General features: G+C 36.8%; 1 protein-coding gene across 1 annotated transcript; it reads left to right on the top strand.

The window, feature by feature from the left end:
- Nucleotides 1-61,249: 61,249 nt before the first annotated feature.
- gli3 (GLI family zinc finger 3) lies at nt 61,250-279,313 on the top strand. The gene is made up of 15 exons (XM_066687330.1): nt 61,250-61,633; nt 81,367-81,529; nt 142,073-142,318; nt 182,705-182,810; nt 225,083-225,288; nt 229,168-229,323; nt 239,477-239,675; nt 251,495-251,705; nt 253,315-253,428; nt 254,781-254,921; nt 267,408-267,557; nt 268,547-268,711; nt 268,993-269,283; nt 274,324-274,651; nt 275,196-279,313. The coding sequence occupies exons 2-15, from the start codon at nt 81,406-81,408 to the stop codon at nt 277,445-277,447; spliced, it is 4,689 nt and encodes a 1,562-aa protein (XP_066543427.1). The 5' UTR covers nt 61,250-61,633; nt 81,367-81,405; the 3' UTR covers nt 277,448-279,313.
- Nucleotides 279,314-288,358: the final 9,045 nt, after the last annotated feature.

Raw genomic sequence — 288,358 nt, 5'->3', positions numbered from 1 at the left:
CAGAAAAACACCCCCAAAGCATAATGTTTCCACCTCCATGTTTGACGGTGGGGATAGTGTTCTTGGGGTCATTCCTCCTCCTCCAAACACGGCGAGTTGAGTTGATGCCAAAGAGCTCGATTTTGGTCTCATCTGACCACAACACTTTCACCCAGTTCTCCTCTTTCTTGAGCAGGGGGACCTTGCGGGCGCTGCAGGATTTCAGTCCTTCACGGCGTAGTGTGTTACCAATTGTTTTCTTGGTGACTATGGTCCCAGCTGCCTTGAGATCATTAACAAGATCCTCCCGTGTAGTTCTGGGCTGATTCCTCACCGTTCTCATGATCATTGAAACTCCACGAGGTGAGATATTGCATGGAGCCCCAGACTGAGGGGTTTTGCCCAGTTATTTTGTGTTTCTTCCATTTGCGAATATTCGCACCAATTGTTGTCACCTTCTCACCAAGCTGCTTGGCGATGGTCTTGTAGCCCATTCCAGCCTTGTGTAGGTCTACAATCTTGTCCCTGACATCCTTGGACAGCTCTTTGGTCTTGGCCATGGTGGAGAGTTTGGAATCTGATTGATTGATCAAATACTTATTTCCCTCATTAACATGCAAATCAATTTATAACTTTTTTGAAATGTGTTTTTCTGGATTTTTTAAATATATTACATATATATTAATATTAATATATAATATAAATATATATTAAATATGTTAAAATATACCTACCATTAAAATTATAGACTGATCATTTCTTTTTCAGTGGGCAAACGTACAAAATCAAAAACATTTTTCCCTCACTGTATGTCTGCTATAAACACTGATAAAACAGATTTAATATAAAATGTCCATGAGCTGTCCTGTACTTTGCATGTAGCATGATTCCAAATGTCTGTGGTTCCTTGTTTCTTTGATGATCCTGAAGAAATCCCTTCTAGGATTTGACATTAAATGTGTAATGATTTCAAGACTGAAGCTATTCAACTCCTTTAACTTGTAGGTGTATCATATACTTTTCTGACTATTTGATTTTCCTTCCACACTTTCTAGAGCAACAATATTATTTTTATAGCATCATGACAAGAACTCAACATTAAATGAATTAAGTTATTTACACAATTTGATTATATTTTGAATTTTACATTTGTCACTACATTTTGTAGCATTGTAGATGAAAATGATTAGTTAAACCAACCTATTTTACACTTCTAAGTTCCTTTTTTATATAATGCATACTTACAAACTTCCAGTATTAGCAAATGTATTAAATAATGTTTATGTCTATAGTGCAGTCTTGTCTGCTCCAAAATCATTACAATTATAGTTATCACCATTCTATCCCACAAGGGGGCATCATATTCCAACATTACACCACTTTATAATCAACGAATTGACCAAGTCCAGCACAACCCATAGAAGGAAACACTGGACTTAGCAGAGTTGCCCACACTATCTAATTAAGTGAATGCAAGTGTGCTTCAAATGTGTCTTGGTTTTGCCAATTTAAGGTACCTCAACCCCCCCCCCCCCCCACCAAACAGCTTTACCAGATCAACTGCATGGCCTAGACCTTGGTCTACCTATAATTGCAAAAGAAAACTGAAATGGGTACTTTGCAGGCCTATATCAAATTGATTTAAATAGTTGTCAGAAATGTGGGGTAAAAACAATGCTCTGAAAAAAAATCTAGCAAAGCCTTATAGCCATTAGCTCAGGTCTCTTAAGAATTGTTTTTTAGAGGGCCTGATTGTTTAAAATGTTAAGTGTTAAGAATAGGTGGGCCAGAAACATTTTATTCCAAACATTTTTAATAGTAGGTTACTATACAATTATCATTTAAATACCTGATGTCAGTGCGAGTATACAACATGAATCAAATATAAGATCAAATTACAGTAAAGTACAGTAAAATAAACAAAATATACTCACAGCTTTTGAGTTGTGACTGTCCTTCTTATTCCAACTCAGTTTAATGTACAAGATGCTACTGCCAATCACCATGCTGATTTTGTTGAGTTTGTTATAGCTATTGTGCAATTGTATATCATTATAAATAATAAATAAATACATATTTTGTTTGAAATAACTACCTCTGCTACCGCTCGCCTGAAACAGTCTTTTGTCGACTGTTGTACTACTTTGCTTTCGCTTGCAGGTCTGATGTGGCCCATTGGCCCCAGTTGACAAACCTGATAGTGCATCTCTGGTGGAAGATGGGGAGGCGCTGCACACCTTTTGGAATACATTTAATATTTAAAATAATGATTTGTCACTTAAAAAAAGAAAAGTGTAACAAATGTGTGCTTTCAGTTTTGTTGTTGTGGATGTTCTGTGCCAAGAACTTTTAAGTTCGCTGTTCATTAAAAAAAAAAAAAAAAAATGATAGCTAGGGCTGTGCCGGTAAACAGTATACCACCTCACCGCAGTGAACAATAATTTATTGTCATTTCTGGCTTTTCATTTGTGAAGCCTCTCTGTTCTGTGATTTGGTGAGGACGCTGCACTGCAGTTCGGGAGATCTGGGTTTGAATCCCGCCGTGGCATTTGCATGAGCAAGTGCTGCGAGCATGAACTTTCAGTATAAGTTAGATTCAGCATAGCCTAGAACACCAGAAAATACATTAGGGTATTTCTTTCCTATTATAGTAATACTTTTTGTATCATTGTGGCCTATTTTTGTTTTGTTTCAGTATTTACTGTTGTTATGCTAGAAGCATGTGTTTGCATACATAGCTCAGAAGTTGAACAAACTATGCTACGTGCACCCCCTCTCTCTCCTTAATTAGCATTGTTATTTAAAGAGGGAACTCATGCATTTTATACTCACTTGTTCGGTACTCAAGGGGAGAGCAAAAGGAGTAGCACACAGGAAGTGATGAATTCCCTTTAGTTCCTCTGGGAAGTTGGGTCCACATGCATGACGAGGGTGCTCCTAAAAAAATGCTTAGCATTTGACCCAGGTTGGTTCTTATACATAAATGTATCATTTATATTATAGATAACATGTTCCAGATTAGGAATTTACCAAATATAATGTTAACAATAAAAATATAACAATTTTATAAGGTAAAAACCAGGTGGTTTTGCATAGTAACCATTGTGCATTTAGAAAAAAACATGGCCGCAGGAGAAAAAACTGGTGGTTTTACACAGTAACCACCATGCATGTAGAACACAATTTTGAGAGCTCATTTCCTCTATGTAAAATTATGGATTTAACAGCATATATTTGCACTTCAGATATTACTTCAGTTTCATACATATTTGAATTCTATACATATTTGCAGGGCATCATGGCAAGGAAAAAAATAAGTGATGAGGAGGTAGCAAGACTAATGGTTGAACACATTCCATCAGATTATTCCTCATGTAGTGACAGTGAAAGTATTGAGTAAGACCAGGGAATATATTAGTATGATGACAGTGATGGAGATCAAGAGAGTGTCCAGGGCTGTCATGAAAGTGACCAGAGTAGGAATGAGGAGGTAGCTTTTGGTGGATTACAGAACAATACATGGCAGTGGGAGAAACAGACAGTTACCATTCTTATTCCTGAGTGTCTTGAAATTTCAGGTCCTGTTGATGATGATAATTTGCAAAGTCCAGTGGACTTTTTCATGTGCTTATTTGATGATCAAAATTACCAAAAGCACAACAGTCCAACAATGCAGCAAGCTGTGGATGAAATTATGGTAAAATTCAAAAGGAGATCTTCCCTCAAGCAGTATCACCCAATGAAGCTGATGAAAAGAGGGTACAAAATCTGGACTAGGGCAGACATGGCTGGATAGGTCTGTGACTTCCAGATCTACACTGGGAAGACTGAAGGCAGGGTAGAACAAGACTTGGGGGGCAAAGTTGTGATGGCCCTGTGCTCTCCACTGGAAGGGAAGCACTATCAGATCTACTCTGACAACTTCTTTACCTCTGTACCTCTACTGTATGCTATGATGGAAAAAGGGCTCTATTGCTGTGACACAGTCAAGTCCAGCAGAAATCACCTGCCAGCACTGAAGACTGACATGGAACTTCACAGAGGAGAATCAGACTTTGCTGTGACATCTAATGGAATTTCCTGTGTGAGATGGAAAGACAAGCGGGTTGTAACTGTCCTATCAACCATCCATTACAACTGCAACAAGAAAAGGATGAAACTAAAATGCAAGTGCCCTGCCCAAATGCTGTGGTTGACTACAACAAACATATGGGCTGTGTGGACAAAGCAGACATGCTGAAGTCTTTGTATGACATTGAGTGGAAAAGCAGAAAATGGTGGCACAGGCTGCTCTGGCACTTTGCTGATGTCACCATTGTCAATGCACAAATCCTGTCATGACCAATGTACAAAAGATTGAAGAGAGAAGACTGTCTGGTGAGAGATGGGCAAGCCAGTCTCAGGTCCTGCGGTATAAACTAGATGAAAAAGTCTGGGGCTGCTCACTTGCCACAGCAAAGCAAATCAAGATGCTGCACTGAACGTAGCACTAAGAAGGAGCCCCATCAGACAAAATGGATGTGTGCTGAGTGCAATGTGGGGCTGTGCATGACACAAAATTTGTTTAAAACCTACAGAATACATGGAAGTAACTGATTAAATGATCAGCACAGATTTTGGTGCTGCAATCGCCTCTTGATTCACAGTGGCTTCAGGGAGAAACCACCTCAGAACTGACCACTGACCCTGACCATAACCAATATGACCCTAAACTTACCTTAGTTAGATGCATGGTTTCTCATTTTTGTCAATAAAGTTCAACTTTTGAAAACAATTCTGTGTATGTGCCTAACCTAAGGGTTAATAGCTCTATTGGAGTTAAATTTATGAAATATGTATGTGAATATGTACTGAATCTGTTATTTATGATTTAGTATAGTGCTATAATGTAGTGATTTCCAAAAGATAACTTGTTGATGACAATCTTTTGTCGGTGACCTTATTCAGGGTCCGTTAACTTTTTTCCTCACTGGTCCGGTCAGGCTTATTGGTCTGAAATCTACTGGCCCAAACTGAATTAAAAATAAAACCAATACAATTGTGTGTTTCTTTACATAAAAGCATGGTGTATTGTTGTGTGTGTTTGTCTGGAACCAACAAAAAAAAATACTATAATAAAATAGAAAACAAACAAATAGAACACATTGAACATGGCAATCTCTGCCCCTCTCTCTTGCTCAAAGTCGCCGGGACCTCTCTTCTGCGTTGAGGCAATGTTCCACGACCCTCTGTGCATTAAACTCTTTGACTGGAAGCCCCTGTATGGTCACAAACAGCATTTTTTTAGCATGTCTACTGTGAGGGTGCTCCTCTAATCTGTCAGGACCTCCTTAAAGTGGTTGGTCACTGCTCTGAGGTGGTCCATTTGAAGTTTGCGATTATTATTGTATTGAACACATGTGTGTGTTTTAACTAAAGCCAGTGTATTTTGTGACCCGGCAGCATTCCTGTGTGGAGGATGGGTTAAGTCATATGATTTGTGCAGATCAGAGATCAGAGACACCTGCCTGTCTTGCTGTGTATGTGTACGAATGTACACACATGAATCTACCATGTAAATGTCGGCTTGAAGCAGATTGATTTACCTTTTGAAAACATGATGTAAATGGAATAAATGTGATTCTTATATTAGTATTGCACACTTCCTCCCTCTACTTCAAATTGATACACAGGTTTTGCATCAAATCACAGTGGTTGATGGTGGCCAGGCCTTTAAAAGAGGGGAGTGACCGAAATTTTCGGTGCCGCCTGGCGGAAAAAATGGCTACTGCAGACAAGTTTAAAATGTTGTATTATCTATGTGATGTTTACACAATACAAGTATTGACACTAGACCAGTCAAAACTATGCATTTTACCTGGATTTGATTCACAGAAAAATCGCTAGGGATGAAAACAAAGAGAAAATATTATTATTATTATTATTATTATTATTATTAATAATAATAATAATATTATTTTATTATTATTATTAATAATAATAATAATAATAATAATAATAATAATAATAATAATAATAATTGATAGACATGCCATCTTCATCAGAATATATGTTTTTGAACAATTGATCACCTGTACAACTTCTATATCATTAGAATAACTGTAAGCACGAAAAAGAAACAGTCCACAGTTACACACACATAGAACACACTGGATTTCATGTCTCATACCTGATCGAAGTCTCTATCGGCATCTTGCTCTGGTTTCAGTGGAAGCTCTGGTCCTGATCACCATTGGTTTAAATTCAACAAAACAAACACTGGTGCCGGCGACTCAATCCCAAAAAATAAACACGTCAGCAACAAGTCTTTAATCCTTTGTCTGAAATCTCTTAATTTAGTTCTTAACGCTCAGTAAAACATTTTACATAACTGACATAAAGCAAAAAGGAAAACATATATACTGGTATATATATACATACATACAATTGAGACTGAAGTTTTGGCACCCTTATTTTTAAAAGCATTATTCACTAATTTAGATTAATATGCATTTCATTATTTCAAATTGAGCCACAGTGAAGATTCCAGTTGATTGAACTGAGTAAAGACAGATACAGGTCTGTAGAGTTGCAGATATTGGCAACCCCGTCTAAAGCCCAAGTCCAGCTGAGCCCAGCCTAACCAGCTACTACCCACTTGGGCCCCAACTTTGTCCTATCAAATTAGACAATGGCTAGTAGACAATACCTACTGCCAATAACTGAGCTTCGAGGCTGGTGCATTTCAACTACAATGCAATGTTAAATATGTTTTATTGAAATTGGAAATAATATATTTTGTGAAATATATTTTGTAAAAATTACAAATACATTTGGTAAAATATATTAATGTAAATATATTCTTAAATATATTTTAGATATAATTTAGGAAAATGTATTTTGAACTAAATATATTTTACATTATATTGCATGATATGTCCACATATTTTTATAATATATTGCAATATATTTCCTTTCCGTATGGGACTGTTAAAAAAAAAAATAATGTCTTCACTCCATCGCATGTACTCCCATTGTCAGTAATAACAGAATGGTCCATACTCACAGCCTGTTGCAAACATCAAGTTCCCCAAACAAACTGAACGCCAGCCCCCCAGCTGAACAGATGTTCTCCTTTGGCGCATTAGTGCAGCAAAATCCAATGCGAATGAAAACAAGTCCAACCATACACCATCTTTCTTTCTTTTCATACGTAAGATCAAAAGAACAGTTCTCAAGATCATTGCCACTCATTTACTTATAATCCCTATTATCCATAGAACTGAGTAATTAGACTGTAACTCTAATGGCACCCTTCTATACTCCTTCACAACTCTTCCCGTACTCTCCCCCACTTCCCATTGTTTCTTTCCCTTTCACTAATTTCCCTCCCAGCATGCATTTCACAACCCCCCCACCCCAGCTGAACAAAGGGAGTTGTAGTTCATATCAAAAAGAGGCTACATTGAAGTATATAGACAGAATTGTAGTTTAAAACAAAAACATAATTTACATAAAACCCTTTTAGGTGGACGAACTTCCCGACATCCTCGCCGGGGAGGGACAGATACAATATATGGTTCTATAGGACATTCAGCAGGTTCTGCATCCAGTGCAATATCTGTCCCTAAAGGAACAGACTCCACAATGTTATCCTCCATGGGAGGGGTGAAATCAAAGGAATGCTCTTGGACAGTAGAAAGTGTAGACTTTGTTAATTCTGTAGGTTCAAAAGGCTCAGCTGTAGGATCCAAAGTACATAAGGAAGGAGCCTCATCAGACAGGCCATGCAATTGAGTTGTGCAATTAGGGTTATAAGGTATAGTTATAGATTGATCATATCCCAAATAATCCTCTTCATCAGAATCTAAATCAAAAATGTAGATTTTCCTTTCTACTTGAGAAGTATCAGCATCTGGAAGTTGAATCTGGTCAGTTTCAGATATAACTTCTGAAGTTATGGTCTGCTGCATGCTCTCTCTCATTAATTCGCAGATCGTGAAACTCATTTTTCTCAGAAGCTACTTCAGGGGCAACATCCTCCAGCCGTACCAACTGTCCTACAGGCAGAATGTGATTTCTGTGGAGAGTTCTAGTACGGCCATTTCCATTCCATGTTAAAACAAACACAGGCAATCCAGGAAGTTGTTTATGCACAGTGTAAGGCTGAGATCCCCACCGATTTGCAAATTTATGTTTACCTGGAACTCCTAGATTTCTGAAGAGTACACAATCTCCAATCTGCAAGTCGTAATACCTCAGGTTTTGATCATAGCGAGTTTTATTACTGGAGTTATTACTCTCTTTTGAGATTATTAACATACTGGGTGTAAGAAGGAACAGATGTACAGGCTACAGGGAGTCTGTCCTCTAGCCCAAAAAATTAAAAATGAGGCGAGTACCCTGTGGCTTCATTTTTCGTACAGTTATATGCGTGTACTCTAACTAACATGTTGACTCCATTGTACTTTCTGTGCTGGATTCAGAGTGCCCAGCATATTTAAGTGTTCTATTAAACCAATCAGGTTGTGGATCTCCCTGGGGATGATAATGAGTGATTCTTGATTTTTGTATGCCCACCAACTTAAATATTTCAGGGATCAATTTGCTTTCAAAGTCACAACCTTGATCAGAGTGTATCCGTTTAGGGAATCCATAGTACCTTTGCTACAGTTAGAGCCTTTTGATCTTTAGTAGAATAAGCCTCGGCATACCGAGTGAAATGATCAGTAATAACCAACACATTACACACGCCTTTGCTGTCTGGCTCAATTGATAGAAAATCCATACAAAATAAACATCTTTCGTGGGATGCATCTACCACAATTCTTGCAATAGCTCTCCATATCCAGTCTCATTCTAGGCCAATAAAAACTCTTACTAGCCCATATGTCTTGTCAAATCCAAGATGACCAAGATCATCATGCAAGCATCTCATAATGATCTTCCAATATGGTGTTGGCAAAACAAGTTGTTTCAAAGAAGGTTGGTCAATGGTCTGGACAAACCGATACATTACACCACATTCCAACTTCAGGTGCTCCCAGTCACGTAACAAGAAATATATGTCAGAAGATTAAATTAGTTTAGCTTTAGTGATGTCTTTCAATTCTAGGGCTCTCAGGACAACTCCAATATTTGGGTCATCTTGTAGTGCTTGTCAGAGATCTTGTTGGCTAAGCTGAGGCAGTTTACTTACATCCAAGCTACTACTATTGTATGTAACAGACTGACACAAAGCTTTAACGCCAGATTCAGATCTCTTCCCACTCACAATCAGAAACGTGGGATAATTGTTCCTTCAGGACAAGGCATCAGCATCTATTTTCATATGCCCGAGACGATATCTCAGTGTAAATGAGTATGTGGACAGAGCAGCTATTCACCAATGCTAACCAATTGAAGTTAGCATTGTCTGTAGTTTGCCTAAATTGAAGTCAATTCAGTTCAGCTGCTGAGTTGGTGAAAGTAAATAGGCTGTAGAAAGGAGATTTAGTCAAGGACTAGCAGGAATTCTGTTGCAGGAGGAGCCAGGTGGGGCCAGTTAGGTGTGAATTGGGGGCAGGCAGACAAAAGCTACTTAAAGCAGCTGTTGAGACCAAGAGGTAAACCGAAGTATTTACAAGTTGCCACAGACAGAGACAGGAGAGTACAGGTGAGAGGCAGCCATCTTGTTGTTTGACTAGTTTCAGACCAGTCTTAGCATTGCTCATTTTGTTTTAGGTTTGCCTTAATTGAAGTTAGCATTGTCTGTAGTTTGCCTAAATTGAAGTCAATTCAGTTCAGCTGCTGAGTTGGTGAAAGTAAATAGGCTGTAGAAAGGAGATTCTGTCAAGGACTAGCAGGAATTCTATTGCAGGAGGAGCCAGGTGGGGACAGTTAGGTGTGGATTGGCGGCAGGCAGACAAAAGCTACTTAAAGCAGCTGTTGAGAAAGAGCTATGCTGTTTCTCGGTCACAAAGTTAAGTAGTTGATTAGGGATCTGATACCAAGAGACTTAGGGGAAAAAAAAAACTAAAAAAAAAAAAAATCTAACAAAAAGGTTTAATTTGTGAACACTGTCGGCAGGTTGAAATCCTAGAGATCAAGGTTTGTGATCTTGAGGCTCAGCTTGTTGATCTGTGCTGTATTAGGGATATAGAAGAATTGGTCAATCAATCAGACATAGCGCTTTTCCACCAACAAAGAGCCGGTGCTGGAGCCAGAGCCGTTGCTCGGCCTGGGAACCAGCTGATCTTTTTGGGAACCAGCCCACTTTTCCACTGGTTTTGGAACCGAACGCTGATGTCACTGGATGTGGGCGTTCCCAAGCACGGAGTAGAAGAGAAACGCACAGCAATAATAATCAGCACCGAGGTGACTGCATCTTTAAACCCTATTTAACATCAAAATTATACAGCACAGATACATTGTAAAAACAAAACAAAAAAAACACGAGATCACACATGTAGCAGAAACGAAAATACAACTATACGAATATGATAAGATAACTCAGCCTTTTATTTGTATTGATTTTTATTGATGCATTAAGGGATTTACACCGATTTAACCGAGTTAACATGCATTCATCACCGCGCACACAGTTCATTATGAATATACTTTGTATGAGTGGATACATTTTCATTCATTTTGTGGCATATTTTTACTTTTATTCTTATTTAAAAAACAATGTCTATAGGCTAGCCTATTGATTATGGATGCAACTGTTTTGGGGGTATTTGCGGCGCAGTCGTGGGCAGATCAATCTCAGGATGATCTTAGGTGATGTTAATGGTTTGATGGAAAATTGTGCTTATTGATGAAGTCTGTGATGATGGTCCCAAATCACTGTTACATTGTCCCTGTTGCCAGACACGCAGCAATGCTCTTATGTTTTGAAAGTCGCCCTGGATAAGAGGGTCTGCTAACAAATACATAATAAAAATAATAATAATAATAATAATAATAATAATAATCCATTGTTAGCAGATCTTACTGTGTATTTGATCTTCTCTTACTGTACAATACGTATTGTGAGAGCCGAACTCTCCCGATACTGTTGTATCACCGTCTGTCCGAAGGGAGGCAGAAAAACAGGCTGTACTCCACGGGTCCAGGGATTAGTTGGGCAAATTTTATTTACTTGTTTTCTGTTTAACAGCATTAAAGGTCTCCTACTGGGACCCGACAGAACCCAACCATTACCATGCCCACTCGTCAGGGCGGGTCCCAACAATCCCAGGTCGTAACGTATTACCCTACATAACTTAATAGTTCTAAGAAACAAATAAATCTGGTGCGTGGGCCAACCAAAGTTTTACACTAAACGATTACAACATAAGACACAGGAGGGTCCACTGACTACACAGCTAAACAAACCAAACCGTGAGCTCAAACCCAATGCTACCGGCACAACACTGTGCGTGCTTGTTCTCTACCCCACCCTTCCTTAATGGGAGACTGAAGCCTCCTTATATATCAGGTGGCTGGGGTTGATTGACCTTAATTGCTCAATCACCCCAACCACCTGCAGTCCATGAGCAGACAGGGAGGGACAATTAACCCCCTCCCTGCCACACTCCTCCCCTCCCCTGGTGTTCCACATCCCAGGTTTTTCTTTTTTTTTTTAACCTCTGCTTCTGTCACAGTATGTTTTGTGTAATTCGCCCTGTGCTAAGAAAATGAATTTATTCATACATTATTAATCATGCGCAAACCAACCCGGGACACATGACTCGTAGGGGCGCTGGATTCAGCGTAACACCGCACCAGTTAATGACCAGTTCATTAACAAACAACATTTCTGTTCAATCTGTATCCTCGCATTAACTCTCCATCATCATAATATCGCTACAACACGTCTTTCCTGATGCGGAAGATGAGCTCAGTCGTCTCTCATTGCTGCCATTTGACAACTCCTAACTAGTTATTGACCTGGTGAGACCATATTGTTACTGTAGTGTCTCTCTCCTCGACAGACCGCTGTTTGCTGCTGATTTTGCTCATTTCTAATCAAAACTCTCCTCACTGCTCGCGTCTCTGCTGGCATTTTAAACATGGCGGCTGCACTCCGGCAAATAACTTTTTGACGTCACTGGTTCTTAGGTTCCAGACCAGCAAGTTTTTGGTGCCAGAAAAAGTGGCTCCATGCTGGCACCGACTCAGTTCTTTTGCGGTGGAAAAGCAAAAAATGGTTCCAAATTAGGCACCGGCTCCGAACTAGCACCGGCTCCTTGTCGGTGGAAAAGCGCTAACAGAGATGGTGTGCACGCCAAAACCTAGGAGAGTTGAGAACGTAGAGCAGGAAAGTGGACAGAACTGCTGGGTTACAGTAGGTTGTAACCACAGAAAAGGGCGCGCACAACCCCTAGAGACATCCCAAGAGCTAGAATTGCCCAACAGGTTCCAACTGCTGGACACCGAGTTGGACAGTGACAGCTCAGAGGGTGATGGGAGGGCAGTTGAGCACCAGAGCACCAGAGCACCATGGTGCCCACTCCCCCCCAGAACAGGGAGGTAGTTATAGTAGGAGATTCAATCCTTGAGGCGTAGATCACACAGTGTGTTCTAGTGATAAGGAGACCCGCATGGTATCTTGCCTGCCTGGTGCTCAGGTTGCAGATCTCCCTAAACTAGTAGACGGGCTACTGGCCAAAGCCGGGGGGATCCACTGGTCATGGTCCACATTGGAACCAATGACATAGGAAAAGGTAGGACAGAGGTTCTGCAAGACAAATTTAAAGAGTTAGGAACAAAACTAAAGAGCATAACCTCCAAGGTAGTTTCCTCTGAAAAACTTCCGGTACCACGTGCCAGGCCAGGGAGACAGGCTGAGATTAGAAAGTTTAACACGTGGTTGAAATCTTGTTGTAGGGAAGAGGGTTTTAGGTTTATGGAGCATTGGTATTTCTTCTGGGATAGATGGGACCTGAACAATCCAGACAGTCTACATCAAAACAAAAGGGGGGCTAATTGGGAGAGCGTACGTGAAGAGTAATTGAGAATCTAAGGACTAGACCAGAGGGACAGGGAGCTCTGACAATGGGAGATGTTCCACTAAGGAAAGAAAACAAAGGGAAACTGCTAGTAGGAAAGTCCTGAAATGTTTGTACCTCAATGCCAGGAGTATAAGGAACAAGATGTTAGACCTGAAAGCCACAGTGCTGGCATGTGACTATGATGTTGTAGGAGTGATGGAAACATGGCTTACAGAAAATGATGGGGAGAGACAAAATCAAAGAGGGGGTGGGGTAGCATTATATGTGAAAAATGACATTGAGGCAGAAGAACTCAAATTAGATCCCAGTAACAGAACAGAATTGTGGGTCAAACTTTTGAATAAAAGATCTGGAGGATTAGTGGTAGGAGTGTGTTACAGACCACCCAACTCAGGACTGCATGTAGCAAGGATGTGGGTGTTATAATGGGGGACTTCAATTTCCCAAACATAGACTGGGAAAGCCCAGTTGGGACTATAGAAGCAGAAATAGAAATGGTTGAGATGGTAAATGACTGCTTTCTAACTCAATTTGTCAGAGAACCAACCAGAGAGAGCGCATGCATTAACTTGATCTTTTCAAATGACCAAGATAGAGTCAGAGGGACACTAGTTGGAGAACCAATGGCAAACTGTGATTACAATATAGTTAGCTTTGAGGCATTCTTTCAAAAAACAAGGACCAAGTCTAAAACAATGGTCTACAATTTTAGAAAAGCAAACCTTGAAGGTATGAGGCTGCACTTAGAAGAGGTAGACTGGAGCAGACTGGATACATATTCAGTTGAAAATGGATGGTTATATTTTAAGAATATTTAAGGCTCAGGAGCAATTTGTACCAAACCTTAGCAAATTGAGGAGCAATAAACAATGGCCAAAATGGTTTAATAGAATATTAAATAATATCAAGAGAAAGAAAATGTTGTATATCACATACAAAAGGGATGGAGACTAAACAGAATACACAGAATATGAGCTGCAAAGAGACCTTAAGAAATGGATCAGGAAAGCAAAGAGGGAAATAGAAAGAAATATAGCTCTTGGAGCTAAAGCTAATGCAAATAGCTTTTTTCAATATTACAACAGCAAGAGGTCAATAAAGGAGGAAGTGAAACAGATAAAGTGCAAAAATTGAAGTATCTTGGAATACGAACAAGATGTGGCAAATGTTCTAAATGAGTATTTCACAGAGGTTTTTACAAAAGAAAAAACAGATAACATGCCACAGGTTAACACTCCGTCCAGTCTAACCCTAAGAGAGATCAGGATAAATGAGGTACTAAAGGGACTAACAGAATTAAAAACAAACAAATCACCTGGGCCATATGGTATATTTTCAACAGTACTTAAAGAAATTAAGGAAATGACTTATAGGCTGCTAACTCAAATATTCCAAAAGACACTTGTCAACTGACTGGAAGACAGCAAATGTCATACCTATCCACGAGAAAGGGGACAAAACTGAGCCAGGAAATTATAGACCAATCAGTCTCACCTGCATCACTTGTAAAACGTTGGAAAAAATGATTAGACAGAAAATAGTGAATGAAAACCATATTCTTGGAGATAGTCAACATGGGTTTAGACGAGGCAGATCATGTCTTAATAATTTATTCGAATTTTTTGAACATGCAACTGCAGCTGTAGATCACGTGAAAGCATATGATATGATATACTTAGATTTTCAAAAAGCTTTAGATGAGGTTCCACAGCTAAGACTGATCCCCAAATTGGAAGCTGTAGGCATTCAGAGTAATGTAAGTAGATGGATTATGAACTGGTTGATGTATAGGAAATAGAAGGTGTCGATTAGAGGAGTTGCTTCTAACTGGAGTGAGGTTGTTAGTGGAGTTCCATAGGGATCAGTACTAGGGCCTTTGCTTTTTCTAATCTATATTAATGATCTGGACTCTGGGATAGTTAGCAAACTTGTCAAATTTGCAGATGATACTAAAATAGGTGGCTCAGCAGATACAATCTCGGCAGCACAGGCTATTCAAAGGGACTTAGATAATATTCAGTTGTGGGCTGACACCTGCCAGATGAAATTCAATGTGGACAAGTGCAAGGTAATGCATGCAGGTAACAAAAATGTCCACTATAATTACACTATGGGAGGAATAGAACTAGATGAAGTACCGCAAGAGAAAGACCTAGAAGTCTATGTGGACTCCTCACTTTCTCCATCCAAACAATGTGGGGAAGCAATAAAAAGGGCAAACAGAATGTTAGGGTATATTGTCAAAAGTGTAGAATTTAAAACAAGGGAAGTAATGTACAATGCGCTAGTTAGACCTCATCTGGAATACTGTGTACAGTTCTGGGCACTACACTTCAAGAAGGATATTGCTGCTCTAGAGGAGAGCAACCAGACTTATTCCAGGTCTGAAGGGAATGTCCTACTCGGAGAGACTACGGGAACTGAACCTTTTCACCCTGGAACAGAGGAGACTACGTGGGGACATGATCCAAGTCTTCAAAATCATGAAGGGCATTGACCACATCAAATGAGAGCAGCTTTTCCAGATCAGCAGGGACACACACACCCGGGGACACAAATGGAAATTGGGCTTCAAGGCATTCAAAACGGAAAACAGGAGACACTTCTTCACACTGAGAGCAGTCACAATCTGGAACAAACTCCCCAACAATGTGGTAGATACTGAAAATTTGGGAACATTTAAAAATAGGCTGGATAGGATCCTTGGATCACTCAGTTATTAATGGACACCAAACGAGCACGATGGGTCGAATGACCTCCTCTCGTTTGTAAACTTTCCTATGTTCTAAATCAGGGGTTTATCATGTTTAATATTAATGACTCGATCAGCACATATCATTTAGGGTCAGCATCACACGGAGACTGGCAGCAGCCAATGAGAGTTGAGCAGATTGAAGAAGAAAAAAAAAAAAAATAGACTGCACCATAAGGCTGTGCTGGTCGCATGTTAGGATCAGAGGTGATTATAGGGTATGTGGGGGCCTCAGGCAAAATAAATCCTGATGGTGAAGCTGCGGGGGGGTGTGGCAGAGCTTTCTCCTCTGAGAGGGACATTATTATTATTTATTTCTTGGCAGACGCCCTTATCCAGGGCGAATATATCCTTCCACTGCATATTGCAGTCCCTTTTGCGGAGGTATTACTCCAAAAAGAGTCACTTTACACTAACCAGTAATATCAGAGTGCAAAATATATAATGATAAACCAGGGGGGTCAGCAGAACGTGAGAGTGGGGGGAGGCCTGAAAAACGGTGAGAGCCGGGGGTGGGGGGATGACAAATCGTGAGAGCAGGGTAGGGGAACCGTGAGAAAGGGGGGCTCGTCGGAGAAACAGACCGCATTTTACGTTACGATCCCCCCCCGTAATTCCAACCCTGGGTAATATGCTACTTTCTCCTCCATGCTTGGCTGTTACAGTAGTTACTGCTTACAAAGAAGTGCAGCTTGACAGGCATAGCAACAGTAACTAAGGTGGGCGGGGTTTTTCCAAAAGGTCAATGTTATTATAATTTGTTTGAAATCATTTTGTTTAGTAAGGACAACTGAAAAAAATTGTAGAGTACAGGGAGTACAATTCCATAGTTAAACATGAGGTAAGTAGCATGTATTGTAAGTTTTAGATTACCATTTCCATTATATATCCATCTATGTATCTATTTATGTATTTAATAAGTCAAATAGCAGACATTCCATCCCTTCATCATATAATTGAATCAATTATAATTTAATTGGAATGGAATGTCTGGTATTTGAGTACCTGATGTAGGTAATATTGGTGGAAAAGACTTAGGGCAGGGTTACATTGAATCCCCTTTGTGAATCCTTCTTGGGAGTTATGTTATTTTTACTATTATTATTATTATTATTATTATTATTATTATTAAAAGTTATTAAACAAATCTTGCACCTCTGTCCCTTATATACGAAAATATACACTCACCTAAAGGATTACTAGGAACACCTGTTCAATTTCTCATTAATGCAATTATCTAACCAACCAATCACATGGCAGTTGCTTCAATGCATTTAGGGGTGTGGTCCTGGTCAAGACAATCTCCTGAACTCCAAACTCAATGTCTGAATGGGAAAGAAAGGTGATTTAAGCAATTTTGAGCGTGGCATGGTTGTTGGTGCCAGACGGGCCGCTCTGAGTATTTCACAATCTGCTCAGTTACTGGGATTGTCACGCACAACCATTTCTAGGGTTTACAAAGAATGGTGTGAAAAGGGAAAAACATCCAGTATGCGGCAGTCCTGTGGGCGAAAATGCCTTGTTGATGCTAGAGGTCAGAGGAGAATGGGCCGACTGATTCAAGCTGATAGAAGAGCAACTTTGACTGAAATAACCACTCGTTACAACCGAGTTATGCAGCAAAGCATTTGTGAAGCCACAACACGTACAACCTTGAGGCGGATGGGCTACAACAGCAGAAGACCCCACCGGGTACCACTCATCTCCACTACAAATAGGAAAAAGAGGCTACAATTTGCACAAGCTCACCAAAATTGGACAGTTGAAGACTGGAAAAATGTTGCCTGGTCTGATGAGTCTCGATTTCTGTTGAGACATTCAGATGGTAGAGTCAGAATTTGGCGTAAACAGAATGAGAACATGGATCCATCATGCCTTGTTACCACTGTGCAGGCTGCTGGTGGTGGTGTAATGGTGTGGGGGATGTTTTCTCGGCACACTTTAGGCCCCTTAGTGCCAATTGGGCATCGTTTAAATGCCACGGCCTACCTGAGCATTGTTTCTGACCATGTCCATCCCTTTATGACCACCATGTACCCATCCTCTGATGGCTACTTCCAGCAGGATAATGCACCATGTCACAAAGGTCGAATCATTTCAAATTGGTTTCTTGAACATGACAATGAGTTCACTGTACTAAACTGGCCCCCACAGTCACCAGATCTCAACCCAATAGAGCATCTTTGGGATGTGGTGGAACGGGAGCTTCGTGCCCTGGATGTGCATCCCACAAATCTCCATCAACTGCAAGATGCTATCCTATCAATATGGGCCAACATTTCTAAAGAATGCTTTCAGCACCTTGTTGAATCAATGCCACTTAGAATTAAGGCAGTTCTGAAGGCAAAAGGGGGTCAAACACAGTATTAGTATGGTGTTCCTAATAATCCTTTAGGTGAGTGTATGTCATTAGGAGGGGTACCATGAAAGTCAATTAGATTGTTCGACTTGAAAGCATCTTTCAGTGCATCGCAGTTTTGTAATTCGGCCAGTTTAACCTGATAGATGTCTTTTGCGTGAAAAAGTAGTTCACGGAACCTTACCTCAAACTCCTTCTGCAGCATAACCAGTGCCTCTTTGCACCTTTGGGATGGGAATGGGACTGCCAGGTTCTCAGTTGATAGGTTTCTTGCCTCAGAAGCAGCCCTAGTTTGACTTTGAATGCTTTGACATGAGAATACATGTCGCAGATGAGTTTCCCTTTGCCTTGCAGCTGTAAATTAAGGCTGTTAATAATTATGTCACATCAGTTAAAAAGGCAAGGTCCTACTTCCATTCTGGATCAGTTAGCTCGTCGACAGTTTTGTCTTTAGTCAGAAGTACTGATTTCAGGAAGCAATTCGTAAAAACATTTAAAAACTCTGCCCTTACTCGGCCATCATATTTTTGTGTGGTATAACGCATCCCCATAGGCAGAGTTCAGTTCGGAGAGTAATACTTGGAACTCTCGGTGATTACATCTATTTGCTCAGATAAAGTTTACGCACCTATTTGTTCTTTTGTCGTACCCGCCAAGCTTGGAGCACCATCAATAGTTATATTCACTAACTTGGTCCAGTCAAGTTCCAAATCTTGAATTGTTTAGCAAACTTTTCCAAACATATCCTCCCTTGTTGTCCTTCCCTTCAGGCTATGTAGGGCACCAACTCCTCTGAGATCTCAAACTTTGCCAGAATTTATTCCAAAGATAAAAATAAGAAACTGTGTGCTGTCCTTCACATCGTTGCTTCCGTCAAGTGCCAGCGGAAAAAAATTCAAAATCTTTAGATTTATTTTGCAGCTGGACATACACATTGTTCCCAAGTTCTTCAATTATTTGCGTAATTGTACTTGCAGATAGACTCACTGAATTGAAGGCTTCTGTCTTTTCCAGGCACATCTCCCCTGCGACAATACTGAGACACAGCTTTACGAATTCCCCATCTGTGAAGGGTCTCCTGCTGCTTGCAATCAGTTTTGCCATCTGAAAACTAGCGTGAAGGGATGAGTGGTTTAGTTGAGCTTGTCTTACAAATGCATTTTGTTGTATTGACAGTCTATATTTAAACTTCAATATTTAGTCTTATCGCACCTGCAGACTTCTCTTTATGTTCCTTGAAAACTGCCAAAGATTCTTGGCTGATGAGACAAACAGCCCTGTCCTTACACTGAACAAAGAAATAATGCCTCGTCCACTGTTCTTTAAACACCCTGAACTCTGAATCGACCTTTCGTTTACCGATTTATTTTTTTATTTTTTTGTCATGCTTTTTGTATGTAGTTAGCCTTCTTGTTACTGTGGAAAATTAGACTATATGTTTGCTATCCTATTCAGTTACGAGGAGGGACGAAAATGGTTTCCTAGTTACAATACAATTTGATATTATATTTTTTCTATGGTGGCTAGCTGAGAACAACAGGGCTGTGCAAAGACATTTTGGGAGACAGGGTCTCAAGCAAAAAAGGGGCACCCTACAATACCCACCCCACACGCACCCTTTCCATTATTCCCAACCCCAATGTTGCCACACCACCATTCATAATCACACACTACGTTCATAACATGGGTCTTGTTCAAAGCCTCCTCTAACACATTATTCCTTGAAGAAAGCACAGATTTAACATGTTTTCGTGAAAGTCATACAATACAGTCAGTCAGTGTTCAGTTGTTTAGACCAATCCAGTCACATTAGATCAGTGGTTTCTTAAAGAACGAAAGTCAGGAATGGTTCCTGTAATGTATTCAGCGTCATCTGTGGACTCTTTGTCAGGTGACAATAGGCCCATTTCTGATCCTGATCAAATGCATCGGAACATTTGATCACAGTCAGTGGTGTTGCATTTACACTGCCATTTGATCAGAATCAGCTTTGAGCCACCACAGGGGTCCTCGCATGCGCACTAGCACGCAAGTTCAAACTTAATTATATGCATATATTAAATTAGTCCTTTAGAGCACGGCTCTATAAAAAACTGTCGTTTTAGTAAAACCAACGCACTTGCATACTTTTTCTTAACCAAAGCATTTTAAATAAATATGAATATTTTTTGCTAAAATAAAAATGTTATTTTTAGCAGCTGAAGCATTTTAAATTAAAATACAATTATATATTTTATGCTAACATAAAGTAACAAGCCATTTAGTGTTCATTTTAACAATATTGTATTTATTATACGGGAAGTAGGGAAGGGGGTCTCTTATCTGTGCCACCAATGCATGTCTGCCGCCTGCCTTTAAAACGCTGCCGCATTAGCATGTCAGACAATAATTAATGATATGTATATATTCAGTTAGTCTTTTAGAACACAGGGCTGTATCAAAAATTTGATTTCTCTCATTACGAATTATTGTAACAAGTAAAACCAACTTGTTTTTTACCAACCGAAGCATTGAAAATAAAAATACAATTATATATTTTTGCTAAAATAAAACAACAAGCAATTTAGTGTTAGTTTTAACAATACTGTATTTATAATACAAGCAGTAGGGAAGTGTCCTCCTATCTGCTCCACTGATGTGAAGGCTGTTTGTCTGTCCCGTCTCTAAACCACACCCGCCGCAGTGCATGTCGTAACTTGAGCTGGTTGAGCATTACACTGCATGTACCCGAGAGGTACATTTGATCCGATCACTGAGCGTTTACACTGCCATTTCTGTTACTGATCAAATGCTACTGATGCTTTTGATCCGTATCAGAAATGGCAGTGTAAATTCGCTATGTATTTCGCTCAAAATTAGAATAATCTTTTCCTGTGCTTTCATCCTCCCTCCTGCTACTAGTTGACTGATCCATGAACTGAGGGAGCTGCTACCCTGGGCTGTATCATTTTGTTATGCTGACTATATTTTATAATTGAGAAATACAGTGCAGCTACAGCTATATGACGTCAGTAATATGTTTCTGAGCATCACCCAGAGAGGAAAAGAAACCACACAGTATTATATTCACACACACGAGCATGCACCTCTTTATTTTGCTTTTCATTGAGGTGTCCTTGCATATTATAGTGTTTATGCGGCTTCTTATTTCCCAATCAAATAACCAATGACCTGCCCAAACAATACTACACTTTTAAGCATCCCTTTTTTAACTTTCAGACCTCAGCTGTAGGTGAAAAAAAAAAAAATCCAACATGCCACTGCCACGGTCATTTGAACAAGATCCTAACCAACTAAACAAACTGGCAATCATTACTAGAAATGATGACTATAACATAACTAAGGCAAAACTTAACTACATGCTTCAGTCATGTACAGTGAGGGAAAAAAGTATTTGATCCCCTGCTGATTTTGTACGTTTGCCCACTGACAAAGAAATGATCAGTCTATAATTTTAATGGTAGGTGTATTTTAACAGTGAGACACAGAATAACTAAAAAAAAAATCCAGAAAAACGCATTTCAAAAAAGTTATGAATTGATTTGCATGTAAATGAGTGAAATAAGTATTTGACCCCTTCGACTTAGTACTTGGTGGCAAAACCCTTGTTGGCAATCACAGAGGTCAGAAGTTTCTTGTAGTTGGCCACCAGGTTTGCACACATCTCAGGAGGGATTTTGTCCCACTCCTCTTTGCAGATCCTCTCCAAGTCATTAAGGTTTCGAGGCTGACGTTTGGCAGCTCGAACCTTCAGCTCCCTCCACATATTTTGTATGGGATTAAGGTCTGGGGACTGGCTAGGCCACTCCAGGACCTTAATGTGCTTCTTCTTGAGCTGCTCCTTTGTTGCCTTGGCTGTGTGTTTTGGGTCATTGTCATACCCATCGACGACCCATTTTCAATGCCCTGGCTGAGGGAAGGAGGTTCTCACCCAAGATTTAATGGTACATGGCCCCGTCCATCGTCCCTTTGATGCGGTGCAGTTGTCCTGTCCCCTTAGCAGAAAAACACCCCCAAAGCATAATGTTTCCACCTCCATGTTTGACGGTGGGGATGGTGTTCTTGGGGTCATTCCTCCTCCTCCAAACACGGCAAGTTGAGTTGATGCCAAAGAGCTCGATTTTGGTCTCATGTGACCACAACACATTCACCCAGTTCTCCTCTGAATCATTCAGATGTTCATTGGCAAACTTCAGACGGGCCTGTACATGTGCTTTCTTGAGCAGGGGGACCTTGCGGGTGCTGCAGGATTTTAGTCCTTCATGGCGTAGTGTGTTACCAATTGTGTTCTTGGTGACTATGGTCCCAGCTGCCTTGAGATCATTAACAAGATCCTCCCGTGTAGTTCTGGGCTGATTCCTCACCGTTCTCATGATCATTGAAACTCCACGAGGTGAGATCTTGCATGGAGCCCCAGACCGAGGGAGACTGACAGTTATTTTGTGTTTCTTCCATTTGCGAATAATCGCACCAACTGTTGTCACCTTCTCACCAAGCTGCTTGGCGATGGTCTTGTAGCCCATTCCAGCCTTGTGTAGGTCTACAATCTTGTCCCTGACATCCTTGGACAGCTCTTTGGTCTTGGCCATGGTGGAGAGTTTGGAATCTGCTTGATTGATTGCTTCTGTGGACAGGTGTCTTTTATACAGGTAACGAGCTGAGATTAGGAGCACTCCCTTTAAGAGAGTGCTCCTAATCTCAGCTCGTTACCTGTATAAAAGACACCTGGGAGCCAGAAGTCTTACTAATTGATAGGGGATCAAATACTTATTTCCCTCGTTAACATGCAAATCAATGTATAACTTTTTTGAAATGCGTTTTTCTCGATTTTTTTGTTGTTATTCTGTCTCTCACTGTTAAAATACACCTACCATTAAAATTATAGACCGATCATTTCTTTGTCAGTGGGCAAATGTACAATATCAGCAGGGGATCAAATACTTTTTTCCCTCACTGTATATTTGTATATATATGGATATATATTTGTAAGTTGTCCTGTATGACAAGGAGGTAATGTTAACTACTGTTAACGATAATTTGCTAGACTAGCTTGCTTACGAGTAGGCTAGTATAGATAAACGTATAGCCTAAAGGTGGCAAGCACAACAGTTTATTTATTGTATTCTATTCTATTGACAACATAATTATAAGTGTTGTTCTTTTAACAGTGCACTTCTAATTAAAACAGTGCAAACAAGTAAAGATGACATTCTCAGTAATGTTACCTGATATCGGATTATACATCTACCAAAACGTTATGGGGATCTGGATATGTACATGCATTCATTAGGCAAAACTATTTACAGCAGGCTACCAGGTTAGCATCAGTGAGCTCATTCACAAGTGCCCGGTACTGCACCAGAGGGATCGCCCTTCTCTAATTTGTATACAAATAAAATATAGATCAAATAATAGTAATACATTGAAAAGGGAAGAATGCTAACTGTAAGATACTGCCCTGGCAAGTGTTTTTTATTTTTAGGTGAATAAAATTAAAATACTGGGCTCTCACATTATAAAGAAACAGTTTTATGATTATATAATATACAATTGAGATTAATCACCAAATACACAAGAGAATATTTTTCAATTATCACAAATTATTTTGAAGAACTGATAGAGGTAAGTCTTAAGAGGTAGTATCTATTGTGCAAAAAAGCGGGCCATCCACTGCTCAATGGCTCCTCCTCTGGTCTCCTCCTGCTGCCTACTCCAGTAGCATCTCCCATATACTGTGATACTGTGGGTCTGGTTTGTCAGCATCTTCCTCACTCAGGCCTTCAGGGCTGGCCACTTTATATGCCTGGCTGCTTCAGTATTGCAGCCTTTGTTTACCAACACTGCCTCAAAGTGCTTGATTAATGTTATTCACCACCCTCGCGGCTGCCTGCATGACCTCCTCTTGCAGCACCTCAAAATGGATGTTCAGGGCTTCCAGGACCTTATCAAAAATACACATCAAATATAGCTAATACATAAGAATGTTGATTACTTAAAGAACATCAAGGTTTTATTATTTGTTACCTCTCATGAGTTTCTACTCTGAAGCGGCCGTTTCCTTGCTGCACCTCTCTTGAGAAGGCCTCCAGCTGTGGGCCATCACTTGCTTTCATGGATGTCAGTGTTAGGAATGCTGTCTCAACATGTAGCCTTGCCCACCTTCACCTCATCTTCCTGAAGGACAAGACTTAGTCTGAAACAGAACATGCAATAAACTGTTGCAACTTTCATTCTAACCAATTATTGATCATGTATTGAAGATTAAAGGGTCTCAAAAATAACAAGCTAACTGTACACCTAATTAGTAATGCATATCACCTGTTAAGAACATCCAGGATGTCTTGAACGAGATGAATGAACAACAGTCCATTGTAGCTTGTGAGGATCTTCCTTGTTTGCCTGGTCCAGCCTTACATCTCAGCAGAGCCACTCTGCTTTGGGCTGTAGTGGTAGTACTTGTATAGTTCACCCAGCATCTCAGTCACCTGCTTCATTTTGTCTGAAATCAGTTTACAGAATTGACTAATGGCTTGAAATATTAATTATTAACACATGCAATTAAATTTTCCCATGTAAATTGATGACCATACCACATTGTAATTTCATTGAAAGGGCACCTGTCTTTTATGGCATCAGCAGTGGCCAGATCCAGGGTGTGACCCTGACCCTGTGCAGTGGATGTTAATCATCCATGGGATCGCCTCCCTCATTCAGGTTGCCACACCATTTTGCCAGCCCACCATGACAGCAGCCCCATCACTCCCGAATGCTACTGTTGACTGCTTCCAGTGGTCTAATACTACAAAAAGTAAAATCAGGCTCTATTGGAAAATCCTGAAATAGAGCGAACACAATGTGACCTACTTTCAGGCCGCCGCCATCTTGGTAGACAAGTCCTGCCCTGACTGCATTAAGTTATAGTGCTTCAAAAGAAAAGAGTGCCTAAATCTGTGACTAATGCGAAGAAAAAAGTACAATAATCATGATAAGTGATAATCGAACAAAGTAATTTAACTACCATTAAAGTAAAGTAATTGTGATTTTTTTAATTTATTTTTTAATCGCACTGAATCATTATATTAAACAATCATAATGTTATATCAGTTTTACAGTTATCTTTTTATTTAGAATAAATTAAAATAAAATTATTTTAATTAAACATTGCTTAAAGAATACCAGTTGTGAAAATGAAAATGCACATTATATTGTTACTGTTGCTTTTGTTTTTATTATGTAAATATACTCAACAAAAAAAAGAAACATCCCTTTTTCAGGACACTGTATTTTAAAGAATTTTGTAAAAATCCAAATAACTTTACAGATCTTTATTGTAAAGGGTTTAAATAATGTTTTCCATGCTTGTTCAATTAACCATAAACAATTAATGAACATGCACCTGTGGAACGGTCGTTAAGACACTAACAGATTACAGTAGGCAATTAAGGTCACAGTTATAAAAACATAGGACACTAAAGAGAGCTTTCTACCGACTACAAAAACACCAAAAGAAAGATGCCCAGGGTCCCTGCTCATCTGTGTGAACGTGCCTTAGGAATGCTACAAGCAGGCATGAGGACTGCAGATGTGGCCAGGGCAATAAATTGCAATGTCCATACTGTGAGACGCCGCACATAAGTGCACAGCATACCAAGACCATTGACCTGTGAATTTTATGGAGACTGTTGATTCGATTCAGGGGTTAAAAGTAATCAGACAACTCTGTAAGGCTTCGTAGGTATTTGGTGGTCACATGAAGCAAATGAGTGATATGGCCAATACGTTTGTCAAAATTCATGAACATGGGCACAAAATAAACTTGCCCGATCAGGCCATTTAATGAGGATATATGCATGCCCAATCTCTCGTTGAACTGGCCCCAGACCATCGGACAATAGCCAGTGTTCTGTAATATAGAGTGACAGCGACATACCCAAGACCCCGCCCTGTAGTTGCTAATGCTACAGTAGTAGGCCTATGTAGCCAGTGAGGTTTGGAGCTCCCTGCTCAGGATTCGAACCATGTCGCACAGACACTCCTCCGAGCGCTTCCCACTTCAGCAGCTGCCCAAGTAGAGCGATAAGCCCGTTCCTCTGAACTTTATGGATAACTTGACAGAAGCTTGCTATTCTGTTTCTTGAAGCAAGTTTACAGTTCAGCTGAGTAAGACCCCTCTCACATTTGAGATTTATGCCGGCCCAGGGCTGCCTTAACTCAAATTTGAATGGGGTCATAGATTTAAGGCGGCCCTGGGTCGGGTCAAAACTAGTCAAATTTTTTCTAGTCCCGCGGGTGGAAAGCATCAGTGCGTGACGCAACTCAAACCACACCCCCAGAGACTGCGTGTCTGGTTCAAAGAGACGCCGCTTCTCGCCAACGCAGAATAAACACAGGCACCAAAACAGCTTGCACAAATGCAGAGGACAAACAGTATGGTCTCTATATTGTCTGAATGTCATATCAATCTATAGACTTAAATGTACAGATACATTTTGCTAGCTCACATCTTTATGTAGTGGGCCGAGACCGCTACATTATTCTGTTGCGTAGGTAAAGTAACAGTCCTAATTAAAGAAGACACTGGAGTAGTGCACTTTGTTCTCTTATTTAAATGACATAAAAGCAGCAATTTGGAGACAGTTATTTCTTATCTTGCTTTCACATCAAACTAAACCGTTGCTTGGATGCAGCGGTTGCCATTTACCAAAACATAAAAAAAGTAACAATTTCTAGTTAATCAAAATATAAAACAAATACAAAGTGTAAATATAGTGAAAATAAAACTAAACAAAACAGTCAACCAAAACACAAGCCAGTAAATTACAATACAAAGTTTAAAATAAATTTAAAACACACAAACAACCAGCGAGCAGTACAGGCGAGAGGATCAGCAGTGGGGACCCATCTCCCATCTCCCATCTCCCATCTCCCATCTCCCATCTCCCATCTCCCATCTCCCATCTCCCATCTCCCATCTCCCATCTCCCATCTCCCATCTCCCATCTCCCATCTCCCATCTCGCCCGTCCTCTCACCTGCACTGTCCCGGGAGTGGCCACTCACTGCCGACACAGGGGCTTTAAGTACTCCAATCAATTAATCAATTAAAACATGCACTGCACTGGGACTGGAGAGGGAAAACAAATTAAAACGTGCAGACGTGAAATGCGTATATTTAATTGAAATAAAAGTTCAAAACGTGTAGTGGGCTGAGACCGCTACATTTATATATATATAAAAAATATAGGCTAAGTAATAAGTTATAATGATGTAAACAGTTCAAACTACTCGGTCAGTTAAAATAGAAGTGTGTAGCTGGTAAACTTGATGTTGTTTTTTCTCGTACTAAGTATGATTGAAGTCTGAAATTTAAAAGTATGCATTTTACACGTGAAAAATGTATTGTGAAATTGTCAACAGGACAAGGACTTTTTTCACTTATCCGAATTTTGCATTAAAACTATATACATTTTACCGAAGCAGGTTTCCATTCAAATCAATGCATTTTAAAACGAGACCAGCTGTTTACTATGCAATCCGAAATGCAATTATATTGAGCTGAGCAGCACAATCACAAATGCCGGCATGGAGGTAACAACTGGGACGATGCAGAAGTTAAAGCACTGTTTATAATGTGGATGGTAAATAAAGTTAAAAAAAGTAACCGAAGGAAGTGTACGAGCGCTGCTGTCTGAGGATATAACTATAGAAGTAATCACAGAAGGCTTGTTTCGATGGCTATCAATCACTCACCCGACCAAGTTAAAGGGAAAATAAAAATGCAAATATTAGAGTTTAAAAATTACAACAAACGCAGTAGAGTCCAGAGAAAAGGTTACACGTTTTTCCCGAGGAACTCAGAAGAAATACTGAGCAGCAGCTTGGATTGGATGGGACACACTGACCTGCAGCAGACAGCACCGAAGAGACAGACACTTGAAGTACTATAATATATGATATGTACTGAATGTGTGTGTGTGTGTGTGTGTGTGTGTATTACACATTTTCAGATTATAAATCTCAATAGGCTATTGATAACTAATGCATTCGATTTCTTGTGATTTATTGTAGATGTCCTACTAAAGGTGCTTCGCTTTCGGGTGAATTGTAACAGCACTTTTAGACGTGCAGAACCGAAGATAGACATTTGAAAAGGGAAATGTATAAATTCAATTCCCCAATGAACCAGCACATTTTTTAATTATATTAGAAAGCTTCGGCTGCAAAGGGTTAAGATTATTTTAAAAGAAAATATAGAACCGATCAATAGCCTATATACATCAATATTAATAAGTTGTGACAAGCATACATAACATGTGTAAGCATACATAATGTTATGTGTAACTCATTTGTTTGAGCAGATTTGTTTAATTCCCGGCATGCATTTCGTTTAGGCCTCCTTTTTGCCCGCATATGTGAACGCACTTGCCTCCTAAAACCGGGCCGGTTGCACTAAAAAGGTCTTATTTTAAGTCTTAGCCTTAGTCTAAGTCCTGTGAAATTGGACTTGCGTAAAGTCTCACAATAAGACCGTTGCACAAAACAAAACCCCGCGGGTCTTACATTAGCCCTGGTTTACCTGATGTTGCTTAGCAGCAAAGTCTGGTCTTATTATTTTTGTGAAGAACGAAAAAAAACAAAATGGCTGCTTGTAAAGTGAAAAATACAAATTTCACCGAAAATGAAAAACTTGCGATCACAGGAAAACGGGTACATTTGGGTGGAAATGCTGACAAAAATAAAGCCTGGAATGAAATAACACAAAACGCAAATCCCATCAACCTCGCCGTAGTGCGCACTGTAAATGTACTTTTTAATTAGTTTTAAAAGCAATTAGTTTCACGTCACTGTTCATGTTATGTTTAAATACAGTACAATCAATAATAGAAAGTGTATACTACGTTTTTACGAGTTCAACAAGTGGTTTTTACACATACAACTCGCTGACACTCGCTACGTTTAATAAGCCCGCTGAGGGGGGCGAACACTTCCTGCTTTTGCTCAGTACATTTCTAACTCTCTAGTTACCGTGACAGCTTCCGTAAACCTGCACAGAGCGAAACACCTCACTGTGCATCATCTGATATAATAGTTGAAACACTTGTTATATTAAAAATATATAAATGCATCACATAATATGGGTATTGGTTTGGAGTGGTGTTTAATACAAATACTCATTTTAAAGTATGCTTATTTGTATAGTTACCGACTACATAACAACAGAACATTTACATATTTAATTGCAGATTGTGAAGATGTCGGCCCCATTCCGTTTAAAAAAGAAAAACTAGGTTCAAAGAGAGGACGTTTACGTTGAAGTGTTTGGAACTACAGAACGGAAAGCTTTTGTTGTAAAGGGAAAAACTTGATCTAGAAATCAAATGTTAAATTTTAAAATGGCAATATTAGAGTTAAAAGGGGAAGGAGAAAAGTATTATTGTAATTTATTAAGAGTTGTTGGTTGTTAATACGGTTGTCATTATTTATAATAGATACTAGATAATAGATTTGCATTTATATTGTAATCGTTCACCTAAAGTATTAATGCAGGTTTTATTAATTAAATTAAACATTTCAGTGTCAAATTTGTTGCAACTATTATTAGTTAAACTTCCATTACTTTGTATGTATGCCCTATCATATAAAACAAAATCTAAAAGCATTTAAGACCTTTTGTGCAACCGGCCCCAGAACTGTACACATTATTCCACATGAGGTCTAACTAGCGCATTGTACATTGCCTTAACATTACTTCCCTTGTTCTAAATTTTACACTTTTGACAATATACCCCAACAAAACAAAACTACCCTAATGGATTGAATTTAGCATCCCTGCTGTAAAGGGGATACTGGCTGAGTTTTTGTGTACATGTGTTTAGATCAAATAGCTCTGTTTCTTATTTTCCAAAGCAAAATGTAAATATTTGAGTGTTACCTTAGCTGGTAAAATATTTTAATTGTTTAAACACATGTAGTTGGCTTGTATTGTAATTTAAGGCATCAATGTAATTGATGTAAATATTGGTCATGTTACTGAGGTGTAATAAAGTAAAAATAATAATTCAAATATTTATTTTGTGTTGTTGTTGCATAAAACAATATAAAATGTATGAATGCAGATTTTCCACATAATTCACAGAAAAAGTTACACAGAACTTAGACTAAATTTCCGCAGATTCCATCTGGGCCTGGCTATCGGTTATAATAAGTGGTTTTGGCTCTTATAGGTAAGCGAAATGTCATTATAATGCTCGAATAAATCAAGACAATATTGATCGTCGATCAATTCAGTAGTTGATTCATCGAGGCAGCCCTAATATATATATAATTTAAAAAGGAACAAAGTAAATTAAAGCATTAAAGCCCTATTTCAGGATTCAAATCCACAACGCTGGGTTTGCAGTACTGGTCCTTAACCATTATGCCAACGGAGATCAATATTACAACATGAAACCTGTTTTAAGTAGCCTACAGCCACCACAACCAACTGTCTTGATTAGTTGTATATGACTAAACTATTGGAATTAGTCACATATATATTTATGAATTAGGAAATATTAAGAAATAAGAACAGATGTATGTGTTTTCATCCGTGAGTAGTAGGAATAAGGAGACACGGAGCAGTACACAGGTTTAATACAGCTTTATTGCTTTAACCTGGCTGACAGGCACTTCTGTCATGCACTTATAGCTATGTTTATAAGCACTGTAAGGCAGATCAGAGACAAGATGATAGAAGGAGAGGGGTCACTCTTGAAGCAAGCACACAGACTTAGGGTACACAGACAACACAGACAGAAAGTGAGCATACACATAGTAATATAACACAAATACAACATTCCCTTTTCACAACAACAACAACAACAATACACCACCTCTGAGATGCGCTCCAGCACCTCACAGGCACCCTCCCACTCACTGGAGAGCTTGGGGCACAGGCCTTTCTTCCGCAGTGGGGAGAAAACTCAGACAGACTCCCCACGTTGGAAGTCCCGCCCAGGGCACCGGTTGTCATAATGTGCCCCGAAAGGGCAGAACACCTCCGCCACCAACTTCTCAGCTACCGCGATGGTAGCCTGGTTGGGCACCAGAAAGGCCTTGGCCACTTTGTGAAGTAGTCTATGGCCACCAGGACATAGCGGTTACCCAACTCTGTGTGGGGGAAGGGCCACCCACCCTCTCCATTGGTGCCCCTACCTGGTATTGCTGAAGGGGGGCGTGGGAGTGGTCCTGGGGGCCGTTCTTGGCAGTGCATGCATCACACCAGTAGACTTCTTCCTCGACGGACCGGCGGCAGCCAGGCCAATAGAAACAGAGGTGGAGGTGTTGCAGAATCTTTGACACACTGAAGTGCCCTGCTCCAACAGCTCCGGAGGCAGGATGGTACAACACACCGCCACCAGATCAAAGCCTTGTTGTTCTTCCTCCCTCTCCTGGCGATCGCAGTGGCGGCAGGCCTCCATCTCAAAGGGGCAGCGGGATAAGGCGTCCACATTGCTGTGGATCCGGCTGGCTCGGTGTTGTATTTCATAGTCATAGCCCTGCAGCACCTCAATCCACCGGGCTGTTTGTCCTTCTGGTTCGCGAAACCAGAGGAGCCAGGTCAATGATGTGTGGTCCGTCCACAGCAGAAACCAGACACCATACAAATAGGGCCTGAAGTGGTGCAGGGCCTGCACCACAGCCAGGAGTTCTCACCGTGTCATGCAGTAGTTTATTTCTGTGTGACTGAGGGCCCTGCTGGCTATAGTAGGCCACCACATGTTCTCCATCCAGGCCATCCTGGGAGAATACAGCCACAACCCCCACATCACTGGCATCAGTGTCCACAATAAAGGGACATCGGGGGTCAGGGTAGGCCAGGACAGGAGCCTGGGTCAAGGCCTGGCGAAGCTGGACAAAAGCAGTATTGCAATCAGGTGTCCAGGAGAAATGGCTGCCCTTGTTGGTCAGGTGGTGCAGGGGGGCAGCTATGCTGGCGAAGTTAAGGCCGAACCGGCAGTAGTACGATGCAAGGCCCAGGAAACTGCAGACCTCCACCATGTTCTTTGAGGTTGGCCACTTTTCCACCATGGTGATCTTGGACGGGTTGATGGAGACCCCAAGGGGACCCACCACGTGTCCCAGGAAATGTACTTCTCTCTGGAGCAGCAAACACTTTTTGGGGTTGAGTTTAAGCCCTGCACTCTGGATGCACTGGAATACCTGTCATAGATTGGCCAACGCCCCTTGGAAATCTGGGGCATGAACCAATAGGTTGTCCAAGTACAGCACACACTCAGTTCGTGGGACATCAGCCAGCACTCGCTCCATAAGGCTCTGGAACAAGCTCCACCTCCCAGTAGCCGCTGCGGAGGTCAAAGGAGCTGAACCACCTTGAACCCCCGATGTAGTCAAGAGCTTCAGGGTATTCAGGGTAGGGGGTACGAGTCTTTGCATGTGACAGCATTTAGCTCCCTGCAGTCTACACAGAACTGCCAGGAGTCGTCTTTTTTCCTTACCAAAACAGCTGGGGCAGATCAGGGACTGTTGGATGGCTCTATAACCCCCACAGCGGCCATTTCTCATCATCTTATCCTCTTCAGCAGTTTGCCTTGGTAAAGCTAGCCAACGTGGACAGATTTTAATGGCTGGGCTAGAACCTGTGTTGATGTGATGCTGAACTAACTTGGTCCACCGGCAGTCATTGTCGTTGGCCGCAAAGATTCCCTCAAACTCCGCCAAGGGCCCGTAGCTGCTTTCTCATCTCCTCAGTCACAAACCCTCACTACTCCGGACCCACAGCTCCTGCACTGCCTGTAGTGACTTTTTCCGATGGCCTCTCTGATTTGGACTCCTGCGCTGCTGTAGACGACCCATCTAGTTCAGGGGGGGCCGGCCATTTTTCCCCTGTTGCCATCGTGCAGCCTCCCTCGTGGGAGAGGTGGAGGACTGGCGTGACTCCCCCGTCTTTTCATTGCCAGCCTCCAGCTATAAAAAATGCCGAAAGATGCAATATACAACTTCAAAATATTAGTAACACTTTACAATAAGGTACCAGTATTACTCATTAATTAATATATGAATACTATAGGATTTAAACATCAATACATCATGAACATCATCAATTACCCTAACCCTAAAACCTAACCCTAACACTATTATACATGTGATTAATATAAGAACTCAGATGAAGTGCATGACATATGCATGTGTTTATCCTGTGGTATTCATATATGAATTCATGAGTACCTTATTGTAAAGTGTGACCAAAATATCATACGTATGAATAATAATCATAGTAAATACACTACCGGTCAAACGTTTTTCCAGTTTTTATTGACATTTAAGCAGTTCAAGTCTAGTGAATAACCTGAAATGGTAAGCAGTAAACTGCCTGAGGTTAAAAAAAATAGTTTAGGTTACCAAAAACTGAAAAATACCTTTCAGAGTTATACAGTATACTGTGTACTACAGTATACACCCTCTTAAGCATTATTTGGTAGTGTACACACAGCTCCTGTGCATAGAAGTTACACTGTATTTCTACAATGCACACATAATTTGAAAGATTATTCTCTTGGCTACCAGCACGTTTCATTCTCAAACACATCTGATTTACAGTTTCCATGTCACCTGCCATCATTCAGAGCCCGGAGGGTAAACGCACAGATTACAGATGGTTACAGATCACTCAGTTTCGATCAGATTTCTTTGCCAATAGGTTTGTTTTGTTAAGAATAACCTAACGATTAATCCAGTATATATTATTTGATGGTCTATAAAACACAGAGAAGTTCTGATCCAATTATGTAAAATTGTTGTGTATTAGTACAGTTTTCCATCTTGACATTTTGAGCTCTCTACAGGTGTGTGTTGTTTCTACCAAAATGTGGATGGTCTTGTTTTGATCAGTAGACTGTCTGCTTCCAGAATATGTCATTATTGTCAATATTTTCCGTGAGTTTGTATTCCTACTGAGACCAAGTAAGGCCGGAGGGGAGGTTGGGGGTGTATGAAAAACTAATTTTTCAAATCAAAGAATGCTTCACATTGTTACAAATTTCATTGATACCAAAGTTAATTTAAATTACAATATATAGCCAAGGTGATTAATTCATTATGTAGCAAATGTATTTCAATTTGTAACTAATTAGTCAGAAGTGAAAAACAGAAGTGTTCACATTTCCTTCGCATTGTATTTTTCTTCAATTAGTTTAATTAAGTACAGGCGCAGTGTGTGAAGTGAAGATGCCACAGATACAAGTTATTTGTTTGTATTTTTTAGAGGACACAGAATTACCCACAAAATGTAACTTAATGGATACAGGACAGAAGGGAACTTTCTCATAACTATTTAAAAAGTGGTCAATACTGACAATTAAGATTACAGTTATAATAATGAATACAGCTTATACTTATTGAATGCCTTGTAGTTTACAGTTCTGTTTTGTTTTCTATTCTATTCTATTGTTATCTATAATTGGACCAAGACATGTCCAGAGGATTCCTGCAAGATCAGACATTTGTCATTTATTATTTTAAATGTTTCATCTACTATTTGTGAATAACATTGGTGCTTGTTATTCCTTAATAATGCCTTGGCTGGGTGATTTGAATATACAATCTTACATGTCTTACCGGTGTGGGAAACGTAATGTACTGTTGTGTTTTGATGTAATTCTCCAAGTGGCTATTGCAATTTACTTATTAAATCCATTATTTAATTAGGCTTGGTTCTACTGAGCATGTATAAGACACCACCTTTTTAAACTGAGTGTATTGGACAATACAAACTTTAGAAATACTCTCTCAAGCTTCCCACATTCGTACCTCACCAGGGAGAGAAAACAAAGCAATAGCATTGAAAAAGTGTGCTTGTAGCTCTACTCTTCTGCAATATATATCTACAACATCAATAATGGGTTCTGATAAAGCTGAGGGTTACAGGACGAGGACAGCGAAGGATTGAGCAATACTGGATACAGGATAAGAACAAAGGATACTTTTGGGGAATTAACATTTGCAGGTCCAAACACAGATGGACTGATGTCAGGCCATCATCATTTTCAACACCGGGCCAACATGTGTATGATGACATTGAGCACGATGAGCAAAATGACGAGGGCCAGATGTCGTTAGCCAACGTCGGTCCAACCATTCGTGATCAGTCGTGCCAACGTTGGCCCATCGCTGCTGTGCTATCTGGGACATTTCCCAGACTGTTAGGAACTTGTTCTGTTGCAGCACATGTACAACCATATATAAAAACACACAGCCCAATTGTTGACTGTGCACTGGAATGTCGCTGTTCAGGAGCTGTCCCCTGAAATAGTGTTGTGTGCGGAATTAATGCCACCCTTTTCAACATGTTATTTTGTGCATCGCAAACCTGTTTTTTGTGCAGCCCACAATTATGAATATAGTATGAAAATTATGAAAATATCAATTGTCCATTTTGGTGAATGGCACAGAATGAACAGGGTTTTGAATATGGCAATTCATACACATTTTTTCATGATAGTCATATACAAATATCTAGCCCCTGGTCATGTCTGATGGTTGCTCTACATCACAAATTCAGACACACTACAGGGGAGGCTTAAACTTTAAATATAAATGAAAACATTATACTTGTACTCCTCCAGGAAGAAAACCATTTTGTCTTCTAGTGTTTTCTTAACATTATGGTGCTCCGAGGAAGAACAATTGATTGACATGCACTAGCACATTTGTTAGTGTAACCTTTTAAATATGAATGGAATTCATATGGAGAAGAACTTATAGACAAACTATATTTTTCCCTTGACAAATCACCCCCAAAATACTGCTGTAGTTTTCAATAAAGAAAAATGTCACGTCAGATGCTGTTACACTGAAGTTAGGCCATCACCTTAATGAATCACATTAAGTATTAATTGTTTTGTTGTTCTGTGTTAAAAAAAGGTTAGTCAAATTTAATGTAAAATAATGAAGTAACTATAAATTAGATGGATTATATAAATACATAAATATGTATAAAATATTTGTGATAAAGTTTAATGGCAGTTTTGTACAATGTGCCTTGAGCAACCCCATCAATTTTTCTAAAGTATTTTACCAGCATAATTGTAACATTGATTGGGGCTCTATGTTGCTCTAAATGGGAAGACACAGTGTATTCTAAGCTTCACATAAAATATTGACTTCTTTGACTTAGAAATGCTGAAGTATGTTTTTTTTTTCCAAATTACTACATAACTTGGTTTAACAATTGGGTAACACTTTATAATAAGGTGCTGCTTATCAATGTGTTATTAATTATTTAAACATGATTAATAGATACTTTATAAATAATTAATACTACATTACAAATTCGTTATAACTTGGTTATAGTAATACATGGAATGGCCACAGTTACACTTCTAAATCTAAAGTGTAACCAACAATTGATTTTGCAGATCATTTCACAAAACTCATAAAACTGATGTTTACCAATACAAACACTGCAAAATATTGTTCCTGTGGGGAAACAAAAGTCAGTGCAATAATAAGAACTCGTGCCAATCTTATTTACCCTGATGCAGAAAAACAAAGCAGCTTTCAGATTCAGAATGTGCAGCAAATATGATCTGCTGTACTCATAAGAAGAACAAAAGTTCGGACATGCCATGAACTAAAACCTTCCCAACAGCTACTGGAAATTCGTAAGCACGATATATTCTGGTAGATGTCATCCCAATCACTGGCATTTTTACCCTTAAACTGAGATGTGCAATCACTAATACAGCTCTGGAAAAAATTAAGAGACCACTGCAAAATTATCAGTTTCTCTGGTTTTACTATTTATAGGTATGTGTTTGGGTAAAATTTACATTTTTGTTTTATACTGTAAACTACTGACAACATTTCTCCCAAATTCCAAATTAAAATATGAATTGAATGGAATGGCTGCCATACATGTAGAGATGCTGATTTAAGAAAAAATAGCAGTGGTCTCTTAATTTTTCTCTTAATGATTAGCAGGTGTATGGCTCAAATTGGCACCATAAGTAACGAATTAAAAAAAATATATTGTAAACAAAAAAAAGTTGAGAAAAAATTGATGTTGAGATCAAAAATAAAAAAAATCGAAAGCAAAATGTATAGAATTGTAAACAAAAAAAATTACATCGAAAGCAAAAAAGAAAAAACCTTGAAAGCAAATAATGTTAAATTGAGTGCAAAACTCACCTGCAGTCCCTGTCTTTGCTTGCGTTTATGAGTTTTGGCGCTGTTTTGCCATGAGGGTGGGATTTACAGGGAGGCGTGGATCATGGGTCTCCATTGGTCCAGTAGGTTTGAGTGACGGTTCTTCCTAACCCAGTCAGTGAGCAGGGTGGGCTGGTCTGGGTGATCTCTGTGTGGGATGGGAATCGATTGTCTCGGTTTCAACAGCAGCGCCAATTCAGCAACTCCTTAAACATCCTGTGTGTGTTCATAGACCTGCAGTCAAAAGCTGGAAAGTCCCCACACTGGATCCCACCGCCATTTGAGCCCATACATACAGCACTGAAACAAAACACAGGATTCACCTGCTGCGTGCACAGTAACATGTTTAATATCATGTTCATATTAATGTAACATGCAGAGCATTTTAATTCAGCTCCTCAGACAACACAGCTCCAGACTGATGGAGCTCACATCAAGAGGCAAATGGAGGGGCATGGTATTCATTACGAGCATGTGATGTCGCAGTTTATGTTTAGGTAAGAAACACACACACATATACACTCACCTAAAGGATTACTAGGAACACCTGTTCAATTTCTCATTAATGCAATTATCTAACCAACCAATCACATGGCAGTTGCTTCAATGCATTTAGGGGTGTGGTCCTGGTCAAGACAATCTCCTGAACTCCAAACTCAATGTCTGAATGGGAAAGGCAATTTTGAGCGTGGCATGGTTGTTGGTGCCAGACGGGCCGCTCTGAGTATTTCACAATCTGCTCAGTTACTGGGATTTTCACGCACAACCATTTCTAGGGTTTACAAAGAATGGTGTGAAAAGGGAAAAACATCCAGTATGCGGCAGTCCTGTGGGCGAAAATGCCTTGTTGATGCTAGAGGTCAGAGGAGAATGGGCCGACTGATTCAAGTTGATAGAAGAGCAACTTTGACTGAAATAACCACTCGTTACAACCGAGGTATGCAGCAAAGCATTTGTGAAGCCACAACACGTACAACCTTGAGTCGGATGGGCTACAACAGCAGAAGACCCCACCGGGTACCACTCCACTACAAATAGGAAAAAGAGGCTACAATTTGCACAAGCTCACCAAAATTGGACAGTTGAAGACTGGAAAAATGTTGCCTGGTCTGATGAGTCTCGATTTCTGTTGAGACATTCAGATGGTAGAGTCAGAATTTGGCATAAACAGAATGAGAACATGGATCCATCATGCCTTGTTACCACTGTGCAGGCTGCTGGTGGTGGTGTAATGGTGTGGGGGATGTTTTCTCGGCACACTTTAGGCCCCTTAGTGCCAATTGGGCATCGTTTAAATGCCACGGCCTACCTGAGCATTGTTTCTGACCATGTCCATCCCTTTATGACCACCATGTACCCATCCTCTGATGGCTACTTCCAGCAGGATAATGCACCATGTCACAAAGTTCGAATCATTTCAAATTGGTTTCTTGAACATGACAATGAGTTCACTGTACTAAACTGGCCCCCACAGTCACCAGATCTCAACCCAATAGAGCATCTTTGGGATGTGGTGGAACGGGAGCTTCGTGCCCTGGATGTGCATCCCACAAATCTCCATCAACTGCAAGATGCTATCCTATCAATATGGGCCAACATTTCTAAAGAATGCTTTCAGCACCTTGTTGAATCAATGCCACGTAGAATTAAGGCAGTTCTGAAGGCGAAAGGGGGTCAAACACAGTATTAGTATGGTGTTCCTAATAATCCTTTAGGTGAGTGTATACTCAAACATTAAAAGGCATGCTCTCAAGATGTACACAATCTTCGGCAGCACCTATATCTGTGAGCAAACCTTTTCAAGAATGAAACTACTGAAATCTCTGATGAGATCAAGACTCACTGACAAACATTTGCACCAGTCATTAAGACTGTCTGTGACCAAAATGGAGCCAGACATTGAATTTCTCGCCAGCCAGCTGTATGCTCACAGTTCACACTGATTATTATACTTGGAAACTTATCTTATGCTGTGTACTGCAGCATGTTTCTTTCTATGCAAGTTGTATTAATACCCACAAGGGAATATGGTCAGTTATCCTATACATAACCAACCAGTAAAGCATTCACAAATAGAGTTGACAGTGAGGCAAGTAAGAACAATAAATAAAATCACAATAAGAAATTGGAATATGATAAGACCGTTTAGTAGAAATTGTAATGTCACTGGTAAAAATCTGAAAGATTCACTCTGGGCCCCCTTATGGGCAAAGTAGAGGGACCTGGTCCTTGAATCAAAAAGTTTGGGGACCCCTGCTCTAAGTATATTACATGTAAATTTTAGATGTGTATACTGTTGTGATTCTCAATCTTTTAGCTATTATTAAATATCCACACTTGCCTATTTGATTAATATATTATAATATTGTATTGGATACACCAACTGAGTAGTTCTACCTGCAGTGTTATACTGTGAGCCATACGTGATTAGTCTTGTTGGGGACTATTTCCTTTAGCATATCAATTTAGCAATATGCTGTATGCAACAGGAGTGCTAGGGCACATAGGGACTTCATTTGTCTGGGACCCTCCCAGAATTACAATGCTATCATATAATTATCTTTTTATGTTATTGGTTTATTTGCATCTGTCACGTTGGGTGGTGTGGGGATAGATTACTGCTGGCATGCATAGTCAGGGCTACCTATGGAGAGACAATGTGGTTCCTTTCTATAGTCGGTGCATGTGTTGTGTAGGTATGTGTGCCATGAAATTATTGTGACTCTTTAATAAATACCCTTTAAAAGAAGCACCGAGTGCTTGTGACTCCGTTCTTTTATGAAGGTCTTCGCAACAATATTCATGTTTGCAATATTGGATTGTTTGCAAGAGAGACTTGTTTCCCTACGGTGGCCCTGAAGTGCAACTGCTGAAAAAATAAAGCAGGGGCTGCGAGATTTGGAGCGGCTGCGAATCTGAGAAATTGGCGCCAACTGTGCAGTGCACGAAGTATTCATATTAATATTGTTGTGATCTTCTGCTCTCTATCCACTTTGTGGTGACATATTAGAGTTATAGGGCTGTCCTAAAATGTATTAGAAATTAATGAAAGCTTAGGTAGGAGACAGAATGGGGTTAAAAGTAGCTATATTTACTAAATTAACAACTGTACTTAATTATTACAAGGCAGTGTGACAGTGCTTTATTTTTATTATTATTATTCTTAAGCACTAACAGAAAACATCCGTTAACAATTATTATTATTTTTATTTCTTGGCAGACGCCCTTATCCAGGGCGACTTACAACATAAGATCCAAATTCCATCAGAAGGAGCAGTTTACTGATTTAATAGACAAGAGCATGAGCTAATTTGGGAAATGCAAAATTAACAAATATGAATAACTCCAAAAAACTAAGAAACCATAATAAACAACACATTAATATAAAATAGTATTTTTATTTTAGGGGCGGCACGGTGGCGCGCAGCTCCAGGGGCACTGGGTTCGGGTCTCGGCTCGGTTGCCTGTCTGCGCGGTTTCCCCCGGGTCTCCCGCTTCTTCCCACCATCCGCCAGGTTGATCGGCAATGCTGAATTGCCCAGCAATGGGCTGTCGTCACGTCCTGGGTGTATTCCTGCCGATCCCCCATGCCTGCTGGGATCGGCTCCGGCTTCCTCGTGACCCTGACCAGGATAAGCGGCTTCGAAAATCGATGGATTTTTATTTTATTAAGTACTTTTGCATTGTCTCTCTAACTTAATTCTACATGTGTTTTATACTGAATGTACTTTTTGGCTTTAAAACCATGTACTGTCTGTAGTGTTCTGTACAAAACCTGTTGGGAACCTTAACCTTTATTGTATTGTCTACTTCAAATTAACCATTTACAAATGTGCCTGAACTATATATATATATATATATATATATATATATATATATATATAATTATAAAGCAAATTTACATTGGATCAGGACTACTTTACTTTTAAACGTACAATCTTTCAAATACAGTTAACAGAAAATAAAGCTTCTACAGTAAATTAATAACTGTAACAGAAAAAACACCAACCGAGTACATACTCTAAAAATTGAAGAATCTTCAGTGGTTCTATCGAACCTTTGGGTTGTTCGTGAGTTAAAGGGTTCGTTTAAGAACCGTGAGCTCCGTGGTAAACACAAGGGAGCATTTAAGAACCCGTTTTCATCATGTTCACGATTGATTTAACATACGTTCAACGTTCTTTAAGGATCCTTGTTAGCAGGGAACCTTGGTAAAGGGTTCTAATAAGAACCTTAAGGTTCCTCCACAGTATCAACCCTGGGAATCCAAAAAGGTTCTTATTAGAGTTTAAATATAGACGGAGTACTGTAATTGTATATTAAAATATACATGTTTAGTTAAATTAGTGATACCATTAGTGATACTATAACTCTTAATATGTCACCACAAAGTGGATAGAGAGCAGAAGATCACAACAATATTAATATGAATACTTCGTGCATAGCGCAGTTGGCGCCCGTTTCTCAGATTCTGTTGACTCTTCCGGAGAAGCAGGCTCGGCCGACGTGACTTGCTGGCTGTCCAATGGCAAAAGTCAAATATATTTTACAATGTACCCTCCCTTTGATTCTGAAAATGCTGCAGCAGCTACTTTATTTTTCACCACTTCCAAATCTCACAGCCACTGCAAATCTCGCAGCGCCTGCTTTATTTTTTCAGCACTTCCAAATCTCGCAGCCGCTGCAAGTCTCACAACTGCTGTTTTATTTTTTCAGCACCACAAATCTCACAGCCACGGCTTCATTTTTTCAGCAGTTGCACTTCAGGGCCACCGTATTTTTCACTGACTATAGTGTCAATAGAAAATTAAGTTGCTACTATTGGAACCCTCTAGGTGGCAATTAATGGTTGAATTTTGGTGTGAATTAAGTCAAATAAATATTCTTGATTTAATTAAAATGTGACTCATCATTTTTTTAAATTGCATTCTATAATTTATGTTAAATTATGCAGTAAATGTAATGTTTCTCCCACTATACTGGAAGTGTTACTGTGACGTATGTATAGAACGGAGGCACTCTGGTGGCAGTTCCCCTAGGGTGCCAATTTCCCTTGCACCAGCCCTGACTACACATGTTTACAGCATAATAATCTATTTTTGATGTCACACCAAATTTTGAATTTATTTTATTGTTTCCTCTAAATATGCAGCAATATGCATTTCATTTAATTTCCTTGTCGCTAATACTTTTGACTCCAAATGTGCTATGCGGACCCGACCCGGACACGTCTATTATTTGAAAGTTTGGTCCCGGACCCGTGAAGAACCGAGAAGTGTCGTAAATGTACAACCCGGACCCGACTCGGACCCGTCTATTATTTGAAATCTGGACCCGGATCCGGCCGGTGTTCTGACAAACTGAGCTTCCCTATCAGGATGAGCTGCCCGGTATCTGAAAACAATGGGCTACTGGCTGGAATGAGCTGCCCCGACTGAAAATACTAAGCAGCTCATCCCGTCAGACATAAAGGACCTGTCTGAATTGGCTACCAGCTGTTTTTCAGCACTATTACTGTATTTTAACACTTCAAATCCGAGGCATCTTATCCTGTCGGACAGAAGGGACCCGTCAGAATGGACTGCCCTCTGTTTTTCAACACTATTACTGTATTAGAAGCTTTCAAACGCTATGTAGCTCATCCTGTCATCTATCCGTAAATAGCAAATTGGTCACTATGAAATAACACGGCCAAAATCATTTTAAATGTTCATAGCCTGGTTGGGCACCAGAAAGGCCTTGGCCACTTTGTGAAGTAGTCTATGGCCACCAGGACATAGCGGTTACCCAACTCTGTGTGGGGGAAGGGCCACCCACCCTCTCCATTGGTGCCCCTACCTGGTATTGCTGAAGGGGGGCGTGGGAGTGGTCCTGGGGGCCGTTCTTGGCAGTGCATGCATCACACCAGTAGACTTCTTCCTCGACGGACCGGCGGCAGCCAGGCCAATAGAAACAGAGGTGGAGGTGTTGCAGAATCTTTGACACACTGAAGTGCCCTGCTCCAACAGCTCCGGAGGCAGGATGGTACAACACACCGCCACCAGATCAAAGCCTTGTTGTTCTTCCTCCCTCTCCTGGCGATCGCAGTGGCGGCAGGCCTCCATCTCAAAGGGGCAGCGGGATAAGGCGTCCACATTGCTGTGGATCCGGCTGGCTCGGTGTTGTATTTCATAGTCATAGCCCTGCAGCACCTCAATCCACCGGGCTGTTTGTCCTTCTGGTTCGCGAAACCAGAGGAGCCAGGTCAATGATGTGTGGTCCGTCCACAGCAGAAACCAGACACCATACAAATAGGGCCTGAAGTGGTGCAGGGCCTGCACCACAGCCAGGAGTTCTCACCGTGTCATGCAGTAGTTTATTTCTGTGTGACTGAGGGCCCTGCTGGCTATAGTAGGCCACCACATGTTCTCCATCCAGGCCATCCTGGGAGAATACAGCCACAACCCCCACATCACTGGCATCAGTGTCCACAATAAAGGGACATCGGGGGTCAGGGTAGGCCAGGACAGGAGCCTGGGTCAAGGCCTGGCGAAGCTGGACAAAAGCAGTATTGCAATCAGGTGTCCAGGAGAAATGGCTGCCCTTGTTGGTCAGGTGGTGCAGGGGGGCAGCTATGCTGGCGAAGTTAAGGCCGAACCGGCAGTAGTACGATGCAAGGCCCAGGAAACTGCAGACCTCCACCATGTTCTTTGAGGTTGGCCACTTTTCCACCATGGTGATCTTGGACGGGTTGATGGAGACCCCAAGGGGACCCACCACGTGTCCCAGGAAATGTACTTCTCTCTGGAGCAGCAAACACTTTTTGGGGTTGAGTTTAAGCCCTGCACTCTGGATGCACTGGAATACCTGTCATAGATTGGCCAACGCCCCTTGGAAATCTGGGGCATGAACCAATAGGTTGTCCAAGTACAGCACACACTCAGTTCGTGGGACATCAGCCAGCACTCGCTCCATAAGGCTCTGGAACAAGCTCCACCTCCCAGTAGCCGCTGCGGAGGTCAAAGGAGCTGAACCACCTTGAACCCCCGATGTAGTCAAGAGCTTCAGGGTATTCAGGGTAGGGGGTACGAGTCTTTGCATGTGACAGCATTTAGCTCCCTGCAGTCTACACAGAACTGCCAGGAGTCGTCTTTTTTCCTTACCAAAACAGCTGGGGCAGATCAGGGACTGTTGGATGGCTCTATAACCCCCACAGCGGCCATTTCTCATCATCTTATCCTCTTCAGCAGTTTGCCTTGGTAAAGCTAGCCAACGTGGACAGATTTTAATGGCTGGGCTAGAACCTGTGTTGATGTGATGCTGAACTAACTTGGTCCACCGGCAGTCATTGTCGTTGGCCGCAAAGATTCCCTCAAACTCCGCCAAGGGCCCGTAGCTGCTTTCTCATCTCCTCAGTCACAAACCCTCACTACTCCGGACCCACAGCTCCTGCACTGCCTGTAGTGACTTTTTCCGATGGCCTCTCTGATTTGGACTCCTGCGCTGCTGTAGACGACCCATCTAGTTCAGGGGGGGCCGGCCATTTTTCCCCTGTTGCCATCGTGCAGCCTCCCTCGTGGGAGAGGTGGAGGACTGGCGTGACTCCCCCGTCTTTTCATTGCCAGCCTCCAGCTATAAAAAATGCCGAAAGATGCAATATACAACTTCAAAATATTAGTAACACTTTACAATAAGGTACCAGTATTACTCATTAATTAATATATGAATACTATAGGATTTAAACATCAATACATCATGAACATCATCAATTACCCTAACCCTAAAACCTAACCCTAACACTATTATACATGTGATTAATATAAGAACTCAGATGAAGTGCATGACATATGCATGTGTTTATCCTGTGGTATTCATATATGAATTCATGAGTACCTTATTGTAAAGTGTGACCAAAATATCATACGTATGAATAATAATCATAGTAAATACACTACCGGTCAAACGTTTTTCCAGTTTTTATTGACATTTAAGCAGTTCAAGTCTAGTGAATAACCTGAAATGGTAAGCAGTAAACTGCCTGAGGTTAAAAAAAATAGTTTAGGTTACCAAAAACTGAAAAATACCTTTCAGAGTTATACAGTATACTGTGTACTACAGTATACACCCTCTTAAGCATTATTTGGTAGTGTACACACAGCTCCTGTGCATAGAAGTTACACTGTATTTCTACAATGCACACATAATTTGAAAGATTATTCTCTTGGCTACCAGCACGTTTCATTCTCAAACACATCTGATTTACAGTTTCCATGTCACCTGCCATCATTCAGAGCCCGGAGGGTAAACGCACAGATTACAGATGGTTACAGATCACTCAGTTTCGATCAGATTTCTTTGCCAATAGGTTTGTTTTGTTAAGAATAACCTAACGATTAATCCAGTATATATTATTTGATGGTCTATAAAACACAGAGAAGTTCTGATCCAATTATGTAAAATTGTTGTGTATTAGTACAGTTTTCCATCTTGACATTTTGAGCTCTCTACAGGTGTGTGTTGTTTCTACCAAAATGTGGATGGTCTTGTTTTGATCAGTAGACTGTCTGCTTCCAGAATATGTCATTATTGTCAATATTTTCCGTGAGTTTGTATTCCTACTGAGACCAAGTAAGGCCGGAGGGGAGGTTGGGGGTGTATGAAAAACTAATTTTTCAAATCAAAGAATGCTTCACATTGTTACAAATTTCATTGATACCAAAGTTAATTTAAATTACAATATATAGCCAAGGTGATTAATTCATTATGTAGCAAATGTATTTCAATTTGTAACTAATTAGTCAGAAGTGAAAAACAGAAGTGTTCACATTTCCTTCGCATTGTATTTTTCTTCAATTAGTTTAATTAAGTACAGGCGCAGTGTGTGAAGTGAAGATGCCACAGATACAAGTTATTTGTTTGTATTTTTTAGAGGACACAGAATTACCCACAAAATGTAACTTAATGGATACAGGACAGAAGGGAACTTTCTCATAACTATTTAAAAAGTGGTCAATACTGACAATTAAGATTACAGTTATAATAATGAATACAGCTTATACTTATTGAATGCCTTGTAGTTTACAGTTCTGTTTTGTTTTCTATTCTATTCTATTGTTATCTATAATTGGACCAAGACATGTCCAGAGGATTCCTGCAAGATCAGACATTTGTCATTTATTATTTTAAATGTTTCATCTACTATTTGTGAATAACATTGGTGCTTGTTATTCCTTAATAATGCCTTGGCTGGGTGATTTGAATATACAATCTTACATGTCTTACCGGTGTGGGAAACGTAATGTACTGTTGTGTTTTGATGTAATTCTCCAAGTGGCTATTGCAATTTACTTATTAAATCCATTATTTAATTAGGCTTGGTTCTACTGAGCATGTATAAGACACCACCTTTTTAAACTGAGTGTATTGGACAATACAAACTTTAGAAATACTCTCTCAAGCTTCCCACATTCGTACCTCACCAGGGAGAGAAAACAAAGCAATAGCATTGAAAAAGTGTGCTTGTAGCTCTACTCTTCTGCAATATATATCTACAACATCAATAATGGGTTCTGATAAAGCTGAGGGTTACAGGACGAGGACAGCGAAGGATTGAGCAATACTGGATACAGGATAAGAACAAAGGATACTTTTGGGGAATTAACATTTGCAGGTCCAAACACAGATGGACTGATGTCAGGCCATCATCATTTTCAACACCGGGCCAACATGTGTATGATGACATTGAGCACGATGAGCAAAATGACGAGGGCCAGATGTCGTTAGCCAACGTCGGTCCAACCATTCGTGATCAGTCGTGCCAACGTTGGCCCATCGCTGCTGTGCTATCTGGGACATTTCCCAGACTGTTAGGAACTTGTTCTGTTGCAGCACATGTACAACCATATATAAAAACACACAGCCCAATTGTTGACTGTGCACTGGAATGTCGCTGTTCAGGAGCTGTCCCCTGAAATAGTGTTGTGTGCGGAATTAATGCCACCCTTTTCAACATGTTATTTTGTGCATCGCAAACCTGTTTTTTGTGCAGCCCACAATTATGAATATAGTATGAAAATTATGAAAATATCAATTGTCCATTTTGGTGAATGGCACAGAATGAACAGGGTTTTGAATATGGCAATTCATACACATTTTTTCATGATAGTCATATACAAATATCTAGCCCCTGGTCATGTCTGATGGTTGCTCTACATCACAAATTCAGACACACTACAGGGGAGGCTTAAACTTTAAATATAAATGAAAACATTATACTTGTACTCCTCCAGGAAGAAAACCATTTTGTCTTCTAGTGTTTTCTTAACATTATGGTGCTCCGAGGAAGAACAATTGATTGACATGCACTAGCACATTTGTTAGTGTAACCTTTTAAATATGAATGGAATTCATATGGAGAAGAACTTATAGACAAACTATATTTTTCCCTTGACAAATCACCCCCAAAATACTGCTGTAGTTTTCAATAAAGAAAAATGTCACGTCAGATGCTGTTACACTGAAGTTAGGCCATCACCTTAATGAATCACATTAAGTATTAATTGTTTTGTTGTTCTGTGTTAAAAAAAGGTTAGTCAAATTTAATGTAAAATAATGAAGTAACTATAAATTAGATGGATTATATAAATACATAAATATGTATAAAATATTTGTGATAAAGTTTAATGGCAGTTTTGTACAATGTGCCTTGAGCAACCCCATCAATTTTTCTAAAGTATTTTACCAGCATAATTGTAACATTGATTGGGGCTCTATGTTGCTCTAAATGGGAAGACACAGTGTATTCTAAGCTTCACATAAAATATTGACTTCTTTGACTTAGAAATGCTGAAGTATGTTTTTTTTTTCCAAATTACTACATAACTTGGTTTAACAATTGGGTAACACTTTATAATAAGGTGCTGCTTATCAATGTGTTATTAATTATTTAAACATGATTAATAGATACTTTATAAATAATTAATACTACATTACAAATTCGTTATAACTTGGTTATAGTAATACATGGAATGGCCACAGTTACACTTCTAAATCTAAAGTGTAACCAACAATTGATTTTGCAGATCATTTCACAAAACTCATAAAACTGATGTTTACCAATACAAACACTGCAAAATATTGTTCCTGTGGGGAAACAAAAGTCAGTGCAATAATAAGAACTCGTGCCAATCTTATTTACCCTGATGCAGAAAAACAAAGCAGCTTTCAGATTCAGAATGTGCAGCAAATATGATCTGCTGTACTCATAAGAAGAACAAAAGTTCGGACATGCCATGAACTAAAACCTTCCCAACAGCTACTGGAAATTCGTAAGCACGATATATTCTGGTAGATGTCATCCCAATCACTGGCATTTTTACCCTTAAACTGAGATGTGCAATCACTAATACAGCTCTGGAAAAAATTAAGAGACCACTGCAAAATTATCAGTTTCTCTGGTTTTACTATTTATAGGTATGTGTTTGGGTAAAATTTACATTTTTGTTTTATACTGTAAACTACTGACAACATTTCTCCCAAATTCCAAATTAAAATATGAATTGAATGGAATGGCTGCCATACATGTAGAGATGCTGATTTAAGAAAAAATAGCAGTGGTCTCTTAATTTTTCTCTTAATGATTAGCAGGTGTATGGCTCAAATTGGCACCATAAGTAACGAATTAAAAAAAATATATTGTAAACAAAAAAAAGTTGAGAAAAAATTGATGTTGAGATCAAAAATAAAAAAAATCGAAAGCAAAATGTATAGAATTGTAAACAAAAAAAATTACATCGAAAGCAAAAAAGAAAAAACCTTGAAAGCAAATAATGTTAAATTGAGTGCAAAACTCACCTGCAGTCCCTGTCTTTGCTTGCGTTTATGAGTTTTGGCGCTGTTTTGCCATGAGGGTGGGATTTACAGGGAGGCGTGGATCATGGGTCTCCATTGGTCCAGTAGGTTTGAGTGACGGTTCTTCCTAACCCAGTCAGTGAGCAGGGTGGGCTGGTCTGGGTGATCTCTGTGTGGGATGGGAATCGATTGTCTCGGTTTCAACAGCAGCGCCAATTCAGCAACTCCTTAAACATCCTGTGTGTGTTCATAGACCTGCAGTCAAAAGCTGGAAAGTCCCCACACTGGATCCCACCGCCATTTGAGCCCATACATACAGCACTGAAACAAAACACAGGATTCACCTGCTGCGTGCACAGTAACATGTTTAATATCATGTTCATATTAATGTAACATGCAGAGCATTTTAATTCAGCTCCTCAGACAACACAGCTCCAGACTGATGGAGCTCACATCAAGAGGCAAATGGAGGGGCATGGTATTCATTACGAGCATGTGATGTCGCAGTTTATGTTTAGGTAAGAAACACACACACATATACACTCACCTAAAGGATTACTAGGAACACCTGTTCAATTTCTCATTAATGCAATTATCTAACCAACCAATCACATGGCAGTTGCTTCAATGCATTTAGGGGTGTGGTCCTGGTCAAGACAATCTCCTGAACTCCAAACTCAATGTCTGAATGGGAAAGAAAGGTGATTTAAGCAATTTTGAGCGTGGCATGGTTGTTGGTGCCAGACGGGCCGCTCTGAGTATTTCACAATCTGCTCAGTTACTGGGATTTTCACGCACAACCATTTCTAGGGTTTACAAAGAATGGTGTGAAAAGGGAAAAACATCCAGTATGCGGCAGTCCTGTGGGCGAAAATGCCTTGTTGATGCTAGAGGTCAGAGGAGAATGGGCCGACTGATTCAAGTTGATAGAAGAGCAACTTTGACTGAAATAACCACTCGTTACAACCGAGGTATGCAGCAAAGCATTTGTGAAGCCACAACACGTACAACCTTGAGTCGGATGGGCTACAACAGCAGAAGACCCCACCGGGTACCACTCCACTACAAATAGGAAAAAGAGGCTACAATTTGCACAAGCTCACCAAAATTGGACAGTTGAAGACTGGAAAAATGTTGCCTGGTCTGATGAGTCTCGATTTCTGTTGAGACATTCAGATGGTAGAGTCAGAATTTGGCATAAACAGAATGAGAACATGGATCCATCATGCCTTGTTACCACTGTGCAGGCTGCTGGTGGTGGTGTAATGGTGTGGGGGATGTTTTCTCGGCACACTTTAGGCCCCTTAGTGCCAATTGGGCATCGTTTAAATGCCACGGCCTACCTGAGCATTGTTTCTGACCATGTCCATCCCTTTATGACCACCATGTACCCATCCTCTGATGGCTACTTCCAGCAGGATAATGCACCATGTCACAAAGTTCGAATCATTTCAAATTGGTTTCTTGAACATGACAATGAGTTCACTGTACTAAACTGGCCCCCACAGTCACCAGATCTCAACCCAATAGAGCATCTTTGGGATGTGGTGGAACGGGAGCTTCGTGCCCTGGATGTGCATCCCACAAATCTCCATCAACTGCAAGATGCTATCCTATCAATATGGGCCAACATTTCTAAAGAATGCTTTCAGCACCTTGTTGAATCAATGCCACGTAGAATTAAGGCAGTTCTGAAGGCGAAAGGGGGTCAAACACAGTATTAGTATGGTGTTCCTAATAATCCTTTAGGTGAGTGTATACTCAAACATTAAAAGGCATGCTCTCAAGATGTACACAATCTTCGGCAGCACCTATATCTGTGAGCAAACCTTTTCAAGAATGAAACTACTGAAATCTCTGATGAGATCAAGACTCACTGACAAACATTTGCACCAGTCATTAAGACTGTCTGTGACCAAAATGGAGCCAGACATTGAATTTCTCGCCAGCCAGCTGTATGCTCACAGTTCACACTGATTATTATACTTGGAAACTTATCTTATGCTGTGTACTGCAGCATGTTTCTTTCTATGCAAGTTGTATTAATACCCACAAGGGAATATGGTCAGTTATCCTATACATAACCAACCAGTAAAGCATTCACAAATAGAGTTGACAGTGAGGCAAGTAAGAACAATAAATAAAATCACAATAAGAAATTGGAATATGATAAGACCGTTTAGTAGAAATTGTAATGTCACTGGTAAAAATCTGAAAGATTCACTCTGGGCCCCCTTATGGGCAAAGTAGAGGGACCTGGTCCTTGAATCAAAAAGTTTGGGGACCCCTGCTCTAAGTATATTACATGTAAATTTTAGATGTGTATACTGTTGTGATTCTCAATCTTTTAGCTATTATTAAATATCCACACTTGCCTATTTGATTAATATATTATAATATTGTATTGGATACACCAACTGAGTAGTTCTACCTGCAGTGTTATACTGTGAGCCATACGTGATTAGTCTTGTTGGGGACTATTTCCTTTAGCATATCAATTTAGCAATATGCTGTATGCAACAGGAGTGCTAGGGCACATAGGGACTTCATTTGTCTGGGACCCTCCCAGAATTACAATGCTATCATATAATTATCTTTTTATGTTATTGGTTTATTTGCATCTGTCACGTTGGGTGGTGTGGGGATAGATTACTGCTGGCATGCATAGTCAGGGCTACCTATGGAGAGACAATGTGGTTCCTTTCTATAGTCGGTGCATGTGTTGTGTAGGTATGTGTGCCATGAAATTATTGTGACTCTTTAATAAATACCCTTTAAAAGAAGCACCGAGTGCTTGTGACTCCGTTCTTTTATGAAGGTCTTCGCAACAATATTCATGTTTGCAATATTGGATTGTTTGCAAGAGAGACTTGTTTCCCTACGGTGGCCCTGAAGTGCAACTGCTGAAAAAATAAAGCAGGGGCTGCGAGATTTGGAGCGGCTGCGAATCTGAGAAATTGGCGCCAACTGTGCAGTGCACGAAGTATTCATATTAATATTGTTGTGATCTTCTGCTCTCTATCCACTTTGTGGTGACATATTAGAGTTATAGGGCTGTCCTAAAATGTATTAGAAATTAATGAAAGCTTAGGTAGGAGACAGAATGGGGTTAAAAGTAGCTATATTTACTAAATTAACAACTGTACTTAATTATTACAAGGCAGTGTGACAGTGCTTTATTTTTATTATTATTATTCTTAAGCACTAACAGAAAACATCCGTTAACAATTATTATTATTTTTATTTCTTGGCAGACGCCCTTATCCAGGGCGACTTACAACATAAGATCCAAATTCCATCAGAAGGAGCAGTTTACTGATTTAATAGACAAGAGCATGAGCTAATTTGGGAAATGCAAAATTAACAAATATGAATAACTCCAAAAAACTAAGAAACCATAATAAACAACACATTAATATAAAATAGTATTTTTATTTTAGGGGCGGCACGGTGGCGCGCAGCTCCAGGGGCACTGGGTTCGGGTCTCGGCTCGGTTGCCTGTCTGCGCGGTTTCCCCCGGGTCTCCCGCTTCTTCCCACCATCCGCCAGGTTGATCGGCAATGCTGAATTGCCCAGCAATGGGCTGTCGTCACGTCCTGGGTGTATTCCTGCCGATCCCCCATGCCTGCTGGGATCGGCTCCGGCTTCCTCGTGACCCTGACCAGGATAAGCGGCTTCGAAAATCGATGGATTTTTATTTTATTAAGTACTTTTGCATTGTCTCTCTAACTTAATTCTACATGTGTTTTATACTGAATGTACTTTTTGGCTTTAAAACCATGTACTGTCTGTAGTGTTCTGTACAAAACCTGTTGGGAACCTTAACCTTTATTGTATTGTCTACTTCAAATTAACCATTTACAAATGTGCCTGAACTATATATATATATATATATATATATATATATATATATATAATTATAAAGCAAATTTACATTGGATCAGGACTACTTTACTTTTAAACGTACAATCTTTCAAATACAGTTAACAGAAAATAAAGCTTCTACAGTAAATTAATAACTGTAACAGAAAAAACACCAACCGAGTACATACTCTAAAAATTGAAGAATCTTCAGTGGTTCTATCGAACCTTTGGGTTGTTCGTGAGTTAAAGGGTTCGTTTAAGAACCGTGAGCTCCGTGGTAAACACAAGGGAGCATTTAAGAACCCGTTTTCATCATGTTCACGATTGATTTAACATACGTTCAACGTTCTTTAAGGATCCTTGTTAGCAGGGAACCTTGGTAAAGGGTTCTAATAAGAACCTTAAGGTTCCTCCACAGTATCAACCCTGGGAATCCAAAAAGGTTCTTATTAGAGTTTAAATATAGACGGAGTACTGTAATTGTATATTAAAATATACATGTTTAGTTAAATTAGTGATACCATTAGTGATACTATAACTCTTAATATGTCACCACAAAGTGGATAGAGAGCAGAAGATCACAACAATATTAATATGAATACTTCGTGCATAGCGCAGTTGGCGCCCGTTTCTCAGATTCTGTTGACTCTTCCGGAGAAGCAGGCTCGGCCGACGTGACTTGCTGGCTGTCCAATGGCAAAAGTCAAATATATTTTACAATGTACCCTCCCTTTGATTCTGAAAATGCTGCAGCAGCTACTTTATTTTTCACCACTTCCAAATCTCACAGCCACTGCAAATCTCGCAGCGCCTGCTTTATTTTTTCAGCACTTCCAAATCTCGCAGCCGCTGCAAGTCTCACAACTGCTGTTTTATTTTTTCAGCACCACAAATCTCACAGCCACGGCTTCATTTTTTCAGCAGTTGCACTTCAGGGCCACCGTATTTTTCACTGACTATAGTGTCAATAGAAAATTAAGTTGCTACTATTGGAACCCTCTAGGTGGCAATTAATGGTTGAATTTTGGTGTGAATTAAGTCAAATAAATATTCTTGATTTAATTAAAATGTGACTCATCATTTTTTTAAATTGCATTCTATAATTTATGTTAAATTATGCAGTAAATGTAATGTTTCTCCCACTATACTGGAAGTGTTACTGTGACGTATGTATAGAACGGAGGCACTCTGGTGGCAGTTCCCCTAGGGTGCCAATTTCCCTTGCACCAGCCCTGACTACACATGTTTACAGCATAATAATCTATTTTTGATGTCACACCAAATTTTGAATTTATTTTATTGTTTCCTCTAAATATGCAGCAATATGCATTTCATTTAATTTCCTTGTCGCTAATACTTTTGACTCCAAATGTGCTATGCGGACCCGACCCGGACACGTCTATTATTTGAAAGTTTGGTCCCGGACCCGTGAAGAACCGAGAAGTGTCGTAAATGTACAACCCGGACCCGACTCGGACCCGTCTATTATTTGAAATCTGGACCCGGATCCGGCCGGTGTTCTGACAAACTGAGCTTCCCTATCAGGATGAGCTGCCCGGTATCTGAAAACAATGGGCTACTGGCTGGAATGAGCTGCCCCGACTGAAAATACTAAGCAGCTCATCCCGTCAGACATAAAGGACCTGTCTGAATTGGCTACCAGCTGTTTTTCAGCACTATTACTGTATTTTAACACTTCAAATCCGAGGCATCTTATCCTGTCGGACAGAAGGGACCCGTCAGAATGGACTGCCCTCTGTTTTTCAACACTATTACTGTATTAGAAGCTTTCAAACGCTATGTAGCTCATCCTGTCATCTATCCGTAAATAGCAAATTGGTCACTATGAAATAACACGGCCAAAATCATTTTAAATGTTCATAATTATTACCAACAGATTTTTGGGCGTGTTCACTGCGCACGCGTACTTTCGCTAGGCAGCTCATTCAAACAAAGTAGCTCAGTTTGTCAGAACACCTGGACACACAGACCCGATTGAACCCGATCGGCACATATCCCACGGCTAATCGCTAATCGCTAAAAAGTTAATTTACAAGTTGTGAATATAAAACTTTGTGTCTTACCTAATGTAACGTTAGTAGCTTCTCTCCTGTACCTGACCGTGACGCATACAATCCGTCCTCCTTGCCAAGAAAGCTGGTAAAATAACATCCATGTTGCTCCTCTGTTGCTGATTGAAAGCGCATGTATAATCCTCTTATTATTTCAGCTTCAAAAGTCCACTTGCTGTCACGGTGGCGGAGGACAAACGCGACTTTGCAGCTTTGCAGTTTTTTTGTATCTCGCATAATATGATAACTTCCACTGTTTGCCCTTTTGAAATAATAACGACTGCTCGTTCAGTGCCACGGCCGCTGACATTAGCATTACTAACCTGCTGTCCTCTGTGCTCTGAGATGTGTCTGCCATAGATTTTAGATTTAAAAAGTGAACGAACTTCAACAACGATATCTCACAAATCGCACCGACGCCAATAATGCACTTCGGTTTACGTCATCTGTCAAACACCGATATGGCGGAATAAGTCCCGCCTTCTAAATAAAAGAGCCAATCGTCAATTGGTAAAGTCCTCGCGTCACTTGGGTATTACACACAATGTTAAACAGACCTCGGACCCGACCCGTGAAGACCTCTACAATTTGGACAGGGCATTTCAAAACCCAAAACAAAGTTAGTGATCAGTTTTTTAATCCGGCCACCTGGATCACTGGATGGATGTCTTGTGTCATCACATCCACGATCAAGTAAGTAAGCTTGTAAGTAAGCACTTTTGGGCATAATTGACTTGCCAAAGTAAGCCATCATTGACGGAGTGGGTTATTTTTACTTTTTAGTTTAATTTTTGGAGAGATGGAACCTTACTAAGTGGTCCCATAAATGTACTGTTTCCATAACAGATAAGCAAATTTTTTAAATAAGTTTTGTTATCTTTCGAGTTAGAAGCACTGCCCAAGGGGGAGGGGTTTCCAGCACCCATCACTGGAACATATCGAAGACATTTGTCTATCAAAGCTGCCACTGGCCCTTGTGCCCATCACTCAAACAGGATCCTTCCACTTCCTGTTTGTATAAAAGGTGACGTCTGCACAAAGACTTCCTCTTTTTGCCTAAGAGAGCCTTCTGTGTTTGCCCAAATCAGAAATCTGCATTTTTCGGTTGGCTGGCAGTACATACTGTGCTTTCCTTCCACCGATTTCCTACAGTTGTGTGTTGTTGTGACATTTTCATTTTATTTAAATTAGCCATGCATTTTTGTCCCTTCCGCTCCGCGGAAGTCTGTCGGCGCCTCGGTTCATCTCGGCTTTCACACGACTACTAGTCGTTTATTATTATTATTATTATTATTATTATTATTATTATTATTATTATTATTATTATTATTATTCAGGCTAGTTCACTATGTTGGTTTTTGTCCACAGGACTTTTTCCTCCACAGCGAGATCGTTCTCAACGTCAGTAATAACCAAGGCTGGCCGCCCGGCCCGGCTGCGCTCACTCATCCTTGTAGTAGTTCTGGTGTGTTAAGCCCCGTTTTGGCTGGTGGTTTTTCTACTGTGAGCCCTCTGGATTGCGAACAGTGTGGTGCGACTTGGCCTGTACGGCCCACGCGACACTTGCAGTGTGCAGTACTTTGTTCGGCACACTTCGACAGTGTTTGGTGTTACTCCTCGGGACCTCCCGTGTTGTTGCCTCAAAAGAAAATGAACAACTTCCTTTCGCCGCCTCAAGGTGTTGCGTTTCAAGATGCTCACCCTGCGCACCATGTCTCAGGCAAGCCTGGAGACTGGTTCACCTTGGATTTGATAGATGCCTACTTTCACATCCTCATTGTGCATGCGCACAGGAAGTTTCTCAGCTTCGCCTTTGGCCAAACTTTCGAGTTCTCTGTTCTCCCATTTGGCCTGTCTCTAGCTCCTCGCACTTTCTCCAAGTGCATGGACGCAGTGTTGCCAGGGGGTCTGTGTACTTGTAGAACCCGTCTCGGAAATAAGTGGAGAAGTCGTCGGGATAAAGCAAATAGAACTTTAATCAAGCCGACTCGGAAGCACCACTTCAGGAAAAACTCCTTCAGTGAGGACTTCATGTTTACAAACATGAGTACAACTTTATAGGAAAATGACATAACATCTTATGGCCGTTCATCCAATCAGAAGATACAGGTCCGAGTCCGTTTACGATCTGTCCTCCCGTGAAGAGGTGATGGATCCAACAAGCAGATGTCTGTCTTTAATGTGCACTAGGAAGATGCGATCCCAAGGTCATCATTTACCTAGTGTCAATTGCTCATTAACAGAAACAATTCCTGCCTATCTGGAGAAACGATTAAGTCATAAACAAATTTTCAGCAAACAGCTGTAGGCTATTTCGGCACTGTGTGATATTTTATTACTGACAGGAGTTTCTAACAAATCAACCTTGTTGACCTTTTGCTTAGCCTGCTAAAGCTAATCTGCTCAGTCTGTATACAAGCTATTTCTAATGCTAGTATTAATATAAAACATTATATAATTATCACAAAACACTTTCTTCAACTTCCTATACAGAGTCTTCAGTACTCAATTATCTAGATGACTGGCTGGTCTGTTCGAACTCCAGGGAGCAGGTTCAGAGCCTGATTCTTGACCACCTCTCCGAGACGGAGAAGAGCTGTCTTGTACCAACTCAGCAGGCACAGTTCCTCAGACTGTGTCTCGATTCCATCGCCATGCTGTCCACGCTGGTGCCAGAGAGAGTTGCCTCCATAAACGCGTGTCTCTCCCTTTTCTGGTTGAGAGCCCACATCAGGGTGTCCCTTTGCCAAAGGCTGCTGGGCCTTCTAGCGGCTGCGTCCCAAACCCTCCCCCTTGGACTCCTTCATCTAAGGCCTCTGCAGTGGTGGTTCGAGCCCCATGGGATGCATCTTTGCCGCAACAGAGCATGTTGAGTGACAGTCACTCAATTTAACCCTCGGTGTGCCCTTGGGGCCAATCTGCCACTGAGTGGTTTTGACAACAGACACCTCCAAGCAGGGTTGGGGAGCTGTCTGCAATGGACAGGGAGTCCGGGGCAGTTGGACGGCGCCCTTCAGGGCCCTCCATATCAATGTCCTGGAATTACGAGCTGTGCTCCTTGGTTTCTGTCACTTTATGCTGGCCCTTCGGGGCAGTCATGTTCTAGTGTGGACAGACAACACAGCGGTGATTGCCTACATCAACAGGCAGGGAGGTCTCGGGTCTCACACACTATATTGGCTAGTGCATCATCTGCTTCTATGGACCCAGCCTCAGCTGTGCTCCATCAGTGCAGCCCACCTCCCAGGCATCTCCAACACGGCGGCGCACCTCCTCTCTCGGGGAGGCCGCCTCGTGTCGTTAGCTGCTGGTTGGCAGTGTGTAACTTGCTCCTGTGTCCTGCGTGTGGTGCACCCTGCAGTGTATATAGTTAATTGGAATAGACAGTTGAGCTTGTCTGCTCCTTATTAAGTTGAGCATGGACGACTGCCCCTGTTATTTACAAGGGCACGCATGCCTCGCTATGTATAGTGTTCCTTTGCTAGCAGTCTGTGGCCCTGCCATAGCTATGCTAGCTGTGCTGGTGGGTGCTGCTGCTGTTGGCTCTTGTTGCCCTACTGTGTATATAGTTCCATTAATTAATTGAATTATCCAGCAGTGGCTATCCAGTCTGGTTAGCCCGATGTATGTAGCACAGGGTGCCGCTATCATTAGGCTTCGTGGTAGGCACAAGGTTCTTGTTGCCCATGGATACACCATTCGTTAATTTCTTCCCAGCTCAGCATGACTGCGGTCTTCGTGTCTGGGCAGCAAGGGGCCCCTTTGGATTCTATCATAGAGTTGGTACAGCTCCTAGTAGGTACGCCTTGGGGCAAGCTCTCTTACCAGCTCGCTGCCTCCTCCCTTGTGACAGTTTGGTTATACTGTAACCCCTCCCCCTTGGGCAGTGCCTCTAACTTGAAAGATAACGATAGGTTGCGAATGCAACTGTGGTTATCTGAGAAAAGATGCACTGCCCAAGGGTTGCAAGGTCATGCGGGAGATCTAGCTCCCGGCAAAAAGAGGAAGTCTTTTTGCAGACGTCACCTTTTACACAAACAGGAAGTGGAAGGGTCCTGTTTGAATGAGGGGCACAAGGGCCAATGGTAACTTTGATAGACAAATGTCTTTGATACATTCCAGCGATGCGTGCTGAAAACCCCTCCCCCTTGGGCAGTGCTTCTTTTCTCAGATAACCACGGTTGCATACACAACCTATCATTTTCTAACCTTCTGTGTTTCTGGCTATGGGTAAAAACATTTAATTCTCAAACATAGATATGTGCATGCATGCCTAATTTGTGTAGGGGGGTGTCTTTTAAGCTTGTATTATTTTAAGGCAGTGTTGTATAAGATACCATAGATTACAGGGGACTCAACTCATTGCCAGTAACGCTCTCCAAGTTATACTGTTTTTATTGTTAGAAATATTTTTTTATTTTGTCCATTGATGTTTTTTTAAATGATTAATTAATTCTTCATTCTTCATTCTTCAATTAGTTTATTTCTTATGTGGATACCATTATTTACTCTTATTAAATAACTTTTTAAACTTCACAAATACATTGAATATACGGTTGTACAAACAGCAACTATATATATATATATATATATATATATATATATATATAATGAAAGTTGTATAATTCCATTCTTGAGGAACAATTGTGGATTGTAGATTCTTTGTACAGCTTTATCCTCCTGTAATTTATTATTTTTATAAATATGGTGAATTCCAGTTAAAGCTAATCATTAAAAGCCCTTTCATTAGTAGAGACCAATGTGGTTGTTGAGTAACTGTGCATTTAATTTAAATTACAAAAATACTCTTGGTCAAACACCTGCATAAATTGTCTGATGTCTAATGTTAATGGAAGTGCTCACATTGGAAGTGGCTCAAAGTCAGCTGGGTGTCCTTATATTGCCGAAAAACACAAAACTAGCCAACCTAAAAAGAGCCATTATAATAAAAACATTTACCAAGTATTCTTATACTAGGTGTCCCTGTATGTGGAGCTTAATTTACACATATATTTTTACTCTTTGCACAAACTAATTTTTTTAGACTGAGACACCAGTCATCTGGCACATTGTGTCCAACCTGTGTGATTTGAACAACAAACTGGGATAGAAATGGGGTCACTGAATGCAGTGTAATATAAAATAAAAGCAGACTTGTACAACGCTACTGAAAAAAGGTTCTAGTTGCCTTATAAGGTTATATTGTAAAACATCAATTATCAGAAAAAAGGACAGTGTTAAGAGTAAAAGGGTGATACTAGAATGTTCTTTTTTTAAAAACACACACATTTGACATGTGTATCTACCACAACCATAGTAGCTGCCACAAGAGAGTAAAAATAATAATTGCATAGGCAACCCAGTCACAAGAATACCACAGAATATAAAATTAAATCATACAAGAACGAACAACACTACTACAGATTCCTTGAAATTATAGATATAATTTGTGGTGGGTAGTTACATGGACAGTGCTAAAAATGAGAGCATGTGTTGTTTATACATACATACATACATACATACATACATACATACATACATACATATATATCCTTGCAAAGACATTCAGGCTGGGTACTGCTTTTTTTTAACTAAGAAAATACACAGAATCAATGGACATATACTTCATCAAAATACTATAAACTGGAAAAAGGTACAACCCATGTAAATGTTATGCCCAACAAAAAGTCAAATTACATACATTATGAAAATACATTGCTCAGGAATAGAAATATGTTCCCATAATGTGCCTCTTATATTATGATATATTTAATTATGGCATAATTATGATTTACAAATTATTTATTGGGTTAGTATTACATTTACTCTCACTTTTTTAAGTAGGTGTTTTCATTTTACATTTCTCTAAGTCGTTTTTGTCCTACCATAATATTTTGGAGCTCCTACAGTCATTTGTTACCTTTTTTGGATGGCTTTTTTGTTTTAATTGTAAAAGATAGCTAGCCTACTACAGGCATATGAAAGCATGGTCGTTGTTCATAAAGTGATTGGGTTAATAAAGTATTTTTAAAATTTTACTTGAAGATACTTTCACCATCACCTCTGTGACTCCTAAATCAGCGCTAAAATAGTGGCAGAATAAATCCCATTGCGGAGTGATCAAACCATTTCTGAGGCAGTGCTGTGATTGTTATGAGGCGGCGGGATCAGGGAAGAGAGAGAGAAAGAGGGAGGAGGAGAGAAAGGAGGGGGGAGAGAAAGAGTGAGAGAGTGAGTGTGAGAGATCCGAAGGGAGGAGTCATGGAGAGGAGAGCAGCTGGAGTTCCACTCGTTGCCTCTTCTCAAGTAAATTTACACTAAATACAGTAACACTCTACCGAAAGACAAATATTTAGCTGAGACACCGTCTCAAATTCTTTGCAGGTATGTAGGCAGCGTAAAGAAGGTAGATACGTGCATACAGTCTGAAGTTTAGTGCAGGAAATAAGGGAAAAGTTTTCTTGGTAAGTGGTTTCGCTCAGTTTCTGAAAGTGAAGCTGGTGAAAGAGCGCATGATTCTCGGCTAAGCGAAACTCAAGAAACATCTGCAATCAGAAAATAAAAGCTCAAGCGAAAAAAGTTAAAGAAGCAATCTGGGGAAATCAGCTTTCAAACACGTAAGTACAAGATTAAAATTAGACTATTGATTGAACGTTTGTTTTGAAGCGCATAGTTCTGGGAGCTATTAAAGTTTTTTTTTTTTAACGAATGTCTGTTGCAGTCTGTTATATGGATCAAATTACACATCAGTACAAGTCTGCCGATTTGTACAAAAATGCGACGTTGAATAGACAAGAATAAAGTGAAATAAACCAGATTCCTCCCACTCCAAAATACTTGGCAGTATAGACATATTTTAACTGTAAATGTTTTTTGTTTTGCATGAATGAGATCAGATAAATCGTTTGTAAAAAGCGTTATTTGTAGGATTGTATCAACTTTTTGGAAAGTGTGTGTGTATGCATATATACATATATCAACCATTGTACATTTTAGAACTTTAAATAAGTAATTTTCTTATAATGGATGTTAGTTAAAAATAAAAAGTTAATATATTCGATATGCATAACATATTGTCTCTCATGGACTAAAAATCATATCCTTGGTTTAAACTTTCATTTTCCAGTGAGTCCACATCCTCAGAACTTAGTTTTGTTTATGAAATGCATGTTTATGACTTTCAGTTGCATTCCCTGAAAAGTATGTGTCTGTAATCGATTAACTTTTTATATCCTGTTTGGGAGGAAATTCATTTCTCGTTGCATTGATTTATAAACGATGGCTTAACTGTAACGTCAATAAAGTTCAATGCACAATGTAAAGCGTTTTTTTTTTTGGCATTCTTGTGTAACTTAAAAATGATTGACAAATTGAAAACAGGTAAAACATTGAACCCTCTGTTACATATGCTGTTATTATAGCAGTAAACTACACAAAATAAACATAATACAAATATAATTAATAATGCCATTTGGAAAGCTTTGTAAAATGGATCTGAACGACAAGTTTAGCATTTTGTAAGTGTTGCGCCGTTTTTGCAATCATATGGCAACTTGCCATCCCATGCGTAAGGTAATTGTTTTAAACTTTCTTTTAATTCTTTGCCAGCTGTTCCAGATTTGTTTCTGGTTGCCAGATCAAGTCTACTGACTGGTATCCATCCATATCTCGGATTTCATTCCAATAGTCCGGGGAGGCACACACCAAGTAAAACGGCCTGCATCGTTCTGTGGCATTGTGCAAATAATTAACTGAGGCACAAATCCCTTGACTTTTGTATTTGTAAAATGTTTTTGCTTAGTTCTTGTTTTATTATTTAAATGTTTAATGCACAGAAAACGTGCAAAACAAAAATAATATTTTAATTAATTTAGAAGAACTTTTAACTTTCTCCACTTTTTTTGTAGAGGCACATTGGTACTGTGTTTCTTTTTGATATCTTCAAAATGGGTCATGTTAGTAAAAAAGCGCTTCTTATATTTATGTAGTTCTTCATCTTTGGACTATTCTAAATTGTCTATGCATACAGTTTCATAAACAACTTCTAAGGCATGCTAACAGCTTCCAAAATTAAATCTGTTCCCTTCAGATATATGAAGGAAGGAATTGCCAAAATCAACCCAGTTCGCATTCATATTGAGCTGAAATATAAATTCACCATAGGTTTATGACACAAAACCAAATACTAAGAAAGGATTTATGGTCTCATGATACATTTCAATGTGTGCGTGTGCGTGGTTTTGACGTGTATTCATTACATGTTATATGAATATTCTGCAATATGTATATTTATAATGCTTTACTATTTCTAAACATATGTCGGAGGAATGGTGTGCATGATTTGAAAGTAATACATTTAAATAATCCATAGTATAGTCTATTTATTTCAGGACATCATTTGATTCTAATTACCTTAATCTTAAATATTATAAAATAATCATATACAGTACAATTTTTATTTTTATTTTTTTAAAGTGATGTTACAAACAGGCCTGTGTAATTCTGTATTTAGTTGATTGTATGTGATTATTATTTAGATTTTTGGTTTCTAAATTTTAGCCCCATATTTTATATTTAGGGCTTGTCAAGACCAGCCGTGTTCCCATCACATGTGTTACACTATTTCATAGAAAATAACACATTCTAATATTTGTGTTGCTAAATAACTGTGACAAATAATTGCATCAATTAACTAAATGAGATGGACCAGTAATAATTACACATGTATAATTAAAATAATACTAAGAAAGAAACCATGAACCTGGAATTCACACACACACACACACACACACACACACACATATATATATATATATATATATATATATATATATATGTGTGCAATATGTTTTATAATAGAAACCTGAAATTACTAGGTGGATATTAATTAAAAGAGTGACATTAATTTTTTTTTTTTACCTTCCTGTTAAAAATAAATAAATAAAATTCTCCAGTACCATTTTTAAATAACCACATACACACATTTTGAGAAATGCATAGCCTGAAAAGGTTCATTACACACAAACATACACATATACATTATGTGGAATGCAGAGTACTTATTTCATAAGCGTATATCAGATAGCAGCAATAGGAAGTTTATCTTTCAAAAACTCTACCTTAACATTAAAATATGCAGAGCTCTTGTGTACCAAGCTGCAAGGGTGAATTGATAGGTTCTCATATCCCCAGGAAAACCTCACTAATAGAATGTTAATGCTTTTGGACTGCAATAGATTATCTTAAAAGTCAACCTTTTCTTCTTTATGCAGTTGTTGTAAATCCCTAGTTAAGGGATACTTTGAAGAAGGGTTTTTCACTGGCAACTGCATACTTAAAGAAGCTTACCTTCTAAATTGCTATTCATCAGTAATACTAATAATATATTAATTTGTTTTCAAAACAGGTTGAACAGTAGGAAACTGTAGAAAAACAAACCTTTGAGGGCAGAATAACATTTTGGTATAAATTCAAACAAATGCTCTTGTTACGACCAAATCGTTGATTTTGACCATGCATTTGTGGTAAATCCTTTTGACATTGTTATACTTAATTTAATTGTATGCAGCTAAGAAGTAACAGTCTTCACTACAGTTGCAATACTTTTTCAGTGTTTGCACCTTTCAATGTTCTTCATTTTAGGGCTGCATTGTTTTTTGATAGACATTCCATTCCACAGAATCAGAGATGGTGACAATTGCACAATGCTGTGCTCTCTTTTATTTATGTTATTATGATGATTATTATTGTTGTTGCTTCTGTTGTTATTATTATTATTATACTTTGCTTTTTTTGTTAACAGCCGTCTGAAATAGAGTTGTAGTGTTGGAAGGACTTAAAATGAAATTTTACACTTTGATGATTTTTAACTTTGATATATTGACAGCAAAAAAAAAAAGGAGCTCCACAGCTTTCATAAAAGTTCAGCAGTAACACCAAGCAGCAGTCAAGTGTCTCAACACATTTGTGTTTAACTGCAGAAGAAAAACATGTCTATGGGCACCATGGTTTCTTATCAATCCCCTAATCCCAGATCCCAGCAAAACCTTGAGGGCATGCCTCAGATCTTGCTGAAATCATTGTAGACTCTCTTCGTTTGCAGATTAAATATGCTATGTGTTCCTGGCTCCAGCAGCATTTTTACAAGCTCTCTGGGCTTCCTGTTGTAAGACCCCCTTCTGCAATTTTAGTAGCTGCTAAAGGCAACTTTTAGATGGTTGTCTGGAATAACTGGCCCCCATGAACTCCAGGGGTCAGCCACAAAATGTAGTTTGGTGCAGGAAAATGGCCAGTTTACCTGTTTCCAAGGCCAAATTGATGTTTTATTTCCTTGACCTAAACCTACTTAAAAAGGGTTATCGAATTAACACTGAAATCTGAAAACAAAATGAATACCACTAGTGTGTGTGTGTGTGTGTATGTATGTAGCCTATGTATAGCTATATATAGCTAGAAGTTCACAGCGGTTCACAATATATTGTTAATCTCCTTTACTGTAAAGTTTTGAAAGATAAACAAGCAGTGTGACATTTTGCATAATTAAAATACCATTTGTTACAGCACAGTAATAAAACTGAAAACAAAATGTTTACATAATGTCAGTTTATCATCATAGCTGTGTAATACTGTAATTTGCTAGTAAAATGCAAATACTTTGATCTCTAGTTGTCATTTTCAAACTACCCTGCCCAATAATTTATACAGATTGTATATGTAACACTTTACTGAAATGTAGTCAGCTTGCAGCCTACGTTAAAAAATAATACAGCCACTGTTTGTTTAATTTATTGTTGTGTGTGTCTGATATACATAGTTTTACTGATGCAATTGAATTATGCACTGCAGTAGTTATAGGTACAGTATTATAAAAAGTTGAATGAGTGAATAAAATATATATTTAAAATAAAATCTTTAAATGGTTTTAATGTAATGAAATACAGCACAACTGTTCTAACGTGTTTTGAAGTACCATGAAAAAGTTTCTGAGCTGTGAAAAAAATAAGTATTTGAGAAATAAATCATAGAAGTTCTAATTATTATTATTAAATTTAATTAATGGTTTACTAAATTAATAAAATATATTATTTTGAACGATGGTTGTGAATAGACAAAAATTTATTTCAAGAAAAATATTATATTATAAGATTATGTAAAAGAACCAGAGAAGCTGCATGCTCATTAGGAATTTGTTTATTAAACTACTGATATATTTTATCTAATATACATATCATACATATATCCCTCCATGGAGGTGGAACGTAGATACAGGGTTCTTTTGTATGCTTTGTGCAAAAGCTTTTTAGTATGAGAAAAGTAATGACAGTCTGTATAAGACACTAATACTACCTGATCTTTTAGAAAAAGGACTATTTTATTTGAGCAAATTGTCCAAAAAAAAAGTCCATCTCTGAAAGGCCTCTTTTCAGCAATGCCATTTGAAGACTAATCAGTATTTCAAATGCAAAATACCTTTTAAAACACTGCTTGTGTGCAACTGTTTTAACAATACTCAGCAGGGAATCTGCTGTGGTGATTGTTAAACAATGCTTTAAGACAAAGCCCAATGTTGGAGGAACCCAGCACTTGGGACATCCCCCTGGTTACATATTAAGCCACTTTATGCTAGCTAGAAGTATACAAACCACCTAAAAAATGTAATTGGATATAATAAATACAACAATAATAATAATAATAGAAAAATCAATGTCCAGTCCCAAATGTCATACAAGTCCTTTGAAAACCTGAGCAAATTTTGTGTATAAAGGTTACTCATGAATGGAATTGTGAAGGGCCATTTGTCAAGGTGTTGCATGGTTTCTGTTAGTTTTCAAGCTCCAAACTCATTGTCTATATGGCTTGGCTATTAGTCATCAGTGCAGTATTGCTGCCTGTAGGCTACAGTGCCCAACACTTTTTCACACCATTACTGCTCAGAAAGTGTTTGCACTTGGCCGACTTGTCGAATTACTACTTTTATTTCCACTTGGCTGGTTAAGAGGTGAGTCCTCATACCTTCTAGCTCATTGTAAGCCCTGTGTTCTTTAGAAACCTCCTTTTCAGATGGGATTTAGAGGGAGTTTTTCTGTGGTATACAGTAGACCGGTATCTTAACTGTGATTTTGGTCCGTTATGTACAGTACATATCAATTTCTCTTGTGCAAAGAGGCAGCTTTTAGTAGAAAAACATACAAAAGAACATGAAAACTACAAAAGCCCACATTTTAATTGAGTTGAACATACAGGGACACAGTAAACTCCAAAGTCCCCAGTTAAGCATTGTTATGAATCAACTACAGATAGCTGTTAGCTTTCAGAATTATTTATAAACTGTGGATTTGTGGTATTTTAAATCCCTGTCTTTTCTGATTATATTACTTCACCTGTACAGTTCTATGATGTGCCTAGCAAATGTTCTGCTATCTAGAGAAATGCTAGCTCTCTGCCTGTGTGCAGCTACTCTGTACTAGACAGTTTATTGTTCTTTAAGATGTATACACAGAGGCATACACAAAATATTTGACTTCAGAATATACAAAGTCATTTTTTTTAATCTTTATTTTAAGATTACACAATTGTGGTTAGTATTATAAAAAGATTGTAAAAATGCATATCTACAAGGTAAAATTACTTAGGTTGCTCTTTGTATTTTGGTTAATGCTAATGACAACTTTTTTGTCTTAGTAAAAGAGCTTTATTAAAATTCCTACAATGTGTATGGATGAATCATCATTTTAATTTAATATGATATGTGATGAGATTTTTTAATAAAGAAAGAGATACAAATTTATACTCACATTTATAAATAAATAAATTGGAAGTTACTAATCTGTAAAAACAAAATAAAGTTAGTATGCTGTTATTAATGTTCCAATGTTTCCCTAACAGATAACCTGTTATCAAAAGTGAAAAAGAATAATTACATGTTTAACTATAGTTAAATATTGATTACATGAAATGCTAAATAAAGCAAAATGTGACTATCCAAAGTACACATGCGGAAAATACATATTCATATGTATATCAGTGTTCTTCACTAATTTTCCGACGGGAGCCACTTTGTCCAATACGACATCAGTGTGAGGGCCGCCTACAAGACAAATAATGCAATCCTTAATGCATTTATTATTCCACAAAGCATTCCATGACAATCTCTGCATCGGTAAAAACTTTCTTGTGTTTTGCTAAAATCCACACTATTTTCAAACAATGCTTCTGTCAAACTCTCAAAAACAGACCTATATCTTTGAATAAATTTTTGCTGGCCTTTTTGCAAAGTGGTGAGTTGCTTGATTACATTTTCCCATAGGTACTACCAGGTGAGTATTTACCCTAAAATCGGCATGTGTTTTTGTGTAATGGCGTTTGCGATTGTTGCACTTAAAAACAGAACATGACTGATTACAAATTAAACAAAGTGGCTTTGTGCCAGATTCGTTCAGTACAAAGAAAAAAATTGTCCATCCATTTTTCTTTTTCTTTTTTTATTGGGCTGTGCCTCTTTGTTTGCCTCTTTTTCAACAGCATTGTCTGTTTTATCTTTTTGACTGTTTGATTTTCTAATGGAAATTTCAACATTTCCATAAACTATTAAAACTTTACTCCATGATGGCTGCTACTAACTACTTTGTTGTGGTTGACGGCCTGTGCAAGCAAAACACATTTTTTTTGTATACTGCCACCTACTGATGTAGTTATGTTACTTGTATTCTATGCGTTGGAACACTTATTTTAAACCGTTGTGTTTGATAGCAGGATGTGACAGCATGGGCCACACTGAAGTCCACCAGGGGCCGCCAATGGCCCTAGGCTTTTCAATGAAGAACACTAATGTACATTATTATTGTGGTCTGCAGTGACTTGCTGATTTTTAAACGTGGATAGCCTTGCAGTGAAAGCCATACTGGTAGCTTCTTAAATGTGTAATCAAAAGAATGAATATGATGGAGACTACAGGAGCATCGTGATGAGAAAATTGCTGTTTGAAGTTAAAAAATTGTATGGCGCATTAAGAAACAGTAATACAATTAAATTAGCAATGTTTAGAACAGTGATGGCTGAATTTATGACACAATTTAAAAATGATGTTCATAAGAATGTACTGTTTCTTCTCTGTTTGACCCTGTTTGTATAATGAGTTAGTTATATTCATATAAAAGATAATCTGCATAGAAAGCAAAATTCTAATCGAAATAGGCCTCACCTTAAATATAAGATATACATTTTGTAGTGTGCATTTGTGTAATTAATTTGATATTGATAAAGCAAGTATTTGCAACAGAAATGAGTATCAACAGATTTGGCTGTTATCATTAATGTTTAATTGTTTTTAACAGTGTGGATTGTTTTTTCAAAAGCAAAATTTATATTAAAATGAGAATTATTTATTATACCCCATTATTTAACCCTTTGTGAGTACTTTTACATTTAGCTGATTGAGGTAAATTTAATCTTTTGGTGTTTTTCTTTTGGTTTATTTTTTTATTTTTAAAGAAAGGCATTTTGATTTAATTTTCAGATTTAGCCTTATATTTAGCCTTATATATTACCTTATATTTTCTTTAATGTAGTTGTATGTGTGTGTATATGCATATGGCAAGACAGACTGGATGGAGAAATGTAATATTGATGTGAAAATATACATATTCTCTGCTTATTATCTGTGTGTTAGTTAAGGCTTTAGAGCCTTTTACAGATGTTCTTCATCTTTAACTTTTTTCAGTTGCCTGGTCACTGATTTTGTATGAAATAGGATTATTACCAAAAATTATTGCATTTTCCTAATTTTAAATACGGAGAATGAGCTTTTTTCTGTGATAGTATATCCATTAGTAGTCACAAAAATACAAATATTGAGGTATCTTGAGGTGCATAGTTAGCTGAATCTTTTTCTGATAAACTATTTTAACTTATTATTGTATACATATATGCATTTTAGTTGCATCTGTTACCTGGGTTCCACTGAATTCCAGGGGTTCACAGTTCTCTTGTTGTGCTATGCTGTGCCTGAGGCTGACAAGAGCCAAGTGTGGTACCAGGAATACCTTGTGTTAAAGGCGATGCCATGTTGTGAGGCCCTGTGTGTGATTCCTGATCCTGGGGTTTCAATGGCTCCGAGGCCCTTTCTGGTAGAATGGTGCCAGATTGCTGTGCTCTAAGCCAGTCAGTTTCATACTGTCAGAACAAAAAGGGGGAAATTATTTAGCATGAAGCTTTAAGCATGCTGTTTCTTTGATTCATCTTTAACTGTGTCTCTATGAATTGGTGCACTTATTATCCTTGTTACAACAGTACAGTGGCAGCAGATGTTCCTTATGTTTGTCAATTAACCTGAGGCATAGATAATAGAATTAATTGCCATTTTTGTTACTTTTTTTAATGTGCTTATGATCTAATTGGAGAATATTTGTACACAGTATGTAAGGCAACAAAGACCTATAAGTGTTATTTCATTTTATTACACCTATCAATGATAATTTTGTTTTTTTACAGTTTAAGTAAATAAACACACTTATTTTATTTGCAAGTTATTGTGCCTTAAAGGCATTCATTGTCTATATTCATACATACACAGGCACATATATAGGCTATACATATACAAGATGTATATCGATATATACACAAATAAATGTACAGTTGTACTTGAAAGTACTCACACCCAAAACAATACTACAGAGAAATGTATTCCAGTTGATTCAGCTGAGTTACCAAGATAGAGGATGTTTTTACTGCCTCTTCATATATGTATGGTATTTATTTGTAAAATACCTTTTTAATATATTAAAGTAATATATCAGAAAATAATAAATAAAAACAAAATTGCAGTTAATATATATTTCTTATATATTTCAGATTAAAAAGTGTGTGTCCTAAAAATGTAAGCCTCTGATTTTCTTGTAGATCTTTATTTTGAGACTGTGCTTGTTAAAACACACAAACTTTACTGTATACTTGGAAACAGCATGTCAGCATGTCATGTTGTCAATGTTGACAGCATGTATGTCAGTTAATAAGTTTCAGATCACTGACCTTTTAGAATGTAACAATTTTTAACTAGCAGTAATGGGATATTGTTAATCCAATATCTATATTTATAGTTCTATATTCCTATTCTAAAATCCTATATTTAAGATTAATTAATAATAATAATAATAATAATAATAATAATAATAATAATAATTTAAGATTAATTAATACTTGACTTTGATTATTTTCGGAAATTCTCCGAAAATATAATGCAAAATTACATTACTTATTACCCCTTTGAAGAGATTTTGCTATAGACCACGAGGGTAAGAATTGTTATAGCACAGTATTAAATACACAGGGTTTCCCCCAGAAAATTGCATAGGTATGGCGGTTTCAGATTTGTTGAGGGGACGGGGGGGTTGGGGGGCTTGTAGCCATAGTGAATGAGAGCGGGGGGGTACCCTTAGCAAACGAGAGCAGGGGGTGGAGCGTTTTTCCGTCATTCATGCATTAGTTTGGCCAGGTGGCACTGTTTTTTGGCCAGGTTTTTTGGCCAATATAGCTGTGGGAAACATTATATATATATATATATATATGCAGAACTTTACATTTTGAGTTCATACTGAATCCCTGAGAACTTTGATGGTCTGTATAATATAAACAAATAGAGGCCGTCCTTTCTAATTCTGGAGTGCTGGTTGTCTGTTTTTTGTATTTATCTTTCCTTTTTACATTACTTTTCAGACTGCAACTTTTAGCTTGAAGGAGCAATTTGGTAATTGTTTTGGTAAATGTAATTCTGAACTCCTTTTTGTCAAAAGCACTTTATACACTCACTGTGAAGCAGTGAAATGCACTATTAACTAAAGTCCATGTTGTCAGGGAAATAGTAAGCACTTGATAAACCGATGGTTAGACTCCACTATCATTGTAGTATTGTGCATGAACATTTTTTTTGGCCTGATTTATCCATGATCTTGTTTAACTCAGGCATTGAGTGCTAGTGTGGGAATTAATAAGACGGTAATAACTCCGTTTAGAAATCTCCAGGAGAGTCTTTAAGTAAACATTATACTTCTTAAGGGAGACATTGCTAACACTTGATAAATAGATCTGTGTTCAGGCAGAATAATTTCTCACTTAGGGTCCTAATGGGGCTGATAATAGGGCTGTTTTGCCTAGCTGATTGCCTATTTTGTTTATTTCACATTATTGTTGCCTGTAGCTATTTAACTTATCATAGGCAGATTTGGCTATCATTAATCAAGCTTCTGCAGCCCTTTGCAAATGTTTCATGTTAATTCAAATGACAAAATGGTAAACTGTTCACAGAGAGGAAAAAGTGAGCCTCTAAATACCTTCACTAGTCATAATGCGCAATTATTATATGGTCAACATTAGCACTACAGACAACTAAGGCCTGGACCAAATCTTGGAATTGTATTTTTTTAAATATGCAGATGTTATTATAATGTTAAAACTTTTAATGTTAAAGTTATTTTTACAAACATGCTGAGGAAATTAATGTTGGATGTTTAGTGAATAATACCTATGAATAATACCTGTAGTTGCACTCAGGAAATATTTCTGAAGTGTCATAATTTATGTTTTATGTTGGCTTACTAATTGGTGCATATTCCATGTTGTGTGTTTTCTTAAAGGACATAAGTACACTCCTGAAGGGAGAAGTATAAAGGGCTTTGATTTACCATCTCCCTTTTGTATCCTTCTTTTTTAAATTGATCATATGCAAAATCATTTTGCAGCCAGCCTTGTCTTTAAGTTTTACTGAAGTACTAAGACTTGATCAAAATATAATCCTAGATGCAATAAATTCCATTTTTAAGGTGTCTGATTTTTTATTCCTTCTTATTGCATACTGAAATACAATGCACAATGTTTCCAGGTCAGTTGCATCACTTAAATAAACAAATAAAAAAAATGACTGCCATCTGGGGGAATCACTTGTTTTCTATTTTGACAGCTAAGGGTGATTGCAGAAACCTCAGCTCTGTGTTTTAGCACGGACTGAAGAAATAAAAACAGTACTTACACTTGTTGGAGTATTATATTGTATGGATTTGAAGGCACAGTCATGCTCAAAGTCCTCTGACTTGTATTGTAACAAAAATAAAGCTTAATAGGCTTAATAAGTATTTGCAGCTGTACCAAAGGCATCAATGTTTTTGCTGTGGAAATAGTTGGAAACCAGATTTCTGGTTTTGTGTGGTAAAAGTGTCCAGAGTGCAGAATAAGTATTTCCACTTGAGCACCATTTGGTATATGTTTGGTGGACCTGGTGTGACAATCTCTTCTCAGTCAATCTCCTGCTTGTAAGTCAGACCTGCTATACATCTAAATAAGTTCCCCCTTAGTGCAGACAGTATGTTTATACATAGGCATACATGTCATAGGCCTTTCTAGCCAGGGGGTTGGTTTTGGATATGTATCTCCCCATTTAGAGAGAGTTTGACCCTGAGCCATGCAACTGACACAGCTGGAATGCCCTTTATCCCCACTTAGCAAGGAAGAATATTATTTTAGTTACTAGTTATACATACCGCAACAGCTTGCCAGCTAAAGAAATAACATTGTGTAGCATTTTAACACAGAATAATATTCAGTTGTGGCAACCATAATTTGTAGACTCCAAGGGATATTGTCAAAACATTTTAAAATAAGCTTTGTGAAATTACATATACGGAGAACTCCAACTTACAATGTCCCGCATATACAAACATTTTTCTAAAGCGAGATAGTCCATAAACTAGGGCCCGTAGGCTATATCGGAGCACTGATATTATCGGCCGATATTGGCCTTTTACAGAAATAGCAGCACATATTCCTCCAAAAATGCACTGATACATTTTGTCAAACTATTGGCTAAATATTTTTTTCAAATTTCAGACACATTTTTTATTTATTTATAAATAAATATAAAAATAAACATTTATTTGGTTTTACAGTTGTTATTATATTAATTTACTATTGTTTTAACATAGGCCTAGTTATGGTGTTTTAGCTTTCCGCTGGATGCTTCCGACTCCAGTGATTCTTATGCGAAATTGTGGCGTGCACTGTGCCGCGGTAAAACAAAAACACACCCATTGGAAACAAAGGGCTTATAAACCAATACAAATTTGTTTTACTAAAACCTTCTAAACCAATAAAAAGTGTTTTTGAAAGCTGTGCTGCGTTTGAGTATCCATGGTGTTGGTTAGTGTTTATTCTCATCATGACTATAGATTACTATGAAATTGAAGCACATTTTTACTGAAAAGTTAATTAAATTGCTTTTCAAAATTCACAATAATGACTAAAAGAAATTACAGTAAATGTTTGTTGAAGATGTTGACTGGATATCAGTCTCCAATTGACAAGCAAGCTCAGATAACAGTAAAAAATCTTAAGAAAATTTGAGATAAAAATGCACGTCTGAGACAATGTTGGATAAAACTGAAAATATACACGATATTTATAAAACTATTTCAAATCCTATGTCATGTTTTGCCTGTGATTCATATTGCAATATGTCTAACATATGCAGTAAATAAGTTACACTTTTGAGGACATTAAAAAAAAAACAGAGCTCCCTCTTGGAGAAAATGCAGAGAAGCTTGGCCAGCACTATAACCTGCCACTGTTGTATCGGCAGTATTGACCACTGAGGACCTGAGGAGAACCTGACGTGTGTAAAATGCTAATATCAGCTAGGCCAACAATATCTTATTCTTTGTTCTAATGTATAGAACATGCACATTTTTCTATTTGTGTGTGAAATTGTTCATATACCTTGTGCTTTGTTCTAATGTTTAGAACAGGGGTGGGGAACGTCCGGCCTCCGGGCCGTATACGGCCCCTGAGGCTGTTTGCTCTGGCCCTAGAGTCCTTTTGAAAAAATAATTTCTGTGACATACACTTAACACTAGAAGCGCCGAGCTTATGTATTAAACATCTCTACTATGTTTTATCTGCATAAACACGAAAATAAATAAGTTATAAACACATATAGCCAAAATCGGGTTATTTTCAACGGTCATTAAAATACACTCAAATATAACCCATGATCCTGCCTGCCCTTTACAATAGAGTCTGTCTGGCGCTCAAGTGGCGATCTCTACCTGTCTACAGTCTTTCATGTGCTTGAAAAACACACGCATTGTACAGCATTACAGGTGTTTTCTTACAACTGTAGTCAGATTGAGTGGATACAGTGATTACCCACAAATAAACATGGATTCGAAACGGAGACTGAAGAGAGCTTGTTTTGGAAATGGCGTGTATATGAACATGACTGATTGAGGGGCATCAGTGATACTGGGAATGATGACGATGATTTGTGGGTTTGTGCCAGTGTTGTGAAAACACTGCGAGTGAAACGCCAGGTCCAAATGGCACCGAGTGCTTTTACTCTACTGATTAATACGCTATTGCTACTACACATAGTACAGAGTGCAATAGCGCAGGCACATCGCATGCAAAATAATGGTTCATGGACATTATCAGCGGAGGAGCATTTATTGCGATGCTATATATTCATGGAGTAAAAGTGTTCACCTGTAGAGGGCTGTCAAAATGCAGTGTGAGGTATAAGCTCCTGCAGGGAAAAATGCAGAAACGTGTCCTGTGTGGACTGTCCTGAGCTGTCAGGTATGCAGGCTAAATATATAGTAAATAGTTTATTGATACACTGATTTTATTAACTGTAGCTTTGTATGTTGAAAACAAAGTTTACACAGTGTTGAAAATGTTTACTTTAGTGTACAATTATGTTTTGATAAATGCAATTGTTATTTTTGAACTATAAAATATTGCTTTTGAGCATTATTCCAATATTTACGTTTACACTTGTTTCATTAGCTTATTGTATGCCGTTTTCAGCTTTTTGCTTATTGTAGGCTATATAGTTATTTATGTTTTGACTGCAGTGTGTGCTTTTAGAAAAAAGTGATTTATTCTTACATTAGAATGTAAGTTTCATCTGTATAAATGTTTTGATGTAGGTGTATTAATTAAGGTTGTGGCCCGTGAATACATTTCACTCAAATGGCCCTTGATAGGAAAAAGGTTCCCCACCCCTGGTTTAGAACATGCATTTTGCTATATTCTAATATATTTATTTTTGCAATGTTTGATTTGTGGTTATTTATTGATTTGTGGAAAATATGTGTTAACTTGAAGTGTATTATTCAAATACAAAAATCCTGCATTCACTGCATATTTGTCAGAATTTCTCTTTGATGGATAGAAAATGTCTGTTTTGCATGCTAACACAAAAGTAAATATCAGCAGATATATATCCGTAATCTGGAAATGTTTTTCCCCAACTATTGGTATTGGACCCAAAAAATTGTATCAGTCGGGCTCTACCCTAAACCCACCAAAATTATGTCTGCAGCTCTGATTTACTACAGCCTAAGAAGTAGACTGTATGCATCATCCCAAAACAGAAAACATCAGTGAGACTCACCAGTTTGGAGCTGCTTGAACTGCATGCATGTCTGCCACATTGCTTTTCACTATTGTTATTTTTCTGCATTTTTTCTCTTAACCATGTTTGAAAGTGATGCACAGTTCCGTCTGCTTTTCTCCAATGACAAAATATATACTTTTTTCATAATTTTATTATAATTATTTTTAAGTGTACTTATATATATGTACAGAAAGATAGGATTGCACTTGAAATTCTAGAGATCTATGAATTGTGCATACAGTTTAACTGCAACAATCAGAGAACACATTAGCAGATTCAGGAACCAATTACTGAAATATGTATAAAATATATTTTACAAAATCTAAATTCAACCACACTACAACCTCACAGAACATTGCCAGAATGAAATGTGTTAACAGATTCAGATAAGACTGCAGTAGGGGTGGAACTAGTCACTGGTTAAACATCAATATTACAAATTTTTCCCATACCTGCCCAGCTGGGAATTCAATATCCCATGAAACAAATACATCTGCAAGTGTAGAACATTCTTCATTTCCAGTTGGTGCTTAAGTGCATTTATTTCAATTTTGTTTTTGTGAACAGAGATCACAGACCTTGATAACAAACAATCTCTGGTGACATATTACATGCTTTTCATTTTCCCAGGTCAGTCTGAATAGTATAGAAGCTGAATGGGCTGAATTTAATTTGGCTGTGGTAAAACAGTTGCCAGTTCTAAAAATGTAAATACTTTGTTAAAAGAATTTGCCCATGGGAAAATACTAAATGTAGTGAATCAGCTTAAATGAGCTAAATTAGGGAGTAAAATAATTGTGCTGCCCATTATTGTGGTACAAGAACAGCATTTGCACTGTATTTCAATTTTGCCATTTATTTTTAGCTGCATCTTGATTTATTCACAAAGGTACCCTGTCTTTAAATGTTCTTTTGAAAATGATCGTAATGTTTTGCTTCTTCCTATAGAACAGTCCTTCACATTTAACAAAACCAGCTTTAATTAGAGAAAGAACATAATAATCTGTACATGCTGAAATATTGTAATGGAATTAATTTGTTAATAACAATTGACTGAATGTCGTATTATTTTCTGAAGTTTATATGTTCATAAAACACATGCCTTGGGCTAAAGTATAGACCCAGCCTCTGCTAAAAGCATGTCTGATTTCCTGAAAATGGGTTTTGGGTGCCCTCCCTTACATTTAAAATCTTGCCACTTTGTACGGTATATCTCCTCCCATTTTACAGTACGCTACTTCAAAGTCTTAAGAGAGGTCTCTTTTATAGCTTCTATATTATAGCTTCACTTTAATATAATGAAAATGATGTATAAAATTTGGAATTATTGAACATGTAATTTTATAGTTTGGTACAGACATCATATAAACAGGACTGAAATATAAATTAGTGATGTCTGATGTATTTTTTTTGTGTTATAATATTTTTTCAAGAGACAAGTGCTTTTGATATTTGTACTAACAGTACATCAATAACGAACAAAAAATCTGTTACATGTACATTCACAAGACTTAGCAACATTAAAGGTTTATTGATGTGTGTGTTTTTTTTTCGCTGTTATCTACATAGTAGCAAGGGCAAAGAATTTTGTAAGTATTAAGATTACATCATGTCTGTTTGTTACCCACAAATGTAAGATGTTCCCAGCTCATTCTGTTATAAAATGCATTTGGTCCCATACCAGTTCTCTAAAGCATCTTAAGTGGAAAGGTCTGGGAAATGCAGAAGCACACAAGGATAATCTTATTAGAAATACTGGAAGCAGCTAACTGGTTATGGAAGCCAATTCCAAAGTTGCCCTTGAAAAGGCTAAAGAAGGACCGCCCCCCCCCCCCCCCCGATTTTAGAATATCCACATTTGTTTAAATTTGTTCCTGGCCTTGTGATTTGTCACTTCTGCAGTGCATAAATATAAATTGTATTACACATAAAAGGGAAGGCTGGATATTTGTGTTAGATATTATACTACCATACACAGTGCAGGTAGAATAAAGCACAAAGATATGGATCAAATTGGTTTTTAGAGCTCAATTCAGCCACAAGAAAGAGTGAAAACAGCCCTGCTTTAAAACCATTTAAATGTATAAATACAGTCCACCTGATCATTCTCTTATTTTCTTAATAACCCTCACAGGCCTAATGATCCTTTAAGGGATTCTTGGAAGGAGTAAAAGCTTCATTCTGAAAAGGCAGGGCCTTTAGGACTTTGGGGGATGAACAAGTCTAAAGCTGCTTTCCTTTTCCAGAGGAAAAAGCCTTCCCTGTGTACATTATTTTATTCACATTGCTCAGTCCCAGTAGGAAACCCAGTGAAGTCCGGTTTAAAATGAAAAAGAAACAAACCAAACAGATAAAACACAAAGCCTTCAACCCTGCAGGTGAGCAGACACCCACTTTCAACGACAGCGGGAGATTTATATTGTTGCACTGCTGCTCACCCCCCCCCCCCAAGTCTCTATTTTCCCCACCCGCCCCATGGCCCCAATGCACAGATTTTCTAAAGTAAATGTGTTTGCAAAAGACAGAATTTGTTGTTTTATTCCTAAATTCCCAAGATATGAGTCTAAGGACTTCTGATAAGATTGATAAAGAGTCCTTTCTGCTTGAGAAAAGCCTGTGATTTCCTGCCCCCCCACCCCCAACCACCAACAACCCCCAACCCCCATTCCAGGCTGCTGCTCCTCGTACTCCACGCTGTTTGAGGTTTTATTGTATCCCCGAAGCACGTTCCCAGAAGCGCGGATCAAAGTGGCTCAGACAAACCCCCTGAATACCCCGAGTCATTTCTTAAAAATTAAACATGCTATGTTTGCTTGCACAGTGATCAGAGTACTCTCCATGTTGATAACCATCAGTATGAACCTCTCCGTAGCTGATGTAATGATGATGAATGCTGTGACACTGCTTTTCCCGACATCTCCTCCCAGAGGATACAATGCATTGGCTAATGAAATGAATACTACAGTACCATAGAGAAAAGGGGGTGGGGATGAATAAGAAAAGACAACATCAGAATAAATAAAAATAAAAAATAAACTGAAAAAAACAGATGACATAAAAGAAAGGAAAATATGGAACGAATGCAGAAATTATATTTTGTTGAACTGGGAAAAGACTAAAGCAGGACAAGAAAATAAATGCACTGTCAGCAACCATATAACTTAAGTTAAATGGATTGTCTTTAAACTCATAAAATGGCTATGCATCAAAACTTAGGTGGTGCCTTAAATGGTATACTATATAAACAGTTAGTCATTAACTAATGTGGCAAAAAAAAATATATATCACTATTTTTGGGTGATGTACATTCTTTTAATAGTTACGTTGTGTGAAAAACAGGCCAATTAAGATTATCTTTCATTTACTGAAGAAATATCCTTCTAATTTAGGGCTATTTTTGACAGTGCAAAGACAACTATAAAAATGTTGTGCCACCCTATAATACAGCACTTGCATAGGATAGATATTATTTAGATGCATGATCTAGAGCATTCCTTTTTGCACACCAGTTGGATTAGCACTGCAGCACTCCACTGTAGCTGGATTTTGTTTCTCCCTGCACTACAATAGTGTTTTTTGACTGTAGTAGGAGGCTGGCCCAGGTCCACATTCATTGGTTTGGGAGAAAAGGCACACCTGCAGGCCGATAGCTGGTGGAAGGAGGATTAAGGAGGAAAAGGGCCTGGATTTAATTGCAGCCTGGGTATCAGGCCTGTTGGAGAAACACTAAAGGTTCAGCTTCGGTTGAACGGCTAAGAGCTGTGAATATTTGCTTTTCCAAAGGAATGTTTATCCGTTCTTTCTTACCTGGGAAAGTGGTGCGAATTGCTGCACACACTAGTGCTGGAAGGTTGAAGCAATTGCTGTTTATGGGCTGTTTGGAAAGTTCAGTTATTAAGCAGCAAAACCGTGTTATTTTAAAATCTCACCCAGGTACTTATTTAATCCATTTCCATCGTGTGGTGTCTTTTTTTGTATAATCTGGGAATTATCAGAGTTTGCTTTCCACCAACAAAGACTGAAGTACTTAATACCACAAATCATTGATGCATAGGCTATCTGATTCAGTGTTTCTGATGATTAGAAGTTAACATTTAACCAGTGCCAGTAAATATGAATGTGAATTTAGTTTTAATTATGTAGTTACAAATTTCTTGAGATTGATTACAAAATGCAAAATGCATGTGGACATGATTAGAGGGAAAACAGTTTTGTTTGTTTTATTGTGTTTTGTTTGGTTACGGCATAATTTTCCTTTTTTATGAGGATTGCTTACAGATGTTGTATTTGGATTGAGATATCAGATCCTGAAAAAGCAATAGCTGCAATTTTAAGTAGGTATTTCCAGTCTGGTTGAAGTGGGTTATTCTCAGATGGCAGTTTCTTGAATGATATCAACATTTTATTATAGGCCTATTTAAGGTTGTGCTTATGTAGGTGTGGTCATTTAAATAGTTTCCTAATTGAGTTAAATTTTCTTTGGAAAAGAAAATAAATATTTTTTTCAAAGAATGATCTGTATTGGTTACTTTAGATATGTTAAGTCTTAGATTTAACATTGTGAAAGGTCTCTTACGCTAATCATAACATCATGACACCATATTTTAAGCCTCATCATTTGCCTTTTAAAGAGTGTGTATGAATTATAGACAGTGCCAAAAAACATTCTGTACATGTCTACATTAAAAAGACAATAGCAGAGTTTTTTATGATGAAAAAGTAAAGTAAATCCTCAGTGAGAAAAGATCAGGCATTTTCTCAGAATGGTGAATTTAAAGGTGTTTTTCCAAGTAAATGCTACAGTTGCTAAAAAAACAAAATGGATGAAATGCTTCCTACTCCCGACAGTAAAATTAAGACGCTACAAAGGAGCAGCTGGGTTTAAAATTGCTCCGTTTTGTATTCTCCTAGGTGTCCGCTCAATGAGAGGTTAAGTAATGAGAAGTCATCATGGAAGCCCAGTCCCAAGCCAGTTCTGCAGCTGAGAAGATGAAAGTTGAAAACATCATTGTGAAAGGCTCAACTCGAACAGATGTCAGCGAGAAAGCAGTTGCCTCCAGCACGACATCCAACGGTGAGTTACTGAGGGGATTTACAGCCCGCCAAAAAACCCAGTCGTCATTATTTCTATTTCTCTCTATTGCTTCTCTTAGGCTGTCTCTCTGTATCAGTTGTTGCTCTCTCATGTGTGAACAGAATAACTGCACCTGGATCATTGTTTTTTTTTTTTTTTTTTTTTTTACTTTTGAAAGCTGACTTTAGCTGGAGTGAATAAATATGGTGCTGTAAATGAATCCTCATCATACTGTTAGCCACACATTTTGGCTCAATTAACCATTTTTATGTTTATATAACACCTGTTCAATATAGTTATGAGTTGTACAGCCCTAAGTGTCTGTATTGTCAGTTTAGTAGTGTCTTGGCTGAACATTTTCTTTGCCTCAAAGGAGAACTTGCTTGTAACATTATATGTATTTAACTGTTATGTATGGTTTAATTTTGTTTTGTATGGTTCATAATCATAAAATGGTATTTTATTATAAAAAAGTTTGTGTTTGAAAACACAGTTGCAAGCTATGTTTACTTAAATTATGTATGTAAATATATTAGTATGAAACTATAATTTCCAAGATTTGTAAACACAATCCCAGACTTCTTCCATAAAATGTGAATAAAGCACAAGGAACAGCTGGAAGTTACTGATGAGCAGAGACAGATGAATTTGTTAAGGCAGAAACCAAACACAAATTTAATACAATACAAAATGAGTTACATCTGGTGGGTTATATTGAAATACAATATGGTTCTCGTTCAGATTCCAATGCAACAAAATATTTTTTGGGGATTTATTTATTATTTATTGAATTCAGATCAGTGGTAAAATATACACCTTTTTTCTCAAAGTCATAATGAACATTTATTAAAATAACCTTTTATACAAGGGAAAATGCTCAAAGGGTGAAGCACAAGTATTAATAGCAGTATTTTTCAATGTGTCCAACTCCTATGCCAGGTGAAAGTTGAAGTAGATTAACCATGGCTAATTTGTGAAGGTGGTATTCTTCAGATAACACGTTAATACATTTTCTCATCTTTTATAAAAGTTTCAGGTGGAAACTGATTAAAGACTATGCTGATTGGCCACATGGATGATACAGTATTCTGTATATTTCTGTGTATTTATGTGTAGGGAATTCAGTCCATGAAGTCATAAATCAGATTCCAGGGGAAGAGAGTATTTTTATTTCCTAAATTCATATTTCCTTTTTTTTTTTAAATAAAAATGCATTGCATTTATTTAAATTAAATATCATAGTATGCATGTATGTGTTGTTGTTCAATTTAACTTGTTTCAAAAGAAGAGTGGAATAATTATTCTTTTAACCACTCTAGAAAGTTAATAATCCAATATCGCTAAATGCTGAAACATGAGACTCTTGAAACTAGATTTTTGTACAGAACAACTCATAAAATACCTTTTTTAGTAGAAACTTTGGAAGAAAATCTTTGTATTGTGAGTTGAGTTTCATGTACTTTACATTTCTTAAGCAGCTGTGCTGAACATGTCTCTCCAGTATATTGTCTTTTTTGTATTGTTTTTTTCTGTAACTTTAAAGCAGAGAACCAATTTTCAGAACAAGGCAGTATGTACTCAGCTTTAGTATCTGTGCCATACCAGTAAAATGGTTCATTGTTTCAAATTGCAGCTGTGCACATTTTTTTTTAAGTCATAAAAACGTGTCTGACAGCATGTCACGTCACCAGTCGTAACTGTAGGGTGATTTGTAGGATGCAAATTGTTATTGTTTTAAGTCCCTAGTTGGAGACATCAAACACCACCAGTCACATGGATGAGGTTAATTACTTATTGGGTTCTTTCTCACTCCATATGTAAGTCTTTAATGTTATTTCAGGAAGTTAGGGAAAGGGGGAGTTGGTGGAACTACAAACAAACCATCTTTGAAGTACTCTCTTGGTTCTCAATTTCAGACAATATGATTTGACCATTTTACTTTTATTGTATAAAGGTGAGTATGTAATTAGTGACAGCAATTACATAGTGATACATTTTAATGTTAGTTTTTCAAATGTCCTACAGTTTGTGCGTATTTAAGTGCAAAAATGCCTCTGAACTATGAACTTCCCCAGAGGGACAGAGAAATCCAATGTGTTTTCATGTTGCATCTTCTGTTAGAAAAGAGAAAAAAAATCAGTTATGTCATCATTGACGTGTTAACTAAATACATATATATAAGCTTGGCCGGGATTAAATCAAAACTTTGACCCACCCGCTAACAGAAAACTACAGAACTGTACTCAGTTGCGGCTTCATTTATAGTAAGATGCCACTTTCTTCTAATTAGAAATGTAACCGCTATGAAGTAAAGTTTTTTAGTTTGCTATCTGGCCCCTTGTTTAATTAAGTAAAACAATGTTCTAAGGAAATGGTATTACGAAACAAATGCTTTCTATTACATCACATCATTAATAATGGGCTGCTTTAACAAAAATGTTTAAAGTGTGTAAAAAAAACTATAGACTGTTACAATTGTTAATTTACTACTAATAGCAATTTTAAATAAAGGATTATTTTGTCCCCAAAAAAAATTAATGTATTTTTTTTAATTAAGAAAAAGATGAAACAACAACAAACTATTAAGCTACCCACACAACATAAAACAATAACTAATTGCCATTATAATCTTCAAAAAGGTTATATAGATGTGTTGTAGAAAGAAATCAACAAGACATAGACTGTACTATTAACTATAAGCTATGTAAAGTTATAGCAACACAGTTTGTTTTACTTTTATGTAACTTTCAATCATAATTATAAATTCTGTTTTTCTAATGTGTTTGTATTGTGGAGTGTTTTCTGTAAAACTGTAGAGCATATATGTAGTATGCTGCGATTTCTGAGTTCGGAGCTAACCATGCTGAACTCTTATCAAGGGTAACATAACACTCCCCCTTTAACCCTTCCCCCACCCACATGAACAAAAGGTAATTGTTGCCAGATGTAGAGTAATCATGACTGCCACTTCTCAGGAAGTGCCTAAGAAAATATTTTTACCATGATATAAACCTAGCTTACAGCCCTAGTTGAAAGAAACCTGAACCCAAATGAGAACACTAACTCAATTAAAGCCAGTTAGACAGAGGGCTACAGGCATTCACACTAATAGGTTCTATGTGAAGAGCGAGATGAGATGAAGTAGTCAAAAAAGATTTTTCTGAACTTCAACTCTTAACTTATGTCTAATTATCGACATTAATGTCTGTCTTACCATTTTAAAGCATTTTATGTAACAGAATAGAAAATAATAATAGTAACAATATGTTTATATTATAAATGCATAGAAAATGTTGTTTGCAATTTTAGTTTTTGTAGGTTTTATCTGTTTTAGTGCATTGATGTAGTGCCAAAATCATGCAAAATCAAAGCCTCTTTGGTATTGCCTACATGGTAGTATCTACATTACAAAATACAGTACTTTGAACTGCCTAAAGTCACAATGTTTTGGTGAAAGCATAATTCGAAACTTTGTGTTCCTCAAGCCAGTGGTTCCCAGTCCTGGTCTTGGGGACACAGTGTCCTGCTGGTTTGTGATCTACCCTCAGTTAACCAAAACCCTTAATTGAACTAATACTTTTTTTGTGGAGAATTTGGGTACCTAATATACTTTTATATGCATCCTGTCATCTCCAATGGTTTAAAAATCTTAATAAACTCAATAAACTAATAAACCAATTATTAGTTCAATTAAGAAATTGAAATAAATAACAAGAACTAGCAGGTTATTGGGTCCAGGGACCAGAATTGGGAACCACTGCCTCAAGCTATGGTGTCCCTACAGAAACAAGGGATTATTGACATGAAAAAATGGTCAATCAATGCTTTTTCAGTTCTAGAAGAAATACAAAAAAGGAAATTTTAAAAGAAAACTTGAATTTAATTTGATCTTCCTTTTCTAAATAATTTTAGTGCTGTGGATTGACTTCTTGCTTTGCTCTGCCTTTTAAACATGTCAGCTGTAGACTTAATTTACCTATTGTTAAATTGTATACAGTCAAAGCGACTAGAATGCAGTACAAGGTTTCTTAATGTATCCTGATGGAGACAAGCTTTTACAGCTATTAAGAATGAACCACAACAAACACAAATAATAACTATTAAATACATTACAATTAGTCAATCTTTATTATTTATGTACTGCATTTTACAAAAAGATAATTTGAAAGTATGGTACATTTTTAACATTATAAATTAAAAACAAAAAAATTACAAAGAGGTGCATCTAGGGGGTTATGAATGCATTAGTCTCTCAGCAACAGCCAGAACAAAATATTAACAATGTTTTGTAGATAAATAAAAATTACTAGTGACATTCCCGATATGTTGCTCGAAGGAAAGATGTTGATAATATATAACCCCTAGATTTTTCATCTCAGTCTTCTAGTTATAGATGAACTGGGTACATTTACACAATTTAATTGATTCTAGCATAAACATCATTTCAGTTTTATCTAAATGTAACAAATATTCTTAGCAATCTATGTTTTTATATCAGCCAGACAACTAGTAACTGGTTACATTAACTCTTGTTAAATATAGTATTGTCAGTGTAACAATGGGCATTTACCTCATGGCTGCCAAGAATGGAACCCCAAATGATGCAAGAGAATAAGGAGGCGTCTTCTTGAATTTGAACAAACTGAAACATTTCTGTGCGATATGATTGAAACCAAGACAGGGCATGTGCTTATTGTAAGAGAGCTGAAGTTAGACAAGGTTTCTTATACCTGATTGGTAGCTGATGATTTACAGTACCAAGCTTTAATATAGCATATTGGGTTCCTTAATAATAATAATAATATTTAAAAACATCAGCATACTTTACATTAAAAGTGAGCTTTGTTATTAAAAATGGTCTATTAACTTTTTAATAGACCATTGTAATTACTACATCAAATGTAGTATTAGTAACATGTTACATAAGTTACAATGACTCAAGTAGTTGTACTGGCAAGAGCCCTCTCATCCAAGTCCACATACATTAAAATCCCCTATAATCTATTATATCTGACACGTGTCACAGAATTCAGGTAGAAAAGAGAAACAGGTCTTCGTGGCCAATAACTATTCAATAGATAAACTGTAGACTGGAGACAGTGAATTGTAGAATTACCAATGAAGGTTCACGTACAGTGAGGGAAAAAAGTATTTGATCCCCTGCTGATTTTGTACGTTTGCCCACTGACAAAGAAATGATCAGTCTATAATTTTAATGGTAGGTGTATTTTAACAGTGAGAGACAGAATAACAACAAACAAATCCAGAAAAACGAATTTCAAAAAAGTTATAAATTGATTTGCAATCACAATCACAGAGGTCAGACGTTTCTTGTAGTTGGCCACCAGGTTGGCACACATCTCAGGAGGGATTTTGTTCCACTCCTCTTTGCAGATCCTCTCCAAGTCATTAAGGTTTCGAGGCTGACGTTTGGCAACTCGAACCTTCAGCTCCCTCCACAGATTTTCTATGGGATTAAGGTCTGGAGACTGGCTAGGCCACTCCAGGACCTTAATGTGCTTCTTCTTGAGCCACTCCTTTGTTGCCTTGGCTGTGTGTTTTGGGTCATTGTCATGCTGGAATACCCATCCACGACCCATTTTCAATGCCCTGGCTGAGGGAAGGAGGTTCTCACCCAAGATTTGACGGTACATGGCCCCATCCATCGTCCCTTTGATGCGGTGCAGTTGTCCTGTCCCCTTATCAGAAAAACACCCCCAAAGCATAATGTTTCCACCTCCATGTTTGACAGTGGGGATGGTGTTCTTGGGGTCATTCCTCCTCCTTAAAACAAGCCGAGTTGAGTTGATGCCAAAGAGCTCGATTTTGGTCTCATCTGACCACAACACTTTCACCCAGTTCTCCTCTGAATCATTCAGATGTTCATTGGGCCTGTATATGTGCTTTCTTGAGCAGGGGGACCTTGCGGGCGCTGCAGGATTTCAGTCCTTCACGGCGTAGTGTGTTACCAATTGTTTTCTTGGTGACTATGGTCCCAGCTGCCTTGAGATCATTAACAACATCCTCCCGTGTAGTTCTGGGCTGATTCCTCACCGTTCTCATGATCATTGAAACTCCACGAGGTGAGATCTTGCATGGAACCCCAGACCGAGGGAGACTGACAGTTATTTTGTGTTTCTTCCATTTGCGAATAATCGGACCAACTGTTGTCACCTTCTCACCAAGCTGCTTGGCGATGGTCTTGTAGCCCATTCCAGCCTTGTGTAGGTCTACAATCTTGTCCCTGACATCCTTGGACAGCTCTTTGGTCTTGGCCATGGTGGAGAGTTTGGAATCTGATTGATTGATTGCTTCTGTGGACAGGTGTCTTTTATACATTTTATAAAAGACACCTGGGAGCCAGAAATCTTGCTGATTGATAGGGGATCAAATACTTATTTCCCTCATTAACATGCAAATCAATTTATAACTTTTTTGAAATGCGTTTTTCTGGATTTTCTTGTTGTTATTCTGTCTCTCACTGTTAAAATACACCTACCATTAAAATTATAGACTGATCATTTCTTTGTCAGTGGGCAAACGTACAAAATCAGCAGGGGATCAAATACTTTTTTCCCTCACTGTACATATTAACATATTGACACAAAATGGTTAAAAAAAGAAAATGCATGTTCAATTGTTGTAAGTCTGTTAAAATGTTTTACATTAATACTTTGTGAACATCTCCACCTAAACTACAGTGTACATATTATATATAGGTTACAATATAGCGTGTATATTATATGTTATGTATATATTTATCTGAACACCGCACTTACTGAGCACTTTGTCAGCAACCCGACCCCACCGCCCCTGTCAGCACTTCTCAGTGCCACCACAGAGTTTTTGGTTTTACCCTTGTTTTTTGTTGTTGTTGTTGTTTATGAGCCGCTGCCCCACTGTGTTTCTGCTGACATGTATAGCATCTTACTCTGCTATCCTTAAGGGCAGCACATTATTCTATGTACTCCCATGTCACCTCAAGCACACAATCTACAGCTTGTTTTGTGCTGTTTTGAAGTCACAGAGACACAAAACACACCCAGCCCCGACACACTCCCTGGTTCACAGACGATTCGGTTCTGTCACGTCAAAAGCACCGCAAACTTGCACGCAGTCGATCAATTGTGACAGGATGTACCTGTTGTATCCATTGTGTTTTAGTCCTACATGGTAGCTGTCATCCAGTTGTGTATTTATGTTTACACTTGCCAGCATTGCAAGATTAGTCCCATCTTTTCCTCCTTCTTATGAATTAATTCCTCAACAAATGTCCAGCGCTGTTCTCTGCCATACTGCTGTACTGAGTTCAGGCCCTCAGAGTCGAGTGGACGCTCTTGCCATTTCCTTAGTAACTATGTGCCAGGCATTAAAAAAGTATGCCGCATTCGGCAATGGAAATGTGGGCACTGGCACCCATGCAAAGAGTTCAGAGGTTACTACTGTGCTTGCATTACTGGGGTGTTATTGAGAATGCCCCAGTAACGCAAGCACAGTAGTGACCTCTGAAGGTGCTCACTGTTGTGGCAATTTAAGTGTACTGTAATGATACTTGCTAACACGCATTGGTACTGTAATGAGTGTTACTAGCAGCCATCAATAAAATATAAATGTAATATTAATATTGTATTTTCATTATTAATTTAGTTTAAATATTTGATAAAAGATACACCCCTTATAGACCAGCCACCAGTGTCCAACTTCTCATTAATGCACACATGTCTATATGAGATCCCCCCCAAACACTGTTAATTAAATCAGATTTAGTAGATTTAAGTAGTACAGAGTTGATGTTTCAAAATGTAAGTGGTCATTTGGCATCAACGTTGAGATTGCAAGGCAACAGCCTTGGGTTAGAAACAGTATCAACACTCAGCAGTAACACTCAAGGAAAAACTATTAATGATTTAATCTGTTTTTTGTTCTTCCTTTTTTATAGCTAACATTTTGTAGTGAATGTTGATATCCTGTCACAACCTCAATGATAACTTCTTCCATATTTATAATCACAACGGGCTTGGTTGCGAGGTCCCTCTTCTTCAATTTTTTTTTGTCAATGTTGTTTAAATATAGTTCTCTAGCGTTTTAGCAATCTAAACAAAGATGTCAGAATTCTTTCCTAAAGAAATATGCTTAGGTAACTGTATATTGCATTAATATTAATGAGGTTTTATTATTTAAGGTTTTAGGCTAGTCATAATTATGTAGGAAACAATGTATAATGATTACATGTGTAAATCCTGCTTCAATGGAAATACAATTTGTGATCTGTCAGTTATACTGATTTTATCTTCCTTTGAATGATTATCAGACACATCACTAAAAAACACCATAGAACATTGTAAGAGGATATTCCTAACATCTCCCTCTTGTGGATGGCAGTATAACAACATTTTTAAATGAGAGAAACCATTAAAGTCACTGTGAAGGATTTTAAATTAGATTTTTTTCTATTGTGAAATGTTGTGTTTAGTAAGAATAACTTATAGTCATTCAGTTAATAGTAGGTATTTAAAATCATAATCGATACATTGTGTTTTTATATTGCATTGCAGGTAATAGAGACATTCAAGTTGGAAATAAGGAGGCATACTTCTATCAGCTGGCATACCATGCAATATTAATTTCCCACTTATGGCACAGATTTCTATTTATGTGCTGTTGGCATCTCTAACAGCTTGTTTTAGAGATTTATAGAACAGAATGAGCTAAAATATTATTGCATGGGTTGTTTAAGAAAATGAAACTTGGCTCTGAAATGTAAGTTCCCTGGGGAAACAAGTCCACCCCCAGGAACAATATACAAATCTTCATATTGATGTAAAATGGCAGCTTATTTAAAACATGATCCCTTGGGTACATGGGGGAGGGAAATTGTGAATCTCTGAGCTTTTATTAGGATTATTGGGATTATTAATTATTAATATTATTATTATTATTATTATTATTATTATTATTATTATTATTATTATTATTATTTATTAGGATTAGGATTATTTATTTATAGCTTTCTCACTATGGCCAAGCCTTCTTTTACCTAGAAGAGAGAAAGAAAAAAAAACATCAACCCTAGAGAAAAGTTTATAAACATCCTTTAATGTGAGAGGTCTATAGAGACGGCTTTGGCTGTTTTCTCTATACTGCCCTAATTGCCAACAGATTTGGTCTGAAGCAGCTGTGATACCCTTTAATGGCCTCATGGCCATGAAGGAATGGCTGGAGTCATGTTGGTTAGGTCAAAGGTGAGGTGAGGCCATTGACTCTGGAATAGAAGGGCTATACTGAAGAGCTTTGATTTGTTGTTCAGAGAAACTCCCAAAAAATGCAGTTTAGGTATTTTAGGATTTTTCTGTCAAATAAACCAGCAGTAACATTTTAAGTAGAAATATATTGTAAAGATCTCTTTAGCCCAATGGAGGCCAAGCTCAAATATTCGGACCCTGGAATCTTTACCTCAGGGCCGATCAGAAAATATTTGTGACTCACCTTTCATACCACTACCTGTTGTTTTCTTTAAATTGAATTATTTAAAATCCTGCCATGTTAGAATTTAAAGAAGAAAAGTAAAAGTGGAAGCACAGCTACTTTCACCGAGGATACAGAAGAAAACTGCTGTAATGTTCAAGGTAAGACTATTAATGATTTAATCTGGTTTTTGTTCTTTCTTTTTAATAGCCAATTCATATTATATTTGATTAGTAATGCTGTTTCAGACTGATTTTTTTTCTTTGCTCTACAAAACACATGGGTAAGTCGGGCATTTATTTATTTGATATTTGATATTAATGAGCAACCGGAGGTGGAAGATGCAGATGGTCCTGTGAGAGGCAGCGAGGGCGCAGGAAGGGGTATAAACACAGAAACCTGCCACTCTGTGCTGTAAATCCAAAGCATTAATCTCCACACTGATATAAAACTACAAGCCTGTACTTCATAGCAGTATGACCATTGATGACAGCTGTGTCATTATTATTATTATTATTATTATTATTATTATTGGCATATGCCCTTATGTAGGCGTTAGCCTATTTATTAGCGGGTGGATCAATACTGATGTGTTCGCTAACATGTGAATAACAGATTGATCATGTCAATCTCTTATTCAGTGTCCACTTATGTGTAGCGGTGCAAATTAAAAACAAACTGTGACACACCGGCTACAAAACTACATCATAGTGGTTACATTTATCATTAGAAGAAACTAACAAATAAAAAATAAGCCACAACTGTTTACAATTGTGTAATTTTCTATTCTGTGCTGATGTAATCCGAGCCCTGTACACAGTGTTGTGATATAAACGTCTATTGCAATTTGTATTATCATTGCTTGGAACTGAACTGTGATGTGTACATCAGTACAAAGTACATAATTTTAATATCAATCGATGCCATCTACTGTAAGAGGCAATAAATACAAACTTTTTGCTTGGTGTCACAAGGGGCAGTAACCTATTTATCCTGCGTGTGTGTGTGTGTGTGTGTGTGGAGAGCCGGGGGCAGGGGGGGCGATCCGATGGCCCACCAAGTCTGCTTTGTGTATTGTGTGTGCATGTGTGTGTGTATGTCACTGTAACATGTATAGTTATCACTTCCGCTTTGTATAATGTGCCTGGGATAAAGGCAAAACGTTGACCAACCCCTACAAGATTATCTGTTCAGATAGTTCTTATTTTTCTAAGATTATATTTTCTTACAATCCTAAATGTATCCACTATGTTGTGCAAGTTTGCCTTTTGAGCAGATTATTTATTTTATCCACCCACTGTGCAATGCACAAACCTCATACACTGGACCTGTTGGTTTGCAAGTAAGTCAACAATATATGCTTGTAACAATATTCCATAAATATAATCCAGATGCCACCATATGTTTTACCTATTTGTGTAAATATTCATAAGAACAATATGTTTATGCTACAGCTGCTTTGACAGCAATGCCTTTGGATGTAGTGTTTGTCTCTTAAAAGTTGCCTTCAGTCCTATATATAGAGAGTGAGATTGAAAACCGATATGTCCGAACTGTGGCTACAAAATGCAAAAATCTAAATACACATTAAATCCGTGGTGAGTGCGTTATATTACTTGGTTCTACGGTACAGATACACTGTAAGAAAATATACTTAGATAGATTTCTATGCGGTATCTGGATGTGATGACTTTAATCTAATAGCAAACTACAAAACTGTACATCATGGGGTTTACATAAAAAACTGAAGAAAGTAGCATCTAACTAAAAATGAAACCATTGTGCAGTTTTCTAGTAACGGCTGTGTGAAAAAAAAGAGCTGCGACAAAGTCGTTTTGCGGTGCAAATCGAGTTAGATGTAATACCACAAACGTTTATCAGCATGATATCCATTCACAGATGTGCTGCTAATGCTTCTGTGAGCGACTCGCAGCGCAAACATTTTTTATTTAAACCTGCCTTAGATCACACAAACAAAATGGAAAACTAGAAATGCCTGCGCTAGTACAGTATTGTTATTTTGTGGTATTACATCTAAAATGATTTGTGCCATCAAATGACCTTCTCATAGATCTTTTTGCCCACAACGTGAGGGAATAAAACAACGTTGACCTACCCACTAATAGAAAACTATAGAACTGTCCTCAGTAGCAGTTTCATTTTTAGATTTTTTTTAATAATAATAATAATAATAATACACTGTCAATTTTGTTTTTTATTTTATACTTATTTTCTTCTGTTCATATTTGTAACCACTACAAAGTACAGGTTTGTAGTTTTGTTTGAAGGTTTGTAAAAGGTAGATTAATGCTTTCGATTTACAGCACAGCATAGCAGATTTCTGTGTTTATAAACTGCCATGATCCATTGCTGCCTCTCGCAGGAACCATTAGCGGCTTCCGCCCTCCGTTTTATCTTGCATAACAAACACTGTGATTGGCTCACAGTTCCTTTCACATTGCCTGCCCATTTCTGAAACAACACCAGCAAAATATGTCTCCTCCCCCTTTGGAAGTCCTGATATTTTAGATTTAATACAGTGAGAAGCTGCACTGACCAGTAGCGGTTCTGATGTCTTATTGATTATGCTGATGTTTATAAAGGTTTCTCCCTTTGTATTACAGATGAATGCGCCAGTGTACAACCATGGTTGAAGAGTGAAAAGTGGAATAGCTGCATCATACAGTTATTTTCCTGTTTATTTACTTACTTTATTAATCTGACCTTGAGAGATCAAGTGCATTTTTTAATATTGTATACTTTCTTTTAATTTTTTTTAACTTATTTGGTTTCTCCTCATATTTCTATTTTTTGTTATGATTCAGAATAGTCATTTGTAAAAAGAATGTTGAAGTGGCTACATAGCTTAAATAGTTAATTAATATATTTTTAATCTTTCTGTGCCATATCTGTATGTTTTTTGTAATGTGTCATGTTCTGATTTACATAGTTACTGACAAATTGAAATGTGAAGCTGGGAACTAGTACATGTAAATAGGAGAGATAGAGGGTAGAAGGGCTAGTAAGCTAAAAAGAAGTATAAGTATTTTCTCATGTCTTAACGTGTCTATTTTTTTTTAAACATTAAACATAATCATCTTCATTTTATATGCTTCAAAATGTCAATTTTTTACAACCAGTTTTAATTTAGTCATCAGTTTTTGATTTAGTCAGTCTTAAAATGTCTATGAGATATATTCACATTTCAGTCATACACTTTATTTTTAGTTGACAAAAAATTTACTAGAATTATATTAGTTACATATATATATACACTCACCTAAAGGATTATTAGGAACACCTGTTCAATTTCTCATTAATGCAGTTATCTAACCAACCAATCACATGGCAGTTGCTTCAATGCATTTAGGGGTGTGGTCCTGGTCAAGACAATCTCCTGAACTCCAAACTGAATGTCTGAATGGGAAAGAAAGGTGATTTAAGCAATTTTGAGCGTGGCATGGTTGTTGGTGCCAGACGGGCCGTTCTGAGTATATCTGCTCAGGTATGCAGCAAAGCATTTGTGAAGCCACAACACGTACAACCTTGAGGCGGATGGGCTACAACAGCAGAAGACCCCACCGGGTACCACTCATCTCCACTACAAATAGGAAAAAGAGGCTACAATTTGCACAAGCTCACCAAAATTGGACAGTTGAAGACTGGAAAAATGTTGCCTGGTCTGATGAGTCTCGATTTCTGTTGAGACATTCAGATGGTAGAGTCAGAATTTGGCGTAAACAGAATGAGAACATGGATCCATCATGCCTTGTTACCACTGTGCAGGCTGCTGGTGGTGGTGTAATGGTGTGGGGGATGTTTTCTTGGCACACTTTAGGCCCCTTAGTGCCAATTGGGCATCGTTTAAATGCCACGGCCTACCTGAGCATTGTTTCTGACCATGTCCATCCCTGTATGACCACCATGTACCCATCCTCTGATGGCTACTTCCAGCAGGATAATGCACCATGTCACAAAGGTCGAATCATTTCAAATTGGTTTCTTGAACATGACAATGAGTTCACTGTACTAAACTGCCCCCCACAGTCACCAGATCTCAACCCAATAGAGCATCTTTGGGATGTGGTGGAACGGGAGTTTCGTGCCCTGGATGTGCATCCCACAAATCTCCATCAACTGCAAGATGCTATCCTATCAATATGGGCCAACATTTCTAAAGAATGCTTTCAGCACCTTGTTGAATCAATGCCACGTAGAATTAAGGCAGTTCTGAAGGCGAAAGGGGGTCAAACACAGTATTAGTATGGTGTTCCTAATAATCCTTTAGGTGAGTGTATATAATACAGTGCCATGACAAAATACATTCCATTTTCTTGGTATAAGTTCATGCACACATGCACAAAGACACTAAGACTAGGGTGACTATACATCCTGGTTTTACCGGGACAGACCCGGATTTTTATTAAATGTCCTGGTGTCCCGACAATTCTCTCAAAATGTCCAGATTTGTAGCCCCTATTTATCCCCTATTTAGACTTGAATCTCTTAAAACCTTAAAAATATGCATATTTTGATGAGATCGATAGCATAAAGAAGCAAACATTTTAATTATATTGGTAAACCCTACATACAGGTATATGTATGTATGTAAATTAGTAATTAATACAACCACTACCTGATCCATTGACAACGGTGTCAGGACAAGGTATTTTTTAAAGGAATCTCATACAAAATAAAAGTTGATGCTGCACACAATGTTATAGATGTGTGATTCTTTTATTTAGCGATACTTATTGTAATTGATTAAGCTCATGTGGAGGTTATCCAGGAAAAAATGCTAACACTGAATTTGTTAAAAACAGTTTGAGTAAGTTATGGATTTTAGTTGTACTCTAATACTACATACATTAATTAGTTGTTCTTAAGAGTAAGGTTCACCAAGTTAGATACAATAATTTACACCTACATATACAGACTATGACTGTATATATCATAATGATATGCTAATGCACATGGCTACACAGGACAGATTTAAGCAACACAACCATGCACTTTTAATAATGCAATACAGTTTAATTCTCCTGCAGGAAAATAATACAGGAAAATATCTAGGATACTTATTGTCAATTTTAATCAGATCATGATACAGGGAAAAGGCATACACATTTTTACAGTTATTATTTTGTAAATGTGCTGCTCAAAGAAGAAAGGAAACTAGATGAAATTTTATTTTAAAAAAAATACAATTAATTGTAAATAAAAGTAAAATGTAATTTGTTCTATAAATATTTTATCAAAATCAATATGTCCCAGTTTCTACTTTTCCAAATCTGGTTACCCTACCCTGTTAGATACCACAAAAACATTTAAGTTAAATTTTTATTACTTTTTAATGTTTAATGTATGAATAGTTTTCAGCCTCCAGTTTTTGAACTCTGAATCCCTGAATGCCGTACGGGGTACGGGGCAACTATATCTAACGAAAATGCAAGGGAAATGTAGCCAGGAATTTTTAGGTGTATGGGTACACAGTAATGTGCACAAGACATTAAGGACCTGTTCACACTGGAGTTTTTTTCATACTCAGTACGGTACAGTTCTGTTTGGTTTGTTTAGAGAAGAGTGTGATCAAGTTTCGATTAACAAATGAACAGAGGTGAGACCATTGAAAGAGGTGGTTTTGGTCCGTTTGGAAAAGTAACTGAGTTTGATTCACGTGAAAAACTATCCAGAAATACCATGTAGTAGTTTTGGCTGTACAGTACCAGCGAGTTAAGCATGCACATTTCATTTACTTATTGTTAACAGTAACATCAGTAATCTTACAATAATTATATATTGGGTTATATCAAGGGTGTTACAAAGGTATTTCCATTATTTTTTCTAAATTGAATAAAATTCTAATTAAAGATAACGTATAAATCAGAGCGAGCAATTTGATCTAAATATGCTGTGTGTGAGGGAGTAATTTTTCATAGATTTTGTGGCTTATTTGTGCTTTTTGAGAACATAAGTGTCATGACTACACCCCATTATGTTTAATGTATTATGCAAAGTAGCACTATATTTGTAAGGGTATGGTAGTAGCAGTAAAATACTCCTAGATGGATATTTAGGAGACGTCACATATACCGTATTGTATATTTTTATATAGGCAAAACAATCACCATTCAGCATTGCAACATGGATTATATTATTCACAAGTATAGGAGCCTATTTTTGTATTCAATAACTGCATGCAGTACGTTAAAATATTGGATGTGTTCAAGATACAGACTTTCATCATAGATTTTGAAAATTAATTGCTTTGCTGCTCAGATCTACGCAGAATGATGAATTTCTGCAAAACATGAACACACCTATATATTATTTGGTTGTTTCAGAAGTAGACTGTCAAATGTGTTTGGTGGACTACTGTATGTGGTTACTTTATTACTGTCATATAAAATTGTTATTGTACGCGTTATGCTGCCTTTTCTTATATGCACTAATCATGTAAAATGTAGATATCCATTGTTTTATTAATACAAAATGATCTGCGAGTTTATTTGATTATTGCAATGTGAACACAAGGGGAACTGAGTCCTGAGAAAACACAGAAGTGAACCATGTAAATGAGTTCAGCAGTTCACCCCAGCAGGTTTGTACACAAGGCAAGTGTGAACAGCTAGCATGCTGATACATTGTTTCAAAGCAAATGAACCAAAGTGAGTTAGTTTGAAACTAAACCAGTGTGAATACCCCCTAAGAGGGCAGGGGCTCGCCTGTGGTTGTGGTAGGGCCCGTTCCATGCCAATTCATTCCTGTCAACTCGACCCACGACAATTGGTTCCCAAGACAATTTGTCCTGTGGCAATTCATCCCTGTGTCAATTCTCTTTGCCTTTCATCAGGAAGTGGGTTGCTTCTTGTTTTATCAAAGGGGGGTGGGAGGCAGTCAGGTGCTTCCCAGCTAATTCACTCACATTAAGATACCACTCTTCCTGATCGAGTCATCATTAAAGCAAGTTTAATTTTTTTTAAACATAATAAATAATGCCTGATGTCAAACTTCAGCATGTAAGCTCTCTTCAGTTAGTACAAAAAAACTATACATCACCAGATTTGTCTTCCCCACAGAACAAGTAAATCCAGTCAATAATATTTTTTTACCTCCAACAACAGAGGAGATTTATCGACAGGGGGAATTGCAAGTGACATTCACAAACACACATTCAAATAAACATATAATAAAAAGGCAATCTGCAGCGATTTTATCACCTACGCTGGTTTGTATGAATTGGCTAATGCACAGTAATGTATGTTAGTGTTTGTGTGTATGTTTGCATGGTATATAATAACTTTCCTATTTCCAGTACAATCTGCACAGATATATGATTTCGTAACCAACTCAACTGAAACAAAAACTAGACCATGCATTCACATGTTCATGGTAAGCAGAAGATTCCATCCTATCATAAAAAATTACCTAAAAACAATACAAGCATATTAATAGCCTAATTTATTGTTAGATGCTTGTTTATTTACATATATGTAACTGCTATCAAGTTATGTAGGTTGCTATTAGCAGGTTAGGAAATGTTTTTATTTACATCTCTCGCAGAGACCGCTTGTGACTTCCTACCCTGTTTTATTTTGAATATCAACTTATGTGATTGGCTCACAGTGGCTTTTTCGCTGCCGGCTCATTTCGAAGCCACACTGGCCAAGCATGTTTCCTCTGCATTCACAGCCTGAGATATTTTAGATTTAAAACAGCAAGAAGTGGCACTGTGATATTTAGACATGATTCCCAGGTTCTTGTGTTAGTGACATTCTTTAAAAAAACATTTGTTTTGGTTCTAGGTAGGGGGATGAGAAAATAAATTAGAGGAGGATTTGAATTGATTAGTTAATGAGTCAGGTGATGGTGGTGTTGCATTTTATTTATTAGTGTCTTTCCCGATTTCTGCAAAATCCATACTGCTGTATTTTGGGGGTGTATGTGCAATTTTTTTATTTCTTATATGAAAATGTGTAAGTTCGGACCTTGCTATATGTATGGGTTTTTTTTTTACTAAAAACATTGCTTTTAGGCATATTACATTGATTTATCTGTTTGTAAAATATCTGTTTAATGACACAATTGAACTTTGAACACTAACCCTCAGATCTTAATAAGATTTATAAGAAAATAAACAAACAAACAAAGTTAAATCATCTGCCATTTTTCATATTTTTTTGGTTGAAGATTGTATTCCTGTAGATTAATTAAATTGATGCTAAAAATACATTTTATTGGTGTTTATATTATTTCAACACTGTAAGTCACATTGTAAGTCTCATTTTTATTATAGTTCTAACCAAAGAAACAAACAATCAATTTAAGAGTCAGTACAGAATAGCCAGAGCTGATTTTAAAATAATGTTCTTTCTGTAGAGGTCTACAGTCTTTTTCCCCCTTTCCTTCTCTCAGTAAGTTATAAAAAGTTGAGTTCCATCGCAATTACTAAGTCTTAGGAGAGCATTCCCACATGGCTCAGTAAATGGTAGCTTCATCCTAAGTTCTTTCATCTCTTTTCCTGCTCTCCTGGCTTGACAGTTGAAAAGGTCTGACTGTGCCACACAATGGTTTGATTGGTTTCTCTGGGGGAGGCTTTACCCTGCCTCATCATTCGCCAGGCAGGTGGACCAGAAAGTCTCTTGATTCTTTTGTTGCCTCTCAAAGTCCGGGGTCTTTGACTGAATAAATCTGCCGTCATGGGATAATTTGCCAAAAAAAAAAGCCTGATAGATGTGAAAGAAAAGCCTCTAGTAGTTGGGTGCTGAATTAATGAAATGATGGTCCCAGAGATTGCGATTGAGAAATCACAGAGGGAATGCAAAAAAGGGTGGAGATGAACTTTACAATGCATGAGTACAAAGGGTTTAAATATAAGATTTTTAGAGGCTAAAAGAAAAATTACGCTAGTGGGAAAAGGTAGTGTATGAAAGTTGTTTACAAGGGAAACCTATTTAAATGTAAAATCTGTGGCAAAAGAAGAAGGGGTGGGGGTTTGGGTGGGGAGTGTAGGCGGGGGAGGGGGTGAAAGCTTCTTTAAGGCGGGCATTTAAATTATTAACAGCAAATAGGCAGAATGTCATATGACAGAAATAAAGTTCCGTTAACACAGGATGAAAAGTAATTTACAGATAGGCTGTCCCCGGCCATCTTTGTGGCTCACAGATAAGGTTTCATTTCAGAACGGATAGAAGACATTTCCACTTACGGACCCTATTCTGCGACACCTGTGATAACAGCTTGTGGATCCTAATTGAAAATTGGTTTGAAAATGGATTTTCACTTTTCTTCCCCCGTCTTGGCAAATATTGAATGGGACTTGAGCTGCCACACTGAATCCCAGATTGTGAAAATGGAGCAGGAGGCTGTGATCATCTTTCACAGCTCTGTCACTGATATGACAGTTTTGTGATCTGTCTTATTAATGAAATCATTGATCACTTGATGGGAGTCGTAATGAACTGCACTTTCTTTTTTTTTACCTCTCAGAGATTCCACTTCTGAAGGCTGATTACATTCTTAAAATAAATACAAACTAAATAAAACTGCATCGATTCGATCAGCTGCTGACTCTAATGAAAATAAAATAGGTATTTAATGTTCTGTAAATTATTTTGTAAGTTTAAGCCCTCCTGCCACTGACTGCTTTCGTATTTGGTTTTGCAAATCAATACCAATATTATTTTTTTAAACTTTAAGCACTCTGGGACTAACAGGGTACAGCATAAAATAAGTAAATTTAATATAAAAACATGTAAATACAATGTAGTAATACACAGACAATCATATTTTGGCTGTGTTGTTCCAGAATGTCACCTTTATTTGTTCTTATTATATGCCTTGAGTGTTATTCTTTCTGCTTATCTGGAACTTCTGATGTATTCCTCGGCATGCAGAAATTAGTAACTATTGTACCTTTTTAGTTGCTGCAGTTTTAACAGTAGTTCAATTAAAAAGTATGGTTCTTACTACATTACCAAATTAAGAGGAATGTCACTACAAGACCTTAATGCTAACTTGTGAATGCAAGGTAGGAGGTTAAAACTTAAAAAAGCAAAGGCACTTTATAGACTTTGGCACAGTAATGCCTCTATGCTTTGGTATATCATTAATACAACAGGAAGACATGTTTGCAAGAAACAAACCTGAGCATACAACATTACAAGTTTGAAACTATTCTGAATGTTTAATGTTACATTACCATCAACTTTACACCACTCTGATGAGCTGTGACAAATGTCTTAGCAAAATAAATGATTAGCAATAATATATATCCCTAGCCTTTTTGTTTGTATCCTGCTGTGCTATAATAATATTATTATTATTATTATTATTATTATTATTATTATTATTATTATTATTATTATAGTCAATATTTTTTAAAAGATGGAGGGAATGGATAGATGGATATAGCTAGTCTGATACATGTAATGCATCTGAAGCTCTAAAACAGATTGACAATCACATACTTTATATTTTGAGCCATTTTGGAGAATGATGCACTGCCTGCTTTATGGATTTCTACATGGCAGGCAATTCCATTTTTCAGTAAGATAACACACCTTTCTATTTTGCCATGACTCTTAATGGTTGAAAACTATGGTCATACAGTTGCCAGTTCAAAGGTCATTGTTACTAGGCCCACTCTAACCTAGAGCATAGGAGATTAGGTTAGATTGAAAAAAATCCTCAATTAACATGTAGTTTTTCTGAAGCAAGAAAGACACAATAATACAGAATATATAGAACAAGAATGAGCATTGTGGTACAAGTGTGCTGTTCACTGCCAGTGGTTCAACTACATTAAATTAAATTATCTTTTAATATTAGAATTACAAATACTACAGTCTTTAACATATGTGTTGGAGTTTGTATAAAAATTGTCAGTGGTTAATTACATTTAAGCATTGTTCTGCATAGGCCTCTGTTGTATTCTTAAACATTTATTACAAAACTACTAAACTGGAAACGTTTCTGGTAAGATAATTCCTGCACTGTTACTTGACCTGTGTTCTAACACGGTTTGAAAGGAAAAGATGGGTCAACCACAGGCTTGATTAGACTCCCCAAAACTATTTTATTACATGAGTGCTAACATTTCAACATTAAGAAGTCTCTCCTTCATTATGTTTTTGTGTGGAAATATCTGTATTTATGTAATTCAATGTTTTTTGAGAGTTCAATCGAGTGTGCGGTTAACTTTTCTTTTTATTTAGTGATAACTAATCCTTTATTACCCTGCACCTCATTATGCTTTTTTTGTTGTGTGTGCCTCTTCAGCTTTATTAAGCCTTTAATAGGCACATTGTTATGTGAGTTCTGACGACATTAAAGTGTCAACAGTGAGCAGGACATTGGGTCACAAAGATCATTCTTTAACTACAAATTGAACTGATTTCACAATTAATTAATTAAACATGTTATGACTAGTGCAGCCATTGTTACTGTTTTTTCAGCAACAAAGGAGCAATTTATTTAATCTGTTCTTGAAATGTGATTTTCAAAGGCAAATCAGAATACCTGAAATATTATTTATTCTGAGCTAAGACTCAAGAATTGAAATTAAGTTCAATTTACATTCAATATTAAGAACTGTAATACTAATATAATCTATTATTTGAAAATCTTATTTCAGCCTGTTGTGATGTTTCTGTTAAAGGACACACATATAATATACTAATTAGATGAGTATAGTAATAAGGGACAAAAGGAAACAATGCCATGTAATTGTCATATTTTTAGGTTGAAAATTTATTATTTAATTTGGCAAATTATAGCTATTAGCAGGATTGTATTACTGGAATACCTATACAAATAGAGACTTACTATACTATTACTGTGGTTGTTCTGCTTTCTGGTCTGATCTTTATGATTTTATCTGTTGACATATATTTTTAAATTATATGTAATAGGTTATAAGAACTAATCTTTAGTAATCCATTGTACTTCTCAGTGGTGACAGCCTACTGTTGTCTTGCTTACCACTTACCAATTTGACCTAGAAATCATCATAATAATATGGGTCAAGTATGGGTGACTGCCGGCCTTAAAGGATAATCTTTCTTGGTTTTGTATGCTCTGTGATTTAAAATGTGTTTTGTCTGTAATTTCTACTATTTTCTTCCCGTAAAAGGTTGATTTGTACATTGAATAGTTGAATTTGATCTTGGCTGCTGAAAAATGATCAGGACTGTATTTGACATGCTTCATCCTCTTGCCAGCATTGTGGAAAACAGGCCTATATTTTGCATTAGGAAAACACTGCTTAAGGCACTAACCCTTTGCAAATCAAACAATGTACTTTAAGCCTCTTTATTGTTGCAATCCACAACAAATATGACTTGCAGTTGGCAAGGGAAATTAAGAACATGAACAACCTGTTTCTTTGGATTTAGCTAATGTTTTACATTGTTTTATTTCATAATTTTATTTGTATTTAAAATATAGAAACAATGTATCAGTAATAATAAAATACATTTTACAATTTCCTCCATGTTTACTTTATATTATGTTATAGTTATATTTCTTTAAGGTTATGAATAATAAGTATTCCCTCTTAAAAGGCATTGTGGCCTAGAAATTAGATTTCCCCTCAGGCATGATTTAAACAGTTATTAATCAGAGCAAATTAACAGATTTTTTTATTTTTTTAAATTACAGATCAAACTTGGGGATGAGAAATTTTGTCCCATTGTGGGCTTTGGCTTGGTAAAATCTGGTATTATTATAATTATATCTTTAGTCTTATTTACGTTCCATAATTGTGAATTGACATTGAATTTGGAAGGGGGTTAATACTTGTTATTCTGATTGCCTTAAAAACATTGTATATTACACATCATAGGAGACTCTTTTTGAGTAGCTACTGATTATGGAAAGAATTGATACCATGCTAAAAGGCATAAGAAGGGGGAATTTTTTTTGAAGTGAAGCAATATTTGGTCTAAAACCCTTTGCTAAATTCAACTAGTCTGTTAATGATATAATGAAAAGATGGCATGATATGCATGTCATTAAATACAACAGGGATATGTTCAGTTGCAGACTACAATAAAGGATGGTGCTCAATTCGGTTGTGTATAACTACCCTTTCAGGTCTGGCCTTTATTATTATTATTATTATTATTATTATTATTATTATTATTATTATTATTATTATTATTATTTCTTAGAAGATGCACTTGTCCAGGGCGACTTACAAAATATAAGAGCAATACAAAGTGCATTAATACAGTGCAGTTCAAGGCATAATACATTTTACAAGATGTATGATTTTAAAAGATATACAGTAAACAATATATAAGGTCTTACATCCTAGATTGTAGAAGCTAATAAGTGCAGACAAGATGTTAAGTCACAGTCAAGGGCCAAGGGAAAGGGGGCATAGGGGAAATCAAAATAAACAATACGAGTAGTAGTAAAGCAAAGCAAGAAGTATTACAAAACATTTTATAAGTGCTATCTTACAGAAGAGAAAATGACTAAATTACAAGTACTGTTTGAAAAGGTGCATCTTGAGTAATCAGAGACTCTGCTGTTTTGACTTCAATGGGAAGGTCGTTCCACCACTTAGGGGCCAGGGATGAGAAGGAGCGGGCTCTGGAGGAAGTAGAGTGCAGAGGAGGCAGAGTTAGTCTTCTGGTCCCCGGAAGACTGCAGTGGTCTGGAGGGGATGTATGGAGAGACGAGGGTCTGAAGGTAGCTTGGTGCAGTGTGGTCTTGATAGCGGTAGGTGAGGGTCAGTGTCTTGAACTGAATGTGTGCCGGTATCGGGAGCCAGTGGAGGGAACGGAGCTGTGGATTAGTGTGCGAATCAGGGCAGAGAGAATACCAGATGAGCTGCAGAGTTCTGGATGAGCTGGAGCGGCTGGGTAGTAGTTGCAGGCAGGCCGGCCAGGAGGGAGTTGCAGTAGTCCAGGCGGGAGAGGACCAATCTCGAGTTGAGTAGTTGGTGAGGAAGGGTCAGATTCGGCATATGTTGCTCAGGAAGAATCTGGAATGGCACCATTATAAGTTTGTGATTCTGCTCAATGCAGCTAAACTAGCTAAAGTAACCACAAGCAAGACTTATTACGTACTCACAGATTACCTGTGTGATACGTGACTTACATGTGTTGTAGAATGTGATACTTTTCACAATTTTAAAGACCAACACATGTTAAAGTTCCTTTGTTTTATACGATATATTCAATTAGGGCTGTCATGATTCATCAAGTAACTGGATTAATTTGATTTAAAAAAATCCTCGATTAAAATGTAGAAAAGCTTCTATTAACACCCAGAGTACTAAGCTCACAATGACATGTCAGGAATACAGAGCTCTCACACAAATCACAGCACTTTGTAGAGTTATGATCAGTTTATTTTTGGAATGAATACAGAAATGTGCATTAGCAAAGAAATCTGTGTTATACAGACATTTTTATTATCAAAACAACATTGTTTTCAAATTAACCCGGCTTATAAACACTTAAGAAAAATATGTATATGAATCTCCAGAATGTTCTTTCTAAAATACAAAAAAACAAATACAAATAACTGTTCAAGAGATATCATCAGTTTTGCAAGGAGCGGACCTGTCTAGAAGCCTGGCAAAACAACAAAAACAAAACAAATGAAATGCTATATATGCATTGATTGTAAACGCATATGTCTGACTCGGTGCAGATGTGTTCTTTCTCCTTTGCCGAGAAATCGGCTGGTCGGGTTTGCTGTGTTGAATACATCTCAGACTATTACTTCTGTGTATTTCTTAATCTTAGCGGGTTTTTTTTGTCAGTTCTGTAATTTGGGTTGAAAAGGGGATTCTGACATTTAGATCAACTGAAATAACCTAGAAACATCTAAATCTGTACCTTCACCCCTTCACATTTACATTCTCTTGATAAACTTCTGCCTCCCCATCTTCCAAATCGCTGTCATAACGGTCTACAGTACTGAACAATGTGCCCAAATAAAAGTGTACAATACTAAAAAAAAATGCTTGATTAAGTTTTATCGGTCTCCGAAGCAGTAAAATGTTCAAAACATCTCGTTTTGACTCCCTTAATAGCGCTCTCATTTAGTGAGCACTTCCAGCACGCAGACATTTTCTCCTAAGACTATTTTTTTTTTTTAAACCAATTAAAAAAAACTTTGTTTTAAAAGCATTTTGATTGGTTAACACTCACAAAAAACTTTGCTATTGGTTAAGAAACATTAAAGCAAAAAAATTGTGTGCTTACCACACATTGACACTTAATATTGAAAAATTATAAGAATGTTGCAATTAAGCATTTAAAAAAAGCAATGTTTTTGCAAACTTTTTTTATACAAATAACTCGATTAATCATGAGAATAATCAATTTTTGATTACCGAAATAGTCATTAGTGACAGCCCTATATTCACTTAAATGAGAAACACTTTTAAATCAATGATTAACATTAACAACATGCTCCAAGCTTGCATAACACATAGGCATCATAACAATTGATGTAATTTCTTCTAATTATTAGACCGTGTTAATCATGGCAACATCAAATTGTTTAAAAGAGCAATGCAATCTATTAATATATTTAACATTTTGTATATTGTTCATTTCAGTATTTTTGGGGGGATACTTTTATAATTGTGATCACATTATGAGGCTGTTGTTGATATTTTTGTAGGTCACCATGACTGTTAATATATAGACATTTTGAATAACGTACTTTCAGCATTGATGTAATTTTGTGGAGAGACCCTGTTTGTCTATCAGCATGATAACAGAATATCATGTAGTTGGAAGTGCAAAACTGCTTTTCATATAAAAGGTGTTGAAAACATGTTATGGCCTAGTCATAATCCTGACTTCAGTCTTGTAAAACACCAGTGGAATGATCTGGAGGAGCAAAGTAAGAAGAGGTGTAGACAAGGACAAGGTCATTGGAGGGGTGTAAGGGGGGCTTGTGAATGGGACTTAGTTGTAATTTGTAAGTGGCAGCTAGTTCGGATGCAGAACTTGTCCATTTGGATCGAGTTGAGTGTTTCATTTTAAACCATTAACCAGTCCTGCCCTGCAGTTTAAGCTTACATTCAAGCCATGCAGTAGTTGTTTTTCCTTATTGCTGTCATTGTTGTCACTGTTCTAAATGTATGTTATTTTGTAGGGGACATGCAAATTCTACTAATACTGCAGGTCCTAAAATGTGTTGTGGAATTGGTACTTTATGTGAAATTGATCTTGAGCAGGTAGAGGTCTACAAGTATCTGTGTATATAGTTAGCATTAACTTTTAACCCTAAATCGCCGAACTACAATCGAAGGTCCGGGCTGGACTTAACTTTCTTTATTATACATCTTGCTATTAATACATCTTGCTTTACATGTCCAGCTAAGTATTTACTGGTCCAGATGTCAGTACTACACATTTTAGATTATGGGGATGTTATTTGCAAAGCTGCTTCTGATTCGTCTCTTATGACGCTGGATGCTCTGTATCATTCTGCAATATGATTTGTCACTGGCGCTCCCACTTTCATCACTGTGATCTTTACACCCTGGGCAACTGACCTTCACTTGTAACACGTTGGCTACGTCATTGGTAAAGACTTATTTACAAAACATGTATCAGAAAATCACCACACTAAACAAACTATTATTACTGCATATTTCCTCTGACCTTCACTTGTAACACGTTGGCTACGTCATTGGTAAAGACTTATTTACAAAACATGTATCAGAAAATCACCACACTAAACAAACTATTATTACTGCATATTTCCTATACAAGTGTGTAAATTGGAAAACTGTAATGTATTTTTGCACTTTGTATTGCTCTTATGTTTTGTAGGTCGCCTTGGATAAGGGTGTCTGACAAGAAATAAATAAAATAACAATATAAATGTATTAACTCATAATGTTCAATCAAGCAACCTGATTAGCTTAACTGTCCCTCATATATATGCTGCTGTTGAGCGCAACTCATTCCAATATGCAGCTCCTCACGACTGGAATGAGTTACAATCAAGGCTCACTCCCTGGTTTTATTTTGGAAGGTGCCTTCTTTTCTCAGCTTGAAGCAATCTTACCTACCTGTCGGGTCTATTAATCAACTAATTAATTGATTGATGATCAATATTCTCTCTGTTTAATCGAGCAGATTATACTTTTTTTTATTATAATGACTAGCGATTATACACTCGAAGTGCCGACATTTCTAACTACCTGCAAGAGCCAAAACTGCTAATTTTAACCGATGGCTCTTTTAAACGTTGTGGTATAACAATGCAAGGCAAACGTATGAATAAAACTAGCAAAAATAGGGTAGGGTATTTAAATGACAATATTAACATAATGCATTAAATTAATTGGTATAAATAACATCAGAGGACTTTTTTTTTTTCTAAACGCGTACACTGCACAGTCAAAACAAATCAATGAAACAGGTGTTTATTTGCAGCGTAATCAATCTCAGTGTGCACTCAATATGACTATAGTTATAAGAAGAAACGTGTAATGCTATACAATGCGTGTGTTTTTCAAGAATATGAAAGACTGTAGACAGGTGAGGTAGTGATTTATTTAATACATATATTTAGGAAAAGTCAAGAATGGGTATGCACAGTGTATTCAGGAACAGAGTAATTCAATCGATCCAGCTCAGCACTTGTAGTGTTAAATTATAAAGGCAAATCACGCAAGATATCACATTATGAGAGCTACAGTACAGTATCCACAGGTATATATATATATACTGTACTTAGGGCTGTGCAATATGACGATATCGTGTGACGATAGAAAAACGTCTATCGTTTCATATTATGCTTTATTGTTTATTTAGTTGTGTTGCAAATCCCACTCTTTACGGCAATATTTTTCGTCATTTGGACAACGCTTTATGTTCTTCTACACCTGCCAGATGCATGCAAGAAATTTGCTTTCAGAAATACAAACAGACATGGAGGAGAGTGAACTTGAACTCCGCAAATTTGGATGTATTTAATTTGTATACAATTAAAGAATAATAAGGTTTGTTTTCAATTTAATAAATTGGAAAGAAATGCAAACACATGCAGAAAGTTTCATTTTCTTTTTTATTTAGATCGTGAAGTGGTACAAGTTTTTTTTTTAATTATTATTATTATTATTATTATTATTATTATTATTATTATTATTAACTATTTTGTATTAACACGTGCTGTAACGGTAAGCAGAATCGAAACGCGACAGTCAGAGAAGAAATGCACCTGTCTAGTAGGGATGCACCGAATGTTCGGTTACCCAAATTATTCGCCCGAAAATAGCAAAAAAAAGCACTTTCGGTGTTCGGACGAATAAGTGAAAAGACCGAATAAATTTTACCGAACAGTGACGTTTTTGATGACGCGATGAAATAGCAACCAGCTATTGCTGTTTATTCTGTGTTCGCTGGAACTCGAACGCACAGTTCTGTTTCCGAACGCAGAGCAGCAGTCTGAGTGTGGTTTGGACAGGGAAAGTCAATCGTTTAGTCAAGTATATTGTATAAATTAGCTAGATAGGTCTTATACGTTTTGTATTTCGCTGTTGTGACCGGAAAAAATTGCCACAAGGACGCTAATGTTAAGGCATTTTCATTGCAGCTCACATTGCTAAACTGGCAATGAATGAAAATGTATAAAAAATGAGAGAAAAACATATTGTTCGGTCAATTACAGCTGTAATTGCAAAATATTCCTTTATAAAACAAATAGTCATGACCTTTATAGTTTGAAATTGTGACAATAAAAAGTTGTGATAATGTCGGGAAACAATAATACCATGACACGACATGCGTGAGAGTTGACAGGTCTGCTATTATTATGCCATTTCCATACGTCTTCTACTAAGACACCCTGGATAAGGGCGTCTGCCAAGAAATAATAATAATAATAATAATAATAATAATAATAATAATAATAATAATGTATTTTTACATAGATATTTAACAACGTTGTTGTGTTAGATAAGTATTTATCAATTGCATCAATTACAACGTATTAATTTATGTTGAGAAACGATTTGTGATAGAGACATGCATTTTTTGCTGCGTAGCGGAGATTCTGCTGGAGAGATACGTGCGGTTTGTTTACTTCGCGTTGTCTTTGCTGCCGTGCGTCGTATTGACCAATGGAAAGGACGTCACTGTCTGTCATCATTTCTAAAGATTATATATTTTTACCCAATCACAGACCGTGACTCTATGACTATCTAGCCAATCCAATGAAATCCATTTAATGACGTGCAGAGACCCAGAGAAGGGACTAGCACTGAAAAGGAAGAGCAGTATGAAGAGCAATGTGTCACCATATAACACCCCTTCTCATGTGTTAGTGTGTTTATACAGATCCCCATTAGCTGCCATGTTATTTCATATGTGATTGATTCATTTTAAAACGATGCTTTGTTAGTTTTGCATATTTAATGAGTAACAAAATACTTGTAGTTTGAATGTATTTGGTCTTATTTTGTAGCTTGATTGGATAAAAACAAGAAATATCTAGATATAATGTATCGTCCAAACTTCTAAAAATATCGAGATATTATTTTTAAGTAATATCGCCCGGCCCTAATTGTACTTGTTGATTGATGTATTTATGCTGCCTCTTGTCCAGGTTGGCATTTTAAATGGGAACTTGTTCTCAATGCCCTTAACTGGTTAAATAAAGGTTTGAGTTGAAGTTCTTGTTCACTCCTTTATGCTTCTTTGTTGTGCCATTCTTTGATGTCTTCTTTTTCTTCTGATGCGTCTACTATTTTTCATCATGTTAAGCATTGATGTTGATAAAGATAATGCTGTTACGAACAGAACAGAACAGCTAATTATAATTTCACCCAAGCAACCCACACTAAGACTACAATGGAAAGCATTATGGACATTCACGCAGTCTACAGCAGTAGATCCCAAACACCGGTGTTTATCATATTTTGTTCTTCACTATATCATATTAATCTGATTCTAAATTTAGTGTTATGTATTAGTATTGTACATCTAATGGTAATTACATTAGTTTTTTCCTTGTAGTTAACTGTACTACTCTGCAATTAATAACAATAATGTATTGATTACCTTTTGTATGGAGGGCAATCTGTGCCAAATAAAAAAAATCAAAACAAATTAATATGTAGATTAATAAAAAAGGAAATAAATCTAAATACATCATTTTTTATTTTGTTATTTTTTATTTATTTCCCTTTTTAATTGTGGCACAATCTTTCCATCCTTGCATTTCCTCCTAGTGTCAATCATTCTTGGAGGTCGGGATCGATGATCTAACTTTGCATGGTGTTGGAGCGGATAGCCGTCAATTCGCCCAGCGATACCTCGCCCCATCATACACTCTCCGAGCATTTGTAACCATGAGCGCATTAACCAAAGATAATATTATCTCTGCTATTTTCTTGCACAGCGTGAGGGAATAAAACATGACAAACTACACAACTATTCTCAGTCGCAGTTACATTTTTAGTTAGATGCTACTTTCTTCAAATTTTGAATATATACGCCATGACGTACAGTTTTGTAGTTTGCTATTAGCGGCTGGTTAAAGTAGTAGCTTATTTAATCCCACCCAACAATACTATATACTGTTTTAGACAACTTTGAAACTGAATTTTCTCAACTTAAAACGAGAAAATGCACTCACTAGTGAGCAAACAACTTATTCCAGACTGGATATATCCAACAGAAGGGCAAATTTAATGCTGGCCATTTATATTAGGTTAGCATATATATTTGATATATATCATTTGATTCAGTTCAGTTTGGTGAATCAGTTCAATTTGTTCATTTGATTCACTGATTCAATGACACGAACCAATGCAGTCAGACGAATCAGGATTGGTTAGATAGATTTGAACCAAAATAAAATAGTGGACGCCACAAAAGCTAGGACAAATCTGTATTTGGTTGACTGGGTTAAATTAAACACAGTTGTGATGACTATACATTTCTTGCAGAAACAGATTGAAGCACTAACATTATTTTGACAACACAATTAATCTAATTAAATGTTATCTTTAAAAAATATATATTGTTAAATATATTGTGTATGCATAGATATATCTCAATGATTATTAATATTGTTTAGTCATTTGGTAGATTTTACTCAAGATGACATCCAAGTATTATAATTTGTGCACAATAGTTCATTGTTAAAAATATTTATTTTATGTGTATATACAATAACAAAAACAGACTTCATAGTTAATTATTGTATTTGTTTGTTTGGCAGATAAATATTGGCAATATTACGTAAATAGTAAATAAGAACTGTATGCTGAATAAAATATTAATCCATTAATCCACCCACTAATAGAAAACTTCTAAGAATAATAACTACACAGCTGTCTTCAATGGCGGCTTCAGTTTTTATTGTATTATTTTTTCTTCCAGTCATATTTGTAACCACTACAAAGTACAGGCTTGTAGTTTTGTATAATTTTGTAGATTAGTGCTTCTGCCCTCCGGTTTCTCTTCAGTAACAAACACTGTGATGGTGCCTCTACCGCAACTTTTCACGTTTACATCTTGCGAACATTTTTGATTTAATCCTGCCCTAAATCCAATAGTTCAGTCATATACAAGTAATCAGGACAGTTGTTTGCATGCGTAGGCTACTTAAAGCAGGTTTTGCATCACAGCTGGTATCACCGCTGGTGCAGTGGTTAAAGAGCAGCGCTGAGAGCCAGGCGGTGCGGGTTCGATTCCACAAGTGAGGCTTTTTATGTAGGTGTTGAGTTTATTTATTAGCTTTATTGATCACCTTTGTGCAAAAGTTTTAGAACACCCCCATTTTTCCAATGAATAAACTGGTAAAAAGGTAAACGGTAAACTGCCAGAGGTTAAAAACAACTTAAAAAAACTGACAAGAAATGAACGTTTCAGTTATATACTGTGTTACTACACCCTCTTAAGCATTATTTTCAGTGTTACACACAGCTCCTGTGCATAGAAGTTACACTGTATTATTATTATTTTATTATTTTTGTTATTTATTATATTTATTATATTATTTATTATTTCTTAGCAGATGCCCTTGTCCAGGGCGACTTACAAAATATAAGAGCAAGAAAAGAATAGGAAGCAAATATAAGTAAGACTGTATTCCTACAATGCACACATTGTTTGAAAGCTTTTTATCTTGGCTACCAGCGGGGGGTTAAATGCGCAGTCTGTTCTGGGGGGGGGTCATATTCAGACGGTCACAGATCACTCAATTTCGATTGGATTTTTTGCAAATAGGCTTGTTCTATTCAGAACAACCTAACGATTAATCCAGTACATATTATTTGATGTTGTATCAAACACAGAGATGTTCAGATCCAATTATGTAAAATCGTTGTGTATTAGTACAGTTTTCCATCTTGACATTTTGAGCTCTATGGGTGTGTGTTGCTTCTACCAAAACGTGGATGGTCTTGTTTTGATCAGTAGACTGTCTGGTTCCAGAATATGTCGTAATTGTCAATATTTTATGAGATTTTGTATTCCTACTCAGACCAAGTATCTCCCCACACCCCCATTTCAGAATGTGGAGGGGGGAGGGGCATAAATGCAGGGTTGGGGTATAAAAACATCAGAGAATGCTTTCATCAGAGTCTCAGCTTTCATGGGACACCAAACACTTGGCAAACAACACAACAGTGAAGAGTTCACATGGGATTAAAGAGAAGCACACGGATTTGGTGGTACCAGAGGGGTTTGTCAGCTTCCATGATTTATTTTTTTATCTCCAATTGTTTATTTGTTCTATGCTTTCATTCTGTAGATTTCTGATTATTTAACATTTAATTCTGTTTGTTGCTCGAATGTCGAATGTGTATGAGGCTTTTCTCAATTTTAATTTCAGCCTTACATTAACACACATGTTTTTGATTTTACCTGTGTATATCAGCACCTTAGCTAGTGGGATACTTACTAAATAAGATGATTTGCCCTTACAGGGCTATGTAAGTGGCAAATTACTGAAAATGATTTCTGATTTTGCAAAACGTTTAGGACAAAGGCAGTGTGTATAGTTAGCAGTATATTTTATTTAAAAAATAATGCTATAGAACTTCACTTCACAAAAAGGTGAATATTTCAAAACAAAAACATTTTCCCATTCAATTTGAATTGCTTCCAGCATTTCTGTAGTATGCAGGGGTAAAAAAAGCTGTAATGATGCACATTAAACAGTATTTCCAGGAAGGAAGAAAGGGAATCCAGGATGACCTTTGAAGCAATATATTTTTAGTGTTTGAATTAAAATCAAAACACAAGAAAGTGAATCTTGTGCATATGTGAAAAAATTGGAATTTAAAAATAATACAATTTCTGGTTATCATATCAGAGTTAGGAATAATGGCTTCTTCTGTTTTATACTACTACTACTACTACTACTACTACTACTACTACTACTACTACTACTACTACTACTAATAATAATAATAATAATAATAATTCTATGTATAGATAGCTTCATCATGATATAATACTAGAACCACAGAGAGTTCAGACTACATACAGCCAACACATCCGCAAAATGTGTGGCTCCTTTATCAATAAGCTTTGAGGTGAAAATAAAAAACAAACAGTTATATAAAACTTAATATTTTTATTTATGAATATCAAACATTTTCACGGCAGACAGTGCACTTACATTGAAAATGTAAGTATTTTTCTTATTTTTTCAATGTGCACTTAAACTTTAAAATAAAACTAATAAACTTTATGCAATAAACTGTGAACTGGTGTAGAAATCGGTATGCACATATCTTAGCAGACTTATACAATTATAAAACGTACATATTTCGTGAAACAGCTGTCTGTCTGTCTTACAGCTGTGTACAATCACTGCAGAATATGTGCTTTTAAACACTAGTAGTGCATTTCCCACAGACTGCCTTTTAACAAACTGCACACACATCACAAAGGCTGTTTCTGTCACATTTAGCAACCTGGCACGGTCATTAATTCTGCCAGTGGGTGCAGTGGTGGCTAAAGGTTGAGGGGCATCTTTTCAGTCCTGTATAGATACTAAATTCTAGTGCCAACAGCAGTCTAATAAATGCTGACAACACCCAGCCTGTTACTAGCCCTACACCTAATACAAAATAATTAGCATATATGATCAAACAGGTGACTGATCGAGGCATTGATCCAGAGACCTGGGTTAGCAACATTATCAAGATTGAATTCTATAGGAAAGTTAGAAACTTGCTGAGTCGATCAGAGGACAGGCAGATGGGAGCTATTGTGATTCTTGAATTTGGTATATTTCATGACATCTGCTAAAAACATACATAATTATAATATATGATGTGTAGAAATTCACGTTTCAGCACTCAACAAGATTATAATATTTTCACAATGACTGATTTGATGACAAAGCCCAGATTGTCAACACTACTATATTTGATATAGCTCTACCGCATCAACTGAGGTAGTTGAAGAAGAAAATAACTTATTTTGACAAGTTTCCAGTTGAAACACCATATAGGTATTTAATAAAAATATTTAGTAACACATAAGAATGGACATGCATGAGAAATTCACATATGCAGAAATATTTACATTTGAGTTCAAAAGCCGTTCACAAAGCGGCTATGGCGGTGCTAGTGTTAAATAATTAATCTGCCAGTCAAGAGAGATCCTGCCTCCTAATTAATCTACCCACTGACATTGGGCTTGTGGTTGAATGCATTAATAGCAAAGCAATAAAAATGGCACACAGGAGGCCTGGACTCCCTTGTGCTTTCGGGACACTTTGCATGAGTGTTAGTTTGATTTTACAGAGTAATTGTCCATTGCAAGCATTGTATATTGGCAGGACAAATACTATATGGGGTTTTCTAAAATATACGGTGCCTTCAATGTATCTAGATTATCTAATATTGGTTTTGGAGACACTGTAAATTGAGACCTTGAACCTTGGAGATTATTGGAAAGTGAGAATAAATGAAATACATTTAAATTATTTTGTGAGTTATTAATAAGGTTTAGGCTCTACACAAAATACAGAGCAAACAACTAGATCGATAATTACTTGTGCTTGTGTTGCTGGATACAAAGAACATACTCCAATGTCTTTAATGTAGGCCTATAAAAGGAGTAAAACTATGAACTAACTATCTCAGGAATTGCATTCATTGTTTTAGTTTATTCATTTTAGCTTAATTAATAATTTATTACTTCCAATGTGACATTGCACCATGAGCAATCATGAAGGAAAATAATGTAACTTTTTTTGTGTAGTTGCCTGTTTTTATGTTTGCATGTTATATAGGCATTTATAAATATTATTAACTTGGTTTTGTATTTTAATTAAGTTGGATCATTAACAAAAAACAAAAATCCTAATCAATACTGGCATAGTACTTAATTGTTTTTTTAAGAGGAGGAGTTTTAAAATGATTAGTGAAGCCTTTTATGTGCGTGTGTGTTTGGATGTAGACGAATGTGTCTCCTTTTCCTTTAGGATAGGATGGATTGGAGTGGGATTTGGAGGGGTGCTCATATTTCATTCTAAATTGTCTTGAGGGTTTTCATTTCTTCACAGTGCCTGTTCAGACCACTCCAGCAGTGCATGCTTGTGTGTGAAAGAGGATCTGTGATCAAAGGCTATAATGATGCTACTGATTTGTGATGATTGATTAGGAACAGAAGCTATAAAGCATTTTACGCTTTTGGATCTATTGATCTCTGCTGTAGCTAAAGTTGCTAAAAAATGAAACAAACAAAGTGGTTTTCAAGTGAAAAACAGAATGCAATTCTGGCAGTGGTGTTTTGTGGACTTTTTAAATAACTTTATTAATTGTGATAAAAAATACAAACATTTTCCAAACAATCATTTTCCAAATTTGATTAAAAATTATAAGGAATATTTGAAAAGAGGAGAATTGCAAAGCAAGGCATTGTGCATTTAAAAAGTGACCAAGTCATTTTTTTTTTAACTTTGGCTGGGATTAAATCAAAACTTTGACCCACTCGCTAATAGAGAACTACAGAACTGTACTCAGATGTGGCATCATCAGAAAGATGCCACTTTCTTCTAATCAGAAATGTAACTACTATGAAGTATAGTTTTGTAGTTTGCCATTAGCAGGTGGGTAAATGTTTAGATTTAATCTGGCCCTTTATCTAGTTTTGAACAGATAATGTATTAGAGCAACAGTTGTTGGTATAATATGTCTCCTGAAGGTTTTTTCCAGAATAAACAAAACAACAAAACAATGCTGCAGGTTATAAAGTTATACAGTTACTACAATCAGTTGCCTGACCTGTAATTGATAGAAAAATAAATACATGTACATAAATGTGCTGTTTGTTTTGTTTGCATATATACCACATTCACTTTCAGCTTCTTTCATCCACTATTGGGTAGATCATTTCCAGTGTTACCCTTATCACACCAGGAGGCTACAAGTCTCAAGACTCCGTAAGAAAAGCTAAATGAAAACAACAAAAGAGGGAGATTCCTTTATTTTGCCAGGGCCTCAGTTGCTCAAACGATAAAAAAATATTTTAGACACCCACAACTCAGTTTCATAGCACCTTCACGGAGAATGATAACAATTTCAGTCAATATATATATATATATATATATATATATATATATATATATATATATATGTTTTTTTTATATACATATATACAGCTCTGGAAAAAATTAAGAGACCACTGTATGTGGGTAAAATTTACATTTTTGTTTTATTCTATAAACTGCTGACAACATTTCTCCCAAATTCCAAATAAAAATATGAATGTAATGGAATGGCTTCCATACATGTAGAGATGCTGATTTAAGAACAATTTGCAGTGGTCTCTTAATATAAAAAACTAATTAAGAGACCATGCCAAGTTCAGAAATCAATGTTAAGTGGTCTCTTATTTTTTTCCAGAGCTGTATATATATATATATATATATATATATATATATACACACAACTAAAACATTGTATATATGTTAAATATAAAAATCACAATGTCACACAACTCTGTTGTTCCATACCGATTTACTGAACTCAAGTTAGGTGTTGTGCAAGTGACACTTACATAAATTAAATAGTAAAAGTGATTATAGGTACACTGATGGGCTTGGAAGACAACATTCCTGATGCTTTACCAATGTATTTCCTCTTGCTCAAAACTAATCTCAAGCATTCCTTTTCTTCACACAGTTAAGATGAATGCATCGGATGCAAGACTAACATATCTTAAGCTCCTTTGACTTAAAAAATACATTGTGTGCCTTAAAACATAGTATACAAGGTCAATGCTACACATCTCTAATTGGTAATGTTTGAAAAGTCAGCATCATCTGGAAGCATTTAAGGAAATTGGCATAATTGTTTGGTTGTTTCTGGCTTTTCCTGTTTTTCATGCTGTCGTGTGATAATACCTTGAGGTTAGGGCTGTGCGATATGATGATATATATCGTATGACGATAGAAAAACGTCTTATCCTTTCATATTATGCTATATCGTTTATATCGTGGTGTCGCAAATTGCAATCTTTACGGCAGTATTTTTCGTCATTAGGACGCTTTGCGTTCTCCCCGGTTCTTCCACACGTGTTGGATGCGGCAAGAAATGTGCATCAGAAACACAGACAGACATGGAGGAGAGTGAACGGACAGAATAACCAACATAATCAAGAGATACTTTAATGCACAAGCGCACACGGTCCGCCCCGCTCTCATCGCCAGGATGAACTCGATCTGCCAGCACCCCCCACTGCCGCTAATTTAGACTGAAATCATTTGTATAAAATTAATAATGTTTGTTTTCATTTTAATAAATTGGAAAGCAATGCAAAATGCAATGAAAAAGTATCGTTTTATTTTTATTACGATGGTGAAGTGGTTCAACAGTGATATTATTATTATTATTATTATTATTATTATTATTATTATTATTATAACTATTTTGTATTAACAACGTGCTGTACTTGTAAGTAGAATCGAGACGCGACAGTCAGAGGAGAAACGTCCCTGTCCAGCAGATGTTAAATGTGCCACTATAAACCCGGCTGTGCTAAATCTACCTAAATCAGTTCCATTTACAGCGCATGTGTTGCGTGATTACTATTACTTGTGTTATTTTTGTTATGTGACAGTATATCATGCTGTGTATATGTATATATGTGCTCTGAGGAAGATAAGTCGAAACGCGTAAGCATTATGATGTTCACTTTTTCTCTAATAGGGCAGGATGCATTAACACTGCAGTTTGGATGGTATTAATCTGGCTCCGAGACACCTATGTAGGTGGTTGAACTTAAGGGAAATTAAGAGTTATCTGATTTGATTAAAAAACAAACAAAAAAAAACACTTAAGAGCTATCCAAAATCAGCCATTGTAAATGAGGTAACTTTTCCAGTTGATCCATATATTGGGCTAATAGACTACTCTTAAAAGGACACACCTATCAAACTTAACACCTGAGTTATATAAAATGTCCCAAAATAAATAAAAATTACTTTATTTCATGCTTGTTTCTTTGATGTATAGTCAACTTCTAGAAAGGGTGTAAACCTGTGCTCAGACCAAAGCCAGAATCTGCCAAAATACTTAAACTGCTTTTGTAGCAATGTCATATGTAGAGCTACAGTGAGGGAAAAAAGTATTTGATCCCCTGCTGATTTTGTACGTTTGCCCACTGACAAAGAAATGATCAGTCTATAATTTTAATGGTAGGTGTATTTTAACAGTGAGAGACAGAATAACAACAAGAAAATCCAGAAAAATGCATTTCAAAAAGTTATACATTGATTTGCATGTTAATGAGGGAAATAAGTATTTGATTCCCTATCAATCAGCAAGATTTCTGGCTCCCAGGTGTCTTTTATACAGGTAAGGAGCTGAGATTAGGAGCACTCTCTTAAAGGGAGTGCTCCTAATCTCAGCTCGTTACCTGTATAAAAGACACCTGTCCACAGAAGCAATCAATCAATCAGATTCCAAACTCTCCACCATGGCCAAGACCAAAGAGCTGTCCAAGGATGTCAGGGACAAGATTGTAGACCTACACAAGGCTGGAATGGGCTACAAGACCATCGCCAAGCAGCTGGGTGAGAAGGTGACAACAGTTGGTGCGATTATTCGCAAATGGAAGAAACACAAAATAACTGTCAGTCTCCCTCGGTCTGGGGCTCCATGCAAGATCTCATCTCGTGGAGTTTCAATGATCATGAGAATGGTGAGGAATCAGCCCAGAACTACACGGGAGGATGTTGTTAATGATCTCAAGGCAGCTGGGACCATAGTCACCAAGAACACAATTGGTAACACACTACGCCGTGAAGGACTGAAATTCTGCAGCACCTGCAAGGTCCCCCTGCTCAAGAAAGCACATGTACAGGCCCGTCTGAAGTTTGCCAATGAACATCTGAATGATTCAGTGGAGAACTGGGTGAAAGTGTTGTGGTCAGATGAGACCAAAATCGAGCTCTTTGGCATCAACTCAACTCGCCGTGTTTGGAGGAGGAGGAATGCTGCCTATGACCCCAAGAACACCATCCCCACCGTCAAACATGGAGGTGGAAACATTATGCTTTGGGGGTGTCTTTCTGATAAGGGGACAGGACAACTGCACCGCATCAAAGGGACGATGGACGGGGCCATGTACCGTCAAATCTTGGGTGAGAACCTCCTTCCCTCACCCAGGGCATTGAAAATGGGTCGTGGATGGGTATTCCAGCATGACATTGACCCAAAACACACAGCCAAGGCAACAAAGGAGTGGCTCAAGAAGAAGCACATTAAGGTCCTGGAGTGGCCTAGCCAGTCTCCAGACCTTAATCCCATAGAAAATCTGTGGAGGGAGCTGAAGGTTCGAGTTGCCAAACGTCAGCATCGAAACCTTAATGACTTGGACAGGATCTGCAAAGAGGAGTGGGACAAAATCCCTCCTGGCAAACCTGGTGGCCAACTACAAGAAACGTCTGACCTCTGTGATTGACAACAAGGGTTTTGCCATCAAGTACTAAGTCGAAGGGGTCAAATACTTATTTCCCTCATTAACATGCAAATCAATTTATAAAGTTTTTTTTCTGGATTTTTTTGTTGTTATTCTGTCTCTCACTGTTAAAATACACCTACCATTAAAATAATAGACTGATCATTTCTTTGTCAGTGGGCAAACGTACAAAATCAGCAGGGGATCAAATACTTTTTTCCCTCACTGTATTTCTTAATTAGACTGAATTATTTAAATGTGACCAAATTTCTTAATTTTCATGTATGAATATTATAATTGATATACGTCACATAATTTAAATAATATTGACAGAAGCATTTTTTCATGTAATCCCCATAATTAACTTGGGAAATTAATTATTCCTTCTGATTCATTGACATTTCTGTAAATCACTTTCATTTTGCAGAGAAAGGTCTTCATATGAAACTGTTATTAAGTTTGAACATGTGCCACATGTAGCCACATCATTTAGATTGTTTATAAAATTAAATGTAGGCAAAGTATAACTTATTTTTGAAATATTAATACACAAAATAAACTAACAAAACAAACAACTGGTCTAGTGAAACACTGGGGACCAGGCCTGGATCCAGAAATGCTGTTGGCCCCCACCCCAAGTTAATACACTGCATTCATATATTTTTTTGTATTTCCTCAAAACATGTTATAGCACTGTGTTTAGTCAGCCAGCTTTTCAGAGTAATTGAAAGTTAAACTTAAAAACAATATGATTAATTCCTGAGTGTTTCAGATTTTAGTGCTATTTTTATCCACTGTTGACTGGTGCCTTTCGTGTTTTTTATTTTTTATTTGTTTTATTAGTATTATTTTTAGATATCCAGTGCACACGTTGTACACATATAGACAAAACAAGTATGAAACATAATCTTTCTTCCAAAAACGTTATGAAACCAAGTAACATTAAATACTAGACATATGGTTATGTGTATCACATTATTATTGTTATTATTATTACATTTAGCCAAAGCCTTTTTTCAAGGTGATTTAAAAATTCATAGACACTAAAATACAACATTCTATACATTATAAGATACATGCTGTAATGATATGCTGTTGTGCCAGGATCCTGGGATGGGAGCAAAAGTATTTGGACAAACTAAAATAATCATTAATTAAATTGTGAGTTTCAGTACTTGGTTGCAAATAATTTGCAGTTAATGACTGCCTGAAGTCTGGAACTTCATATGGCGTATTCCTATCTCAAGTAAAGCAACAATGGCAAAAACAGGTTTAAGTTACTAAACAAAACATTATTTAAAATTAGATCCAGCTTATAACTTTTTGTCTTTTAAAAACTGGTATGCTAAACGGCAAGAATCAGAAAGTGCTCTGAAAGCAAGATCGTTATAATATTGAATCTCCTTCAACTTCCTTGAGTCAAACATTTTAGTTGTTACTAGTGATGACATTCTGCCAGAAATCTGGTCCCTATGTTCCCATTATATCTTTGTTAAAATGCTGGTAACCCCCAAAATTGCTTAAATAGATTGCAGACATGGCTCTGCATAACACTGTTCAGAATTGTTTGCTTGCTTTGCTGGAATTGTGCTACATTTATTTTACACATGCTTAGGATCTTGATTGTGAAATCAGCTTTATACCACAGGTATCATGCTTTTCTCGTCCGACAGTAACTACACATCACTGAGAAGTTACCTACGCATTTCTAGATATAAATAGCTTGTATGCAATGACTAAGGAAGGGAGGAACTACCAAAAAGAATGCATCTGTTCATGGGATACCAAAAACAATTCATTAAAAGACTGAAAATTGCCTGCTTGCTTAATTAACTGCTGCTTGTCTGCATGTTTGCTTGTCTGTTTGTTTTAGGCTTGTGGGAGCTTTACACAAGAGGGAAACAAAGTAAAAGATGGAACAGTTTATTCCTAATATCAGTTGTTGAACCTTAAACCAATTTCAATCCAAAATAATTTTACTAATCAGTTGAACATTGGCACCATGTCATGTGTCTAACCGTAATGCCAGCTATGACAACATGTAGGATTAAATCAAAAATGTTTGTGCTGCGAGTTGCTCGCAGAAGCATTAGTGGCATGTCTATGAATTGAAATCGTGCTGCTAAACTTTGCGCCACAAAATGACCTTCTCGCAGCTCCTTTCTTGCACGAGGGAATAAAACACAACTTTCACACAGCCGCTACTAGAAAACTACACAACTGTACTTAGTTGCGGTCTCATATTTAGTTAGATGCTACTTCCTTCCATTTTTTTATGTAAATCCCATGATGTACAGTTTTGTGGTTAAAGTTGTATTTAATCCACCCCAACAATTTTAGAAATTTGAGTGTTTATATCTGGTTTAATCCCCTCTGTACTCTAAAGGCGCTGATGCTGTTTGTTTATGTTATGTATGTTTATATTTATATATATATATATATATATATATATATGTTAACAGATGTATTTAAAGGGGTCATGAACTGCCTTTTTTTTGTACTGTTCTCCGAGGTCCACTTATAATGTTATCAAGATTTTTACATAAAAAAAAACATAATAATTTAGAAGTAATAGGCTATTTTCTGTCCTGTTTTGACCCCCCTCATCGGAACACACCGTTTCAATAGGCGTGGCGGATTGACGGAAGTAAACGCCCACTGGTATGATTGGCTAACAGTTTTGCATATTTAAAATATTTCAACTCCCCCGTCAGTACACGTGTGGAATTGTTTTGAAAATTTCCGATGTTGAGAAATGGCAGCCGGTGAAATTCAGCCAAACGTGTTTGATCCAGAGTCTGATCCCGAATCAGAAGACAATGAACCTGCACCTCAAATGGCAAGGATACTACAGCCAGCGACAGCGTGGTAAATAATCATCTTTATTTATGTTTATACTTTATGTATTTGTGAGGTAGTTAGCCTATTACATTATATTAGAGTTAGAGCTACAGAAAGCGGCTTGTGTTGTTATGTTGTTAACATTTATGCATATTACACGTTTTATATTTCATTGGTTGTTGCATATAAAGTTTAGATACTAGGCATTAATACAGTTATATCTGACAAAGGATAATTCGCGCTGCTTCATGTAAACGGAAGTATAAATGAATGTACCATCGTTTGTCAAGCTGTCGTTCTTATATTCATCGTCCATCATTTTCATTAAAGTAAAAACTTGTCAATTGTTGTCTTCGGAGCCATCTTTATCATTTGGTTTCTGCATAGACCTGCGTTTGCCTCTCTCGTTATTTACCTACTATATGCGTTATTCAGTGGGCGGGGCTAAGTAGTCAGTAATGTAGAAGCAGGTGTTGATCTTCTGTCGAGGCGGGTTTAGCCACACTATTACGTAATAAAGTGGCACATTCCAAATCCTGTCGTTTTTGCAGATTGGCTTCAATATAAGCTGTTTTTAGACTAACGATAAAGGTTTGAGTTCTGAAACTTACAGGATGTTTTTATAGTACAATTACCTCTTATATGTCAAAAGATCAAGGGAATTTTGATTTCTCAGTTCACGACCCCTTTAACACATAAACAATATAGTTAATGCGATGATTGGAGAATTATCACAGGAATTCTTGATGGCTTTAAAGAGTACAAGGAAGTGAATTTCAAAAGTTTAGCAAACTAGAGGTCATGGTGCAGTAAATCTTATGAAAAGATACAGGGCTGGCCAGTGGGAGAGAATTCTTAAGATTCCCCACACTGTTACCAAATTGATAGTCCAGGGTTCACTGTAAAACTTGAACAAAATCATTGACCTAGACTGAGAAGGTTTTTCAAAGCCTAGGTAAATGTCAGAGTGCTATAGATGCATTATCATGTAATCCCATACATTTGACACTAGTGGATTTCAGGTGTAAAGTTTTATTACAGTAGTAGTTTCAGTAGGTAACTAATTTGTTTTTAAGTGCATATTACATTATTATTTTTTCACATAATTAAACACTTTACTGCCCTATAAATAAGAAATTTGTTATGTGTTTCATGAAGAGACAGCTATTGATAACAAAATCCCTTATTTATTTCATTCTAATTACTCTGAACCTTTTCATAATGAAGATGTACTTCCTGCTTTACCAAATGAATCACTCATACTATATTCATACCCAGTTAATGCCATTTATATAACAGCCTTTCCCCTAGCCACTTACTTTTTCATTATTTTAATATTTCTTGAGTGTGACTTGGGGATGTTTGTTTCATTAAACAGGAGCATCACTGTGATTGTGTCTTTATATGAAGACCAAGACAATAAGTATAAATTTCATACATCAAAACATGCTTGACCTAATTTCACTATCAGTTGCTATTTTTTAAAGACAGATAGAAAGATTAAAAGGCTGATAACGAGGATCAAAAATAAATGGTTGGCCTTTTATAATATATATGTGTGTGTGTGTGTTAATCATTTTGTAATGCTTACATTTAAATTTATTGATTTGTAGTACTGCACTTTTTAAAATTCTTGTGTAAACTGTAAGTCGCCCTGGATAAATAACAATAATAATAATAATAATAATAATAATAATAATAATACATATAGGCCTACATATTATATTAGCATGATGCAGTATAGGTAAGACCAGCTACAGTTTCTTGTTTAATCAAGATTATCAAGTATGCTTTGTGTGACAGATAATTATTAGGGTACATTTAGTAAAAATACATTTGGTAGTTTTCATGTTACAGAAACATGAAATAAATGTGTTGTCAGATTATTCAGATTATCAAGAACAGTAAACCCACCTATAGTACTGTATTATTATTATTATTATTATTATTATTATTTTTATTTCTTGGCAGACGCCCTTATCCAGGGCGACTTACAACATAAGTGCAAAAATACAGTAAGTACAAGGCATCAATCATTACAAATTCAATTTAACTAAAACATAGCAATTCAAAATAATACATTTTACAAATTCCAATTTACATTAAGTACAGTAAGTGAGGTCCTACATCCTGGATGGTGAAAGCTAAGTGCTGTCAAGATGTAGGGTCACTGTGAAGTGCTATCTAGCAGGGATAAATGGACTAATATTACAAGTACTGTTGAAAATGATGCGTCTTGAGTAAGCGCCGGAATGAGGTCAAGGACTCTGCTGTTTTGACTTTGGTGGGCAGGTCGTTCCACCATTTAGGGGCCAGGGATGAGAAGGAGCGGCTCTGGAGGAAGGAGAGTGGAGAGGAGGTGGAGTTAGTCTTCTGGCACTGGAGGAGCGCAGTGGTCTGGAGGGGATGTATGGAGAGACGAGTGTCTGAAGGTAACTTGGTGCAGTGTGGTTGAGACAGCAGTAGGTGAGGGTCAATGTCTTGAACTGAATGCGTGCTGGTATCGGGAGCCAGTGGAGGGAGCGGAGCAGTAGAGTAGCGTGTGCGAACCGTGGCAGAGAGAATACCAGGCGAGCCACAGAGTTCTGGATGAGCTGGAGTGGGCGGGTAGTAGATGCAGGCAAGCCGGCCAGGAGGGAGTTGCAGTAGTCCATGCGGGAGAGGACCAGTGACTGGACGAGCAGCTGAGTCGAGTAGTCAGTGAGGAAGGGACGGATCCGGCGTATGTTGCTCAGGAAGAATCTACAGGTGTGTGTCAGCGTGGTGATGTGCTGGGTGTAGGAGAGCGCAGGATCGAGGGTCACTCCTAGATTTTTAGCGGAAGAAGAAAGAGAGAGTGTGGTGGATTCCAAGGGGATCGAGATGGGGAGGTCAGCAGAAGGTGAGGAAGAGTGGGGGAAAAACAGGAGATCCAATTTGGAGAGGTTGAGCTTGAGGTGGTGTGAGTGCATCCAGGTGGAAATAGCAGACAAGCAGGAAGAGATGCAAGAGGGCATGTGAGGGTCAGAAGAGGGAAAAGACAGGAAGATCTGGGCATCATAAACGTAGAAGTGGTAGGAGAAACCATGGGAAGCGATGAGGGGGCCCAGGGAGCGAGTGTAGAGAGAGAACACGAGCGGGCCCAGGACGGAGCCTTGGGGTACGCCTGTGAGGAGAGGTTGGGGGGTGGATGAGGAGCCTCGCCGGTCACTGAGGTAGGAGGAGAACCAGGTGAGGGCAGTCCCAGAGATCAGGTCAGCGAGGCAGGAGAGGAGGATGAGGACTGAGGAGAGGGAAGCCGCCCGAGCACAGCTGAGGGAGTAAGTGACAGCCAGGAGAGCCGTCTCAGTGGAGTGAGCTGTGCGGAAGCTGGATTGCAGAGGATCGAGGAGTGAGTGTTGGGACAGAAAGTCAGAGAGCTGACGGTGGACCGCCCGCTCGAGAGTCTTTGAGAGGAAGGGGAGTAGGGAGACAGAGCGGTAGTTCTGAGGAGAGGTGGCGTCAAGGGTTGGTTTCTTGAGTAATGGGATGACAGCAGCTTGTTTAAATGCAGAGGGGAAACAGCCAGAGAGGAGGGAGGAGATGAAGGGGAGAAGATCAGGAGCAGTTGCTTGGAAGAGGCGAGAAGGGAGAGGGTCCACAGCACACGTTGTGATGGAGGAGGAGAGCAGAAACTTCAGCATCTGAGAGAGACAAAAATGAAGAAAAGGAAGCTTGATCGGTGGGAGGTTTGGGTGTGATGGGAGATGAGGGTGGAGTATTGAAGAGCCTGCGGATGTCTGCAATCTTGGAGGAGAAGGAGGCGAAATCATCAGCAGTGAGAGATGAGGGAGGAGAGGGGGGAGTGGGGGCAAGGAGGGAGGAGAAGGTGGAGAAGAGATTGCAGGGGTTGTTTGGCAGTGGATTCGAAGAGAGATTGGAAGTAAGACTTCTTGGCTGAGGTGAGAGGAGGAGAATTTGGACAGTAGGGAGCGGTAGACTTCGAGGGCAGCTGGGAGTTTGGTCCTTTTCCACTTCTGTTCGGCGGCACGCAGGCTAGTTCGGGTTGCACGGAGAACAGCAGAGAGCCAAGGCTGAGGAGGGGAGAGACGGGCAGGACGAGACTTGAGAGGACACAGAGAGTCAAAGGAGGAGGTGAGGGAGGAGAACAAAGAGGAGGTAGCGCAGTTGACAGATAGATGGGTAAACAGTCAATGGAATGTAAGAGGATGAGGGTAGTGGAGGCAAGGGTGGAAGTGGAGACTTAGAGCGGAGATTACAGCAGAAGGTGACAGAGGGAGTGGGTGGAGTGGGGAGGGAGGGGAGGGAAAGGGAGAAGGAGATGAAGTGGTGGTCTGAGATGTCCATGGGTGTCATGGAGAGTGTTGAATGGGAGCAGCCTCTAGAGAAGATGAGGTCTAGCTGGCGGCCAGCCCTGTGAGTGGGGGGAGACGGGGAGAGAGAGAAGTTAAAGGAGTGAAGGAGAGGAAGAAATCCGGCACAGTGGGAAGGGTTGGAGAGGTGGATGTTGAAGTCACCCAGAAGGATGGTAGGTGAGGACAGCGAGGGGAGGGAGGAGAGAAGAAAGTCGAGTTCATCCAGGAAGGAGGTGAGTGGACCAGGTGGACGGTAGAGAACTAGAAGGAAGAGGTGAGAGGTAGAGGTGATTTTCACTGCATGGAATTCAAAGCTGTGGGTCGAGATAGAGGAGAGAGAGGGGGGGGACAGAGAAGAGGAGAGAAGGGGAGAGCAGGAGCCCTGTTCCTCCTCCCCGCCCAGTAAGACGAGGGGAGTGGGACAGAATGAACAGAGAGGATAAGGCAGTTGTCTGAGTTGTCTGGGGAGATCCATGTCTCTGTGAGAGCGAGGAAATCCAAAGACTGGTGGGAGGCGAAGGCGGAGATGAAGTCGGCCTTGTTGGAAGCTGAGTGGCAGTTCCACAGGCCCCCAGAGAGTGGAATAGAGGGGAGGGAAGAGGAGGGGAGAGGCAGAGAGATGAGGTTGGAGGGATTAGGGAAACAATGGCGCGCAGCTGCACGCCAAGAGGAAGGAGAGAGCAGGACAGGAATCAGAGAGATCGTCATGGTTGCCTGATGTTGCTGTGCAGTGTCTCCTCGCAGTCTTCTCCTTGCTGGAGTCCCTGCAGCTAGAGTCCCTGCCCTTTGTAAGAGGGCACTGAAGGCTGCTGACGCTGACTGCTGGCACAGAGGGGTGGGGGGCGGTTAAATACGACACCTGTAACTAATTAGGACAGTGCACACCTGTGTTGCGTTGAATGACACAAGGCTGGTCAGGATGGCCCTCCCTCCCACGCAGGACTGCTAATAGCACAATTAATGGCTGCTTAATATCTGAATACAGACAAAGACAGTGCCAGACACACACAGTTACACTGAACAATAGCTCGTAGTAATGTTAAACAAATGCTAAATAGCCTACAGCCTACACAGTGTAATGCTTCTGATTGCAGACAGGGCGTGTATTTATATATATATATATATATATATATATATATATATATATATATATATAAATAAAGGCAAGCTGTATATCGAAACAATGGAAAAATGTTAAACATGAACTCATTGTATGTAGTGAGTGCAGAGTGCACTAAATACATAGCAGGAGGAAAGTAATTTATCTGTTCAATTTTCTACCCCATAAATAAAAGTGTTTTTAAGTAGAAACACATGATATATGAATATGAAACACAATTACAGCTACACATACACAACTCTGTTACAGCTGTGTGTGATCTGTTACATTGGCAAGTTTAAATGAATGAGCACAGAGAGGCATAATTACACTTTTTGTGCACTCATATTATGTATTTCTTGACAGATTTTTATTTACAGTAGAATAATGTTTTGTATCACCAATGTTTTTGGTCTGCTCCATTTAATTTTAAGGGTATTGTTTATATAAAAAAATATGTGGCTGATTAATTAGTAAATTTAAACCAGGTCCTGTTCCCTAAGAGTTAAATAGGATTCCCATATTTGAAGTCTATCAGTCGTGTGCCTGGATTTACTTTCACAACCGGTAATTATGTATAATATGGCTAACATGATAGATTGTGCAATCTCAACTGCTCGCAACTGCTCGCACAAAGAAGTGACAATATAATGTGGGTGCCCGAAAGCACTGTGGATTGCTCAGTGTTATCCAATTATTGCTATGTATAATTCAGTCACAAATTGTTTCAGGTGGTCCAGTTAAGTAGGTAGGCGACTGACAAGGAAAGGAATGTTGATACTGATACAGCTTTCCAATTCCTTACACTCATCCACCTGTAATTCAATTGAAGAAGAAGAGTAAAAGTGATTAGGGTCTTGCCATCATATTAAACTCATATCCACTCTTTCTACAGTAGTGGCTGTGAATTGCAATATAATATATGTGTACATGCCTATTACTTTGGATCTATTTTACCTGGGCTAGGTAACAGTATTTAATCTGCTTTTATACTTAAAAAGAAACAAACACGAAAAACATATTCTGTTTACATTTCTGTGACCAATACTAACTAGTATTGTGTTACAGATATTAAGATACATTGGACCAAACAGAGACTAACATATATTTTAACATTCTAATATAGTAGTTTAATTAAAGCAATTTTAAAGTCAATAGTAATATAAAAAGTAACTGATTACTTTTAACTTAAGTGTGTGTATATATGTCACTTGTATTTTATTTTTCTTCAGGATAGCTAACCAACAAGGTGGGTAGTATATAAGTCTGTTTTGTAGCCTGTTGTTTGTGTTGTTAAAATGTAATATAAATATTAAAGGTGAGAAGTGAGAGAATAAATTTTGGAATTCATATTAAAGTGAAACAACATTTGTAATAGTATATGGTATTACTTAACTTTTTCCAATATTCTTTCAATTATATGTGTATTCCTAGTATTTCCATTTTGGAATCAGAAGTTTTTTTAACAAAATGCTGATTATCCTACTCCTTATCACCTTTGTGCTTTTTTAAACTAGATTTCCTAAACTAGACAGCAAAAAATATAATCCACATCAATATTTACATATGCTTAAATACTTATTCTGGAACATTGTGGAGGAACAGTGTGGCTGAAGTAGACAGTGCAGATATTAATGTGTACCTGAGGATACTTTGAAGCATAAGGCCTGTGAAAAAGATACAAAACAATGAAAATGAACAATAAATTGATATATTTCATTTGACATCAGAAGCACATAATTAGCCAGTTTTGTGACTGACAAAACAACCATATATCACCCATTGTAGGCTGTAACATTTTTAGTCATTGATAAACTGCTTAGCATGAGGCAAATTAATGAATTTCTTCAGCTTGAAAACCTTGTTTTTAGGGAGGTTCGTAATCCTGTTCCAGTTAAATCGCTGATCCCTCTCATTTTCAGATATCAAATGTCAAAAGTTAAATTAGCCTGCTACCCACAGATAGGCGTAAATGTACTATTAAATGGGTTGAAATTTTTTTTTTACCCTCCTGGGAGTGTATTGTAGTTCCTTTGATGTGTCTAATTAGCCTGCTCAAAGTAAGTGGTGACTAACTGCCTAATAGAAGCCTCTTGAAATTTTCCTGCACACAGTATGCAAATTTAAAATTGTGTGTGTGTGTTAAAGGGGTGTTGATTGTAATAGTAAGACACCTACTTACACCTAGAAAATAAAATGTATTTAATAAAAACACATTTCCTTTTTAATGTCATATCCTCTAAAGCATTGCATAGCCCTGTCCTTTAGTTCTGTTTCTTTGTTTTGCTGTTTCACAAGTATGTCTTAATCTTTTTGCTACATAGCCAGACAAATGCTTTAGTAGCTGCAGTAGCGCTTTATGTCTTGTTGAAAGATTGCTTAGGTTGACCCTGATGCTTTTCAATGGGGTCTGTGCAAACAAACCACTGTATCCTTTCAGCTTGTAAGTTTATTAACATATTGCATTTTCATTGGTGAGCAAGGGTTACTAGATGCTGATTCATTTGAAAGATAAAAAGTTCTAGTGATAACCATGAAATACAAAATGTGTTTCTTAAAACCTGCCTGTCTGTCAAGTAATGAATGCAGGTTGGCAGGGTAGTGGTATGGGATGTTCTTAAAATTATGACTACAAAAGGCAACTGAAGGTATTGCTTGAAATGCCCCTCAGCTTGAAATGCCCCTCAGATCTAGAGGCATGTCACATCAACTGAAGGAAAGCTGTTTAAGTCCAGGTTAGCATACAAACAAGGCTGTTGCAGTAACTTGTATTGTTGTATTGTTTGAGTTGCTTTTGAAACTTAGCCCTGGCCCAAATCAAAACATTGACCCACCTGCCAATTGTAAATTCCAGTTCTAATACTTCATGATTTGTATTTTTTTTTCTATTATCAAATAATTCTTCCTTCTACCTAATGCATGAGGCACTGGTTTTAATTTTCATTTGGCAGGTACATTGAACTTATGATTTGGTCCAGGCCAACGTTTTAAAAGCAACGCAAATGCTTTTAATACATCAGCCTTAGTTTCTATGTCTAGGTTAAGTGTGATACATTGTGTCTATAGTGTACTTCCATGAACTGTTTAAGAACTCTGAAAGGCTATTTATTGAAAGACATCTGAGGAGAACAAAAATAGATATACATATCAGAAATGATGCTGCCATGGTCATTGTAGGACTGCAGAACCCCCATACATGACACTTTTAAGTTAAATAAGCAGCATAGGCTTCCATAGATACTGCATTTGATGCTGAATAAGTCTGAAGAACATTAATGGAAATGTATTTTTGATGTCTGGGTATCTGAACATTTCATTTTTTTTTCTGTTTTGTTTTTTGTATATTTGTAATCTAATTTTGTATTGTGGATAACACCATTAGTTCATTAGAGATATAAATGTCACATATTAAAATGGGTCATTCAATCTACAAAATAAGCATATGTCTGTCAGTTCTAAGAATAGGTAAAGACCGCAGGAAGCATCAGTCTGCAGAGCTGGACCAGAGATGCGTACATATTTTTCAATTTATTAGAATGTATCAGATCATCTTGAAAAACAGATGAATTCCTTATTTGTTAAAGGAGCTTATTTATATTGTATTATTGTTTACTAATATGTAAATTGCTTCTCAATGCAAACACATTTTATATAAACATTTTTCAATTGAAATGTTGATACAGTTCTGACTGTATCCCCTGTATTGACATTTAAACATTTAATCTTTAGTATTGATCATCTCAAATGTATATTTTAGTAATACTGATTTATAGAATATTCTAAAGTATTTTTACACATAAAATGAATAAAGAAGACAAATTCAGAATACAACGTTTCTATTTTTAGAAAGGCTCTCAAGAGGCTAACATGTTCATTTTCTGTATTTATGGTAGAGCCAGGTATCTCAGTTCTTAAATTAAATTAAAACCAATGTAATCAATCAATTGAATAATTGAAGAAAATAAGGGAGAGAGAATCTTGCAAGAATAATAACATAATTAGCTGAAATGTCTATATGCATTATTTTATGCAAGCTTATGTATTACTGCACTACAGAATAATTTGGATGAGTAGTCTCTTGGTGTAAATGTTTATTGTAAATAATGCACTATAATTTATTGTTCATCTATAACAAAATCCACTCTAGTGTTTGATCATCAATCTTTTCTGATCTAGATGGTTGACAGATTTAATTCAGTCTTAATCTTGAAACAAGAAATTCAGAATCTGGCTGTAGTATTAATGTTGAGTTTTCTACAACTTGAAGACATGTCAGTGAGGTCCTTATAAAAGTTATTGTTTGTTTTGTTTTACAGATTCATCAATGTGTATAAATGCAATTTATAGTTATGGTCTAGAGCAGGGGTTCCCAATGTCTGTTGATGGAGGGCCAGTTTCCAGAGGTTGCATGGGATTGGAGGGGCCACAGAAGAAAATGAACCACCTTTTATTTCTTACATTTCTGTTAGGGAACATTTATGCACTTTAATTGTTGTTTTATTATTTCCCCCCAAATTACATGTGCGATTTGTAATAGAAAATGCTCAGAAAGTGTAAAAATATAGTAAAGGTTCAGAAAAGGGGGGGTTGAAGGTTGGCTTTGGGGAGCTGCACCAAACATCCTCGAGGGTCGCACTTTATGAACCCCTGGTGTAGAGTATCTACCATCAGTATTGTTAGAATTAACAAATCAAAAAGTACCCCCTGTAGTGGAGTTTCGTTAATTGTATCAGACATTTATGTACAAAAACCTAAACTATGAAGATATACTTGCCAGGTGCTTACATTTCCTTTTCAGTAGTAGATGCCAAAACCTTTTTTAAGGAAATGTTCCACTGTACAATTGACATAATCCCTGTGCTTCTTTTCCATTTTCCTCCCTTGCATTTCCAAATGAAGGCTTGCTTGTATGGAAACTGTTAATCATTTGCAACGCTGTTAGTATACATTAAAGCTGCCAAAAATGATAATGTAAGTCAGGTACACACTCTGCCTCAAAAGTACCTAAGCTGATTGGTACTGTGATGTTATAAAACACAGCCAGGCAATGGAATTTTGGGTTTGTGATTTATTCAGTGTCAGAGTATACAAGTAAAAGAATGAAACAGATTATCACAAAGAAGGAGCATTGTTTCAAGTGCTGTGTTTGTGTATTCACAATCCAAATGACTCCTGCCATCAATTCTTTTAACAACTGGTGGAAATATGATGCACAAAAAATCAGTTTAAACAACACTTTATGACATTTCTTATTTCATTTAAAATGGTTGAAAGAAACACTGCATGTCAAAATCAATCAAGCTAAGTTTGCAGAAGTGTGCCCTGAGTTATTTAAGGATTCTGTAGCATTTTTCTATAGCTGTCTTTGTCACAAATTTCTCCCATTTCGACTGACAAGAAATGCTTTTTAAGGTTGTTTATATTTTCATACTCATTTTTGACACTGAAAAGAATGGTAGAGGTTTTTGTTTTATAGAACCATAGTAAAACCAACTTGGAAACAATTATACACAAACAATTATTAACAATCTTTTGTAATTACAATACTATTAATAATACTGTACTACTACTAATAATAACTGACTACTGCTGCCTCTGCTACAAGAAACAATTAGTTAAAATAAATTAACAACAATAATAATAACACAAATAATAATGAACTTCTTAATGTTTTAAAATATAAAGGGAAGATAGAAAAGTGGTTGCTAGGTTTTAACCACACAAATCTTACATTTGTGGAAAAACGCATTTGAAAATACTTGTGTTGGCTATTCTAATGAGATAAAGATATGTTTTACCTGATACAAAATTTATTTCCATATGAATATAACACATTACAGGCATTACAGGCATTATTATTCAGAATATTAACTTCAGTCTGTTTTGGAGATATATTTGCCACTTTTAAAATTGTAAATGATTTTTGTGTAAAAAACAATACAAACTTTTTTTTTGTTATTTCTAAGGATACATTTTTCATGTATGGATAAAGATTTTTTTTTTTTAAAGAAAATATTTGGAAGTCTTTATTAATTTGGCAAATATTTCAGTCAGCAAGTACATACAGACATTACTTTTATAAGAAACATACTTGGGCATAAACAAATTGAAATCATGTTAGTATGCTGTTTGGGCTTATGTGCTGTTTTTCCTATGAGCAATTTGCAGTTTATGAAAAATACAAAAAGTTTTATTATGTTCTTTTACAAAAAGTATTTGGATGCATAAATTCTAATGCTACTGGAGTTCAAAGGTATGAATGGCCATTATTGCTTTTCAATTTTCATTTTTTATCTTTTTCCCCCTTGAAAAAAAGTTTTTCCTAGTAAACAGGTTTTAAGGTATCTAAACCCCATTTTACATTGGTGCTGTGGACATAAAAGAAATCTTAGCATTACAATTTAATGAGCAATTTCTAGAGTGCAGGCTGCGTAGAGCACGGAGCACTATTATACTGCAAGAAAGATTCTGAAATACTAGAACTAGGACGTAAGCTCTGATCAGGGAGACTGAGAGCACAATTACCTTCTTTTCAAATCCTTCTGTGACACTGCAGGAGGAAAAAGGACTTTGAAACTTGAAAGGCGAGAGCTTGCTTTCAACCTCAAAAGCAAGTAGGAAAGGGCTCTGAAATTTGTTCAGTACTCCCAATTCACCATTAGCCTGTTTCTTCCTTTAGCCTCAAGGCATTTACTGCTTTTTGAAAAGATGTTAAGAAATTCAATCACTATAGAGAGCCCAGTTTTTGAGCATGTTTCACTTGGTCCATAGAGGTCTGGGCTAGAGCTTTTGTGTGGGGGTGAATAGACCTGTGAACTGTTTTAGGCCTGAGTAGTGCAACCATGGGAAAAAAATAAATATATATGAGGGCTTTTGGGGTTGATGGCCAGTGTAAAATAGTTACCGTTGGTTTAATTTTGATAGCATGTTTTTTTGCATGTTTGTCATTGAAGGGGAAATTATTTAAGAATGGATTAATTTGTATTAATCGTAGTGATCCAAACAACTTCGGCCCATCTCCGATTGCTTCTCACATGTACAAGGTGTCAGTTTCAGAGCTCCTGGACTCAAGTTGATTTGAGAAAGCAAATCATGCTGAAAGGGGCTTTGTGCTGTATCTCCATAGACACTAATTTGGGCAGAGAAAAAAAAAAAAAAGCCTTTTTACAAACCTCACCTGTGTCAGTGCATTCAAGATGAGCACTTGCTAAAGTCAGCAAAAAGAGCCCTCTTGCTTTGGTTGCAAGTCCAGTTACATTTGCCTTGCAATTGAAGCTGCTGTTGACCCTGCTTGGGGAGTATTTGTAAAAACCATTTATTTAGCATAAACTGAAATAATAAACCCTCCTCTCTGTAAAGACCGATTGTGATGGTGTGACATGAGTTTGATTTAATGATTAGCCGCTTGACCCCCTCAGCTAGAATGAGCTGCCTGAATAGAGCGCAAGTTCACTGAAGGAAGCCAGGGAAGAATACTAATGAGCTCACAAAACTTAGCAGGGATCCTGCTACTTTTTGAATATTCGAATGGATGAGAGTGAAAAAGTGGGAGGAGGAGGGTGTGTATGTGTGGCAGGGAGGTAGAAAGAAAGAGAAAGAGAGAGGAGGGAAGGACGACAGGCCTAAAGGGGAGATGCTGTCTGGTGAGTTCACTTGGATGGTACATGGAGAAGCACAACATGTAGGGGTTGACACAGGGAATGCCTTGGAGAGAGCTGTAAGTGTAAAAAAAGAAACTGGATTTTTGTAGCTGGAAAGTATCTGAAAGAGAATGGTGGCAAGATTTGAATTGTGGTAGGAGATGAGCAACATATGGTTCAGTAAAAGATGCATTATGCAAATGCTTATGCTAAAACAAAACCACTGTACAGAGAGTAGATGTATGTGAAATAGTTTCTCTGTTGAATCCAGTACATTTTGGATTATAACGGTTTTGTACTATATTGAAATGCCAATTTCTTATGAAAGTAAAACTTTTGTCCAGATGATTATAGGAAGATATTTCTATTTCAACTTAAGTATCCAGATTTTTAAACATGTATTTTTTGGAAGACACCTTTTTAATGTATTGATTTGTATTTAATATACACCTTATACTTATATATGGTGAAAACGTATAAATGTTTTTGGGAAACAAAATGTGTGTTGCACTGAATTATAAATAAAGCCTGCAATCTAGATTCCAGTAGCAAGAATGGTGTTAAAAATATGTTTTAGGCAAACAAAGCAAGACATGCCTTGAAAGTATATGATATGAAAGTGATGCATTCTAATGACACTTTCTTGGCCTTGTTGCAGATGTGTTAAGCAACATAGGAGCAGGGAGTTCTTTCTGTTTCTTTTTTCTTGTTTATGAATTAAATCTGTCTAATTACCCTGCCACTGGCTTTTACCCAAGTGTAGTGCTATAACAGTTGTCTTCTGTCTAAATTTATTGGCAAATGCCATTGAAAAATTAGGTTGTTTGCTTACATTTTTGCTATGGAGTCACCCTAGTTGCTATGGCCGGCAGAGTGTTTCTGTCAGTAATTTGGCCTTGGTGCAGTCTTGCCTGAATTTACTCTTTAAAAAACATATTGAACAGAACAAGATGAGACAGCTTTCTTGCCTTGGTGTTGTGAAGTGGTTAATGCTCTGGAGGAGAATTCAGAATAATTGCATTATAGCTTAAAACCCCTATAATGTGAACAGCCCTTCAAAAGATTTTGTTTAGCTGAAAAGGTTCACAGGCCATCAGGTTTTTCAGTGTACCTTAACGAGAGGCTTAGAAACTGACAAACACTTTACATCGTTTGTAGAGATTGAGTGATTTCCCTTGTATTAGGTAAATAGAGCAAGATAAAAAGTGCAGAAGCTTTACATTTTTAGTTAATTAAATGGCTAGTAAAATTGCTGTATTCTCACAATTTATAATATTGCAGTGCTACTAGAAAGCTATTCTTTTCAGAATTCCTGTGACTGTTGACAAATGGGTTTTCCAGAAAGCGTTGTGCTGGCTTGCTTTATTGTTTACAATTCTGCATCTGTTATCCTTATTTAAAAAGTAGGCTATATTGTGTACTGGACTTCTTATACTATGGAAGACATACTGCAATTATTCACTTAATGCAAAATTTGAATGTGCAGTTGGTGATTTAATACTGAATGGCAATACAAATACAATACATAATACAAATTGCTGCATTTTATGCATGCACTTATGCACACTTATGCACTTTATACACACACACACACAATATGTTGATATATGAAACAAGGTGAAACAAGGTCCAGGTGATTTATAATTCAAACTTCAAATCACAAATGTGGTTGCAACGTATCCTCATAAGATTAATTTTTTAGAACAGTCAAATATTAAACCAGACAAAAGTAAAGATGTGTTGAAATGTTTGGCTATTAGGTAAGTATACCTGCTTTAAATAGTTACCAAGTGTCAAAACCTACATTTCACACTGCCATTTCTGCATTTAATCTGCCTTGGTACTGACTACAAAAATGTTGAATACCTTGATCTTTTGTATATGTAACTGTGTTGCATAAAAGGTGAAATTAGATTAATTAATTATTATTATTAATAATTATTATTAATAATAATAATTGCTCTAAGGAGACATTGGGTATAATTTACATCTGTGGATGCTGAAGCTGGTATTAAATCCATCTTCACCTACACTGAGGAGTACAATACACAGACACATATAAGGACCAGGCAGTGATTGAGTCCAGGCTGGAGTAGTGTAGGAGGCTACACTAATCAAAACCTCATAGATGGAATGGTAACAAATATGACTCTATTATTTCAGATTAAAAAACATAGTATTTTACAACACACACACATACAACTGATCATACTATAACACTGTCTAGCACCTTTTGATAGAGGAATATGATGTCAGTCCTCCTGCAGTTTCTAGTACTGATGTCTGATTTGCTGTTTTGGGTAATTCCTGAGGGGTTGCTTTCAATGCTATTTTTGGACATCACTGTTATTATCCCAGCTTTGTGTTATATTTTTGGTAGATGTACAGGCCCTCAACATACAAGTCCAACAATGGTTACAGTATAATGTCCCAAAAATGTCAAAATACATATTGGTTATAGTGGCCTTCACGAAAAAGCAAGCCCTAGACCATATCATGAGAAGCACCTACACCATCCCATTGCCAAGATTTAACTATTAGACCAATTCACTGTAGATCAGAGTTCTCTGGTCTGCCACAACAACCAGACTCTTCTAGTGGAAACAAACAGTGTGACTCATCACTCCACATAATATATTTTTCTTTACCCCACTTCTTATGTTATTAGGACCACTTTAGACATCTTTATACATCATAAGTGTGATCACTGAGTTCTAGATTGCTAGTCTACCATAACATATTTGTGCATGCAATTCCTTAGATGAACTGGACACGCTTGAGAATACAAATACAAGATGGTTAGTCTCCTGCTTGATGGCTTTTAGGGGTATAATATGGGGTCCTCTGTGGCAAATCCTGTTATCTTCAACTTCATTACAATATTACCCAAATTATATTTTTGGGAACCATACATTCTGTGAAATCTTGAAGACAAGCATAGATGTGCTAGTTGCAGACAACTGCTATTTCAGTTGAATATCACCCAATCCATTTCAATCCATAGATTACCTTAAGACTGCCAACCATAAACATCTTATACATAACCTCCAGAAGAATAATGGCAAAATATGGCATTATTTGTTTCTGGTCCAGAGAGGTATGTTTACATGCACTAGTGTGCAAAGCTTTGAAATATTAAATCCTACCTGAAAGAACTGACAATATACTTAAAGCTGGGTATGCAATCCTGAGAGGCCAGCAGTAGCAGCTTGTTTTGAAAGCATAGAGCCCGCCCTCGCTTCAGAGGCGTCTCCAAAGCCACGCCCCCCTCTGTCACACATGCGCACACACACAGAGCAGAGTCTCAGCGCCAGAAGGAGAGACGTGCGGGTGCAATCGATCGCAACAGTTTCAGAACCGCATGTCTCATTCACAGGTAGGACATTACAATAATAACGAGCGTAAACAACTTATTTACGGATATTATGTTTTTAAAAATAGTAGCTGAGGATCGCCTTCCATTCTCGCGCTCGCTCTGCACAGCGTCAAGGTTCCCGCGCTGATTACGTGTTTTTGTCTGCGCGAACAAGTTGCGCAGTGGTATGCAACTATAGACTGACAGACAGGAAGGACATCCTATCATTACATTCGGACCGAATGCAATGATTGGTCGATCCTTTTTTAGTCCTGTCCCTTCCACAGAAGATATATATATTTTTACATTTCGACCACTTAAATTATTGATTGTTATCAGGATGTGAAGAGACTTTCAACCAGTATAACAAAAAATGTTTCTGGAAAAGATTGCATACCCTACCTTTAATATTAAACTTTAAAATCAATTTGGAAATAAAATGAAACGGTGAATACATTTAACCACTAGGCTTCCCATTGAAAAAATATATAGTAGATATTTTGATGAGTTAACATGGCTTATAGGCAGAGTGTGTCTACAGTTTCTCTCTAAAAGGATAGGTATTTTACAAAAGGGTAAAGGTAGTTTTTCTTCCTACAGTAATGTGATGTTTTGGCACACAAACAGGAGATTTTAAGGCACAAAACTTATGAACTTATGTTAGGCTACTTGTGTGTGAATGGTTTCTTTTCCAAAAGAAGGTCCCTGAACTTAGTGGTATGGTGGTCCTTGGCAGTCCTATTTGTTAAGATTGGAGGTGTCTATATCTGTCACTTACCGTTACCATGTGAAAATAATAATACTAATACTAAGAAGAACATGATGAAGAATTGTAATTGACAATTGCAATGAGTGCAAACATGCAGTGCTCCTTTTGTTGACTAGTATTAGCTAGTCATGAAGCTTATGGATAGCCTAACTAATGAGATTTTGTAAATCAGAAATTATTTTTTAATTTGAATTTAGATGTGTTCTCTTTTTTTCCCCCACCTTTGGCTGATGTCTTAAAAGTGTTTGTTGCTTTAAGCATGTATAAGCAACATTTTGTAAAGTTTACAATGACTCTACTATGTAGGAAAGAATGTGCTTAAGGCCATACTGAAAACATTTTTTTTTTTTACAACCCCAGTGTTACTGGGGGCCCCTCAATACTATGGAGCTGTCATAACATGATAGACAGAGGGTATTGCACCAATACCAACACAGACATTCCACAGCACTTACTGCAGTCTTAAAGCAAATGGCCAGGGATTTTAAAGGAAACTGAATTTCTCTCCCACTGCCTGATATGGTTATCCCCCGGGAACAGGATCAATTAGTCTTAAGTTTATAATGTCCTTGATCTAACACTGTACATGTAGTCAATAAACTACAGAAGAGAAAGGAAAAGAACAAATACACCAGGTTTAGGAAATCTGCTTTATTTCAATGCTCCTAGTACCTGTGACATTGTTATGCTGTGATAATGCATTTTAACATAATTACATATAACTCAGGGTTATCATCGCTTTTCACCGAAAAACTTGGTTTTATTAGCACATCTAAAGGCATTGGGATTCCCTCTGGATTTTTTTTCTAGCACCTAATAGTGATTATCCTGGGAATTGTGGAAGAAAGAGGTGTTGATACAATACAGGGCGACTGCTTGTTGATGGTGAGAACTCTAATACTATCCAGCTGGTTTTTCTCCCAAAGGAATAAGATGATCAAATCGACCCCTTAATCCAATATACAGAAAGTTCCCTAAATACTTTATTGTAAAGTCAAGATTATTTAATCTTTTAAATTTAAGTGCTTTACAGATATAGAAACTTTAAACGTAGTAGCCTCTGTTCTAAACTATTGTATCCAGGAATTTGATATTTTCTTTTCTCCAAATGTTCTACAGAAGATGAAAGTCCTGGGCAGCCATATCATAGAGAGAGAAGAAACGCTGTCATACTACAGTCCCAAGCTGGAGCGCAGAGCATGGGAAAGATCAGTGAAGAGCCTTCTACCTCTACAGAAGACCGGCCCTCACTGGTGAAGAAGGAGGTGCATGGCTCTCTGCCCCATCTGACTGATCACCCTGTGCCCTATCGTGGGACACTTTTTGCTATGGACCCCAGGAATGGCTATATGGACCCTCATTACCGTGAGTATTCTTGCAATAACACAATTTGTAACTTGCCTAACATCTTCTTATATTTACATTTCAATTACCAATTCCAATACCAACAATATGAATTAATTAAGGGTTTCTCTGTTTATAATGACTGAAGTTAAGGAAACCTAAAATATTGCTTTTTAAAATGGTGAAACGCCACATAACATAGATTAAATACAATATAGCCTACATATTTTTCTAAACAGGGAGTACATATAGTTGTATCAGTTATTTATTCCACCTAAAATGTTAAATGGAACCAATACCTGAAGTACCTTATTTCAGTCAGTACTCTCCACAGCAAATGCCAAACAAATATTGCCTCACTGAATTGGAAATAGGTAAAATCCTTCAAACTGTTTTAAAACACATTTCAGGCAAATGCTTCCATATACATACATTTTCCAAAGAAAACAATATTGTTGTTTGTTTTTATGTTTTTTGTTTGAATAATATAGGTAATCTGATAAAGGATAATCCTTTCACACTGTAAAAAAAACACATTTATCATGCCTTTTAAAAGTATTTGATTTGGTTTTATTTTCAGTAGGTGGACTTCATGTAGAGACTAAGGGCTAGACCAAATCAAAACTTGGACCCACTTGCGAATTACAAATTACAAAGTTATTCCCTATCGCGTTTTTATTTATAAAGTAAAAAGTGACTTAATAATAATACATTAAACCGTGAAAGGGGACAGATTTGTACTTTGCAATTTGAAGGTAGGTCAAAGTTTCGATTTGGTCTGGCCCTAAGGAAGACTGTGGTAACCATGATAGACAATGGTAATCATGTAAGTCATAGAGAGATACATATAAATAGTCACTCTTCAGGTGTTGGGTGATTAATCTTTCCTGTACCAAATAACAATTAACTGGTTTGGCTAAAGGGGTTAAGTTCAGGATGGGAAATGCATACGCTATAGGCTTGAGAAACACTGAAACTCAAGTTATTTTATAGTTAACCATGAAATGGTGAAAGGGAGTGCAGACAAAAATGTTAATTTTTTTGTTGAAGACTATATATTTCGTCATTCATTATTTTGCAGTAAATGGGAAGGATTTCTCATCTATGATCAGGTCAAAGTGCCCCAATAACCCTGTTCAACCACTTAATATTCTTTGGTTCTTCAGCAGGAGAAAGGTGGTTATTGTTTCTGCTGTTTGCTATGAACAGTCTTTGGAGCACAATTATTTTGGAATGCTTGTTTATTTTTGCTAAATGGGCTGTGAATTTTGCAGACTGAGTTTTTCACCTCAAGGTATAATGAAGGCCTTCTCTCCATAACTGTTTCATTCTGTATGTAGTGTTCTTTTTGCACTAGTGGTCTTGAGTCAGAGACCCTTAATCAAATAGTTACTAAATCAAATTGAGACTCTGAGCTTTAAGAAGCAATACTGCAACCAAAACATTAATGTCAATTATGTACCCAATGCAGCTCAGCTTGGGTGCCACATTTCATTTGTGTTCCAAGGTTTCTGGCTTTACATTCCAATGTGATAGAGGTGAAGTGACTTGGCACAGGATCACGTAAAATGTCACAGAGATAGAGTTCAAGGGTAAAAAATCCTTCAGATTACAACGTTCTCCATGGAAGCATTTCATACTTATTCATCTGAAGTTAGGGCTTTGCCAGCCATGTTTTAAAGTAAAAATGCTTTAGAGCACGATAATTCTTGGTCTTTGCTCCAGGGATCTAGAATTCCCTGCCTCACCTCTGAGATTCTCCTATTTTGCCAAAAAGATCAATACTTTAGTCAACTATGTGGATATTTAAAAGAAAGTTTAAATCTTGTAAATAGTGTTCATTCATGACATGTCATACACAAATGACACATTATTGTGCTTGCTCCAAAAGTGCATGAAACAAGTGTTATTCTTTTATTCATAATTGACATATACATATATTTGTTTTGTGTTTCTTTTAATATTTAAACAAAATACCTGTGTTCAAACACATGAGTTCTTTCCTATGTATTTGTTTAAATGTTTAATTTATACATTAATGCATATTTGTGATACAATACATTAAACACATAATCTTGTTGTTTAGCATATTAACATAGGCTGTAATTGGTTACACAGTCGGCTATGACTAATATATGAGTTTGTGAAATGCAATCGGGTTCACTACTCAGTTAAACATTTTAAAAGCTGGATCTAAAGGACAAGCTTTGAAGTAATGTGTTTTTCAAGTTTTTCAGTTTTTGCATTGTAATTTGCACATATGTTAACTAGGGCTGTCACGATTCATCGAGTAATTCGATTACAAAAATCTCGATTAGAATTTACTGCCTCAAGGCTTCTATTAACCCTGTCAGGACTACAGCAGTCTCACACAAATCACTTAATTTTACATAAATAATTATAATGATTATATGAAAATATGAAACTGCTATATCACAAGAAACAAGACACTGAAGTTTTTCATTCCTTCTGTAATTAATTAATTGTTTTAATGAATACAGAAATGTGCATAAGCAAAGAAAACTAAGTTATACAGACACCATTTTTATTCTCAAAACGTTGTTTTCAAAATTATCCTAGCTTTTAAACACTTAAAAAATATATCACATATATCATATATACGAATCCCCAGAATATTTTTTTTTAATTACAAAAAACTACAGATGTTTACAAATAATTGTTCAAGAGATATCATCAGTGTTGCAAGGAGCGCACCTGTTTAGGAGCTCAGCAAAACTACACGGCAATACAGCAAAAACAAAAGAAAATCGGCCAATCAGGTTGTGCTGTTGAACAAATATAAAAAGCATCTTCAAATGTAATTATTATTATTGTTGTTGTCATTATTACTACCAGTAAAATTTCATTATAACAATAATAATACACTCACCTAAAGGATTATTAGGAACACCATACTAATACTGTGTTTGACCCCCTTTCGCCTTCAGAACTGCCTTAATTCTATGTGGCATTGATTCAACAAGGTGCTGAAAGCATTCTTTAGAAATGTTGGCCCATATTGATAGGATAGCATCTTGCAGTTGATGGAGATTTGTGGGATGCACATCCAGGGCACGAAGCTCCCGTTCCACCACATCCCAAAGATGCTCTATTGGGTTGAGATCTGGTGACTGTGGGGGCCAGTTTAGTACAGTGAACTCATTGTCATGTTCAAGAAACCAATTTGAAATGATTCGACCTTTGTGACATGGTGCATTATCCTGCTGGAAGTAGCCATCAGAGGATGGGTACATGGTGGTCATAAAGGGATGGACATGGTCAGAAACAATGCTCAGGTAGGCCGTGGCATTTAAACGATGCCCAATTGGCACTAAGGGGCCTAAAGTGTGCCAAGAAAACATCCCCCACACCATTACACCACCACCACCAGCCTGCACAGTGGTAACAAGGCATGATGGATCCATGTTCTCATTCTGTTTACGCCAAATTCTGACTCTACCATCTGAATGTCTCAACAGAAATCGAGACTCATCAGACCAGGCAACATTTTTCCAGTCTTCAACTGTCCAATTTTGGTGAGCTTGTGCAAATTGTAGCCTCTTTTTCCTATTTGTAGTGGAGATGAGTGGTACCCGGTGGGGTCTTCTGCTGTTGTAGCCCATCCGCCTCAAGGTTGTACGTGTTGTGGCTTCACAAATGCTTTGCTGCATACCTCGGTTGTAACGAGTGGTTATTTCAGTCAAAGTTGCTCTTCTATCAGCTTGAATCAGTCGGCCCATTCTCCTCTGACCTCTAGCATCAACAAGGCATTTTCGCCCACAGGACTGCCGCATACTGGATGTTTTTCCCTTTTCACACCTAGAAATGGTTGTGCGTGAAAATCCCAGTAACTGAGCAGATTGTGAAATACTCAGACCGGCCCGTCTGGCACCAACAACCATGCCACGCTCAAAATTGCTTAAATCACCTTTCTTTCCCATTCAGACATTGAGTTTGGAGTTCAGGAGATTGTCTTGACCAGGACCACACCCCTAAATGCATTGAAGCAACTGCCATGTGATTGGTTGGTTAGATAATTGCATTAATGAGAAATTGAAAAGGTGTTCCTAATAATCCTTTAGGTGAGTGTATATTTACATTGCCTAGTTTACATTGATTGTAAACGCGTGCGTTCTTTCTTCTTTGCTGAGAAATTGGCCGGTCAGGTTGTGTGTCAAATACACGTTAAATTACTACTTTTGTGTATTTCTAAATCTTATCAGTTTTCTCTTGTGCCAATTCTGTTATTTGGGTTGAAAAGGATTCTGACATTTAGGTTGACCAGCTGAAATAAAATAGAAACATCTTAATGTTCGTAAATTTCTGCATCCTCCTCTTCCAAATACCAATACAACAAATCTGTTTGTTTTAAACAAACCTCTCTGCTATTGGTTAAAAACACTAAGGCAAAAAAAACAAAGTGTGCTTAACACATTGACACTTTATTGAAAAACAAGAAGAATGTTACAATAAAGCATTTTAAAATACTATCTATTTTACTATCTATTACTATCAGTTTGTTTGTTGGTCTGCCTGTCCCATTATGGTAATGATTTAGTTTTTCAATATAACTTAATATATTTACCTATCTATATTTACCTTTCTAGCATGGATCCCTTAAATCTCTCCCTGTCAGGGAGAAATTGTGTCCAATTTTTTTTTTTTACATAATAAACTTAACATTAATTTTCATCATAAATAACAACCACATATCAAACATTGTAAAAATAAATTAAATAAATTAGAATAAGGTAGAATGAAGGAAAAAATATAAAAATATGCATGTTCTTATACATTAGAACAAAGACCAAGGTATATGAACAATTTCACACACAAATAGAAAAATGTGCATGTTTTACATGTGTCTGGTTCTGTCAGGTTCACAATCCTGCTCAGTGCTCAATACTGCCAGTCCAACAGTGGCAGGTTATAATGCAGGCAGCACAGCACAGCTGCATTTTTTTTTTATAATGTGTCTTAAAAATGCCTTTGAAAGTGTAACTTATTTAATACATATGTTAAATGTATTGCAATACGAATTATAGCCAAAACACAATGTAGGATTTTAAATAGTTTTATAAATATAGTTTCAGTTTTATCCAACATTGTCTGAGAGATAAGTTTCTTTAAGGTTTTATGGTGATCTGAGCTTGTTTGTCATTTGGAGTTTTTGTTTGCTGATATCCAGTCAACATCTTCAGCAAACATTTACTGTTTTTCTTTATTTAACTTCCTATTGTGAATTTTTAAAAGCGATCTCATTAACCTTTAAGTAAAAATGCCCCTCTATGCCGTAGTAGATGGTAATCTTCAGTCGTGATGAAAATAAACAAACATCAAAACCATGGATACTCAAATGCAGCAGCTTTCAAAAATACTTTCTATAGGTTATGAGGGTTTTAGTAAAACACATGTTTATTGGTTTATGAGCCTCGTGTTTCTCAGGTAGGTGAGTGTTTGTTTCACCAAGAGTGCTCAGTAGTGTAGTGTGCACACCGCTGTGCATGAGAAACACTGTGGAGTCGGAAGCTTCCAGCAAACTAAAGCATCATAAGTATGTTAATAAATAATGGTAAATAATTATAATTACTTTAAAACCAAATAAACATGTATTTATTTATTGTCTGAAGTAGGATTTTATGGTAATTTGAAAAAATATGAATGCCAATAGTTTGAGAAAATATATTGGTGGAATATGTGCCGATACTGATATTTATATAAAAGGCCAATATCGACCAATGATATCGGTGCTCTGGTATATCTGTTGGGCCCTACTAAATACTGTCTGTCCAAAACCAAGATACCAATTCCAACTCATAATTATTGCTTGCCCTGGGTATGAAACATAAAATATGAATGTGTTGAAATATGTAAGGGTGATGAATATTATATATAGGCCTATTCATTTTGCAGGGTGCAAGCTCTAAAGACTGTTGGAGTACATCAGGGGTGTCCGTGGCAATGCAGACATCGTATTGGTATAGCAAATTTCATGCTCAAAAGTGTGGCACCAAAAACTGCAAGCAGAAATAAAGTTTTACATGCCTACGGAATCAATATTTGATGGAGGGAATCTCACAGTGCAGCTTCTCACTGAAATAAATCTAAAACACCAGGTTAACACTGTACTGATTTTACTGAGGGGTTACTTCACTTGTAACATGCTCAAAATACTGAATGAGCCCCTTACACCTGCTTTGTGTATTGTGTGTATGTCAATGTAACAGTGCAGAACAGTGGAAAACGTGTAGTTATTACTTCCACTTTGTATATTGTGCCTGGGATAAAGGCAAAATGTTGACCACCCGCTACTAGATAACTAACTGTTCAGATAGTTTATATTTTTCTAAGATTATATTTGCTTCCAATCCTGAATGTATCCGCTTAATTTTGCCTTTAGTGGATATTTTTTCTTATTTGTTTGTTTGTCCACCCAATGTGCAGTGCACAAATGTCATACACTGGATGTGTAGCCTACTGGCTTGCAAGTTAGGCAACCATATATGTCTGTAAAAATACTCCCTAAATATCACCCAGACATCTACATATATTTTATATTTTAACAAGAATATATATGCTAACCTAATATAAACGGATAGTGGCCTGCATTACATTTGTCCTTCTGTTGGATATACCCCATCTGGAATAAGCTATTTGTTCACTGGTGCATTTTTTCCAGTGCATTTTTTCCAGTTAAAATTGAAAGGAACACTGTTTTTTGTTTCGTGTAAAACATTATCAACTAGTGCCAAATGTTTCATGCATGAAAACATCCCCCTTATATATAGGCTGAATATACATCATGTTGTAGTGAGTGAGGTTTAATATTTATGTCATAGTAGGCTGCTGTTTCCACAAAATATCTGTTGTAAGAAGGAAACAATTTTTAAGACATAAAGGAGTTTTCAGAACAACGAACAAATTCAAGAGCAGAAAGAACAAAAGACTGAATTAAACAAATAAGTAATGAACAAATACATAACAAAACAACCAAAATGAACCCCAACACATTGCTGAACAAAACATAATATAAAATGACATTCAATTTCAACATATTTTCACTCTGTGCACTAACAATAGGTAACATTTCCTTTGTATAGATGTTGGGTGCAGCATCTAATTTGTTATGCGCACTGTACACCTGTATTGCAGTTACTGAACAACAAGCAGTTATTTCAACTGAACACACAGAACACACAGGAGGCATGTGAATAAACCCATGGAACAGCACCTATGCAAACCAGTGCCAAATGGGTTTTCTTTACATTTTGCCATAACCGCGAGAGGCTTTAGACAACTTCGAAGAGAGCATTTTCTTGATTTAATACAGTGAAAATGGGACCACTCCCACTGTATTGTTGAGGGATTAAATACAATTACAATTACAACCAGCCACTACAAAAACTGTACATCATGGCATTTACATTAAGAATTAGAAGAAAGCAGAATCTAAAATGAAAGCGAGAAAGTTTTCTAGTAGCGGCTGTGTGAAAGTTGTTTTATTCCCTCGCATTGTGCAAGAAAAGAGCTGCGAGAAGATCGTTTTGTGGCATAAACCGTGTTAGATTTAATACCACGAAAGTTTAGCAGCATGAGATCCATTCACAGACATGCCGCTAATGCTTCTGCGAGTGACTTAATCCTGCCCTTAATCCTGCCCATAGTTAATTTTTCTGTGTTAAAATTTATTTTGGTACAGGATCTGCGGTAACTAACCTACAGTAGCCGATCTGAGTTGTGTTTCCATGTTCAAATCATAATGAAACTATTAAGAACAAATGTACCGCTAGCATTAAGTTCCCTGAAATGTTGTTGGTAAATTCTTTATTTTCTGTAAAACAAAATAATGCATGTAATATTAAGATGTACCTCTGGGTATTTTTCCTTATATGCAATACAAAATTACAATATTATTTGTCCTTTAATGTATTGGGCATAACAGAAAGCATAATAGGTAGATTTTTGTAATGATTTCAACCTGTAGTATATTTAGTTGCATATCATTTAGTTGCTGGAATCATTATTGACACCATTAAGATATATAATTGAACTCCCTTTAGAGTGTGGGGATTTGTGTAATATCAGAATGAAAAGACTGTGCGTCTGAATATATAACATTATTCAAAGTACACGCCTGTTTTTCTTTATTTTTCTAAGCTCAAATGCTGACAAGTTTTTCATTCAGTGCTATCAGTTTCAAGATGTAAACTTGGATTCAGTACAGCATGGGTGCGTCCTGTAGGCTGTTGTATTTCTGACATCACTTGCAGCTGCTTTCTCCAAACCTTTATGTAATGGAAGAGCCTGCAGTTGGAAAGTGATGTCAGACAGACTGTAGCCTGAAGGAGACACCACTGCTGCACAAATGCAAGATGACATATTGACAGTGAGTTTACTGGAAATACATGCAAAAAAAAAAAAATCAGAATGTGAAAATCTAAAGACAATTTCTTAAATTTAACTCAAACAGGTAATATATGTAACCCTATATTTCTTGGACGTCTATGTCTCATCTTAATAAAGAAGCACTTTTTTATTTCTTAATAATTCAGCTGTTAACTGCCAGTTAAGTTACATAGTTACCAGAAAAACTGTCTATCCTTGTATGCAGGCAACACTACAGCATGCTTTGCTAGAGTGGAACCAACACCCAGAATCACATACACCGATCAGCCATAACATTATGACCACTGACAGGTGAAGTGAATAACACTGATGATCTCGTTATCATGGCACCTGTCAGTGGGTGGGATATATTAGGCAGCAAGTGAACATTTTGTCCTCAAAATTGATGTGTTAGAAGCAGGAAAAATGGGCAAGCGTAAGGATCTGAGCGACTTTGACAAGGGCCAAATTGTGATGGCTAGAAGACTGGGTCAGAGCATCTCCAAAACTGCAGCTTTTGTGGGGTGTTCCCGGTCTGCAGTGGTCAGTACCTATCAAAAGTGGTCCAAGGAAGGAAAAGCGGTGAACCGGCAACAGGGTCATGGGCGGCCAAGGCTCACTGATGCACGTGGAGAGCGAAGGCTGGCCCTTGTTGTCCAATCCAACAGACGAGCTACTGTAGCTCAAATTGCTGAAAAAGTTAATGCTGGTTCTGATAGAAAGGTGTCAGAACACACAGTGCATCGCAGTTTGTTGTGTTTGGGGCTGCGTAGCCTCAGACCAGTCAGGGTGCCCATGCTGACCCCTGTCCACTGCCGAAAGTGCCTACAATGGGCACGTGAGCATCAGAACTGGACCACGGAGTAATGGAAGAAGGTGGCCTGGTCTGATGAATCACGAGTTCAGGGTGTTGACTTGGCCTCCAAATTCCCCAGATCTCAATCCAATCGAGCATCTGTGGGATGTGCTGGACAAACAAGTCTGATCCATGGAGGCCCCACCATTGCAACTTACAGGACTTACAGGATCTGCTGCTAACGTCTTGGTGCCAGATACCACAGCACACCTGGAGTCCATGCCTCGACGGGTCAGGGCTGTTTTGGGACCTACATAGTATTAGGCAAGTGGTCATAATGTTATGGCTGATCGGTGTATAAGAACATACACTGAAGCTATAGAAGTGAAAAATACATTTTAAAAAAACATAACTTTAAAGCTGATTAAATCTATAAAAAAGTCACTCTCACAATAAGCAAGCCCTAAATGGTCAGCTCAGATAGACGGGGATATCAAAACGCTTAACATTACCATGATCTTTAAGTCTCCAAAGAGTCCAAATCTTGCCTTTTGTATATTTTAATTCCTCCCCAAAACATTTATATTTATTTTATATAATGTAGAACCATCTAATGTAGTGATGTCTTGAGGTGACAATTAATAAAACATTTCCTCAAGCTTTATTATCCCTACAGAAACAAAAGATTGTTAATGTTATACTCTGGATATCAGTTCTAGTATTACAAAACTAAACAAAAGATTAAGTGAATATTTACTCAATTAAAAATAAAAATAAATAAAATAATGTCATTGAAGATTGTTTTTGTGCAAATGACAGATACAGGTTTTCTGTTAATTAATTTGTAAGATAGCAGTCACTTTGAACATAGTGAATATGGGTATTGATCCATTGCTACTGGCAGTCAAAATCTAGGAAACAATTGAAACATGCTTCGTGTCAACTATCCAGACCTGTGGTAATAATGTAAATTTCATTATCTTAAATTTTGCTTGCCACAGGTAGAAACACACAATTGTGTACATTATTATTATTATTATTATTATTATTATTATTACTTATTTCTTAGCAGACACCCTTGTCCAGGGCGACTTACAAAATATAAGAGCAATGCAAAGTCCAATAATACATCATGGGTGAATAAGGATATTCTTACTAGTCAATGGTTATTAAAAAAAAAAATACTAGAGTTTATCTGTCACAACCAGACTCGGTGTTGAGTATAGTACAGAAAACTGTCATATTTACATATTTTGTCAACAGCATTTTTTTGTTTGTAATTTATAGTCTTGTAAATTCTGTTTCTTTTTTCTTTTTGTGTTTTGTGTTTACTTTCCTCCAGAATTATTGTGCTCATTATTATAAAATGTCTCAGTTAATTTAATACGTTTATATTAAACCTTTGCTCATGCTTGTTCCTAGTGCTGCCATGCACTGCACATTTCAGGAAACAGTTGTTGGGAAAATATAGATTCGTATTCAAACTTATTTTTTCAAACTTATTAACAGCTGACTGGTTTCTGGGCTGTTACAGCTTCAGCCTTTATTAAATTATGATTGTATCAGGTGTTCTTAGTATATTTTTGAGATTATTAGTCAGAAACATGCAAACTTTTAAGCACTGCGATTGTTAAATCTTCACAGAGCATTGCAGAAGCAATGGCACCAGGTAGAAATCTAAGAAAGTGACCTTTACTCCTTCAAGCACCGCTGTGACCTCTCTGATCCTCCGCTTTCACCTCCTAAATTCGTCACAGGTGCGAATGCTGCCATTTGGCATACTGCAGCGTTTGCAAAGAGCACAGCTAAATTCCATGGCTGGGATTATTTTAACTTTGTGCTGTCAGTGTTTAATGTTGCTAATATACCAACACCTGGAGCCATTAGCACCTGGTTGTCAGCTTTATGATGTAGTACTTGTGTAAAGGAGCTACAACAGACCTCAGTGCATCGTTATTTCCATTTTTCTCTTTGCATGCTTATTGATTCTTTAATTTCATATGTCTTTGCCAAAAGTATAAGTAAGGTTTGGTTAAATTTACACACAAAAAAAGTGGAAAGAAGCCAAGTTGGTTTAAGAATTAGTTAAAGCATTGAGATTGAAGGGTTCAAACAGAGGATGAAGTTAATATCCTGCTTACCACAACACTAATACACAAGATCCAATGGATAAGGAAGTAGGATTTGAGAATGCTCTATGGATCTGTGAAAAGATTTGTAGCATTGGATGTATATCATTTTTGAGTTAACTACAAGTAATTTGTTTATAAATGTTATTTATTACACAGTTTTTTTTTAATTACAAGTTATTTACAAGGACTGCTATTTCAAACAGCCTCATAGGAAAGTCTTTTCATCTATTGAGAAAATTTGATTTTAAACAAGTGCTTCAATGGTGGTTAATGAACAATTAGAATTAAGAACATATCAATGCAAATATAAAATCAATGCATTATCTAACTAGCATTTGATGTTTATGTGCATTTGATTAAAATATTACTTTTATGTGCTGCGGGCATTCTGCATATCGGTAAAGATCCAAAACTCAGGCTATGGGCACTTGCTGTGCAACTAAAATCCTATAATCTCAAAATTAGTTTCCTGCCAGTTTGGCTTTATTAAAATTTTCTAGCACTGTTTCTTCATAGTTATCTGACAGGTTTATTTTGTCATGTGTTGATATTATTAGTATAATGTAGATGTCATGTTCTGGTTTATATTATCACTATATAAATGGTTTTATATCATAGTGGTGTTGTATGGCAAGCAAGCATGTACATTACATCACTTGTAGAAATTAGCCTTTAATCCAACCTGAAGAGAACTCAAACTCAGTTTTTATATTTTCTATCTCTATGTCCCTGGCAAACATTACTCAACCAGTCAGGCAACCCAAACAAGTCATCATCCATAAAAACACTGCACTTTGTGGACCATTAATGTGGTCCAAAGTACATCCCAAATCAAAGAGAGCCAGGGCTTCACAACAGTTGTCCGATCTCCAGGTATGAATCTCGTTGAGCATCTATGATCAAGCCTGTTAACACACCCTAGTAAACTAAACAACACAAACCTTCAACTTACAACCTCTGTATTGTACTGTAGGCATCAAACCACATTCCAGCAGTACTTTATTTCACACTTGAAACCTAAATTCAAACATAGTTTCATCTACAGTGAGGGAAAAAAGTATTTGATCCCCTGCTGATTTTGTACGTTTGCCCGTATAATTTTAATGGTAGGTGTATTTTAACAGTGAGAGACAGAATAACAACAAAAAAATCCAGAAAAACGCATTTCAAAAAAGTTATAAATTGATTTGCATGTTTGAACACCTCCAAAACCAAAGTTATATGGTTTGAAAAGAAAAACTTCCACCTCCCTGGCATTATTGCTACCTGGAGCTTGAGGTAGTTACCTCATACAAATATTTGGGAGTATGGCTTGATAATACACTGTCCTTTTCACTTCACATATCTAAGCTGCAGGCAAAGGTAAAGTCTAGACTTGGTTTCCTTATTCAGAATCGCTCCTCTTTCACTCCAGTTGCCGAACTTACACTGGTTCAAATGATAATCCTCCCCTTGCTGGATTACGGAAACTTAGTATATAGGTCTGCAGGAAAGGGTGCTCTTCAGCGGCTTGATGTTCTTTACCACACAGCCATTAGATTTGCCACCAATGATCCTTATAGAACACATCACTGCACATTGTACTCCTCTGTCAATTGGCATTCTCTATATACATGTCACAAGAGCTATTGGTTAAGGTTTATTTATAAAACTCTATTAGGATTCACTCCCCCCTTTTTCAGTAATCTAATTAAACCTTTATCTTGAACATACATTCTGCTAAAGGTTCCCAAAGTGCATACGTCCCTGGGCCGCTCCTCTTTCCAGTTTGCTGCAGCCAGTGACTGGAATGCACTGCAGAAAGGTCTTAAGATGAATAGTTTTACAGTGAGGGAAAAAAGAATTAGATCCCCTGCTGATTTTGTACGTTTGCCCACTGACAAAGAAATGATCAGTCTATAATTGGTAATGGTAGGTGTATTTTAGCAGTGAGTGACAGAATAACAACAAAAAAATCCAGAAAAATTCATTTCAAAAAAGTTATAAATTGATTTGCATGTTAATGAGGGAAATAAGTATTTGACCCCTTCGACTTAGTACTTGGTGGCAAAACCCTTGTTGGCTATCACAGAGGTCAGACGTTTCATGTAGTTGGCCACCAGGTTTGCACACATCTCAGGGGGATTTTGTCCCACTCCTCTTTGCAGATCCTCTCCAAGTCATTAAGGTTTCGAGGCTGACGTTTAGCAACTCGAACCTTCAGCTCCCTCCACAGATTTTCTATGGGATTAAGGTCTGGAGACTGGCTAGGCCACTCCAGGACCTTAATGTGCTTCTTCTTGAGCCACTCCTTTGTTGCCTTGGCTGTGTGTTTTGGGTCATTGTCATCCTGCAATACCCATGCACGATCCATTTTCAATGCCCTGGCTGAGGGAAGGAGGTTCTCACCCAAGATTTGACGGTACATGGCCCCGTCCATCGTCCCTTTGATGCGGTGCAGTTGTCCTGTCCCCTTAGCAGAAAAACACCCCCAAAGCATAATGTTTCCACCTCCATGTTTGATGGTGGAGATGGTGTTCTTGGGGTCATAGGCAGCATTCCTCCTCCTCCAAACACGGCGAGTTGAGTTGATGCCAAAGAGCTCGATTTTGGTCTCATGTGACCACAACACTTTCACCCAGTTCTCCTCTGAATCATTCAGATGTTCATTGGCAAACTTCAGACGGGCCTGTACATGTGCTTTCTTGAGCAGGGGGACCTTGCGGGCGCCGCAGGATTACAGTCCTTCACGGCGTAGTGTGTTACCAATTGTTTTCTTGGTGACTATGGTCCCAGCTGCCTTGAGATCATTAACAAGATCCTCCCGTGTAGTTCTGGGCTGATTCCTCACCATTCTCATGATCATTGAAACTCCACGAGGTGAGATCTTGCATGGAGCCCCAGACCGAGGGAGACTGACAGTTATTTTGTGTTTCTTCCATTTGCGAATAATCGCACCAACTGTTGTCACCTTCTCACCCAGCTGCTTGGCGATGGCCCATTCCAGCCTTGTGTAGGTCTACAATCTTGTCCCTGACATCCTTGGACAGCTCTTTGGTCTTGGCCATGGTGGAGAGTTTGGAATCTGATTGATTGATTGCTTCTGTGGACAGGTGTCTTTTATACAGGTAGCGAGCTGAGATTAGGAGCACTCCCTTTAAGAGAGTGCTCCTAATCTCAGCTCCTTACCTGTATAAAAGACACCTGGGAGCCAGAAATCTTGCTGATTGATAGGGGATCAAATACGTATTTCCCTCATTAACATGCAAACCAATTTATAACTTTTTTGCAATGTGTTTTTCTAGATTTTTTTGTTGTTATTCTGTCTCTCACTGTTAAAATACACCTACCATTAAAATTATAGACTGATCATTTCTTTGTCAGTGGGCAAACGTACAAAATCAGCAGGGGATCAAATACTTTTTTCCCTCACTGTACCTATATTGTATACTCTTCAACTTTTCTGTTGTATTGGACTGCTATTTATGGTGTAGTGCATTTCCCAGGAATTCATCTGAACAATGGGTTTTGAGCAATGCCCCCCACCATACTTTCCTTTCAAAATTAAAGTCTCATTAATTATTGCTTTGTTATGGTGAGATTTGATATGGGATTGTAATAGACAGCAATTTGAGTAATGTTTAGGATTAGCCTAGAACTTTCAAGCAATTAGCCTGCCTTCTCTTTTATGTTTTCCTCTTTTGCTTTGGTCATTCTTGTCATGGTCACCAGTTTTTCTGTATCTATAAACTGTAGTCTGCACTCATTTATATGAAAGGGACCGTTATTGCTGTTTTTCTCTGACAATACTCTTTCTTGTGATGGGCCATTATAGATACAGGATCATTATATTTTACCTCATTCCTTGGTGCTCCCCTATCTTTTTCAAAAGTAAATTGTAATTAGCTACTGGATTGTTACAGATTTTTACATGGCGCTCATCTCAATTAACTCTGGTTTATAAAACTGTCTATAGCCTACTGATTGAGAGAGAAAAGTACACAACTTTACAAAGGCTAATAGTTTCATAGTTACTGGAGTAAAATGGCAGAAAAACATGCTTCATTATTATAAATGGACAGGATTTATTTTGTCATACGTTGTTGTTTTAGAGGTGCTTTAAAATAGATCACAATATATGCAATATTACAAATAGTGTTATATATAAATATGTTATAAATATAAATATCACTGTATTTTAAGAAATTGATCATGGATTTAGGGCTGGATTAAATCAAAACTTTGACCCACCTGCTAATAGCAAACTACAAACCTGTACATCATAGCGGTTATACTTGTGATTAGAGGAAAGTGTCATCTTACTAAAAATGAAGCCACAACTGAGTACAGTTCTGTAGTTTTTGATAAGCGGGTGGGTCAATGTTTTGAGTTAATCCTGGCCTTAGTTTACTTTTTGAATTTGGAAAATAACCTTCCAACAGAGTGTGTGGTACAGAGTGTGTCAGGAACTCAGGACACATAAGTACTGGTATTTTTACTTACTTTTCTTGTGCTATTTTATTTATGTACTGGGCACAGCACAAAGTTCCTTTAATGCAGTTCAAACCAACCATTTAAAAAGTTTAACATGACTTAGTGTTGCTTTTATATATATTTTGTCATGGATACAAAGTACCAGTATTAACAATGACAATTCTGCATCACAGAGCCCTAGGTTTGGGTTCAGTTTTCCTTAATAAATGGGATTTCAGTAGGATTTGTGTATTAAGTTGTGCAGTAAGATTTGTGGCAGCCGTTTGTGTACATTTTTATGTCTGTGTATTTGTACATTTCTCTGTTCTGACAGAAACTTTTAATTAAGTCTTGTTTAAACTTTAATGAAAAGGTATTAATAAAATGAACACTCCTGTTTGTGTTGATAAATACAAATACAAAATTAGCTTTCTATTATTCATCTTTATACTGACATGTTTAATTATTCTGCAGGCACTGGGATGCCTAGTTCTTAATTTTAATATTGGCTTTGAAGTTATTTCCAACAGTAATTATTCAGTGAGTCCAACAAATTAATATTTATTTAAAATAGACCATTTCTTCTATTATTTCCTCCAAGGTTGGTTCATTTCTATTTGTAAAAAATAACATTGTATTAATGTATTCTAATAGTTTCTCATTTTATGACATTAAATCAAGGCTGACTTAAATGTGTCTGTAATAGAAAGTTCAAAACAAGTTTCTGTTTCCTGTTGCTTGTAGCTCCTGGTTCTGATGTGTCTGATAAAAAAATAATAATTGGTTGCTTGGATTTGAGTTGCTCCAAAATAAAGATGTATTGATTGAGGGATCAGTTTGGCCCCATGCCAGAATGCTAGGCAGGCATTTGTCTATGTAGCAGGTAATTCAATATAACCATGACAAAAAGACATTACAAGCAACATTTACTGGCCAAGTGTTTCTACAATCCAACCTTATGTATTTATATATAACATGTATTCAATATTTTGAACAAAGAAAACATTAAATTAGTTTAATTTATTTTAGTTGTATTCATTGTTTAAGTGGAAACAAGGCACTTTTTGCAGAAATATTTTCTGTGGCTTACGCATATGTATGTGAAAACATTTATACAGGTTGACTGTATGTCTATGGTATTTCCATATTATTTCAGTAATAGATCAATTGATCACATATCACAGTAATGCAGGAATAGGAACATATGAAAAAGAAAATGTTTTTTTTTATTTGCAGTAGATGTAAATTTAGATAAAAAGACAAGCAAGCCAAACCACCCTGTAACCAGAGTTTCCTCAGCTTGTCTTGTAATTTCTGTAGGCACTTATGAGACCTCAATGTTATCGGAGTAAATCACATTTTTCCTCCCACAATTCTATAGTTCAGCTGGTCACATTTTAGTGTCACAGAGTTTTAGTCTGAAAGGAAGAGAATGGCTTGGCACCACATATGTCAGAGGACTCATGTTGGATAGCTGCATACTTATATCCTACATTAATACAGGAGATATATACACTGATCAGCCATACCATTATGACCACTGAGAGGTGAAGTGAATAACACTGATAATCTCGTTATCATGGCACCTGTCAGTGGATGGGATATATTAGGCAGCAAGTGACATATATCATTAATATACATATATTAATATATCAAAGTTGATGTGTTAGAAGCAGGAAAAATGGGCAAACGTAAGGATCTGAGCGACTTTGACAAGGGCCAAATTGTGATAGTTAGACAACTGGGTCAGAGCATCTCCAAAACTGCAGCTCTTGTGGGGTGTTCCCGGTCTGCAGTGGTTAGTACCTATCAAAAGTGGTCCAAAGAAGGAAAAGCGGTGAACCGGTGACAGGGTCATGGGTGGCCAAGGCTCACTAATGCACGTGGGGAGCGAAGGCTGGCCCATGTTGTCCGATCCAACAGATGAGCTACTGTAGCTCAAATTGCTGAAAAAGTTAATGCTGGTTCTGATAGAAAGGTGTCAGAACACACAGTGCATCGCAGTTTGTTTTGCGTATGGGGCTACGTAGCCGCAGACCAGTCAGGGTGCCCATGTGACCCCTGTCCACTGCCGAAAGTGCCTACAATGGGCACATGAGCATCAGAACTGGACCACGGAGCAATGGAAGAAGGTGGCCTGGTCTGATGAATCACAAGTTCAAGGTGTTGACTTGGCCTCCAAATTCCCCAGATCTCAATCCAATTGAGCATCTGTGGGATGTGCTGGGCAAACAAGTTCGATCCATGGAGGCCCCACCTCGCAACTTACAAGACTTACAGAATCTACTGCTAACGTCTTGGTGCCAGATACCACAGCACACCTTCAGAGGTCTAGTGGAGTACATGCCATGACACACACACACATATAAATATATAGATATACCTATATTTTATAAAAATAAAATAAAGAATAAACAAATAAATAATGGAATTTAACAAAGTGTCATGCATGTCCCCCAGGTTGTTAATTAACCTGCTGGACTGGGTGGACAAACAATTTTTAATACACTTTGATTCCATACAGTGAACATTCTATATAGTTAAAAGCACTTGCAGTTGTTTTAAGCAGATGAGGTAGATCTTTCTAGGAGATAAACATTGTGATGATATGTTTTATTGGTATGAAATAATTTTAAGTTGTAAAGGATAATATGAATACATGTAAAACATGTTATATCTGGATACTTATTTCATATTTATTCAGACAGTTATTATAAAGAGATACTGTTATTCTACATGTATCCTCCAAGATATTCTGAAGAAAATAAATATACAAATGTATTTATACAGACGGTGTGTATACATACATCACATACTGTATACTCATGTGCATTTATATAAAACATCCATCCATACATACACAACCCAATGATGTCAAAATTATATTGCTACGGATCCCAGTTTGAATTTGTACCTGAAACAGAATGATGGTTAAGATGGTAATAGGCCAAAATTAGCCATAGTGAATGAGAGCGGGGACGGAGCATGTGCTTTAAAGTTGTATTTTATTGTGTTGTACAAGGGGGCAGCTCGTGAGCTTGTGGGGGTGTGTGTGTGAGTTGCACACTCAGTATAATGATAGGGGAAACACTGCAATTCCCTAGATGTTTTTAATACCTGCATTTGCTAATATTTGTTAAAAGTATATTATACAATGTATACACTGAGGAAAAATCCCTCAGCAATATCCTTATAGACTTTCTATTCCAAACCCATCTGCCTTTCTTTGTGAAATGTCTTTGTATGGTATTCGATTGTCTAAATATTAGCTTTTAAAAAAGAACAGAAAAGCAACATTAATGGTGACTGGCATTGCAGTGCCAGGAGCATGCTTCAGGCTATGAAAATTTATTTCTTCCATCTACTTCCTTTTATGAAAAAGAAAATATTGTCAACTATGCAGAATTAGTCTTTTTGTTTCTAGCACCATGTATAATCGGATCATGCTGTTTTATACTGCTTATTAGAGTAGATCCCATAAAATAGGAGATGGCATTTTTGCTTACTTATATATATATATATATATATATATATATTTACTGTGTATGAATATGAGTAGGAGTTCACAAAGTTTAAACTCATTAAAACAGGTATATGTGTAGTTTTGATAAATTAAATAGTGAAGGGCCAGCATTTTTATGGTGATGGTTTGCACATTAAATATTGTTTAACGTTTGCCATTTTTTTAAATCAGAGACATATTTTTATAGTTTTAAAATTGAACTAATGATGCATACCACTGATATGTTCAAATTAATTGCTACTGCAATTTTGTTGTTGCTTTCTGTTTACTTTCTTGACCAAAATATATTATACTTTAAAACATTTGCCACTCTACTAACACTATTAAGTAAACAGATTTGTATCCCCCCCCAAAACAAACATACAAAAAAAAGCTGATGAAGATAAAGATCAGGAATGCCTATTAAGAGTTTCCCCTGCTTGGCTCTTTTTCTTTGTGGTGTTGTTGTTTTGTCTTTCAAAATTTTATTTTCTTTTACATGAGCACATATGAGCAGATTGCTTTTTTCATGCACGCTTCTGATTATTTTTATTTGCTGCTTGTGGTATGATCTGAATTCCCCTGGATTACTACAGGATTAGCACCTCTGCTTTCCACTCGCGGATTTATTAGTACATATTGTTTACAAGAGGCGGCTGAAGAATGTTCATAATTAAATGTTCTTTGGAGTTGGGTTGTCTTCCATTGTGAGTGTAAAGCATCCTGATGTATCAGAGCTCCCCTGTGCGCCGTGTAGCGAGCTACACCAGAGAGGCAGAATGTAACAGACCAGAAAATGAAGAAAGACATAAAAGAATCTGAGCTCAAGGAGGTCAGATCCATCACAGGCTTAGCGTTGCCTTCAAAGATGCCTGGGACAGGTGGCAGTTCAAGACAATCAGAGGAGAAGCATCCGCTTGCGCCGAGATAAGGGATTCCTGTAGAATCCTGCTATCTGTTCCCAGCTCGCTTTGATGTAGCTCAGCTAGAGGAGACTTTTGGGAGCAGACTACTGCTTCCTCAATCACTGGCTGCGGCTGTTGAGCCTTTTAAGGTCTCATTACAGTGGTCCTTGAGGATTAATCCTCTTTAAGGTTTACATGGGATGGTTTTGTCTGCTGGCCCGGCCAGGGACCTTGGTACCACCTGCGTGAAATAATATGACACTACTTCTTGTTCTTCTGTCTCTCTCTCTCTCTCCTTCCCCTTTCCCTTTCCCTCTCTCATCTTTCATTTTTTCACATGCTATTTCTGGAAAAGTATTATGAATTATTTGAATATCATTTGACAGTGAGCTGTGAAAAAGGATTACAAATTATGCTTATTTGTGGGATGTTCCAGAAAAAGAAAAATGTCAGAAAGCATTCTATTACACCATCAGGTTATTCTAATGAAAAACAAAATAAAGTTTAAAAGGTTTGACCTCTGGTTAAAAGTCAAGTACTGGGCCAGTTATGATTCTTATTTTAGTCTAGTGCCCTGTCTTAACAAATGCTTCAGAATATCTTTAATTAACTTTATCTACTGATTTGTTTATTTCATTAGAACAAAAGAGACAATTTCAGAACATAATTCAATATTTGATGCTACTAATGAAGGTGTAGAAAGTTGCCATTGGCATAGTTATTGGTTTTGGACATCTATTTAGCTAGCATGTAAATTGTACCATGCTACACCTGCCTCCCTAAGTATGTTTCTGCTATGTTTGAAAATGCTTTTTTGCTCTTGAGTTTCTTAACTCGTAGTAGTCATTAGGCTTTTCAGTTCACTTCTGAGGCTGCTGTGCTTAGTGTATCAGCAGGTCACACTCAATATCTCCATTTGCAGTCAGGCACTGTTGAACAACAAAGGCCACTGGTCTGGAAAGGCACTTAGATCACACACTACACCTAGTGCATTTCAGTCTGGCAGTGCACGCCCCATGTATTTTATTACAACCATGTTCACTTCAATTGAAAAAGAATGGTTATCTTGCTGTGAATTTACACTTCTGCTCACAGCTAAGCGTATTGGAAAATTGTATTTGAAAAGCACCAATGGATTACTTTATGCAGGGCATGAACAGTTGCAGGTGGATTTCAATGAATGCAAAAGAACAGTGATAAATGTAATATTTCACTAATTACCTAGTGCACCCATGACTGTTCAGGGATTTTTATTTAAGATTCATGTTAAAAGCCCTGTAAACTTGAACAATAACTAAGTTGTGCTAAGAAAACCCTCGCAAAAAGGCTGTTGATCACAAATGTTAACTATGATGAATGCACAAAATACTATTAACAACTTAACAGTTGTTGTTAAATTGATAGGTGTTTTCAGACATTTGCCAAACAATAACATAATTGTACCCTCAACAGTAAATAGTGTTTTGAGTGACTTTGTTGTCAAGGAGATCCATCGATGTCCATTTGGTCACTTTATACTAGCACACAACAGCTTTCACGCCAGGAAGATATATAATACAAACAAATGTTTAGAGTAGTAAAATTATAACAGTTTAAAAACTTATTATTTACAGATATAGAAAAAGGTACATATTGTAGATAGCCTTCTTGACTATACCTTTAGAAGAACAATGTAAAAGAGTATCTGCTCATTAATCAAGCTAAGAATCTGTTAATTGTAAAAGGTAATGTTGGTAGGAGGGCAGTATTGGTTAGGGCTCTGGGCTCTTGAGTGGAGGTTTGTGGGTTCAGTCCCAGGTGCTTTACCTAGATTGCTCCAGTAAATGACCAGCTGTATAAATCTGTAAAATGTAAACATAATTTCTTACAATGTATCACATGTAAGTCACCCTGGATAAGGGTGTCTGCTAAGAAATTGAGTAATAGAAGACAAAGATCTATTTGTTTTGACTTAGACCACTTGCAGTTATAACAAATGGAGTGATTAATTATATACATGGAACCTAATAAATAGAACAATTATTGATTAAATCAGCAACAATGTACTAACTTTAAAAAACATTAAATAGTTGTATTTTTCTGAAGAATTCTCTGAATTCTGAAAGAATTATATGACAATCCAAAGTAGCTAAAACAGAACAAATGCATATTTTTAATTATTTTGGGTGGACATGCACTTTTGGAAATATATTTGTCTACATATATGTCAAGATAAGAGATGTGGTTTCCACTTTTTAAACAGAAATCCATAGAATGTTCTCAATTTTCTGCAGGATTTCTAATATTAAATCTCTCTGTAAAACTTCTCAGTTGGGAGTTCAGACAGCCTCTGTGCTCTGGAAGCAATGCTTTGTTCTCGTGTTCAGCTTAGCTCAATCTGGAATAATTCAGAAAAATGTATTAGATAGATTGCTGCTCCCCACAGACCAAAAGAAATATCCTTCACTCACAGCCATTATGGGCACAAGAGGAACATACAATCAGAAACCATACATATTTCCCGATTAAACAAAGAGCTAACTGTGCAATTTGCCTGGGTAACAGTTTATTAAATGCAAGTCCACTAAATTCCTTGCAGATGCTGGGCTTCTATTTGTAATCAGGCAACTGAGCTGCCAGAGTAAATGGCTTCAACCCCCTCCCCCCTCCCCATCACCATCGCTATTTCCTTCTCAACATCACTGCATTTTTATAGGAAAACAACATATTTGTTGTGACAATATGTAGGCTAAGTGGTTGTGACTGTGATTGAGACTGATTTCTATGCATATTTCAGATCTCTACCTTTCAAACAATGCTGGATATCTTAGATGTTTGGTTCAAACATGCTGATACATATTTGAAAATGTAAATAATAAATTAATAAATTAAAAAGTTCCTCATATTGAAAACAACATTTTTTTTAAGTCTTCGTTGGACTTTTTTGGACGTTTTAATACACCTGGCATCCAATTATTGTAGAAACTTATTTTACTTACAGAAAGTGACAGTGTTTAAAATACAACTATTTAATGAACAGAGTTATTTATTTTCTTGTATTTTTGAAGTATATTTTGTTCCTAAGCTACTATTTTCTTGCTTTCTGAAAACTGGCATGTGATATCTGTCCTTTTCACTATTCATCTTGCCATATATCGTGTGGCAACAATGTGGCATGCATTTCCTCTTCCTTTTTTTCTTTCAGCCATAAACCATAAACTTAAATTTCAGACAATAGACAGGAAAGAGGATTGTATTGATTTATTAGGAAGGGAAATTCAGACTCACCCATCATGTTGTACAGTGATGAATGATGGTGTTAGATGGTTAAGTCATGGGGCAAAATATCCTGGTAGCCTTAGTAAAAGTCTGCTCTACTTTCCTAGAATTAACATTCCAGCAAAACAAGAATAAATTCTAATTAAACACATTCTAATTTGGAATCCATCCACAGAAAACTGTAACAGGCCCCACAGAATATTTGAAAATACACTTATTACAGCCTCCCAGAAACATGCTAAAGGCAACATTATTTGCAGTTTTCCTTCACAGAATATAGGATTGAAAGGAATTGAAATGCATGAAAGGCAAGTACCTGCCTGCTATCAACTAGCCTCAGATTTGTCAGTTGTGCCTTGGTTCCACTGGCTTAAGTGTCCGTGCCATGCCGTGCCGTGCCAGATGCATTCGACCGGGGACGTGTCCCAGAGCTTTTTTGTAAAACCAGGCCATTGTAGCAAGTTTGTCCCCTGTTGTGGGAGGAGCAGAGCGATTGTGGGTTTGGTTTATGTTTCGTTTTAAAAACAAATACAGAAAACAACACTACGAGCGACAGAGCCTGATGTGGAAAGGACTTTTGTGTCTATTTTATTCTTTATGCTTTACATGATTGAAGACAGCGTAATAAATACACGTTTCTGTTAACAGATATTAGGAAGAGCTAAACGTGTATAGACAAGATTATATTCAAACAAGTATTACATTACCATAAGAAAACATTTCCATGTACAACAATAAAAATAAAAAATTGCTATTTATTATTATTGTTATTGATGTTATTGATATCAAGATGTGCTAGTAGATATGTACAGTGAGGGAAAAAAGTATTTGATCCCCTGCTGATTTTGTACGTTTGCCCACTGACAAAGAAATGATCAGTCTGTCATTTTAATGGTAGGTGTATTTTAACAGTGAGAGACAGAATAACAACAAAAAAATCTAGAAAAACGCATTGCAAAAAAGTTATAAATTGGTTTGCATGTTAATGAGGGAAATACGTATTTGATCCCCTATCAATCAGCAAGATTTCTGGCTCCCAGGTGTCTTTTATACAGGTAAGGAGCTGAGATTAGGAGCACTCTCTTAAAGGGAGTGCTCCTAATCTCAGCTCGCTACCTGTATAAAAGACACCTGTCCACAGAAGCAATCAATCAATCAGATTCCAAACTCTCCACCATGGCCAAGACCAAAGAGCTGTCCAAGGATGTCAGGGACAAGATTGTAGACCTACACAAGGCTGGAATGGGCCATCGCCAAGCAGCTGGGTGAGAAGGTGACAACAGTTGGTGCGATTATTCGCAAATGGAAGAAACACAAAATAACTGTCAGTCTCCCTCGGTCTGGGGCTCCATGCGAGATCTCACCTCGTGGAGTTTCAATGATCATGAGAACGGTGAGGAAACAGCCCAGAACTACACGGGAGGATCTTGTTAATTATCTCAAGGCAGCTGGGACCATAGTCACCAAGAAAACAATTGGTAACAAACTATGCCGTGAAGGACTGAAATCCTGCGGCGCCCGCAAGGTCCCCCTGCTCAAGAAAGCACATGTACAGGCCCGTCTGAAGTTTGCCAATGAACATCTGAATGATTCAGAGGAGAACTGGGTGAAAGTGTTGTGGTCACATGAGACCAAAATCGAGCTCTTTGGCATCAACTCAACTCGCCGTGTTTGGAGGAGGAGGAATGCTGCCTATGACACCGAAAACACCATCCCCACTGTCAAACATGGAGGTGGAAACATTATGCTTTGGGGGTGTTTTTCTGCTAAGGGGACAGGACAACTGCACTGCATCAAACGGGGCGATGTACGAGGCCATGTACCGTCAAATCTTGGGTGAGAACCTCCTTCAGAGGGAGCTGAAGGTTCGAGTTGCCAAACGTCAGCCTCGAAACCTTAATGACTTGGAGAGGATCTGCAAAGAGGAGTGGGACAAAATCCCTCTTGAGATGTGTGCAAACCTGGTGGCCAACTACAAGAAACGTCTGACCTCTGTGAATGCCAAGAAGGGTTTTGCCACCAAGTACTAAGTCGAAGGGGTCAAATACTTATTTCAGTCATTAACATGCAAATCAATTTATAACTTTTTTGTGGTTATTCTGTCTCTCACTGTTAAAATACACCTACCATTAAAATTATATACTAATCATTTCTTTCAAATACTTTTTTCCCTCACTGTATTTTAAATGGCACAACTTGACTCTATTAACTTATTACTCTTACTACAGATTTGTAACTGCTAGCAACACTTTGTGCCGTATTATTTTTAATTTACTTAGCAGACGTCGTTAACCAGGGCAAGTTACAGTTGACACAAAATACACACATTTCATGATTAATCATACAGTAACAGCAGCTACAACATAGCAGGTTATAATTTAACTAAAGTGTGCACGTTTCAGTCATGGCGTTTATGGACTTATGAACACATTTATTAAACCAGCCCTTAATGTTTTAGAGGGAAACCCAGATCTGCTGTATTTGTTTTCATTTAACTTGTAAATGGGCACACGTTAACTGAATTGTGTTCGCCTTCATATTGTTTGTCTCTGCGGATTGTCCCTGCACACCATTCACAAAACAACAGCCTGAAACACCGTCCAGCTGTTCATAAAATATTAATAATATTGGCTGCTACGATCTGATTATTATCCTTCAGTTTATTTTTAACTAGTAACATGACTGCACTGGGGTCCTGTGAAATCCATGTTCGGCATGTTTTTAATACACTTGGATATTAACTGTAAGCAGTAATTGTTTCTGTACATGGATTTCACTCCATGCTGCTAATAAAACTGTAATTTCTTTGTGATCCCACACGACACTTGAGATTATATCTTCCAACATAATGTAGCTGATCTCTTCCCTGTCTGTCTAGCACACATCTCCACTTCTGAATGCGAAGTATTTCCTTAGTGGGCGTGACGGATGCTTACGGCCACGTCTGATACCAGATAGTTAACCATTCACAAAACGCGTCCAGATGCTGTAGGGGCTAGATCCCTCAGCGCGACGTGGACGTCCAGTACAGTCACCTGGATGTCGTCGCTAGGGGGAGCCCTCGAGTGGATGTTTAGCAGGACGGAGGAGCGATGAGGGATTTTGTGCTTGATGCGAGCCGGCGGAGGGTAAGGTCTGGACGGACAGGAAAGTGGTCTGGACGTCAGCATCCAGCTCTAACTGCATGAACATTGAAGCGAACTGGATGTCTTGCAGAGAGCATGTTTTTAATGCAATAATAATGGAGCTGACTATGACGCGATCATCAATCAAATTATGACAGGGGTCCAATGACAATATGTATTCTTTCTTTAATGATTATGCTAGAATTCAGGCTTGGCTGCACTGTTTTCTACGATTTGGGGAAGTGTTTTTATGTTTTGTTTTAGGCCAAAACGACACTGAAGTCTTACGATTTGTTACGTATGATGTTGTGTTTTTATATATATATATATATATATATACAATATTTACAATAGTAAAGTACAATAAAATCCCAGCTGAGGTGGGTGCAAACGGAGTATAGGCTATTTAATTTAACTTTGTGACAATATCTCTTGAAACCTTTAACTTTGTTACTATACCGGAAAAAAAATACATCTTTTGAAAGATAAACAGTTTGTCAAGTCTAGTTTTTTCATTCCTTCCCACTTTTTTCATGTCAAAGTAATGAATAATAATAATTTCTACATATCCAATTTCAAAATAATGCCGGGGTCACACTATCAATCAATCATTCAATTTTTATTTGTATAGCGCCCTTCGCAGGGTAGCCACAGAGCGCTTTACAGACTGGTAAACATACAACAAACGTACAGCAAAATAAAATACATTAATACAATAAAATAGAATATAGACCTCTAAACATTTTACATGATCTAGAATAAAGTGAGTGAACATTTAAGTAAATAAACCATTTAGGCACGGAGGAGAGAAAAACTAAAAACTATGGATGGCATGTAGGAGAAAATTAATCTCTGGGGGTCCATGGCTTAGGGCCTAGGCCTAATGGTTGCCTCCCCTCCAGGCAGTATAGTTATTACAGTAGCAAGGAGATCAGAAAGTTCTTTATCGGTGCTGCTGGCTGTGGTCTTCCCTCTGGAGGAGGCCCCTCGATGGCCATTGGGGGTGGGGGGGGTTGGATCATCAACAGGCTTTGGGTTGCGATGGCTCATCAGACCTTGGGTGTGGATGGCCACACCTGGAGTGTATTCGATAAGGAGATCTTTTAGGTAGGTAGGTGCCAGTCCCTTTAGTGCTTTAAATGTTAATAACTTTAAAGTGTATCCTGTAGTGCACGGGCAGCCAGTGAAGAGAAGCCAATACTGGAGTGATTTGTTCATGTTTTTTTGTTTTTGTTAGGATTCTTGCAGCAGCATTTTGGACTAACTGAAGTGCCGAAATAGCTCTGTTTGTCTGCCTGACAGAATGGCATTGGATTACTGCAATCTAGATGTAACAAATGCGTGTATCAATTTCTCAGTGCCCTGTAACGAGAGGAATTGTCTTAGTCTAGCAATGTTTCTAAGCTGTGACGCAGACAAGGATTTCAGATCAATAGTGTGTGTTCCCCTGTACTGAAGCGCTCGGGTGTGTGCGCTCCTTCACGACGCAAAAGACATAAATCCGGTGTAAAATATTGGTGAGCTGCCCACTGTTCATAAAATCGTGTCGGATTGTAGAAATCGTGTAGTGTGACCACAATAGGTTGCTGTCCGTCCAGACCGTACCCTCCGTCGGCTTGCATCTAGCACAACATCCCTCATCGTCCCATGCGTCCCACTCAACATCCCTCATTGCTCCTTCGTCCTGCTAAACATCCACTCGAGGGCTCCCCCTAGCGACAACATCCAGGTGACTGTACTGAACGTCCACGTCACGCTGAGGGATCTAGCTGCCTCTCTCCAGATGCTTAAGCCAGTGGAAACACCCGTTTAAGGATCCGGGGCCGGACGCGTCCGTACGCATCCGCCATTGGAAACAGGGCATTAGTAATGAAAGTACCAAAGACGTAGCTATATTCTGTAATCATGTGCACAAGACAACATGGAGACAGTTTTGATACCATACGGAGAGCCATTATTAAAGGGATTAGTAGTGGTATTTTCTTTAGAAAATCCTCTTAAATATACACCAGATTCAAATTAATTCAATTTAATCTAAATAGCAGTGTAAATTAACATGTTTAAACTATAAGATCATGTACTTTAAGAAGTGTTAATTTTGGCAGCAGTAACTTAGTAACATCATTTGTTCCAAGTTACCAGCAGTGGTTCTTTTTTAGTTTGCCAATTTTAGTGTGCATTCCCTATATTATGCTGACATTAATCACAGTTCAGTACTGCAATTGATTTATTATATGTAATGACTCCATATGAACCCAAACTTTGTTATTTCTTACAGAATTATGTGACAGATATGCTGCACTATTTCAGTGCTACCTCCATATGCTACACTCACAGTAAATAGTTATCTGTGAAAAAAAATAAAGAGTATAAATATTTGTATAACCGTTATAATATTTCCTTGATGCAAATAAGTCTTAAAAGACTGTTGGAATTAGAAACCTCCACTATCTAGTGCAGTTGGTGGGTTTGTCATTAATTATTTGGATGAACTGTACATATCATGATGCATTCTTGTTAAACACAGGATACATTAATTATAAATTTATATAAATTTGTTAATTTACAAATACATATTGTATTGTTGTCTTTACATATTTCAAGTAACAGTTAAAGCTTTTTTTATAGCTTTTTATAGGATTTGTATAGGTTTTTGCGTTGAACATTGTTCCTTCTGAAAGTTTTGAAAACATTTGTTTTTGAGCCTTGCACTGAGTATGTACCACTTAATCCCTATCATTTCTTGTGCTTCTGACCACTTTAGTTTGCTCTTGTCTAATGAATAGCAACTTCAAGTCTTTTTTGAAAGGGTGTGTTCTGTTTTAAATGGCCTGATACAGTAGAGTTAAATTTCCTGCTTTAAGCTTAGTTTCCTCTTCTGAATCATTAAAGCCTTCAATAAAAAGTGATGCAATTATCCTTTGTAAAGATACCATTAGCTGCATTTTCTTAAACTCTGTGTTGTTTCATTAAAATTAATGAGCCTGGTCAAAGATGGTCTTTAATTACCCTTTCATTAAGAATGTTTGTAATCATGTGTTAATGACCTATGTATTGAAAGAAAAAGAAAGAATAATGTAATGTTTATGCAAAACCTTACAGGTTCATTAAAAAAAAAGTTTATAAACAATTGTTGCTTGACTTATAATGGCACTGGGGCATAGGGAAGTCCCATTTACCAGATGATTTTCATACATTGTGCTTTTTTAAAAATATTGTATTATTCTTAATTAGTTTTAATGACATTATACTTTAAACTGTTGTTAAAGGACTAAAACTACTTTGAAAAAACTCATTATCTTTGCATACTCAATCTAGCTGCAATGGCTGGTGACCAGTCTTTCTTGACATGCCCTAATTCTTTGTCAAACAAAACATTTTTTTTTTTTTAATAGTTCTGTCCATTCAACTGTAGAATTGTCTTCAAAATAGCTTGTGACAGATTGGAAGGCACTGTTCACATTAACTGAAAACAGTGCTTTGCTTCCTCATCCTTTCCAATTTAAGTAATTTCACTCACATTTAGCAGTGTTTTAAACTCTATGATTAGTTGAACCATTAGAACCTGGTAATAATAAATGTTGCTGTTACTATAGGTCAGGGATGGCGAACCTGTGGCACGCATGCCAAGAGGGGCATACTTTTTAGCATGTTTGCTTAATAACTTAATTACAACAAAAACAAATAATATAAGTATTGGTTAAAAAAATGCTGTTTAGCCCCTGTATAAACTTTTATATCCCGAATTTATTATTGGCACCCTTTGGCACTTAGCAAAATATACAAACTAGACTTTGGGCACTCCAGCCAAAAAAGTTCACCATCCCTGCTATAGGTTATTGAATTCTGTTTTGAGTACAGCATGCAGTCATGTTAAAAGAAACTGAGAACAAACTGACAAGTGATCTTTGGTCAAAGTGGCTGCCTTTCCTTTTAGTAGAGACAGAGTATATAGAAACTTTTTTAATTACCAAACTATTTAAATCTTGTACTTACATACAGTACAGTGCAGTTCTCTATCTTTATACCACCAAGTCTGGGCTATCTCCATGGCACAAAATGTTTTGGATCTTCATGTTGCAAAGGTGCAGTATTTGTGGAGACTTAATTTAAACAATTCAGTGACCTTAATTCCAGAAAAAAGCATGATACAGAAAAAATATATAAGACATGATCCCTTCACTGTTCTGCACTAACTTTGCAATCAGGGTTTAGAGTGAAAAGAGTAGCACTCTTAAGTTGACTTAATTCCCTGAATAAGACTTAGATGTCCCTCACACCATTAGTTTTTACCCTAGTGTTTCAGTATACTTCATTGCTGAACCTCATGGAGCCTACGAACAGGAGAAGCAAAGGATTGCTGGTTTTACTTAAGACTTTTCAGCTACATACTAATCACTAAGAATGCTGGTGTCTGTTGGAAGATCATGGAGGAAGTGAGGGGAGTATTGTGTGCTGATTTCAGACGTGTACTGTAACTTGTAGTTATATGCTTTGGTTAGTATAGCATGTCTTTCAGTTATGTATGTATGTGTGTGTGTGTGTTTTGTGAGCAATTATCATCTCCCAGGGCCTGCGATTTGCAGATTTCCAAGGGGGGCAGCTCTGTATTTACATGGGTGAAGCATTTAAGGTAAAGGGGAAAAAAGCTTTTGAAGTGCTGTTCCTCATCAATGCCATGCATTGCAGCGAGACCCTCGACATGTCCTCCCAAGCATAGTTTTTTTTTTTCTTGAGCTTTGTTTAATTCTCCTCAAGTGGTCTTATTCTTCTGCAAAACTGCCTTTCTAATGAAGTGAACTGTTTGTTTGAAATAGGTGGCAAAGTCTATTTAGACAAGATTCTAAAGTAAACTTCAGAGTAGTTTAAATAAGCTGTTCTTATCAGCTCTTGTGAAAGCCAAATAAATGACTACCGTGTGCTTCTGTGTGATGCACAGTTAGTAAGCTATATAAATATGGCAGTAAGGAAGAACAGAAATCACCTCATTTACTGGTGACTTTAGAGTAATTAAGTCTAAAGCCCCATTCACACTGGAATGCCTGCAAAATGCAGGCAACATTTGGCCTTTTTGCCAGGTTCCTTCCATTGTATTTACTGGGCTTTTGGTTTGAACCAGCTGGTACAGTTCGGACTCACTACCAAGAACAAATAGTCAGGAGGGAAACACAAATGATACATCAATCTAGGATGTGTTTTCACACTATGACCAGGTCATCAGGCTGTATGGTTGTGTGTTTTTGTGGTGTTGTCCCTGGACCCAGAGGTCACAGGTCATTTGAACCAGTGAACCCATTATGATACTTCGCTCTCGGTTTATGGCCGCGTAACGAGAGGCATTGTGTGGGGTCTTGACATATACTGCAGCAAAGTTAAATCAACTAAAATAAATGGACAAAAAGCATGACATTACATTGTGTGGTATCTATATCTGCCAAAAGTCTTATGAACTATACACAACTACTTATTTTATTTTTCATTTTTTAAAGTCAAATTAAAATCAAATTAAATAACTTGAAACAAACTACCATCAGTATACACTGCAGTGCAGTCTAACACATTTGCCTATGTGTAGAGATATTTTGCATGATTGATTGGTATAACTTCTGACATATAAGTGACAATAGTTAGCATTAGATACATCACCAACCTGTTGGTTCATCAATAACACTCAGAATTGCTGTGACTACATTATTTTAAACCTTCGCCATTTCTGAGTCAGTTAGCTGACTCACTGCGTCGACAGTGCAAGGAGGTGGTGCATCATATGCCTGCATTCATTTTCCTGCTCCATTCACACAAACCTGTTGCCAGAAAGTTGCTGGCGTTTAGACTAGGTCCCGAGGTGGAAAATTGCTGCTGATGAAATGCAGGCATAAACCCATTCACGCAGACCTTGCTGGCAACAAAATACCACTAAAAAGCCAGCATTTGATTCAGTGTGAATGGGGCTTAAGTTTAAGTAGTCTAAATACATTTCCAGTACATGGTTTTACCTGTCCTTTCTTTTAAGATGAGAATGTTTAAATTCTGAGTTCACAAACAGAACTCTGTTAGGATGCTCATAGACTTAATAACATGAGCCAAGGTGGGGTTGATTTTATTAATTTAATGTAATGCAGAATTAATATGAACAGGATCTTAGATTTTTTTAATGATGACTGTGCTAAAGGTTTTAAAACTAATAAATGACTTATTTTTTTATTTTTTATAGAGTAACCTGAAAGAATTTGAAGTAACACAGATTTATTTCAGATAAGGGAATTTTTATAATGAGAATTATGGGATGGAACTCAATTAAGTGGCTGGGTACATTCTTTTTTTATAATGTCCTTTCTTAATAACAATATGGAAAGACAGACCTACAATTTATATGCAGTGCAATGTATGAACCTCTGCAACAATCCTGCTTTTTTCTGTAATGTTAATTGCTTCAGTTCAACTGATTCTGCCACTTGTGCCCATTACTCTCTCTGTCTCCCATTTAGCATGTTAGTTTGCTGACAGTAGAGTACACAGCACTTAGCAGCTGGTTCGTGGAGCCATCAGTCAGGAAATTGTGTGATAAATAGTAGGTAGCCAGGTTTAGTGGCACTTTGTTCTGCTTCAGCAGTTTTAGTCTGACTTTGGAAAAGTCATCATGCCGCATTTTGTCAGAGGTTACAGCAAGAGACGGCATAGCACCGGTAACTTATTACACAGATCTCTGAGTTATGATGTCCAGCAGATGTACTGTTCATGTGTAAATAATATACCGCAAGGATGGGTAATTGCAGTAGAAGCTGGATATGCAGGGCTTTGAAAACATGTCATCCCTCCAATGATGAACTACCATCATTTCTGTAGGCTTACAGCTCACGACAGTTGAGGAAGACTTACTCAGTTTCAACCCGCTGTAACACCTCTAACTTGTTTTGAAACTGGACCCCATGAATGTTAATTTGAAATGTTTTTTTTTGTTTGTTTTGTTTTATACAACAATGCATTTGGTGAATATTTAGAAAAGTAAAGTTGAAAATGCTTAATAATATTACAAAAACAACTTTGTTGTTCGGAAATGGGACATCCTATGAAAGTGTGGATCTTTTAGAAATTAGTAGATGTTCATCTAAGGACTTGCATCGTTTTGGGGGACTTCAGAAAGTCATAGACCTTTTTTCTTGATTGTTCTTTGGTGGAAAATCCAAACATACTATTTAATCAAAGTAGTTCAATTACAGACTGCTATTAAAGTGGCAACACTTGTTCAGCTTAGATTATTGTCTAATAGTGGCTCTATTTTTGTCTCTTAGTCTTGAGACAATGTCTTTCCTTGGAAATCCATGGAATATGTATTTTTATCCATGACCCAGATTCAAATGGGGAAAAAAGGCAGCAGTAAGTACCCTCTAAGTACGGAAAACAGGAGACACTTCTTTACACAGAGAGTAGTCACAATCTGGAATAAACTACCCAGCGATGTGGTTGAAGCTGAAAGTTTGGGAACATTTAAAAATAGTCTGGATAGGATGAACACCAAACGAGCACGATGGGTCGAATGGCCCCCTCTCGTTTGTAAGCTTTCTTATGTTCTTATGTACTTATGTTCTAAGCAAAATAAACATATATCCCAATATTAAAATATTTCAGACTTTTTTAGCAAACATAACAGTATATATGGAGAGACAAAAACAGTCCAAACTACAAAATATAAAATTGATAAGCTCTGTTAGCATTACTTTGGTTTGATGCTCCTGGCTATTTTTTACACTATTTGACTATTTGTTCTAAAATTAGGTTAATTTAGTTAGTTAAACTTTATGCTTTTTACTCATAAAAGTAATGCACAGAGAGAACTACAATTTTATGACAAATCTTGACTTGTGCTTTTTTGTTATTATCTGTCCGTTAATAATGACGACAATATCCTTTTAAATGTAATGATTTAATAAGTAGAAAACTGAAATTATATTAATGTTTTGATGTTTTATTCCTATAATTAGCAATATTGCCACATGATCTTGTGTGATGTAATTGATTAAGCCAATGCATTGGCATATCCTGAACACAAATGCAAATTCAAACACAAAAGCGTATTCTGATTTAATATTTTCCTCTCCCAGAAGAAATAATGTAGCAGAACATTAGAATGAAACAGATGTTTATGCAGCGGATGAAGTGCATTAATAAGCAAGAGCATTTCAGACAATTTTTTATATAAAAAAGGAAATGGTGAATATTTAAAAAAATTTGCAGGCCGTTTTAAAACTTGCCTGCAGATGTTGCCTGGAAAGTTCCTAAAGTGCTTTACTCAGCTAGAAAATGTAGGTAGTACATGACTTTTTGCAAACCACTGGAGAGCTGCTCTAAACATTTAGTTTGTCCACTGTTGTTATTTATTTGGCAGCTACTGATATATGTGGATAAGTACAATTAAAATCATTAATCATTTTTACTTGAATGTAACTTTATTAAATATTACAAATATATATTGTGACGGTCTCACTAAGTTGGGCGCCAGGTGTGATAAAAGCACACCAGAAAAGACAGATAGTACAGTGTAAGTAAGAAATCGTGGAACGTCACCAGGACACAGGTATAGTAAAATCTTAGGGAACAGGAAGCGAGAGTAAGAAAAGACAAAGAAAGAAAGATCACATGACCTGTACCCTGTGCTAGCTAACCAGAGCAATAGGGTCAATGACTACACAACAGATTTTAACGTTTCAGTTGGTAAATATTGAAAATAAAGAAAACAAAGGAAAATACAATAACAAAAGTCAAAGTTGAATTCAACAGTTTCAGTCCCAATCAAACTAAACAAAGAAGTTCAATAAGGGTTGGAGGAGAATCAAAATCAATATTAACACGTTTACTTCACAAAACAAAACATGTCACTTTCCAAATACGGTATGATGTATTATTAATTTTCCCCCCTGGTTGAGCTCAACCTAAGTTTAAGGCACAAATAGGGAATGAGAGAGAGAGAGGAGAGAAATAGAGAGATGTACGATAGTGTGTGTGGGGATATGTGTGTGTGTGAGAGAGAGACAGCACAAGTGCACCTGCAGAAAATTGACAATTACAGCGAACTCCAGAGAACAGTGGGGTGAAGATAGCAGACCAAGCCTATAATGTGTAGGCCCTATAACAAACACACACACACACAAAGCACAAACATCCACACACAGACAGGACGTACCAGAGAATAACAAACTACAGATATAGTATTAATGTAAAGTATAATAGGGAAATAAGCCTAATAAAAGAGAAGAAAATTAAGAATTAAACTTCTAAATAGAGATATGAGAAAGTGGGTTTTGATCCGTGGAGTACAGATAAAGGAAAAGTTCGGCAGTGTTAGGCCTAGAAAATACAAGAAGGACAGAAAAGAAGAAAGAACATGGCAAAAAATAACTGATAATAATAATAATAATAATAATAATAATAGTAGAGAGGTGCAGGGAATGGTAGCAGCAGTTCAGGGAAGAAAATATAGAAACAGAGTCAAACCAAATGCCAAGTAGAGAGTGCCAGTCCATGATCCAGTCCGCTCCCCATTAGCAGAGGTCCTCTTCAAAAGACTCGGAGCCGGGATACACAGACAACGTTATTACCTCGCCCTCTCGCCTGCACGTCCCTGGGCTGAGTGGTCCATCTGAAAAAAGGGTCTCTCCCCAGTCTCCACTTTCCCCTCACTTTTTGTTCTTCTTCTCACCTTTGACACACCTTTTACTCTTTTGCTACCCCCACTCTACGGGTCGTATTATGGACATTTTATAGGCTTCACGAAATGCAAAAAGTAAACTGCCTTAAAGTGACAGGGGCGAATGCAGATCGTCACAATATGAACTTTAAATAATGTTGTTTGCTACATACTTAACATACTATTCAATGTATTTGAAATTGCCAAATAACTTTGGAATGAGAAGCAGAATTTACATGTAATGTTTTATGTTAAAGTACTGAATGTAGATATAATGCTCAAGAAGAAAGTGTCAATTATTAACAAGGAACACAAAGTGCAAGAAGTAGATATATGTATACAAGCTGTTCCATATGAGGGGCCGTTCAATTCAAAATAAACATAAAAAATTAATCATATACCTAAGTGGATATGTCATATAGTAGAAAAAAAAAATCATATACCAAAGTGGATGTATCATATAGCAGAAAAACTAAAAATCATATACCAAAGTGGATATAGCATATACTAGAAAAAAACAATCATATATCAAAGTGGATATATCATATAGTAGAAAAAAATATTCATATACCAAAGTGGATGTATCATATAGCAGAAAAACAAAAAATCATATACCAAAATCTATATATCATATGGCACAAAAATATAAATCACATACCAAAGTGCATATATCATATACCAAAGTGGATATTTAACATAGCAGAAAAAATTTATTGTATACCAAAGTGAATATATCATATACCCGAAAACATATGTCACTCTGCAAAAAAATAATAATAATAATAATAAAAAAAATAATAATATATATATATATATACCAAAGTCCCGTGGTGGAGATGTTGGGTTGGACATGCGCAGTGTACCCAGTTGGTTAGAGATGAAAGTGGATCCTTCACAGGGTCACAGGCATTAGAGCCGAATGAGGGGGACATCGATGTGGACATTCATGTGCAGGCATTAATCAAGATACCATTCATGAAGCCTAAATTAAAGTTTACAAGTGTATACTCTGAGGCTAGTGTATACGTTGTTCGCTATGTTTTATTGTATGCTGTACTTTATTATTAATAGGCTATGCTTTTATCAATGTTGGTGTTTTCAGAAGAAGGGTCATTATTACCCAAGGTGGCGGACTCAAAATCTCACTCGCAGTGAATTCAAGATTGATGATGGGAAGTCTAGTGCATCAGTGTGTTCATTTCTGTGGTGTAGGGCCAGTCCCTGAGCCATGATACTGACACTCCATTCTAATAAAGACCAGCTGTTTCAACGCTTTATTAATCCCATTATAATTGTTTCTACAATTCTACTCTGATACCGTTAAACACAGGGAAATATATTTATTTGTTTATTTATTTATTTAAAAAATGTAATACAAAATGTGTACATAAGATAACATCCACACATGGGAACCGAACCCACAACACTAAACTCAAAGCGCTGTTCATAACCACCGGGCCACAGACATGAGGATTAATTTGCCTATACCCGCCGCAGAGAGGTGTCCTGATTAGTTGGATATGATTGAATTATTGGAATCTCCAATTAATGTATTAATTCAGAAAAAAAACACAAAAATATTTGTGTATATTTATATAGCCTACCAATATTTATATGTACTCTATACACAGCTATAGTCACTATAGTTACTTCAATCTAGACTATAGCTGTGTACAGAGTTAACTATATTATATTAACTATATCAGCCAGCAGTGGAAACATCTTTGGGTGATCCACTGCTGGGTGATATAGGCCGGGATTAAATGAAAACTTTGACCCAACCACTAATAGAAAACTACAGAACTGTACTCAGTTGCGGCTTCATTTTTAGTAAGATGCCACTTTCTTCTAATCAGAAATGTAACTGCTATGATGTATAGGTTTGTAGTTTGCTATTAGCCGGTTGGTCATTTAATCCGACCCATAGTTAATATAATTATAAAAATGAAAAATAACATTAACATACTGTATATGCACAAATGGTGTGGCAGGCACATAATTGACAGTTTAAAATACGTATGTAAGGGCAGTACTGTACAGCCATGAAACTAGATTGGTTTCACTATTCGGATAGGTTTGCCTTGATTTTGATTATTAGCTGATATGTTTAGTCAATGTGATGCTGCCTCCGTTTGTTATAAACTTGAACAGCATCACATTGGTCACCACCAAATTACATAAAAAAAAGAGCTTTTAATACATCACAAACAACAAATACAGTACCAATAATTTAAAAACTGTTATAATTGTAATAAATGTATATTCATGTATATGTACACTCAGCGATAATGATCATCTGCCCATAATCGATCAATGTCTCCCTCATTCGGCTCTAATGCCTGTGACCCCGTGAAGGATCCACTCTCATCTCTAACCAACTGGGTACACTGCGCATGTCCAACCCAACATCTCCACCACGTGACTTTGGTATATATTTTTATTTTACAGAGTGGCATATTTTTTCTGGTATATGATATATCCACTTTGGTACATGATTTTTTTTATGCTATGTGAAATATCCACTTTGGTATATGATATATCCACTTTGGTATATGATTTATATTTTTGTGCCATATGATATATACATTTTAGTATATGATTTTTAGTTTTTCTGCTATATAATATATCCACTTTAGTATGCATAATATGTTATTTTATATTAAAATGGGCATGGACAATAATGAATCTCCTTAATTGGGGGTATAAAAAAGATAAGGATTTGTGGATGATGTTCAGACAGATCTGTCTTGGACCAGTCATGCATTGCAGGTATTTTAATACTACATAATATATAGTACAGTTCACCCTGCTGTTAAATTGAATAAATCCAAGACATTTTTTTTTACTTGATTTATCATTTTTTCATTTCACACTCAAGATACAATTAATTGAAGCTTTGTTGTAGTACCTGCCTTCATTCCACAAATTATTATTATTTTTTAAATAAACATAAACAAATAAAAACATGACTTGAGTGCTGCAGGATGATACTCTTTCATAGTTAAGTGGTGTTTTGTGCCAGTGGTTCTGTAAAAAGCTGCTATTCCCAAGCAAAATTAAATAATTAAAAAGAAAATCAGTAGTGCTTCATATCAAACAATTATGAATGTAATCAAATAATCTATCAATTATTGCTTCAATTAATCGAATATAGGCGGATAAATAACAACATATCACTCAACAGCTTACTGAGACATTTTAAATCATTTGATTTGTACCCACAAGATAGTTGTCAATATAGTTGCACTTCCTTTGTTTTTCAATTTCAAAAAGTCATCATTTATGATTTTAAACCTGATGTCATTGTGATTCTTAGATTGTTCTTTGGTCACGAGTGGGTATGAATAGGGGCACAATTGCTCTGGTTCATCTAGACAGTTGGAAGCAGATGTGGAGAGTTTTTGATGCTTGTGCTTCACAGCCCAGTTCCAACATTTTATTTTCATATTTAAATACTGTAAATACTATAAATACTATATAGACTTGAGTTGTATATGCTGCTATTTTCTAATGCATTGAGAGTGAATAGGAAACTTGATTTTTTAAAAGGACTTTAAGAGGCTACATATGAATAATAAAACAGAAAAAGCCTTGAGGAGCAATGTCGTCTAACCTAATTAGTATATTATATAACTGTTAGCTACTACTATTATTTAAGAAGAGTATTTGGTTCACCAAATGGTTCACCATTCAAATTTTAGTCTCAAGGTAGAAACTTCAGGAATGATTTTCTTCACATTTATTAAGACAACAGAAAGAAACAACATACAACAGACAGAAATGGACTGCCATCATTGCTTTATTACAAGTTATTAACTGCATTTTGAAGATGTGGTGTGTTACAGTTTTACATGAAAAAGATAAAACAATTGACCACATTGGTCACACTTTTATGTGTTCTGAGTGAACACTTATTCATTTAAATGAATTTCTATTTTGATGTAAAGTCCGCAAGGTGGCTGTGTGGCCAGGGCTTTATTAGACTCTACATACACCAAAAGAGGGGGACCTGATTAATTGATCTTAACATTTGTGTGATAATGTGATAATTTGATTGAATATTCATTGCAGCACTAAACATCAGAGCAGTCATAAGTACATTTGCCTCCATTGCTCATGTAAAAAGTATTGTATGCGTTTTAATTTTCTTTTCTTTACTTCCTTCAGCCCCTCCTCAGTTCTTCCCAGCTTTTCAACCTCCTGTTCCAATTGATGACCGGCATGCACAGGGACGCTACATATATGAACCTTCTCCAGTACCGCCTCTGCATGTGTAAGTACTCCTCATGACTGTGTTTGTCTTTGACAGCCATTAAGGACACACTTTATATGTGTGTGTGTAGATTAGATGTATACAACAACAAAAATCAACATCAATCAGGCTTCCATATTAAAAACTAATTGTACATTAAATATAGAAACAATTTAGATTTTGTTTTACTTCCTAAACTCAACAACTTCTATTGCTGTGAGAGTGTGTTTTTAAATAAACAATACCAAACTTAATCTAAAAATCTGATTAAGTTACTGTGGAAACGTCCATAACACAGATTTGTTTGCGGTTAATGATACAACCGTACCTGTACGAAATGTAAGTTGCTTTTACTCCTGTCTATAGGCCTTATCCTGTCCTCCAAATAGACTTTTGCCCTTAAAGCAACAATGTTTGATGGCTTATTAGCCTACAGTTTAGCATTATTTAACTATAATTTAATTGTTACTATGTTATGTTATTCTATCCTTCAGGACGAGCAAATGTTAGTAGCTCACTGTTGTGCTATCTTTAACTCTATCTTTATCTTTAAATTAAACAAGGACACTACAGGGTGACACAAGAAGCATTTTAACACATTACAAAAGTGCAACATTGCAATCAGTAAAAAATACATTTTAAAGCATTACAAAAGTGCAGTTGTACAATCAGTACAAAATACAATAAGCATACATGCTAGTATAATGAGGTAACAAGTGCAGATATAATACAGTGAAATCCTAGGTATGTCCTAAAGCAGGGGTCGGCAGCCCGCGGCTCTACGCATGCGGCTCTTTACCCCCTCCTCAGCGGCTCCCTGGTCTTTGACAAAAAAAGAAACGCTGCTGGCTTTCCTGTATGTTTGGTCTGCGGCGAGACAGACCAACTCTCAATCATGCACTGTGCCAAACCCACTTCAGTCTTTCTAGCCAATAGGAGCAGACACGTCTATTCTAACCAATAAAACTCCAGGCTCACATAAAACGGCTTCAGCCCATAATGTTGCAGTTTATCAGAAAGGGCGTTTCTTGTGTCTCTATGTAATCGTATGGAATTTAAAATTATCATTAACATAGGCTCATGTATGAGAAGATTAATTCTTAGAATAGGCAAGGCTTAACCACAGTTTAACTAACTACAGCAACCCCAAAATGTGTCTTAGCCCCCACAGCGCAAAGGTCAAACTTTGTATTTTATTATAGTATTATTATGGACAGTGCACAGTGTGGTGTTGACCCAAACGTCTGCATGTTTGAATGATAACGGTGAGTTGGCAACACTCACTGACAGCTGAATACTTACTTCTTGTAATACAATTAGCATAATCTATATGACACATGCCAAGGTTGAAGTTCTTGGTGTTTTTGTATTGTTAGTTGTTCGTTTGGTTAAGAGACTGTCAAATTGTATGTATTTTGATTAGGTTTAACTGTATTTAAATGGTATACGTGTTCGATTGGCTAGTGTTAGTGTGTTGTTTATTTGGCTTTAGTATGTATTGTTTAGTTTATTTTCGTGTACACTTTTAATAAAATACAGTATATTATCGAATTAAAGTAATTAGCTAATATTGCAATGATGTACAAACGGGTAAGTTTAAAACAAAAATCTTCTTACACTCTAATGAAGTAAAGGTTCTAATAAGAACCTTTTAAGGTTCCCGGGGTTGATACTGTGGAGGAACCCATAAAGGTTCTAATTAGAACCTTTCACCAAGGTTCCTTTGCAAACAAGGATCCTTAAAGAACCTTAAATATATCTTAAATCAACCGCGATCATGATGATAAAGGGTTCTTAAATGCTCCCTTGTGTTTACGACGGACCTCGAGGTTCTTAAACGAACCCTTTAATGAAAAAAAAACTCAAAAAGAACCCAAAAGCTCCATAGATTGCTGTATGTGGCGGCGACAAAGAAATAAGGAATAACGTCGCATTGAACTGGTAATTTTTACCACTTAATTTTATTCCAAATTAAACCAGCGGTGCCCCTTCTTCCTGAAACTGAAACAAACTACAGTTAATTCCTATAGTTAGCCTATGATTGAAATAGGATGTTTCTTGATAATGCATTCTACAGAAATGTATAGCCAAATGTATCAATGTAATTTTTGATATATTATAGTTACAAGTTATGTCAATTGAACTAACATAATAGGTCATAAATGCTGCCCAACGAATGAACGCAGTGGCGACTAGGCTTACAAAGCATCGCCTACTGAAAACATGGTTCACTTATTTACTTTTGTTATTTTTTAAATCTGTTTTATTTATCCTGTTATCAAAGTAGGCTTATTTTGATTTCATGGTCATGGTCTGTACCGGACACGTCCCAGAGCTTTTTTGTAAAACCAGGCTGTTGTGAAGTCTGTCCCTGTTGTGGGAGGAGCAGCGACTGTGGGTTTGGTTTGTGTTTCGTTTTAAGAACAAAGACAGAAAACACTACGAGCGATAGAGCCTGGTGTGGAAAGGACTTTTGTATCTATTTTATTATTTCTGCTTTACATGATTGAAGATAGTGTAATAAATACACGTTTCTGTTAAGAGATTTTAGGAAGAGCTAAACGTGTATAGACAACATTATATTCAGACAAGCATTACTTCACTAAGAAAATGTTTCCATGTGCGACAATAAAAAGTAAATATTTGCTATTTATTATTATTATTGTTATTATTGTAATAATCGTCAAGATATGTGCTAGTAGATGGCACAACTTGACTCCCTTAACTTATTACTCTTACTACAGATTTGTAACTGCAAACAACACTTTTTGCAGTATTATTTTTAATTTACTTATCACACGTCTTTAACCAGGGCAAGTTACAGCTGAAACAAAATACACTTTTCACGATAATCATACAGTAACAGGAGCTACAATATAGCAGGTTAATTTAACTAAAGTGTGTACGTCTCAGTCATGGCGTTTATGGATGCATTTATTAAACCAGTCTTTAATGTTTTAGAGGGAATCATTTCCTCAGTGGGGAGGACGGACACTTACGGACACGTATAGCACCGGACAGTTAACCGGGATAATAGTAATATAGCCTAAATAAGGGCTCAAATATTTTTTGCGGCTCCAGGAAAAAATAAAAAGTACCCTAAAGGAAGGGAGGCATAGGAGAAGTCACAGTAACACAATAAAAGTAAATACATAAGTAAATGGCAGCATTAAAGAGTACTAAGCAGCCCTTATACTGCTATTTTTACAGTACAATAATCTCCTAACCTAGGGCCAGATTAAATCAAAACTTTGATCCACCCGCTAATAGAAAATCACAGAACTGTACTCAGTTGCAGCTTCATTTTTATTTAGATGCCACTTTCTTCTAATCATATATGTAACCGCTATGATGTACAGGTTTGTAGTTTTCTATTAGCAGGTGGGTCAAAGTTTTGATTTAATCTGGCCCTAGGTTAGGAGATTATTGTACTGTAAACATAGCAGTATAAGTGCTATTGGGTCAATTGTATCCATGAGCATCAGAGCATTTGCTGCTATTCTTAAATTACACATATGTTGTCAATGTCACAAACTAAAATGTAAATGTATTTTATATGTTAAAAAAAAAAGATTTCTGGTTATGAATAGTTAATTTAGAAAAGTTGGCCCTTAGCCTCTAGAGTGCACCAGCAGTGATTTTGGGGTTCGTTGCAATGGAGACCTTTTTTAGTCTGTAGCTGGTGACTAACTTCAGCCGCCATGTTTGTTGCAATGGGTATTTAACTTTCGTACTAGTTTAGTACGGAGCTGTAGATCCTAACCACAGGATCATCCCCAGTTAGTACACTACTTTCAGTTTGTTGCAATTGACCCTTGGTTATTAACAATATATAATTCTTTGTATATTGCATGTTATAATGAATTTACTGTTTTTTATGTAGGCTAATTTCATATAATTTCAGCAGGTAATGAAAAGATTATTTAAAAAGGGTAAAAAAAAGAAAAAAAAACGTGTGTATTGTGATTAGAGAGCTCAGGAAAAATGATGCACTTTTCACAATTTAGCTAACGTTAAAGTTACCTCAGCTCATAGGCTGGGAATCCATAATACCGAGGAATACTGGGCGAGCTCTTCAGTCATGTAGTATGGACATATCGAGTGATGTACAAATAATACTCAGTGCCACTGGTGTGTGATAATATGCAGCTCACGTATTCTCCAAAGAATTTGCTCATCGACTCGCCCATTGATTCTGCAGCCAGATGTGTCGCGAGGACAGATGTGGGAAGCTTAAGGTTGACTGGCATCATTGAAGTTAGTTCAGCATGAAACAAAATACCAAAGATGCAACAATCTAGCAAAACTCGTGGCATTGCGATAAATCACAGGGAAAAAAATAAATATTTGGCACTCACCCTGCCTTCAAAATACTCACATGGGGTGAGTAGGCAACCTTAATTTCCAGTCCTTCTCCTCGTTTCATATCTGGAGGAGTGCTCTTGACACAACTCCACATCCAGCAGTAATGGACTTTTTATTTCATATTTTACATTTAATACAGCCAGAAGTGGTGCTGCTATATTAAGAACTTGGAGTCTTCTGCAACTTTTCGTGTTACCAGAATGCAAATGCGTCCTTGGTATATTTAGATTAAGTACATGGGAGCTTTGTTAAACAAATGTTATCTTACCAAGTTATGTATTACAAAAAGTAATGGGGGTGTTCTAAGGGTTTTTGTTGAACATTCTTACATTTTCAGTAATACATTTCCTTACTGTTTTGCATAGTTCAATTTAATTATTTATTGGATCTGTGTATTCTATTTATCTTTTAATTAATTCTAATTATATTTGTAAGCAGACATCCATATCCAGGGCGACTTGCAATTGTTACAATATATCATATTATTTATACATACAATTACCCATTATACAGCTGGGTTTTTACTGGAGCAATCTAGGTAAAGTACCTTGCTCAAGTGTACACCAACAATGCCGATCTCTACCTTGGCTCAAGAGTCCAGTGCCCGGTTGCATAAAACTTAATTTTTCCCTAAGTTTTCATTTTAACTGGTGCTTAAGTGTGTTGCATAAAACAACTTAAGTTAAATCCCCGAAGGGATCATTCTTAAGTTGATCATATAAGTATATATACTTAAGTATTTCCTTTAAGTTAGTTAATGGTTGCAAAAAACTATTTCAGGGTAATTTTCATTCAAGAAACTTAAGGGTCCTATTCAGGTTCCTTAAAACCTTTTTACAATGGCTGCATTTCTACACATAGCAAATGAAGGTGAACAAGGGTTTTCAGATAGAGAGAATACTTTGGATACACAGGATGATAATGATTTAAAGAATAAAGACCAAAACAAATTACGAACAGACATTGAACAGACTTTATATATGTAAAACAAACTAGATTTAATTGTAATCTATTAAATATCCAAACTTTCAAAATAATGCATTTGAAACCTTGTATAGGATTTGCCTTTAATTATAAATGTGTTAATATGGCAATAAACAGGTGTGTATGTAGGACGGGAACAAGGTATTCTTTCTTGTTTGTTGATAATATTCTTAAAGATGGAACTTCGTGTAGACTGAGAGACTAGACGTAAGTTAATAACACCTAGTCTATTAAGATGTAGATATTACATTTTAACAAAACAAAAAGTATTACATAGTTATTTATTTTTCTTAAAAAGTAGGTAACACATAAGTAACACATCTATACACATATAAACTATCTGTCAAAAGTTTTAGAACACCAATATTTTTTCCGTTTTTATTGAAATTTACGCGGTTTAATGTACTCAATGTACTGCGAAAGTAAAGCGTAGAACAAATAAACAATTGGAGATAAAAAAGAAACCATGGAATCGTTTTGTTTAACACAATTGAACCCCTAAAGCTAACAGACCCCTCTGGTACTTAATTTAAGCACCGCATCTGTGTGCTTTTCTTTAATCCCATGTGCACTCTTCATTGTTGTGTTGTTTGTCAAGTGTTTGGTATCCCGTGAAAGCTGAGACTCTCAACAGCATTCTCTGATGTGAACATTTAGTTTTTTATATGGTTTTATATACTTGGTTTGAGTAGGAATATAAAATCTCAGAAAATATTGACAATTATGACATATTCTGGAACCAGAAAGTTTAATGATCAAAATAAGACCATCCACATTTTACCACATTAGGCAGCACTTGTGGAGTATTGGTTAGAGCTCTGCACTCATAACTGGAAGGTTGTGGGTTCACATCCTGAGTGGGGCAATGCTGTTGTACCCTTGAGCAAGGTACTTCACTTAGATTGCTCCAGTAAAATGCCCAGCTGTATAAATGGGTACAAATGTAAGTCGCCCTGGATAAGAGCATCTGCTAAATGACGATAATGTAGAAGCAACACACACCCATAGAGAGCTCAAAATGTCAAGATGGAAAACTGTACTATGATTTTACATAATTGGATTTGAACTCTGTATTTGACAAATAATGTTATCGTCTGAATGAGACTGCCCCCTCCCCCCACCCCAGAGCAGACAGCGCATTTACCCCTTGGGCTCTGAATGACGGCAGGCAACACAGAAACTGTAAATCGGATGTGTTTGAGAATGAAACGCGCTGGTAGCCAAGAGAATAAGCTTTCAAACGATCTGCGTATTGTAGGAATACAGTGTAACTTCTATGCACAGCAGATGCGCGTAACACTGCCAAATAATGCTTAAGAGGGTGTAGTACTACAGTATATAAATCTGAAATGTACATTCTTTTTCAGTTTTTGGTAAACTTTTTTTTTTAACCTTTGTACCATTTCAGGTTATTCACTGGACTTGAACTGCTTAAATTTCAATTAAAAACTGGAAAAATTGGGGTGTTCAAAATTTTTTTACCAGTAGTGTATGCACACATACACTCACCTAAAGGATTATTAGGAACACCTGTTCAATTTCTCATTAATGCAATTATCTAACCAACCAATCACATGGCAGTTGCTTCAATGCATTTAGGGGTGTGGTCCTGGTCAAGACAAACTCCTGAACTCCAAACTGAATGTCTGAATGGGAAAGAAAGGTGATTTAAGCAATTTTGAGCGTGGCATGGTTGTTGGTGCCAGACGGGCCGCTCTGAGTATTTCACAATCTGCTCAGTTACTGGGATTTTCACGCACAACCATTTCTAGGGTTTACAAAGAATGGTGTGAAAAGGGAAAAACATCCAGTATGCGGCAGTCCCGTGGGCGAAAATGCCTTGTTGATGCTAGAGGTCAGAGGAGAATGGGCCGACTGATTCAAGCTGATAGAAGAGCAACTTTGACTGAAATAACCACTCGTTACAACCAAGGTATGCAGCAAAGCATTTGTGAAGCCACAACACGTACAACCTTGAGGCGGATGGGCTACAACAGCAGAAGACCCCACCGGGTACCACTCATCTCCACTACAAATAGGAAAAAGAGGCTACAATTTGCACAAGCTCACCAAAATTGGACAGTTGAAGACTGGAAAAATGTTGCCTGGTCTGATGAGTCTCGATTTCTGTTGAGACATTCAGATGGTAGAGTCAGAATTTGGCGTAAACAGAATGAGAACATGGATCCATCATGCCTTGTTACCACTGTGCAGGCTGCTGGTGGTGGTGTAATGGTGTGGGGGATGTTTTCTTGGCACACTTTAGGCCCCTTAGTGCCAATTGGGCATCGTTTAAATGCCACGGCCTACCTGAGCATTGTTTCTGACCATGTCCATCCCTTTATGACCACCATGTACCCATCCTCTGATGGCTACTTCCAGCAGGATAATGCACCATGTCACAAAGGTCGAATCATTTCAAATTGGTTTCTTGAACATGACAATGAGTTCACTGTACTAAACTGGCCCCCACAGTCACCAGATCTCAACCCAATAGAGCATCTTTGGGATGTGGTGGAACGGGAGCTTCGTGCCCTGGATGTGCATCCCACAAATCTCCATCAACTGCAAGATGCTATCCTATCAATATGGGCCAACATTTCTAAAGAATGCTTTCAGCACCTTGTTGAATCAATGTCACGTAGAATTAAGGCAGTCAAAGACAGTATTAGTATGGTGTTCCTAATAATCCTTTAGGTGAGTGTAAATGCCACTGTAAAATTGATCCCTTGTGATGGTTCAACATAAAGAATCGCCCGAACACAAGACGCAGGTTCCAAGTTCTGTCGAGCAGGCTTCTTCACAGTATTACATGTGATCATTTCTATATTATGCATTGTTTCCTGCAGCACTATTCAAGCCATTTCTGCGAGAACCCTTGCTTATGTCATCGTGGCTGATTTGTTTACATTGGAAACAGATATTGACCTATAAAGTATTAATTTCCGATGACCATATTTGGCACTTGGCATTTCTGAGCAAGTTTTTGTCTGCCTTTAAAAAAATGTCAGACCTTATATGCCATTAAAATATACATTTCATATGTATATAAGCCATTAGGTATAGATGAGGGATTAGATTTCTAGACTTAGGGCAGGATTAAATCAAAAATGTTCGTGCTGCGAGTTGCTCGCAGAAACATTAGCGGCATGACTGCGAATGGAAATCACGCTGCTAAACTATCGTGGTATTAAATCTAACCCGATTTGCGCCACAATACAACCTTCTCGCAGCTCCTTTCTTGCACAACACGAGAGAATAAAACACAGCTTTCACACAGCTGCTACTACAAAATTACACAACTGTTCTCAGTCGTGCTTTCATGTTTAGTGAGATGCTACTGATGTACAGTTGTGTAGTTTGCTATTAGTGGCTGGTTAAAGTTGTAGTTAATCCCACCCAACAATACAGTGGGAGTGGTTACATTTTCGCTGTATTAAATCAAGAAAATATCAGCGAGAATACACCCTGAAAATGCTCTCGCAGGTCCCCTAGTTTTAGACATCTTCGGAGCTGTCTAAAGCCTCTCGCGGTTAAGGCACAGTGGAAAGAAAGCCCGTCTGGCACAGGTTTGCGCAGGTACAGCTCTGGGATCATTCACAGCCTCACAGCCTGTGTGTCCAGTGGAAATAACTGGTGTACAGTGTGTGTAATAATACATTAGATGTTGCACCCAACATCCACTTAAACGAAATGTTGCTTATTATTCATGCACAGAGAGAAATGTGTCAGTGCTCATTTCGTTTGGTTTTCGTTTCATGACTGCTCTTGCTTTCTTCCTTTCATGTCTTAACAATTGATTCCTTCTTATCAGATCTTTCGTGGGAAAAATGCCTACTATGGAGTGTATATTGCACCTCACTCGTACTCACTACACTGATGTATATTCAGCATATACCCTATATAAGGGGGGTGTTTCCATGCATGATACATTTGAATACAACGCACTCACCACTGATTGAATGTGGATTTTGATTTATGCATTTTGTACCCGATGTTTGGACAGAATTTCTACAATTCATGCATCTCTCTCTATAGGCTATACCGGGGCGTTTCTCGACTGACAGTTATAGGGGGGCTGGAAAACGGTGTTTCTAAAGACGGCGTAATGGGGGGCGGTGTTTGGACGGTGTTCTCCGTTGCTTCATACGTCTTTGATCGTAATATTTTTAGAGGGGCTGACAGAAAATATAGGGGGGCTGAAGCCCCACTAAATAGGGTCTAGCGACGCCCGTGGGCTATATGTATATTTGGGAGTGAAGGCGACTTTTAAGAAACGAACACTAAATCGAATTACACTGCTGTCAGCAGCTGTATAATTGCTATTATGAATATTTACACAAAAAAGTAAAGCATCTGGAGACGTCTGGATGAAATTTATAGAATATTGTTACAGGCATATATGGTTGTCTAACTTGCAAACCAGTACACATACAAGTGTATGACGTTTCTGCACTGCACGTTGGGTGGTTAAAAAACCCACACCAAAAAAAAAAAAAAAAAAAACTTTCACAATGTACTGCAAACATTTAGGATTTGTAGAAAATATTATTCTAGAAAAATATGAACTATCTGAACAATCAATTATCTAGTAGCAGGTGGCCAACGTTATGCCTATATCCTAGACACAGTAGCCTATATAACATGGAAATTATAACAATACACTACTGTACTGTTCTGCACCGTTACATTGACACACACACAATATAGAAAGAAGGTTGGAATGCAATTTCCACTAATTGGTCAATTTAATTGCCACAAGAACCCGTAAAAATGTTCAATATAATGTTTTGTAGATTTTCGAAGGGGAAATATGGCCAATTTCATATATAAATAAGTCTATATATAACATTTACGTAACAGCATAATGAAACCTGTAATAATGTAGCATCAGTCAATCATTCATTTCTAATCACAGATCACACACGCATCATGCAATTGGACTGAATACACACCATATCGCCATCTATAAAAGAGGAAGTGGACTATTATGACAATTAAAATTATAATGCCAGATATCAGTGCCTGCATCCTTCTCCTTGCCCGAAGGCGTCGAAGACGATGACCTAAACTTTCTAGACCTTCCGGATCACCTTTTAACAAGACGTTATCGGTTTGATAGACACAGTATAGAATTCTTGTGTCACCTGCTGAAGGATAAATTGAATAATAGATGTGCACGCAACCATCCTCTCACTGTAGAGACAATTATGTGTCGTGTTAGCCTATTATGCTACAGGCTCCTTTCAAACTACAGTAGGGGACATTGTTGGAGCATGCCGAGCCTCTATCAGCAACGCTATCACAGCTGGCACTGTGGAAAATCAATTATATAGATTGACATATATACAACTGACATACACAATTATATTACATTGTCATATTACAACGTGTACTGTAAAGAGTATTTATGTATGGATCAGTGGCGTAGCCAGGAATTCGGGGTGGGGGGGAATGGGGAAGGAGGGCGAGCCATAATAAGGAATTCATGACGGTGGTCTGGGGGTCCTCCATCCGGAAAATGTAGAAAATTAAATACCTGAAATGAGCGACCGACATTATGCAGGCAAACTAGGGGCCAGATTAAATCAAATCTTTGACCCACCCGCTAATACAAAACTACAGAACTGTACTCAGTTGCGGCTTAATTCTTCAGTTGATCGTTTATTCTAATGATTAATGTAACCACTATGATGTTAATTTTGTAGTTTTGTATTAGCCAGTGGGTCAGTTTTTTTTTTAATGCACCGCGCTACACATATTATTATTATTATATTATGTGTTTGTTTATTTATTTATTTATTAGCAGACACCCTTATCCAGGGCGTCTTACAAAACAGAGCAATACAAAGTGCAAATTGCACATGACAAGTAAACGCTGATTTAAAGCATCCCTGAATAAGAGATTTGCATTGTTCTGGTATTTATATATAACCAAAGATATCAGCATTAATCCACCGGCTAATAGATAATGCCTGGATAAGGTTGTCCGCTAATAGCAAACTACAAACCTGTAGCGGTTACATAGCAGTTACATTTATTATTAGAAATTGGCATCTAACTGAAAATGAAGCTGCAACTGAATACAGTTCTGTAGTTTGCTATTAACGGGTGGGACAAAGTTTTGATTTAATCCCGTTGTGTCTCGCATGGAGAAGTTGCGCTTTTATCTTGAACAACAAGCACCTTGATTGGCTCGCGGTTTCTCTCGCGCTGCCCGCCCATGCTGGAACCATGCTGGCAAAACACGGCTCCTCCTCGCTCGCAGCTCCTCACATTTTAGATTTAATTCAGTGAGGAGCTGAGCTGCGAGATTCCCTCCGACTCTTCTGCAACTTTTCATGCTCGCACTTTGTGAACATTTTTTATTTAATTCTGCCCTTAGGGCTAGATCAAGTCAAAACTCTGACCTACACAAGGATTGCAAAGTACAAACCTGTATCCTATTGTGTTTTAATTTATTGTCTACTACATATAAATCAAAACGTAATACTATACAAGTTTGTAATTTACATTTTGCAGGTAGGTCAAAGTTTGGATTTGGTCTATCCCTTATTCAGCTTATTAGTAATTTGCTTCTGATATCATTTACATTAACTGCTGCACAAATTAAATTTACGTAAAGCCCAAAGATACGTTATTACTAACATATCAGGATTATCTGGAATGTGCATCATAACGTGGTCTTATTTTTCTTCCTTTTGTGGCTTATTTAAATTTTTGGTTTGTATTATTACTATAATAATAATAATAATAATAATAATAACAATTTATATTTATATTGTCATATTTATATTATTAGGTATTACATTTCATGATTCCCTAGCATTCATTAAAAAAGTACACATCTAAAAAAATAATAAAAAATAAATAATCTGTAACTAACCTGTGTCCTTCAATTAAATGACATAATGTAAGATGTATATTGCTTACATTTTCTACATCATAACAAGACAGAGTGGAGAAATGTTTAACTTAAAACAAACAATTATTAGCTCCTACCTAAAGAAGCTGTTGTGAGAAATGAGTTTAGCTGAACTGCAGAGAGGGAATTTAAGGAAGGAAGCAATCACTCTGCAAGAGTAAAAATTGGATAGAGCAGCTACTTGGGTCATATTATTTTTGATATTCTTCATCATTATATTTCCTTGCACGGTGTCATATCTTTTCTGAGGGACTGTTACTAACAGTAATGAATTTTTTATGCTGCATTTTCACAGTCCCCATCTATCGCGTTTAGAAACCCTGGATGATTGATGCCAATGTCATTGCAACAAAATGGCAAATATAATTTAGCATTTAGCTTATACAGAGATAATAGCAGAACATGCAAAGGAACATGGCTTTGGAAGCATTAAAAAAACATCCACAGTGTTATCAGTCAAAACACGTTTAGCAAGATTTTGAGTATACCTAGAAAAAAAGTTTTGCTGTATAAAATGTTCCTTGTCTTAGTGTATGTTTTACAAATTTGCTTCCCCCATTATATTTAATATATATAGACACATGCAAATATTGTATATCTATATCTGTTATTTATAAGGAATCTTTGTAACTTGCTGTTAGCTCAAAAGTTAGTCTTTAATTATCCCTTTGGCTGTGGAAAAATTTTGATGGTAAAATACTGTCAGAAATTACATATTACTTTTTTCTGTATTAACTTATTTAATAAATAGCAATCTCTGATTGTTTAGACTAAGCAGTTATATGCGAAACCGTTTATTTCTAAGCAATTTATATAACATAGCTCCTCTACCAAGAGGGAAGACAATTTAAAGACGATATAAAAGAAAAGTAAAGAGTACAATTAACAGAAGCATAAGAATAAATTAAACAAATATGCAAAAAACAAACAGGCGGGCAGCTAAAAACATAAGCAAAGAATAAGTAAAACAATGAATAAATTAAAAGGACCAACTGATGCAAAAACAATTATTTTAAAATGCCACACAATATTAACACATTTTTTTTTGTCTGCACAACGGCAGGCTACATTTTTTTGTATGAATGTTGGGAGCCACATCTAATTTATTCATCTGATTTTGTCACACCTTTCTTTCAATTTACTGTAAGCATTCTATAATTTCACCATATACTCAAGGATGTATATGGATATATGCCTATGTAACACTTGTATTGTTTCTACATTTGCCAAACATGTTTTGTTTACATTTTGGCATTACAACTGTAATCCAGTGTAAAACTAGATATTTTACTTTTTTATTTGGTTGATATTTTATATTGTTACTGTATTTAAGGTGTTAATTTCCTATTTTTTATATTGTAATGGGTCCATTCATATTTACTACTTTCTTTATATTAGTGGGGTACTTTATTATTATTTTTGTTGGGAATTTCTTAGCATGTGAGTCTATGGGGGCTTGTAAACAGGTATTTGGTGATAACACTAGCCGCCTGTTATATTGACTACCAATAAGACACGAAATAACACACGACAACACATGAAAATCACAACCATATGATTGTTTTCTCCCAGGAATTTTCCTGATTTAATACCGCTAGAATGTGACCACTCCCACTGCATTGTTTTGCAAATCAAGATCTGCAAGAAGCTCGCTTGGCACTGTAAATCTTTTTAGATTTGATACCACAAAAAGTTAGCAGTGCAAAATCCATTTGCAATAATTAATTTTGTTATTAATTGGCCCTTTTATTTTTTGATATTTGATAAAATTAGAAATTAAGATTTTTTTTTATTTTAATTTTATTACAGAGGGTTATATATATTTTAGTTGAGTACTAGCTCCATCAATGTAGAATGTTTGTTTAGGTGGACATATACATGGATTTGTTCTTGAATTTCTTCTAAATTAGATTAGTTGAATTGTTAAGGGAATACTTTTCTATACTGTTTTTACTTTTATGTAACCTACACACAATATCTGAATAGAGAATACATTGTATCCCTTGTTGATGAAAGCAGGCACACAAGTGTTAATCTTTTCCTAAAATTCACCTGTCAGATGCAGACAAAAAAGTGAGTAAAAGCTAAATGTATTATTTGCAGGCCACAGCTTTCGGACGGCGTTCTACATATTTGCAACAATTTGTTAATGGTGGTATGATTACATATGTACTGAGGGGGGTGGGGGGGAATGAAATTGTTTTAAGACAAGTTCTCCTTAGTGAACAGAATTAATCGTTATTAACACTCTTAACTATGTGCCTAAGTACACATCTAATATTATTGCAATACTTTCCTGAGCAGTCCCTCATTACTGAGTTGTAATTACAGTTCAGTTTTGCCCGGAGGTATGTAATAAATCTGAGAAGCAGTCTCTGGTACACCATAAAGCAGAAGTGGGCATTTATGTCCAGAGAACACTAGTGATTGTGTGCTCATTTTGAAGTAATATTGATACATTTATAAGTAGTATATAGCATAACATGAAATCATATCCTATTATTTTAAAGTCTAATTGAAACATGTTTATTTATTACCCTCCTTTTCAAATGAAACACCATACATTAGAGTATCAACAATATGAGACAGAATTAAATTAAAAGCTCATAAAATGAAATATGTTCTGTATTAGCTGTTTGACACTTAATTTGCTTCTGAATGAGCAGAGGAAATCACAAATTAACTGTCCTTTGTTTTTCCAAGTATGCCCTATTAGGCATTAGAGAAGTGCAATTACCGCCCAATAATAATCTGCAACCTTATGAATATATACAGAATATATTCCAGTATGGCATTTTATATTAAGGTGGGGAAAAAATGGTATTTCAGTGTGTGGGCATAGTTCTAATGGATTAGTCAGTAGGGAGAAAAACAATGTTTCTAATATGCAGGAAAATAAGATGATTTTGTACTTCACACAAAAGAAGGACTCCGGATCTCTTAGATTAGTTTTGTTTGTGAGATTGAAAATGGAGTTAAGTGTTTGCAGTTTCGTTTTCCCAATTTAGTAACAAAAATACTTATATAAAATGGTAACTAATGGTAAGAATTGTGTTAGTGTTATACCACACACTTAAGTAGGATCGACTCTCAGTAGTGACTTGACACCAAACTTTCTTGGGTCTGAATGATACACATTTTTTATTTTATTTTATTTTATAAATAACCGTTTACCATGCCTGCCATTTCTGTACTGCACTTACCTGGTTTTGTTGCAACACGTGCAGCCAGGTATGGTGTTAAAATGACAAAACAACATAGACTAAGAAAAAACTTTAAGACATATTTTGGAAGCAAAAAGAAATGTAATGTGTTTCGCATGCAACAAAGCTTTTTAACAGTACTGTATTTACCCTCCTAGATATGAATGTAAATTCTACATGGAACATTCATGTCCAATACAATTTGGATGAGTCTCATCATTCTTAAACTAATTATTTTATGTTGTGCTTAACACTGTTAACTGTTAATTTCAGATGCCAATGCTCTCTCTCTCTCTCTCTCTCTCTCTCTCTCTCTCTCTCTCATATATATATATATATATATATATATATGAGAGAATGAGAATCAGCCAGCTACATTGTGTGACATGTTTTTACCACCATCCACAAAAAGTATATAAACAAATATTATCTTGTGTTCTTGGTTGTCTGATATGTTAATTTTAACATATCAACAAATGTCTGCATGCATTTGTGGGTATTTATGAGAGTCTGAATGGGTGGATTTTTAAAAAGGTGCATGCTGCGGCCATGTTTGGGTATATGTTTCAGTCTCTGGTACACCCAACATAACACCTACCTGTTTGGGTTATTTATCATTATGGATAAGTATTCACCCCCCTCAATACTTGGTGGAATCACCCTTGGCAGCACCCTTGGGTAAGTCTCTTTCAGCTTTACACATCCCTTTCCTGTAATTTTTTTCCATTCTTCTTGGCAAAATTGCTCAAGCTCTCTCAAGTTGGATGGACACCATTGGGTAACAGCAACTTTCAAGTCTTGCCACAGATTGTCAATTGGCTTGAGGTCTGGGCTTTGTCTGGGCCATTCTATTACACTCAGCTTCTTGTTTTTAAACTACTCCAGTGTAGCTTTGGCTGTGTGTTTAGGATCATTGTTTTGCTGAAAGGTGAACCTCCAAAGTCTCTTGCAGACTGAAGCAGGTTTTTCTCTAGGATATTTCAATATTTGGCTCCATCAGTTGTGCCCTCAATCCCGACAAATTTCCCAGTCCCTGCCGTTGATAAACATCCCCATAACATGATGCTGCCACCACCATTTTCTCTGTGACTTGTTTTGAATGCTCCTTGGTCTTCATGGTGTGCTGGTTGCTTGGATACTCTGGGACGTTCAAGAAACAGGTGTATTTAAACTGAGATCATGTGAGACTTTAATTGCACACAGGTGGACCCTATTCAACTAATTATGTGACTTCTGAAGGCAATTGGCTGCAACACAGCTTATTTAAGTGTGTCATCGCAAAGGGGATGAAAACTGATGCAATCAGACTTTTCCATTTTTATTTGTAATTAAAAAAGATAATAGGATTTTTTCCAGCATCAACATTACAAGCAAAGGATGCAGAAAATGTGATAACTTCTATGTCATGACTATTTGGGCTATGGTTTTGTAATAACAATTACATGTTTCAAGATCTTATGTCTAGCCACAGTTGCATGTACATTTCAGTCTTGTGATGGATTGTGATTATCTTCCAGTGTCTGAGAACCTTATCTATTTCAGTATATTGAAAGTGCTACGGTATTGTTTTCTTGCTGAAAGATGCATATAGTGTTTGCAGAAATCTACACAGCAACTTAGATGGAGTGATTGATAAATGTATCATAACCATTTAAATCTATTTACTAGGAAAGAATAATTATATAGTGGTGTTTTTGAAGTAAAAGGTAACTTTCTGACATAACACAGCAAATAGAGTTGCTGTATTAGCCATACTGTTGTCAGTATTTAATACCAGCCAAATGTGAAAATTACAAAGAGATGAAGCTAGTACAATTGCCTTTCCGACCATCAATTATTTTTTTTACTGAATTTAACAAATTTGCTGAGAAGTAGTTGTCTGATAGTGTAACAGGGTGTACTTAATATAGTGTACATTAATGTAATTAATGTAAACTATAAACCCCAGGGAATAGCGTATTGTATCATACAACATATAGAGCACCGCTGCTTTTTTGCATTCTGATTTAAAAGGGTCTAAAGGATGTCTGCTTGAACTCACTGTTTAAAATAACAATATATTTAGAAGCAATGAAAATGAAGATAAATACAATAGTACACCCAATGATGACCTTTTAAAGCAATAATTACTTTGAAGAACATGGAGAGGAAACTGTAATCATTGTACAAGTGCTGATTGAAATATCTAGCTCTGTCATCAGTGCCTGAGAAAATTGGACTCTAAATTTATTTCTTTGTTCCTAGGCTCGAGTTCTTGCTCCTTGGGTGAAATTCCTCTGTTCTTTGTGCTATAGTCAGCAGTACTACTTGAGTGAGCAGATATTGACTGGAGTTATTCACAATCGGTGAACCAGAAGCAAGCTGACTATATAGAAGCTGCTGTCAAACCTGTTGCAGTGGTCTTGTTGGGTAACGGAGTGTAACACTGCTTTCCTAATACAATGCCTTCCATTTTAGATGGGGGGGGGGGATCTGCAAGCATTTTATACTTGTATTATATTAGAAGTAATATAATCATCATTATTGTTGTTATTATTATTATTATTATTATTATTATTATTATTATTATTATTATTATATTTTTACCTTGTTTTGAAAAACAAGTTCAGTATCCTAGATTGATTGTCTTTCCTCACAACCTTTATGTAAATTACAAAAAAATATAATATGTTTGTATATGGTTACTAAAGTAATGTACTCTCTACCATATACATATATACACACACACATATATATATATATATATATATATATATATATATATATATACACAGCTCTGTAAAAAATTTGAGAGCACTTAACATTGATTTCTGAAATTGGAGTGGTCTCTTATTTTTTCCCACAGTTGTATATACATTTATTTCAATAGTGGGGCCCCCATGATGGAAAGAACTTTCCAGATTTGGCAAAATGTTGTCTAGGCTTTGAACAGGGGTTCCTACCACCGATGAAAACTAAATATGTCCCAAATCATACCTTTTTATTTCCTATATATTTCTGTTAGGGAATATTTTCCCTCAAATTACATGTGCAATTTGTAACCGGAATTTTTCTGAAAGTTTAAAAATATAGTAAAGGTTCAGAAAAGGGGTGGTTGAAGGTTGGTTTTGGGGGAACGCACCAAACATCCTTCAGGGCTGCATTTGGCCCCTGGGCCGCACTTTGGGAACCCCTGCTTTAGAAGGTGATCAATAATTCTTACTAAATATCTTTTGATACAACTTTTCTAAAGTTAGGGATTATAATTATAATTTTAAGCCCCTGCATTGATTAAATTCACAGAGCTGTGTGTTCAGCTGTACATCATATTTTGAGTTCAATATTACATTATCAGAATGAATCATAAAGATTGTATTAATTGGTATTGATAGCATAATTTATTTATCCAGTGTTTACTTGCCAACCCTTTTCAGTTTTATCAAGCAGCTGGCAGTATGTATGAAGTGAACACACTAGCGGCCCACTCTGGTACAAATGATTGTTATAGTAAAAATGCAAGTGCTTTTACACTGTTTCTTAATTCAATTTTCACATATATTTCTATGCTTAAAATCTGGATTTGTTAGCAGACCAAAATATACTGCCTGCTGCATGTAAATACTTAAACAGTTTCATACATAATATAGCAACAATTTTATATTCAAATCACACAATATTCTCAGATGAATAGCTATATATAATAGAACTTTCAAAATTAACCATTAATAGTTTTCTGTTTAGTTTGTTTTAGTAGAATAATATCAGTTCAGATCAGACAGTTATTGTCAGCAGGGACATGATAAAGGCTATCATGGTAACAACAATAAAATGAGCAAGAGCAAGGTACATAAATAAACCTCTTTTAAAAATATTTAGGATGTCTTGACGTAGCCTCTACAAAGTTAGTTTTCTGTTAACATTATTTTTTAATACAATTTGTTTCCCTTTCCCAGCTACAAAACCCAGTTAACTAGCCAAGAACATTTTATGTAGGTATGTTATATTATTTACATAAATGTTGTCAGGAAGCCTAAACTACGCATTTCTAGTAGTGCACATTTAGCATAAAGACTCCTAATCTTGACACCTCCTTCCAGATGGAAAGCTTTGGATGCCTGAACACTCAGCAGACTCCAAGAAAAAAACTTTACATAGTTTATCAGCTCTTATAAGCAGTAAACACAGATATATATGCTTGTTAGGGGTCTCCTTTGATGAGCCTTTCTTTTGGTTATATTCATCCAGTGTATTCAAGCATTAGAAGTGCCAGTGTTCGAGAGCTTTTGTTTTCTTTGTTAAGCTGTTTATTTTGCTTTCGTCCCACGCGGTTCCCTTGCCTCGCTCTGACAATGACTTTTCTGCATGAATTCCATTCCTCAGGGCCACAAGCTGCCTAATTCTTCCAGCCGATTTGCTCCTTCCTGCATGATTAGTCCTTAACTCCCAGTCGCAGGTATCCCAGGCAGGGGTAGCCTGAGCATTAACTGCCTTTAACACGAGGGAGCCAGCAACATTGTTAACCCCATTAGCGTGTAGGGCATTGCGCAATTCCTGCTTAATGAAGAAACATTAAAGAGGAAAATTCTCTCTTCTTGTAAAATGGCATGTAGTGGAGCACTGTAATTCCTGTGAGTTTAAATGATGCTCTTCAGTTGCCTACTGATATAATACATTGGGTTTGTAAATGATTGTGAAATAAATAAATAAGGACAACTTATAGAAGATTATCACCCATGATTTGTGCTGCCTAGGTGTTGAAACACATGGCAGAATTGAAAAATGGCTTAATAGTTCCATGCATTTAAAGAAATTGCCAAACATGAAAGCACATATTTGCCTTAGACTATCAGACAGAGCTCGGATCATCACTTGGGATACTAAACTAATTATTGGAAAAAAATATATAATGTGTAATTTGTATCTTCAAATACAAAGAAATTAATGATTTAATTAATTAAATTAATGTCTTGACTTTGTGAACATTAGAAAGAATCCTGTTTTAACCATTACAAATGAACACCATCAGTTCGACGGATTTGCTCGTCTCAAAGAGCCGTTTATTTTATTTCTGTTTTTGCCCTTCAGGCATTTTCTACAATTGCAAACATGAATACATACAGCAGTAAGTGGTTCAGGATCAATGAAATGTGCCTAACCCTTTAAAGACTACTATCTATATAACAAAAGCTGGCTGTTTTTTCTCTAGATTTCCAGAGGGTGGGGGGAGGGGGGCAGTTGGATAATAGAGTTTTGTAATACAATTACAAAACAAAAACAAAATAAATCAAACAACAGTGTTGCTAATTTAAAGAAGAAAATATAATTTATATTTTCAAAACCTACATTTTCACAAGTTATGTAATTCCTCCACCTTACACAGCAGAATCAGTTGTCCATTATTAAATTAGCAAAGGCCTATTAGAAGGCAGTTTGAAGAGAGAAACCCAGGCTACAGTATTAATTTTGTTTCCGGAGAACTCTTCAAATGCTGAAGAAGTACAAATACAGGTCACCTGCCACTTGTAAAGTCGTGAGCTTTCCCCCCCCTTTTGTGGATCCAGAGGACAGCCACTCACAAAGCGAGACTTCATGATTAATGGTGTTTATTCTTGACAGAAGCCTCCTTTATTTATCTGCATTGCAGTTTTACTGATAATATCAGTCACCTGAATGAAAAATATTCAGTCATACCAATTTTGCAGGATAAATTGAGTAGAGTCACTTTTTTTTTTCTCCACTCTATCTTGGAGCCTTATCATCTGCACAGTAATTTTCTTGCAGGGTTTTTGATATGGAGAGGCTGGCTTTAGCTGTATTTGACACAAAGCCTCTTCAATTTTCACATAAAAAAAAAAAAAGTTGGAGCCTGCTAGAATGATGTGAAGAAAAGTATCTATTTGTAGGCAATTTCAGGATTTGGAGAGAATACAGATAAATACACAATCATAATGGGGGGGGGGCTTTTTGTAATACATTACCTACCTTAAAATGCAGAATGCTTTTTACAGCGTTAAGCTGGTTTGTTAGCTTTAATATATTGTAGGTAAAATTGCAGATTGAAAATGATGTATGAAGCAGAGCTGCAAAAAAATTCTACACCTTTTTGGGAAATAGTATATTTAGTAAGGTCCTTTGAGAACAATACTGCCTGCAGCCTACTTACTCTCTCCTTAAGAAGTAAACATTAAAACATCAACATTTATTTCCAGGTTTCCCAAAAGACCGAAGACATACAGTTTAAAGATCAGTCCTGAAATAGAGTTCTGGACATCATATGCTTGTTTTCTTATATAAAAGGGAATAAGTCAAATTAATTAAGTAACAGTCCTAATACATTTGTCATTTAATGTACAGATTATCCACAAATCCAATCAAGCACCTATATAGGTATATTTTATGATATTGTAAATATATATATTTTTATTTTATTTGATGTCAAAGAAAAAAATCAACTAAATATACATAAATCATGTTTTCCTCTTATATTGAAAAATTCCTGCAGTATCAAATTGCAAATACTGTAAATGAAGCCTAGTGCAATAAATAGTTTGAAATGTATTGCAGATAAAAGTTTTCAATGTATACAATATCAGACATTAAAAAACAAAGGTCATTATGATAAATTAAATGCAACCATGTATATAAGTTCAGAAATATGGCTTTAATATCGAACCATATTAGAGCCATTAACCACTAGATGAGAATTGGTGGTATATGCTACATTTTAGAGAAATACATATAGCAGGGTATAACATTGAACAGTGGACAATTTGACAAAATTAAGTGAAGATACATTTACCTTTTGAGTTAACTGAATTCCTACAATTACCATGCAGTCTTTTTCATTTTAATATTACTCGGCAAACAATTTCAGTAAAAGCTACAGAATAACAGTTAGGAAGCTGTTTACTACAGTTTAATATCGTTTAACCAGCTGTCAAATTAGGACCCTGCTTGCTTGTTAATTAAGCTAGTAAACAACATCTCTCTCAATATTAGCTATGAAATAGTTGAGATATGCTTGTTTTATTAATTTGTTCTGTAAATATAGCATTTTGTGTTTGACATCTAGGGGTGTGGAAAGATTCTGCTTTGAAAATGTAATATGAATAGTTTTGCTGATAGTGTAGCTACAATAACACTTCAATTTAATTGCAGCAGTGCATTTCAACAGAATGCTTCATTGATTTCTTGGCTGAAGGTTTTTTTTTTTTCTTAATCACTCTTGTCTCTTGGGATTGAATAAAGGAAATGTCCAAATAAACACATAAGTGCAATGTCCATAAAGTAAATCTAGTACACCCATACCTTGACACAAAGCAAGAAAGTGCAGGTATTGGTTGGTAAAACTCCCACTCTTGTATGCAAGCATGGTCATAAAAACAGACGGTCTCAATCAGTCATCATCTAATTCCAATCAGAGGGAAAAGCAGACATGATCATTCATCTCAGGAGTAATTTCTGAGCAGGACTTCATAATGGCTGAAGAACACATTAGTCACTATGATAAGAGCCCCTGACATTTGCAGAGAGAATTACACTAATTCAACAACATACCGGAGTTATTCTGATGCTAAGCTAGTGTTAATTTAAAAGGATGACTGTCCAAATTGTTAAATGTAACGTCTTCCAAATTGTGTTATTGACAGAAAGTGTTTTGGATAAGTGTGTTTATATTTGAAGTAACATAAAATGTTGAAGTATTATAAGATATCAATTGAAAAATAAGCAGATTTGTATACAGTTATGGATAAGTATTTACAACATATTTAATATACAGTAGAGTGAAATAAAAACACAATATTTTAGAGGGACATTTACCCTTTTAGAGTAACAGGATTTATGCCAAATGGGCACTAATTTTTAATGCTTAAAAAACACAATGTTACAATCCTGTGCGTAAAGTAGTGTAGATGGGGAGCGTGTCTTTTCATCTCACACATTTCATCACCAGCGTCAGTTCATCACCATTTTGCATATTCATCAACAATATGCATATTCAGGTACAAATTACACACGGTCTGTCTGTTTTGATTTAGATTGAATATTCCTTAATGTCCTACAATTCCAAAACAGACTTTAAGACCGGCGGTTTTTCAAAGTACATATTCAATTCAGTAAATAAATACGGAGGGTAATTTGTGCAATCATAAATACATACATAAATAATGAAATACATAGGCATACATTAATGAATAAATAAAAAATGAAATAAATGCATAGATAATATATATATTTAGGTTTATTTCATTTTTATTCATCTATGTATTTATTTAATTGTTGTATATATGGGAATATACTGTATATACTACATAGATTAATACGATGCTGGATATAAGTGAAATAGAGCATTTAACAATACTGCAACCACCCCACACAGGTCCCCTTCTGTTAAAGTAAGAATATTAAAGTGTAATTCAAAAAGATGCCCAAAAGAGAAGTTTATTCACACAATAGAATACAATGAATAAATAGGTCAGATAAAACAACATTTTAAAATAACATTAAAAACAGTTTAACACCAGAACCACCATAGCCGCTGTGCAGCTTTTGCAATTTAAAAGTAAATATCTCTGCATATGTGATTGTCTGCCTCATATCCATTCTTATATGTTAATAAATATTTGAATTATATAGTGCATTTCAGCTGAAAACACCTCACAATTAATAAGTTATAAATACTTTCTCCTCCAACCGCTGGACATGCCGGTAGGCTATAGCCTACTGAATATGATATATACTATATAATATATATATATATATATATATACACTCACCTAAAGGATTATTAGGAAAACCTGTTCAATTTCTCATTAATGCAATTATCTAACCAACCAATCACATGGCAGTTGCTTCAATGCATTTAGGGGTGTGGTCCTGGTCAAGACAATCTCCTGAACTCCAAACTGAATGTCTGAATGTGAAAGAAAGGTGATTTAAGCAATTTTGAGCGTGGCATGGTTGTTGGTGCCAGACGGGCCGGTCTGAGTATTTCACAATCTGCTCAGTTACTGGGATTTTCACGCACAACCATTTCTAGGGTTTACAAAGAATGGTGTGAAAAGGGAAAAACATCCAGTATGCGGCAGTCCCGTGGGCGAAAATGCCTTGTTGATGCTAGAGGTCAGAGGAGAATGGGCCGACTGATTCAAGCTGATAGAAGAGCAACTTTGACTGAAATAACCACTCGTTACAACCGAGGTATGCAGCAAAGCATTTGTGAAGCCACAACACGTACAACCTTGAGGCGGATGGGCTACAACAGCAGAAGACGCCACCGGGTACCACTCATCTCCACTACAAATAGGAAAAAGAGGCTACAATTTGCACAAGCTCACCAAAATTGGACAGTTGAAGACTGGAAAAATGTTGCCTGCTCTGATGAGTCTCGATTTCTGTTGACACATTCAGATGGTAGAGTCAGAATTTGGCGTAAACAGAATGAGAACATGGATCCATCATGCCTTGTTACCACTGTGCAGGCTGGTGGTGGTAGTGTAATGGTGTGGGGGATGTTTTCTTGGCACACTTTAGGCCCCTTAGTGCCAATTGGGCATCGTTTAAATGCCACGGCCTACCTGAGCATTGTTTCTGACCATGTCCATCCCTTTATGACCACCTTGTACCCATCCTCTGATGGCTACTTCCAGCAGGATAATGCACCATGTCACAAAGGTCGAATCATTTCAAATTGGTTTCTTGAACATGACAATGAGTTCACTGTACTAAACTGGCCCCCACAGTCACCAGATCTCAACCCAATAGAGCATCTTTGGGATGTGGTGGAACGGGAGCTTCGTGCCCTGGATGTGCATCCCACATATCTCCATCAACTGCAAGATGCTATCCTATCAATATGGGCCAACATTTCTAAAGAATGCTTTCAGCACCTTGTTGAATCAATGCCACTTAGAATTAAGGCAGTTCTGAAGGCGAAAGGGGGTCAATCACAGTATTAGTAAGGTGTTCCTAATAATCCTTTAGGTGAGTGTATATATATATATATATATATATATATATATATATATATAAATCTGGGCTTTGTAATAACATTAGTCATTGTGAAAGAGTTATAATCGTGTTGATTCCTGAAACACATGATTTTCTACACATCATTCATATATTATTATTATTATTATTATTATTATTATTATTATTATTATTATTATTATTATTATTACCTCCTCCTCCCCCCCTCCCTGTCTCTCTCTCGTGACTAATTATTATTATTTAATACAACAAACTACAAATATTCACCTGGTGTAATGCACATTGTGTTAACATGCTGGTTCATATGTAAGTATCCCTCCCAATATGTTTTACTGGAATATTAGATAATACGTAAACAGCTTCCTTCACACTGACTGCAGACTGAGTGGTGCATTAATCGATAAAAAGGGGAGAAATTAAATTGTTGAAAAACAGACCAATCCTGTTGTCAATGTTGAATTTGGAATCTTAGGTCATTAAAGAATATTCGATCAAAATCAAAAGAGACTGCGTGCGTGTGTAGTTTGTAACTGAATATGCTAAGAATATCCAAATCGGTGATGAACTGTACCCCATGATGAAGTATGCATGATGAAAAGACGTAGACCCGTGTAGATGTCCCCTTATGGCCTGGTTATAGACATAATTTGATCTTTGAAGATTTAGAATAGTTGATCAGTTATTCAATTGCCTGACAGTAAATTAGAGCTCTGTGATAAGTGAATTGCCTTTCTTAATGTTTTTGGGGAGGTAAAAATGATTTTGGGTTTAATGATCTAAGACTGACAAAGAAATACTGTATATGAATAAATGTTCCATTTAAAATTATTATTATTATTTTTTCTCTTCTGCATGCAACATATGACAGTATTGCTTCACATAGTGAGATTTCAACTGTCAGAAATCAATTATCTGTGTGGCTAGGGAGCCTGCCATTCACTCAGATAAGCTGCTTTCTGTGGAGGCTGCTGAGCCCCATGGGCCAATCATCAGTACATCTGATGTCAGTATGAGGAGTTTATCAAAACAATTAATATAGATTGGTGAATTTGGTGAGGCTGTGTTCAGTTATTAACATAGGCCAGATTTAAGTAATCTGGTTAATCTTGTTCAATCACATCTGAAGTCAAATAGGATCTATATATATCATAATCATCATCAACCTTTGTCAGTGCACTGCCGGATTAAGGCATCCCCAAGATGTATTCACTTGTTTAAATCTAAAGCATATTTTTTCCAGTTTAAACCAACAAAGCTTCAAATCTCATCTCCCCATCTTCTATGTGGTCTTGTTCTTTGTTGTTTATCACCCCTTAAGATCAATTTCTAGCTTCTTTAGTCCCTTTATTTATAGCTTTATTTATTTGTATTTAGATACCTTCTTGTTAGTCCAAGGATTCATTTTTCTATGTGTCTTTGCAATTTGCAGTACAACATTTTTTGCTTTTACTGACAAAGGACCTAATCTTTGTTTAAGTTAAAGTTTGAATGAATTGGTATAGGCCTACATACTACTAATAATAGCCACAACACAGACATTAAAAATGTGGTATTTAGAAGGATGAATAAGGCATATATACATAAGCATTTTGTTCTGTAAATATCCAGATAGCCAAATTGAAAGTAGTGGCATAGGTTGGGGATGTTGATGACATGCATTGTCAGGTTTGTGACCTCCCCAAGCTCAGTTGAAGAATCTAACTCTTAACCCAGTGGTGATTTTCACCTACACTGGCAACTGTAGATCATACAAATCCAGCTACAACATTGTTGATGCTAGCAATTACACAAAACATTATAATGCATTTAGATTTTCTTATTCCTCCTGGAAGAAAGTCAAGTTACACTACCACTACCACATCTGCAATTGTTACAGCATATGCCAGATCCCAGTTAAACATGTAGCCTAACTACTGTGCTCATGGCAAATACAAATATTTACATTGCTTGATTGCTGCCCAAGCTGAAATGTAGTTTTTTTTTAAACGTTTATTTGAATTTTATAGTGGCATTTATAAATAATGTTACATCGCCGTGTGTGTAGATAGAGAGATAGATGCAATAATTAGGCAAATTACATGCGTGAACTTTGATTGCTAAACTTTATCAATTTAGAATGAGCATGAAATCGTTGAGTGTGGGGAATGTGTTATTTTACGTGGTTGTAGTGTAGATGAACTGTAAAAATGTATGCTTACACAAATAAGGTGCCTGGATGTAACACTACAGTCAAAGCTGTATGCTATTATGCTGATATTATTATTATTATTATTATTATTATTATTATTTATTTATTTATTTATTTATTTATTTTTCTTGGCAGACGCCCTTATCCAGGGCGACTTACAACATAAGTGCAAACAAAGTGCAAAAATACAGAGAAGTACAAGGCATCAATCATTATAAATTCAACTTAGCTAAAACATAGCAATTCAAAATAATACATTTTACAAATTCCAATTTACAATTTACACAAGTGATAACAAGAATATGTAGACTTCCTAACATAAACAGATACACAGTGGCATGAATTCAATCCTTCTTTTGGATATACCCCACCTGTAATAAGCTGAGTTTGTTCATGTTGAGTATGCATACCCACCTCTCTGTTACATGTAATACTTATAAAGAAATGCAATGTCTTGTTTGAAAACAAATTATAAAAATACATAACTTTGTACTTATGCTTACTATTTAATCCATAGCACCCTTAGTACATTGACAATTCTGCCATGCTAGTACCCCTTACTACTCCCATGAAAGAATGTCTCAAAGACCTCTTAAGAAGGAAACATTTGGAGGACCTTAACATATAAAAGAAAGGAGAACAATGAACAAAAGTTATTTTGTTGAATAAATGAATCAGTCAAATACACAAACGAATACATAAAACAAACAGACAAATAAGAAACACTGTACATATAAGGAGCCACACAGTTGTGAGGATATGCCTATATTATACTTGTATTTCTTTCATATTTGCTAAACATGCTTTGTTTATATTCCGGCGTAACCACAACAGGCTTTTAAACAAATTCAAAGCTGTCTAAAAAAAGAGGAGCTGCAAGAGCATTTACAGGTTGTTTTCTCGTAAGTATTTTCTTGATTTAATGCCGCTAGAATGTGACCACTCCCACTGCATTGTTGTGCGAAACAATATCTGTGAGAAGGTTGTTTGACCCCGCAAATCATTTTAGAATCGATTAAATGTGTTGACATTAAGGGAGAAAAGAGTAAAGTGGACATTATTACTAGTAGATACTATTGTAGTGTGTTTAATAGTAGGCAGATAGGTTACATTTACATTCAAATGTAGAGCAGAGGACTCTATGTAATCAGAAATATGTATTAATTGGTCAAATACAATTCACCCCAGTATTCAGCTATCCAAGCTGTAAAAAGTGTGAGAGTACACACCCAAATGAGGTACAAGCTAATGGAATGTGGTCACAAACAAACAGGAAAAAAAAAGCTTCACACTTAAAGCACTCCAAACTAAAATATTTTTTGTTTCACCTTTTATTTAAAAGTATTGAAAGTCATGCAAAGGGATTTGTATGACATAGAGCTGGATTAAATCAGAACTTTGACCCATCTGTTAATAGCAAACTACATACCTGTCTATCATAGCTGTTACATGTATGAGTAGAAGAAAGTAGCCTTTTACAAAAAGCCTTTTTACCACCACTGAGTGGTGTAGTTTTCGAAAAAGCGGGTTGGTCAAAGGTTTGATTTAATCCAGCCATAATCTTAGCAAGCTAGCAACATTCACTGATGGATGGATATGGATATAGATGGCTATATAGTAACTTAAAAATGAAATCTGCCTCCTTTTGATAATACCACCAGGCCTGTAAATGTTCAATAAATGCTGTTGGTAGCTGTTTAAATCATAGACAAATTGTATCTACTGACAGTTTAATAAAACAAATGCAAGCACAACAAAAATTTGAGGAAGGGACATTGTTGATCAGTATATATATGTTATAGTTATTGGAAATGTAGGTGGGTATATTTATGATTTAAAGACAGTTCATGATTAAAAATTAAATTATTGTCAAGAAGCATAAAGAAAAAACAATATAGCTCAAATTATTAGCCACCAACAAAAAACATCTGCCCCCAATTTACAATAAAAAAGACTGTTAAATTATCCACATAATAGACAATGTACAGTATTAAAAATATATTGTTTTGTTTGGATGACTTTGTTAAGATTGTACTGTTTTGTTTATCATTAGCTGCATATACTTCTCTAAATTAAATATGTTAAAATTAAAACTATTAGTGCACTGCCAAAATGTTTCTCCTCTCCTCCAAGATTTGGTGATTAACTTTAATAAGTTAAAAGAAGTATAGTTTTTACACTGATGTATAATTCCTACTTTTAGTAACCACCACTGCAATATGGATAGAGTCAAGATATTATTATAATTTGATTATTTGTTTAATACAGTTTGGAGATAAGTTTACCTACTAGATCAATATTTTCATATAACAAAAAACATTAAAAACAACATTTACATATATAAACAAACAAAAAAAAGACAAGAATTTGAAAAGTTTTTGAGATTTCATTATTTACAATCAAATCATAAAAAAATACATTACATTATTTTATGCTCTCTGCCAATTTCAAATATATAAAAAAGAAAATTCAAGTGCTTAGTATTATGTCTGCTGCTTTAACCTCTGTTAGTAGAAGTCTGCACAATTTATTGAAAAGATTTATGAAAAAGTCTTGCATCTTTCTATTCAAGTGCAGTCTCTGTGAAAAAGACATGTATACCAGATTCCTAATGCTAATGCTCAGTATAAACTGTTCATGCTTTTTTAGGTATGTATTTTTAATGGTCTGACATCTGACATGTAACATAAAGCGTGCTTCTTTTCATGGTGTAATGTTAATCTCCTCTGTTAGACACTTAAGCATTACATAGTTACCAAGTGAATACAGAAGCATTATGCAGCTGATTTATGATTAAATATCAAGGTATGAAACATGACATTTTATTAGTTTAACAAGATGGATGAAATAGCAATAATAAAGTAGGCTATGTCTTGTGACTGCCTGCAGTACCATTCTACTATCTAGATTTTTTTTCTTCCTTCAGAGAAAATATTAGGAAAAGTAAAATTGATGTGTTTTTCTATTTTTTACAGAAATGAAATAGGATTTTTTTTTTTTTTCGCTCTGTGCCACATGGCAGTTTAAGGGAGTAGCCTATTTGAGACAGTGGGTTTTCATTCTGATTTTATATGTTTAAGCTTCTTAGATGACTAAGACCTGGATTAAATCAGAACATCAACCCACCTACAAATAGCATATTACAAGCCAAGCACTTACCATCAGCTTGTTTGTCATCTTGTTTCTTGCATCTATATAATTCCATAAATCTTTAAAAAAATTAAAAATATAATATAAATATAATTTGTGATTGGGTGGTTGGTCAAAATGCTGAAATAATTTTGGACTAATACTTACTAAGGCCTGTATGGAATCAATAGCTTCACCAACTGCCAACCACAAACTAGCCTTTCTAATGTCAAATAGTGTGGCTTAACATTTTGTCAAGTAAATCATACTTTTTCAGCAAATTTTAAGCACTTAGCCAAAGTATCCATAACCCATCACAAAACAGAACACATATTTCAGTCATTAGGAAGTCCTATATTTATTAAAATTGAGAGTTAAGAGAGAGTATTTTACTGTTGTTAGTAAATCTGTGGATAAAGGTAATATGACAAAAATAACATTCTTGAGGTCCCATATTAACACAGATATACTACTCCCAAAAACAAAAATCTGAATTAAAGAAAAAACTATAATCTTTTGGTTTTCCTTTTATTTAATACATTTCACCAGATTCATCAGTTCCTTAAAATTACAGGAAGAACAAAGATACTTTTCTATAATTGTGTACATAATATAACTGATTTTCAAAACTGATCATGAAGAGCTTTGCTTTTGGTCATTTAAGTTTGTCATTTATATGGGACTTTGAAACCATTAATGTATACCAGTTTTGTTACAAAACTAATTTACTAAAAAACAGAACAGTCATCATAATTCAGGGATCATGGGATATATACCATTTAAAATATATCAGTTTAACACTAACCTGGGGAGATAAGTAGTCTACAAGAATGGGGTATAATGAGAGTTGATGTTAGCACTTCATGTGTATTTGAACTCCTGCCAAGATAATGAATACTTACATTTACAGTATATTAATATGATCTATGTGCATGTGATTAATCCAACTGCATCTCAAATCTCTTACATTTGCTTCCACATGATGTAGATATACTTCTGTCCACTGCTGATGGCTGGAATGTAATGCTGGCTCAGGGGGTCAGCTTTTTTGCCTCCCCAGCACATCAGCACATGCTGTTGCTGAGATGCTGGCTTCAGGGATCATGCATAGTGTGGTCTCTCCAGCACATCAGCATGACAATCATCTGTATTAAAGCTGTAGTGTACATCTCTAGGGTCTTCATGTGGGCACCTTCCATCCTTGGTGTTTCATTGACTAGCCCACAACACCTCCAGAGGATCCGAGCATCCTAGAACAACAGCCCTCCACCCCTACTCAGTTCAGCCCTACCTACCCATGCATCAGCTTTACTTCATTTCCTATTGTGCTTGAGGACCCCAACAAAAAATATTTTAGTCTCAACCACAACCAGTTGCTTCTCCTTGCTGCTTCAGATAAGCTCTTCACTGTGTGGCATGGCACCACTGAATCCAACATCTCTGAGAAACTGAGTATGACACGACAGCCCACTGCTTTTTTCAATCACTAGTAGCCTCCAGATTTCCAAGATGTGGCTTGGTTTTATGACCTTTCTTTGATGGTTATTCCCCTAGATGGATAAATGTTGTCCTTTGCATATAGTGTTTTGCTGAGACCAGTGGCAACTTATAGATTATGTTATATTTGCAGGGCAAAAGCTTAGAGAAATGCAATTACTAAACAACCAACAGTATAATTAACATTTCAAAATTAGAAAGGTGTTCCTAATGTTTTTTACAATCTGTGTATTTACCAAACAGTGGAGGCAAGGCAACTCAGTCAAACTGATTACTGCATGAAAAAAAATCATCAGCCCCGATAAATCAATTTGTGAGTGGTTTACTAACTTGCTAAACTATGGAATGCGATGTAGGTCTTGTTCACACAATTGATCAGTTACACTCATAGGTGTGTATGTCCCAAATTAATACAAATATGTACACTAATTATATTTTGTCATTATTGCATGATGTTCAGGTCTAGGCCTAGATTAAATGTTAAATCTATTAATGGAATCATAAATTCCAGCAAACATGTAACAGACTATGCTACATTTGATAATCCTTATTTTTGTATTTTATGATTAATTATGAGTGTCAAATGCAAATGTTTTTCATGAAAAGATGAATGCATTAGACAGTTTTAATCATATTGTAAAAAAGTCACAGTAGTTTAGTAATTTAAGTGTTTAATTAGAGTGAATTTCCTCTTGTATCCTCTTTTTTGGGCTTTATCATTTCCCTTGTAATTTTCAATGCTCAAGTTTTATTCTAGTGAATTTAGTTGTTTATGGGTGATGATAATTGACATTCCTCACAGTTTATTTTGTGTAATTGTAGTGAAAGATACACCCATGAAATAGCAATAGGTCCCTCCAAGGCTTTAACCCTGGACCCCAATGAGGACCTAGATGGGCCTCAGACCCCTGTCCTATATATGAGCGCTATATATATGAGTTTTGGATTGTAATTAAATCCTGGCTCTTTGAATACAAATCTTTCCACTATTAACAGATTATCTTGTTGAAAAGCCATAATGAAAAAAATAGCAACTCTGTTTCCATATCTATAGCTAAACTAATATATGAGTTAAACATCATGTTAATTTTGAGGTTTAATGTGCCCAACAAAATCAAACTTTTCAAATATTTCTATTCATTATCAAAATGAAATCTAAAATAATAAGTGTAATATAGGCCCTAAACTGTACAGAAGTCTTTATAATGAATCTAGTTTCAGCTCTATTCAGGTTTTTAAGAGCTGGTGGTATGTATGTCCTGTGTAAAGCATTAAGCCCAGGTGCCACCCTCTGGCCACAACCAAATTCAAACTCTGAATTGCAATTAATAAACAGTACTTGATGGCAGGTTTACATTATTACAGGAAACAGGGCCCACTGTTATGTAACAGATTAAAAAGTAAAATCATGATCAGAAACAAGGTATACAGAGGTGGTTCGGGATTTATATATATACACACACACACACACACTCCATTATACCATGCTATTTAAAATATTTATCAGCAGCAGCAAAGTACATAATTTCAATAAAGAAAAAATATAAAATTATTATTATTATTATTATTTTTAAACAATCATAATACGAAATGAATTATGTTATTCTTCAACACCGTTATGGAAGTGGGAAGAAGATAAAGGGCTATCTCAGGTACTGGATTGATTGTTTTCTGTTTAAAATTGATGGGAACTGTGAACAAAAAATAAAATGAATTTATTAATTGAAAATTGGATTTAAGGTTTCTTTAAATTGAGATATACAATTGTATTTGGAAAATTGACAAAATAAATAATTTATACATTTTTGTGATTCCCTAGTTGTTCCCCAGTTAAGGGGACATTGTTTATGCTTGTAATCTTTGTTTTTCATGTGTTTTCTGTTCTCTGTCTTTAAGGCAAGGTAAGTAAGGTATTCCTAAACCTGTACTTATCATACAATTGTATTCAGCTTAAAGATTGAATACCCTGGAGTCCTACTAACAAATAATCATATAAGACTTAATGAAACATACGACTTTAGGAGCTGTTAAAGACCAGAAGTGCATACCATTTAACCCCCATTGTAGGTTTTGTATGCGCAAGTGATTGGCCTTGAAGTTAAATGGCATGCTCATTACCGAGAGACTATCTGAATGAAGACTCTCTGTATCCTGATAACAGAGTGTCTTTAGGGCATAACTTTTAAGGTATTTGGCAGTCACATCAGCCGCCATGTATTTATAAGGAAGGGTCTGCTTGAAGTTACAGGAAATAGAGTTTGTAACTAGTAAAAAGAAAAATAGCTGTAGATTGCATTCAAGAGTTCTATTCATTTTCTGTTGCTAATTTAATACAAATGTTTGTCAAATACTTGTCTTTACAGCAGTTTACTATGACTAGTAAATTAACAGTAAAGAAGTGTGCTGCACCCTCCCCCATCTTTCTATTTTATTAGTCTCTGTGTTGCTCCCTTTGATCTAAATGAATAGGAAATGTTAAAAGAGAAATGTTATTCCCTTTTTGGGAGATTATTTTAGTTTTCTTTTTAATAGCTGCAAAATAATCCCAAATTGTGTCATATCAACAGTGAAGTGAAATGCAAACGGGAACCCTAAATTCACTCACAATCACAGACTGTGAGTGAAATGAAAATGCCCCAACAAGGTACTGCCCTCTTCATTACATTGTATGTAAATAATTCAAATCATCAAAGATATCAATATACTTATTAAAGATAATTATTAAGCATATTTGAATGTTTTCAACTATGCTTTGTTCAGCAACTTACAACTATTATGAAAATGTGCTGGGTGACTGTTTTTTCCATTTCATAGTCATCGTGTAAATTAATTTGTTAGCTTAACTTGTTTTGACATTTTTTGACTTTCATGATGAGGTATTATTTTTTGTTGTACTATGAATAGCAGATTAAAATCAATGGTAGCTTGGAAGAATAATAAATGGGAAAAATCAAGTGTGTTTTATTATTTTCTGATAGTTTCATGTTACATTAATGAAGTAATGTAAATTATTACGCTTCCCTAATTTAATTTAGCAATATTTACAGATTAACTAGGCTTTAATGCTCAGTGTACGTTCTAATGTGTTTCAATGTATGGACTATTTTAAAACCATGTCCCATCTCAATTTTTTTTTAAATAATGGGGCCAGGTGTCAACCCTCTCAATGCATTGAATACACTTTCAAATGTTTAAGTAAGAAACCATATTGTCTTTACATTTTTAAATAGCAGCTAATTTTTATTTTTAATTTTAAATGATGACATTAGAAAATGTATCTTGTGAATAAATCTAGTACATATCTAGCATATATGAAATAGAGAGTTGCCAAATGCCAAACTACTACAGGCTACTTTAATTTAACACCATACGAAGGAAATCTGTATATTAATTATAATAATATGTGTGTGTCTATACATAACAGTAAATCTTGGAAGTAAATGTATGCTGCTGATGTTGAAAAAAGTACCTGGGATTCAGTTATATGGGCATTTTGTGTGTGCAGAATTCAGGTCATTTACAATATCAAGATCCCACAGCAGACACAAATGTTTTTTGTTGTTGTTGTGCTTGTTCTATCATAGTATAGCTACACCTGGCGTCTAGACCACAACCACTACTTTCAAGAGATATTATACCTTAGCCATGTATATTTTACAATACCACAGTTTTTCCAGAAGTTTAACTTGTTATAAAATACTCAATGTGGGAAGTTTGTTGTTAATAGGTAACCATAGAAACTCCCCAAAATTCCCTTAACCAAGGAAGGGTTTTCATAATTCCAGAAAGACAATTTGAAGAAAATAATATTTTTTAATATTTTATTTCAGGGGTTGTGTAATCTTTGCTTCAAGCTTGTGTGACGGGACTTTGGGCTATAACAAATGAAACCTCGACCTACCCTAGTACAAATCTCTACCCTTTCTTGGTTTAATTTATTGTTAGAAGCCACTTTCTACTATTTATTAATACAGACGCAATAGAGTACAAGTTTTGATTTGTTCTAGCCCTTAGTTTAATATGCATAAACTATGCTGATTCTATATTTGTTATGTATAGTGCTATTTGGTATAAATTATTATTTGTCACAAAAAAAGCAAACCTAATAAACTTTTCACATAAACATGCATTTTAAGGATCTGTAAATAGGCTTGGTGCTTAGCCCAAATTACATTTTTTTTGCAACAGAAAATGGTTTTCTTCTACTGAAAGGTGACAGATCTATTTTAAAATTCATATTGCAGTATAGTTATAGACAAGCAATAAGAATAAGAAAAAATAAAAAGTTATTACCCTGCGTTCCATGGCAAGCCCTGGGATATGGAGCCCCCTTGGGTGGAACATAGATGTAAATCTTAAATCAGGTATTAGTATGATTGCATCCCTATAGCTGATAACCCAAGTAGAAATTGTGCTTTCATCAGTTTGTAGTTCATCCTGTTGATTAACCCTAAACCACAAGCCAGATGATCAAGGCATCATCAGGAAGCCCTTATCTTATCAAAACTACATGGACAAGTTACCCAGTTCTTGCATAGCCTGGTCCTGGTACCCTTTTGTTATATGCTAAATTAATTGGGGGGAGAAAGGTATTTAGTGGGAGTCATCATTGTTATCGTGGTCAATGCATACTGAAATTAATGCATTGCAGAAGTGTTCTGAAACATGATTATTGTATTTTCTTTTAATTGTCTTTTGGTAACAGAAAAAAGTCATTGTGAAACTTTAAAGGTACTTCAGTTGTCTCTACAAGACTTAATTAAAACTTAATATACTAGAGATTGTTTTAAATGATTAAAAAAGTACTGACTTGGTGTAGATTAATTGTTAAAAAATCAGCTTACAAAGTCATCCTTCAGAGACTATCGAAGTAGAAGCTGTCCAGGCAAGAACAATGTATTTTATGTTATTTGTTTTAACTTAGTTAACAAAAGCAAGAGTAATGTTGAAATTGCAGCTAGGAATAAAACATTAATTTTATTGTTTGCGCATTTGCACTTTAAACATTAATGCAATTATGTTTTAGAAGTGCTACGATTACATTAGATGCATGAATGTGTTTGATAGGCTACTTGCTCACTATCTAAGTATGCAGTACTGGTACTTTAAGGAGACATGAAAATTGGCATGCTTCCTTTAAGCACAGGTATTCAGCACAATATATAAACACTGCATATGATAAGGGGCTGATGACAGAAACTTGGATAGACCTGGCTTATCTTGAGGCTACAGAATTATGGTCGGCAATTGTTGCCTAAGTAATAGCAACTAGTGTGATATGTTTTTACCTGCCTGGTGATATTTGCATGGTTATAGAGATTGAGCTTGGGGAACTAAAATTGGTCCTTTATTGTTATATTCCCAATAATTAAATAAGCTTATAGCATCACATACTACTAGTCGAACATATCTCTTCAAAAATTATAAAATAATCAAATAAATAGGAAGACTCTTCATTGACCCTAACCCTGTCATGTGGGTGGGATATATTAGGCAGCAAGTGAACATTTTGTCCTCAAAGTTGATGTGTTAGGAACAATGGGCAAGCGTAAGGATCTGAGCGACTTTGACAAGGGCCAAATTGTGATGGCTAGACGACTGGGTCAGAGCAGCTCCAAAACTGCAGCTCTTGTGGGGTGTTCCCGGTCTGCAGTGGTCAATACCTATCAAAAGTGGTCCAAGGAAGGAAAAGTGGTGAACCGGCGACAGGGTCATGGGCGGCCAAGGCTCATTGATGCACGTGGGGAGCGAAGGCTGGCCCTTGTGGTCTGATCCAACAGACGAGCTACTGTAGCTCAAATTGCTGAAAAAGTTAATGCTGGTTCTCATAGAAAGGTGTCAGAACACACAGTGCATCGCAGTTTGTTGCGTATGGGGCTGCGTAGTCACAGACCAGTCAGGGTGCCCATGCTGACACCTGTCCACTGCCGAAAGTGCCTACAATGGGCACGTGAGCATCAGAACTGGACCACGGAGCAATGGAAGAAGGTGGCCTGGTCTGATGAATCATAAGTTCAAGGTGTTGACTTGACCTCCAAATTCCCCAGATCTCAATCCAGTCAAGCATCTGTGGGATGTGCTGGACAAACAAGTCCGATCCATGGAGGCCCCACCTCACAACTTACAGGACATAAAGGATCTGCTGCTAATGTCTTGGTGCCAGATACCACAGCACACCTTCAGAGGTCTAGTGGAGTCCATGCCTCAACGGGTCAGGGCTGTTTTGGCGGCAAAAGGGGGACCTACACAATATTAGGCAGGTGGTCATAATGTTATGGCTGATCGGTGTATATAATATGTATGTGTGTGAGTGTTTAAAAATACATACATCAATACTACTTAGTACTGTAGTTGTATTCACACCCTTTATTTGCAACAATGGTATTCCATGATTCATTTAGTTAAATTCCCTTTTTGTTAAATCATCAGTCAATCAATTTACCTATTAATTTATGAATTGACTAATTAATTTACGAATTGACTAATTTACAAATTGACTAATTAATTTACGACTTGACAAATTAATGTATTAATTAATTTACGAATTGACAAATTAATGTATTAATTAAAGATTTAATTTTGACCCTCATAATGCTCCATAGATAATATCCATGAATCATTATTTTGCATTCGATGTGTTTTCATTGTTGTACACTACCGTGTGCAGTAGCAATTGCATATTGATCAGTAGAGTAAAATCACTCAGTACAGTGCCATTGGATCTGGCGTTTCACTCGCAATGTTTTCACTGGTAAAACCCAATGAATGATCACTGTCATTCCCAGTTTAACTGATGCCCCCTGAATCAGAGTCATATACACAGCATTTCCAAAACATGCTCTCTTCAACCTCTGTCTCCGATCCATGTTTATTTGCAGTGTCCACTCAATCTGAGTACAGTTGTAAGACACCTGTAATGCTATACAATCCATGTGTTTTTCAAGCACTGTAGACAGTTAGAGATAACCACTTTAGTGTCAGACTGACTGTATTGTAAAGGGCAGGCAGGATTATGTGTCATATTTTGTTTATTATATATTTAAATGACCGTTCAAAATTACCAATTTTGGCTTTTCTAGGTGAACGTGTTTATAACTTTATGCCTCTGAAACGCTGAAGTCATATTTAATACATACATTTAGGAAAACTCAAGAACAAGTATGCACAGTGCATTCAGGAACACAGAGTAATTCAAATGTAATAACTAAATCGGTCAAACTGCGTGTTAAACAGTAAAAGTGCCAACAATAAGTACACAGGAGCACAAGTAAGCATAGTTAAATGAAGTACATAATAGCAAGATTGCTCAAAATCCCAGGAGAATGGGCTGTTATATTACGTGTAATGTTGGAACAGATGTCTCGAGTAATTGCCAGAAGGTGGTCAGGGACTTTGTAGTCCTGACCTTGGTGGGAGGGTTATTCCACCACTTAGGGGCAAGGGTTGTAAAGGAGCAGTCTCTGGAAGAAGGGCAGAGAGGGGGTAAAGTGAGTCTTCTGGTGCAGGAGGACCAGAGAAGTCTGGAGGGTGCTTAAGGAGAGATGAGAGTCTGTAGGTAGTTAAGTGCAGTTTGGTCGAGTCAATGGTAGCTAAGAGTCAAAGTCTTGAACTGGATCCAAGCTGAGATTTAAAGGCAGAGCGAACACCAGATGAGCTGGATGACCTGGAGCAGGGAGTTCCAGTAATCTAGGTAGGAGACAACAAATAGGTGAGTCTAGATTTGGTGAGGAAGGGACAGATTCTGCTTGTGGTGCTCAGGAAGAATTGGCAGATGTGTCAGAGTGGAGTGCTAGAAGTAGGTTAAAGTGGAGTCAAGGGAGACTATAAAATTATTAGTGGAAAAATAAGGGGAAAGTGGTGGTAGATTCCAGTGGAATTTAAATGGAGAGATCAGTAGAAGCTGAATAGGAGGAGGGAAAGAAAATGTCAGTTTTGGAAAGAATTAGCTTGAGATGAGATTTCATCCAGGAGGAGATGGGAGAGTGGATGAGGGGGGCAGAGAAAGTAGAGCGAAAGGACCATCTCTGCATCATCTGCATATAAGTGGTAGGAGAACCCATGGGATGCAATGAGGGGGCCCAGAGAGCGGGTGTAGAAAGAGAACAGGAGGGGGTAGAGGACAGAGCCTTGGGGTACGCTGTATAGGAGAGGTTGCACCGTGGACACAGATCCACGCCATGTCACCTGGTAGGTGCAGCTGTTGAAGTAGGTGGAGAAGCTCGCAAGAGCAGTGTCAGAGATTCCAAGATTGGCAAGGGAGGTGAATGGAGTGATTGACAGTGTCAAAGGCTGCAGTGAGATCAAGGAGGATTAAGACAGAGGAGAGGGAGGCTGCATGTGCAGAGTTAAGCGAGTCAATGATAGCTTGGAGACCAGTTTCAGTCGAGTGCGCAGTGTGAAAACTAGATTGCAGAGGGTCAGGCAGTGAGTGGTGACATTGAAATGCAGAGAACAGCCTACTCAAGGATTTTAGAGGGGAACGGGAGAAGGGAGACAGAAAATATTACAATAAAAGATTAGGCTTGTGTTCTTAAGCACGATAATTTGTTATTGTATGTAAATAGTGCCTTGAATAACTAATTACAATACAGTTTTGTAATGTCACCCTTTTATTTGATTAAATCTATGATTCATCTAACTTAAAGTGACTGTGTGGCTTTGAAGAGATGGGGAGTATGGGTCAGTTAAATAATAGATTAACAAATCCAAGTATGTCACAAAGTGTCAATGGTGTTAAACAAACATTGGTAAATCGAGGAGTGCCGCTATATATACACACACACTACCGGTCAAAAGTTTTAGAACACCCCCATTTTTCCAGTTTTTATTGAAATGTAAGTAGTTCAAGTCCAGTGAATGACCTAAAATGGTACAAAGGTAAGCGGTAAACTGCCAGAGGTTTTAAAAAAGTTTAGTTTACCAAAAACTGAAAAATAATGTTCATTTCAGAGTTATATATTGTGTTACTACACCCTCTTAAGCATTATTTGGCAGAGTTACGTGCAGTTCCTGTGCATAGAAGTTACACTGTATTCCTACAATGCGAACATCGTTTGAAAGCATATTCTCTTGGCTACCAGTGCATTTCATTCTCAAACATATCCTAAAAGTGTGTGTGTATCCGTGTAAATGCAGGGCATTAATTAAAAAACAAATTATTCACATCAGAGAATGCTTTACATTGTTAGAAAGCTGAGAGTCTCATGGTATACCAAACACTTGGCAAACAACACAACAGTAAGAGAAGCACATGGATTTGGTGCCCTTCACCAAATTTGCCAGGCTCATGACCCTTGAAATTAACATAACATTAACAAGTGACATAATTTTTTTTTTTTTAATCATTCAAAAACAAAACACTTTTTTTGGAATTGAAATTGAAGTTTTATTTATTTTTAAATTAAAATTGAGTTCCTCGCAGAGGCATTAGCAGCATTACTGCAAATTCATTTCACTCTAGATTTCAGTCAATGACTGCCTGAAATGAAACAGGCCTGGCAGAACTAAAGACATCTGCAGTACAGGCCTGGTGATGCTCTGCCAGGCCTGTACTGCAGATGTCTTTAGTTCCTGCTTGTTCTTGGGGCGTTTCCTTTCAAATCCATTGTGGTGGCGTACAGAGCCAAAATTATGACACGTGTCACTGTCCAAATATTTATGGACCTAACTGGATATATTTCCTTTTTATTTCAGCTTTAATTCAGCATTATTATTTATGCTAAGTAGCATAGAACCCTATTCTAATGTCACTAATTGAAAATATTCATGCATGATCGAATGTCAATGGACCACATCTCACTAGTCCTTTATCAGTAGTAATTGGTGTTGAATAAGCAGCTAGGGCCAAAGTTGGATCATGTACTCCTGTTTTCACCTGTTGACAGACATTGACCCTTTATGAACAAAGAAACAAAAAACATCCAAAACATTTCTTAAGCTTGAATGCTTTGAGCCACCTCCTTAAGTAAACTGCAGAAGTTTAAATCTCAACTATGTAAAACAACGCTGACCTGTGTTTTCTTCTATGTTACAGGCCTCATGGTCTCTCCAGCAGCCCGGCATTTTCTGATATCCCCCTTATCAGAATTTCGCCTCATAGGAATCCTTCGGTTGCTGCAGAGTCTCCCTTCAACCCCCCTCACCCATACATCAACCCTTACATGGACTACATTAGGTCCCTTCACAGCAGCCCCTCTCTTTCTGTGATCTCTGCAGCCAGAGGACTCAGCCCTACCGATGGTGAGTTTCACCTATAACCAATACATGAATATACATCTGCTACAGAATCAGGTACCAACATATTTACTTCAGTTGGAGTGATTATACAATTAAGAACTAGTTGTTCTTTCCAAATATTTCTGGTAAATCTATTAGAATAATGTTTCTGCATAAGATACCTACCTGTTAAGAGACAAGTGCCCTATGGAGCTGGGGCCCAAGGAACATTTTAATGTAATCACTTGTTCATAGAAGCTGACAGTTTAATTTACATACAAACCATAGCCTGAACTAGAATAGCCCCCACAGGGTACTCACAGTAATTTATACACTGCTTACATTAAATATGTGTTACTATTGAGATTTTTAGAGCAAATAAACATTTTAAAAATCTCATATAAGATTAATTCAGAATATGTAAATGTTAAAGCAACTTGGTGTACATATTTGTTCTACCTTTTGCCACACTGGTAGTCTCTTGGAACTATGTATTATTTCAGTTTGTTCTTATATTTGAAAAAAATAGATATTTAATTAATTAATTGTGATCATGAAAATCTTTTTTAAACTCGGGCCAAATAAAACATATGACCGACTTGCTTATTAGTGTTATAGTTCTTAACTTCCTAATTACAGTTATAGTTCTTGAACTTGTTGTCTGGAATAGGATTCTTCCTTTTACTTCATACAATCCCCAGATTGTCTTTGTGATTTCCAATACATTTTATTGGAATGGCAGTCCAAAGTTTACAATCTTCTGTCCTAACTCAGTTATCTCAGGGCTAAAAGATATAATTAATTTCCAGGCTGAAACTGATGAATAAAATAAAAATAAATAAATCGATAATATATATATATATATATATGTATTATACTCATTCATGTAATTTAATGTCATGTTTTAACATGTTTTTAACTATATTTACGTGGAAGAATTATTACATTAAGCATTTTTAGTAACAATTAAAATTATAATGTGCTGGCCAAATAATTTCAGATTAATTATGAAACATATTCTTACATTATAAATGTTTGTGAAAAGGAGATCTATTTAATTTGGACTGAGATATTCGGATCATCTCTGCTATAGCCCTTATAGTACCAACACAGGAGGGATGAAGACAAAATGCATGCCCTGTGAACCTTTCAAATATGCACTGCCATTCAATTTGCTTATTTTCACACTGCAAATGACTAAGGTACCAAACTACACACTGACAAAGCCCTCTTTGATAATCCCAGGTGCCAGCTGCATTGGTCTCTGCAGCACAGCAAGCCAAGATAAACCTGGCCAATTTAGAACCCACCCACCTCCACCTAAATCTTTTAGGGAATCTCAATCACAGTATGCCAATGACATAGTTCAGATTCAAACCATCGATCTCTGGACTCTAGGGTACAACCTGCTCTCCAAACAAAAACTTTTACTGTATAATCCACATAGGAGCCCCTGTTTAGTCCCCCTTACACTTAATTTCATGAGATGGATGAGAATTGTTTAAGAAGTTCTCTGAATTTTAAGATTATTTTTTTCTTAATGCTCCGAAAAATATGTTTTGTCATTTATATTTATATAGCATTTAAATACTGTTATTTCAAATACATTTAATTATGCACTTTTGGTAAGATGGAAGTTTTTCCATATATAGCACAGTAACTCTGTTATCATTAGTTAATCCAAACACTTCTGTAAGAATGCTCAGAAAGTATTTTAAGTGTGTCTGGAAAGATACCAGAGTCGTCTACTACTGTGGAAAAGCAATGACCTAGTATACTCTACTTCACCACACTTCGTCTATTTGCTGCTTTACCTTTTGTCTGGGCCTGTACCGAAACAGTTGCTCTTAAGTACGTTTTTGAGCAGGAATGTGGGCACTTCTGTCCCTAGCTTTGGAAACCTGAGCTAATTAGCTGACTGCTGACATTATGCTGCAGAAAACATCTATTCATGCCAATTTCCCCTTCTATTCCAAGCATAGATAATTGGAATGAATTACCTTAAAACCTCAGTTAAAAAAGTAGATGCGTTCCATAACATCACTTTGTTATCAGAAACTTTCTACTGAAGTAGTAATAACATAGAAGACATATGGTGGTTACAGCAGGAAAATAATTAAATACAAAAAGCCTGCTTGTAAGAATCCACTTCTCACTTTTGACCTTATAAACTGCATAATCTGCATTTTTTATTCCAAAGAGATGGATTTATTCTGCAGAATTTGTCCAGTGAGGCCACTAGCATTAGGTGGTCAGCTGAATGACATAACATGAATAATACAATTACTTTATCATTACCAAGAACACAATACAATACATATTCCATTATGAGGATTTTCAGTTGCATTTATAAGGCCAAGTGCGTCCTTCACATTTTTACTAGTTCTAGAACTCTGCAGCACCAATTCAATTTTATAGTGATAATGTTCAATGGGATCAAATTGTTTTTGTGCATTTAAGTATTATTGAAAAACTAAATGAATATACTTTTTAGTACACATTAGTGTGCTAGGAAGCTGTCTTCGTAAAACAAAAAACAACACTATACTTGTACACTACAAGCAGCCTTTCATAAATCCACCTTGAATACTGGAAACCAGTTTCTTAAGTTTCTGTTAGAACCAAGACACTTTTGCAGATTTCCCTATGAATATTTTAAAGCAGTGTCTAGGCTGGACATGGGTCTGTTGTGCTAAAATGACTTCACTAATCTGACTGGCTGAATCAGACTCGATATATAAACAAAGTCGAAAATGGTACAAACAAAATGTCTGGAATAATGTATGAGTTTGGTAATGTTAATGTTAGGGGTTACAACAGCTGCATAGGATCAAAAATGTTTTGATTGTACATGTTTAATTAAAAGCACAACCATTTAGCTTTTTTTTTTTTTCATTTGCTGTTCCCATTTTTGTGCCAAAATATTTGATTTAGCAGGAAACCATCAATCAGGCATTTGTCCAAACAAACATGAACAAATGTATATTGTTATGGCCAATGAAAACTACATGGGAGAAGTCTTCTCTATTAGGCATGCCTTGCAGTGTCAGAAGCATTTAATATTATGTTTTATAGATCTTCCGGAAGTTGTCATGTTAGAGCTTAGTTCTGTTTCCTTCTGTGTAGTTCTTTGGTGAAGCCACAATCCACATGGTGCCAGAAATTTGATTTAGCAAAGCCCTCTGTATCCGAGTTGAAAATTAGACACATTACAGTTCAATCCAAAGCACAGTTAAGCGGAAAAATGAAGACAATTATAATTCCTCCCCCCAAAGATATAATACCCAAATCAAATTAATGTGGAATATCCTTATATTTGCAGAACCAATCAGGGACAGATATTGTACACATATAGACCAGTCTTTAGAAAAACTGCTTTTCATCCTTTTTTTTTCCCAGGAATTAGCCATAATACTTTATGGGCTAAACTGATTTCACATTTGCATCTAGAACTATAGTGTCATTTTTGCATTGCTTGTGACAATATGTGCATACCAGTATTCCCTGCCAAATCTTTAATTTTAGGCTGTAGGAAGCTGTTCAAGTGCTTAGCTGCCTATTACTAAGGAAGGGGAAATTAAAAAAAAAAAAATCTGTTCCCTGATGTATGCAGATCTAAGGAGCTTTGTCTTAAGTAGTTATGTGAGTAGCAGAAAGCACAGGTTGAACGTCTACACAAGGCTGTTTAAAATGATAACGCCATGAGTAGCACTTACTGGATTTTGAATGGTGTTTGAGAATGGTGTAAATTTAACATCCACAGGAACACAATCAACTAAAATCAAACCCTGGTACCCATATAATATGCAACAAAGTCCAAAGAGAGAATTGGAGAATTGAATGTCAAATGGAAACCCTGACACATTTTTCTTTCTAGCTTAATCAGTTTTATTATGTTTTTAGCCCCCCATTCTGGCATTACTACTGCAGAATACTATCATCAAATGGCCCTCCTCGCTGGTCACAGAAGCCCATATGCAGATATCATTCCTACAGTAACATCAACACCTGGAGCTGGGGCCAGCGCCCTTCATATGGAATACCTGCAGGCAATGGAGGGTGAGTAATTTTCTATACAAGACACTCAAAGTTATGTAATTAAGTTATTTTTAATCTGTGTGTTGACTTGAAGCTTACAGTTCTGTAGTGCCAGATTCTGCCAAAGGGTTGCATTAAGCAAAAAAGTAGGGTTGGACATGAACTGAAGAAAGACTAAGATTATAGAAACTAGTCCAGTAGCATTTTGTACTAAAACTTGCAGATGTAGTTCTCCAAATTCTCATGACTGATGTAATTTGAACACAAGTAATTCATGAATGAATTAATTAATTAATTGTGAAAAAGCAAATTGGTGACATTTACCTTTTATGGACAATTGTTTTATGAGAAAAACTCCTTTGATGACAAAATAAACTTCAACACATGTAATTCACAATTATACACAAATTGTATACAAATCAAAGTATATTGACATTGATTGTACATATTGATTTACATAACAAAGTAATGTATGATGTATCTTAATATTTTGGACTAATTCTAAGCTATAATTAATTATTTATTGAAATTCCCTAATAATATATATATATATATATATATATATATATATATATATATATATATATATATATTAATTCTCAATTTACTTCCAGCACTATTCCAATAACAATTTGATCATTCTTCAAAATGTAATCTGCAGCTATTATGAAATTAGTTTGTATTTGATATCCAAACTAAAATACTTTATGTATAACTGTTAATGCTGTTTCTGTACTCCCTTCAATACTTTTACCAAGAAATAGGTCTAACACACTGCTGCCACTAGATGTGCTAGAAATCGTAACACAGATAACATTTCCATCACATTTTATTATTATTGCAAGGCTTTCTGTTGTTTGATTTAATTCATGAAGCAATCTGTGCAAAGTTTAGAAAGGGCGCTATATTAAATAAAAACGTATTGAAATAGTCGTCTTGGAGTGCAATGTCATACTGACTAGATTCTGTAAGATGAACAGAACATTGTATGGTTAATTCAAAAGTGTTTATTTTAAAATAAAGACAGAATGTTTACTTGAGTACTGCTTCTCAAAGATTTTTTTTTTGTTAATCTTAGTTAATACATTTACATTTCAAGAATGGTCTCGACCAAAATCTATAGGCTATGTAATGGGGGTCATAGTGTATGAACTTATATCAGTGACCTAATCTGCCTGTGAATCGTCTATGAAGTGTTCAACCTGCCAGCATTACAGGAATGGTCTTTTAATGTAGTAAATGTATTGCTTTGTATGTGGAGCTTCAGAAAGTGTGGTGGTCCAAGGTGTGCCTTAGTTGGCAGTTCATATCTGAGTTGGGGCTCTGACCAAACATGCTCCATTTACACATTATATTATATTACATTCAAGTTCTCTACACAATCAAAATTAAAACTAAACAACAACCAACCTGATGATGGGGAAGGGAATCTATAACTGTACATAAGCCTGGGTAATGATGTCTAAGTGAGAAATATAATACAAATGCAAATACATCTTGGACTCATTCAACAGTGCGGACTTGCACAAAATGTTCAATACAGCACTCCCAATAAGGGACAAAACTCTCTGAAAGCTTTAGTAATTCTTCTAAAAGAATGTCTATTTTGGAAGGTTCTAGGGCTCCACATTTTCCACTCAATTTCCCATTGCAGCTCCACATGTACAATCATTCATGCAGGGACAGCGTTCATTGACAGAAGAAGACATAGTTGCATTCATGTGTATCTTAAATCATGCTCTTATTACAATGAGTGGACTCATACTGATGGCGGCCAAGTGGGGACAACAAAGTAGTCTTGTTACTTTTAGTATAGAAGATGTGGGTGCGATGTCTTATCCCAAAGTGAGCTGTGGTTCCTGTGTGTGGCTGCTCATGGGTTTTAATGTGTCACGGTTAATAGCTAGGTATACAGTGCATCCGGAAAGTATTCACAGCGCTTCACTTTTTCCACATTTTGTTATGTTACAGCCTTATTCCAAAATAGATTAAATTAATTGTTTTCCTCAAAATTATACAAACAATACCCCATAATGACAATGTGAAAGAAGTTTGTTTGAAATCTTTGCAAATTTATAAGAAATAAAAAACGAAAAAAGCACATGTACATAAGTATTCACAGCCTTTGCCATGACAGTCAAAATTGAGCTCAGGTGCATCCTGTTTCCACTGATAATCCTTGAGATGTTTCTACAACTTGACTGGAGTCCACCTGTGGTAAATTCAGTTGATTGGACATGATCTGGAAAGGCACACACCTGTCTATATAAGGTCCCACAGTTAACAGTGCATGTCAGAGCACAAACCAAGCCATGAAGTCCAAGGAATTGTCTGTAGACCTCCGAGACAGGATTGTATCGAGGCACAGATCTGGGGAAGGGTACAGAAACATTTCTGCAGCATTGAAGGTCCCAATGAGCACAGTGGCCTCCATCATCCATAAATGGAAGAAGTTTGGAACCACCAGGACTCTTCCTAGAGCTGGCCGCCCGGCCAAACTGAGCGATCGGGGGAGAAGGGCCTTAATCAGGGAGGTGACCAAGAACCCAATGGTCACTCTGACAGCGCTCCAGCATGTCTCTGTGCAGAGAGGAGAACCTTCCAGAAGAACAACCATCTTTGCAGCACTCCACCAATCAGGCCTGTATGGTAGAGTGGGCAGACGGAAGCCACTCCTCAGTAAAAGGATTTCAAACAAACTTCTTTCACGTTGTCATTATGGGATATTGTTTGTAGAATTGTGAGGAAAATAATGAATTTAATCAATTTTGGAATAAGGCTGTAAAATAACAAAATGTGGAAAAAGTGAAGCACTGTGAATACTTTCCGGATGCACTGTACATATTGAATTGATGATCATTAGCACCTGTTTGGTATACTGTTTAATCATACACCTGACTATATGACTACAAAATCCCTGACTTTGTGCAAGTGTACCCAGACGAATTGATGCTATTTTGAAGGCAAAGTGTGGTCACACCAAATATGGATTTGATTTAGATTTTTCTTCTGTTCATTCACTTTGCATTTGGTTAATTGATAAATATAATCTATTAACATGTCTATTTTTGAAATAATTCTTATGTTACAACATTTTTTCACACCTGCCTAAAACTTACACAGTACTGAATATAATTACAACTCATTAAAAACCTGGCCAGAAAAACTAATACATATTGAAAACAACCTTTGCATAAAGATATTACCTTAATATCAGTGACAGTAAATCAGTGGCATATCATGAACCTTGAACAATTAATGCACTAAAGGGATTGTCACATGTCAACCCTTTAGAACTTATAAAAAAACACATATAACTATGTGAAATTCATAAAGACTTAAAGAAAAGAGATACCGCAATTTCAGTGACTTTTTGATTACTAAAATCAGTGAGTGCATTCAAATAAAAGATGTGACACAACTTGTTTGCCAATTAACACATCATTGATAAGTCTTAACTCCTTTTCAATAGATATAAGATTAGCTTATAACATTATGTATACATGTGACAATAGTTAACAATAATAATAAACAATACATTTCAACCTGTTGTAAATTAAATACAAAATATATTTTTTCATCATTACAATGTCATAGCTAGACTCCGTTCTAGGCAGGACAAAAGAAATGTAAATATTCAATCAATTTCTCAGATAAAGGGTGGCAGTTGTCCAACCGCTCCCCAACATACACCACTGCTGTGCCATGAAAGTATTTATTTGAAGTAAATGATATTAAGTAAACATTAATAATTTCCTTTCAATAACTTTTCCATCAGATGCTTCACATATGTAATTTAGGTAAAGCATTATGTAGAAGTCTGGATGATATTGATGGGAAAATTGGTTAGGCTGTATATGAAATTACAAACCTGTATGCAGTGGTGGCTTATATTTATTGTTAGATGCTACTTTCTTATACTTATAAATATATCCTCAAATTCAGGGGATTAACATCAAAATTTTGACCCACCCACAAATAGCAAAATAGCACTTACATTTATTAGAAGCATCTTACAAAAAGTCAAGCCACCAGTATGTACAGTTTTGTAGTTTTGTAGTTTGATATTAGCAGGAGGGTCAAAGTTTTGATTTTAAATCCCAGCCCAGGTCTGTAGTTTTAGTGGTATTAACAGGTTAGTAAATGTTTTTATTTATGTCTGTGTAGTTTCTCCTGGGGACCTCTTGTGTCACCCACCCTCTGTTTTGTCTTAAGAATAATTTCTACCCATATCGGCAGCCACACCACTTAAGCTTGTCTCTTCCCTGTTTGCAGATTGCAAAATAAGCCATACAACCAATTACAGGTTACAACTGCTTAAGCCATGAAGCAACTGTATTTAAATGGATGAAACAAAACTCCAATATTTCGCTTTAGAAAAATTTTGGTGCATGTTATTAAAATAGATGAAATGTAACAGTGTAAATCTGATTTTCAGTTTAGAAGTGGAATTAGTTCTATTTGTAACCCTTGTCATTGCTGTTGAACAAAGTATTTGATTGTACTTTATTATTTTTCAGTCTTGATCCAATCTGTGGGAATGACAGATGAATGCGTTATTTTTTGTAATCTTAATATTTCTTACATGGTTACTATATAAAATAAACCTCTGGGTTTTCATTATTTGATGCTGATAATATTAAGTACTCTCTAAATAGAAACTTTGGCATAAAAACTAACAAAACTGAGCTGGAAGATTTCCCCATAGGCACTATTCGACCATGGTTATTATAAACAGGAAATTAACAGAACATTTGGAATTCAGCCCTATGTTTGGAATGAATGGATGATTGCTGAAACACCAGCATTGGCTTTACATACAATATATTAGAACAATATTCTTGGTAATTAGTAAAGCCTTACAGTTACCTAAAATGTATGTGCAATATTTGTTTTGTTCCCAGAGTAGAAAAAGACTCCCTGTAGTTCAATTCAATTCAGTGAGCTGCTTATCTCAATTTCATGCATATAATAAGCTGTTTTGGAACCATATTTATTTATATTTATTTTTTAGGAAGACTTTTTTTCCTGAGTTTCCTGAGAAATTAAAGGATTGTCCTTTTTTCCATTTCACTAACATATCTTAAGCATCAACATTAAAATGCATGTTTAAGCAGTATATACCACATCATATTAGTGAATCTATTATTTAAATTTAAATACATAAAAGATGGTAAGATGAAATAATTAACTTTGCAGACATAGACATCTTGGATCAATATAGGCCGATGAGATATATATATATATCTATATATAGATATAGATGTATATATAGATATAGATATAAATGTATGTATTATTATAAAAAAAAAATTAAACTATTGTAACCAGTTTGTTATTAATTTATATTTACAGAATTATATGAGAGAACAAGACAGATAGTGAGATGTATGCTTTTCATCAAATAATCCTAATAACTTTTGGCATTATACTATCCGTGAAGGCTTTCATGTATTATGTGTAATAATACATGTTATGTAACCTTACTTTACAGTTCAATGTAGTTTAAACTCTTATTTATTAATTTCGAATAGAGGTTACTCAATTCTATGAAAAAAAATAAAAAAAAATAAACCTTTTGCGTCTGCTCATTAATAAGACCTTTGGCCGGGTTTTCTTTGCATTTTTTGTGATGCAGAAGCCTTTGGAAGAGATAAGGGTATATGCATTTTCTTGAATGTTATTTTGACTGGCTTGCTGAAAACCAGTTAAACAGTATTGGATTATTTAAAACCTATTTTAAAATATATACTTTTAAAATGTAGTTTTGTTTTCATTACATTTTTGTTAGTTTCTATAAACGTATGTGAAGAATACATTATTTATTTTACATTAAAAGTGTAAAAAAAAAACTAGTGAAAAAGTTCAACTGAAATAAATCGAAGTCATACATTTTATATGAAAGATAGTCCACATTTCATGTCTAACTTTGCAATACAATTTTTTGTTTTGTTTTGTTTTTTATTAACTATTTTAACTTATTTAACTTTATTAACTTTAGAATTAGCTTTTTTAAGTATTCAGAGAATCACACAATTGTCATGTTCTTTTATGTGTTATTGTGAGTATGATCATAAATTTGAACCCTAAATACTTTTGTGTTTCCCTACAAATACAAAAGTACTTTTTTTTAAGCACCAGCAGCATTTAAATTAGGTATTGTCTTAATATTCTAGGTTGGAAAATGCACAGCAGTAATATGCTAATGAGTTATTTTAAAGTGTAAATAGGAAATTAAACGCACAGTGAATCTTAGGAAGGTCAAGCCGTCTCACCTTCCTCTTTTTGATGAGAATGTATTTAGTCAGGCAGTTGCTGCTTTAATATAAATAGGGGGTGAAGTTACCCTTTTACTCTGTACAAACTAATTAAAACTATATAAACTTGCATGGGTATCAGAAAATTAATTGCTATTAAGTGGGAATTGGAATGTCCCACCATTCATCAATGTAGAAATCCTTTCTTCTGTGTCAGTGTTTTAGATTAATAGACTGAAACAAAACAATTAGTGAAAATTTAAATGGAGATGTTGGCTTTTTTTCAAATAAATTGTCTGTGATCATGGCTGGTAATAATTCATTGCATGTTTTAACAATGTGTGTTCCAAGTGAGAAAATTAACACTTTAAAGTTCTTTTCATGAAAGGAAGAGACTTTTATAGACCAAGCTTCATGCTTTTTCTGTTTTTTAAGAGTAGCCCAGTTTAATAATCTCAAAAGTGAGAAAAGGAAATTAAAAAGATAAAGTGCTTCAAAATCATTGTTGTATATTACAGCAAAAATCCCTTCAGTGTCATCTTTTGAGCTCTCTTATTATGCCTATTCTCCTCTCATGTATGTGTATTGAAGTACTTATATTTTGGGTTAGATAAAGCTATCCAAATTAAAACTCCCTCCTACTCATGAATCACAAAGTACAATTCTGTACCCTATCGTGGTTTAAATTATTTTTAGAAGCTACTTTATACTATTTATAAATCAAAATGTGATAGGGTGCAACTTAATTTGTGATTTACGGGTGGGTCACAATTTTGATTTGGTCTAGCCCATAGTCAAGTCTACCCAAGAGTATGCCTTAGTGTAATGCACAAATCAATTTGAATGCCCTGATAAAAGCGTTCATTCACTGATTTTCCCCCTTTGATTTGAATTGCATTTCCATTGAAGTTAATGATTTTTTGGGTTTGTTTAATTTTGTTTAAAGAAATGTGGGGGCGGGTATTTTTAATATAGCCTTTCTGCTTGTACTAATTTCTGCTTTATTTGGAGCAACCTTGATATGAAGCATGTTAAAGATGAGCCCACCAATCAGGTAGTTGCTTATTTCCATGTTGCATGCATTTGATTGAGCCTCTGACTTTATTGGTAACTTGCATCTCCGCTACCACTGTCTGCCTCCTCAAGGTGAATTAATGATGTGAGTCTAAGCAGCCATCACATTCATAAATCACAGGAAAATGAGTGGGGTAATACATAGAAGCCTTTTCTTTTTGTTTAGCAATTTATCATTTTGCACACACATTAATAAACAGAGCTCCCCTGAGGTTAACCATAGGAAGATAAATTCCTCCCTCTAATTTCCCACAATTGTAGCCAGTAGATCACAGGTGGAGACTAGCACTTGTTAGAGATCGTCACACGTCATGGACTATCCTCCTTGTATGTGAAATATTTAAGGTGCACCACAGCATGCCCCCTAACCTACACCTGCTGTGCTGAAGTGAATAGCACTGTGGGAACTATACTTCCCTGATCAACATTATAACACATAGTAAGGCTTTATGAAAACATAATACCTGGATTTATGTTTGTACCAGCTGCCCTCAAAACAGTGTCACCAGTCAACAAATTAACACATGAATGTAATCTTTACATTTCTTTAATCTTTCTATCATCGATGAAGAATACATTTCATTAACTGTGAGAATTATTATGTCTTTAAAAATACATAATACCTAAATAATAGTTCTAAATTATGTAATTGTTTTCATTTGTAGTATGGTTTATTTTGCTTATTAAATTTTATTAATTTAATTAATCAAAGGAAACATGAGTCAGATCTTAATATTTATATCCTTTATAAATGAAAAAAAGATTATGGGACTATACTTTTTGACCAAATGTCTACACCATGTGTACATGCTCATTTACATTTGAATATTAAGCCTGTTTGTCAGAAAAGTGAACAAAAGAAAAACTACCATTTGGTCTCTTTTTATTTGCATAAATATTGATGGATAAGTACTGATAGACAAACTGCATGTTTACTTGATGTCAAGTTTTCAGAAAAGGACACTTTTCTGTTTTACATCACAAGTTTCCACCTGTGCAGTACACTATGAAAAAAGGTTAGGAAAACATATTTTTAGGTGGTGTGTTTACTATATTTGCATGACTACTGGTATCAAAATTATCATGTTAATTCAAAAATTATTCTCTAGCTGTAAGTGCAGAACAATAAAACATATTGGATTGGAAACGTATTAACAGTTTTACAGTTTAAAGTGTGTTACATTTTTCTCATTTTTTAAATAGCAAACACCTGGCAGAAATATTAAATTTTAATCAAGTAATACAATATCCAATTGGATATAAGTTTTCGATGGAGTGCAGCTCATTTTTCCTATTTTGTCTGTTCCAGATTGTTTAAATATTCACCACATAAAGTGCATTTACAGGTTTTTGTTGCATTTGCCTGATGTATATTTCCCTTCACCATCTTCAAAGTCCATGTCATGCACCTGCAATGTCATTCCTCATACTGCTTAGTGCTTACAGAACAATGGGAGATGCTCTGAAATCACTCCTTGGGGCAATGCTAGGAGCCTGTGAAGCCATGTAAAATTGTCTAAAGATTGAACTAGTCTTCCCCTTGCTGTGATGAATGAATGGGGCAGAGAGTAGTGAACAAAAGGGGAAAAATAGATATGAATTCCAAGAGGGACCTTTTTTTGTACAGAAATAAAAAAAGAATCTCTTTGGATTCTGGATTCTGTAGATATGAAGCTTAATAATATATCCTCTAAGTTAATATCCACTATCAAGTTTTATTTCATCTATGATTCACAGACAGATGTGTACAGAATTATGTACATGCAAAGCAAATGCACATTCACTGTGTAATAAATGCAACCCAAATATGTGGTGGAGGTTGAGGTTTAAATTTCTGCCATAATGTGAACTAATTTATAATGATTAGTCATTTTGTTAGTGTAATTATTAAATTATTAAAGCATTTACATATGTGATGATTATTGTATAGATCGTGTCTCACAATTAAATTAAATTAAATTAAATTAATAGCATTGTAAACTGCAAAACTACAACTTGGAAAGTTGCATAATGTGGACTGGATGTTTAACGTGTAATACAATTAAGCAAAATGCATTAAAAGATACAGCAACTATAAAATGAAGGTGAAGGATTAGAATACAGTATTAAAGAAGAACATACATATATGAGCAATCTGAATAGTTAAGGTTTGAGGAGGCATTGGAAGGTTCTCAACGATCACCCCATTGTACCTCGTACCTTGTTTGGTTCCTCCCTCTGGTGAAAATGTATTTCTTTTTATTCATATTCTTCTTTCTTAAGCATGAAATCATAATAATAGCTTACAAATTATCAAGATGTAAAGTGGTTTGGTTAATATAATAATAATAATAAGAAGAAGAAGAAGAAGAAGAAGAAGAAGAAATGTCTCATTAATGACAACTGTCTTTTAACAGTGTAGGCAGTACAATGATTGATCCACTGTGGAGCACTATTTTCCCTACTTTTTACAAGCATGTATTGGGACATATGTTTTGAGTCTGTTGATTATTTTTCCATTCCAAATAAATGTATGTTCATAATAATTTAATACATTTAGCAATATAAAGGGGAAAACACAATTAAAAATTTTTTTAAATGGTTCTCCCCTAACTAAAAGACTGCTTCAAACACAATTTTAATTTCTTAGTGTCTTCTAGTTGTATTTGGAATAGACTGAAAAGAGCACTGGAGTCATTTGCATTTTTTGAAAATGTCCCTATGGAAGAATACATTTAGTTTTTAATTAATTTATGTATTGAGGTTTCTACCTGGACTTTGAGAAGTAATCTTTTCTTCACTGTTCAATATCTATTTGCTTTGTGTTGATGAAGTTTGAGTAGGTTCTTTCTTTTTCTTGACAGGATCAAGGTTCCCTAGCCCCAGACTGTCATCTAGACCACGCAAAAGACCTCTGCCTCTATCTCCTCTCTCAGACCCAACCTTTGATCTACAGACCATGATACGGACATCTCCCAACTCACTGGTTACCATACTGAATAATTCCAGAAGCAGTTCTTCAGCAGGTGGCTCCTATGGACACTTATCTGCAGGAACAATAAGGTAAGAGTGATGCAGCTAATATTTTATTAAATCCATCTCATGTCAGTTTTGTAGTTTCAGATTAATAATTCCTTCCATGAATCCTTAATTTTCATATTTATTTGGTTCAACTGTTAAAAGTGTGTTTGTTCCGAGCATAGTTCCTATGTGGAATATGCCATAGTAAGTCATAAACACAATTCCTAAAGGGGTAACTGCTGCAGTTGAATGAACTCAAATAGGCCAGAGATTTTTAGCAGTGTAACAGTGACTACTTTAGTTTACTGGGTGCCTGTGATCCACAATGTAAGCAGTGAATGTTGCATTAGTACTTCCTATAATGATATAGCTCCTCAATGTACACTGTGTATGATTTTCATAAAGGAGCAAGGTAAGACGTTGGTCAGAAAGCTTGATTTATGTAACATAATTCCCTTATTTCTATTTTTAGAGGTGCAGGATATGGATACATGATACATTTCAAATAGACTCTCTGAAAGGAGTTAATTAAGTGATCTAAATTAAGTTTATTAGTATCAAGTTTGGCCTTTCCAAATTGTAAAAAATAAGCTTGTACACCTATTTTATATTTAATTATGTCATAACCAAGGCAACCAATAGATTGGCTTATGATAGACACTGTGTCCTGGTATTTACCAGCTGAATTTATTGTTGTAATTCTAGAATAATGTTTGTTTTCCTATATATATATACACTCACCTAAAGGATTATTAGGAACACCATACTAATACTGTGTTTGACCCCCTTTCGGCTTCAGAACTGCCTTAATTCTACGTGGAATTGATTCAACAAGGTGCTGAAAGCATTCTTTAGAAATGTTGGCCCATATTGATAGGATAGCATCTTGCAGCTGATGGAGATTTGTGGGATGCACATCCAGGGCACGAAGCTCCCGTTCCACCACATCCCAAAGATGCTCTATTGGGTTGAGATCTGGTGACTGTGGGGGCCAGTTTAGTACAGTGAACTCATTGTCATGTTCAAGAAACCAATTTGAAATGATTCGACCTTTGTGACATGGTGCATTATCCTGCTGGAAGTAGCCATCAGAGGATGGGTACATGGTGGTCATAAAGGGATGGACATGGTCAGAAACAATGCTCAGGTAGGCCGTGGCATTTAAACGATGCCCAATTGGCACTAAGGGGCCTAAAGTGTGCCAAGAAAACATCCCCCACACCATTACACCACCACCACCAGCCTGCACAGTGGTAACAAGGCATGATGGATCCATGTTCTCATTCTGTTTACGCCAAATTCTGACTCTACCATCTGAATGTCTCAACAGAAATCGAGACTCATCAGACCAGGCAACATTTTTCCAGTCTTCAACTGTCCAATTTTGGTGAGCTTGTGCAAATTGTAGCCTCTTTTTCCTATTTGTAGTGGAGATGAGTGGTACCCGGTGGGGTCTTCTGCTGTTGTAGCCCATCCGCCTCAAGGTTGTACGTGTTGTGGCTTCACAAATGCTTTGCTGCATACCTCGGTTGTAACGAGTGGTTATTTCAGTCAAAGTTGCTCTTCTATCAGCTTGAATCAGTCGGCCCATTCTCCTCTGACCTCTAGCATCAACAAGGCATTTTCGCCCAGAGGACTGCCGCATACTGGATGTTTTTCCCTTTTCACACCATTCTTTGTAAACCCTAGAAATGGTTGTGCGTGAAAATCCCAGTAACTGAGCAGATATACTCAGAACGGCCCGTCTGGCACCAACAACCATGCCACGCTCAAAATTGCTTAAATCACCTTTCTTTCACATTCAGACATTCAGTTTGGAGTTCAGGAGATTGTCTTGACCAGGACCACACCCCTAAATGCATTGAAGCAACTGCCATGTGATTGGTTAGTTATAATTATATATTTATAGTTATAGTTATATATTATTTATAATTGCATTAATGAGAAATTGAACAGGTGTTCCTAATAATCCTTTAGGTGAGTGTATATATATATATGGAGATGGCTTCTAATTGTAGATTTGGAGACTTGGTGACCCCAAGATGCAACCAAGTTTGTCATTCTCCAACTTTGCCTCCTGAACCATCTTCCTCACTGTACGTGGGGGCAAGATGCACTTGTTTCCACCAGGCAGGTTTACCACTGTTTCACTGGTTTTGAACGTCTTCATTATTACCTTGAGTGGTAAGTGGTATATTTAGGTTTTTAGCTATTTGTTTTATACCCATTGCCTGATTTGTGAAGGTCAACAACCATTTGTCTCTTTTAATTTGTGAGTTCTTTACCTTTCCCCATGGTGATGTATGACAAATGGATTTTACATGTGTGTTTTCTAATTTTTATACTCCAGTGAAACAGGAAGCCACAATACAGTTCCGTACTTTTTCAGATTTAATTTTATTTGTAAGAATCTTACAGGTGCCAATTATTTTGACACCTATCTTTTTGAGAAAAATAAAATCTTGTTAAAAGATAAACATTTTCTCTGAGCAATTGTATTAGTATAAAATAATATAGTTGTCCTATATTTTTGAACATAAATGATAGCTCTTTACCTGCGTTGTTTGTATTATACAGGCATTTTGGCTCATATTTATGAAAGGTGCAAATCATTTTGGAGGTGACGGTATAAACTATAGAACTCCAGGTTGTCTTTTAGTACACATCACTTGCTTTTCATTGTTATCTATATATTCTTATGATTATTTTTTGAAGTAGAAATACTTTGGCAATATGTTGGCTGTATCTTTTAATTTATTTTAGTGTATACTGATCTACTAAGTGCAGCTGAATACAATAAGACAATCTATTTATCCTATTCAAGACAAGAAATACACTGTCTTGCAAAATAATTTGAGCCAGATGAAAACTTGCATCTCCAAAGATTGTGAATCCAGACAATTCTAAATGAAGAATAGGCTGTGTTCCATATGGAAAGGTTAAGGTTTGTGCCATTTTTGTGTCAATCTCTGTACATTTACTTGTCGAGTACATTTACTAAGGGTAATTTTGTGATTTGCTATTAAGATATTCATACTATTTGCAAGTCTGGTTGTTAAACTTACATCTGCCTTGTCAATCTCCAAACAGAGCAAAAACAGTTTGAGTGTTTATGTAGTCCTGCAGGAAAGCAGTAGTTAAGGAAAATTCTGAAGGAAAGAAAACAATAACATTATTAAAAATATTGAAGGAAACCAAATCTGTCTGGAGAATGTTTTTGTTTATTTCATATCACATCTGATTTTGTAGTTCAGCCAGCAGTGGTAATCAAAGATTTGAATATTTGTGGCATTTTTTTTTTTTTTAAAAAAGCCACTTACATTTACCAAGCTTGTTGGTGTTGGTATAATTTTTTTAAAGATTACAACTGAAGAATATGAGTACAGCAGTGAACATTAAAACAGAGATAGATTAACTAGATATAAAAATATGTATAAATAAAATAATGTGCTGTACAGTATATCAACACTTCATTACTGATGTAAGCTTCAGGGGAAAGTCAGGAGGTAAACTGTGTTAGACAGTAAACAGTAAGGATGTGTGAACTTTGCATTGTTAAGTAGCAGTTTGAAAGCCATATGCCTGGAATACCTATGTGTCTGGAATACAGTTTAACTTTGAAGAAGAGTAAGCAAAGAAGGAATGGAAGAAAGAAGTATTAGCTCATTGTGTGCTGTGATAAATGGCCAGTACATTGAAAAATAAATTGAAGAAACTGGCATGGCACTCAGTGAACATGAAATCTGCTATTAGAGGAAAGCGTGTGAACACATTTTCCAGTCTGATATGCATCTTCTGATTAATGTCCTTTCAATCAAGCACTGAAGCTACCTTAACTGGACAGCTGTATAATTTTTCTTGGCTACTGTGAGCAGCAGAGGACAAACTAACAGGCTGTATTAACTGACTGTTTTGCATGCTTCTCATAGCCAAGGACTGGTGAAATGACAATAGCAGTTTGTCTGTGTAAAGTGAAAATGTATCTCTTTCAAGTTACTGGGTGATGAATAATAATTGTGGGTCTTTTAAACATCTCCTCCTTGAGCAGAAAATGCTACTACTACTTATAATAATAAGAAATAGGATTTACCAAAGCAAAAAGAGCATCTGCTCAAATTAATAAAACCAAATACCATAAAACTGAGATACCATCAGATTAAGGATTAGGATACAAATTTGCTAGGACATATAAGAGGTAAGGTGCATAGGGTTACATGCTTTAAATTTTTTTTTGTCTGTCATATTGATCATCATAAAAACATATATAATGTAAATATCCCTGTGATGTACCTCAAAGTATTTACAGCAATATCACAGTATAAGTAATGTAATATATTTCCCATATCTAGAATAAACAGATTAAGCCAATTAAGGGAACATCTAATACTTAAACTCTTTTATTCACGTTATTTATTCAGACTTAATATAAGATTAAGAATAACTTGAAAAGATTTCTTTCTTCGTTTTGCAGTATAAGTTGAATTATAACTGTATTAAAAAGAAAGAAAAAAAACATGGGCTCTCAACTACTAAATGCCTAAAGAAGAGAAAAAACAACAATTACAAACTCTTGTTTCCCCTGTGATTTAATTGTATCGCAATGCCATGACTTTTGCTAGACTGTTTGTGTCTTTGGTATTTAGTTTCATGCTGCACTAACTTCAATGATGCGAGTCCACCTTAAGATTTCAATGTCTGTCCTTCACGCTTCAACACGGCGGCAGAATCAATGGGCGAGTTCGATGAGCAGATTCTGCGTAGAATATGTGATCTGTACGTCATCACACATCAAGTGTTCTGGCGCTAGGAATTATTTGTACATCACTTGATCTGTGCAGAATCGACAAAGGACTGAAGCACTCGCCCAGTCTTCCTGAGTATTGGGGATTCCGAGTATTCCATCACGCACAGAAGTCTAAAAATGACATCAGTCTAGTGGTGGGTGGTAGTATCAGTACCAGTGATATCTAAATAGCAGTTCTTATATTGTGGACTAGCCCAGGAGTACCGTTACCACCGGGAAACAATCCTGCCATTCATTCATTTTATAGACAAACTGAAGCATCATGGCTGAGCCGAACAACCAAAATGTGGAAAAAAATTGTAAAAAAATAATGCTACCTGTTTGATTTGGGATTATTTTGGTTTCTTCTGCACTGAAGAGGGCCAGGCAGTTGACAACAGAAAGCCAAAATGCAGAAAATGTCTAAAAGATAATCAAGCCAAAGAAGGCAAAATATCCAATTTGTTTAAACATTTATCAGATATACTTTCGGACCTGTTTGCAGAAGTCAAATGGCAGGATTGTAAAATTATTAAACTTTCTCCTTCATTTAAATAACTAAAACATTATCCAGGGTTCCCATGGTCAAGGAAAATCCTGGAAAAAAAATGGTCATGGAAAAGTCATGGAAAATGACCAAAATATAGCAAGTCATGGAAAATAGCTACACATATACACAGTCAGTCCCATTTACAACATACATGGGATATAAAATGTACACTCTGATATAAAGTAACAGTTTCATGGTGCAGAATAAAATTGTATTAAATCCTGTTTACATTTTCCTTTTAGTACGTACTCTGTAATACATGTGGTTATTATGAGCGTCATGTCACACAGTGGTCTGTGCCCGATATTATGTAGACAGGGATTTCCAAGTCTTGGGAGAGTGCATGTGAAGAGCATATACGCTAAGCACAACTCCTTTAACCATATAGCAACACAAAGAAGCTTGGTGCATTCACAACACACAGACTTTCAGCATTCTGTGCAGATTTTCAAGATAATTGGTTGCGTTCTTGTACTACACATTTACATAATTCTGAATAGAATCTGACCATTCAAGCCAGTAAATTCACAGTATTTGTACAGATTCTGAGCAGAATGACATAAATCTGTGTACGCGATCATGACTAAATTGGTCAGGGTCTGCCAGAATGATGATCACCCTTTTATGTGAAATAAAGTTAATAGTAAAAATGTATCACACACACATCCAACTTACTTAGTAGGTGCAGGATACAAAAAAATCCATATAAAGTAAAAAGAAAGAAATACCTGCACACTTAGCACAGCTCCAATGCACAAATAAAATGTATTTATGTAACCCATGATTCACAGGTTTATAGCAAAAACATTTATTTCTACACAAGATCTTCATCAGGATATGGATCCTGATGAAGATCTATTGTAGATTGAAATGTTATTTTTGTGAAATAAAGTTGAAATGCTGTTTTAATTGTTTCTCATTATCATACACATGGTGTTCCATGTTTTAGTTTTTTATTTAGGAAAAAACACAGTTTTACTATTGCCTACATCAGTGGTTTTGAAATAATAAAATGTAATTTGTTGAATAGAACAATATGTATTGTTATTATTTACTTGATTTTAAATAAACATGCCTATCATACATTTGGCTACTTAATTTAAATGCAACGGACACTTCATAAAGTTTAAGCATTTAATGTAGGCAGGGGTTCTCAACCCAGGTCCTGACAAACCACTGTCTCTTCTAATGTTTGCTTACCTGCGCTTTCAGCTCTCAGTTATTTAACCAAATGATAATTCCATTCAAGGTTTCAATTAAACAAGTGAGTGCTCTGTTAGAACAAAAACCAGCAGACACAGGGGTTCGCTTTACCCATTCCAGCCAGGCTTTGCTTTACACATCTGGCAGCTGGGCCAGATCTTTTTTATAGGGAAGAAGCCAGGTCTCTTTAAGGACTGGAGGCCTGATATTCATACTTCATGCAATTTGCCAAAAAAAGGTTTAATTTCCCCCCAGAAAGGGAGATATTCTAACATTGCGCAAATCTTTGCATGACATTGGAATATTGCATTTGTTTCCTGTGCCTCGCAAAACTACCTGCGCACTCCACAGTGAACTTTTGAATATGCCTATGAATAAAGCAAGAATAATTTCAGCCACTCCCTCCATATTGCACCATGCATGCAATTAACTGGTGAATGGCGCCAAATGGAATGCACCATGCAAAACAGCGTTTTGAATGTGGCAAACAATGCACATTTTTGCGTGGCCCTGGGTATTTATTCTTTATGGGATGGAAATGAGTGACCAGAATTGGGGTTGTCCACTCTCAAAATTATATATATATATATATATATATATATATATATATATATATATATATATATATATTCAATTTCTCATTAATGCAATTATCTAACTAACCAATCACATGGCAGTTGCTTCAATGCATTTAGTGGTGTGGTCCTGGTCAAGACAATCTCCTGAACTCCAAACTGAATGTCTGAATGTGAAAGAAAGGTGATTTAAGCAATTTTGAGCGTGGCATGGTTGTTGGTGCCAGACGGGCCGTTCTGAGTATATCTGCTCAGTTACTGGGATTTTCACGCACAACCATTTCTAGGGTTTACAAAGAATGGTGTGAAAAGGGAAAAACATCCAGTATGCGGCAGTCCTCTGGGCGAAAATGCCTTGTTGATGCTAGAGGTCAGAGGAGAATGGGCCGACTGATTCAAGCTGATAGAAGAGCAACTTTGACTGAAATAACCACTCGTTACAACCGAGGTATGCAGCAAAGCATTTGTGAAGCCACAACACGTACAACCTTGAGGCGGATGGGCTACAACAGCAGAAGACCCCACCGGGTACCACTCATCTCCACTACAAATAGGAAAAAGAGGCTACAATTTGCACAAGCTCACCAAAATTGGACAGTTGAAGACTGGAAAAATGTTGCCTGGTCTGATGAGTCTCGATTTCTGTTGAGACATTCAGATGGTAGAGTCAGAATTTGGCGTAAACAGAATGAGAACATGGATCCATCATGCCTTGTTACCACTGTGCAGGCTGGTGGTGGTGGTGTAATGGTGTGGGGGATGTTTTCTTGGCACACTTTAGGCCCCTTAGTGCCAATTGGGCATCGTTTAAATGCCACGGCCTACCTGAGCATTGTTTCTGACCATGTCCATCCCTTTATGACCACCATGTACCCATCCTCTGATGGCTACTTCCAGCAGGATAATGCACCATGTCACAAAGGTCGAATCATTTCAAATTGGTTTCTTGAACATGACAATGAGTTCACTGTACTAAACTGGCCCCCACAGTCACCAGATCTCAACCCAATAGAGCATCTTTGGGATGTGGTGGAACGGGAGCTTCGTGCCCTGGATGTGCATCCCACAAATCTCCATCAGCTGCAAGATGCTATCCTATCAATATGGGCCAACATTTCTAAAGAATGCTTTCAGCACCTTGTTGAATCAATGCCACGTAGAATTAAGGCAGTTCTGAAGGCGAAAGGGGGTCAAACACAGTATTAGTATGGTGTTCCTAATAATCCTTTAGGTGAGTGTGTATATATATATATATATATATATATATATATATATATATATATATATATATATATATATATATATAATGTACATAATTTTACCATTACATTTTCAATTCTTTAAAAAATTTAGATATTAGTTTACAGCATTTAGAAGCTGCGCAAGGTGCATGTGATATTCCACAACATACTGGTAATAAGCTTGTATATTAAAACGTTAAGTGTGACCCTGCTACACACACAACTGGAGCAGGGGATAATTCATCAGTCTTTCCTTGGCAAGGCACTACACACTATTAAAAGGGAAAAAAATCACAGTGACATGTGGCCTGTCACTAACAATTACCACACATCCTCATCCTTCATGACTACATCTCAACGCACCCATTCACAAGTATAAACTTAAAACATAGAGAAGGATACAAATATTAAATGGACCTTTTCTACATCCTGGGATGTCTAGTTGTATATGTTTTATTGTACTCAAAACAACAGCTTTTTAATAGGTTAAATACCATGTTTAACATATTTGTACATTGCATTTAGCAAATGATTTTTTTTTGGTTAGCAGTGAGAAATCATTCTATTATCTATTTATGGTATTTATAGTTAGGTCAAGACATGTTTGCACCAGAAAAGATTGTTATTTAATAATTAACAACAAAATACATTAACATATGTATTAATGGTTTATAAATAAACTATTTGTAAACATTTTTTTTAAGTTAATATTTAAAAACCCCTCAAATTAAGCATGACACTTAAAATATGCGGGTTATACATATTCATAACATTCCATTAATACATTCAAATATATATCATGCCTTTTCTGCTTTTCTGAATTAATAATCAGAAAAGCATTTATCTAAAACACTAGAGAGAATTATTTTCATATGACTAGAGATGAACAGAAAACAGCTTCAAAAATAATTGTGTTATGCCTTTTGTACAACATCATAGTGTGAATAACTAAAATCTTAAATTTTACATACTTTTAACAAGTCATTCTGTTAATGGGGTTATGTTCACTAATTACTCTCTTTGCCAAATACATTAATGTCTAGGTTCAGTTACGAACACTTTAGTTGAACATAAACACTACTTCAGATCTTCAGCTTTGCAGATTCTATTGACAACCCAGTGTATAGCTTTCTTTATACCCTCAATAATCTGGAAATATCCACCCAGATAATGACAGTCATTAACATATGTAATGTGCTTTAATAGACATTTAATGCAATGTAATTGAAGTAAAGAAAATTGCTTTCCCATCAGAATGTGTCATTTATTAGAACCAATTGATCACTCATCTAAACAGTTACAGGGGGGAAGGTTGATCCATCATTTTCTTTTACTAAAGAGCTCTGATGGAAACTCTATAGGTGACAACCTAGATGGGCTTAGCTTTCCATTTCTACAAACAAATGAGTGATTTGACAGGTATACAACCCCAAAACACATCTAAGCAATTGATTTCCACTCCTCTGGTAATAAGATCTGGAGACATATGGAACTTAGCCAGCATCAAGTTAAAATAAATTGTTTAATATTCTGGAAGATATTAACAAATGCTGGTTTTTACCAATGTCTGATATTTATTTTTATTCTTCTTAAGTTTGATTAAAGGAGATAAGGAATCATAGCTAAAAAATAAGATAGCATAATTAAGCGAATTTAGATGGTTATTTTTATGCATTTATTCACTACTTCCTGCACGATTGGATAATGGATTCCATTTCATTATCTAGACGCAACAGCTTCAGAAAAGGTCAGTCTGTTGTCTATCTTCAGTGTGGTTTAAGGTTTGTGGCATATAACCTCAATATCAATAGACAGTGAGACCCCCAGTATTCCTAATCCTTTTTTATGCATAGGCATGATTGATATTAGATTTAGCTAGAGGAAACATATAATAACTTAAATGTATTTACACAATTTACAATTTGCATACATTTCTCCATATCCAAAGTATTCCTATATGTATATATTTAAGAAATATTTTATAATATATGTATATATGAGTTAATGTTATTATTTATTTGTTTGTTTGTTTATTTGCAGACACCCTTATCCAAGGCAACTGTTAGTTTACGCAATAATCATTTTAAAGCATTATAATAGTGCAGTGATACAATCAGTACAAAAGGCAACAAGCATACATCCTAGTACAATGAGCTAATGATTGCAGACATAATAGAGAGATGAGAGTTTGTAGGTAGCTTGGTGCATATATATGTGATATATTTTTAAAGATATGGTAATATTTTACATCACAAACTAGTTGTAGTGAGCACTAAAGAGAGTCAAAATGGAACAAAAAGTAAATATAGAAAAGGTCAAGTAAAATAATATCTCAAAATATGTGGCTATTTTCAGGAGGCTGTTCTTGCCACAATCCTGTGGTTTCTCACTTAGCATAAGGTGAAGGACCTTGTAGTTGCTATAATATAAACAAAAATAGTATTCTGTGAGTGTTTATTAAATATACGACTCTGTGTGTGCGCGTGTGTGTATTGCTACATATATCTTCCAATGTATTTTAAGACTGAAAATCTGTTTTAAATATGGTTTACATGTGTAAATACATTTACATGTGAAGGATTCTTAAGCCTCAATGATATTGTAAATGTAAATATAGAAGGACAAGAAAAAAAAAGCTTCACAGATAACCACCATAACCTTGACACACAACAACTTGCCAGTAAGTGTTTTTAGTGCAGAGTAGTACACTAATGAAGTAGGCCTATACTTTACTCTCTAGGGATAAGCCTACAATCACAGCAAACCAGAAAATGATAGTATTCTCTCAGAGTATAATAGTGACTCCAGGGATTAATGTTTGTATCAAATCCCTAGCATTTCAGCATATTTCCTCAGTTTCTGGAAGGTGTTAGGGGAAATATTGAATGTCGGGGAGTATTTTACCCTTGTGTGACCAGGTGGGCACCTCACACAGCAGTTGTATTATCAGTGGCATAATTTTCTCTTTTCAGTTTTCTTTCACCCAGACACCCATCTTAATCATCTGTCAACTGTTTTACATTTCAGAGAGTAAATCTGAGTGAGCCCTAAAACCATAATTTCACTGCATAGCACAATTTCATTGAACCTTTCTATTTAACTGATCTTAAAGTCTAAAAGGTTATGAGACACTGCTGAATGCTTCACCTGGGGATTTTTCTGTAGTTTGAGCAGATTCATAATATTTAAGTAATCACATTTAAAAGCTCAAATTAATATTTTTTCATATTTTATATTTTTTATATTTTAATGTATTTTTTTTCACAGTGATTGTAGGTAGAATCAACACCGGGAACATTAAATATTTATTTAAAATATATTCTCCTCCTGTATTTTCCTCCTAACCTTACTGTAATGGGAATTTGTGTTTGTTTTTATTTCATTTTCTTCTCTAGTTAATTTGTGGTTTGTTGGATATTTCAAATGGCTACTCACAATTACAGTATGAACATAGATTTTGTACAGGTTCATTCTATTTACTCATCTTTCCTTTATTTTGATTGTTTCAGCCCTGCCCTGAGCTTCACCTATAACCCCACTCCAGTGACCCTCCAGATGCACCAGCAGCTTATGAGTCGGCAGCCCAACATTGGCTCTTTCGGGCACAGTCCCCCTCTCATTCATCCTACCCCTGCTTTTGCCACCCAGCGGCCCATTCCAGGCATCTCCAATGTCCTAAGCTCCACACAACTCGGCACAGTGCCTACAGATTCCACTCAGGTGAGAAATAACAAAGTCTTCCACACAGCTTATTAGAAGAAAACAGCACAATGATTCTCTGCCATTAATCATTGGAGCAAATGGGAAATGGGTGTTAGGCAGCAAGTACAAGTATTAATCTAGTACACAGCATGTGAAGTTAAGTGCTTGTTCTCCATTTTTGTTGACATGTTTTAGATTACATATCTGGAAACTAATAAATGTTTTTTTTTGTTTTATGCTTGTTTTTTTTTTTACCCACTGACGCTTTTTGGCATCTGTCATTTCAACAGCAGTAGCCATTTGTTTAAAAAACGGCCAACATAGTTTCAGTTATAAAAGCCAACCATTAACTTGGGAAAAAATAAGAAAATATATTTATCAAACCATTAGGCTTCCTACCCAGACCTTTTACAGCAAATTTGTTTTTAACTCTTAATGTTATAGAGTCTTAGCGGTCAGAAGTAAAATACCATGTTGCAACCAAAAAAGGTGATGCAAAAGCAAAATCAAAGAAGAAAAATATCTGTTATATATCCTGCTTTCAAAACAAGCCCCTTTTGTGTTGAAAACAGGTTCCCTTTCACAGGGAGTAATAGTAATAGTACTTTGCAAATGTATCATGTATTGCAACAACACCACCGCAAGCTGGAAAGCCAAAAAAAAAAAAATGTTTTCCTAATGTTTATAAGCTACATTTGCATATTTACATCTATAAACATTATTATAAGAGAGTTTGAACACATACATATCTGTTTCCTTCTCCTGCTGTCTCTGAGATTGCTCTGGCAGAAAGTGCAGTAACCTGATCTGCCTTCATATTTAACCTATGCAGTTACAGCATGTCTGCAGTTAGAGCATATGTTTAAGAAGAAGAATGGACAACAACTGTCTCTTTATTCACTATAGAAAATTGCTCTTTTTAGCTATCTAGGTACATTTAATTTACTCAGTTGTTTCTGGTTGGTTTATTTTTCATATTAATTTTCTTTTAACATGTCAGGCTGTGACATGTTTAAAACAGTTGTCAACTGATTAAAGACCTTACACTGAGTTAATGTTGCCAACTAAACATGACAAATAAATCAAAGCTAAACAAAGTATTTTGTTTGCCTGCAGTGAAATAATTTGATTATGGCAATTCATATTTTGTTCAGATGGGCAGCATAATATTCTTTAAATGCCTCAGTGGCTTGTAGACTATATAATGGAACTTATGAACTGATAACCTCCAAGACATACCTTCTACATTCTGTATGAAATTATTGATTGATTTGTTCCCTCAAGAAACCCTGCTTTCATTGTAACATTTATTTAAATGAATTATAATTTTTTTTTGCCTGGAATCTAACTCATCATCTGATTCACTGTTGTTGTTGTTTTTAAACAGTGAAACATCAGTAAGATATTATATCACACTGTGGAGACAGAAGCTGTGAAATATTCTGGGTTGAAGAATGGAAATATGTGTATTTCAAGATAAAAACAAGCATGTACATTTGAACACCATTAATTTCAAACTTAATTGGTATAAACAGTATTTGATTGTTGTTTGATTTTATAACTGTAATATTTGTTACCTCTAGTGGTAAAATATTAACCGTTATAAACCTTATATATTTTTGAGTAGAGCAAGCCCACCAGTGAGTCTGCAGTGAGCAGCACCGGGGAACCCATGCAGAACAAGCGCTCCAAGATTAAACCAGATGAAGATCTACCTAGTCCATGTGCAGGAAGCGTGCAGGTATTGCAGCTAGTGGTTTTAATCAGCCCCTTCTATCCCCCTTTTCAGAATTGCTCAATACACTCTGTCCTGTAAATCAGTTATTGATAATGTTCTACACTAGAGATTGGAAATGCACACACAGCAGCAAGCACAGAGCACAGGGACCAATTAACAGATCTTATGCAAACTATTTTGTTGTTGCTTTCACTTCCAGTGAGGAAGATAAATGAATCGATTGATGAACAATGGAAAGAAATTGATTTCAAACTATATAAAATATTTTAATAGTACATGGGGCCTGTATGCATAATGTGTATGATATTGGGACTTGAAGAGATCTGCAGCCACATCTTTGTAAATTAATCCCCCCTCCATTAAATACCTTCAAGTCATACTTTTCATGACCTTTAAAGTGTAGCAGCTTGCCAGCCTAATTTGAAACAAATGTTTTGGACAGGCTGCGAACATCTTACTTTCAAAACGACAGGCCAGAGGGATTTGATTTAGCAGTCTTAGCGATCAAGCACACATTGTGCCTTGGTACCAGGGGAACTGTTTACGATAGGAACCCTGCATTAAGCCAGACATTTCAGGCTCATTTTAGGGAGGAATGGCTAAGAAGCCAATGGTACCACTGTGTTGGATACATTTGAAAAACAGTTACTGTGTACATTTGTGAAGAGTTCCGATTCCTCCTCTAAATGCCTTAGCCTTTTGGCCTCATTTTAAACATTTTAAGTTGACAGTGAAATTCTGTAATGAAACAACCTACAGATATTCTTAACATATATGGCCTACAAAAGAATATGTCATGTTAAATGTAAAATTAGGATATACTGTGCATTCCCTTTTCCACATTATGTAATGCACGTATTTTAGAAGGACATATAAATACCAATTTAATCCAATCTGCATGGTTCTAGCATATCAAGTGTGTAGGAATAAATATTATACTTAACACAGGAGCTACAATAAAAGGTGAGACTTATGATTTTCCCATAATCAATTGATAATCTCATAATGTGTATTATTAATATAATTAGCAGTAATAGTAATTCTAGTAATCATATTTAGGTTTTTACTAAGACCCGAAATGAGTGTTTTATAAAAAATTGGTAGAAAAACAACAACCAAAAATAATTTGAAGAATAGTGTTACTTAAGTTACTTTCTACCAATCATTCATTCCATTTAATATTGAAAAAACAAACAAACACAAAAGGTAATAATATTTGGAATCTTCACTGTTTATATAGGTGTTTTAAATGGACATGTCTTTTATTTTATGTTTCCAGTTTAAATTCAATCATTTTCCCAAGTGTAAAACACACATCTTTCCTTTTTTGGGTGCTGCCTCATGTGCTCTGCTAGGAACAGCCCGAAGGAATGACCCTTGTGAAGGAAGAAGGCGACAAAGATGAAAGCAAGCATGAGCCCGAGGTGGTATATGAGACCAACTGCCACTGGGAAGGCTGCTCTCGAGAGTTTGACACACAGGAGCAGTTAGTACATGTGAGTAATTGAGACATTGAGAAAAACTATGTGACCTTTTTTTATGAAAGGGCAGGCACTTTGACACCCAGGGAACTCAAGTTTCTTCCCTTTGAGAAGTTTATTAGAAGAGCTTTGTGTGGTTACAGGTAAAAAAAAAATAATAAAAAAAAAAGATTGAATAACCCAAAAAAACGACATACATTTTATTCAGATTACATTCGGTCATGATGGGTGCTTTGCCTGTTCTTTATCACAACACTGGATTTTCAGTGGAAGTTAAGAGATCTGTCCAAAGCTGTTGAAAGGGATTGGTTGTGGAGATACAAGTTACTTTGTTTTAGGTTTACTCTCAGAGGTTTTGTTTTTGTGGTCCTTTTTTTAGTAATATTTATTTTACAGTATTTATTTTTGGGGGGGAGCCCAATTTAAGTATATACAGTAAAAACAAGATAACCACTGACAAATGAAAGACACATACACAAATAGAAATATACAAGTAATCACCTGTATATTGCACCTTGTATCAGCAGTAAATGAGTGTAGTATATATATACAGGGGTGAAGGTTTCATATCAGAATTGGGGGACACATGCATTTCATGTCCTCTGCGGCCCAGGGGGTGGGGGGTTGGTTGGGGGAGCAGAGTTGTCGGGGGGAGAGGGGGGAAGACTTTATTGAGGGAGGAACAATTTAATGTTCTCTCAACATCCGTGTCCCTCACATCCCCATACCCCCCAAACCTACACGTATGCATGTATATACACACATGCACTGAGATGTCAGTATTTTCTCTTGATGCATATAACTGTTTTTTTGCAGCGTTAATAAGTTATACTGCTGTGTTCAAAATTATTAAGGTAGTGGTTTAATGTCTTGATTATTGTATAAATTAATTTGGATCTGAATATAATATGCCAATGATTTTTTAACTTTGTCTCCAGTTTTCCTTGCAAAGCTCACTTGGAGTGTTTCCTTGCAGCTGGATCCAGTCATACAGTTTCAGAAGAATGGTGTAGCTATTAAGGCCAGCACTTCGGCTACTTCTATTTAGAAATCATTTTATGAACTTTGTTCAGATTGTTCTCATGCTAAAGTATGATGATTCTTACAAGTAACCTACTACTCCTATGTTTTATTTTTGTCAGCAGTAACAGTAGAAGTAATATGCATTACAATTTCCCAACTAATTTATTTATATAGTTGATGGAAGAGGGAGAATACTTGGGCCTTTGCATGTACTCTATATTACCACAAGAAATTGGATAATGGTCATCTTCTATATAGAGAACAGTGGACAATAGTGTACCAGCTGCATTGATTAAATGTTACGGTGAGGGCCCACATATCTACTGAGAGCATAATTCAGCATGTAACAATGCTGGAAGTGTGGCATCAAGGAGAAAAACATTGAGTGCTGTTTATGGTCTATCAGAGACCTGACCCTAACCCCACAAAGCACCTCTGGTATGAATTCTTTAACTGCAATCAGAAGGGGACTACAGAGACCAACTCATCTTACTGCAAACTGAGTTGCAAAAACGAATGGTCAGTATTGTAGCAGTAAAATGCCAACTTACAATACATTGTGAATGTCTCTCTTTTGGTTATATAATCTGTATGCATACACACATACACATATATGTAATTATACATATATATTTACTGAGTGTACAAATCATTCGGAACATGTGTTCTTTCCATGAAAAACACTGACGAGGTGAATCCAGGTGAAAGCTATGATCCCTTATTGATGTAACCTGTTAAATCCACTTCAGTGTAGATGAAGGGGAGGAGACAAGTTGATTGATTTTTAAGCCTTGACACAATTGAGACATGGATTGTGTATGAGTGCCATTCAGAGGGTAAATGGGCAAGACAAAAGATTTAAGTGCCTTTGAACGGGGTATGGGAGTAGGTGTCAGGCGCACCAGTTTGAATGTATCAAGAACTGCAACACTGATGGGTTTTTCACACGCAACAGTTTTCTGTGTGTATCAAGCAGGCCAGTGGTAAAAAAGGGCTAATTGATGAAAGAGGCCAAAGGATGCTTGACACAAATGGGGTATGGTTGGTGACGACCTATCAGTTCCACTTCTTTCAGTAAAACACAAGAATCAGTGTTTGCAGTGTGCTATGGAACAAAACTGGAGGATTGCCTGTTCTGATGAATCCCGGTTCCTGCTATCCATCTGCTAATGGATGTTTTCAGCAGGATTATGCCCATGAAGATAGGATTGTCCAGGACAGGTTTCACGAACATGACAGTGAATTCAGCCTATTGCAGTGACCTGACCAGTCATCGTTTTAAATCCAGTTAAGCTGTGTGGGATGTGATGGGAGCTATTAAAGATCCACTACCAGCTAACTTGAGACAATTGTAGGAAGAACTGGAGTCAACATGGGCCACCATCCATGTGGAATGCTTTTAATACCTTATACAGTTCATGCCCCTGATGCATTGAGGCTGTTCTGAGGGCAAAAGGGGGTGTAACTCAATATTATGAAGGTGTTCCTGTTGTTTTGTACATATATATCCTCATCCTAATCAGCCTATATCGTTTCACTGCTCGATGAAAAAAATCCTACAAAGTTTATGACACCAAAGGAAGCGTAAGCGGTGCTGCTCCCAGAGGACAAGAAGATGAGATGAAGAGATGAAGATGAGAAGAAGATGAGGAGTGGCCTGAAGTGTCAGATATGGAGTCGGAGGAAGAAACATTCCTTCCAATGCTCGGAGGGGAGGACTGGAACCTGTCTGTCTATCCAGGCACAGAGTTACAGGAGGACCCAGAAGAGGCACCGCCAGGACCGGAGAGCCTTATGCATTTACCGTGGGGGGCACTTCAATAAAGCAGGAAGGGGCTGACTTCCTTACTTCCTTGTGTGGAGAGGCAGAGAGGAGTGTGCAAGGGTGTAAGTTTTTTAAACAATGGTGAAGAACTTTGTCTTTGAACTTTAACTTCATTACAGATCACAGACTTGGACTGGTTGCTGTGTTGTCTTGTGTTTGTGTTTATATTAATTTATAGTTTTTATGTAGGGTAGGGATCTGTGTTATACTTGTAGTTTAGGCTCAACAAAGTGCTAGGATTTTGTCTTTTTTGGTTTGAAGCACTGTACAATAAATGCACTTGTTTCCCCACATCCCTGCCACTGTGTTCCTTAAACCTGCCTGAGAGCCCCAGCAGCAACCCTAACACTGTCACTATATATATATATATATATATATATATATATATACACAGTTAGGTCCATAAAAAACAGTAACACAATTGTCATCATTTTACGCCACCACAGTGGATTTGAAAGGAAACAACCAGTCAATGACTACCTGAAGTCTGGAACCCATGGACATCACCAGATGCTGGGTTTCTTCCCTGGTAATGCTCTGCCAGGCCTGTACTGCAGCTGTCTTAAGTTCCTGCTTGTTCATGGGGTGTTTTGCCTTAGAAATCAAAACAATCTGTGTCAAAGTCAACAATCAAGAGAAGTCTTCACCAGAGTAAATACAGAGGGTTTACCACAAGAGGTAAACAGGAAACAGGAAGACCAGATTAGAGTTTGCCAAAAAACATCTAAAGAACCCTGTACAGTTCTGGAACAACATCCTATGGACAGATGAGACATAGATCAACTTGTACCAGAATAATGGGAAGAGAAGAGTATGGAGAAGGGAAGGAACTGCTCATGATCCAAAGCATACCACCTCATCTGTGAAGCATGTTATGACATGGGCATGTATGGCTGCCAAGGGAATTTGTTCCCTTGTATTCATTAATGATGTGACTGCTGACAAAAGCAGCAGGATGAATTCTGAAGTGTTTTGGGCTATATTATCTGCTCAGATTCAGCCAAATGCTTAAAAACTCATTGGACAGTACTTCACAGTACAGATGGACAATGACCCAAAGCATACTGCGAAAGCAACCCTAGTAAAGAAGTGGAATGTTCTGCAATGGCCAAGTTAATCACCTGACCTGAATCCAACTGAGCATGCATTTCACTTGCTGAAGGTAAAATGCCCCAAGAACAAGCAGGAACTAAAGACAGCTGCAGTACAGGCCTGGTAGTGCATCACCAGGGAAGAAACCCAGCATCTGGTGATGTCTATGAGTTCCAGACTTTAGGCAGTCATTGACTGCAAAGGATTTGCAACAAGTATTGAAACTCACAATTTAAGTCATGATTATGTTAGTTTGTCCAATTAATTAATTAATTTTGAGCCCCTAAAATTGGGGGGACCACATATCAAAATTAGTGTAATTCCTACACTGTTCGCTCAATGGATGTAACTACCTTCAAATTAAAGATGAAAGTTCACACTTAAAGCACATCTTGATTTTTCCTTTCAAATCCATTGTGGTGGTGTACAGAGCCAAAATGATGACAATTGTGTCACTGTCCAAATATAAATGGACCTAACTATATATATATATATATATATATATATATATATATATATATATATAAAATTAAGAGACCACTCCAAGTTCAGAAATCAATGTTAAGTGGTCTCTTAATTTTTCTCCAGAGCTATATATATATATATATATATATATATATATATACCTACATACAAACTTGGTCTAGCACAAATAACCTGAAAGCTAGAGATGGTAGTAATACATACACCTTTCATCCAGGCATCCCTTTTTTAATGGTGCATATCACAAGCTCCCCCTCTTCCAACCCATACATTTAATAGAAAGATTCACTGCTCTTCATGGTTGTCTATCTAGTGTGTGACAGTACCAGCTGCTAGCTAAAGTAACCCCTATCTATAATTGATATCCTTGCCTTGGAATAGGTTGCTGACTGCATTTGAAGGGTTTTGCTGAAAGGTTTAAAAATCTTGACAACTTCTGCCCTTGTTCTGGTTCACTCATTGAGCCTCTCCACAGTCAGAATTCCACTGTAGTTAGTTTGAACTTCAGAGCAAAGAGCCTCCATGTGTATTACATTAGGAAAGACTTAAACATTGGCAGATGAATTAGATCCCTTTCACTTCCAGGTATAGCTTTTTTATATAAAGAAAAGTTGATAGAAGAGTGCATTGAAAACAAAATGTTCCTCAATTTCTTTTAATGAAATACCAGCCTTTTTTATGCTTATACTGATATCATTGTCATGCTCATTTTTTGTTTGCCTCAAGAGTACTTTTCTTTTAAGTTGACACAGATGATTTAAAGCAAGCCTTATCTTTATAGTCCACAGAAATTCGATAAATACTATTTTGGAACCATGGTAGTTCTCTACAAAGACATTTGATGTTGAAAATTTCCATATATTAAAAGTTTTAACAAACAGTTCCTCTAATTTAAAAAAACAGCAAACATTTGCTATGTGGTTCAGACGAAGGCCTTCTATAATTCTATTCCCTTACTCAACTGCTTTCTGTCATTTTTAAATTGATGTTAATAATTTTATGAATGAAAAAAAAAAAAACTGTTTGGTGGAAGTATACATTCAAATAAATAATTGTCAAAAAAAAAGAATTATCACTAATACTATCAATATAATATCTAATATAAATTACAGGATCTTTAAATTAATCCAGTGCTGTAGTTTTCCTGTCAGAATTAAAATGTGATTTATACTTAATAATAGGAATGCTTTTTTAGCATTAATTTAAAAATAATGAGCCCCCAAACAACCCACCCCACCCCCCCCAAACAAAATTTGCAATACCTTTTTCAAGGCAAGTCTCTTTGAACGTGATATAATTTTTATCATCTACTTGAACAGTTTTGGTTTAGGCGATAAGATAAAAATCATATCAGCTGGATTTAACTTTCTTATCTTTAGTCTCCAGTTAGGAAAGCAAACCGGGTGCTAATGTGCTTTTTTTATTGTCCTTTTTTCTACTTTGACTTTTTATTTATTGTTCTTTAAAGGAATCGGAAACTATTGAAAGAGGGGTTTGGTTTCATGTTAGAAAGAAAAAGGGGACACAGTGATGTAAGGCCTACTACAGCAGCCATAGGTAGATATCAGGTCTCTGTGCCATTCCTGTACATTGCTTCCGCTGCTGCTGTGATGCACCAGTTCTTGGAGGAAGATAAAGTAGTCAGCCGAAATTAAACAAAGCTCTTGCTGTATTCCTCCCTTGTGTTCAGTGGAGATAAACTTCAGCGGAGTCTGAGAGCTGCCCCATTTTTTGCTTCTGGCAGGGGGCTTTAATTGGTAAAATGCAGATTTTTTTTGATCAGGAAAAGGATTATGCCTGTTATCTGTCTGGAGTATCTTATTTCAAGATGAAAAGGCTTTGCTGAATTACACATGCCAATTCCACCACCACCCCAACCCCCCCTTTCTTGCCTTCTCCTCCATCCCCTCAACTCCCTTTTTTCTTTTTCTTTTTTCCTACAAAGAATTTCAGCGATTGACATCACAAAAGAACATATGATTTATTAGGCTGTAATTGATAAAGCTAAATGATGGTTCATGTCTTTCAGATTTGTGTAAATTGCCTTGTAAGCAGTGCCTTTTCTGAGATTGTGTTTTAGGTATGGAAATGTTTTCAAATTAAGTTTTGTACCAAAAACATTTTTTTAAATTGTTGGTGCTTGCAAATATGTGTTTGATGTGTGAGTGTAGTGTAACACTTGACTATAGTAGTCTGAGGCCTTCAATTCTATTCCCTTTCTTAAACTGCTTGTGATTTTAACATTCTTATTTAACATTTAATTGTATTAATGTAAAAACAAATACTTATTTTGAGGAAGTGTACATTCAGATAAATAATTGTCAAAATAATTAAATATGGGTAATATATTTAATAAATATAAGTAAACTTTTGTTACAAAACAAAATACAAGCAAAAAACAACAAATCAACTAAATTATTTTTTTGGTGCATGCAAGTATGTGTGTGATGTGTGAGTGTATATCCCTAGTAACACGTGACTGTATGTGTCTGTTTCTGTGTGTGGAAATAAGCCTTCTCCAGCCATCATGTAATGTAAGAAAAGCTGCTAAATCCATCTTGGTGGCGTTTTTACAGTTGTTGGCAGATAAGCTAGCAGAGTGAAGATTAATAACCATCCCCAATGCTATCAGTACCTGTTTGTCGATTCTTAGGGAAAAGGCCTGTCTGCTCAGCATGGAAATTATTGATTAAATAAAAATTGCAATTAGATCATGGTGTGATCCATAATGGCAAACAATAGTGGACATTCCCTGTTATGATCTGTGGTCGTGCATCACACACTTCTTCCACAGTAATTTGTATTAGCTGACATTGCTGGCTATTAGGCAGATACCTTCTAACCACACAAAAAACCTTGCAAGAGACTGAGAGGATGATTAGGGATTCTTTAAAAAAAATATAGACTTCTCATACTGAAAGGAACTTTGGACACTATTTAAGGAAATACCTGTAAGTAACTGGAATAAAAATAAAAGTGGTACTTTGAGCATGTCTTGAAGTCTTTAGGCAACACTACATAATTGTCTATACAATTTTCATTTTATAATTTGATATTCTGTTTTAAAACTATTTTTTGTTTGCCCGATTTCCTGACAGTACTTCCATAGATGAAGTGTGTAATATTGGGAGGTCCTAGGTTATTGAAATGCAGCACTATAAAGATCAGTGAGGTGTGTACCTAGTTAAAATTATTAAATACAACTGAAATAAAATTAAGTTAAGAGAAAACAAATATCTAGTAAAGTTGTGAATTCTTAGGCTTTTACATCTGATGTCACAAAGCATTGAGTAATATCTCAATATATTCCTACATTGTTCTTAAATTATAATAGATAAAACGAACATTTCTGCGATTTATTATTTCATGATACTGTCATTTTTTCTATGGAGGTTTCTGATGATTACAAAATGTCTTTCTAAGTTAAATATATGTTTAGAAGTGAAGAGGTGATACTCTCTTTATGCTAGCAGAAAATATCCTGTTGAATGTGTGAACTTTGTTTAAAAGGCTAAAAATGAAAATTAAATTGACTAGTTCTACATACATAGCTAATTTTGGCTATACTTAATCAGAGTTTAAGAAACTTCAAATTAAACAAAATAAATATTTTACTACAATAACTTTTCAAAATCCTGGTACAGAGTGTTGCAGATTAGTATGTGTATTTTTGTGCATTTATGAAAAACTATGCAGATTTCCCATGAACCAAGTGCATTTTGGAAATGTTATATGTATTTTCTTTAATTAAGTTTTAAATCATAATACATCTAAATGATAACCTACAATCAAAACTACATTGTAAGGGTTTTTCAAATAATGTAATTTATTTATATTGACTTTTCCATTAATTAAGTGCAATCAACTTTCTTTTAAAGTACACTTTAACTACTTAACTACCCTGTTTGGAACAGAGTAATACTAAGCTCTCTTTCTATAGCCTAAGGCCAGCACACCATTTTTAAGTTGGTAAAGGTAGATTTAATTGTGCCTGTTCAAGGCATAATTGTGAAAAATGGCACAAGGTAGCTCCCCACTGATGCCAGCCAAATTCAAACTGCCCACCACATCAGCTGTTTATCTGTAAAGAAAAGCTTGAAAATTATTTTGCTTAAACCTCTTCAAATATAAACCATTAAGTTACATTAGATTTTGAAAGCTTTGCTTATCTGCTTATGAATTAAAACTTTCTGCACTTTGTTTTGAATGCTAATCAGTAGGGATATTATTTGAATTAGTTTGTAGTATAAAGTTGAATCCTAGATGAGATTTCCACTTTCTCCCCAGTGTCCTCAGGGCAGATCCCTCTCGCTCTGGTCAGGAATGCAATAATGCAGGTCCCCTCTCTTCAGGATATTATGTCTGTCTCTGTTTGTTTAAATTGCCTCAGAAAAGCACTACTGAAAGAAGTACAGTATTTTCTTTGTAAAAGGCCAGATGTTGAGTTATCCCTAAAGGATTCAGTGTCTGTGTTTTTTTTTTTTTTTTCAGCCAGTGCAAACCATTAACCCCTTGTCGTTCACCCATTGAGCTTGGTAAAAAAATAAGTAAATTAATTAATTAATAAAATATAAAGCCAAACAGTCTTTCAGGGTCTCAGGGAACACATTGTTTTTGAACTCTTGGCATTGGCTTAAGTTTTTTTTTTTCCATTCTCTCTCTCTCTCTCTCTCTCTCTCTCTCTCTCTCTCTCTCTCTCTGTTACTCCACTTAAATCTCCTGATTTGAAATTGCTGTAGTTGCATATCTATCACCAGTTGTCATGCAGGGGCAAAAGCAAAATGTGATGAGAAGTGACAAGGTTTTATTTGAAATCCTGTTAAATTTGGACACAGAAACCACATAAAACAATTCTGACTTTAGTTCTACAAATCTGCTGCAAATGAAAATAGTGTTTTATATTTTCCTTTGTTCTGTGAAATATTATTTTACACCAGTTTCATCTCAGTCTCATTCTGACTTTTACAATTATTCTTGTTATAATTTGTTAATTACATTTTTTTAAATATGTATTTGAATTTGGGATGAGAATACAGGCCTTTTGATATTTACATACTCAGATGCTGACTCTTTGGTGTGTGTTTGTGGCACATTTGTGGTCTAATTAAGAGAATATTATCATGTATAACTTCCAAAAATTATGATTTAAGATCACTTTAATATGTCTAATGCATCATAAAAATCCTTTCATTTAGCATATAACTGAGGTTACTGTTAATGTCAGTGACAACAGTCCCTCTTATGGCAGTTATGTGATATTACTCCCTGAAGCAGGTTAACTTCACTGGAGCTGCTATCAAAGTAAGGGTTTCAAAGCTTTAATTAATTCACTAAAGCATGTGATTACTTTATATGTAATTATTTGAAATGTCATATGTACAAACAATCATTGCTGAATAGTCAAAAATGGTGGGAAAATCAGAACACAAGGACACAACACAAAAATCTACTGCAGTGAGATCATTTCTACAATTTTTTTAAGTGTTCTCAGGCAAATTGTTTGCTAACAGTCCCAGCTATATACAGTGCATCCGGAAAGTATTCATAGCGCTTCACTTTTTCCACATTTTGTTATGTTACAGCCTTATTCCAAAATGGATTAAATTAATTATTTTCCTCAAAATTCTACAAACAATACCCCATAATGACAATGTGACAGAAGTTTGTTTGAAATTTTTGCACATTTATTAAAAATAAAAAACAAAAAAAGCACATGTACATAAGTATTCACAGCCTTTGCTCAATACTTTGTTGAAGCACCTTTGGCACCAATTACAGCTTCAAGTCTTTTTGAGTATGATGCTACAAGCTTTGCACACCTATTTTTGGGCAGTTTCTCCCATTCTTCTTTGCAGGACCTCTCAAGCTCCATCAGGTTGGATGGGGAGCGTCGGTGCACAGCCATTTTCAGATCTCTCCAGAGATGTTCAATCGGGTTCAAGTCTGGGCTCTGGCTGGGCCACTCAAGGAGTTGTCCTGTAGCCACTCCTTTGTTATCTTGGCTGTGTGCTTAGGGTCGTTGTCCTGTTGGAAGATGAACCTTCGCCCCAGTCTGAAGTCCAGAGCGCTCTGGAGCAGATTTTCATCAAGGATGTCTCTGTACATTGCTGCATTAATCTTTCCCTCGATCCTGACTAGTCTCCCAGTTCCTGCCGCTGAAAAACATCCCCACAGCATGATGCTGCCACCACCATGCTTCACTGTAGGGATGGTATTGGCCAGGTGATGAGTGGTGCCTGGTATCCTCCAGACATGACGCTTGCCATTCAGGCCAAAGAGTTCAATCTTTGTTTCTCATGGTCTGAGAGTCCTTCAGGTGCCTTTTGGCAAACTCCAGGCAGGCTGTCATGTGCCTTTTACTGAGGAGTAGCGTCCGTCTGGCCACTCTACCATACAGGCCTGATTGGTGGAGTGCTGCAGAGATTGTTGTTCTTCTGGAAGGTTCTCCTCTCTCCACATAGACACGCTGGAGCTCTGTCAGAGTGACCATCGGGTTCTTGGTCACCTCCCTGACTAAGGCCCTTCTCCCCCGATCGCTCAGTTTGGCCGGGGGCGGCCAGCTCTAGGAAGAGTCCTGGTGGTTCCAAACTTCTTCCATTTACGGATGATGGAGGCCACTGTGCTCATTGGGACCTTCAATGCTGCAGACATTTTTCTGTACCCTTCCCCAGATCTGTGCCTCGATACACTCCTGTCTACAGACAATTCCTTGGACTTCATAGCTTGGTTTGTTCTCTGACATGCACTGTTAACTGTGGGACCTTATATAGACAGGTGTGTGCCTTTCCAAATCATGTCCAATCAACTGAATTTACCACAGGTGGACTCCAATCAAGTTGTAGAAACATCTCAAGGATGATCAGTGGAAACACGATGCACCTGAGCTCAATTTTGGGTGTCATGGCAAAGGCTGTGAATACTTATGTACATGTGCTTTTTTTGTTTTTTATTTTTAATACATTTGCAAAGATTTCAAACAAATTAGTTTCACGTTGTCATTATGGGGTATTGTTTGTAGAATTTGAGGAAAATAATGAATTTAATCAATTTTGGAATAAGGCTGTAACATAACAAAATGTGGAAAAAGTGAAGCGCTGTGAATACTTTCCGAATGCACTGTAGATTAGGTAAAATCTATCACAGCAAAATGTGTTAAACAAAACTGCCCCTGCATCTTCTGAAACACCATTCTGAGATTTAGCATTGTGCACACTACTTGCAGATTGAAATACTTTTTATAAGTTTGCAGTTCTTGTTAAAATGCTTTGAAATACACATTGGAGCTTTAAAGTTTTAGGGTACCAAAACAAACATTCTAACTTTGCAAAATGGAAAAAATAAAATGGCTTGTCCACTGTTCCATTCCATTTCACTTAATTCCGTGTTGTAAAATATAAGTTATTGAAAGTATTTGTTTAATCTCCTTGCATGTTTGACCTTTTGAATACTGAAGAAAATTAAGACGAAAAGTTACAGAACAGATACATTTTGAAGAAATATTGTGTGCAATAAAATTGCATTATATTTATTACCATTGAAATGTATTGACTATGTCTGATCTTAAATCAGTTAGTATATACAAACCCTCCAGTGATTACCATTCAGAATTCTATTGTACATTTGTGCATAATATAATTCAAACATTTGGAAATTATGCACACTGTTCTTCCCCCTATTTTTCTACCCAATGCTTACACTGTTTTTCAATGTTTGAGCTGTATGAGTATATGAATTGCTAATTCTGTCTGTGGCAGCCATTATGTCAATGCAATATATAGTCAAAATCCCACCTTTAACTAAATTGGAAGAAAACTCTATAATGTTGCAAAACATGCCAAGACAATTGATCGTGTGCTAATACAAAGAAACTTGTCACATGTAAACAACACAAGCAGAGAGAACAACTGATCTTTTGAGGGTTGCAGTATTACTGCAGCCCATACTAATATTCTGTGGTGGACTCAAGCAACACAGCTTTTGGTTTGCTAATTAAAAAAACATTTAAATCTGAAAGCAGGGCATATTTTTGTTTTAATAAAGAGCTAATTTCCATTTAATGTCTTCTTTATGTCTTATAGCATATTAACAATGACCACATCCATGGAGAGAAGAAGGAGTTTGTGTGTCGTTGGCTCGACTGTTCTCGGGAACAGAAGCCTTTTAAAGCACAGTACATGCTGGTCGTTCACATGAGGAGACACACAGGGGAAAAGCCACACAAATGCACGGTAGGTTCTCCTAGGATTACCTCATTTACAGTGAGGGAAAATAGTATTTGATCCCCTGCTGATTTTGTACGTTTGCCCACTGACAAATAAATGATCAGTCTATAATTTTAATGGTAGGTGTATTTTAACAGTGAGAGACAGAATAACTACAAAAAAATCCAGAAAAACGCATTTCACAAAAGTTATACATTGATTTGCATGTTAATGAGGGAAATAAGTACCCGGCAACAATAAGAAAAAAAGAACCACGTTGCAACTATCACCACACACTCCGTGTTTATATGCAAATTTAACAAATCTAAATGTTTTTTCCACAACAAAGCAATTTATTGACGATTAAAAACATTTACAGATATTGTATAGATATGATAAAGAATACATTAATAAATTAATACTGCATTTATTTTGTAGTAATCAACATTCTAGATAAGACTTGATTACTTACATCTGGATGACTTTGGTTCAGTTGGGTTGTACAGGAGGGAAAGAACAAGCACAAATGAGAATCACAGTACAAGTTATGGAAGAAGGCAATAGTTGTTTAAAGTATTAGGTTTCTTGAAATATCACAGTAAAATGTGTTAAACAAAACTGCCCCTGCATCTTCTAAAACACCATTCTGAGATTTAGCATTGTGCACACTACTTGCAGATTGAAATATGTTTTATAAGTTTGCAGTTCTTGTTAAAATGCTTTGAAATAAACATTGCAGCTTTAAAGTTGTAGGGTACCAAAACGAACGTTCTAACTTTGCAAAATGGAAAAAATAAAATGGCTTGTCCATTCCATTTTATTTTTGTTAGAAAGTGTTGTTGTGGACAATGGTAAAAAATCATTATATTTAATAATGAAGACATTTCCAAAATCACATTTTATCTTAGGTGCATTCATTTATTTTTCCTTTTGGAAGATTTAATGTATAGGTTTTGTTAAAGTACCACAGTAATGAAGACACACTCCTTCCGAACACTTTTTTGTTGGTTTTTCAGTTTGAAGGCTGCGCAAAGGCCTATTCTAGGCTGGAAAACTTAAAGACCCACTTGCGATCACACACGGGAGAAAAGCCGTATGTGTGTGAACACGAGGGCTGCAACAAGGCCTTCTCCAATGCCTCAGATCGTGCCAAGCACCAGAACAGGACACACTCCAATGAGGTGAGTACAGCAACTGTTCTGATAAAGCCAGGTAGAGCAGACATCATATCCTCTGTGCTGAGCTACTTCTCCTGATTAGGTTAATTAAAGGACAAAGAAAATTGGGGAAGTATCTTTGATTTTAGAAAAAGGGAGAAAAAACTAAACTTAAACTTAAATCCTCATGCAACTTCTCACCAAATGTCAAGTAATGTTTATTTGTTTGCTTGAGTCTCAGCTCTGCCTGAAGCCGAGCTGGATTTTGGCACGTGTAATCATGTCTCTGATTTTTTTCTTGACAGAAACCTTACATCTGTAAGATCCCTGGGTGTACAAAACGCTACACTGACCCCAGTTCTCTGCGTAAGCATGTCAAAACGGTGCACGGTCCTGAAGCACATGTTACAAAAAAGCAGCGGGGCGACACCCACCCCAGACCTCCTCCTCCCAAGGACCCCAGCAGCAACACCCAGTCTCGGTCCCCTGGACAACATCCTCAAGGGGGATTTACTGACCAAAGGGACTACAACCATGCTACCTCAAAGCAGGAAGAATGTCTGCAGGTTAAAGTTATCAAGACAGAGAAACCTATGGTATGTAGATCCTTCCGGTTCATATATATATATATATAATTGGGCCTTTCAACAATATCAAAACTGTTGACATATTGTCAAAGTAGGCTAGATACTTTGCTAAAATACAGAGTCTAAATCCTCTAAAATGTACACTGAATATTATTGAGGAGTTGATTCAGATTTTACTAGCTACCACTTGTAGCTATTATAAGATTTAGGGTTGTAATTTAAGGTACATTATGACCTTTCCAAGCCTTTTTTAGTACAAATTTGTATAATTTACTACTCATTTCAAGATAGCTATTAGTTTATACAGTATTTGATTGAAAGTCCTATTATACAGGTATTGCAGATGAAACATGAAATACAAAATTAAATATAATATATATAACAAATAAGAAGAAAATAAATATAAAATTGCCATATAAGTGAAATATTATGATTTTATATGTATCCATCTGTAGGGTGGCTGTTGGCGGTGGTAGGTAAATTAGGTTATATCTTTTTTATTTTTGCATTCCTAGCTTTCAAATGTCGTATTTAATACATAGTGGAGTCATGATCAATCAAACTAGTAATAGGATGGTCAGGTCGTTCAAAGCTTCTGATTTACATATCTGGTTACATCCAATAACTTTAATATGTATGGGCCATCATAAACAAGTTAATAAAACACCTTTAAATAACTAACAATAACCCCTAAGTGAGATCCTTGACACTTCTCCTTTGCCAGTTTTTATAGAAGGGATAAGCAGTGTGATGAGAATCAAAGTGAGCAAACGTTTTAAAGATAACATACGATGGAATACAACACACCACACTGTGCACACTGTAACAGTGAATGTCTGTACAGAACTGAAGTGGCTGGTAGCACTGAAATGAAGTGCGAGCCAGGCCACATCAGGTTGTGTTACAGCCAGCGGACTCTTTACATATGGTTCGGAATATCACACTGTAAAGATTTGCCATTGGTTTCTATGAGGCAGTAAGAAACTTTGACATTTCGAAAGTAAGTGTGATTGAAACTTCATGACTGCACTGTATTTAGGAAACGTGGAGAAGGCATAATTATGTTTCAATTTGGCAGTACCAGTGTTTGGTAAATCAATTTCAAAATGTAAACAGAATTAGTGATATGTGATTTAGTAGGCTATTCTTTTATTATTATTATTTAAATAGTCTTTCTTTCAAAATAAAAACATATTTCCCTGCATTAATGCATTCTGGATGAACTTTCAAAGGTTTAGAATTACCAATAATTTCATGGCCTAAAAGCCTAAAATCTTAAAGCCATATTACATATATACATTATTATTAACTAGACACATCTGATTATACAAATGTACAGCATTGTAACCACCATTCAATATCCAGAGTTTGGCATGTATACAATATAAGAGCTTACCAGTGTCAAAAAAAACTATTTTATGGAAAAAAAAGTAAAAAGAGTCTTATTTCCATCCCTTCTTATTTTCCTAAAACAGTAAGAGCTCCAAAAGATAAAGCCAGGCTCTGAGGTAATGATTTATGATTGAAAAGTTGAATTGCACCCCCTCAAAAAAATGTGAACCACACTACTTAGGTCTAAATTTTGTTTCCCAGAAGCCATGATGTTTGTTTCTACTTTAGAATAGTTTACAGCTCAATTGGTTATAACCAGAAATGTTCTGGTTCTTCAGATTCTAGAGTCATAGTGCAGTGTAATTATATTATAATAATAAGTGGCAGTGACATCAGAACCAGATTTATGTTGCTGAATTTGAGCACAAACAAACAAACAAACAAATAGAGACAGGAATACATGTCTGTAGGGACAAATTATTATTATTATAATTAATTCAATATTGAATTTCGAATGTGGAATGGATATTAAGGTCAGAAGTTTTTAAATGTGGAAGTGTTTGTACGTATTTCTCCTGGTTAACAAAATGCTACTTGGATATTGAACCGTGGCTTTGGAGGTTATTGACATAAAAATGTATTGTTGTTTTAAGCTGTATTTTATTTGAAATAATTTATAGTGATATTACATTTGTTAGTTATTTTCTTTTTAACTTATTCCTGTAATAACTGAATGTTTTCTTGCCCAATGCTATTGCATATCTTGCTCTAACTTCCTAAGGACAGTGGGTAATAAGGTGAGAAGTCTTTCAGTCAATTATTTCCTGACATGATACCCTTAATGTAAAAGTCCATTGCACTGCATTGTTTATCATGTTCACTCATATTTATGGGGTTGTTGCATTTTGCACAAAGTTGTATTTCACTTCCTCCAGCCCCAAGAGGTTGATATATCGCCTCATTAAACCACCTGTTGAGCAATCATTAACAATCATCCCCTTGTGTTACTTTAATCAACTTAAAGTGTCATTCTATTACTAGAAACGTATACGCATTAGTACCTTGAATAAAAAAACAGCATATATGACTTACAGTACAATTATTGTAAGTCATATATGCTGTTTTTTTATTCAAGGTACTAATGCGTATATCATGGTTATGTTAGTAATACGTTGTATTCAGTATTATTCAGAAAATGTGTAAGTAAATTATTTATTACCAGCAATACATAAATTAGAATATACACTATACAATGAATTTAAGATGTCTGGCATATGCTCATAATTTAAAGAAAAATAATACTTTTAAATGTATGTTATGGAGCATATATGATTTTATGAAAGGAAAGTTCTAGTGCATTATATTTTGTAATTACATTTAAACATCAGTGTTTACTATATTACATTTGTCCTGTGAAAACTTCACCAAATGAAGAAACATTTTTTTTGGCATCCACGGAATAGACTACTATATTTTATCCTTTAATGTTACATATGCCAAATTATTATATTTGGATTTTAACCCGAATATAATTCAAAGACATCCAACCAGTGTTTTCTTATGGAAATGGAAATAAAAAATAAGCATTAGACTTAGATTAGCATTAGAATAGAATCTAATGGGAAGGCTTCCAGATACAAATTACACACTACTTGTTGGAGGAATACCCTTTCTGCCATTCACATTTTTTTGTATCGATGTGGGCTGTATCTGTTTTTACAGAACAAAGCACTACTCTCCCCCAGATTATTTGTTTCCAAAGTTGTAGTTATTATTATTATTATTATTATTATTATTATTATTATTATTATTATTATTAACACGGTATATGTGTGGCTTAAAAATAGCAGTCATGCTCTGTAACCATTTTTAGTTTATATGTGTTTCTATAAACAATTATTAGTAGAAATAGAATGTTATTAGTTATAAAATGTTAGCAAGGACCTTGTTAAGAATAATATATGTTATATTTATTATTTTATTTTAATCAACATCTGACACTATATTCTTTTTTTTTCTACTATTAAAATCACTGATGTAGAAACTTGTAGAAATCACCTAAAGAAAAGATTATCTTGGTTGTTTTTTTTTTTTGCAATACAAACATTCAATTTTATACTTTTGCCAAAGACAACACAGTTTATTGAATGTTCACAAATAACAAATATTCATCCTAATTGTGTTTTCTTTTTGTAATGTATTAATGTTTATTTATTTGAACACTTGAACTAAATTAATCACGGACATAAGGAGGCTTGTATAGCAATACTTTTGGTCATATAGTGCACGTTTTCTCCATTCTTCATGATGCTTGTTCTTGTTGTCCTGTTAAAAGCAACAGATGTGTTTATTATTGTTTGTGCTCTAATTTACTAGTTTTGCTAGAGAGGGAGAACATTTTGCAAAACACTGGATGTTTCTTAACCAGATATTATTGGTGCATTGTTATTATTTCCAGAAGCTGGATGTTTGTGCTAATAGTTCTTAGTCACTATCTTCTTGTAAAATGCAGCTTCATTTTGCAAATATATATCATTGTATTCAAGTGGTGATGTCAGTGTATGTGTATGGTCTGTTTGTCATAGTGTTCTTGCCATTCCTCATTGCCACCACAAACTAAATAGTCTTCATAGCTGAAATTACAACATTATATGAAAATAGATATTTTGCTCAGTGGTCCACAACTCCAGTCTGATGATGTATGGCAGTCTGCACTGTTCAAAGTAACTATACTGAATTTCAATATTTATATTAGTAAATACATTGACTCAATTAAGAATTAAAATGTAACTGTGAAGGGTCAACTAATTACAATTAGGACATGGCTAACTATATGAGAACTGTATTCATATCTGAAAAGCTAACATTTATTGTAAAGGAATATGTAGCATAGAACATTAAAATAATGTGAAGAAAATGTATAAAGATAGATAGGAGCAGAAGTGGACTTATAACTGAGACCTGTGCAAAATTACACCACCTTCTAAGAAAGGATTACTGTTGTAACATGTTGTGACAGGCATACTTTATTTTGTACTGTAAATAAGTAAAGGAAAGGACTGTTTGATCTATTGTGCTATTTATCATTATTTATTATCTATAATATTGTATCCCAAATAAACACAAAAAAGTATTTGTTTTTGATCATGGATTAAAGTGTTAAAACGCATTAAACATCACATGTTGCTATAAATGTTTAACTAATGCCATGTCACTTTTTATTATTCACATTCCTGAATAGTTGCAATTAAAATATAAAGGTATAACTGCATTTGTGCAGAGAATGCACCCCCCACCCCCTGTCTGTCTCATGTCTCCCAAAACGGCTAGAAATACACCAGTTCAGTTGTGCCACAGTTTGGAGAAAGGCATTGAACTGTAAGTGACTTCAGACAGACATCTGCCTATAGGGCAAACTCTGTGCACGAATGCTATCTTTAAAGTGTTTGCGTTGGACTTACAAGTTTAAGAACTTGTCAAGATATGAACAATGATAAGAAGAATTACAGGCATGGTTACTTAAGTAGTTGAAGTAACAGCAGTGATGTATGACTTAATTTTTTCTTCACTCTGCTACTCTTTGACCTATAATTCTTTCACAGAAAAAAAAATACCTCATGACATTGTGGATCGATAAAATATAAAAGAAAAACATTAAAAATTGTCACTGTAGCAATTACTGTCTGCAGTTACTTATGGGTACTGTGTCATTTTCAGGCGTCTCAGCCAAGCCCTGGCGGTCAGTCTTCATGCAGCAGTGAACAGTCCCCCCTCAGCACCAATTCCAGCAGTGGAATCGAGCTTACTCTGAACAGTGGAGGCAGCATGGGAGACCTCAGCACTATTGAGGAGGCCCCCATCATGGACTCTACAGTGTCCACGGCAACCACCATGCTTGGTCTGCAGGCTCGAAGGAATGTGGCAGGGATGAGATGGATGGAGCATGTAAAAATGGAAAGGCTGAAGCAAGTCAATGGAGTCCTCCCAAGACTAAACCCCACTCCACCTCCAAAAGGGCCAACTTTGCCTCCCATTGTAGGAAATGGTATGTTTCTATTATAATGATTATTACAATACAATTATACTATTACAATACAATGATCTCTGCACTTTAAAGAATCAAGTGTGATATATGCACACACTGTATATATACTCTGAAACATGCACAGCCAAGGTTTCTGTTTCTTTTTGAGATTCCACAGTACATAAAGCAGGGTTATAGCATCATAGAGAGGACTTATGCATGCTCTCATTGATAATATTACAGGCTCACAGAAGCCCAGTATATGAGTTGCTGTTGAGATACATTCTGAGGAAACCTGAAACCTGAATATAACCAAGATTCAAAGCCTTGCTGTCTCAACCTGTGTTCCAAAGGAGTTTTTTAAGGGCTCTTAATGTTTTGTTTTTTCTATGAATAAATAAACATATATACAACACTTATTGTAAAGCTTTTAAGTATATTCAGTAGTGCATTTTATTTCAGATATGTACGGTGTGTGTGTATATATATATATATATATATATATTTTTTTTTTTCTTCAGAAATTAGTTTTCGTATTAACTTTTCTAATTGTCTCTGATTGCAGGCTCACAACAAGGCAAAAGTAGCTCTGGAGGTGGGTCCATGACAATTCTGCCCCATAGGAATGAGCTCTCTAGCACTGATATCACAGTACTGAACCTGCTGAATGATCGGAGGGACAGTACTACCAGCACCATCAGCTCGGCATATCTGAGTAGCAGGCGCTCGTCAGGAATCTCTCCCTGCTTTTCAAGCCGCAGGTCCAGCCAGGCCTCACAGTCTGAAGGACGTCACCACAACCTCAGCGTCACTGACTCCTACGATCCTATCTCCACTGATGCCTCCAGACGCTCCAGTGAAGCAAGCCAGTGTGGTGGAGGCAGTGGTGGGGGCTTGCTCAATCTAACCCCAGCCCAGCACTACCGGCTAAAGGCCAAATACGCAGCTGCCACAGGAGGGCCACCCCCCACACCACTTCCCAACATGGAAAGAATGAGTCTGAAGACCAGGATGGCAATGATGGGTGACTGCAGGGAACCTGGGTTTTTGCCTTTTCCTCCAATGGCAGTGCCACGGAGATGTAGTGATGGTGGAAGTAACGGATTCAGTCGGAGGGGTCTTTTCCCTAATGAAGCATCAGGTAACACTGAACGAAGAGCCAGTGACCCCATTAGGACAGCACCAGATCCATTTAACTTGCCAAAAGTTCAGCGGTTTCACAGCCTCAACAACATGAACCCTCTTCCTACACCACACTTTCCTGAGAGGAGAAACCTGAGCCTCCAGAACTACACCCGCTCTGATGGTAACCTGCGGCGGCCAGTGTACTCGCCATGTCCTCCCAGCATCAGTGAGAATATCGTTATGGAGGCCATGGCGATGGAGGAGGGCATTCTAAGTGATGAAGTAATTCTACCTGATGATGTGGTGCAGTACCTCAAATCTCAGAACCAGGCTCTTTATAATAATATGAATGGCATGCCACAACATGCCAGGTCTCAAGATATTGAACCAGGAAATCCTGAGGAGTATGATCTATTACAAGGACCACCACTGAGCCAGCAATATAACAGTCCTGAGCAGACTTCCAGCAAAGAAGGCTTACCGATTCAGTGGAATGAGGTCAGCTCAGGAAGTGCTGAGAAGTCACCACAGAAGCAGAAGCATGGAAAATGGCATTCAGCGGAGCAGTCCAACCGGACCTTTGGACTATTCAACAACATGGTGGTACAGCAGCAGCAGCCGCCCTCAAGCATGATGAGAGACCACCAGGACAAATGTTCCTATCAACCAAATGGCTTCCTGCAAAACAATGAGATGAACATGTACAGTGACTTGGGTAGTGATAGAAATATTGTCCTAACTCTTGGTGGGCAGATTAACAAAGGGCAGCGGCAATGTAGACCAAACTTTGGAAGGATGGAGGCTCCTTACAACATTGGTTCACAGGATGCAGAAAACAGAAGAAATGGCATTCTACCAGTAAATGATAACCAGCATGACTTTCCACAAATCTATTTGACAGCAGTACAACAGGCAGCTCATGGGCTACAACAACCAGGACTTCCTAATGGGTCCAGTTTGATGCATAACCATTCTGTTTGCCAGCAAATGAATGAAGGATCCAATGCTGGAAACACTGGGGCTGTGGGGCAAGATTGCCAATATGCTCAACAACGGGAGCTTTACATTAACTTACAAATACCTTTCAGCCAGCAAGTCAATGGAACCTTCAGTTCCAGCAGGCATCATTTGACAATACGGAATAACTTGGCAGAGCAGGTTGCAATGAGAAATGGAAATGCAACATTCCAGGTCTCTGGAGTCAAGCTGGAAATGCCAGACAAACTCCAACAGAATTCCTGCTCTGGAATGCAAAATTACCCTGTGCAGGGTTTTGACCAAAGCATGGGCTTTAACCCAGCCGACATGAAGCCTTCCTCATTCTCCGACCAGGAGAACAACTACATGCTGGAGGAGATGGGTACTTCAGTGGCGGCCACCAACCCCTCTGAGCTTTTGTCTCCAGGGACAAACCAGGTCACCAGTACAGTTGACAGCAACAGTCTAGATAACGTTCCACTGGATTTTGATGCCATCCTGGATGATGGAGACCAAGCCAGCTTAATTTCTGGTGTCTTGAGCCCAAGTATCTTTCAGAACCTCTCCAGAAATTCTTCCCGTCTCACCACACCTCGAGCTTCATTGACATTCCACAGCATGCCTGTCAGCCACACCAACATGGCTGTCGGGGACATGAGTTCTTTGCTGACCTCCCTTGCAGAAGAAAGCAAGTTTCTCGCCATCATGCAATAGACGTTCATGTTTGCCACATGGAACAAAAGGAAAAGGGACTTAAATAATCAACATTTATTTTGTAGCCATCTCATCCCTGAAAAGGGATACATTTATCCTATATTCCTTTTCTGGAATGAAGAGTTTTTTAAGCCCTTCTTTTGTATTCTTTTATAATACTGAATTAGGAAGAAATTGTCTTCCCTTCATGTCATTAAAACAGTATTCTGTGTATTGTCACCGTTTTGCTGTATAATGTTGTTATAAATGCATGTTGTAATAAGGTAAAATATAAACACTGTCTTTGTTGGTATGTAAACTGATTCATCTAGTGAAGTAACTTAGGTAAATTACATGAACACCTGCTTAAAAGTTGTCAGCAGGACAGGTTAAAACGGGTTTATACATTACATTAAACTGGACCCAAGATTATCTTTGTTAAGTTTTGACAATATTATGTTTGCCAAATGTGTATACTTCAGTGTTCAGTGGTTTAAGTCTTCCAAGTGGTTATTCTGAAGTAATGGTCAAATTAGGTCTGGACTATGTCTAAAAGTCTTAAAATTATTGAGGGATAATCTTAAGTAGCCCATTAAAGCATGTTTGAATTGTTCCGTTTACACTGTTTGCATAGGTACTTAAATGTATATAACTTTTTTTTTTGTTTGAATTGTGTTTTTACCTAACTGGTTTTTATCCCATTTTTGTTCCATGAATGAAAATGATTTGAAGTGCTAACATGTTTTATGGGTAAAATCTTTACATGTTTTGTGAGCACCTTGAATAATATACATTTCATGTGGGGGGAGAAAAGTCTGTATATATCGATCAAGCTTATCTTCAGGAATACATCAGCTTTAATTCTAATTCTGTTCGTTGGAATATCTTAATATACTAATTTTATGAATCTGTTAAACTACATTTCAGCAAGAGTTGGACCATTGGCATCCCCTGTTTGTTCTACCTTTCCTGGTATTTCCTGGTTGTTTAAGTAGTTCAGAAAATATGTTAAGCCTCATAAACTTATATTGTTTCAGTGTTTCATTACATATACTACAAACCATCATGTCTCTCTTATTTAAGAGGATACCTCCTGTATATCACTTGAAATGATACACATAAACTCTACTTGATCATTAAATATAGTGTGTGGATGAGAAGGTCAGAAATGATTTGTGGGGGTTAAGACAAGTATTCATCTAAAAATATGCAGCAATGAACATATGTGTCTGCTATGTTTCAGTTTGAGGTACTAGTTGTTAAACTTTATTTCATTTTGATTGTTTTTGTTGTTGTTTGCTTATTTTAATGAAAGACATTTTGGCAAGGACATGTTTTTATGTAAAAGATGTCTGTTATCCCCTGAAAAAGAGAAATGGGAACCTTAAGTGTTCATAAGGTATGTGCCTTATTTTTGTTCATGTTATGACTCGAGAAAAGGAACACTGCCAAAATGCCATTATTAAGTATTAATAGTATTCAAACTGTCTTGTAAAATGTGTAGCAGCTATTTTTTTACTGATTAATTGTCTGTCAATTTTAGAGAGATATTTTAGTGCATCTGGCAAGACTCGTAAAAATACATATTTTGTTTTAATTTTCCTTTAATCATTTTTTTTCTGTTTGTTAAAAACGTTTTTGCAAGTTTTCACATTTTTATATTTGTAAATACATTATTCTGTCTTTAGATTTAGTCCTGACATGAAGAGGCTCCACTAGCCTATATTTGATGGCTTTTATAGCAGGGATTCTGCGGCCCCTGGTCTTAGTTCAGACAAAAGGCTCTGTAGCAACAAGTGCAAAGGGCAATGTACATTTTGCTTACAGAACCACTTAGCTCTTTTATAACTGACAAAAATGTTTGTATGATTTTAATAAAAAAAAAAGATGAAAAATATATGTTTCTGAAGACTTATTTATGTTGCTGCTTGGTTGGGATTGACAACTTTGAATTATTTAAAAACAAGAATTGTCCTGGACTGGGGAAAATTAATCTAAATCATACAAAGTTTCTGATCCCCAAAATCATAATTCTTTGCTAAATTAACTGGCACATGATATAACACCTCTTTGCCCTCGTACCTGTTGTAAAATGCTGTAATTAGTTGCATTAAATACATTTAATCTCAGAAAACTGTTTGAAATGTACTATTTCATGGTAGGATTGCCCATTTGAATCTACTAAAACTACTAAAGTCCACCGAATAAATATATATTTAAAATCTAATAACATAAATTAGGATTCACTTCAATGAATGCCTTTTCAATCAAGTGAATGACATCAATAAAACAAATAATAAGAGGTGGTCGAAACAGGCATAGGTCATACTGGCAAGACAGGGCAAACACAGGCTGGGCAAAAGGGGTCGTCGTGGTCACAAGCAAGGGTCGGGCAATCATGCAAACAGAGAATCAGAGGAAGTCCAGAGTTGTGGTCGGGAGGTAAAGCCAGAGGTCGTGGATATAGTAATTAATCAAGACAAGGAGAGACTACTCACAGTTGTAGTGGATACTGACAAAACTTCCCATTGAATGAGAGTCGGGGAGGGGTTTATAAAGACTGGTAGGAGAAGCTCCTCCTAGGTAGGAGTGCTAGTTGTTAAAATTGAATGAGTGACTGATTGAAGCTGGGAGATAAGACAGGTATGGAGATGGCAACCTATGGTGGGGACATGTGGAGGTGCATTATACAGTGCCACATGCTGAAAAGACAATCATCACAATAAGATTTTCAAATATTCATAAGCTACATTTGCATCTTTACATCTAAAATCTGTTTGATTGTATACATGTCTCTAAGACAACTCCAACAGTTTACACAGAATATATCCCCCCACACACACATTAAATTATATGCATGCATGTAGCCTAATCTTAATACAACAGATTTAGCAGTTATACCTGTTTAGCTCATCCTTTCCAATAATACATACACTCACCTAAAGGATTATTAGGAACATCATACTAATACTGTGTTTGACCCCCTTTCGCCTTCAGAACTGCCTTAATTCTACGTGGCATTGATTCAACAAGGTGCTGAAAGCATTCTTTAGAAATGTTGGCCCATATTGATAGGATAGCATCTTGCAGTTGATGGAGATTTGTGGGATGCACATCCAGGGCACGAAGCTCCCGTTCCACCACATCCCAAAGATGCTCTATTGGGTTGAGATCTGGTGACTGTGGGGGCCAGTTTAGTACAGTGAACTCATTGTCATGTTCAAGAAACCAATTTGAAATGATTCGACCTTTGTGACATGGTGCATTATCCTGCTGGAAGTAGCCATCAGAGGATGGGTACATGGTGGTCATAAAGGGATGGACATGGTCAGAAACAATGCTCAGGTAGGCCGTGGCATTTAAACGATGCCCAATTGGCACTAAGGGGCCTAAAGTGTGCCAAGAAAACATCCCCCACACCATTACACCACCACCAGCAGCCTGCACAGTGGTAACAAGGCATGATGGATCCATGTTCTCATTCTGTTTATGCCAAATTCTGACTCTACCATCTGAATGTCTCAACAGAAATCGAGACTCATCAGACCAGGCAACATTTTTCCAGTCTTCAACTGTCCAATTTTGGTGAGCTTGTGCAAATTGTAGTCTCTTTTTCCTATTTGTAGTGGAGATGAGTGGTACCCGGTGGGGTCTTCTGCTGTTGTAGCCCATCTGCCTCAAGGTTGTACGTGTTGTGGCTTCACAAATGCTTTGCTGCATACCTCGGTTGTAACGAGTGGTTATTTCAGTCAAAGTTGCTCTTCTATCAGCTTGAATCAGTCGGCCCATTCTCCTCTGACCTCTAGCATCAACAAGGCATTTTCGCCCAGAGGACTGCCGCATACTGGATGTTTTTCCCTTTTCACACCATTCTTTGTAAACCCTAGAAATGGTTGTGCGTGAAAATCCCAGTAACTGAGCAGATATACTCAGAACGGCCCGTCTGGCACCAACAACCATGCCACGCTCAAAATTGCTTAAATCACCTTTCTTTCACATTCAGACATTCAGTTTGGAGTTCAGGAGATTGTCTTTGCTTTTGTCACCTTTTTTTTGCTTTTTTTTCGATTATGAGTTTTGGTACAGTTTAAAGGTATATGTTATTATTTACAGGCGAACTAAGTAATTGTGTCATGAACCTCTGCACCACCAGTCAGTGTTAGCAGCCTACAGCACTGCCCCTCTTCCAAAGGGCAGGGACTCCAGCTGTGGGACTCATGTGTCGCACTTCATCACTGGCAACTATGTCTCTCCTATTCCTGTCTTTCTCTCATCATTCACATGCTTGACACTGCTTCCCTAATCCCTTCAACCTCATCTCCCTGCCTTTCCCCTCCCCTACTCTCCCTTGCATTCCCCTCTCAGATGGCCTGTGAAACTGCCATTCAGCTTCCAACAAAGCAGACTTCATCTCTGCTTTTGCCTCTCACTTTACTCTGGAATTCCCTGTTCTCACCGAAAAATTGATCTCAAGAACTCATCTACCTGCTGACCTGCCCTCTCCATTTGTCCTGTCCCTGCATCTGCATTTCTATTCCAACACTCACTCCTCGACCCATTGCAATCTGGCTGCCGCACTGCTGTCTCCACTGAAACTGCACTTCTACTGGTCAATGACTTGCTCAACTCTGCTTAATAATTTGTGATTTTTCACATCTGTAATTTATAATAAAAAAAAAATAGTCTTAGCAAAGATAGGCAGCCGAGTGGGGACAATGATGTAAGTTAGATTGCAGGGCTCACTGATTCAGGGATCTATAGCCCAGTTAATGTTGGAAGGGGTCGAGGTGTCTTTGGGTTAGAGTTTGAGAGTCCCAATAGAGGGATAGGGCCTCAAAGAGTAGCGTGGGGGAGGGGATTACTGAACACCCCCAGAGTCAAAAGGTAGCTATTACGTCCAGAGAGCCCCCAGGAGACAGTATCTCCCAGTAATGTATTGCCACTTCCACCCCCAACCCTAGTGATTGAAGTGTTTCCAGTTTAATGGGCCAGAGGTCAGCAACCTCAACATTTTAATCAGATGGGCAGGGCCAAAGATGTTTTTCGAAGATTGGCCATCGAAATTGTAGTATTGATGCAACACCCAAATGCCATCTACAGTCTACTGAGGCAGCACTTTAACACATCCCTGTGCTCTCCCATCCACCTAGCTGATTTCCAAACCACCTAGCAAGGGAAAAGGAAGGAAAAAAAGGGAAAGTTGCTGTAAACAGAATTGAGATTAGCCAGCAGCACACAACCAGCAGCAGCAATATCAATGGAGACCCACCAACCAACAGTTTCGGACTCAGTAGCACTTGAGAGGGTTATTGTCTTATTGGAAAAGGAATTGCTACAACCCTCTAGCCATACCCAATGAAGCTGGCCAAACAAGTATGGTGCAAGACTACCTAATAGGGCTATGGGTAGTTCTACATTACCATGTGACATATGTAATGATGCAACACACACTACGTACTCACACTGTATGTCAAACAGGTTGTGTTTTCAGTGTCATTCAGCAGACCACGCCATACATGATTGCCAGAGAGAAGGCCATCAACCTCCCCGGGTGCAGCCCAGTCGGGAAACTAACAGATCTGTGCTTGGAGCAGGGCAGTACAGATCTGGGAAGTGTTCCTCCTGATGATACTGTAGTGGATCGTGAGACATTTTAAACAATATTCTGAAGTAAAATACCCTCACACAAAAGTTTTTCAAGAGAGACAAAGCGTAATGGCAAGCAACAGTTTATTCTACATAATAATGGGCGATTATAATGGGGGTTTTCAATTTCCCAAACTTAGACTGGGAAAGCCCAGTGGGGACTACAGAAGCAGAAATGGAAATGGTTGTGATGGTAAATGACTGCTTTCTAACTCAATTTGTCAGGGAACCAACCAGAGAGAGCGCATGTATTGACTTGATCTTTTCAAATGACCAAGATAGAGTCAGGGGGACAGTAGTTAGAGAACCAATGGCAAATTGTGATCACAATATGGTTAGCTTTGAGGCATTCTTTCATAAAACAAGGTCCAAGTCTAAAACAATGGTCTACAATTTTAGAAAAGTAAACCTTGAAGGTATGAGACGGCACTTTGAAGAGGTAGACTGGAGCACACTGGATACAGAGTTAGTTGAAAATGGATGGGTGTATTTTAAGAATATACTACTTGAGGCTCAGGAGCAATTTGTACCAAACCTTAGCAAATTGAGGAACAAAAAACACTGGCCAAAATGGTTTAATAGAGGTATGCAATAAAATATAAAGAGGAAGAAAATGTTGTATAGCGCATACAAAAGGGATGGTGATGAAACAAAATACATAGAATATGTTGAGCTGCAAAGAGATCTTAAGAAAGGGATCAGGAAAGCAAAGAGGGAAATAGAAAGAAACAGCTCTTGGAGCTAAAACCAATGCAAAGAGCTTTTTTCAATATTACAACAGCAAGCGGTCAATAAAGTAGGAAGTGAAACATAAAGGGCAAAAATGGAGGTATCTTGGAAAATGAACAAGATGTGGCAAATATTCTAAATGAGTATTTCACATAGGTTTTTACAAAAGAAAAAACAGATGACATGCCACAGGTTAACAATCAGTCCAGTCAAACCCTAAGAGAGATCAGGATAAATGAGGAGGAGGTACTAAAGGGACTAGCAGAATTAAAAACAAACAAATCACCTGGGCCAGATGGGATATTTCCAACAGTACTTAAAGAAATGAGGGAAATTATTTATAGCCCGCTAACTCGATTATTCCAAATGACACTTAGAACAGGGGATGTGGCATCTGACTGGAAGACAGCAAATGTCATACCAATCCACAAGAAAGGGGACAAAACTGAGCCAGGAAATTACAGACCAATCAGTCTCACCTGCATCACCTGTAAAATGTTGGAAAAAATGATTAGACAGAAAATAGAGGAGCATCTCAATGAAAACCATATTCTTGGAGATAGTCAACATGGGTTTAGATGAGGCAGATCATGTCTTACTAATTTATTAGAATTTTTTGAACATGCAACTGCAGCTGTAGATCACGTGAAAGCATATGATATGATATACTTAGATTTTCAGAAAGCTTTTGATAAGGTTCCACACCAAAGATTGATCCTCAAATTGGAAGCTATAGGCATTCAGGGTAATGTAAGTAGATGGATTATGAACTGGTTGATGTATAGGAAACAGAAGGTGTCGATTAGAGGAGTTGCTTCTAACTGGAGTGAGGTTGTTAGTGGAGTTCCACAGGGATCAGTACTAGGGCCTTTGCTTTTTCTAATCTATATTAATGATCTGGAGTCTGGGATAGTTAGCAAACTTGTCAAATTTGCCGATGATACTAAAATAGGTGGCTCAGCAGATACAATCTCGGCAGCACAGGCTATTCAGAGGGACTTAGATAATATTCAGTTGTGGGCCGACACCTGGCAGATGAAATTCAATGTGGTAAGGTAATACATGCAGGTAACAAAAATGTCCACTATAATTACACTATGGGAGGAATAGAACTAGATGAAGTATCGCATGAGAAAGACCTAGGAGTCTATGTGGACTCCTCACTTACTCCATCCAAACAGTGTGGGGAAGCAATAAAAAAGGCAAACAGAATGCTAAGGTATATTGTCAAAAGTGTAAAATTTACTGTACAATGCACTAAGACCTCATCTGGAATACTGCATACAGTTCTGGGCACCACACTTCAAGAAGGATATTGCTGCTCTAGAGGCAGTTCAGAGGAGAGCAACCAGACTTATTCCAGGTCTGAAGGGAATGTCCTACTCGGAGAGACTGAGGGAACTGAACCTTTTCACCCTGGAACAGAGGAGTCAACGTGGGTACTTGCTCCAAGTCTTCAAAATCATGAAGGGCATCGACCACATCAAACCAGAGGAGCTTTTCCAGATCAGCAGGGACACACGCACCCGGGGACACAAATGGAAATTGGGCTTCAAGGCATTCAAGGCGGAAAACAGGAGAAACTTCTTCACACAGCGAGTAGTCACAATCTGGAACAAACTCCGCAGCAATGTGGTAGATGCTGAAAATTTGGGAAATTTAAAAATAGACTGGATAGGATCCTTGGATCACTTAGTTATTAATGGACACCAAACGAGCACGATGGGACGAATGGCCTCCTCTCATTTGTAAACTTTCTTATGTTCTTATGAGGATGTGGAGATACGGACTACAAGATGGCTTTTAGAGGAGACTAATGAAGCACAAAGTGATTTAATTGAACTTCCAGAAGATGGAGATGCCCTGCCAGAATCAGTCAGCAACCCACCAGATGATGCAGTAGTCAGGACGGACCAGCCAGCAATCAGGAAAATCTGGATGAGAGTTCCCCAGGACACCCTAGCATTTCAACCGCCCATTACCAAATGTGGCAGAGTCAGTTGTCCTCCTACAGAACTTATTTGTGAAATGTGCAACCAGATGGTTTACAGAACACTCTCCTTGTGTAATTGTTAATATTTCTCTTAGGCCTATACTGCCTCTCATTTTTTGTTGTTTTGCTTGACATTTTCCTTGGTATTTGACAATGTAAAGGGGAGAGTATTGTTATTAAATGAAAGGTGTAGATGGCATCTTTTTTCCTAGTCCAGCTGTAGTTCTTTATCAATATACAGAGTCTTCATGGCTCTAGGGGGTGGTCAGTCTGAGGTCCTTGGCCAGCTCCCACCAGTGACAGAGGAGCCAGCAGTCTCCACAAACACCTGTAGCAGCACATCTTGTCAGATCAGGATCAGGAGACCAAATGGCAGAACGCTGCAACCTAAATAGTGCTGAGCCCCACCCCTGCAATCAGTGTACTGCCCCACCTCAGACAACCGACGAGAACAGCACAGCTGATTGCAGTAATGGGGCTCGCTCACATGGTCCTGCCCCAAGTAAAGATGACTGCCCCCACTGGAACTTCTGCCCCAGCAATGACTCAGCTTTCCTCCTTGGTATTGTCCCTTCCTGCACAGCGTTGCCAGTGGTCGGGAGGGTGAATTACAAGAGTGACTCCTTTCACTCCTCTCACACATCCCCCCAACAGCATGGAGCCAAAGGTACACTCGGCCAACTTCTCCTCCCCAGAAGGCCCCCCTCCACTGGAGAAAAAATCAGCATAGGTGTTGCTTACTCGCACGATGTTGCACAATGAAGATGAGGGGTTGCAACGCCAGACTCCATCAAGTGATCTGCGCATTCATGTCCCTCCTTTCACTCCCATCACAGTCCCCTATATTGTTAACAACTGCAGGCCTCCCACTAGTTTGGTCCTGAACATGTGTACAGTCTTCAGTGGTGATAGGTCCTTTACACCTCAGTCGAAGAAGGCTTTTTGTTGTTGTTTCTGTTCTTTGAGCACACTTCAAATCTCCTGTGGTGTTTCGTGAATTTGTGGCATGAGGAACTTCTCAGTGCATGATAGCAGATATTTTAGCCTTCTGTTCATCAGCATTTGTGCTGGTGAGCCACATTCTCCAATGGGAATGTTACAGTACTGACACAGGGTCCCATTTTCCTGTGGATGTCTCAGTGACACTGTTGTGTGATTAAAGTTCCATGCTTTGCTGACTGTTTTGTACTCAGCACTGGCATATTGAGGATATATTAGATTATTATCAGATTTCCGTGTCAGGCTAATATGGAGTCTGTGAACCTAATGACTGTTTTGACCTTAGTATTATGCAATCATTCCAATGCCACACAATGTTTTTGTATTAGCTCTGAGGAGTGTGGAGAGGTGTGGAATGAACTTCGCTAGGTATGTGATCATCCCCAGAAACCTCTCCAGTCCTTCTTAGTTCTTTGGTGTTTCCATTTCTGCTATGGACTTTGCTGGGATCTGGCTTGAGTCTTTCTTGATTGAGTGTGTGATCAAGGTATTTCACTTCACATATTTATACATATTCTACTCTTTTCTTGAACTCCAGGTTTACACACCTGTCCCTCTCCAGGATGCTCAGTCTGTTATCATGTTCTTTCTTGTCTTTGTCAAAAATCAGCAAGTCATCGATGTATGTGACCACGCCCTGCTGTGACATCCGATTGTGAAAAACCTCTTGTGCACTATTAATGCCAAATGGCAAGTGGAGCTATCTATACCTTCCAAATGGAATGTTGAATTTGGTGACTGGTATTTGCCAGTAATGGCAACTAGCATCAAATGTACTGATCCATGAAACACCTGCCAGCTTGCTCATTATCTCATCTAGGGTGAGTCTCTGAAAGTGTTGCCTGTAGATGGCAGTGTTGAGCTCTTTTGGGTCTTTTGGGTTTTTATTATGTATTTCTTGGAAGAAGCCCTTATCCAGGGCGACTTACAAAATATAAGCGCAATACAAAGTGCAAAAATACAGTTCAGTACAAGGCATAAAACATTACAAATTCAAATTTACAAAATACAGTGCAATTCAAAGCATAATACATTTTACAAATTCCAATTTACACAAGTGAATACAAAAAATGAGGTCTTACATCCTGAATTGTAAAAGTTAAGTACAGACAAAATGTTAGGTAACAGTCTAGGGCTACAGGAAAGGGAGCATAGGGGAAATCAAAATAATATGAGTGATATCTTACAGGAGAGTAAAGGACTATCTGAAAATATGTGTTTTGAGTAAGCGCCGGAAGGAGGTCAAGGACTCTGCTGTTTTTACAGCAATGGGAAGGTTGTTCCACCACTTAGGGGCCAGGGATGAGAAGGAGCAGACTCTAGAGGAAGTGGAGTGGCGAGGAGGCAGAGTTAGTCTTCTGCCACCAGAAGACCACAGTCGTCTGGAGGGGATGTATGGGGAGACGAGGGACTGAAGGTAGCTTGGTGCAGTGTGGTCAAGACAGCGGTAGACAATTCATGTCTTGAACTGAATGCGTGCCAGTTTTGGGAGCCAGTGACGGGAGCGGAGCAGTGGAGCAAGCATGTGCGAATCGGGGGAGAGAGAATACCAGACGAGCCGCAGA

This window comes from Amia ocellicauda, chromosome 2, assembly GCF_036373705.1.
Source record: "Amia ocellicauda isolate fAmiCal2 chromosome 2, fAmiCal2.hap1, whole genome shotgun sequence".
Classification (NCBI taxonomy): Eukaryota; Metazoa; Chordata; class Actinopteri; order Amiiformes; family Amiidae; genus Amia; species Amia ocellicauda.
This window is presented reverse-complemented; position numbering and strand designations above follow the sequence as displayed.

What these genes read in the sequence shown, in the direction of transcription:
- gli3 (XM_066687330.1), top strand. Translation starts at nt 81,406, where the DNA reads ATGGAAGCCCAGTCCCAAGCCAGTTCTGCAGCTGAGAAGATGAAAGTT. An exon ending in CTCCAGCACGACATCCAACG is followed by an intron (nt 81,530 to 142,072) that starts GTGAGTTACTGA and finishes AATGTTCTACAG; the next exon opens with AAGATGAAAGTCCTGGGCAG. An exon ending in ACAGGACACACTCCAATGAG is followed by an intron (nt 268,712 to 268,992) that starts GTGAGTACAGCA and finishes TTTTCTTGACAG; the next exon opens with AAACCTTACATCTGTAAGAT.